This window comes from Parasteatoda tepidariorum, chromosome 2, assembly GCF_982258835.1.
Source record: "Parasteatoda tepidariorum strain Cologne lab strain chromosome 2, Ptep-v5.0, whole genome shotgun sequence".
Classification (NCBI taxonomy): domain Eukaryota; kingdom Metazoa; phylum Arthropoda; class Arachnida; order Araneae; family Theridiidae; genus Parasteatoda; species Parasteatoda tepidariorum.
Window position 1 is genome coordinate 12,010,892 of NC_141756.1, and position 218,988 is coordinate 12,229,879.

At 29.1% G+C, this 218,988-nt stretch overlaps 5 protein-coding genes across 13 annotated transcripts; 2 read left to right on the forward strand and 3 right to left on the reverse strand.

Annotated features, from left to right (window-relative positions):
- Positions 1 to 12,802: 12,802 nt before the first annotated feature.
- Positions 12,803 to 23,972, forward strand: LOC107442424 (BTB/POZ domain-containing adapter for CUL3-mediated RhoA degradation protein 3). The gene is made up of 6 exons (XM_043047441.3): positions 12,803 to 13,100; positions 15,042 to 15,258; positions 15,950 to 16,209; positions 18,545 to 18,597; positions 20,873 to 21,071; positions 22,847 to 23,972. Exons 2-6 carry the CDS (start codon positions 15,093 to 15,095, stop codon positions 23,081 to 23,083), a joined length of 915 nt encoding a protein of 304 aa, XP_042903375.1. The 5' UTR covers positions 12,803 to 13,100; positions 15,042 to 15,092; the 3' UTR covers positions 23,084 to 23,972.
- A 1,186-nt stretch (positions 23,973 to 25,158) lies between these two features.
- abo (de-etiolated protein 1 abo) lies at positions 25,159 to 29,815 on the reverse strand. The gene has a single exon (XM_016055996.5). It carries the CDS (start codon positions 29,388 to 29,390, stop codon positions 27,615 to 27,617), a length of 1,776 nt encoding a protein of 591 aa, XP_015911482.1. The 5' UTR covers positions 29,391 to 29,815; the 3' UTR covers positions 25,159 to 27,614.
- A 6,395-nt stretch (positions 29,816 to 36,210) lies between these two features.
- On the reverse strand, positions 36,211 to 77,567 carry LOC107448210 (uncharacterized). Of its 3 annotated transcripts, none has more exons than XM_043047442.3 (19): positions 77,202 to 77,567; positions 75,294 to 75,434; positions 73,850 to 73,905; positions 73,205 to 73,247; positions 72,626 to 72,679; positions 72,476 to 72,547; positions 70,832 to 71,024; positions 69,147 to 69,274; positions 68,948 to 69,036; positions 67,422 to 67,598; positions 62,107 to 62,372; positions 61,037 to 61,219; positions 60,352 to 60,401; positions 60,057 to 60,263; positions 55,685 to 55,916; positions 50,899 to 51,083; positions 42,366 to 42,483; positions 39,637 to 40,161; positions 36,211 to 36,354 (listed from the first exon to the last, which is right to left on the reverse strand). In XM_043047442.3, the coding sequence occupies exons 3-19, from the start codon at positions 73,891 to 73,893 to the stop codon at positions 36,347 to 36,349; spliced, it is 2,574 nt and encodes an 857-aa protein (XP_042903376.1). In that variant the 5' UTR covers positions 73,894 to 73,905; positions 75,294 to 75,434; positions 77,202 to 77,567; the 3' UTR covers positions 36,211 to 36,346. The 3 variants fall into 3 exon arrangements, with proteins under 3 accessions (XP_042903376.1, XP_015918817.2, XP_087012995.1); XM_016063331.4 differs by having other exon boundaries at positions 39,637 to 40,179; positions 77,202 to 77,546; XM_087156869.1 differs by lacking the exon at positions 36,211 to 36,354 and having other exon boundaries at positions 39,546 to 40,179; positions 77,202 to 77,542.
- Positions 77,568 to 95,882: 18,315 nt separating this feature from the next.
- Positions 95,883 to 122,255, reverse strand: LOC107448209 (nucleolar complex protein 4 homolog B). 2 transcript variants are annotated; one of them, XM_043047448.3, is made up of 14 exons: positions 122,122 to 122,255; positions 119,687 to 119,786; positions 113,839 to 113,939; positions 113,652 to 113,756; positions 113,425 to 113,562; positions 110,564 to 110,654; positions 107,012 to 107,094; positions 106,814 to 106,925; positions 105,429 to 105,489; positions 105,233 to 105,343; positions 103,970 to 104,130; positions 100,807 to 100,889; positions 98,340 to 98,453; positions 95,883 to 96,058 (listed from the first exon to the last, which is right to left on the reverse strand). In XM_043047448.3, exons 1-14 carry the CDS (start codon positions 122,173 to 122,175, stop codon positions 95,948 to 95,950), a joined length of 1,425 nt encoding a protein of 474 aa, XP_042903382.2. In that variant the 5' UTR covers positions 122,176 to 122,255; the 3' UTR covers positions 95,883 to 95,947. The 2 variants fall into 2 exon arrangements, with proteins under 2 accessions (XP_042903382.2, XP_042903381.2); XM_043047447.3 differs by having other exon boundaries at positions 121,939 to 122,160.
- Positions 122,255 to 215,248, forward strand: dom (domino helicase). Of its 6 annotated transcripts, none has more exons than XM_043047444.3 (46): positions 122,255 to 122,394; positions 134,713 to 135,009; positions 135,254 to 136,279; positions 146,004 to 146,263; positions 148,373 to 148,558; positions 149,347 to 149,487; positions 149,586 to 149,808; positions 150,863 to 151,107; positions 151,734 to 151,860; positions 151,933 to 152,031; positions 153,100 to 153,206; positions 153,322 to 153,417; positions 154,336 to 154,513; positions 155,850 to 155,986; positions 156,071 to 156,181; positions 157,294 to 157,545; positions 158,437 to 158,573; positions 159,287 to 159,473; positions 160,516 to 160,701; positions 161,348 to 161,612; positions 162,770 to 163,054; positions 166,898 to 167,077; positions 172,017 to 172,144; positions 172,270 to 172,577; positions 173,968 to 174,170; positions 175,475 to 175,644; positions 176,372 to 176,568; positions 177,296 to 177,410; positions 177,503 to 177,634; positions 178,682 to 178,852; positions 179,388 to 179,471; positions 182,776 to 182,901; positions 192,622 to 192,657; positions 196,227 to 196,386; positions 197,711 to 197,988; positions 198,986 to 199,213; positions 201,752 to 202,048; positions 203,547 to 203,738; positions 204,334 to 204,522; positions 205,374 to 205,629; positions 207,100 to 207,197; positions 208,561 to 208,809; positions 209,906 to 210,094; positions 212,062 to 212,199; positions 212,992 to 213,174; positions 213,890 to 215,248. In XM_043047444.3, exons 2-46 carry the CDS (start codon positions 134,733 to 134,735, stop codon positions 214,616 to 214,618), a joined length of 9,561 nt encoding a protein of 3,186 aa, XP_042903378.2. In that variant the 5' UTR covers positions 122,255 to 122,394; positions 134,713 to 134,732; the 3' UTR covers positions 214,619 to 215,248. The 6 variants fall into 6 exon arrangements, with proteins under 6 accessions (XP_042903378.2, XP_042903379.2, XP_042903380.2 ...); XM_043047445.3 differs by having other exon boundaries at positions 203,550 to 203,738; XM_043047446.3 differs by having other exon boundaries at positions 201,773 to 202,048.
- Positions 215,249 to 218,988: the final 3,740 nt, after the last annotated feature.

The window sequence follows — 218,988 nt, forward strand, 5'->3', positions numbered from 1 at the left end:
CAAGAAATAGGAAAATTCGCCTTAGAGAACCCTGTTGTAATCTATGGCAACCTATGCTTATCATAGAAATTTGTATGGCAAGATACCATACACCTATAGTAGCTATAGAGTTTGGTGTGACATTTATATGGCAAGACACCATAAGCCTATGGCAACCATAGAAATTTGTACGGCAGGATACCATAGGCTTATGGTAACCATAAAGATTTGTATGGCATTTATATGACAAGACACCATAAATCTATGGTAACCATCGATATCTCTATGGTATTTATATGGCAAGACACTAACTGTTAAAAATTTGTAGTATAATCTTTAATACCAATTCGTATATTTTTTACTTTATTCTGAATGTAACCCCAGTATAATCACACAACTGTATTCTGAGAATATTTATAAATTATGAGACTAAGACTTTTGTATGGCATGATACCATAGGCTTATGTATCCTGTATATGTATCTGTATTATGTATCCTCTCCATAAAGATTTGTATGGCATTTATATGGCAAGACACCATAAATCTATATTAGCCATTGATTTCTGTATGGTATTTATATGGCAAGACACTAACTGTTAAAAATTTGTAGTATAATCTTTTAATACCAATTCGTATATTCTTACTTTATTCTGAATATAACTCCAGTATGATCACACAACTATTTCTAAATTATAAGACGGTGAAAAGTGAAATCTTTTATAAAAAAATGCCATACCACGGGAGAAACTCTTAATGGCGAATTCTCTTTCCTCAACGTAAATAATTAAAACTTAAAAGCATAGAAAAAGTTCTAAACTTTCAATTACCAACGGAGATTATACAGAATTTGCCAGGTGAAGTTTCATCCGCGTTATAGCGTTATCCTAAAAGCGGAGTATTTACTTTCAGACAAATTGATTCATTTTGGACAGATGATTGGATTAAGGTATGCGACTAGTTTCGACAACTTTTTTTAAATATTAATATAAAATTTTTAAGAACTAGTTTGTCTTACGTGTAAAAACTTGTAAAACTAGCAATAAAAACTAATATTTTATTTTTGTTTTTTAAATGGCTATTTTTAGGCAAAAAAAAGGCATTTTTTTGTAGATACGCTAAGCACTGTAAAAAAAATTTGTAAAAAATCATTCGATGATTTTATTTAGAAGGTTATCAACTATGTTTTGAACTATTATCTGAAAAGCTAGTGACTTACTATTCAGTTAGGAATCAATGTAATTGAAAAAGCAAATTTTTAAAAATTTTCACACTTGTCTTTGCGAAAAAATGCATAAAAAATGAATTTCTACTTTTTTCTCTTAGCCTGTATTTCAAAACTTGTGTGCTATATTCATAAACACTCATGAAAAATTGTAGACAATTATACTAAAATCAACTTGAGATATCCTGTTTAAGGTGGTGTAAGATGTGAAAACATCTGATTTTGAGATAAACGCATTTAAAATCTTAAATTCATTAGTCTAATCACTGTTATCACCTTGCACCGAAACTGCTATTACTTTGTAAATAAATGGAGTAAAAACAAAAGTAAAGTATTTTCAGAAAGCTTAAATTACAGGGATTTCAAATTTATAATAAACTCAATTTCAGAAAAATCAAGTTTTTGCACTTGTCAGATGAGTAGTGTTTGATGGAACACACCCGGTTTAGCAACTGATAAAGTAGCATCGATATTCAAATTTGAAATCCGCGTCATTTTTTAAACCATCTAAGTTCAGTGAAGGCTACTGAATATTTGGAATCTGATGTCAAAAAGATTACCATAATTATTACCTTCGAAAGTGGACTATTTTACTTTCCTGAAAGAAAAACTAAATTCATTTAATAAAGGGGGAGTTTCTTTCCTTCTTAACAAACTTGACGACTATAAGTGTTTTATTCATAGTACTTTGAAATAGACAACGATGGTATCAGCAGCTCGGTGTTCCAAGCAAACAAGCTTAGTCACAATTAAATAATTAAACGTCGCTATAAATGAGGGTTTTTTTTAACAGCAAGCACTGAACTTATCGTTCCTCGCTACGGAAGGTGCCGAGAGTGTTGCTCATTTTGCGTTGCCTGGTGAGCATCTTTGTAACAAAAGTCAAGGAGAAAAGCAACATTATCCACGCCACACTGCCGCAGGTACCCGTTCATAGGGTGGGCCGCATTCTCACATCCCTAGCAACAGAGGACAACAAGCAGAAAAATGTCCATGCCCTGAGAGGGATTCGAAACTGCAGCCATTGGCTAGTCAAGCACGCTTTTTAAAGACTATTTTATTTATTGACTTTCTGGAGATATTTGGTATCAGGAAAATTATAAAGCGTAACTATGCCATAAACAAGAACACGATTTCATGAATAAAACAAGTCTATCCCATAAATGTAGGCTGTGTCTTTTTACGGGTGTTTGAACTTCCTTTTTGTCAGGGCTTGCAAATTATTATAGGACTTTAAAGTCACCAAAAGGGGTACAAAGATCCCTCACGCCTTGTCCTAAGGACAATGAGGGCATATAAATACCGAAAGAGCAGGCGAGCTAATTCAATCCTCTAGAATTGTTTCGCTTAGCAAAAAAGGAACGTTATAAATGACATTTTGGAAAAAATCTCGCCGAAATTAGACAATAATTTATTTTACCAAGCTTTGATTTATTCTACCAGATTTCAGAACACAGTGAAAGTACTATGCGAGTAGTTTTTAGTGGAAGAATTTTCCAAGTGCATTTAGCAGTGGGCAGTTCTTTCAAAAGTCTCTCTTTTTTTGCAGACAAATAAATGATTAGATAATGATTTAAATGAATTATGATTTTTAAGATTTCGTCAATTGGAGGTTTGTGAACAGAAAAACAAAGAAAATCTTTATTCCTGCAGATAAAGGGGAGAGTGTGGGTAGTTCACTAAATATCGTCTAAAATCTTCAAGCATTCGAACAATTTCAAATATAAAGGTACCTCCTAAGTAAACAGATATGGCAACAACAGCTAAAATGGCAGTATTATGAAGGTACCTCCTAAGTAAAAAGATATGGCAACAACAGCTAAAATGGCAGTATTATGAAGGTACCTCCTAAGTAAACAGATATGGCAACAACAGCTAAAATGGCAGTATTATAAAATACCTCCTAAGTAAACAGATATGGCAACAACAGCTAAAATGGCAGTATTATGAATGTACCTCCTAAGTAAACAGATATGGCAACAACAGCTAAAATGGCAGTATTATAAAATACCTCCTAAGTAAACAGATATGGCAACAACAGCTAAAATGGCAGTATTATGAAGGTACCTCCTAAGTAAAAAGATATGGCAACAACAGCTAAAATGGCAGTATTATGAATGTACCTCCTAAGTAAACAGATATGGCAACAACAGCTAAAATGGCAGTATTATGAATGTACCTCCTAAGTAAACAGATATGGCAACAACAGCTAAAATGGTAGTATTATGAAGGTACCTCCTAAGTAAAAAGATATGGCAACAACAGCTAAAATGGCAGTATTATGAAGGTACCTCCTAAGTAAACAGATATGGCAACAACAGCTAAAATGGCAGTATTATAAAATACCTCCTAAGTAAACAGATATGGCAACAACAGCTAAAATGGCAGTATTATGAAGGTACCTCCTAAGTAAAAAGATATGGCAACAACAGCTAAAATGGCAGTATTATGAAGGTACCTCCTAAGTAAACAGATATGGCAGCAACAGCTAAAATGGCAGTATTATAAAATACCTCCTAAGTAAACAGATATGGCAACAACAGCTAAAATGGCAGTATTATGAAAGTACCTCCTAAGTAAAAAGATATGGCAACAACAGCTAAAATGGCAGTATTATGAAGGTACCTCCTAAGTAAACAGATATGGCAACAACAGCTAAAATGGCAGTATTATAAAATACCTCCTAAGTAAACAGATATGGCAACAACAGCTAAAATGGCAGTGATGATGAGCGCTATGGCCGAAACAAGAGCAGCGGTGTTGCAGCATCCCCTCCGCCGTCGTTTGCGACTACGTCTCGGACGTCTCTTGTCCCACACTAGGTAGGGGGGGCTTGCCTTCCCTCCCGTTCTGGTACAAAAAAGCATAGGGAAGGTAATCTTCTGGGAATGACGTGAAGGCTAGATTGTCTAGGCGCTCCTGCGAAAGCGAAATATATAAGGATTATTATATAGGCAGGTCTTGTTAAGTATAGTATGATAATTTAACAATCTACTTTGGACAGTCTAACAGCTACCCCACGAAACACAGCTAGGCATTGTTTTAAAATAGGAATTTTGAAGATGTTTGCCTCTTTTGTTGGTTAAATACATAATCTATGTTGTAACTAATACAATGAATATGTACTTTCGAATCTCAACAAGACATGCATATAGAAATTAGAAAAATATAGCACATTGTGTAGTAAGTAAAAAAAATATAGTATATATTGTTACGAATAAAAATTATATTTAAATACAATACAAATTAATCTGTCCATGTACTATGCATGATGTAAAGCATAAAATTCTATTGATATTTTCTATTCGAAGTTAGATGCGTTCTTCAAATTAGTAGAAGAACTATTTTTCTTTTCTTTTCTACATTTGCCATGGTACTGAATAATGTCATCATTATGATTTGTCTGATCATAGTTGTATGCCATGCAACATAACGATTCATCATTGCTCAGAATGTCAAAAATAAAACTTTAAAATCACGAAAATTGAGTTGAACTGTCTTAGATTGCCCTATTTTGAAGACTGTATTCAATTTTACGAATAAATTATTATCTAGGGACTTTTGTCTCTTCTAATATATAATATGTGATTTTATTTTACCTAACAGAAAAATAGATTTAATTTCTTGAATGTCATAATTTCTGAAAACAAAATTTTGAAAAATTATTTAATTGAAAAAAAAGTTTAGAAAGGCTAATTATTTTATATTTAAATGATAAAGGTATATTTTATTTCGTAAGCGTTTGTCATGACATTATAGGCATTACATATTTCTTAGCTTTTTAATTTCCTTTTTTTTCAAAAAAAATTTTTTCATATTTAGTCATTCCTAATCCCTTTCTAAGTAAGTAAATCAGCAAAATTTTTTTTCAATTTCATAGCGAGTGAATACAAATATTTCTATTCTCAATTAATGTAACAATTAACAACTTATTTCAATGCAAGTGCATAAATAATTATAATTTAATGCCATGACTACTGAGTACCGAAATTTAGTTTTAACCTTTCTTTCCAGAACTACATTAGACATTAGCCTAAAAGTCCCTATTAAGTTTACTCTAATTTTTAACGAACTCTTCAGCTTTAAATCTTCGGACAATTGGCTTGACTTTTGGCAGTGTGTATTTTAAATAAAGAGCCTATAATGGATCTCTTCCTGTACTTCAAAAGAGTCGATTAAATACACACTTCTTAATTGGCATTTAATCAGGCAGGTCGCCGGGGATTTATCTCCCATGGCATGTTCCTATTTATATCATTATTCAAAATTTATTCTTTTACTCAAAATGTTATATGGATAAGATATATTTTTTTAAATTTCGCAACTCAAGCTCTGTATTATTACTTTACGAAATAAAAGTTTTATCAGGATCATTATCCTATTTTTCTCATCTACAATTTATTCTATTTTCAGCATAATATTGTCTACAATTATTATGGGAAGCATCATCCACCTGTCCTCTACTAATCTTTGAAGTCTAAGTATCATAATCCTGTTTTTCTTGTCTACATTTTATTCTATTTTCAACATATATTCCACCATAATCAACAAAATTCATCTGCTTTAATTAGGTACCAGCACCAATGCGTAATGAAATTTTCATCACAAATGAGTCATCTGCACAAATTTTAATTGTTTTTCATTATAGCATCATCATCATAGTTGGCCAGACAGCCCGATGTGGGACAATACCTTCCTCTGAAGATTTTTCCAGAACGAATTCTGATTTATCTTTGATCTCCAATTCATTTCATTAATTGCAAAAAAATCACACTCCACCGAATCAGCTCATCTGAAACGCGGCCTTCCCCGTTTTCTTGTTCCAGTGGGTCTAAAATGCAATGTCTTTTTTTATTGTCTTCACTCATTCGAAACACGTGGGTCATCCAATTCATTCTATTTATTTTTATGTATTTAACAATATCAGGTTGCTTATAAATCTTGTACAGTTCAAAATTAAATCTCCTTCTCCAGTTATTGTTTTCATTTATACTCGCAAATATTGTGATATCGTCAGTAATAAATCTTACTAATAGTGTCTAAAAAATAGTTCCAGCGACGACAATTTGAAATTGGTAAAATCATTTCTTCTAAATGTGTCGAAAAAAAATAATAAATTTAAATACTGTTAGTAGAAAATATCAGTGAAAACGTTATCTAAATTTATATAAATAAAAAATGCTTACATTTTTACGAAGAAATAGAGAGAGAAAAATACTGCATGCAATAATGTTTCGACTTACGAATGTAACTCGACTTGAACGACTGAATATAAAATATTTTCTCAGGATAAACCAAGTTAAAAAAAAAAAAAATATTCTAACATCGAAAAGATTATCGAAGATTCGAAAAATATTATCCTCAAAAAAAGAAGTGATAAATTCGTTTCTATTATATGCAACATTGTGTTTTTGAAAGAAATGAAGGTAAAAAGAAAAGAATACATTCAAATAAGTTATTCTGAAAAGAAATTTTACGAATTTACATTCTCAAATCTCTTTAAAATTTAATGCGTTAAAATGGAATCTAAAAATCACCGGTGAAAATTTTATGCATGTAATGATTCACCGTGTTTTATATGAACAGAAAAAAAAGTACTTTATTACGATTTATTGACAGAAACTAAACTAAACTTTAAGGAAAAATAGTTCTTATAATATTTGAATTTAAATCATTAGAAATATTTTGTTATATTTGTTTTTGTGTTATTTTTAAAGTTAAATTTTATTTTAGGGCTTTTCTAAGCTGCAAAAACTGGAGAGGGGGGTAAGAAAATCTGATTGCCCCAAGCAACTAGATAATATATGCTATATATATAATAGGTATATATGCAATCTTCGTAAGAGAGAAAACGCCATTTCACATCATTTAATTCATAATTTAAATTTCTTTGCAATTTTTTTGTAGTTAATGCTGCACATTTTGATCATAAATATTTTTTACCCAAAAACTGTTGTCAATAATTTGCAAATAATTATTTCTGGGCCTTAAGTTTTCATTATATTAGTAAGAAACAGAAGTTTTTTTTTTTTTAATTTATGAGCCACGGCATTTTTTGCTAACGATCGCTCGCCAAACTTCACAATGACTTACTCAATTCTCGTGATCTTATTCGAGTTTCCCTTAGTTGTACTCACGTTTGTCTCACCTTGACCCGGCTCAGGGGACAGAGCGCTTACCTCCCAATGATGTGGCCCGGGTTCGAATCCCAGCGATGGCTGGTCGATACGAATTTCGCACCTGACTGGCACCTGTGCTGGTGTTGAATTTCCTCAGTGGTAGACGGATCATGGTTAAGTCCCCTTGCCATTAGGCTAACCGTAGAAGTTTTTCGGGAACACAAATGCAAGTTATTCCATCAAAAATTCCTCTACGAGGGAAATTTTCCAATACCTGATCCAAGAGCTCCTTTGTCTTTTGAACTGGGTTCGAATTACAAAGCTACGGAGTTGAACATTGGTAGTTGTAAGCTCAAAATTGACTCTGCGACGGTATTATTAATGGAATAAAATATCATCACTTTTATTCTTATACTTCTTTTATACTTTATTTTAAGTGTAATAAATGCTACACAACCCTGATCCCTATTCTATAAACCAGACTTCGCTAATTCCGAAGTAAAAAGATTCCTGGTAGAATTTTTGTAAAAATTGCTAAGATGATCCCTTTGAAAATTAAGTGAGCTTGTGTGAGAAATGGTGAGTGTAAGAGAGGTGACAATACACACTTTTAATATATTCAGGATTCAGGAAACTTGTTACTCAAAATAGAATAATAAAAAATTTAAAAAAAAAGAGAAATGAGCATTTAGATGACCTTTCCAGATTATCAGAGCCCACGCTAAGCATTCGACACCTCGCCTAATGCGATAAAATCGTAAAGTTGGCGAATAAAATTGTGTTTTGAAGAGAGTATTGGCAAATGATTTTTTACACTGGAAAGAAATTAAAATTACGTCAAATTGATTTTTTTCTAAACAATTCAGAATTTTTTATTCGATTACAGTAATTTTCCGTAGATCCGCCGTATAACCAATTAGAAAGTGGTCCAAATAATAAAAGCTTGAAACAAACTATCGTAAAATAGTTTCCTATAGGAAAAAAAAAATTTATCATAAGAACTTGTTGAGATGTACGTTTGGCGAAGACTTTTGAAAATTGACAATAATGCAGTCAATTGCGACACGACTTCCAAACATACACTGTTAAATTGTAGGAACACAGAAAAGTACAAAAAAAATCTATATATATGTTTCTCTTACACGACACCAAAAAAAATTCTCATTACAACTCCCCGAATGGCAACGTTAGAAAATCGACCAATGATTGTTGCTAAAAATGTCACATGGCAAATGTCACATAAGGTGGCTCAACATATAGCTTTTTTGTTGTTGTTGTTGTTGTTAATTTACGTCGCACTAGGGCTGCACAATGGGCTATATAGCTTTTTTAAAAACGGAAGCAATGACCAGAGTGAGCATTATCAGGTTGTTCAATTCAGATTCATGTCCTAACAACATGATAATATTTAATTTAAACTAATTAATTTATTAGTAACTTTATTAGTATTTATTATTAAACTAATTACTAATTAATTAGGAATTAATTTATTGAAGTGAGAATGCTTTAAAAGGCCGCTGTTGAATTGATATTTTTCTACTGGGAGCTACCTTAACGTCTAAAAAACGTCTAAGTGTTTGTATTGAATGCATTGAATTTTTTTATATTTCGCGTTTATTTATGCATTGAATTTTCACGCTTTAAAATGCAGAATATTAGTGAAGCTGCTAGGGCTTTTAAACGTAATGAAACGTGTTCGAAGAGCCCAAGAAAGTGTTGAGGAATGTTATGGAAGACATAGATTGCAGAGATCAAGTGCAATGATAAGTATTGGCAGTAGTCAAGGGGAACTGCCAAAATCAAAACTCCCCGATTAGAAATGCAGCATGGCGACCTCCACGTGGTATTTCTCCGGTAATGCCAATAGCCATGCGATTTAATTTATTGTATGTAAAACATCCTTATTTTGTTCTAAAATGTTAAGTACTTTATCACAAATGTAATTAATACAGAAATTGATTTCAATAATGCTGATCACCAAAAAATATTTCATTTGGCGATAAAACAAATTTTTGTGTTCTTGAAAATGAAAGACTTTTTGAGGGTTATTATCTCACAAGCAAAAGTTATGGTTTAAAGTTTATATTTTTAAATAATAATTTTTTTTTCTAAAACTTTCAGAATTTCTAGCATTAACTAATTTATTATACACATTTAGTTGAGTTTAGGTGAGTAACTGCAATATTTGATAATTTATTTCGCTAATATGTTTCTCATTTAGCTAATGTTTTGATTTTTTCACCATGTACAATCTAAATAGCTAATCTACTTTTTTAAAAGCCAATAAGAACATTGATAGAATTCTTCTACATAAGTACAATACTATGTCTTTGATGATAAAATACTATGTCTTTGATGATAAAATACTATGTCTTTGTGCTAGAACATTGTGTTCATTGGCGAGCGAGCGCAGCGAGCCATGGTTCACGGCGTGAACCACATAGAATTGCGTAGCAATTCTCGGGGGTTGGCGAGCGTTAGCGAGCAGGGGGCGGAGCCTCCTAGTTTTTATATATTTTACTAATAATTTTTAGGTGACTTAATTTAATTAACCCGTAAATAATTAAAGAAAATTGTAAAAAAATTTTATTACATACTTAATTAACATGTATTTACTTTGTATAAATTATCTGTTAGTTACAATATAATGTTACAAAAAAACAGTAATTTATAAATGTAATCATTCTTTTAAGTCCCGCAGTGGACTGATCGTTAAGACACGGTTCCCAGCAGATCACCGAAGTCAAGCATCACTGGTTACGGTCAGTGTGCGTGTCGTTAACCACTTGGATCAGTCTGCGTAGAGGCCGAGGGTGTGCTGTATTGGTCCTCGTTAAACTGTTCTACCGTAAAGTGCTCGACTTCACGCGCAGGTTGTCGGGCTACCGAAGAGGAGGTGCCATCCCCTCAGCAGAGGATCAAAATTGTGATGGCATGTCTTCGGATCATCCTCAAGGATGTTTCCCAGACCGTCGCCAATAGTCCATTGCGCAGCTCTAGTGCGACGTAAATGAACTACAACAACTACAACATTCTTTTAAAATTCCTTCATCTAATTTAAATTTTGCTCCTAATAAATTAACCGAGCAGTGAAAAAAGAACTCATTTAATATTTTGGATAATGCTGTTATGAACTGCTTACACTATTCTATCTCAAGCTTACTTTATCTATGCGACTCACAATGAGACCAGTGGTTGGAATTAAAGCACTAGAAGTAGTGAAACTACTGTAGTCGCTACTTTTTTCGTAATTCGTTGTGTAGTGTGCTATTTTTTTAAACATTGGTGTAGTAAGTAGTACGATACAAAAAAAATAAAACAGTAGTTTGTAGAGATTCCAGGCAATTACTTTTAAAGTTAATTTAGAAAAAAAACAGTTTTAACAGCAACTAATTTGACGGGAACAAATTTTCGCGGGTCCGTCAGTGGACTCGTTGAAAATGATTCTGTTGCTACAGTTGATTGTTAACAGAAATTACGTATTTAAAATAACGTGTAACTAATATTTAAACCAGCCATTGCGAAAAATAGATAACTGATCACTAAGGTCACACTTTTACATGCGAATGCACATTCGTGAAACATTGATGATTTCAAAGGAAAGGAACGTATTTTTAGTGTACTTAATTTCTTAGAGGAAATAAAAGAGCATTAAAAAATTACAAGTATTTGATAATTTCGCTTTTTTGAAATTAAATATTCGCCGTCGAAAAAGGCATTAAAAAATGAAGGTTATTCGAAAAAATTCGAAAAAAACATTTTTGACTCACAAACTGGCTTATGTAAACATGAGTAAAAATTTCTTAATTATTCCCTTACATTTAATGTAAGCCAATATTTTATTCAAAGCAATTTTGAGCATAAGAATAAATTAAGTTCTCCAGCAAAGTTCGTCTCTTTAAAGTAGTGAGAAGTAGTGTTACTACAGTTCCAAAATAGTTTCTAGTTAACTACATTTGTAAATTTAACTACTAATATTGTTTTGGAGATTTGAATTTTATATTTTAAATCACTGAATTCAACTTTAGCTCTCTGGTAAATGAATGGACATTTTACCAAAAACATGAGATCACTTTAAAAGCACTACAAAAAGAAAAGTAGTAAGCTGACAAGAGATCTTAAGAAACTAAAAAACTGGTAGTAAAATTTATTTACGAATATTTGAAGACTAACTGCTTTATCATTCCGAATTAATACTCTTCGAAGAGAGAGATCCGTCTCAGGGATTTCGATCGCAATGCTTGAACACGACATCTGAGGAAACGACCCATTATATGTCTTTCCCCTCTCCTCTGCTCTCTCTTCCTCTTCCCTGTTGTATAGAATGTACTACGATATTTTCCACTTTCTAGATATTTTCCACATTCAAAATATTTCTAAGTAAATGTCAAAAATATTTTTTTTTTAATTTCCACGACGCCTTCTTTTAGAACTATATTCAATATAGTTTTCAGTTGCATATAGTTTCCCAACTTAAACATTTTTTAATAAATTTGAAAATGAAGACAGAAACTAACGTACTGCCTTCTCCTATGATTCTCCACACCAGTGTTGCCATAAGTAAAGAATTCTGTTCTACTCAAACCTGTAGCCCATTTCGATCGGCGATTCTCTGACAGCAATAATTTTTTTTCTCGACTTGCAACGAGGTGAGTTTTTAAATGTTTTCTTAGAAAATTTTCCACAATTTTTTAAATTTTTTTGGAACGCAGATTCTTATTGAATCAATGCATGCATTGCAAACGCAGGCACACTTGATTTATATGAGCAAAAAATTCCTTCCGTAGTATCTAAACACTTGTGCATGTTAATGCAGTAGACAAGTGTAGTGAAGGGCTGGGATAACCTGGTCGGTAGGGAACTGGGCCCATGTCCGAGAGTTCGTGGGTTCGAACCCCGACGGTCGAAGACTCCCCGTGTAGTAAAAGGGTGACTGATGCACGTTAAATCTGTCGAGTCGCAAAGTACTGCATGTTCCCATAACAAATCAATCCTCTGGGGGTACTGAATTGGAGATTGATCGTTCTCTGATTCAGGTCAAAATTACATTCTGTGGTTGTATGAATGGGTCCATCCTATAAATGAGCGTGACGTATGGGTGTGGCAGAACTTGGATTCCTATCCATAGATGGCGCCACTGGAAAACAAGAACAATCGCACCTCTCTGCCGTAACAGGCATACGAAAACAACAACAAGTGTAGTGAAAATGGTTGCAGTAAGGCTATTTTCACAGCATGTGATTCATACACCTCCATTGAAGGAGAATGAGAACCCGCAGTAAATCCACTAATTAAATATTTCTCAACATGCTACCGTATTGGCAAATCGCAAGCGCATTTGTCTATATGTGCGAATCGGATGTAGTGGAAATGACGCTTCTTTCATTTACGTATGAACGATATGAATTGAATACAGTGAGAATGGTCCTCATGCTTACCACCCACCCGCTTTAATAAATGTTACTCAATACTTGTCTTCTATAAAATAATTTGTTTTTTCGATTAATCGTTTTCTGAAGAAGTAGTTCCGAAATAAATATGAAATAATGGAAATGGAGCTCCATTTTCTGTTTTCCATTATTAAAAGGGAAATCCCATATAATTATGGTCAATCTTTGTAGTGTACCAGTTTAAAAGTTAAACTGATGTAAAGAAAAACAGTGAGACATTTAATCCTTCATTGTTGTGTATAGTTCCACTTAATGATGTGAGCCTGACATCTTAATGAGAAACATCCATGCAAAATAGAACTAAATTTTACCTCAAAAATTCCAACTAAGGTAGATAATATAGATAAGTACTTATATATTAATGAATTATAATGTTTCTAATTGTATATTTTGGGAATAATGTATAAATATATTTTAGAAATTAGGTTCATTTTGAGAATATCGGCAGTATTTTATTATCGATTACCAAATTATGAGTTGAATGAATAATTCTTATTTTAAATGAAGCTAGTTTTAATTTTATTCATAAGCATGCAGAAATATCATCGATTAGAGTCCGATTCAAGAAGCTCCCCACATCATCAATCACAGCGATCAAAACCTACCAGGTCCGTATTAAAATAACAGGAAGTTATCTTTTATAAAGACAGTTTTAAAAATAAAAATAGCCATTGACACCTTTGTTTACATTTAAATTTTTTATATTTATTTTCAAAACTTTAAAGCAACTTATTTATATTTGGATATTAAATGGTCCATATGGTATTCAATTCAATATATAGTGGAATTTAAAGTTCAAATACATGTTTTAAATTATTGTTTGAAATCATGTTTAAATGTATCCAACTCATCTACATTTCACATTTGCTTGCCAATAACGTATTTTTCTACAGATTACTGAGTATTACTTTCTGGTGATCCAAAATATATTCTAGAACAGCAGACCACCTATGATTTCAAACATATATATATTAATATTTAGAACAGAAGTTTTCAACTTTTAAGTGTCCAAGAATTGCAATTGAAAGCACAGTATTATGATAAGCTGCAATGCATTCTAGATTCTTTGGAGGAGATTTTGACTTTTTATCATAATTGGTGTCATCTTAATCATGTTATGCATCATTGAATTTAATAAAAAATAGTTATTTTTACTAGTTATATTGCATCTTTAAAAAGTGTCCAGATTAAAGCAATTTAGTTTGAGAGCAAGTAATGCAAATATTTAAAATTTATATAAAATCAAATATTTATAAATTAAAGGACAAGAATAGTAATTCTCAGCAAATATCTAAAATAATGTAAATAGATATTGCCGTTTTTTCTATAGAAAAATTAATAAGCTACTTGTTCAGTATATATTTTGAAGATGTCTTTATTTAATTATCTCAACAAAAAAAAATTTTATTAATTTTTAACATCTTATTTCATCCACCTACAAATACATTATTTTTCACTGAAATACCTATACTTTTCTTGTCCAACATTTATCTTATTAACACTTATAGTATTGTTTCTATGTATTAAATTAACTTTTGATCTTTAATTGGGATTTTTATAATTGACAAAAAGTATAATTCTTAATATTCCCTCACTAATGGTGATTCAGAAGGTGTCAGATTGATGGCATAATTTGGGTAGAAACAGTACAAATGTTTAGTTAAAACCTTTCACTATCTCAAAATAGTCTATTTGTGAAGAAAGACCCAGAAACTCACCAAAATGCTCAGTGAGAGAATTGGGGCCTGTCTTTTAAAAAACAGGTGTTCACTTCTAGCTCTGTTGACATATGAGATAGAATAAAGAAAATCTGTTTGGAAACTTCTGCTATGATTTTTGATAAATTTAAAACTGTATCTATGCACTTCAGCATAGGTATAACAAGTTTCTTTCAGGGTGGGAGCTTTTTAAAAGAAATACCTTATTAAAAAAAATTTTTAAACAGTTTTAAGTTGCAGTCTAGTTTATAAGAAAAATAAATTTAATGAATTTCTAAAGAAATTTAAATTGTTTGCTTCTTTTAAGATTTTAAATAAGGAAGTATAGTGGTACTTAATTTTATAAATTTGATAGAAATGAAAGTTATTTGCAGTTGTAAAGCTAAAATTAAATTTTTTATTATTACATTTTGATTGATATGGGTCTGCAAAAAAAAAAAAAAAGACACTGCGGGTTTCCAATTGGAAACCAATGAAAAATGAGATATATAAAGTATCTATTATTTGAAATGACAAATTTAAGTATGAGCTATATAGTTGACATTTCTTATAGGGACCATCCTTAACAATAACAGTCACCCTGGTTCCAAAACGGAATCCTGTTATGTCTGGGGACCACAGAACTGTTATTAAAGGAGCTCCAAGTCAGTATGTGAAATTAAACGTTGGTGGATCTTTGCATTATACAACTATAGGAACATTAACCAAAAATGATAGCATGCTTAGAGCTATGTTTAGTGGTCGCATGGAAGTTTTAACTGATTCTGAAGGTATCTTTCATTATTATATTTTTCAAAAAACATGTTGAAATATGTTTTTATTAATAATTGTTTAGGTCTGGTACGAAATGATTTTATATGAAAACATAAGTCTTAGTATGTAATGTTTTTTTTTTTTTTTAATTAATAATGTGCTACTTTTATAACTGTTGTGAATTTGTAGGGGATATTTCCGTAACATGATTTGTTGCACCGACTAGAATCACCATGGTGCCAAATAGATTTTAAACTTGCAAATTTTAAAATATAAAAAAAAAACTTGTAGATCTTTGGTCGGGAGTGGCTATAAGTTGGTCCCTTTCTGTGATGTTTTTTTTTTTTTTTTTTTTAAGTTTCTTTCAGACCACTGCCCGAAAGTTGCCACAGATCATGGTATGGAAATTTCCCCAATTTGTATCCATTATTAGGCTAAACTTAGTCTTCTTTTTAGTTATATATCTATCTTAAGGCTAATTATTCCTTAATTTGAATAAAAATTTTCCTAAAGGGGGGGGAGGAGAGATAGAACATATAGATTACTTTGTAAATATATTTTCAATTTAAAAACAATGTTCAATATTCTTTATTAATTTAGCAATTATTATTGTCAAAGATTATTTTAATGTATCATTTAAAGTTGATTGTCTGTTATTTTTATTAAATTATCCATTACAATATTTTTGCTTTCTTTTTTCAAATTCAGGTTGGATATTAATTGATCGCTGTGGTAGACATTTTGGTACTATTCTCAATTTTTTACGTGACGGTTCTGTTCCCTTACCGGACTCAACTCGAGAAATAGCAGAACTCTTAGCTGAAGCGAAATATTATTTGATTCAAGAACTTTCTGAGTGTTGTGAATCTGCTTTAAGAAAAAGAGAAATGGATCTTGAACCTATTTGCAGAGTTCCACTTATTACTTCATCCAAAGAAGAGTTGATGCTCATTAATTCTTCAACTAAAGTAAACAATAAGCCCTTTCAAATATCTTGAAATAAAGATTCCAATTTGTTTAAACTACTATATGTATTTAATTTCTATTTATCTCTATCCATGGTTGACTTCAAATACTACTTTTGACATTACAAGTCTCAAAACCTGGTTAAAACAGTCAAAAGTCTAAAATGATTTTATAATGATAGATTTAATTATAATTTCTTCTGCTTATACTAATAAATTATTATTTTATCCATAATTAAAAGATTTTATTTTATTTAGGTTTATTTGTACTAAAGTACATATTTTTAATTATATTATTTATTTTTTTCTAAATCTTTCTAATTTAAAATTTTGTTATTTTAATACAGTTTAAATATAATTGAATTTAAGAAATTTTTTCGAAAAGTCTTCTCAATTTTCAAATTTCAAAATCTTTTCAATTGCTCATGTGAATTTATCTAATTTTAACTGGGAATAAATATCTATTTTTTAAATGTTTATATTTGATTCCTCTTCTGCACAAATTTATATAACAAATAAATGTGATCAAATTCAATATGATATGATCAAAAATGTCGTAATTGCTCTATTTTAATCTTGTTACAGTATTCCTGTTATAATCATGTGCTGAAAAAAGGAATGAGATGTTACTCGAAAATTTATTTTTATTATTATGCTCATTTATTTATTTTTAAAAATTATCAGTGTAAACAATTTTGTGCATATGTTTTCATTTATGATTCTAATATTTTCCCAATACAAATTTTAAATAACTTTTTATGTAACATTGCATTATTTATTAGAATATTGTTATGTTTAACGCTTGCTTAGGTTGAGATAAATGGCAAAAAAATATTTTATTCTTTATTTATTGTTAAATCATTATTACTAAAACATATCATTAATTTACAATTTTATCTGTACAGTGATACCTCGAGATACGAGTTTAATTCGTTCCATAACCTTGCTCGTATGTCAATTTGCTCGTATCTCAAAGCAATTTTCCCCATTGAAATGAATTGAAATGCCATTAATCTGTTCCAGCCCCAAAAATGCTACCCGCAATTGTTTTTGTTACGTGTTTTTGAATAAGAAAAATGTATTTATAAATGACAAATATTGTATAAAAACATAATAAAAGAAAATGTAAAGCAAAAAAAAAAAAAAAAAAAACTGGTTTTATAAAGTGTGCATACATATTTGTATTTTGATCACTTAAATGCAAGTTGTACACATCTTAAATGCTACTGTATGCTTAATTTTAGTCACTGCTTTTCTCTTCACCGGTCTTTGCTTTTTTAGCTGGATTAAAAAAAAACTGTCCAAGGAGGTTTGTTTCTTCCTCCTTCTCAGAATGCTGCAGAAATGAGTTAGGCGAGTGTTATGAAATAGTTCCGATGCACGACCAGATGCAACTTTTTCGGGATGTTTCCTTGCACGAACTGTGAAATTCTTGCCCACATTCCCAAGAACACTTTTATCTCACTTGTAGAGATAACCTCCTCCACCTCTGGCTCTTCCTCGAAACCAATTTCTTGCAGAACCCCCGAATGCTGCTGCGACGGTAACTCTTGTAATTCCTCTGTCGTCAGTTCCTGAGAGTACTCCTCGATGAGCTCGTTCACGTCTCTCTCACCCATCACCAGGTCCATGGATTTTCCCAGAGACCCAATATCCTCCTCCACTGGCACTTTGGGTTCGAATCCTTCGAAGCTATAGACTCAGGTCACAGCACAATTTTAGGCTACAGACTCACTCTGGCCACAGCTTCTTCCATGCAGAGGTCAAGGTCCTCGTTGCAACGCTCAGCCAGGCCTGATCAATAATTCTGAGGCATATCACGATGTTAAAGTTGTCCTCCCAGTACTCTCGAAGGGTGAGGTTTCTGTTTTCTGTCACCTCAAAGCAGCGCCGGAACAGGTGCTTAGTGTACAGCTTTTTAAAATTAGAAATCACCTGCTGATCCATGGGCTGCAGGATAGGAGTGGTGGTAGATAGAGAACCTTTATAAACTTGAACTCTTCGAGGATGTCATGTTCGAGGTTCGGCGGGTGAGCAGGAGCATTGTCGAGGATGAGAAGGACTTGCCTGGCCGTTCCTCGTATCTCAAATGTCACTCGTATCTCAAAACAAAACTTCGCTCGCTCGACAGCTCGTATCTCAAATAACTCGTATGTTAGGGCACTCGTATCTCGAGGTACCACTGTATTTGTATAAATCTAATTTGAAATTTTTACTTATTTTCATTGTACCATTGTTTTCATTTTTTTTAATTAAAAAATTTTACCTTAAATGTTTTCTTTTACCAACTATTAATATATATATATATAATTAACTTCTGTCATCATTTTTTTTTCAGCCTGTTGTGAAATTGCTGATTAATCGACATAATAATAAATATTCTTATACAAAGTAAGTTTTCCAAAATCATTTGCATTTGTGATGTATTTTTACTGATATGATTGAAAGCTCATAGTCAATATTCAGTAAAAATAAATTAAAGATTTGGAGAAGAAAAAAAAATTTCACTTTCTTATTATAGTATGAATATTATTATTCATACTAAACCAAACACAGTCCAATTAGGGTTTAAAACAGAAATTAACCAGTGTTTCGTTGATTTTGTATTGTTAAGGAATATTTTTTCCTGCTGTAATGACATGTTATGAATTTTCTACCATTAAGAAACATCTGTATAATTTAAAAATGGGCATAATAATACTATAGTACTTCATAATACTATCATGTTATTTGTAGTTGATAGTGCCTATGACTTATTTATTCTACATAAAGAAAGTTTTATGTAATGTTCTGTTTGAACTACTGATTTAAATGCTAACTGTATAATATACATATGCGTGTGTGACAGTACTTTAGCCAAGGTAAGCTGAGCCTAGAAAACCCCGAATTCTTCAGATTGGAGCTACTTAAAAATAAATAAAAAAACAAACTGTCTTTATACCCACCAAATAGATTTTTTCACATCTTATCATTTCCTGTCAATTTTCTTTGCAATTATTAAACCTACTTGCTCTTTCAAATTATTAATTTTTTGTTTTATAGATTTATGTGTGTATTTTTTTATACAAAATTACATGGAAAAATGCATATTTCAGTGATCAGTAAATTGTATTTCAGTAAATGAACTAAATACAAAAAAAATAAAAGCACATGATTTAAAAAAAAAAAAAAAAAAACATTTCTGTATTATGCATACACATTGCATAATTTATTTGAAGTATAAACCCTTCAGGGTTAGGAAAAATACATGAACTGATGTATACTGTGTGTATCCAAAATTTCAAAATTAATGTGTTTTTAGACAACGAATGCATTACAAATTTTTCTGTTTTGATCATTTTAAAAGTGTATCAAAATATCCCCCATTTTTTGTAGGATTTCTTTTATAGACAATACCTTTTTCATCTACGGTACCTTTTGCACTCAAATAAAAACATACATTTAAAATTAACATTTTGAATATTGAACCCATAATTTTGTAGAAAACCATAATTTAGAATAACAGTTGAAAGCCAAAACATCTAATATAATTGCTCGATAATTTACTAATCAGATCTGAAATGGAAAATGTTTTTTTAATTTTTGATTAGTTCAGTTCAAACTGGGAAATCGCTCTTAGGTTATGAAAAGCAGAAGAATTTTCTATTGTGCTTAAATATTGAATATGATGTTGATTTTCTCACAGATAGGAAATGAAGAGTACCGGTTTGGTATCCTTAAAGAAGTTTTATTTAAAAATTTTGTTTTACTCCCTTAAAGTATAAATCTCATTTTTCTTTCTAATAAAATTGCTAAAACAGAAAGTTATACTTTTTTGAAATTTTATTACTATGCAAGAGTTTAAAATTATTCTATATGTATGTTAATGTTTTTAATGGGCAGTACTTCCTTGACTTATCAGTAGTCATGTTCATTAATTTGCCCTATAGACATGTCACATGTTCTGTCTCATTAATTTGTCACATATCTGTTGTGTAAACACAAAATAGCTCAAACAGTTTAACCTCTTAACTGTCAAGTTATTTTAATGATTTGGCTACTTAAATTGCCATTTTTTTTATTGGAAAAATCAAATGTTTAATACAAAATAAAATATACTTAGTAGTTAAAAATGGATATTTTGAAACATGCAAGTTTATGCAGCCGCTGTATATTTGCTTGAGGCGGCTGCCACTCAGTAATTTAATTATTTTCAAAAAAAAATAATAATCTATGTAACATTTCAAAGAACTGGACTCTATTTTGCAACAAATAAAATGCTGTGCGCTTTAAATATAAACCTCTATCCTCTGAAACCTTCAATAAATTCTGCTATTGTTCTAAATTAACTTTTCCTCAGATAGATTCGGGTTTGACAAAGATAAGGCCGAAATAAGCTTCTCCCGATCTATATTTGGATACAACATATGTTTGGTAACAATACAAGGCACTAAAAAAATTACCCCAAGTATTATATTGGCGTGACATTTTGGAACACCAGTGCCGTGCCCAATATTATTCTGGGTGTGACAGTTGAAAAGTTAAAAGCAGTTTTTTTTTCCAAAAAAAACGCTCTTTATACAAATATTTTTGTATTTTAAAATCACATGCAAGTTTCTACATTATCTACATTAAAATTATACTTTTTTTCCCCCTCCCTGATATCTTTTTTATAAATTCTTTTCAGCACCTCTGATGATAATTTAATGAAGAATGTAGAATTGTTTGACAAGTTATCTTTGAGATTTAGTGGAAGAGTTTTATTCATTAAAGATGTCATTGGAAGTAATGAGATCTGTTGCTGGTCTTTTTATGGACATGGGAGAAAAGTTGCTGAAGTCTGTTGTACTTCAATTGTCTATGCTACAGACAAAAAACATACTAAGGTTTGTTATATCTTTCAATTATTTTCTCTGTAAGGTTTTTATTATTAATAGTATAAAGAGTTACAAAATTCTGAACTGGATTTTCTTTCTAGCGTATCAAAATGTATATGAAATTTATGTTACATAATTAAGTTTTTTTTTGTTTTTTTTTCATAGAAAATGAAATTAAATAAAAAGTCTTAAATGGAAATGAAAATTGCTCTTAGTATATGAAATAAGATAATGTGAAAGGATGAAAGATTCTTTTTTAATTATTTGTTCCATGATTAAATTTTCTTGATTTCTAACCTTGCACAAAAGTATTAATTATACAGTAGGGAGCCGATTATCCGGAACAATTGGGACCATCGCTATTCCGGATAACTGATTTTTCCGGTTTTCTGAATCGCTACAAAAAGCTGTTTTTTTATTGTTAAACCCAACTAAAAAAAAATAATTGGGGGATAATCTTAAAAAGAAGAAAAAACGATGAAGTAATACACTAATGATTATTTCCAAAATGATGGTAAGGTGAACATCTTTCAAAAAAGAAAGAAAAATCCTAAAATCTTATGAGGAAAAAAAATTTTTGTTTAAAAAATGGCGGGAAAATTTATCAAATTTCGTTTCTGTCTAACGGGTTCTGTACTGTATTTACGAATTCCAAGAATTCTTTCCGAAGTTAAATTTTGTTTTGTATAAGTGTTACATAGCTACCAACCTTAGGGATCAAAAATTCGGAACATTTTATTAAACGCACCAATTACGAGAGTAAGACAAAAATTTAACCTTTAAATAATAACATTAATAGACATATATTTAAATACCTTATGTAAATTAGTAAAAAAAAATTTTTAAATACTGTCTTTAGTAGGAAATTTATCATATTAATATTTTCTAATTAGGAATACTAGTATAATAGTTCAACCATTGCCTATTAATTTATAATTATTCTTCTCCAAATTATAAAACGCAGGTAAATATTAAACTACATCATAAACAAATATTTCTGATGCAAATGTTTAAATACTACAATACATAAACTTAGGCAAACAACGTTAAAGAGCACAAAAATATTTATAAAATACAGACAGCTGTTTCGGATGCTCAAAGGGCAACCTTCATCAGTGCAACAGAAATCCTTTCTGTTGCACTGAGATGTTGCTTGCCTTAGTTTTGTATTTTAGCACAAAGGTCGCCCACTTGTTTATTTACTACAATACATTTTTTAAAAAATAATAATAGTGGTTTAAGATTCAATTTAGTGAATTGCTCAGCAACAGCTATTGGAATAGTATTTTCCAATAAAAAGCTACTAAAAATTACTTTTGCACAATGATCACAGGAAGCGCAATTGCGGCGATCAGAACAAGGGATTGGTTTAAAAGCAAAAATACTGCAATTTTACGAAAATTCGGATTTTTTATAAAAATATCAGATTTGATTTAAAAATTAGGAACAAATCAGAAAAATTCTGGTCTGTTGGCAGCTATGGTGTTATGTATGTTATAAAATATAATGTCTTAATTGGAAATGAAAGTTACTCTTAAGACATAAATTGTGAAAGGGCCAATGTTTTTTTTTTTAGTTATTGATCCTTTGAACCAATTAATAAATTATCTTGATTTCTATCCTTGCTCATAAGTATTGATTATATTACAAGTTCTAAGATCTCCATCATGCTATCATATATTACTTAATTCTTGTAATTACTTCTATTAATAATTCTATCATATATTACTACACATCGTTAACGAGTTCCTTTGTTGGAATTATAAATTTTTCATAATTTGCAGGTTGAATTTCCGGAGGCAAGAATATATGAAGAAACCCTGAACATACTTCTTTATGAAAACAGAACTGGTCCAGATATGGATTTAATGCAAGCAACGAGTACACGGGGAGCGGTTTCAATGGGAACAACATATACTAGTGATGATGAAGATGATAGGCGTACTCCAGGTACTTCCTCCAGAGAGAACAGGGACAATTGTCATCTGAATCGGATACGCAACACGAAGCAAACAAGCTGACATTCATAATGTCTTTTTGTTTATTGAATTATTTTCTTTATAATCTATACCCAATTAAGAGAATTATAATTTTTTTTCCAAATATTAAATTTTATGTTTATTTGTGTACTCTTGATATTTTCTTTTTTTTTATTATTATTATTTTTTATTATTATTGTTTTTTATTATTATTATTCATTTGCTATTTGATAATTATTTTGAATTTTCAATTATAAGACTTCTAATAAATGCTGTTAAATAAATAAATAAGCAAAATAATTTAAATATAACACAGAAACTTTGCACTGAAAGTGATTTACACAACCTAGCCGAGTTGATTAGCATGAACTATTTCTGAAGATGTGAAAATAGTATGCTGGTTTTTTGAGCAGGGATTTGACTGCGTGAATTGAAAATTCATCTGCATTGTTTGGATTCACAATTTGTCCACTGTTAATATACTTCTATCGATAGTGTTTAATTAGAAGTAAACATTTATTCAAGAATTTTGGTGGTGTTTGGATGAAGTGTTTTGAACTAGACATGATACCAATATACATGAAACTATAGTGTTTTCAAGTCATTATTTTGTTCAGTCTTAAAGAAAGAATGTTTGTTTGAATGTGCATGTTCAATGCTCGTGAACTGAAATAATCGTGTCTGTTGAATCATGAATTTCTTTTATTGTATGCCAAAGTACTGTAAACATATTAGAACAGCATTTTCTATTATTGATGCTAAAGTATGATTGCTATGCAAGAAAATGTGAGCATAAAGTCATACTTAGTCTTATACAATATTATTATTCTGCTTTAGTAAAAATATTATCTGAAAAAAGTTTGTGCATAAAAATAGTGAATTGTGTACTTTGTAAAATGCTTTTACTATTTAATAAATGTAATTTGCTTTATGTTGCCTCTTTTTACAAAGTTGTAAGAGTTAACATGCCACTTTTAAATTGTAAAGTTATCAGTTATATAATCTTAGAATTAAAAAAAATACCTTGCTACTGACTTATTGCTGCTGATTCCTAAAAGAAAAAACATTTTAAAAATTTAAAGCGCTTTTAATAACTTAATTTTTATGATAGTATTCTTTGTAACTATGTGTGTTATTTAAGCAAAATAAGCATTGCCCACATGCCCACTAAATTTTTAAGAGAGCAATATTTAAAAATTTCTAATTCATTGCAATAAAAAAAATATTATCTTTCCAATGTTTTTAAAAGTATTATCCTTTACTATTTATTTTATTTGGCTAAGTTAAAGAAATATTTAAGAAAATTACTTATATTTATTTATTTGAAAATTACTTATACTTATTTAAGTCAACGGAGATGCTTAAAAATGTAAGCTTTAAGTAGAATCCGCAAATTCTTTACTGACATATACTCAAAAAGTAGAAAACACTCCTTTTAATTATTCTTTGGACTTTCATTGAAAAATAGATATAGCTTTTTCAGGAAACAAAAAAGATCATAAATTTGTGTGTTTAATATTTTTTTAAACTAATACGTTCGGTAAAGATCAATTTCTCTTAAGCATTATAATAACTGGGAATAGTTCTTATGCCAAGTTTCTGATTTGGATTTCTTTAAATAAAAAATAAAAAAAATAATTGAAAAAACTGCAAGTGGGTGTTTCTAAATTACAATTGCATTTGGTTGCAGTAACATTTTTTATTGTTAATACACCAGCATATAACTCATATTTTAAATTTTAAAAAAAATTAACTAACCGTAAGGGAAAAATTCTCTTATTCTGGGTGTTCCTCTTTTATGTCTGCCTTAATTGTTATAGCCTTAATTTTTTTTTTTTTTTAGGAAAAATTATTTTAAGCGTGTTTACTATGACAAAAGCAATTTTTTAGAGTGATGAGAACTTCTTGATTGTGAATTATTACTAATAGTTTAATTTTTGTATAAATATAATAGAGTTTAATTTTTATACAAATATAATTGAAGAGCTTGGTAGACAATATTTCTAAGTGAGATTTTTTGGACTAATCTATTACTTAAACTAAAATAATAAAAATATTACAATGTTTAATATTGTGGAAATGATAAAATAGAATAAATAGCAAACAAAACTAAAGGATTTACTTTCAAAAGATACAACTTTATTGTATCACAATAAATAAAAATACATATTAATTCGAACTGTTAAACCTCATTACAACAATAGTCATCGAAGCAAAGTTCTGTGGGTGGCTCTCCACCTTGAGATTGTATTAGAAACAAGATGATAACCATTCTCGAGTTGTTGGAGAAAAAAAACAGGAGTTAAACCAGGAAAGAAGTACAAAAAATATTGATATATAGACCATCACTTGATTATTAAAATTTATAAAATATGATTAAGTAAGAAAACAAAATTATCTCTACAAATGGAGAGAATGTACTTGAGTTAAAATAAAAATTACAGGTTATTGTTGCAGCAATACATAAATGATGCATTCTACTTCTTTGACATCAAAGGATGATCAATTGTATCCAGTAAAATTTTATATTTAACAACAAAAGAAAAGTGATGTTTTATAATAAAATATTTCTTTTTCTAGCAGAAAAAAGAAGACCATTAGTAAAAAGTATAAATTGACAATCTGATCAGACAGCAGAATTAAGGGAAATAATTTTCTTCGTATCTTAAAATACATTTTAAAGTATGTTTTTAAAATGAATACTTTGATTTTAAATATCCTAAATGTTATAGTTTCAAAAAAAGAAAATTTTTTTCAAATGCAAATAAAGCTAATTTTAGTGAAATCATATGTTCATTAATTCTATTAAATATTACACATATTTTGATAATAATCCAACAATTTATTGCCTCGATAATATTATTTTGAATCAGTATTACAAGTTACCATAATTAGAATAACATTTAGTTACAATAATAATAATTTATATCAATAACATACCCTTAAAAATAATTTTAAAATAGAGGGAAAAAAACATTGAATGTTTATAGAATGCATGACATAAACTTCTTATAAATTATGAAATTATATTAAGTTAAAAACTGATTTAAGAATGCTAGGTTCTTTTTCTATTTGTTTAGCAAATCAGAGGTAAAGGCAAAATTATAAATAATATTGTTAAGTATGAACATTAGATTCCTATAAGAGAATCATAAATTCATACCAAGCTATTACAAAAACTGGTGTTAAGTCTAAAATTTTGTAAAAAACATTTTGCACGCAAACACATGATAAACTGCAGTAATTTTTAAAATGTTAACAAAATCAGATGTGATTTTGTATAAGTACATAAAAAGTTAATGAATAAAAAATACATAGTTTCAAAAGAAATTGGTAAATACTAAACAAAAAATTTTAAATACACTTTGAAAAAATTTAAAGTTCAAAGTAATATAATTTTTATCAAATAACGTAGCAAGAATAATAATTAAAACACAAACAATTGAATATTACTTCAATAATCAAAATTTACCTTTGTTAAAAATTCCTTAGTATTTAATATTTTTGCAAAACAGTGTAAAGGAGAAACTAGGATAGAACTTAAGCTAAAATATTAAAGATAAGAAAGGATATATTATTAGAGTTGGAGGTTGGTTAGCGCGTAATAAAAACACTTATCAAAAAAAGAAAATAATAATGTTGAAAATGCATTAGCTCAAGAACATTGGAAAATTTCTGTCAATGCATTTTCTTTTAAAAAAGGAAATTGATACATCTAGACCGTTTTTTTATTAAATTAGCTATTTCTGTAATTTTTTTTATTCTTAAAAACATTAAATTTATAAACTCCAAAAAAATTATTCTAAAAAACTTGTTTTGAGGAAATTTTTAAAAAAATAACTAAAAAGGTGACTTTTTTTCCAACAATTTCATTACTAATACTAGTACTTTTTTTTCTAAAAATATGTAACAAAAATCCGAAGCAAACGTACTGAATTTTAAAAGTAACTAAATGCAAGTTAAAATTCATAAGTTTTACAATGGATACTTATAAAGAATGTATAAATATTGCCGTCTATGGTTGTGACATTCTTGTAGGAGTATGACATTACAGGAAGACTTCAACAAATACTTTATATATGTTACTGTGAATGACTGAAATTGGTGGTTGTTGACCTACACCGGTGAATGTTGACAATCACATAGTCGCTTTGGTAAATGTCCGAAATATATACTAGGTTTAGTTAAGTGCCACTGGCCAGTATGCATTTAACCGATACTCCTAACACTGATGTTTCTCCTAATCTATCCTCACTATTAAAATATTGAATAAATATAATAATATCAATGAATAAATTATAACATTGGATATAAGAAAAATTTTGGACATTCACCAAAGCGACTATGCGATTGTGGACATTCTCTTGATTTCGGCCATTCACCTTAACATAGATAATAAAATGGTCGTAACAATGCAAAATAAAGGTAATTAATCTGAAAACAGAAACACTATGGTTTTTCTCTCAAAAAGATGCCAGCATCATTGAAATCTTTTGAACAATCCAAGAACCTATCTCGATATTTCAAGAAAATGGCTAAATTTTCATAATTTAAGGAAGACTTGCACCTTATATCAAGTATTAACATGTCTAACGTGAAAATTTACAACATAATCAGAATTTGTTCGCTGAACACTTATAGCGAAAGGGTCATAGGGATGAAAAGTAAAAGCTACTAGTCTGCGTGCAGAAACAGGATGGTTTTTTCCATGGACGCCAGCGTATATTTTATAACGGAGCAGTCCCGAGTCTCTCGCATAAAAACGTATCGGCTGATCGCCACTTGCCTTTGGTCTTTCCATAACAGAGACCCATTTATCATCATAACTAAACAAAGATAAGTCCAAATATGGACTTACACTGTATGACTGAGAACTAATAGGTAGTTGAGCAAGAAGTCTTTTAACGGCTTCAGTTTGCCCTCCATATTTGGCATTGATAATGGTCTGTAAAAATCTATGCTGCAATATTCTAGCATAAATAGTATTAGATGGAGAACAAGATAATAATGTAGGAGCATGCAACGCTGCATTTCGGAAAAAGTCACAAAAATTTTCAAATATAGACAAGAGTTGATCTGATGTATTTTCATAAACAGCTAACACCTCGGTTGTTATCATGTTGTAAACAACAAAAAAAGATGGTTGAGAGTTTGGATCCATTAACCGTAGTGTAGTAACATCTTCACTCGCATATTTAATTAATAAGTGATTTTTATCTAAAAGTTGCATTTTCCACATTCTCAAAAGTAAAAAATGTTGAAAATTGTGATAAAAATGAAGCAACGGTTTAGAAGTTTTAGTAGTTTGAGAGAGATGAACAGCTCTTCTATATAAAAAGACTAACACTCTATGTTTCAAGGCATTGATAGTCGTCTCTCGATACGGTCGACACAAAGTAGGGGGAGTTTGAGTGTACCTCATGTTTGACATGTAAAACTCATCATCATCATAGCAGAACCTACCAATAGTTCTAACATTGATAAAATAACCTTCCTTTGTTACTTGAAAAACATGAATAGTTTGGTGTTGAACTGATAACACACACAGAAAATCTTGATACAAATAAACACCTTGGTTATGTGATAAATATATTTTATCCGTTTTGAAAGCACGTTTGTCTCTCAGAATTCCATTTTTCATGTCAATTAAATGCAAAGTGTAGTTTTCGACATATGATCTTGGATTGGGTGTAACTGACTCATTGTTTTGATAAATTTCAAAGAACGGTGGAGTTGAATCATCATTTATATAAGCAGCAGAGCCTACAATTATGTAGTTCCCATCATCCGTAAATAAACTACATTCCCGATTTAATTGCTCATCATTCAAAGCTACGTTCACAATGTGTTTTAATTGAAAAAACTGCTCAAAAATTTTAGTACGCACAGTTCGATATAGCGGATCGTTAATGTTCGTTAGTTCTCCAGAAAAGTTTGTAAGTAGACTTTCACCAGCTGAGCATCCTTTGTATTTATAGATTTCTATGGATGTTTGATCAGACGAAAAAGCAACAAAATGCTGCCCATCGGGAGAAAATTTTCTGAGGAAGCAAGGCGGCTTTTCGATGTCAACAACGGTAAAGTTAGGAACTAGGTTCTGATGTAAATATCGAACAGCGTAATGAGGACTAACATTTGGTCTTACAAATGTGGTTTCTCGTTTGATTAGACGCGATACAATGTTTTGATTAGGAAGTTTACGATGAAAAATCTTTTCTAGGCTACAATGCTTTTGATGAGCTTCATAACGAGCGCAATGGATAGGACCATAGTCGTATTTTAAAATATTGTCTTCAACAGATTTACAACGATTCAGTATAATGGGAATTTCAGTAGCTTTTTCGTCCATGATTGTCTATTAAAATCTGATTAAAACTTTTGCCATTTGATATTATTTAACAATTAAATTTCATTGATTATCTCTTCTTATCAAATATTTCGTATCAAGTTTTCATCCTCGTAATATTTTTTAAGGAAATTGTTTCCTGTCATGAAAGTTTTATGTCAATTTCAAATAGGAGGTAAACAAGTTTACATAGAATTTTGATAAATTATAGTTAATTTATTGTATAATACATACATAAACAGTGCACATGACGGCTTATATTTGTTTGTTTATTTATTGATATGAAGGTTGACATAGTGCAGATGTTGACAACGGTTCAGTTGTACTCGCTTTCTCAATTTTAATTCGTTATTGTGCGAATAAATTGAATTGTACATATTACTAAACCTGAACACAAGTAACGTTTCAACTTTTTCAGTGGATTCCGTTGAAACAGTAGAGTTTCTCAAAATAAAATAAAAATCAACTCATTTTCGATTACGATTGCTTTTATGGATAATTGACCATGTAAAGCTGGGCCCAGATGGCGCTACGGGTTAAACATTTTCGTACAAGTTCAGTGTTACTACTTCCGATTGATTTTTACGCCTAAGCTTAGAAAAGAGGGCCATTTATTATTATTAAACTTGTAATGTTTACAATTACTCGTACCTTCAATTCATCTTTCAACAAATGAATTCGGTCACAAGTATGCTACCCAAAAAACAATACCCGGCGATATTTTACACGATTATAGCCAAATGAAGGTTGAAAGATAACACTCAAAACATAGCAAACCTTATACTTTATTTATATTATGATATTAATTTTCCTAATTTGTTTTAAGCAGATGACCTATTAAAATTTATAAATTACAGAAAACTCTTATGACTGGTAAAAGTTTGTGGAAATTTCATCAAAAATCACATTAATGAAATTTTCTGTAATATTAAAGCTTGCTTACACATCGCCTCGTAAGCATAACTTAAGCAAAAGGACACACTTAGGGATGTAACTACGCCAAGGTAGTTGGGGCCCTAGATGAAGGGACCACATCTCGTTCTTTCAGAATTAAATTTCTCTTTTTTTTTAAGTCGGAAAGACATTGTGTGAAGATGGAATTGCAAAATTTTTTTTTTTTTTTTTTTTTTTTTTTTTTTTGTAATTGCATATCTACTTTAGCATAAAGGGAAGAGTAAAAAACAGTGAAAAGACTTTTTTCAAGAATTATTTTCCTCCCTCAAAATAACAAAAAAGCTTCGCAGAGAGGGGAAAAGGCTATAACTGCATGAAGTTGATTGTTAACACATTCTGTATATTGTACTTCTGACTGACGTAGTTGTTTCATCCACTATCTAGTCAGACCCAGTAGCATGACAACCGGAGGGTAAAGGGGACAACCATCCCCTCTAAAATTTTAAGTGAGGGGGCAAACAATGTGTTTCGCCTCTCTTGAAATTTAGACACAGAAATGAGGTCAAGTGAAATTGGTAATTTTAAAAAAAATATTTTTCAATTTTAAAGCTATTTTCAAATGCAAAGCTTTATATTCTTCTAAAATTTAAGTGTGTTAATAATGTGTTTCGCCCCTTCTGATATTTTGACATTTGCCAAGACAAAGTCAAGTAAAATTGGCAATTTTAAAAGGAAAAAAAAAAAACGATTTCTTTCAACTTGAAAGCTATTTTCCGAATAGAAAACGTTATTTTCCTCTCAAATTAAAATGAGGGAGCAAAAATTTTATTTATCCCTTTCTGAAATTCAGACATTCGCAAAATAAAGTTATAAGTAAAATTACTATTTAACTCTTTCTTCAACCTTAAACTTATTTTCCAAATAGAAAACTTTATTTTCCTCTGAAATTTGATTGAGGGAGGTATAATATGCGTCCCCTTTTCTGAAACTTTGACATTCGCTACAATTAAGTAAAATAGAATTGGTAACTTTAAAAAAAGCTACTGTTTTTAAAAACTTCGAGCTACTATCCAAATAGAAAACTTTTTTTTCTTCATATGACAACTTTTAATATATTAAAATTAAAAAATATACTTTTAAAAAAACCAAAACACACAAAAAAGAGGGTCAGCATAAAAAAATAAAAGAAGTATTTAGAAAACTAAAATAATTACCACTCTTTTACCCTTCCCTGGATAGAGCAATTGGCGAACGAAATGGGCTACAAATGGAGTAAAGAAGAACTCTTTATAAAGAGTTCTTCTTTACTCCATTTGTAGCCCATTCATGCCATAGGTATACCTATGGCAACACTTGGCATGCTTTCACCTTTGGCGTGTGGAGAGTCATAGAAAAAGGAATCATAGAAAAATACGTTAGCTTTTGTCTTGATTTTCAAATAGATTAAAATCTTTTAAGTTTGGAAACTGTATGGAACTAAAAACTACATTAAACATAGTTCTAAAAGAAAGCGTCATGGAAATTTTAAAAATATTTGTGGCAATTAAATACGAAAAATATTAAGAAAGGGGAAAATAACGCAGTACATTTCTATGCAACTGAAAAGAGGAGAGGGAAGGGTCAGAACTTTGAACCGGTCTTCTCCCCTCGATGGCTTATTCGAGCGTTGCGATCGCCTATAAAATGCATCTTTCACTGACAAATAGATATAATTTAAAGCAACTCTTCACTTTAAACACCTTTCTTCATACCCTATAGTAACTTGACTTCTCAAAAAATAGCCATCTCATTTTATATTATTGTAAAACGTTCTTTTGCTTCTTTAAATTGCCTTTACCATATTTATGGCTCTGGGCTCTTTTGTCCTTTTATAAAATGTCATATTCTCAGAACCATCTATTTGTTGGATATCTATTCATAAATTGTCTTAAACAAGCAATTATCTAGCTATGCGAAGATAGCCCCCGAAAATGAGGAAAATCAAAAATTCAAACTGCATTCGTTTGACCACAAATGACCCACCCTTTAATTTTTTACCATCCTTGTTTTGGACATAATCCAAAAAATTAAATTCGGGGGCTAACTTCGCATTTTTATGCCAAATAAATAAAAATCCAATTTTTAAATTGTATTCATTTGACCACCTTTTAGTTTGTTTGTTTTTTTACCACCCTTATTTACGCCGTAATCCTAAAAATAAGACTTGGGAGAAGCCCGAGGTTAGCCCCCAAATTTAATTTTTAGTATTATGACCGAAATAAGGATGGACAAAAAAATATTTAAAAGGTGGTCATTTGTGGTCAAACGAATGCAGTTTGAGTTTTAGATTTTTCTCACTTTCGAGGGGTATCTCCGCGTAGCTCAATTATCTAGATGTTCTAGGAAAACAGAAGTAAACTTTTAAGGGACCTAAGGGGATGACTCCTGTAGACATTTAATTTGGCTCTTTTGTCAAGAGGCTTTTTCTGAGACAAACGTTCTTATCACTCTCTGTTAAATTTTAATTTTTTAAGCTCATTTAATTGTATCATCTAAATTAACTATTTTAAATTCAAATGTAAATTTTTAGTCAACTTTTATTTATTTTGTTCAATTTTTAAAATTTAAATTTAATAAAAATTATTTGCAACTGCTTTCTTTTAAATATAAATCGAGTCATCAATAATTCGCATTCTTAAGAAAGTTTTTCTTTGGACAACAAGAAAACTAAAAATAAATTGCTTTCTAATAAGGTACGTAAATGTTTGCATTAAATAATTTGATACATTAAAAATTGTATATTTATGTACTGTTAGTTTTTATATGAATGGTCAGATAAAAAATTATTTTTATGTTCGTTTATCTAATACATCAGTTCATGATTTTACAGTTTATTGTGTGTATAGGTTTTGTTCTTATTTTATATTTTTAAAATTACTAAGACCTACAAATTTTTAAAATTAGAATTTTTTTATGGTTTTAAACAATGATTTCATTCAAAAATGAAGTGCAATCTCTAATTTTATATATATGACGAAAAAGAAATCCCTTATAATTTAAAAAATAAAGCTATGAATATTGTTTCGTTGAGAATAACTGAAAATATGTCTTTAATTTTAGTTTAAATAAAAAAGTCACTATTTTTCAGACACTAAAAAATAAAGTTCGTGGAAAAATACATTTTACTTCGTTATTTCGAATAGTCTCTCTACTTTTATGGGATACTTTCTTATATCGATTCTTTAAAATCAGAATTATCTTTATTTTATTGAAATGAAACTAATTTCAAGTTCTTTGCTTTCATTGACAAAAAATACGTACTTTAGAAGAAAAGAAAAACTGTTAATACAAAAAGCAAGGAAATATCACGATTGGGTTGAAAACGCAATTTATCTTCTTTTAAATTGAGTATTTTATTCTCATCTTATATGATAACCACATTATGCAGAGAAGAGCTGAAACACTAAGTCCGTTACTCATTTCTTCTCTCTTATTTGAAATAATTTATTAAATAAACTATAGAAAATATCCTTTATATAAATAAGGGTAATTTTTATTCCAATGCAAAAATATAACCTAAAATTATACTTTAAACAATTAAAATGACGAAGAAATATTTTTAACACAATTAAAAAATTCCATAAAATTTTAATAAAAGCTGCTTTAATTAGAAGAAAAGAAAACATATTTAAGATGTGGATAATTTGTTTCCGTCAGATTTTTTTAATGGGGGGGGGGCATTAAGCGCAATTTATATAGAGTTTTTTTTTTTTAAACAAAATCTTATAGGAAATCATAGTAATTATTTTGCGCTACTTAACTTTTTGAGAACTTTTTTCGTGTATCATTTTTCTGAGATTGAAGGGTACATTTTTGAAAATTTTAATACTGAAATTAAAAATACTACTGATGGAGGAATTATAGCAGAATTATAATTATCATTTCTTCGCGTTTAAATTTATCAACTAGGGCGTTTCGATTTTATTTACTACCAGCATTGTAAAAGTTACCTGATGCACTCATCATTGATGTAGATCCAGGAAATTGACAAAGCGTCAAGTTTTGCGATCGTTTTTTCCATTACGCTTTGCAAAACTGAACAAACGGGCTCAGATTTTATTCACTCATTTGTATGACAAGCTTACACAATATGAACGAACTCTCAATTCATCAATTTCTATTACTTTTCATTTCACCAAATACGATATGTGAAATACTGTTGGTCATTTTGTCTTGTAAAAAGCTTTTACTTACTTTTTTTCAACCTGTTTAATATTTTGCATCCATAAATCTTATTAAAAATTTCCTAACTTTCATGCGACTTAAAATTTTTAACTTATGAAAAAGTGGCAGCTGTTGAAAATGCTACAGTTGGATAGTGGCCAATCCTTTCATTTAAATATTGTACCTCTAAACTAACAAGTAAATATATATATATTTACAAGCTTAATATTTCCTTTAAAAAAACTCTTAGAACAATGGATGGTGTTTTTAATATGAATGCAAACAATTTACAATCTTGAGCTCTTGCTCTACTTTCGGTTGGAAAGCATACAGCTTGCTTACTACAGCTTATTCTGCGAGGCGATATTTTCAAACTGATAATTTTGCTTTTAAAAAAAGAAATAAATTATATAATTTCTGAATTCAAATGGTGAATTCCAGGTGAGTTTGAAGTGAAAAAAATTGGTTTCCTTATTAATAGATAGTTAAAGGCCGGGATAGCCAGGTCGGTAGGGCGCTGGGCTCATGTCCGAGAGTTCGAACCCCGCCAGCCGAATACTTCCCGTATAGTAAATGGTGACTGATGCACGTTAAATCTGTCGAGTCGCAAAAGTCCTCCATGTTCCCATAACAAATCAATACCTCTGGGGGTACTAAATTGGAGATTGATCAGGTCAAAATTACGTTCTGCGGATGAATGAATGTGTCCACCCTATTAACGGGTGCGACAGAAGTCGAATTCTTGGTCATAGATGACGCCACTGGAAAACAAGAATAATCACACCCCTCTGGCTTAACAGGCATACGAAGCAAGCAAGCATAGATAGTTAAAAAAGGTGACAAGGTTACGAGATTTAGAAAAAAAAACTGGCTTTTTTCTTGCAGTCCTGATTTGAGCTCTTTTTATTTGTTTACTAGTGTTTGTTCTTGTTGCAAGCTGTGCATCATCATACATCAGTGTTAGCATATTGTTTGAGCAGCAAGATTAAGTTCATTTTACAATCAATCATTAAGCTTAAATTTTAAAACACAAATAATAACTTAGGTAACAAACACAAAAAATACTACTAAAGAGTCTCAAAACACAATAATCACGTTGTGAGCCAAATGGCTCCAGAACACCCTCACAGTAAAGAGTTTGCAGTGTAGAAAACACCACCTATAGTAGTAAACAGGAAAATAAATCTATTACCTTTCATGACGTTGATTACTAATGTTAAGAGCAATGAAAAATTCTGCTTTCTAAGTTTCAAAAATTACGGATCAGCCTATATATTATTACTACAGAATTGCCTATTTAAAATATGCTTTTGACACGCCACCCTCACTTTGTGGGTTTGCCATATCAAAAATATAAATTCAATAAATAATCTAATAAATCACGGATTTCGAGTGTTTTGTAATTTTAAGCTTTTGATGTACAGTAAAACTGGGTCAAATTTTTGAATTAAATCATCCTATGATAATTATTATTCTGTGTTAAATTCGAGAATTTATTTAAACATAATTCATATAAAAACCTGCAGTTTTTAGAAATACTTGAGCATTAACACACATTTATTCACATGGCAAATATTCGTCATTTCGCAATCAAGTCAGCCACAAGGGGCCAGATAAAGTTTGTCAAATATTTCTCTAGCATGTAAATGCAATGTTAATATAATTCTCAATATGGTTTAAAGCATGGGTTTCTTTTATTGTTATAAAGATATAAATCAAACAACAATACAATAAAGGAATTTTTTATTTGTCTATTAGCTAAAGAATTATCTTTAACTTTTGTCTGAGCTTCCTCATCGAAATAAATAAAATGAACTAATGTTGTCATTATTCTTCAACATTTCTTTTAAAAATATTTGTGTTCATACTCCTGCAAAAGAAAGAAATATATTACAGCTCTGAAACACGAAAATATTGAACAATGAAACAAGTTTTTTATTTGCAATATCACAGCTGATTTAAAAATAATTTTAAAGAACCAGTAAAAGAGAGCAAGATTAAAATATAAACAGTTCCGTTGGTCAGTATTAGGCAACAGTTCTGCTAGTTGGGATGAAAGCAACATTGCATCATTTAATTACTGTATCTGAATGTTGCTAATGCATTTACAGTAGAGTCAGGATAGTTCGAGTCTCGATTATTCGAGTTTCCTTTAACCCTTTGACTACAAATTCTAAAAAATGATTTTTTTGTCCCGTTTATTATTCAAAAGGACAAAGTAGGTCACAAATAAGGCAAATTTAGCATTTGGGATTTTTCTGACAAGCGGTTATCAATTTAGAGGCTGGGACATATATGTCCCGGTCATACTTAATGGTGGGATATATATGTCTAATAGTAATTTTTAAACATTTGTTGGGACAAATGAGTCCTGTTAGTAGTCAAAGGGTTAAATCCGAGCTAGTGAAAAAAGATCAGTCTTGCTCTTAAACAATGACCAATGCACACACAACACGTGGAACAATTATTACGATTGGTTTTACGCCGATTACTACGGCTGAATATTGAAAAACAAGTTTGTATAATAAACACTGAAACATGAGAACAGTGCGTTTAAACAAAAAATATTAGACAATTATTTTAAAGTACAATTAACCTGATGCAGTAAGATAATGAATATTGTAACTTGGTGTAATGCAGTAAATGTGCCCTGATCATCTAATGTAAATAAATTTTCTTTAAATATAAAACATATTTCAATTAACTACTGAAATTTAAAAACTGCTTTGTTTCCATTCATTTAAATATTTCTTAAATTTTAAGTTTTCGATAATTCAAGATATCCACCTCGAATTATAGAGACTCTACTGTACTTGTTTTGATATATGCTGTTATATTCATTTTAATTATAAATTAACAGTAGCAGCTTGTGTTAGCATAAAGAGCATTTCTAAATTTTTTTTTGAGAGATGTTACTAAAATCTTGTACTTTTTACTGACCTTTTTTACTTCCGTTTAAAAAAGGTAACTCCTAAGGACTAGACTACTCTTTAATAGTCATATGTATTCATAGTCATCAAATCTTCTTTGATGTTTTAATCATAAGCTCATGGGATAAAATCAAAATGATTATCAGTAACCTCTAGGGAAATGATGCAACTACATCCTAGGAGTTGATAACTGCCAGGTTTTAGTAAAGAAGTGAGCCCACATGGTTTTGCAGTTACATCACATGCAGTAAGTCACTTGTTGCTGATCACACAAACCTACCGGGGTGCTTATGAAGACGCTTTACCTGCTGTTATGACACATCCCACAGATTTACTATGGGGTTCAAATTAGGTGACATTGCAGGCCAACCAAGATGTAATTAGTAGTGTGAATGTTCACGAAATCATTCACATATTCTTCTAGCCTAATGAATTTTGTTATTTTCATCTTGAAAAACAGATACCAACACCAATCATGAACTGAAAGGGAATACTTGTTCACTCAAAGTGTTAAAACAAACAGGCTGGTTCAAGCCAGCGGTGATCGTAATGAGACGGCTCGATTACTTATTATTAGGGCTAAGATATTGACGGTATCTTCTCTTTTTTGCATATTTGCTATCCCCCCCCCCATTTACATGGCATTATTCATGCTTTTTTTTGGTTGGTCATTTTTTTTTTAAATTTCAGATTTTTTTACAATTTTTTTCATGAAGTTTAAATTATACTTTTACCTTTAAAAACATATTTGCTTGTGAATCAAATTTTTTCAGTATAAATTAGTTTAAATTTTGTATTAGATCTTTTTATTTTAAATATCCCCTAATAACAGGCGTTGATATTGAACAGAACTTTTTACAATCGATAATTTTGGGCATAAAATATTTAGGTTATCATTATCCTAGCCCTGATTAGTAGAAAAACACCAACAAAAAAAAAAATCCACACTCATGTTTGGCTCGAACTGGGCCACAATCAGTATGGCACTGCACTAGGCTTTTAAATTGGTGAGCTTATGCCTGCTTCCAGCAATTTTAAAATCAATAAACTTAGGTAGTTTATTGAATTTAAATTTTTTTTTCTACAAATAGTTTAGCTTTGATTACAGATGCTATCGCTATTTTTGCAAGAAATTATACATTTTGTTTGTCCTATCCTATCTTTATTTACTGTCTTAACTTGCACACTAACTAACTCAGTGGCGCGACAGCCCATTAAGAGGGCTAAGGCCGACTGTGCCCATCTCAGTTTTCTTGACCTTGGGCTCTGGGGTGCAGGAGCATATGTTCCGGTCAGGTGGTCAGCCTAACGCGGAACCCCCAGTGTTAGTTCCCAAGCATGCTTGGTACTCATTTTATCGACCCACTGAAGGGATGAAAGGCTGAGTCGGCCCGGCCCAAGGATCGAACCAAGGACCTGTGGCACGACAGCGCGAAGCGCTACCGCTCAGCCACCGGGCGTCTAACTTGCACACTATTATGATATAATTATTCATTGAACAGATATTCATTTTGACCAACTACCTTGGTAGAAACTTAATACAATAAAAAAAAAGGATTAATAAAATGTCATAAAAAGGTATTTAGAAGCTTAATTAATTTAAATCTATTAAGGAAGGATTGCAAACAAAAATAGCAACAAGCAAAATTTTCTCCAGTTGAAGAGGCTCTTTTCCCAGACCATAATTACAAATTATTTCCTAAAATATAATCTAAAAATACAAATTGATATTTTCAGTCTTAAATACTTTAGTTTCATATTAACAAAAACTTTCATTATCCAGTATTTTTGAAACAAGATATTTGTTAATTGCTGCAATTTTAAATCTTAATGGTCCGAAAGTAATTCAAATTTACTTCCCATAAGATGAAATTATCATAAAATAAAATTATTTAATTTTATTATAACCAAATTAATTTAAAATAAGACAATATAAGCGTCAAAACTAACAAAAGGTTTTTCATGACCGAATTATGCGCATCATCGGACCAAGTAAAAGTGCCATGCAGCTTATATGACGGCATCAGTTCATTAAGGGTTAAACTAACATTTTTTTTTAATAAGTGAACCAATAACCAAATAAAGGAAGAATAAAAAATAACTCAAACTTTTTGAATGGTTGAAAAACCTATACAAAACAAAAAACTATTTATTTGGAAAAGACAAAAGAAACAATTTTGTTATTTGCGAGTTGCTCAATCAACAGTTTAAGCAAAACGTACCTTGAGGATGTTGAACGTATGGAGGAGTAGATATTGTAGCAGGCATAGCAGCACTTGTTGGGATTATTGTCATTTGTGGGAGAATGTGAGCAGGCCCTCCCATATGGTTACCATGATTCTGGCTGTGTAGAGAATGCATATGCAAAGCATGGTGGGCAGCACCAGGCTGGTGCCCATGGTGGGTCGGTGGCTGTTGCTGTTGCATCAACACCACTGGCTGGGGCCCACTTGGAAATCCTGGATGGTGAGCTTGATGCAATGGATGGTTCATAGGCTGATTGTGGCTGGGGTGTGAGACACTTTGCAGTGGGTGCTGACCCATAGCACCAGCAGGATACATTACGGTAGTGGGTGTTGGTGGCTGAGAGTGGTTTCCGTGTGGCGTGGGGACCTGGTGTACAGGTGACGGTGATGGATGCACGCCCGGAGTTTGGGACTGAGGTGGGTGGTGATTGGAATGCTGTCCACCTTGCTGTAGAGAGTGGGCAGCTGACCCGGGCATGCCTGCTCCTGGATGGGCAGACACTGCAATAAAATATTTATCTTCATATAGAAGATAAAAAGAAACGTATTAACGAACCAAAAACCCTTAATCCCAAATACTTAGACTACTTGCATGCATATTAACAATCAGAATTGAAGGGTATAGGAGAAAAACCTTAACCATAAAAGCAAGTTTTTTTAAAAGCACAATTTAAGATTTTTTTTTTTTGTGACAAAGCTAAGAAATCCAGGAAATGAAAGTCATATTGATACTGGGCAGAAAACAAAACTTGGAAAGGGAAAATATATAATATATTTTGGCGAAAATGTTAATGGATTAATAAAAAGTTCCTTATCCGGAATTCGTTTACGGGAAGGGTCTCTTTTCCAGAAACTTAAAAATCAAAATAAACGAAACTCTTTTCCCTTTTTACACTTTTGATCTTTAAAAAAAAATTGCAGATATGAGAATCCTCTGCTTTTCTGCTTGTTCATGAATTTTATTAGAATTTTGATTATTGTTTAATTTAATCAGTTTTTTACTATAATAAATTTTAAAAAAACTTGGATATTATGGAAACAAAATCCACTATTTCACTATAGCGAGAAAAAACCAGCATTTTTTCTTACGTCTCGCACATACGGATCAATATTGTCAAGAATCACACTCTTAACTTCAAAATTGTAAAAAATTTCACATTTTTGAAGAAAGAAAAAAAAAAACATGAATTTAAAATGAAATTGCCACGACTAAAGTGGGTCATTAAGTAATTATTCAAAAGTGCGATTTGGAATTTTATGATTGCAATAATATTATATTAAAAATAAAATCTAAACTTTAAAAACTATGTGAAAATACCAAACTGTTAAAAATGCGAACAAAACATGGACAATAAAATCATCAAATATGAGGGCTACAAATGTACGATTCGAAATTTCCTGTGTATGATAACGTATTCGCAAAAATCAATTTTACTTTAGCGCAATAGATTTTCAAACCACAACAAAGAACAGGCTTGATAATACAAAAAATTGGACAAGTTTTTCTCTGCTTTACCCTTCAATTACAGATAACAAACATATAAGACAAATTTTCTTTATTAATCACACAAATGCATATCATTCAACCATAAAATTACCAAGACATTATTGCCTAGTATCAGTGCTTATATAGTAGTGTTGCTGCCTATTTTGTTACTAGCATCAACAAGAATTTTTTTTTTTAATTAAACCTTCAAGCACGGTTATAAAATCTCTATTGGAGAATATGGGCATCTGAACAGATCATTTGGATACATGAAGTAATCAAGGATGCATTCATTATAGGTGCCAACTAGTTACAAGGAATTGAAAGGGACTTTTAACAAATTTTTACAAGACGAATGCTTACTATTATAATTTATTGTTATTAGATTTCAAATCAGCACAAATTAAATTAAATTACAATATCAAATCAAACTAATTTAGATATGCTATAGTTATCATGTTATATATATGAAGATGTGTTAGTGTTGTAGCACAGAAACATTTTTATGAAACGTAGTAATGGTAAATATATAGTACTAAATTAGAGTAGTAATGTATTAAAACAATGAAGTACTAAATTCAAAATACAGCAAAATTAAAATGATGTTGAATATGTTTTACTAATGAATTGTCACTAGATACATAATTTATTTTTTTCTAAAAAAAATCTTAAAATTTTGCTACCATATTAAGATTAAAAGGCCAAGAAAACTCAACTGTACTCTCTTAAAAAGTTAAATTTAATTATATACTAATATTCAACTGTCAAAAGTAAACCCTAACAGGTTCAAAGAGTGTTCTTTTCTGCAATAGTTCTTAGCACTACAGTGGTATGAAACATTCCATTGTAGTTGCATTGGTCCAATGGAGAGAAGAAAAAAACCTGTACACAAGGATTAAATATGAATAATGAACAGTAGCCTTTTCTTCAAAATAGTTTAAGTTGCCAATGGTGGCCCTGTATCTATTTATTTAGTTGCCAATGGCAACTCTGTATTTATTTACTGATATAAATTTGACTAAAATTGAGTTGGTACCTGAAACTGAGCACTTTTCTCAGAAATTTGAAGCAATTTTCCTATTCTGAGGCTACCTGATATTGACACATTTTATCAACACTAAAAAAGTACTTTCTTTTAAATATTAATTTCTATATTTTTCTCAAATAATCATTCATGCTTTAGTATTGTATATTTAGAGAAATAAGATATAAAACTCACTCAGTAGATGATGGGTTTGAAGCTGGGAAGTGTCGCAGTAGGAAACTGAGTGAGATGTAGGCACTACACCGACTTGCTGTTGAGGAACAACCCTTGAAGGTCCAACAACAAAATTCATCTAGAAAAAAATTTCAACATTTTTAAACGAATAAACAAAATAATGATACACAAAACAATTATTTTTTTTGATGAAAAAAAAGCTGAAACATTTAAACAAAAAAGATGCTCTTTAGTACTACCATTCACAACAGCAACCCTTCCATTTTAACTAGAAAGTCTTGTTTGGTATTCCACAGATGTAATATTATTTTGAAGTTCATTAGAATTTCAACACAGAGTACAAAATGTTGATTTTTTTACCGCACATCAAATCAGAATTGTATTAAAACCAAAGGAAGATAGACAAAGCTCCAGATTCTTATTCTAGGCGATCGTTCTCTACGGTGCAAAAGTCAGTGAAATATGGATTACATCCTGTGGATGCATGATTGTCAGCGTCTCAATTTTTCTTTAAGTATAGCATGCTTCTAGTAAAACTATCCCAGCATTTATTGGTAATGAGTAGTTATTTAGGTTATTTTTGTACACTCTAAACATACTTTTTGCATGCTTACAATAGCGTTATACAACTCCATTCAGCTTGGATTACATGGGTCATTATATGCATCATGAACTATATGTATTTTACTTTTAAAAAGGTCACTTTATATAAATTATAAGTGATTAAATGTATAACTAGCTTGATTTTACTACTTGAAATATTTTTCTCCTTAATAAACTTGTTTTTAATTAGTTTTTTTTTAAAAATTTACATTTTTGGTCAAAATAAGGAGTTATGAATATTTTTAAGGATGTATATTATTAAGCTACATATTCTTTGATCAAAAGCATACTTAGGAAAATTATATATGTAAAAGGAAAAACTCCTAGCTTCAAGAAAGGATTAAAATAAGTGGGGAAAAAAACTATTAAAAATTCATGCTAAATAAAGTAATATAATAAATAGTTCACACATATTGACTTCAATTCCCCTTGCCCAGGCTATATAAATGTGAGATAAATGAAAATAAAATGCAAAAGAATTAGAGTACTTAATTAACCCAATTGAGCCAGGTGACCTAACTTTGGGATGCTTTATTCACAAATTTTGCAAGGGAACAATATTAGTCAGAACTTTTCAAAAAATATACAATACATATTCTGAGTGTTTGCACTTAATAAACATACATCTATAAATGGCAACACGTTGACAGACTTAATATAGTAAAACAAATGTTTGATGAAAACCCAAGTGTTAATTCTTCTGATAAAATATGGAGACATGAAACGTTAAGATATTGCATTTATTTTTCATCAATCATTTTTCTGAATTTAGAATACGTATTTTTGGATATTTTTTTATATTTGTTATTTTTTGAGCATTTATATATTGTCCCTATTTTGGAAAGGTAGACACGAAAGGGTACATGAATCACCCCACGCTCTCAGTGCATTAGAACAATGTTTTATCTGAATGGTGTCTTTAATTTAAGGAATTCATTCAAACATGTATTCCAAAATGTGCAAATATTAAAATAAATGTTTAATTTTCTTAACTATATATATGTGCATACTTGCCTCATGAACTTTACTTTCTTTTATTGAGAGTAGTAAATATTTTTGGACAAATTTGAGCAACATTTTCCAAAAAGTTTCATAATAAAATAACTATATTACGCATAAAAAAATATTTCAAAGCAAACCATATCAATGGAGAAAGAGAAAATTACGAAAATATTTCATAATTTTAAATTTAAAAACTGAATTATCTGTATGTAATATAGTATGAAACTTGAAATTAATGTTTCATATGTTGGATTTTGAAGGCTTATTTTTTTTTTCTGTAAATTCATATCGTTGTTCCATATGGTCTAAGAAATGGTGGTGGGCATATGTTTGTGATCATCTTCTTCAAAACTATAGGATTTCTTAAGCATCAAACATGAAATATGCTAAATGTATCATCAAAGATAAATTTGCCTGCTCGAGGCAGATCAATCACCAAAGCTGCCAACTTTCTATGCCTTTCGGGAAACTTTTTCTAATGGCTAAGTTAATGTTCTAATAAATAATTCTTTGCTTTGTAAATTTGATTTAAAGTTACCTTCAACACTGTAAATGATTAAAATATATATAGCATCTATTTTTCTAGCTATCTTGTGTAAAGGCTTCCAAAATGCTGGCAAAACTAAAAAAATTTTGAAAGATTAAGTTTTTAACTATCTAAGACTATAAAATATTTTGTAAAATTTTTTTTAGTAGCTGGCAGCCCTGTATTACTAAAATATGCAAGATTTCATCCGATATGATGGTATTAACCACTTTATCCAGGTGAATAAAAATGTGGTTAAGCTACAGAAGTCATGGGAAACGATGCAGAAATCAAAATTACACTGTACGAAACTTCCGTGCAAAATAATTTAATTTTGTTTTTCCTAAAGAAATTAAAATCCTTATTTTACTGAAAAAGATTTCATCTTACTATTTAAAAATAATTAACATGTTATAACTTGTTTGTATTTAAAATTGGATTAATCTTTAAATGGGAAAACACCTGTACCTATTCGTGCCTAGCATCACAAAATTGGGGCACATTTTATTTTTATAAAATCAGGGATGAGATTAACCGAAAGGCAAAAAAGCTGAATTTCCACAATAGCAAATTTTACGCAAGCGCAACCCTTTAATAATAAATTCCAGACAGTTTAAGGTAATAAATAATGTGTTGACATACAATTGTGTACTAATCTATTATTATATAAATGATTACATTGATACTTAACATTTTGTGAAAATAAAAATTACCAAATGAAAAAATAAAGCTGGAAATTATATTTTTCCTCAGTTCACATAAGAGACAATTATTACTTGAAAAACTACCTGGTTTAGCAAATTAAAACTACTGAGAATATACATTAATATTTCATTTCTTTTAATAAATACTGTTATGTGATTTATAGCAAATATATCAGTAATATTACTTTTTAAATTATACTGAAAAAAAAAAACTTTAACAATGGACCGAATCATTATGTTCATATTATAGTCTAATCTAACTAGAGCCCTTTGAAACATATCAATAACAGTGAAGTAGAAATATATAGTAACTCCTTAACAAACGAAAATTGCTATTTTAGTTTGAAAAATTACATGACAATCAGCAAGTGTTCAGATAATTGTATTTTATTTGATAAGAATTTTGCATTTTATAGCATAAATAACAGCAATTATAAATAAAATTTTGATGATGAATTAATTAACTCTTTTACAAAAATTTTTTTTTAATTAAATCCCTTTGTAAGTGATTGCTTTTGTTAGCTATATCTTTTATGTTTGCTATATTTAGTCGTTAGTCCATCTTCAAACATCTTGTGACAAATCCTATTTTTTCTTCTTTGCAAGCACAGAATGTAAGTTTTGAATATATTCCCTTCCAGTTTCTCTGATGTTGTATCACTTACATATACTACTAATAATCGTCGTTAGAAAAACAGTCACCTTTATAGTAACTAATTTTATAAAAAATTTACTTCTTACAAGAATCGCGATAGTTGAGCTTAAAATTGCGTGAATATGAATAACAATTATGGATTTTGAAATCACATGAATATGAAACTAGATATACGATTTTGAAAATGAGAAAATACAAACTGGGATATAGAATTTTTAAAACGCGTAAATACAAATCACGATTCATAATTTTTAGATCGCGTAAATACGAATCATGATGCATAATTTTTAGATTGCATAAATAAGAATTATGATGCAAAATTTTTAGAATGCCTGAATGCGAATCCCAATGCTTTATTTTAAAATCACGTATAAATATGAAAATCGATGTTTGATATTATAAACCGCATGAGCAAATCAAGACATTGAATTTTAAACTTACGTGAATACGAATCGCAGCATAGGTTTTTAAAAAGGCGTAAATACGAACCACAATATCGGATTTTTAAATCTCGTAAATAAGAATTGCAACGTACAATATTCAAATCGTGTGAATAAGAATCGCAACACGCAAATATGAAAAGCTATGTTAGATATTAAAATCGTGTGAATAAGAATCGAGATATTCGCGGATTCCAGGCTTGGGACCTGTAAAAAAAATTCGGAAAATCTTATCTGCTGCGAGTAAAAGGGGAGAAAATAGTTAAAATAAGTAAAAATGAGAAAGGATTGGTAGCTATGTAGTTTGAATTTTCTGTTTTTCTTTGAAAATCGGTGAATTTTCTGAAAAAGCGGAATATTTATAAAAAAAAAGTGAAATTTTTAGAAAAATCTGAATTTTTGATAAAAAAGCTGAAATTCAAGAGATAAAAGTGAAAAAAGCGGAAATGCGCTAAAAAGCGGAAAAATCTCATCCCTGTAAAATAAATATTTTTTCTAAAGTTTAATTTTTTAAATATTTTACAATAATCAAGCAGAATATTAAGTGTAAAAAAAATTCAGGAATTAATGAATTAAATATGTATAAGTAAAAATAAAGGTAATTCACAATTACTGACTTAAGAGCAAGTAAATAAAATACTTGGCAAAGGACTGAACTAGTTTCAGCATTAATTTTAATAAAAAAAAACAGCATTTCCAGAATCAGCCGTCAGTAAGGGGGTCACACAGGTTAAGGGTCTAACCCATAGGTTCTCAACCTTTTTTACGTTGCCACCCCCTTAAGGAGCAAAAAATATTTCAACGCCCCCCTTTTTAAAAATCCTGTTATTTTGAGCTTGGAGACAGAGGGATGTGTGCTGAATTATAAGAGGCAAATTTTTTAAGCAATTTTTTTACGCTTTGAATTTGTTTGGTTTCTAAAAAAAGAATAAATTAACTCGATAATTTTCTCACGGCAGGTAGTCGCCGTCTATTTCTTAAAATGACGTCTATTTCTTATGATCAAAATAAATACGTTTAATGAAAAAAAACTACAACTAAAAAACCTATGCTTAAAAAGAATAATTTATTCTAAATTAGATAATTAAAACAACACCCAAAATAATTTTGCTACACTAAAAAGTAGTATCAATGAAACATTCAAGTAACTATGTTAGTGGGATGATTGTACTTAATAGTTCAGAACCAATTCCTTAACGCTCGGTTCAATACTTTTAGTGAGATGAAGATGCAAATACTCACGTTTGCACAATTTCGAGTCGATTTCTTCTTTTTGTGACAAGATCCGTAACAGCACTGAATCCACATTCGACAAGTTAGGAGGCAGGGAAGGCAATTAAAAATTTTTTAACGATAATCTACAGTCCAAGATGGAGACGACTGTTACCTTTAACACAAGATTGCCCATGGAAGTCATTTTGACTGCTTTTTAATTTCAATTAGAAAAACAATAACACAATTTCTTAAAATTTTGTGACTTTTTGTACAACATATAATTTTTTATTGTTAATATTTACAAATAACTTTTTATATAACTGTAAATAATAAAAAAAATATTAAATTTTATTTTAAACAAATTTCTTTATACATTAGTTATGCTTTCTTTATTCATTAGTTATTCTATGCAGTCATTTTGACTGCTTTTGAGCAATATATGTATTTCAGTCTCTTTAGTGTTAAGTAAAAATTCTGTGAGACAATCACCATTTCAAAGTTTCATTAGTTAAGAGTTCGACCGATTCCTCGTAAATCTGAACTTCTGCTGTTTCAATATTTACAAAAGGGTTCATAAACCCATTGAGGGACTTCGAGGGAACAAAACATCTTTAAAATGGTCAGAAAAGTCCATGTGCAAAGAGTCAAGGTGTTGATAATATTCTTGTGCATGTGCATCATCAGAGAGAATTTTGCCTGCATGACTGAACTCATTCCAACCAAAATTCTGCTAAAACAAAATCAGTTTTTTTAGAAAGGCGAAAATGACTTATTTTGTAGGGATCGAATTGAGCTCGTCGTCTTGAAGTTGTAAATTAATGCCATTAAATTTGACAGATAAATCAGCCAAAGTCTTTCTTAAATTCTAGCAATCTGTCTCTTAGAGCTACATTTCTGTTTTCGAGGAACTCAAGCTCAGAGTCGAAAAGATTCCAATACCTTTTGAGACAGAAGCTTTTGGAAAGTCAGTGAATCTCGGTGTATATTGCAAGCAATTGAGTTCTTCATCGTTTTTCTTACACAGTTGTCTAAATAATCGATCTTAGAAAGCATTACTGTGAATTTTGTTCACAGCAGATACGGCATATTGCAATGATTGATGCAAACGGTCACTGAGATTTTTTCTTACTAGATACTATCTGTGAACCACGCAGTGAACAGCTAAAATATCTGGTACCTCCCTTTCCAAAAGGGCGATAAACTCACGATGTCGACCCACTATTGCAGGAGCCTATCAGTGGCAATGGACATAATATTCGCAAGAGGAATGTTTTTCTCTTTAAAATAATCTTTGACTGTACTAAAAATAGATTTACCTTTGATATTTACAATCAAGCTTCCTGCAAAAAGCATATCTTGAATAATTTTCCCTTCCATTACAAACCGGACCTATGCCTACAGTAAAGCCTGCATTACCTGGCAAGGTAGATTCATCAACTTGAAGGGAAAATTCGTTGGACATCAAAAGTTTGCATAAAGAAATTTCAACGTCTTCATCCATCTCATCATTTCGTCGCCGCACTGAATCGTTGCTTATGGGATAGTTTTTTATTACATTGGATGACGTAAAACTGTTTCTAAAACTTCCTTGACAACCGGCAGTATCAACTCTACTCCGATGGTTTGAGCTTTCCCAGATTTAGCAATAAATTTTGATATATTATAAGAAGCGATCAAACCATCGTCGCATTTTTGTGATGACGTTACTAGTAACCCTGAGACCGAAGGTGCCTTCAGAAACGTGAAAAAAGACGTTCGTCAAAAATGACAAATCTATATCTAGTTTTTTGCAAATGCTCTTGCTAACGGTAAGATTTCCTTACCTCATTAGATAAAACTTTATTACAAAGTAAACACATAGGTAATTGAGAGTTCAACAGTAATTGAACAAATCCCAACTTCAAGTACGTGACACTGTATTGATGACACTTCTTTTTGTCAACCGACATTGTTGGTGACAGCAAAATACAATCGATGAAAGAAAATAAACTATTTCTCAAAATTAATAAATACTTCATGATACTATAAAGAACTAATTCGCGTACGTACCTGGCCAAATAAACTATGAGATCTAATCGAAACTGGGGGAAAAACCGCAAGAAAGCTAACGAAAACCATTATAAGAAACACGGGTCCAATCAAACATTCAAGCGCATGTACTGCAATTTCCACCAAATGGCTTGAATCAGTCAGAGGCAAAAACTACTGGCTCGTGCGCTGAGCTGTGTTGGTTCGGATCGAAGAATTGGTGTCGTATAAGTTCGTTTTATTGCTGTTTCAAATAGTGTATAGGATAATCTTTATTTATTATATTAATTTAATCTTTTTTTCTTCATTATAAATTTTTTTTATTAAATTAATCTTAATTTAATAATTTTATTTGTAAGTTTTAAAATTAAATTTCAATGACAAAACATGCTCAACGCTCCCCTACCGCCCAAAACATACCCAACGCCCCCCTACTGCCCAAAGCAAGTTCACCGCCCCTCAGCATAGTCCCACCGCCCCCGTTGAGAACCAATGGTCTAACCAATTTCATGACCAAGACACCAACGTGGATGGAAAAAATATCCAGTAGATTTTTCAAAATATTAATTTCATAATAATTGTTCAAAATTTACTAAATATTTTACACATTATGAAACTACTTGTCTTCTACTAAGTATTTTACACATAAAATTTTTTTTAGGATTTTTTTTTTTTTTTCAAAATAAAAAAACTGCAATATTTTCTTGTCATGATTAACATTAAATAAACTTAAAATGTTATGCATTATGTTTACTCATAATTTTGAATAGTAATATGCATTTAATTCATCTAAGATAGTTAAATTATTTTTAATTAATTAAAAAGGGGAATTCTGAATAAAAATAAACTCATAATTTTGGAACAAAAAAGCTTTAAACTGATTTTAATAAATAAGGCTCATTTCATCATGTATTAATATCACTTATTTAAATATTCAAGCAAGTAATCTGTGCAAAGATTCTATTTCAATAGGGATTTTTTCAGAAAACTTCATCAATTTTAGAAAATTTTGAAAAAATTTACAAAAATCAGGAGAATATCGATTAAACCAGTAGATCAGGAGAAACTGGTAAAATTCAGTAGAGTTGGTAGCTTTTCACATAGCACAGAGTGTACTAACTTCCTAGGCAAGCTAGTACCCATCAGTTTGAAGCTGGGTGGGCATCAAGCCAACCCTGGAGATAGCACGCTAGTACTTCACAATAAGAGAAGTGTCATTGTGGTTTTGTATTTCTTATTTGAATAGACTTCGTGCATAGCAGCTTAAGCCATACACATTATACAAACACACATTATGATCAGTTTTGGTTAACGATTATATATATTAACATCATGATCAGTATTGGTTAATGATTATTACTTGAGGGTATCCCATTGCCTGCTGAGGAGGCCCTGAAGTATGGATCACTCTTGGAGCATTAGCATACTGCATTGTTAGCTGTGAAGGAGTAGGCATTGCTGCAGGTGCTAAAATTGGCTGTCCAGTTGCTGCCGCCACATGCATCGATGGTGTAATGTCGTGTCTTGGTTGCATAGTTATGGGCACTAAAAATAGAAACAAAAAGAAACTTGATACCTTACCTCATGCAGTAGTTATAGAACCAGGATAATGATGACAGAAAGGGTATTAACTCTACAAGAATTTCAATTTAAAATTTTTTTCTTAAAATTTCATATAACATATAAATGTATTAAAACAAGTTTATTAACTTCTTTAGGATCAAGATTACATATATGTGGTTTCATGATTTTAACTTTACGGACCACAGTATCATTTACGAGAAGAGTATTCCGGGCTCTGGCAGCTGAGGATCACATGAACATGATTTGATTACGGTACTTACGTATCATAGCAGGCAAGCTCTCTCCAGTACATACATGCTTGGTGTGTGGAAAGCACTTCTTTGGGGAAGCACTTCTTTCTCCATATGCCAGCCGTGAAGGGGTTAATGAAATGAAATCTTGATTTTGCTTATTTAGAAAATAATAAGAGACCTAAAGAAATAACTGTCTCGATACATATACAGTGATCTATTTATACTTTAAAATTTCAATTTTTGTGAATCAAGAAATCAAAATTGGATAGGATTATGATATTTGTGTGAAAGAATGTATAGGGCCCCAAATTGAATAGAAAGTTTACTTCTTTAATGAGCTTTTTTTTAAACAAAATATCAATACATTTAAAATCCGTCAGTTTTATGTTAGCTTCTTCATTAATCTATCGTATGAACACAACAAATCTATCTTTCATAAATCCATGGCTTTTTAGGGCGGAATTCAGCTACATTTTTGCAATTACGATGGGCAAATTCGGCAGATGAACAGCCTGTATTTTTACACATTGGAAAAGGCAATATGTTTACAAATTGCACCTTAATGTCAGCAACGATATGAATTTTTCGCAGCTAGATGACAAAATTAACAAGCAGAAAACTGCATTCGGCATGATGAACATAGAATTGTCACAAAATCAATAAAATGGACAGAACAATACTTCATCTGACCATTGGAAGAAGGGGGACTTTAGAGCCATTTTAGATTCTAGTCAATTTTCTTGTCATATATCTATAATGAGGTGAAAAATCTTAAATACCTTCCTAAAGTTCGGTTCTTCAGTACTGAAGCAGAGGGGGGCCCCAATTAAGTTTTTGCCCCGGACCCAAATAAGTCTAAGTCGGGCCTTGAGCACAACATGTAAATTTGAAATTTCCCGATATCATTCAAAGTTTTTTTGTACCCGACACTTTTAGTTAAATTCATTTGAATCAAACACATTAGAATTCCATACCAAATAAACTGAACAATAAAATAAGTACAGTAATTTTTTTTAAGGCATGAAATTCAATGCAAAAAAACTATTTTTTAGTACTACCGTAATTTCGCGCGTATAGTCCGCGGACTATCTGTGTTTAAAATGCGAATTTTTGAAGGTGCGGACTATCCACCAGTGCGGATAATACGGTGGTTGTTCACGGTTAAAATCGTTGAAATTTAAAAAACACGATGTCGCAGGGCTCGAAAAACAGCCCGTCCGCCCGTCCTCGTCGATCAAAAATTCCGAATCCGACGTCCGCGCGGACGGCCATTTTCCTGTTAATGTTCGTGATACATTTTCAATTTGCATTATCTTACAACAGTCCTACAAGTTACAAGGCAGCAAAATGACCCACAATACAGCAACATGCTACGCATGTTGGAATTGATGATTTCTCAGTCTGGGAATACTGCAGCGGTTGAAAGGGGCTTTTCAGCAATGAACTTACAAACAAACAAAACAACAAAAAAAACACATTACGTACTGGTCTTAAACAAGAAGCGTTAAACGCAATTATGAACATCTATCTAAATGGAAAACCCCTTTCAGATTTCTGTGCAGAAACCTCTGTAAATCATTGGCTTGATTGTGGAACTGGCAAACGTCATATTCTATTCATTTAAAAAACGCAGTACCCTCGGATAAATTGACATTCCAGATAACTTGACCTTTGTCATTCAAATTATTTCATAAAAGAAAGAAATTATTTCATAACAGAAATACTAGGTTACTACTAGTAACCTAGTATTTCTTTTATTACTGTATAATGTAATCCTAGTAACTACTAATTCATTGTGCTATTTATATAAATGTTTGTAATAAATAAGAGAAAATTATATTTTTATTTATTTAGAAGCTACGGGTTAGTTTCAAAGGAGGACGGGTAAAATTTCTGAGTTTTTTCGAGCCCTGCGCTGTCGTGAACTGCCGATAATCAAATATAAACAGCGCGAGACCTTTCTTGGAATCAAAGAGAACTTAATCTCTCTTTCCCTTCTGCCATATGAACAGCTATTGAGTGTAGGAAATGGGCGTGGAGTAGAGAAGCATAAATCAGAAAGGAATGAATGAAGGAAATCAGGGTGGGGCCAGTGATAACGTCAACTGTAAAACAAGCGCTCCCCCCCCCCCCCGCTTTTTTCAGGAAATATGTCTCTTCCACTTGTCATGAATGCCTCTCTCCACTCCCCTTTATTCTTCAGCTGCTTGTTAAAAACATGTGAATGCTTGATGAATAAAGGGTGCTGATGAACTTGGAATAACCTTGAATAATCTTATGTTCCAGAAGAATTTCAAACTTTCAACTGAAGGTCAGTGAAGAGGGAAAAAACTAAGTGTGTGAGAATTTTAGACAGGGGATAAAAGAAAGACCGTCCTAGGCGGAGTTATTTAAAAAAAAAAAAACCTGATTGGAGAAGCAAAAATAGGGGGAGGAATCGCTAAAAATAGAAACTTGTTTTAAATGCTTGGGAGAGCGCTTTTTATCGTTTTTTTTCTTCATTGCTCATATTTCTGTCTGATTTCGACCATCGTCCTCAGCTTATTATTATTTTTTTCAAATCGTTGTATCTTCAATTCTGATGCGTTTTTGTCTTATTAATGCACAGTATTTTGTTTTTCATCTTCATTAACGTTGATCCAACATTATGTCTGTGAAACATCGCCGGAGTTTTACTGCTGAGTTTAAACTCAAGGTAGTTGTGAAAGCTGAAAAAGATGGAAACAGAGAAGCGGGCCGTTATTTTGAAGTGGACGAGAAAGCGGTGAGAAATTGGCGCAAACAAAAGGATGTGTTAAAAAGAATGGGAAGAAAGCTATCCAATCGGCACGGAAAAGTAAAATGGCCAGCTTTAGAGGAAAATTTACTAAGATGGGTTCTCGACCAAAGAAATGCCGGACGCTCCATTTCAACAGTTAAAATCCGTCTCCGAGCGAAGGCCATGGCAGATGAGATGCAGATAACGGATTTCAAGGGAGGAGTAAATTGGGTTTACCGCTTCATGCGTCGTAAAAACTTGAGAGTTCGCAGCAGAACGACAATGTGTCAGGCTGTTCCGCACGATGTAGATGAAAAAAAAGCTTCTTTCCTTCAGTTTACAAGGAAACTTATTGCAGAAGGGAAGTATTCCCTGAAAAATATTATAAATATGGACGAAGTTCCATTAACATTTGATTGTCCACCGAATCGCACCGTCGATACTTGTGGAGTGAAAACAGTATCCATAACAACAACTGGTCAAGAAAAGACCCATTTCACAGTGATGCTCGCCTGCTGTGCTGACGGCACAAAGTTGAAGCCGCTCTTAATCTTTAAGAGAAAAACAATTCCGAAGGAAAATTATCCTCGAAGCGTCGTAATACGATGTAATGAAAAGGGTTGGTGCAACGAGGACATTATGCTCGATTGGTTTCAAGAAGTTTGGAAGAAGAGAGAAGGTGCCTTTTTCAATTCCAATGGAGTACTGATTATGGATTCAATGAGGGCACACATAAAGGACAGTGTAAAGGCGGAAGCTAAGAAAAAAAACATCGGTGCTGAACTTAGCGTTATTCCAGGAGGTTTAACAAAAATCCTGCAACCTCTGGATATTAGCGTAAACAAAAGTTTCAAGTCCCACGTACGTGCTTGCTGGGAGAACTGGATGTCGGAAGGTTTACATACTTTCACAAAAGGAGGAAAAATGAGACGCGCTTCATACACTGAAGTTGCCGAATGGGTCGATAAATCCTGGAAAAGTGTTAAAGTGTCAACCATCCGATCGGGATTTATAAAAGCCGGGATTGTTAGTGAAAGCGAGGAAATCTCTGACAGTGAAGATAGTGATGCTGAAAATGAACTTTCGGACACTCTTTCCGAAAATATATTAGAACTGTTTAATTCTGATACTGATGAATCGGACTTTGAAGGTTTTCGTTAATGTAGTAGAATGTGTGATTAATTAAAATATGATTAATTAGTAAGCACTGTTTTTTATTTATATTTAGCGTTTTATTTCAGAAGATATATTAGTAAGTAAGTACTTTTTTTCTATTTATACTTAGTTCTTTGTTTCTAAAATAATTCGGACGTATAGTCCGCGGACTATCCGGTGGTGCGGACTATCCGACGATTTTTGAAATTTTTCTACTATAAAATCGGACCTGCGGACTATACGTGCGAAATTACGGTACTTTGTAAATTCCAAACATATTTCAAGACGACAAATTTGCCGCCCATGCGTAAGATTTTATCGACATTCGTAGAACATTTGGCGAATACTGACACCGTACTGGAATGAACGCCAGTCATAAATAATAAAAATGATCATAAAAAGAGAAAATTGTGTACCTTTCCTGAATCTTGGTGCTTGAGTCAAAGATGCTGCACTGAATGGAGTTGAAATGGCCATACTAACAGGAGTAGCCTGCATAACATATTGTGGAGCCATTGCAGTGAATATTGGCTGTGGCATGCCCGGTATAACCTGAGATGGAGGAATCGTAATTACTGGACTTTGAGCCTGCATTCGTTGGGGCTGAACAGGTACTGGTGTATGGGGACTTGTCACAGACATCGAGCGCTAAACAGAGGAAGAAACCAGTTTTAGCAAAATGCATAAGCAACCAAGTACATAAATTTAAGTAACATTATAATTTCCATAACAGCGCCCAAAAAGTATCATGACTAAAATTAAGAGGCTAATTCAGGCAGAGAAAGCCATGAAGTTTAAAATACTGAAATGAAAATTTTAAAATATACAAATGAAAATAAATTATGAGAAGTTAACTTATTACACAATGGTGAAGTTCTCTTCTAATAATTTTTTTGCATTTTAATACTTTGAAGTATTATTTTCAGCAACTGAAGCTTCACTCTAGGTTTGCCTGAACTTGCTTTTTCTTTCCTTTAATTTAGTAATGAAGGAGAAAGAAAATTTGGGACAAATATTTTATTCCACGGTATGACACCCTCTTAAAAGTGCTACCTATGCAAGTGGCCTGTGATCTATGCAATGACAATCGAAAAATTTAGCATTAGCAGCATACACGACAGTGTGGTCTTTCTACAGGAAATTACTGTAAATTAGTAGATATGCTAACCTGCCAGGATTTTTATTATTGATATAACATGGCTGCCACTCAATAATAGAAATAAAATATTCCAGAAGAATTCAAGAACATTTTAGATTACATTTTTACTATGCATCATAATATCATTTCAGAAATATAATACTTTTTTTTTTTTAATTCTATAAGCAACTAAAGTAATTTTTAGATAGAAAATGTGTCAAATATTAAAATTTGCTTTTGTAATAAAAAAAATTCCAATAGGAAAAAGTTTATTACATAGATTTTAGAATAACATTAAAAATAGCAATACTTTGCAAAGAGATGAAAAAAAAAATTACCATATTATCTATACATGATAATATCATTTTTAAAATATGTTTTTTTTATGTCAGCAATTAAAGCTACTTTGAGAGAAAATATGTTTTACATTTTCTAATAAAAAAATTAGTAGGCGAAAGTTTATTATATAGATTTTAGCATTGAGATGGGGGGAATTAGTAGTTTCATAGAAGAACCAATAATAATCTTATTGGTTTCTTATTGTAACTATGAATTTAAAAATGTATCATCTTCCTAGATTTTACTAAAAAACTGCAGTATTCATTGACTTTCCATTGACCCCCCCCCCCAAATCTAATTCCTTCACAAATCCAGGTTGTCCTGATATAGTGAGAACCCTATCCTGAATAAAACAAAAACTGTCTATATGCATTTTCTAAATCTAACCCTCAAAAATTTGCTTTCTTTTTTCTCCCTCCCCACCGACAACTCTAGGTTTCCCAAATCCTGAGGTAACCCTTTATAAATAAAAACCAATTTTAAATAGCATAAAAGAGCTTCACGAAAAACATGCTCAAAGATTTCAAAACTTTAAACCAATTAAAAAGAGACAATCAGTCATTCTGTTTACATACCAAAATGCTTCAAATATGCCAAAATTTCTTAGAAGGGACGCGAAAAATAAGTTATTATGTATCCATGTCTGCCAATATTGGAGAAATAAAATAGCAGAGATTTTACTAGTGACATTTTTTTGGCTACGAGTTTTCATACATCATGCAAGTCAAAAAGAGAAATTCAAAATCAGAAATAATATAGGCATTTAAATTTAGCAAAAAATATGTAAAAATACAAATTTTAATTAAAGATTTTTTAAACCAGTATTTTTAATTACTTAAATTATCTTATAAAAATTATTAAATAGCAGATCCAATTTTGGGCTTAAGACTATTAATGTTCTACTCCGTAGCTTTAAAATTTTGAACCCAATACAGAAGACAAGGAAACTCCTGGTACAATCAAGTACTGGGAGAAATTTGCCATGGTGGAGGACTTTTTGATGGAACTAACCTGCATTTGCGTAACATGGAAAGGAAAACAACGAAAATATTCCCGCGGTAAGCCTGACTGCAAGGGGTACTTAAACAATTAACACTAAACATACTGCAGTACTGACAATATCACTATCTGTTGAGGAATAAGAGAAGTATTTTTGCTATCAGCGAATATTTTATTGCCAAAAAATGTTTTTAAAAAAATTTCTTCAAGAAATACGGAGAAATTTGAGAATATATGGATAAACAGGAAATAGTCGTAAAATACAGGAGTCTTCATTAAAAAACAAGAGATGTGGCAGGTATGTGTATCCCATGAGGTGCAGAATTCTTTCATAAAAAAAATTATGTCGGCAATAAAAAATAGCGGTGGGTCACCTGATTGCCCCTCAGTTGCTCAGATGAAGAATCTCCGACTTGCATATTCTCTGAACCTACACGCCCTAATTTTTTTTTAATTGAAGAACAGTCTATTTGCACCTATTTAATTGTAAATCCATGTGGAGTACTGACCTATATTGGTCATTCCCCCATGGATATTCAAAGTACGATATTTTTAATAAGATGTTATACAACATGCAAATTTCAAACTTGAGTTATTACTTTTTTAAAACTGTTAACTTGAAATTTAACGATTACATGGCAAATTTTTAAAGGCAACTTATAATTTTTTAGGCCTTTTTCACATAGCTAATAAAATTCCGACATTCAAATTCCGTCTTAATAAAGAACTTCTTATATTAACTTGGGGAAGAATCAAAACGTAAAGCATGACATTGAACAGTATTCTTTGCTTTATGCTTTGAAAAATGCCAAAAGTAGAAATTTTTTTCAAATTATAAAGTAGCGTAAGGGAAGAAAATGAGCCATGACAAATTATTTTAAGAGATAGATTGCAACATCAGCCATTAATGAAAATTTTATCATTGTAAGGAATTTCTTCATCATAATAAATTTCTTTAACATACAACCTCCAAGCACTAACAAAATAATTTTTATACAGTATAGAATTACTTTTTGCATAGCATAACTATTAATCATTTAGCATTTGTCTCTCATTATAAATAAAAGGCTTGGAGCGATATAATAGTAAGCCATATTTTTTAATTGCTCAGACAAGCATTTTTAAAGATGATTTTAATGCGGCCAATAAGATCTGTATTGAGCTATTATTTAGCGCCGCTTTTCTCAATTTTCTTTTTTTCTACACTACCCTCTTTTTAAAATTCATTGTGAAATTAGTAGTTAAAAAGGTAAGAGAACAATAAAATTTAGTCATTTTTACAATGCTACAATCTAGTTCAAAACAATGAATATTAACAAAAGCATTTTAACAATTATATACTTAAAATGATAAAGAAAAAGATATAAAATTAATTCAACACTCTCCGTTGTTGAATTAAAAAAAAATTCTAAATGGGATATTTGTGGCTACTTAGCTGAACAAAGCTCAATGTGTTGCAGTTTTAGTCTTAGATTATCTCTGCATTTATCTTGCAGATAAGTTCATGTTTAAATAATAATGCAACCAGTAACAAAAATTTAACAATCTACTTATAACTCAATAAGATAAATTAAATGATTTTTATTATTCTAAACTGCACTTTTAACACATAGATAATTAAATATTGATATTCTATAAGTAATAGTTTTTATAAACTGTTACAGCATAACTGAATAAACTATTTTGTTAATAAAAATTTGAGAAATCCCCAAATATGAAAAATAACTTTTGCATGAAAATTTGTCAAAAGAATCAACCTCTGCTAATTTATCACCAGACATTGGATCCCACGTTTAAATTTTTTACCTTGGCGTTAAATTTACCAAGCATATTGTGCCTCAATATGAAAAATTTTTCTCATTTAATTTACAAAAGATGTAAGCGAAGTATAAAAGTTTTTGTAGTCAAAACACATAAAATACAGTAAAACACGAAGAAAAAAAATTCAGAAAGTTAATACATATTTTAATTAGTACCAGTACAGCAAATAGATGCATGTAAATGTAATGTTTTATTAGTTTTTTTAAGTTAGCTATCTTGAATTCTACCATTAAAAAAGTATTTTCGCAAATCCCTTTCGAACACTTAAAAAGATCGCAAACCAATTATTGGGAAACAGAGATCTGGTGGAAAAGCTGAAGATTTGTAAAATACTTAGCTGGAAACCTCACCGAGGTAGTTTGATACAGAAATGCAACCTTTAGAAAAATTTGGCTTATTACTCTAATGTCCCAAGCCTTTTAAGGAATACTAGAATTTCACAAAACACTGAAACAAGACAGAAAACTTTCAAATATATAAAATTCAATTACCGGAGTGAATGATTTTGCATTTGGATTAAATACAAATTCCTTTGCATTCGGATTCAAAGTAGATTTCGATATATCTGTAGTTTTATCTTCAGAGTCTATTTTAACTTGTTCCGATAATTTGTTAGCTAACATATTTTGTTCACTTTTGTTCTCACTACTAATAAATTCTTCTCGAATATCATTACAATCTTTATTTTCTTCTGTCAACTGGAAAAGACAAAATATATTTGTTAACTTCAATGCAAAGATAATATAACTGTAAAAGACATTGAACCAGACAGGAAAAAAAATTTACCTTAAAATTAGAACTAAATTTCTTAAATTCTGCTATTTCATCATTTCTTCCTGAAAAATCAAATTTAAACTTCATTCAGAATAAATTGAAAAACACTCTTCAGTGTAAATAAACATGAAAAAAACGGACATGTAAATAAATATTTAAGCTCCAATATGTATCAATATTGACAAAAAAATTCTTTGCTTGCAGGGAATTATTTTATCATTAAATAACTAATACAGAGAATAGGTCTCTCCAATAAAACAAAAAATACAACTATGAAAATGAAGAATGAATTTATTTGAGAAAATAGTAAAAAATAGTTAAAGCAGCAAACATTTAATTACAGCAAATGGAAAATAAATAATATGTGATAAAAATTATATAACTTGTATAAAGAAAAATAGATTAATGTTTATGATTATTTTGTATGAAAAGTCCTAAAAAGAGGACACAATAAAATGAATATGTAAAAAATAATACATTTTTCAATTGCTACATGTTTTTAGGATTGTATTTAATATTATTTATATTGCATTTAATATTCCAAGGAGTTCAAGCTGAGATGATCTCATCTGCTTTAAACAGTATATTTATTTTTGAAATATTTAAATTAGAAAGAAAAAAAAGAAAACTAGGGTCAGGCTTATCAGTTTGAAAAAAAAAGAAAAAACTGAACTCAATAAGAAAATTGAAGAAATACCTTTTTGTTTCAAAAGTTTTTTCTCACTTTCCCGTCTCCTTTCTATCCTTGGAGGCAAAGTCTGGGAAGAAGGTGGGCACATCACATGGTGCTGCTGCTGTTGTTTATTCAAAACAGGAGGTCCTGACGGAGGAACACTTTCTACAGACATAGACTTTGTCATTTCCTTTCCAGATTGTCCATCTATAAAATTGAAAATCTTGTGATTTCAACTTCCCTTAAATTTAAATCTTTAATTTTTGGTGGTAATAGTATCAGATATGCAACAGCAGTTTTGGAAAAAGCACTGAACTTTGTGCGATAACAAAACTTCAGTAAAAAGGTTTTAAACTTACAAATGAAACTACAATTAAAAAATAGATTTCTTAAAACATCGAGTCAATTTACTTCAAACTATAGATTGTGAATTGTTTCAAAATGCCACTCTCTGTTAAAATCATAGCTGGAATAATGTCTTACTAAGAGACACTCGGAAGATTTATTGATCTAATGAAAATTCGAATTCAGTTTAAAATTTTTAATTAGAGTGATTTTAATTAGAGAACATTAAAAACCAATTTGTAAATGATCCCTCAGTTTACCATTGCATTCTTAAAATTTTGGTGCATATTAAATTGACAATTAGCATACCTGACAAAAAAAGAGAACAATTCAAACTTTTAAAACAATTTATCTCTATCATACAAGATTTGATTTAATCTTCTAAATATAGTAAATAAGTATATGATCCAAATTCACCAATGTAAAACTCCAAATTAAGAAAATTTCAGTTTTTTTTTTTTTAAAACTTTATATCATATTAATCAAGTCAAAAATATAAAAACAATATATTGGGTAGAATAAATATGTCAATTATTTTTGTACAATCAGTCCATGGAGTTCCAATTCAACATATCAAATTTTAAAAATGTTAGAAAAGTTAATGATGGAAATTAGATGAAAGATGAAGAATTTTCTAGTGAATGGATTTTTAAAAAAATGGCATGTCTATTTTTTCTACATTTAGTTCAAAGTGAAAATGAATTGAAAATGTTATTTAAATGCAAATAAATCTGATAAGATAAAATTACCTCCATTGAGAGATTTGTCAGAGGAATCTTTTGGCACAGGCGGCAGAGACATGGAACTTGAGCCAGTATTGGGAGGGAATGATGGAGAGGGAGGTTTGTTTTCAGTACTGTGGGAGTGCAAGTACTGTTTGCCAGGAAGAGTATTGGCGGATGTGTGCGGCGCTGGATAAGGCTTAGAACCAGTGGCATGGACTGGAGACAATGAAGTTGTCGAATTTTGCCTTTTAGGTCCTGTTAAGTTTCTTCGTTTTTGAGGCAAGACATACCTAGAGGAGAAAAAAACATAGAATGAAATGAAAAAAAAAAAATTATGATTGTGATTTTAATTTTAGAAAAGCAATAAAAAATATGTGCTTGGGTTGTAAATTTGTGATCTGAATTTTTTAAGTCTATTACAGGTTGCGTAGCCAAATTATTCAACAAAAAATAAGCACCTTTTAAGCCCTTTTCAAGCACTCAAATAATATTTTTAAGCATTTAAAAAAAAAAATCATATTTGGGTAGGGTTGGAACGCTTTTGACAATTGACGGTTTTATCTCAGGGTTTCCACTCTATGATGAGATTGAAATTCAAGGACTTTCCAGGACTTTTCAAGGACCTCAACAAAATTTTCAAGGACCTTAATCTAAGACCAATTTAAAAAATTATTCTCTTCTATTTTACTAGAATGCTACAATGCTTTTCTATTTTGCAACAATGCTTGTTGTGGCAATAATTAATTTCAAATATAATACCTAAATGCTTTGCCTATATAGAGAGAAGAGAGTATATGTATTATGGAACTAAAATTTATATTTTTCAGGGATGAGATTAGCCAAAAGGCAAAAAAGCTGAATTTCCACGATCATAAATTTTACGCAAGCGCAACCCTTTGATAATAAATTCCAGACAGTTTAAGGTAATAAATAATGTGTTGACATACAATTTTGTACTAATCTATTATTATATAAATGATTACATTGCTACTTAACATTTAGTGGAAATAAAAATTACCAATTGAAAAAATAAAGCTGGAAATTATAATTTTCCTCAGTTCACATAAGAGACAATTATTACTTGAAAAACTACCTGGTTTAGCAAATTAAAACTACTGAGAATATACATTAATATTTCATTTCTTTTAATAAATACTGTTATGTGATTTATAGCAAATATATCAGTAATATTACTTTTTAAATTATATTGGAAAAAAAAACTTTAACAATAGACCGAATCATTATGTTAATATTATAGTCTAATCTAACTAGAGCCCTTTGAAACATATCAATAACAGTGAAGTAGAAATATATAATAACTCCTTAACATACAAAAATTGCTATTTTAGTTTGAAAAATTACATGACAATCAGTAACTATTTAGATAATTGTTTTTTATTTGATAAGAATTTTGCCTTATATAGCATAAATAACAGCAATTATAAATAAAATTTTGATGATGAGTTAATTAACTCTTTTTCCAAAAAAAAAAAAAAAATTAAATTAAATCACTTTTTAAGTGATTGCTTTTGTTTGCTATATCTTTTATGTTTGCTATATTTAGTCGTTAGTCCATCTTCAAACATCTTGTGACAAATCCTATTTTTTCTTCTTTGCAAGCACAGAATATAAAGTTTATTCCCTTCCAGTTTCTCTGATGTTGTAACACTTACATATACTAATAATCGTCGTTAGAAAAACAGTCACCTTTATAGTAACTAATTTAAAAAAATAATTTACTTCTTACAAGAATCGCGATAGTTGATTTTAAAATAGCGTGAATATGAATAACAATTATGGATTTTGAAAATGAGGAAATACAAACTGGGATATAGAATTTTTAAAATGCGTAAATAAAAATCACGATTCATACTTTTTAGATTGAGTAAATATGAATCATGATGCGTAATTTTTAGATTGCATAAATAAGAGTTACGATGCATAATTTTCAGAATGCGTGAATGCGAATCCCAATGCCTTATTTTAAAATCACGTATAAATACGAAAATCAATGTTTGATATTATAAACCGCATGAGCAAATCAAGACATTAATTTTAAACTTGCGTGAATACGAATCGCTATATAGGTTTTTAAAAAGGCGTAAATACGAATCACAATATCGGATTTTTAAATCTCGTAAATAAGAATCACAACATACAATATTCAAATCGCGTGAATAAGAATCGTAACACGCAAATATGAAAAGCTATGTTTGATATTAAAATCGTGTGAATAAGAATGGAGATATTAGCAGATTCCAGGCTTGGGACCTCTAAAAGGCTTGTCAGAAGCAGCGTCGCTTGTACTACAAAAATCGGATCTATCGGGAGGGCGGGTAAAAATTCGGAAAATCTTATCAGCTACTGTAGTAAAAGGGGAGAAAATAGCTATAATAAGTAAAAATGAGAAAGGATTGCTAGCTATGTAGTTTGAATTTTCTGTTTCTCTTTGAAATTCGGTGAATTTTCTGAAAAAGCGGAATACTTATAAAAAAAAGTGAAAGTTTTAGAAAAATCTGAATTTTTGATTAAAAAAAAAAACTGAAATTCAAGAGATAAAAGTGGAAAAAGCGGAAATCCGCTAAAAAGCGGAAAAATCTCATCCCTGATTTTTTTAAAAACAACCCTACTGGTTTTACATATTAATTCACAAAATCATTTTCAGCACAATCTATAACTAATGGTAATGAGGTGTTAATGGTGAAATCCTTTAATCCTGTGTATTTCCATGTGAAGGCTGTATGAAAGACAGCGTTAAATCTTAGGTATTCCATATTCCGTGACTATTCCATAACCCCCTCCTCTCCTCTATTAAACATCATTTCTGAAATTATTCATCCATAATTTACACAACCTTCTCTAAATGTTATGCAGCAACAATTCTTCCTGAAAATAAAAATTAGAAGGAACATATCCCATTTTCACCATGGTTAAAAGCATTATTCGTTATGTGTAATCCACAACTGCCAATGAATATGAGCTGGTGGGAATATTTCTCTTTTAATTCACACTGAAGCTTCTAATAGAACTTCCAATTGACATAGGGTCCATCCATGGATAATTGAAGTATTTTAGAGAGCTTTTAACCATCATCCATGCATTTGTAAAGAGAGGACAAAATATTTTCTGCAGTTCCATGACCCATAAATTGGAAGGTAAGATACTTAGTGCAAACTTTATTATCAATTCCTTACCATAATGTCCATCTGCTTAGATTGTAGAGACTGACTTAACGTCTCATCAAAGAGTACAGTGTAGCAATCAACATTCTTCAGCTCATTTATAAGAATCCCTTTGAAGTATAGTGCCAATCCAAAGGAGCCCAAATAGGCTCACTTTGTGGCACTACAAAAAAATTGTCTCGCTATACAGCTATCAGCAAACATTTTGGAGAACAATTTACTAATCCCTTCAAAGGAGTTACATGAATAATTACTAGTGATGCACTTCAGACTCCAGAGAATTTCAGCATCAAGCACATTCCTTTTGACCAGATAAGAAGACAATGTTACCTCGGCCACTAAAGTTTCTGTTTCACATGGGGCACACGATGTTGAAGGAGTATTTACACCAGATTAATTAGATGTTGATGTCTTTGGAAAAAGAGAACTCAGGGCATGAGACTGCTTTTTTGTTTTACCTTTCTTTGATGTGTGATTTCAGAGCAGATTCTTCCATTTTCGCGATATCGATCTCCTTCATGCATAATCGGCACTTGGCTCTGAACTTCTTTTCGGGCATCGATAAAATCCATTCTTTATAAGCTTGATTATCCATCCATTGGGGATTAAAATAGCACTTCCCAGGCATAACTAGTCTAAACTACATAACACAAATACGAAGCCGTGCCTTTGCGAATACGCTTTACAATAAAGTTTTGAAATGACGCAAACGTAAGGACAAGTGCGGATGGTAAAACGGCAAATTTATTGAAAACTACAAGGTACATATTGTTACGAAATTTGAGAGTATTCCAGTTTCGTTAAGAAAAAAGAAGATCTAAGCATATGTGACAGAAGATGAATTGGAGTCTCGCCCCGAACGCATTGATTGTCTGCTGTGCTCCGCGTGCTTGGCAGACACCAAGACGCTAGGCCCAGTTAGAAACGGCGGCGTTAAAAACCAGGTGAGAGAGTTCGGGAACAAAACAGAAAGAACGAGAAAGATCCGCGGGTGTTTTATAAAAAGGGCCGCCACCAGTATTGGACAAATTCAAGGACCTATCAAGTTTTTCAAGGACCTGAGACGTTTTTCAAGCACCTTCAAGGACCTAAATTTAGCAAAAAAAAATTCAAGGACTTTCAAGGACCGTGGGAACCCTGTATCTGGTTTTAACCGTTATGTCAAAAGAAAAAGACCTTTAGGTGTTGTTTTTAACAATTGTTAAAATTCTTGAGTCACGTTTTGAAATGGCGTTTTCATTCCCTACGGACTGACGATGTGCTGAAATAGATTGGGGTTAAATTAATTGTGAAAACGTTGAATAGAACAATGTGAACTGTGTCTTTCTGCATAATTTGTAGCAATAATCAACATTGTAAACGAAAAATCTCAATTTGGAAAAGGGAAAATTAAGCACTTTTTAAAAACACCCAATGGAAATATCACCTTTAAGGGCTTTTAAAAAACGAAAATAAGCACCTTTAAGCAATTTTTAAAAAACATGAAAAAAAATCACCTTTAAGGGCTTCTAAAAAACAAAAATAAGCACCGTTAAGCACTTTTTAAAAACGCTGAGCACCCTGTCTTATGCGTCACACCATCCATTCTACATCACACCATCCTGTTATAAGCAGAATCATTTGGCATTATTGTATTTAAGCCAATTTTCAAGGTGACTGATAATCCTGCCAGAAATGACTTTGAAATAATTCTTAATATTCCAATAATAAAACTTAATTCTTTCTGATATTTAATAATGCTGTAGATTTTATTCTGCCTCCATTAAATTTGAAATAGAAAAAATCGATGTCCTCTATTAATTTAGTTGTCTTAAAATATTATATAAAAATCATGTTTAAAATTCTATCACTATATAGAAAATCCTTGACCATAAGCAATTTAATGAACTTACAGAAAAAGATATTTGACATCACATATATAAAAAGATCTCATATTTGGTTATTTACTTAATAGATAAACCCTTACTTATAACCAGAAGACGCTTTTTTTAGTACCGGGTGAGTAAAAATTTAATCTTGAAAAAGAGAAAATGAAACTGAGAAGACATGAAATATAAAATTGAGAAAAGACAAAAAGAATAGCAATAATTATAAGTACTTCTTTATAGAAAAAAAGTTAGTTCAAAAATATTTTCTTCTTAAATATTCAAATCTTACTTTGAAGAAGATGTATTTTCTGGTCTGACAACTGCACTAAATCTATCTTCTTCATCTCCATTTTCAAGTTGAATTCTTTCTTGATATGAGTTGTTCTTTTCAATTTCTCCAGCTATTTTCATTGCTTGAGCTTCTTTCAGTTTATATTCATCAGTATCTTTTTTATTGAGTGGAACACTAAAAAAATTATCAGTGAGCGTGGTTTGAAACTGAGACAATCATAGTGATTTCATTTAAAAAATTTAAATGTCATTTTTTAATACCATGCTTCATATAAAACAAGATTTAACTCAGCCTTAACTCTGATTTTTAGAATAGGAACAATATAATTATTGTTTGACTATCCGGTCTGATGTGAAGGAAAGGTAGGGCAGATTGCACAAAAGTCTCATATAACAGAGTTCCACTTCTTACCCCCTTTTCCATATAATTATAAACACACGTTACACATTTCAAGATAAATGATTAATGCAAAAATACTTAGTCACTATGCTAAGTAGAATAGCGCCTTTTTCTTTTTTTAATGAAAGACAATTATTTTTAACTTAACATTAACCAAAAGAAAATAAGCTGGTCAGAAGCATGGCACGCAAGTTTAATGCACAATTAAGATAGCTAAAACCACTTTACATATCACCATAGGAAAGTTCCCCCTAGGAATAAAAAAGGGCAGATCACTTCCTCAAAACAAGGCACCTTGAGTTTTGAAAGGGCACTCACTAAACACTGTAAAAATGTATCGAAATGTGTAATACTATGAATAACTGAATAGAATTAGCTCTCATTGTCTAGTTTGTGTATTGTTTTCAGAATTGTTTAAGTTGAAAAATATTTAATAGTTGAATTAATGATAGACTCAATACGCTTGAACTGCAAAATCCCAGATTTCAAGTAAAGTTTAGTGATGTTAAAGTTGAGTTCATGTAAAATATTCAGTGTTCCTCCGATTCATAACAGCAATTAGAAAAAAGCTTGAGAAAATACTTAGATAGCCTAGACCCTCAGATTTGGCACTAAAGTTGGCAGGTCTGAATACACGTTTATGAAATTCAAACTAGCAACATTTAAGGCGTATATACTACTTAATTCTATGTAGGTATACAATAGTAATAAAATTATGCATGAATTTACTATTAAAAAAAATATAGATAAAAAGGCACTAAATTAAAATGTATATAACACTGAAATATTAAACTTCACTTTAATGTTCTAATATTTGCTTAAAATAGAACTAGCTTTTTTGCCTTGTTTAATTATAGTTTTTATAGTTTCAAGAGTTGTTTAAGTAATATAGTTTGTTTACATTAGCAGTAAACAACAAAATTTCATAACTCTTGGTAGTTATGGGGCAAAGAAATTTATTTTAAACAGAATATTGCGGAAATTATCAGAAATCAAAATTTTTATTACTGAGCCGTAAAACTAATCTTGACTATGAAATTGCAATAATTACAAACTAATCATACTGGTTGGCACTTCTGTGACAAATATTAATTTACAAACATTATTTTTACATAAATACTTACGTATATTCATGAAGCGATTTATCATAGCTAGATGTGACACCATACTTCTCCGCATTTAATCGAAACATATCATTTGCATCCCATCCATTCTAAAAGTTATAAAACCCAAACAATTACTCATCAAAACAATATGATTGCAGGTTTACAAGAAAACAAACGAAACATTTAAAAATTATATTCCATTAAAAAATCAACTTACAGCTCCATCATCATCACCACCCAAAGCTAGAGTTTCATTGTCACTAGACGCTCCTTCCCAAGGTTCAAGTTCTCTTTCTGCTAAAATTTGTCCATTATATTTACTGATGGCAGTGTCAGTAAAATTATCTAAAAAAAATAAATGTAAACTAAATAAGTAACAAAGTTCTATGTTTTCCACCTCTTCCAAAACTGCATAAATCAATTTTTTTAAAAAGTAACACAGTTAGATAGTCTTATATTTCTTTCATGTTATGCCTTGTTATAACAGTAATATTTATAAAACAGATTTATAGCACGATTATATAAAATACCAGATTTAGCTGAAGTGAAAAGTTTATTTTTTATTTCTTAAAATAAAAATGCTCACAAATATACACATAACAAAATGAAATACAAAGTAAATCATTGAAAATATTTAGTTTTAATAGTGTAACAAAAAAATATCCCCTACTATATAACATTGCTTTGACCCTTAAAAATGGAATCATGTTAAAATACCTTATAAGAAGTTAGTTTTTATTATTATGATTTGTCCAGGTTTCCAACTAATGTACAAGGGCCTTTTCAATATGTTAATGCTCATAGAATTGAAAAAGGTTTGTTTTTTAGTAAGCATCAATTCTTCTTAAGACTCTTGTTAAAATACCAACTTTATCCATCAAATGGTCTCATTATCATAATCGATTGAAGAAACAAATTTTACTTAGAAAAAGGGAAAGAAATGGGTTATTAAACTCTTTAATTTAAAAAATTCAACACACAATGAAAGAGATTAAACAAAAAACATATATTACTTCCAGAAAACATGTAATATCTATTATAGTTAAAAATCATTAAAATCCGTGAATAAAAATTCAAGAAAAAGTCCAGTATCTGAAATTATTAGGACTTAGCAAATCTGGATAATCTTGATTTAAGGTGAACAAACATAATATGTGTTATTCAAATTTAAAAAATAACTAATCTATGATAATCATGACAATTAATGTCAATTTCATATAACATTTACTTAGTCACACACAAAAAAAAAAACGAGTAGACAATAATTTTAATTTTCTCTTTCACAAAATAAAAACAAGTTTTTTTTTTTTTTTTCAATTCAATGTGAAGAATTAGAGGGGCAGATAATCAGATAAAAATTTAAAAAAAGTCACTGATTCCAAAAGTAAATTAATCACATCTAATAATAAAAAATAATAATATAAAACAAGAACAGAATTGAGCAGGTTTTGTTCATAAAAACATTTATAATTAAAAGAAAAAAAAGTTTATGCGTAGGTTTTTCTTTTTAAACACTATTAAAATTTAGCTTCATTAACATTCAATGTTAATTCTTTTCACCAAAGTTTGTTTTTCTTTAACTCATCTTTTCAAGAACTGTTTAAGTGTGCTTATTGAAGCAGAATAAATATTTAGATATTGAGAAAGACAAAAGTACATATTAATATATTTTTTAACAAACAAAACATTAAAAAAAAAGAGTAAGAAATGTATTTCGATTGTAAGTTCCAGACGTTTCAACTGCACAGATAGTCTGGAAATGTGCAGAAAACATAAGTGATTGACCATTGTTGGATGATGATGCAATATAGTATAACATTAAAGAATTTTAATCATATTCAAGCATTTAATTGAATAAAATTGAAACAAATGAGCATGTAACTATTTTCAAATGAAGCTTACCTTTGACTGCAAAATCAGTATCAATATTTCCAGCAAATACCTGGACAACATCTTTGAACTTAAAAATAACTTTTCCTTTAACCCCCTCTTCAAACGGAAAGGATTCTAGTAAGTTACTAACTGCACTGCTCAGATTTTTTGATGTCAAACTATTTGAACTCACTTTATGTGCTGTTTCTAGCACCAAGTCAAGCTGCAAAAAAAAAAATAATAATAATAATAAATAAACTATTACAAAACAGATAATTCATATTTTAAGGGATTAAAAATGAATAAAATAATCAAAAATGTATACTCAAGTGTGTTTTAACTTTACTGAGCTCTAATATTAAAATAAATATATTTAAACCTATTTTTTACAAAATGCTATCATCAAATGTCATAATGCTTAATAAATCAGTAAACAAATTATTCTTAATTTCTTTTGTAGTGTTAAGGACACACTTCAGAAAATAATTCTGTAGCGTATTATTATTTTTTTCTTTAAATTTTAACCTTTTTTTTATCAATGTCTACCAACAACCATTTTGCATAAGAATATTTTAGGTAAGTAAAATGGCAAAGTTTAAGAAAACACTTTTACTTTATTGCTACCATAATTTCTTGTATATAATCTTTGGATTACCAAATTTTTTTTTATTTATTTAAATTGTCATAATATATAATCTACAAAAACTATTTTCTTCGTACCAAACAGCATGAATTTCCTATCGTAAAAGATCATTCACACTGGATGCAAAAAATTTGTGTATACAAAAAAGAACCGTGCAGATGAAATATATTTACTAGCAAAAAACTCTCCAATCAGGTTCTTGTTCACATCTCCAGGGGTGATTGTGAGCCCAAGTCAAAATTCCAGAAAATTTCTTGAGTTAAAAGAAACAGCTTAAATTGAAACAAATTTAAACAAGGTTTTTTTTCCTTTTTCTTAATATTTCTTAGTTTATTTAAAATATATTTAAAATTTTACATGTACCTGTACCATTTACACATACCTATGATGACCTGGAGAAGTAATTAAGTTTAGAATATGTCTTTCTTTCTTGAGTTTATGATTATAATAACTATTTACTGATCAGAAAATTAATATTAATCATGAATATAAGCTTATAAAGCATTTGGCTTTTCCTTACAAACAAATAAAATAAACTGTGTTTTTAAGTTCCACCTTTGAAAATTTGATTTCTGGAAACTTCCGTGGTCAATGATTTTTTTCAAATGTTTGGACGTTCGATCTCCGCAAACTTCCGGATCACTGTTAGCGAAAAATCCGGATCCCTGCATCTCTGAATTTGTGTGTGCAATTTTTTGCATCCAGTGTGAATACCTCTTAAACATGCACGTGTGTCTACTCGCTTCTTTCTTACAGATGCCCACTGGTTCATTTATGACGTAGACTCACTTACACATGACATAGATTCTATTGGAAGAAGGAACTCATGTATTTAAGTTATTGTCATCATAAATAAAAGTAGATAGCTGCACCAAATGAATCACCTTACAATCTGCGGACTATACAGCGGCGCAGATTCTACACTGAAAATTTTCTCTTCTATGCTAAGACCGACGCTTCCAGATCATACTTGACTGAGGATGATAGGAAGGAAATTACAGTACATAACAATGTTTTTTCTTTTAATTTACCTCTTTTGAAAAAGTTAAGAAAATGCCTTCAAACATCTCTCCAGTTCGTACTTGTACTTGAACAACAGAGCCCTAAGATAGAATTTAGAATAATTATTAAGGTTAAATTAGATTATATATTTCAAAAATGGTGTAATTTTCAACACATACCACTAAGGAGATTGTTGAATGCATCAATTTTGTATTGCTGAAAATGCCTTCATACTAAAATATAAAGACCACATGATTTATAACTATAGGAATTGAAAAATTCACTCATATATGCAGTTTTCTAACTTATTTAGCACAATATAATTTAATACATTTTAAATTAAAATATATATATATTTAATAGATCCAGGTAGAATAAATGATTAACATAATAAAATATTACATGGTTAAAAAAAAATTTAAAAAATTCCTAAAACCACTTTCATAAAATAAATAAGTTAAATAATTTCGAAATAAAGCTATTTGAATTATCTTATACTGTGACATTATTATGATTGTATAAACAGCTAAGGTACTTCCCTGAAATCTTACTTTGACAGAAATATCCAATAAAAGAAGCAAACACCTTAAAACAGAATTTTTTTTTTTTTCGTATACAAAAAATCATTATTGCGCTGATACATTTATTTTCTTGTTAAGGTCACCTTTTCTTTTATTTACAAATAGTTATGGCTCTTACATATTCATTAAAGAAATTAGCTTTGACTACATAAAATTACAAATAGCAAAAATACTTACCGGAACACTTTTATCATTATATGCTTTGGATTTCCCAGGTTTGCTGGAGAAAAAAAAAAAATACTAAATATTAATTTCTATAACATATATATCCATATACATCATAATTAGTACAGTTTTTGATAAGTGAATACAATACATAATGTATTATTATATACACAATGTATTATGTGACTTTAATTTCATTTGTTGTAATCATTCATAACATGCATAAAAATACGTTTATTAGCTAATATCACCATATAAATGTTCAACTAATCAACCTTTAAACATGGGAGGAAATTAAAAAGGAAATTAATGAAAAATTAACTCCAGAATTTCAGAATAAAACGATAACAACAAGAGCAAATGATAATAATATGGATATTTCCATACCGTGGCATGTCACATCAACTACAATTACCTAAAACCAAATGGATTTTTAAAAAAATACATGATGAGGTTCACTTGGGGGTTTGCTCGAGTTAAACCCTTTTTGTCCTGTTTATTTTAGTTTCTTATACATTGCTGAATGGAATTAAGGAACAACTCCTGATTCTGATATGGAAATCTGACCATAATAACTTGTAGTATTATAGAATAATAATAGTTATAGATAAGTGCAGTCCTGTTTTAAAAAATTAAAAAGAAATTTTTTTTAAATACCTATTTGTGGCAGCCCTGCCTTTTCTTCTGTTGCTTTGCATCATATTGATGACTGTCTGAAAATAATTTCATAATAATGGATAATTTCAATAATTAATCTTTACAATAACATTAAAATTGTAAACATCATGCAAAACACAATTTTGTGTAAGAATTTAGACTTATGTCTTAAAAATAAAATATGCTTTTATAGTTTGGAGGTGAAACAACCAACGAAAGTCAACTTAGAAAAAAAACTAGTTCAGTTGCAAACATTTAAAAAAAAAATCTGCAAATAATTATAAACACCACAGCTATAGGTATGACCTCAAAGCTTAAAAAGAGTAATTGCATGATAAAAAATGAGAAAATAAATAAATAAACATTAATACCAGTACCATCCCTTCATTAACAATTTCTTAGTTTTTTTATTAACTATTTTAGTAGGTATAACAATGAAAATTGTAGTTGTAAATTTTAAATTGCAGAAATAATAGTAAAAAATGTTTGTTAAACTTTTAATATAGTAAATATTTGTAAAATTAGTTACATAGAAATAATAACATCAGGCACAGGAGCTTTTTAATGAAGTTTTTAAAGATAGCATGAAGTTTTTTTTAAATTAAGTTTTAAAAAACTAATCTCACTATTGCTTATAAAAGAATTTCAAAATAAAAATGTTTTATTCCATTTCTTTTTCATGTAATGCCAGTCACATTTTATATTTTTATTCTAAATAAAACATTTATAATAGTCCTCTATTTTTCTTACATAGTACTAATAATATTACGCAATTGAAAAACATCTCAAATAATTCTTTAAATATTTATCAATGAAAAAAAAAAGTTTAAAAAAGTTGTAATTATGGAATTGCCCCAAAAGGTTCAATGAAAAAAAAAATTCTTTATTATACACTAATTAATATTTATTATAAAAAAATAAAAAAACCATGAATGTTCAAAATTCTGTCACAAACTACATTATAATTAAAAAACATAATTGAAAAAATAAACGATATTTGGATTTTCTCCTTCAACAATTCAAAGTTTCTTCTAAAATAACCCTCTTTTATTTTTGCAATCAGAATAGTGACTAGAAGACATTTTGTAATGATTACTTTTTATTTTTTTATGATTATTATTTTTTTTTAATTTATCATGTCCTCATTAAATTCAGCATATTAATTTACTAATATTTATCAATATTAGATGAACAATATTTCAAAAATTATTTCCAAAGTTATTACCTGCATTAATAACAAATTACTAAAACATTAAAAAAAAAAATTTATACAATTACTTTTTTAATCCAGTAAAGTAATTTTTATTGAGTTTTTTACTTACAGATGATAAAAATTCAAAAAAATTTGTTTATAAATTATTAACCATAATATAAAAAAATATATTAAAAAAATTTATAACATCACTTACTAAAAAATTATAAATTCCAATAAATTTTTACTTACTTTTTATGCTTTTGTTATGCAATTTACAATAATTTAAATGTGAACTTCATTTCTAAAATAATACGCCTAAGGAAAGGCTTAGTCATTTTTCCTAATATCAATCAATACATCTTGAGAGCTGATTCAATTTATCCAAGCACACTGTAAAAAAAGAAACATTGATAAGAAAAAATTATAAACCTTATCTGTTGTAATGAAATATCCATCAAACAAATGCAGATGAAAATTAACATAGGAAAACAATCTCAATTAATAGTAATATATATTGATCAGTTTATTGCATTCAAAACTTAAAATAAATTAAAGTAGTTAATATTAAAATACAATTGCTTACACCTTATATCTTAAAAGTCCTACATTCGTGCAAACCAATCGCTTTTTCAAGAAAAACTTCATTAAAAAGATGTCAACGGTTTAAAATTTGTTGATACTTCAATGTCTTTTTCAGTTTAATTAAATTAGGCAGTAGTAAGAAATATTTCCATGCTGATACCTATTCACGCTAAAGAAAAATTCCCTAGTATTTTGCTCGAAAAAATTTATAACAGATAGCACAAATCAATATGAATTACACCTGTCAAGATTATTCAGTTTTGTCAGATTCTTTTTTTCTGTTAGTTTCTCACTAACTCCTACCAGATTATCAAGAAAACTTGGTAATCATTTGGTAGTCTCCAATTGTAAAATTTCTAATCATAGATTTTTAGGGAATTAAATTTGGGTTAAAAGGCAAAGTGCTACTAATTAAACATTCAATGACCACAGTTGGTTTATAAATATGTTACCTACATCATATATCTTTAAGATAAGCAGGGACCTGTCCAGGCCGAATTTACTACCGTTTAGCAGTACCTTCACAAATACAACTTTAGGAAAAACGGTAGTTTCACAAAATACTTTTTCTTAACATTTTATTTTTGTATACTTAAGAAACGATAAATCCATATTTTGATCATATTTTTGAGTTGATTTTTTAATATAATTTTCAATTTTTCACAAATTATGTCTAAATTTTCACAAAAACTCTCTCAGAAAAACCTAGACAGATCCCTGATAAGTGTTCAGAGATTAATCACGGGAATCTAAAAAAAAAACAACATAATTTTAACCTTACTGCATTAATAAAATTATGCTTAAAGCGTTACAGTAGTCATGAGCTATTTCTTAGTATAAAGATTATAAGCTAATATGATTTCAATTTCATCATTATATATGTCCCAATTTTTCATTAAGCAACAAACTGTAGATTTATATCGAAAATAATACATAACTCTTAACAAAGATAACACTTTAGACAAACTAAATAAAACAACTATAAAAGAAATTTACATTTATATGTCTCAGACTACTTCAATTCATGAAATAACCTCAATTTAATCATCTTTAAGACATTGTTAATAAAAACATACATAACTGTTATTTGAAACAACCAATTAAATATTAAATCAGTTCAAGAATGAAGAAAACAATTAAAATATAAAGCGCGAAAAATTGCTGTAGCTACGTTGATTTACATATAAAAGCAAAAATCCAAACAGAATGATAGGTTAACACAGAAAAACTATTCACATTTAAGTACGATGCATTTTAAATTTTAATAAGCATGAATAAATATCGATTATAAAAAAAAACCCAGATGAAAATGAGTACCAAGGCCAATGACAACACGTACCATTTTCAACGTGTTCTCCGATTTCAGAAATATAATACTCAATAATCATTTCTAAGTCATCAAATAAATTATAAACTTGAACAAACTGATCAAATAATTAAAATATGTGGATATTAATCACAATAGTGAGATAATGCAATATATGCACCCTAACTATTGGCTAGTCACAATAGGTATGTCAAACTCTAAATCCATTTTTAATACATATAATCGCGTCAAAAATCAAAAAACCATACCCAATGCTAAAACCTTTGGTTCTTCATTAGAGAATCTGTCCAGTTCGTGATGTTATTTATACAATTGTTTACCCTACTTATCGAAAAAGTAAGTTGTGAAGGCAAACATATATCACAGATCAAATATCGCGAATATTTCAAAGACGTAAAATAAATAATGAAAAATTTGTTTTAAAATACCTAGATTTTTTTAAAATATAAAAATTATTAAAGAGTCTCTACATGGCCTTGCAAGGCCACAGAGATTCAATTAACGACCTACATCCGAATGAATCAAATGTAAAAACAGTAATTTTAGGATCTATGGCGTCAACAAACTACATGAATTCAATATTGCCAAATTCTGAAGCCTAATTTGAGGTATGTAAGTTTCTATTAAGTCTGCAAGTCTAGGCCACCGTGTAAAAGTTATTAAAAGGCCATTCTGACTGCATAAGATTCACACCTCCGATTGTCGCCAAGACAGAAAGAGAACTTCTTCAGGCTATGGCGCACGAGCGCGTGACGTCGAGTGCTTTGTTCGCAATCAATTAGATGGCAAATTCACTAATGAAATTCTATGGGTTGCTGTTGTAGTTAATTTACGTCGCACTAGTGCTGCACAATGGGCTATTGGCGACGGTCTCGGAAACATCCCTGAGGATGATTTGAAGACATGCCATCACAATTTTGATCCTCTGCAGAGGAGATGGCACCTCCGCTTCGGCAGCCCTACGACCTGCACGCGAAGTCGAGCACATTACGGTAGAACAGTTTAACGAGGACCAATATCGCACACCCTCGGTCCCTACGCAGACTAATCCAAGTGGTCACTCACCCGCACGCTGACCGCAGCCAGTGATGCTTGACTTCGGTGATCTGCTGGGAACCGTGAAATTCTACGGGATTTTTATGTCTTTTTTAAAAAATTGTGAAAATTAAAAATTTTTTTTTTAAAGTATTAACGGTCAATTTTCATGTAGAGTATAGCTTTAACAAACTATTGAGTAAGGTTCGGGTAAATTGTGATATTCTTTACATGAAAAAAATGATGATTTTTATGGGGTAGTGAGTTCTGTCTCTCCTTACAGATCTTGTTTATTATTATTCATTTTAAAAAATAGTTCTTGATTTTTATAGATATTAAGTAAGTAGGTTAAGTATAGCACTTACGTCATAAACAGAGCAGATTGTAGAGCAGATGGAACAGAGAAAATGACCAATTTCTCGTTTATTGTACTACTTTAAAATCATTCTTTGTTTTTGTTAATAAACTTCTGGGTGGCAGAACTTCTGATGTAAGGTATTTGGTAATTTTTTTACAAATACGCATTATTATTGATGTATTTGGTCTAATAAGAGTAAAATTAATTTATTTTCATATATTTGGACCAAACCTTTTGAAATGTTTAAGTCAGGTTTTGATAATATTCCTGTAAAAAGTCCAATAAAATATTATATTGGGTGAGTGCGCTCTCTCCTTAAATATAATGTTTGTAATGATTAATATTAGAAATTCTTGATATTTTACTTTATTAATTGAGTAGATTAAGTATGATACCTGTTTCATAAATAGAGAAGAAGAATAAACAAAAATTTGTTACTGCACATTAAAATTAATTTGTTTTTGCTAGTAAACTTCTGGGTGGCAGAGCTTCGGATACAAGGATTCTGCTGATATTTTTACAAATACACATTATTAATTAATTTGTCTATTGAGAGTAGACTTAATGAAAATATGTATTTATAAAGTATACAGATATCTACGTACATACATGAGCACCTAGATTGCAGGTACAACCATATATGTATGTGCATGTAAGCGCAGATACATACTTACATGCACTTTTAGTATGTTTACATATTGTATGTATAAGCAACGTTTTAACACAAATATTACGCCAAGATTATATATACATACAAATAAGTATATGCATACTCACATGTATGTACAAATTATTAGCGTACATTCATATAATGTATGTACTTGCGTACTTAAATTCATACATAAGTATATAAATTATATACACACATATATATGCAAACATACATATATTGCCTTTCCATACAAATTAACATCGCGTATGCATAATTATATGCGTATATTTTAATTACAAATAACGTTTGTGTATGTTTGTACATGTAAACAGATAAGTACGTATGTACGTTGTATTCGCATTCATACATATATTGTATATTCATGTGTACATACAAGCATTGTAGGTACAGAAATAGGTACAATTGTATGAGCACAAAATATGTCTATGCAATAACAATGAGCAAAAAAATTAAGCGGGCCACATTGAATAACTTTTGATCTAATCACTTTAATGATCGAATCTTCACGTACCAAGACTCAATCCCAATGGTTCGAGAGGGTGGCTTGAAATGTGCTAACTAATTAGTGTATACGGTATTTTAAGTTACGAAATCAGACACAAAAACATACTTTCAATGAATAAACATAACTTTTTTCCAGACGAATTCGGAATTTTGACCCCTAAAATATAGGGGTAGCTGTAATCTGGGAAATAAATATAGTCCCAATAGTTTGGTTAGAAAAGCGAGCCAAGGTTTGGACCCCTTAATGTTAATTTTACATTTTGAGTATTTCGTCATAGCTCACAAACTTTTTAAGAGGATCAAAAAAAAAAAATTCACACAATAATAAAACTTATTTATCCAACGATAATTCCATGCAAAAAAATAACTTTTAGTAAATATTTATTATTGATTAGCATTTTGTTTAATAATAGTCGAAAAAATTTGAAATGCGAGTTATACAATTTTTTTACAATGTTTTAAAATGTAATTTTAGATAGCAAAATGTAAAATTTGAATAAAATCAGACGAAGAGTAAGAGAAATCGAATTTTAAATGTATGGCATTTTTCTAAATTCGTTTACTCAAGAACTATTTGACCAATTTTGGTAAAATTTCCTAGTTTGTCATGTAAAAATATATTTTTTAAAAGGATGTAAAAAAAAAATGTATACCTTACAAATCAAAATGTTTTCGACTATTATCAAACGAAACAATAGAAGTATTGAATATACATTAAAAGCTATTTTTCGCGTGTATGTTTGGATAAACAAATTTTATAATTGTGTGGAAATTCTTTCGTATTTTCTTAAAAAGTTCTCCGAATATAACGAAATACGCAAGCAGTAAATTTAATAGTAAGGGATCCAAACTTTGAACCGCTCTCCTGATCAAACTATTTGAACCATATTTCCTAGACTGCGGCTACCCCTTATATTTTGGATGTGAAATTCCAAATCCAGCAACAACAAAAAAACGGTATTTTTATTCAGTAAATGTACGTTTTTATGTCTGATTTCGTAACTGAAAATATCGTCTGCACTAATTACTTAGCCCATTTGAAGTCACTTTCTTTAACCATTTACATTGACTCTTTGAGTGTGAATATTCGATCATTAGGAACAAAAACAATTCAGGGTGGTCCGTTTATTTATTTATTTATTTTTTTTTTTTTGCGCACTGTACATACCTACGCATTCTACTTATATTTATATCTATACATCTACATAAATACATACAGACAAGCATTGCATCATACAATAGTAAATAGTATTAATAGACGTAAGTGCATTCTACGCACATAAAAATGTGTATGCACCTACATACTGTATTTACATATAATATGCAATTGTAATTAATTGCGATCGTATATTTAGATAACATGTAATTACAACTACTTGAAATCACGATTACATGTAATCTTAATTGCATGTAATCGTAAAATTTGATTATTGGTAATCATAATTACCCGTAATCGTTTTTTGCAGTGATTACAAGTAATCACAATCAATTACTTGAAATTACGATTACAGAATTAATCAAAATTATGGTGAATTGTAATCAGGATTACAAATTGATTACTCTCTAATCGATAAGTGTAATCAGGATTACAGTTGTAATGAAAATTGTGGAGAGTTGTAATCACGATTACAAGTAATTGATTATTGTAATTGAGTATTGCAGTCAGGACCGACGGAAGGGCGGGCAATAAGGCCAGCGTTCGCTGTAGAGCCAGGTTACGGGGGCGTTGAACCTGACTCGGATTTAATGTTCACTAAATTATTCATTTCCTCCTTTTTTTTAAAAAAAAATATTATGTGTTTTAAAAATACACTTATATTTTGTTATTTTTTAAATTTTATGTTCTTAGACTAACTTTCTCTATAAATAAATGTTCTCTATGTAAAAATTTTATTTAAGCTACTCGCCAATGTTCCCAAAGAGGTAATGCAAGACATAAACAGAGGGTGGGGTGATCTTAGAGGATGACCACGTGGACTTTGCTTTCTTTTAATTTAGTATTCGATTCATTTTTTTCAATTTAGTGTTATGTCATGTTAGTTTTATGAATGTAGGTAAGATTATTTTTTTAAATTAAACATCACTTTCAAATTTAGGTAAACAATCAGAAATGTTGTTTTTTAAATTTTACTTTTTTTAACTTTTTAAATAAAAATAAAAATAAATCGTAATTGAGTGCTTTTTACTAATGTATGTCTCACGTAATTGATGACGTCTTGATACGTCATTCATTATTTTACTATATTTATTAGTAAACTTGAGGGTGTGTGTCAAATGCTCTCTTAATATGTTATCATTTTTTTATTTATTAAAACCTTAATATTTTTTTAGAAAATACTTTTATTTCGACCCAAAATGTAATTTTAGTGTTTTTCATCTAAATTTCAGCGAATTTTTTGAGGGGCTATTTAGAAACAAGACAGAAAGGTTAATTTCTGAGATAATTAGTTAAGATTCTCAAGATCTTAGTAAATTTTATGTTAGCAACGAAAAACATCGATTAATTCTTAAAAGATTTACATAGTTTGTTTTTTGATATATATTTAAAATAGTTATCAAAAGATTTTCAGGGAAACTAAAGTAAGACTCCCTTTTCTCTAAAAATATTTGCTAATAGCCAGATCGATAATTTCTTAATTCATTAGATCTATCTAAACTTTAATGTTGCTACAATTTACGTTGCACGTAGATTTTTATTTATTTTAATTTTATAAACCTATATTAGTCTGGGTAGAAAATATCTAACGTTCTCCAAAAACTACTTGATAGCAATAATCATTTAATATTTTCTTAATACTCCGAAGAGAGTCCGTTTAGCGTTTTAGTTTTAACTAAAAATCAGTTTTTATTAAAAATCATTTATCTAAAGATAATTCCATACGAAAAATAGCTGTTAATCATTTTAAATAATGTAGTTTTACATGGCAAAATACAAACTTTGAGTGAAATCTTAAAGCACTTTTAAAATGAACACTGTTAATGCAAAATATCTGTTAAGGTGAACTCGAATTTTATTATTCATGGAGAAATTTTACGTTTAAGGGGAACAGAAAAATTAGTTCCCCTATGAGAGGAAATAATACATCTAAAAGAGTAGTTTTTTTTTTTTTTTTGAATGCTTTGATAATTGTAAAATTACAGCATTCAAATGAAAGGGATGTATGAATTAAACTTGTTGAGGGGGGCTGATCGTAAAGACACGGTTTCCATTAGAACACCGAAGTCAAGCATCACTGGCTGCGGTCAGTGTGTGGGTGAGTGACCACTTTGATCAGCCTGCGTAGGGACCGAGGGATCGCGGTATCGGTCCTATTTAAACTGTTCTATCATAAAGTGCTCGACTTCGCTCGCAGGTCGTCGGGGGCTACCAAAGCAGGGGAGCCACCCCCTCTGCAGAGGATCAAAATTAGGATGTACACGCTTTCGGATCATTCTCAGGGATGTTTCCCAGACAGTCGCTAATAACCACTGTGCAGCTCTAGTGCGACGGAAGTAAAGTACCTACCTACTCTAAAGTGAATAGATTTTTTATACCTCATGCAATGTCTCATGAGTGTGAACGTAATGAAACATTTTTTCCTGAGAAATGATTGCCCATATTGATTTTTTGTTCCATTTAGATAGTGATTTCTCCCGCACTCTCAAACGCCGTAATTGATAGTGAAGAATTTCATTTCTACTCATTTCTAGTAGCTGAAATTTTTCTTAAATTCCACTAGCGAAAACTTTGGTTTACTTTACTCTGAAGGACGCTTTACGTCGCAATCAATTCTTTTGTAATGGAAAGAAGAAAAAAAATTGGAATTATTTTTTGGATACGGTTGAAAAGGTAGAAGACATTTGAAAAGTATGTGCGAATAAGAAACCAAACAGCAAGCTATTACAAAATATTTCGTTAGTAATCCTCTCTTACTTGTGCAAGTTTATTCCTATTAGTTAATTTTCGCTAATTTTTTATTTGCTTTCTACAGAATTGAAAAATAATAGAGTACCGAAAATAAGTCCACTTTTTAATCTCGTCTGAATTATAATATTTTTTATTTCTTCATGACTAAATTTTTGTAGTAATTGGTTGTATTTGTCATGAGATGAAGGTCATTAATTTAATATAAAGCATAAATTTAAAACATTTATTGAAATGAATAATTTACATATTTATAATAGAAATTTAAGATTGGAAAATGCAATTAGATAGCATATATAGATAAAAGGAAATGGCAGACTATTGTACGATTTTCATCAAAAAAAAAAATTTCTGAACTGATAGCATGAACTACTTTTAATTTGAACAAATTTTCGGTCCCCCCTTCGAGTTGAGGTTAACGAAGTTTGACTGAATTTTGAATCGATGGTAATAGAATGTCAAGAAAAATAGCTTTTAGTCGTTTTTCTCGAAATCCTTTTTGAAACACTCATGTTTTTTCAATTGTACTGTGATGTAGGTTTTGCTTTAAAAAAACAAATAAATCGTTCCTCTCTTTACTTGTTTTTATCGGTGTATACAGAGAAGATAACTTTTATCTAACATTTTAGAGATGTAGTATTTGCTGTTCCGTGAGATTGCTTGAAGTTGACTTTAGAAGTAATAGTTTTGTTTTCTCTATTTTTTTAAACTTAAAACAGATTTGTTAATTACGTTATTATGGAATTCATTGTGATCAACGATGAATGTAAGTTATTAATTAAATATAAAACTCAAAATAAATACATTTATTGAAAGGAATAATTTACATATTTACAATAGAAATTTAAGATTAGAAAATGCAAGTAGATAGCATACATAGATAGTATAAAATGAGATGGAATCGAGCTCACGTTGACGAAGTCTGACTGAATTTTGAATCGATAGTATTGAAATGTCAAGAAAAATAGCTGTTAGTCGTTTTTCTCGAAATTTTATTTGAAGCACTTATGTTTTTTCAATTGCACGGCAGTGTAGGTTCTACTTAAAAAAAAAAAATGGCTCCTTTCTTTACTTGCTTTTATCGGTGCATAGAGAGACGATAACTTTTGTCGAAGCTTTTAGAGATGTAACCTTTGCTGTTCTGTGAGATTTCTTTAAGTTGCTTTTAGTAGTGATAGTTTTATTTTCTACCTTTTTTGCGTAAAACAGATTTGCTAATTACCTTAAGATGGAATTCACTGTAATCAAAGATAAAACTGCCGTATTGAAATAGAAGTAATTATATATAGATAAATAAATGTTTTATTTGTAAAAAAAAAAAAAGGGTCACAGTGGCTACACTTCTTCACACCGGCCACTTAGGCATAATTCAGTTGGGATTCACTTTAGTAAAATTTCTGTTAGAAGTTTTGTTATTACTAATGTTGAACTGAAGATCAACATTGGTAATAACGCCTCCTCACACTGTTACAAATCTATCTCAGAATTCAAATAACTTTAACTTTCGAAACATAGAGTAATTTCTAAATCAAACCAACAAGTGGCAAAATTGCTTTATTGTAAACATTTTTCTGTGAAATTAAAGCATACTTGCGTTACATGGGGTATAAAATAATGCAAACTTCCCATGGTTAGCTCAAATGAAAGGTTGGCATTTTTCTGAAAAATTGAATTTATTGAGGTAACAAGTAAGAGAGATATTTTTTTTTTTTTTTTTGAATGTAGTTTTAAGTCTCCGACGGTCAATTTCACACATGCTTCTTTTCAATGTAAACATAAATCAATTTATACTGAAAAATGCTGATGAAGTTTTTAATGCTTATAAAATGCTTTTTTTTTTTTTTGTTAAATAAAAACTGAATTGGGTATAATATGAAAAAAACACAACTACTTCGATTTAGTAGGAACAACATATGACGCAATGCTAAACGAATGGAATTTAGTTGTTGTTTATTTAGTTATTGTTATTAGTAGTTGTTGTTATTTGTTTTAGTTGTTGTTGTTTATTTAGTTGTATTTAGTTTCAATAACTTTTCTTTATAATGCAATAAAATCTGGCGAGCAGCTATTTAAACGATCGAACACTTCGTTTGTTTATTTGTGGCTTGAAGTTATAGGCTCGCAGAAAATGCCGGTCATGGGTTAAATTTAGTAGGAACAACACAACCTGTGACGTAGGCTATATTATACCCAATTGAGAAATGCATTATTTTTTGTTGGCACAATTATATACTTGCAAGCGATACCACACGTGGGTTAAACTAGAGTTCGGCAAAAAAAAATTCGCGTTAATACAAATCTCAATGTTTAATTCAAAAATCATGTAAACACGAATTCTTATGTAAAATTTTTTAAGTTACTTGAACACAAATCATAAAAGCGGCTTTTTAATTGCGTGATTACGAAACGCGATATTTGATGTAAAATTTTGAAAAGGCGAAGCATGTTTCGCGATCTCAAATCGCGTTATTAGGAATTGGGTATAATATAGCCTACGTCACAGGTTGTGTTGTTCCTACTAAATTTAACCCATGAACGGCATTTTCTGCGAGCCTAACTTCAAGCCACAAATAAACAAACGAAGTGTTCCATCGTTTAAATAGCTGCTCGCCAGATTTTATTGCATTATAAAGAAAAGTTATTGAAACTAAATACAACTAAATAAACAACAACTAAAACAAATAACAACAATTACTAATAACAATAACTAAATAAACAACAACTAAATTCCATTCATTTAGCATTGCGTCATTTGTTGCTCCTACTAAATCGAAGTAGTTTCGTTTTTTTCATATTATACCCAATTGCAACGCTTGATTTCAAATCATGTGAATGTAATTTTAAATCAAATTTGCATTGGCAGGAAAAAGCGCAAAAACGAAATATCTTTTTTTCTCTGTAATTCGAAAAAGACAAACTTTCTTTATAGAGGCAGATTTTTTTCTTTCTATTTTCATAATAGTAAAAAAAATTTCCACGAACGGCGTTTGTTGCAAATATCCATTAAATCTGATCCGAAAATCGATTCGGCGTGACAATAAAAACCAAGCCATGCAAAACCACGTGCAACAATGCAGTGCCGTAACTTCACCCTTCGGGCCCTGGGGCTCAAATTTTTGCCGGGGCCCTTTCTAAACCTTTGTGTACTCCATCTCTAATCGTCATTTTAGCTATTTATGTATCATGTTGATTAATATATTTATGAAAATATGCCACTTGTTCACATAGAAATGGGATTACAAAATATTGTAAGTTGTAAATTTAACACTAGAATGTAAAATGTTATATTTAAAAAAATTAATTTTTAATTACAAAAGACAAACAAGTGTTTAAGACTTCAAGACACCAAAAAATAATTACAAAACACATACTAAATACAGATTTTTAATGTATTTAATGGTTCTAGTTTGGTAGATAGATTTATACACTTAAGTTTGTTGAGAAAGATTATAATACATCAGTTTGCATTAACCCTTTCGCGCCGACTGTCACAAATACGTGACAGCATGAAACCGTATCAACCAGGGTAAAAAGATAAAGCTGGTAATCAAAGTAATTCTTTGGCACAGTTTATTTGTGGGCGGAGTTATAATTGTTTGATTTATTTTATTCACCGTTACTTTGTTCAAAATAAAACTATTTAGTTACACTTTGAAATAACATTGATTATATGTATGATTAAACTAACAATAATTAAGATAAAAGCAAAGTAAGTCTGTCGAATTAGAAACGACTACATTTAAGTTACCGTTTTTTATTTAATTACATTCTGATTCTGATTTGGTACGAATGCTTTTCTGAATCACCCGTCCCCAAGGGGTTAAAATAAATGTCTAGAAAAAAGATTTCATATTTAAAATTTTAGATTAGTTTCAGTTTTTGAAAAATATTTAAAGTAAATTGTAAAATAGATTTCATAGCAATAAATTTTTTTAAAAAAGGTGAAAAGAAAAAAAAATTAATATAAAATAAAAAAAAAGTCATAAAATTAATATTTATAATTATTAGTACAAAATATAAATTCATCCATAATTTGAAACACAGTCCACTAAATTTGCTAATCTATTTTTAATTAATAAAAATTAAATAATAAATTATAACAATTTTAAAATTGCTGAACATAAATCTCTCTAAAATCAGAAATAAAAAATTTCAAAACTTAAAATTAATTTCTCCTGGCCTCTGTTGCCGCAAATTCATCAATTATATCGCTGAAATCAATATTTCGTGCTCTTTCGTTTTCAATAGACAGTAGAGCAAGTCCATTCAATCGATCCTGTCTCATCGAACTTCTCAAATAATTTTTTATAAGTTTCAATTTTGAGAAAGTATAACAACAAGTATAATCTCTACACACTGTCACACATACATCCTTAATCCATTATAGTGATTTTTGTTAGTAACTGACAATTTTTAATGTTTTTTCTTTTCTTATTTCAAATTTTATTGTCGTAATCTAAATATAAATACTCGAAGTCATTAACTTCTCTGTTAATTTCTTAATTCAGTGAGATTTTCATACAAAAATTTCTTTCAATTTTAGTTCAAATGGGCGAACAATTAATTATCTCATACACATTTTATAGCTAAGCAATTGCATTTTTTAAAAGAGATGTTTAACAACTATTTATATTTTAGACTTTCCTTTCCTCCTAAACCAGTCGTTTATCATCATATAGGTCAGTCATTTTAGATATAAAATAAAGTTTCAGAACTTCCAAGTGTAAAAGTCATTTTTTTTCAAGTGTTACATTAGAATACTAGGAATAAGCATAATAAGAAATTTTTATGATATAGTATAGTATAGTTACGTTAGAATTTTCTTTCAAATGTTAAAGGGTAGGATATATTAATTTTAAGACATTATTGAAATGAGGAAAAGAAAGAAGAAACAAAATATATCGATTTGACTAAGATTTCTTACATTTTGAGAAACGAACAAGCAGTGCTTTTAGAAAAAGATTCTAAATTTGAATTTTAACGTTTTGTCTGCATATTAAGACATTTTTACGTATTTTCGCTTTTTACATATTCTTGTCATCTAATTTATTGTAACCAAGATTTTGAAAATATGATTACTGGGAAATAAAATTTTTATAATTTATTTTTGGTTATTTCAATAACGTATCATGACTTTCTATCATCTTTAATTAATAAGTTAAAATATTTTTTAATTACATAATTTAAGTTCACATGCATTCCTTCATACATAACAAGCTAGATAGTTTTAAATGGCTTTTAAATCACTTTTCATTTTGACGATTATTTATTGATATATGTATGCAAAATTGCTTGATAACATTTGTTTTATCGAATTAAAAAATAAACTTTTGTGATGCAATGCAAATTAATTTACATTTCAAATGTTTCAAGAAAATCTTGTAGATATTTCTAGAATTAAGTAGTAGATCACGTAAGGAAAGATTTTCGATCAAAGTTTTAATACATAATTAAATGAGATGTAATTCAAGCTGATAGGATAAATAGTTTTGAAGTTATGATGGTCTTCTTCATAATGTGTGCATTTCAAAGACAGTACTTTTTGTACACACACATGAAAAAAAAGAAACATTTCAACTTCAAATATAAACACTGTTGTTTCGTATTTTGTCTTATTTGGTGATTTAAAATACAGACGAAATACTACCTCATTTGTCTGTATAGCATAGCAATGTAAGATAAATAAGTTCTAGTACAAAATGGTATTTGTTGTACAGAGTCCTAAAAATATAATAATATTTTGAAAAGAATTCATTCATGAATATTTTGCCTATCGAAACTTCTGAACAGACAAAATAACAAATAAATATATGCATTTATGATGTCATGTAATTATATATGATAAAACATTATGACAAGAAACTAATATTTTTCAATATTCCAAAAAGGTTTTTTCTTATTTTTCCAAAACGAAAAATAAGAAGAAAACCTTTTTAATGGTTTGTCATGGCAATGAATTTAATCTGATTTGGATTTCTATATTGAAAAATACAATAGCATTGAACAAAATATTTCAATGAATATCTTAAATATTGGTTGCAGAGAAAATCATATTCACAATGGAAAAAAAATAGTAAGTCTCAAAACTAGAAAGAAAAAAAAGTAGAAACTTGATTTAATGTAATCTTAAGTGTAATGTTTTACACATCTTGTTCCAATATTGAAAACGGAAAATAAAGTAATTCAATTGATAAACAGAAATGTTCACACATTTTGAAGAAATGATTAAATGTAATTCTGATGGTCGGATAAATTCCTTTCCTACATCAGCAATATTTATAGTTTCAGTATTAAAATTTTCAAAAATGTATACTTTAAACTGAGAAAAATAATGCACGAAAAAAGTTCTCAGAAAGTTATTATCACAAGATAATTACTTTGATGATCCTATAACAGTTTTATTTAGAAAAAAAAAAATTAAAAAAAAAATAAATTTAAAAAAAAAAAAAAAAACTATATTAAGTGCGCTCAACACTACCTCCTTCCTCAAATGTTATGGAAACAAATTGTGCCATTTTTGAAAATATATTTTTTTTCTAATTAAAACTGCTTTTAATAATAATATTTTAGTTAAACGTTTGTATCAAATATATTTCTTCGTTATTTTAATATTTTAAGTGTAAGTTAAGGTTAATTTTTTGTATTAGAATAAAGATTACTTTTGTTTATATAAATTAGTGTTGCAAAAACAGAGATAGTCAAATAAATAAGACAGAATAAATGTGCAACAGGTTTGATGTCTTAGCTCCGCTCAATATAATGTGGTTATCATATAAGATAAGAATGAAATAGTAAATTTAAAAGAAGATTAATTGCATTCTCAACCCAATCGTGATATTTCCTTGCTTTTTGAATTAACCTTTTTTTTTCTTTCTCTTAAGTATATAAAATTTCAATATGTACCATTTTTGTCAGTGAAACCAAGGAATTTGACATTAGTTTAATTTTAATGCAATGTAGATAATGCTGATCTTAAAGAATCTACTAAAGTCTCTCATAAAAGTAGAAAGAATTATCAAAACAACCTAATTAAATATGATTTTTTTAAACAAAATCAAAGTTTGCTTTTCAATTTTGAATGAAAGCAAAATTATTAAAAAGCATAAAAAATCGAATTTCCAATTTTAAAAATTTAATGGTCTTAATTTTAAAAATATAAAATAAGAACGAAATGTATAACATAAAAGCAATTTGATATAGGAATATAAAAAAAGCAATTCCTACAGTACATTAATACGCAGTTTTGAATGTAGTATTAAATAATTTAATGTAAACAATTGCTTACCTCCTTAGAAATCAATTTCCTCTTCGTTTTGTTGTAATCCAAAGAAATGACATTTATATTTTTAAAAAAAGTTGCAAATAATTTTAATTAGTATCAATTAAAGTTAAATTTTAATTTGAAAGATTGAACAAAATAAAAGTTAACAAAAAATCTATCTTTGAATTAAAAATAGTTCATTTAAATTAAGCAGTTAAAGGAGCTAAAAATTGAAGTTTAACAGAGAGTGATTCCCGCGTTTCTTTCAGAAAAAATATGTTAACAAAAGTAATCCCCTTGGATCCCTTAAAAGCTTGCTTCTGTTTTCCTTGAACATCTAGATCAGTGATTCTCAACCACTGTGCCGCGGCACTTTTGTGTGCCGCCAAATTTTTAAAATGTGCCGCCGAATATTAGAAATGGTACAATAGAAATTGTAATGCTTTTTTTTATTACGAGTAAAGTTTAAATTAAAGAAAAGTGCAAAGATATAATATTATATATATATAATATTATATGTATGTAATATTATATACTTTTTATAATTTTTCCACACTTTAACTGCGTGAACATCTTTCTCTGCGATTGTGTTGTCTCTGACAATCTTAAAATAAGAAGGAAGAATTTAAATTGTCTCTGAAAAAAATGCTGAAATAAATAGAAAACTCAATGACTATTAAAATTATTAATTAACAAAAGAAAGAAAGCTATATATTAACTTTCAAACGGAAATAAAAGCTAATCATTAAAGTAAGCTATGCAATTTATAATTCTAAAAACAAATTAACAAAGGATAACTAACAAAAAATAAGCTAACAATTAATAATTAGCAATAAAACTAATTAACAAGAAATTGCAAAAAATAATCATTAATGCAAAAAACTAACAGTTAATAACAATAGAAAACAAGCTAACAATTAATAACTAGCAGAAAAATAAATAACTGTTACTAACCAATAAAAAATTAGTCGAAAGAAATAATTAATCCCATAATAAACGTGCTTTTGTAGTACATATTATTTTATTTCACATTCAAAATTATTATTGTAAACTATTTAACACAGTGTGTTATAGGTAAGTAAGCAACTTTTAAACTAATTTTTTTCATTGTGTGCCGTCAAATTTCGAAATCGTTAAAAGTCTGCCGCCGCCAAAAAAAGGTTGAGAATCACTGATCTAGATAATTGCTTGTTTAAGACAACTGTGACTAACCGACAAATGCATGGTTCTGGAAATATATGATATTTTATAAAAGGACAAAATGCCTAGGGTCGTAAAGCCCAGGGCAATTTAAAGAAGTCAAAGGAAGGACATTTTCCCATGGTGTAAAAGGAGATGCCTATATTTTGAGGGGTCAGATAACTGTCTCGATTGGTGATCTGCAGGTGTTGAGAGTCAAGGAATGCTTTAAAATATATGTCAGCGAAGGATGCATTTTATTACACCAGGGAAGGGTAAAAGAGAGGCAACTATTTTAGTTTCCTAAACGCTTGTTTTATTTTTTTATGCTGAGCCCTTCTTTTGGTTAAATTTTAATTTTAAAATTTTTTCTTAATAAATTAGAAATTGTCATATGTGGAAGAAAATTCAAACAAAACAGACGTATTTGTCTCGGTTGGGGGGGGGGTTATTTTATTTTTTTATTTGAAAAATAACTTCAAAAGGTGAAAAAAAATAGTTTCTTTTTCTGAAATTGCTAATTCTATTTTATAAACAAAAATTACTTTATTGTAGTGAATGCAGGGATCGAAAAAACTCAGAAATTTTGTCCAACAATATACCCGTCCTCCTTTGAAACTAACCCGTCGCTTCTAAATAAATAAAAATATAATTTCCTCTCATTTATTGCAAACATTTATATAAATTGCACAATGAATTAGTAGTTACTAGGATTACATTATTTAGTAATAAAAGAAATACTAGGTTACTGATAGTAACCTAGCATTTCTTTTATGAAATAATTTAAATGACAATGGTCAAGTTATCTGGAATGTTAATTTATCCAAGGGTATTGCGTTTTTTAAATGAATCAAATATGACGTTTGCCAGTTCCACAATCAAGCCAATGATTTACAGAGGTTTCTGCACAGAAATCTGAAAGGGGTTTTCTATTTAGGTAGATGTTTATAATTGCGTTTATAACGCTACTTGTTTAAGACCAGTACGTAATGTGTTTTTTTTCTAAGTTCGTTGCTGAGAAGCCCCTTTCAAGCGCTGCAGTACTCCCAGACAGCGAAAACATCAATTCCATCATACGCAGTATGTTGCTGTATTTCTAGATTAGAGGGTCATTTTAGAAGTGAAGTGCTAGACTCTCGTAAGATAACAAAAATTGAAAATGTATCACGAACATTAACAGGAAAATGGCCGTCCGCGCGGACGTCGGATTCGAGAAATTCGTTGTCCGCGGGGAATTTCTGACCGCCGAGGACGGGCGGACGGGTGGTTTTTCGAGCCCTGAGTGAATGTCAGTGTTTCAGAAGGAATGACGCTCATCAATTAAATTTACGAGGAAATGGAAAATAAAGTTTGCTACTTGAAAAATAGCTTAAAAGTAGAAAAAAATGAGTTAAATAGTAATTTTACTTTATTTTCGTGAATGTCTGAATTACAGAAGAAGCAAAGTACTTTCTTAGCTCCCTCGTTTTTATTTAAGAGGAAAATAAAATTTTCTACATGGAAAATATCTTTTCTTTCTGAATGTACTAATTCTACTAGAACTTAGTTTTGAGAATGTCTAAATTTCAGAAGGAGTGAAGCACTTCTTTACAATTTTGAAACAAAATAAAGTTTTCTACCCTCAAAAAATAGAGTGAAAATAAAGATATTTTTTCACTTTACTTTCCCAAATTTCAAAAGGCACCTAATTTGCCCATTCAAGTTAATTTCAGACCAACATAAAGTTTCTTATTAGGGGTGTAGCTTCAAAAATGCCTTTCCGTTCCTCTTTTCTGTTAAGCGTTTTTGTTCTTTTGAGGAAGAGATATAATTCTCGGAAAAAGTCTTTCACCCTATGTTAAAGTCGATATGTAACTACGAAAAAGAAGATTTTAGCAAATCTTCACACAATCTCTTATCTTTTTCATAAATATATATATACATATATATATAAACTATTTTGAAAAAATGTCGCGTGGTCTCTTCATATGGGGCCCCGACTGCACCGGCGTAGTTACGGCCCTGCAACAATGTTGAAAGTAGCCATTTTTACCGCTCTCCTCCCAGCGATGGATTGTCGATATGAATGTACCGACCAGTGCAGAATTCATACAGTGCTGACGTAAAATATCCTCAGAGGTAGACAGATCATCATGGGTTAGAGTCACCTTGATGTCGGGCTAACCGTAGGAGGTTTTCCTCTACACGTAACGCAAATGTGGGTTATTTCTATCAAAACCATACTACCATATTTAATTCAGAGATGTGGTAAACCAGTTTTGAATGCCAGAAACGACTGGTCGAAATGAATTCCGCTCAGACAGCAATGATGACATAAAATATTGTCAGTGGTAGACAGATCATGGGTTAGAATCCCGTTGCCGTGAGACTAACCGGGGAAAGTTTTCTTCTCTGTGTAACGGAAATGAGGGCTAATTCCATGGAAGAAAAAAAAGTCCTCCATGAAGGTGAATTTCTTCCAATACTAGATTCAGGAGTTCCCTCGTCATCTGGATTGTGCTTAAAATTACAAGGCTATGGAGTTGAACATCCAAAAAATTGAGTCTGCTGTTCAACGACGGTTATAAAATATATGATTCAGGAATCATGTCTTCTTTGCTGGGTTTAAAACTACAATGATTTTTTTTTTCTATGCCTAACATTTGTTCTTCACTTCAGAAGATGCCAGAAGTGCTGCTCCTTTAACGTTACTTGGTGGGCACATGTGAACCTAAGTCACGGAGGCGAGCAACATTACCCATGCCATACTGTAACAGTTACCAGTTTATAGAGTGGGCCACATTCACACAACAGAGAGAAACATCTATGCCCCGAGCGGGATTTGAACCCACAACCAGTGGCTTCAAAGTCAGGCACACCGACCGCTCGGTCGGTAAAAATTGCTACAGAGCTGAAAATTGGCAGTAGTAAACTCTGAATTGGGTCGGCTGTTTAATGCAGGTTATAACAAACCAAGCACCTCTTTTAGGTAAATATATTTCTCTGTTTCAAAGGTGTTCACTTCACTAAGATTTCCTTGAATTACAATTCTACTCAAGAGTTAAATATGTTGTGTCTGAACTAGTTAATTTAGCTTGATTATTAAGAAACTGACATGATACATAGATTTTTCAAAACTCATTGTTCTTATGAATAGTTTTAAGAAATTCTAAATATGGTCGAGTGGAACTGAAACGATTATTACTCGCCTAACATTTGAAACTAAACAACAGGTCCAAGCAAGCGGTAGTAAAGTTATCTGGGCAGGTACCAAGTCAGGGTGCGCAGCCAAATTATTCAACAAAAAATAAGCACCTTTAAAGCACTATTCAAGCACTCAAAATTTTTTTTTAAGAACTTTAAAAAAATATGATAACTAGGCAGGGTAGGAAAGTTTTTGATAATTGACGGTTTTATCTTGTTTTAATCATCATGTAAAAAAAAAAAAAAAAAAAAAAAAAAAAAACATTTGGCATTGTTTATGACAGTTGTCAAAAATCATGAAATTTTGAAACATTTAAAACGAATAGTTTTTTCATACGCTACGGACTGACAATACGGCGAAATAGATTGACTGGGTTTGAATTAATTGTAAAAACGTTGAATAGAACAATGTGAACTGTATCTTTTTACATAATTCGTAGTGAAAATCAACATGGTAAAGGAAAAATCTCATTTTGAAAAAGGGAAAATGAAGCACTTTTTAAAAACACCCATTGAAAAAAAGCACCTTTAAGGGCTTTTAAAAAACGAAAATAAGCACCTTTAAGCACTTTTTTTTAAAACGCTACACACTCTGCAAGTAGATGTAAATATACAGATTCATGCATTTCCTTTAAAATAAACCCAGTAAAAACACAACATTTTTGTAGTAAATTTGATCAAGCCCTGGGACTTCCTTATGGCCTTGAAAATAGTTTAACTTTTTAAAAATGAGAAATTCTTTTCAAAATTCATTTCAATTGCTTAACAAAGACTCTTCTAGATGTTTAATACAAATACATATTCTAAGTTAATGGGAATAATAAAAAGTAGCTTCTTATAAATAAAATACTTTATTTCACAATATTTATATATAAAAAAAAATTGACTGAATAAACTTTAACATTTAAAATGTTTATTAGATATAACAAACATATTTTTCTGAGTTGTAACATTTTCTATCAAAGTATGTGCTTCAGTGAAACTTCTTTTGAATTCTTTTCTAAAAACCTATAAAAAATTTAAATAACGTTAACGTTAAAAATGAAATAAAAATATTGCTTTATGCATAAAACGAATCAATTGGCAAATAAAAATAATTGAATAAAACTTTTTCTTTAACCTTATTAATAGGTTTTAATGGGAGCTAGACTCACATTTGTGAGAACGTGAGTTAGAATCCAGCTGGCCGAAGACTCCCCTTGCAGTAAATGGTGACTGGTGCACGTTAAATCTGCCGGGGCTACATGTTCCCTAACTATTTTTGCAGCAAAAATTCTTAATTCTAAATTTTTTTTAAAAATCATTCTATTTCTCTAAACGTTTTGTTTTAATGACTGCAGCATGCCGATTGGGCATGCAATTAAGGAGCCTTTTTCGAGTGGATTTTTCGTTCTGCCTATGTTTCGAGTGGAGTTCTGCCTTCGAAGAATGCTTCCATGACTTATTTTCAATGAATTCCAAAAGGTGTTCTATTGGATTCAGACCATGTGATTGCCCAGGCCAATTAAAATTTTTAACCTTCTTAGCCTTAAACCAGCCAATGTTGGCGGTGTGCTTAGGATCGGTATACTGCTGAAAAATCCATCCAAGAAACACCTCTTTTTTTTAAGAGCATACAAAAGCACATCAACGTCAAAAGCGTTTCTATAAACATTGATCTATAGTCCCATTGATGTGTACAAATAGGTGATTGATGTGTGTCTGATCAGTTTCCTTGTTTCACTGTAGGTAGCAAGGATCTATTCTGGTGCCTTTTGGACGACAAATAAAACATCGGCCATCACTTCCAGAAAAAAAAGAAGAATTAGTATTCACCAATCTAAAGGATCTTCCAATATTTATTTGTCCCTGCTTCACTTCTAACATGTTTCCTTCCATTTCCTTACTTTGTGACAAACATTTGATTATAGAATTCCACTCTTGATGACAATAGCAGAATATGAATTTATTTCCTCAGCTTCTTTAATAATCATAAGACAAGACGAAAAAGTAGTGTTTTTCAATGTCTTCATACTGAAACTGATACAATTCACATCAATATTTTCACTTAAATATAACTCTAATGCCATAAGGATTAAACGAGTTTTGCATATAATGACATGGCTGTAAGTTAATTTCACCAGCAACAACCTAGCCGATTGATTTCCAAGCGTAGTATTTGAAGCATTGCATATTCTTAAACTTACTAGGAACATAATACGTAAAGCTAATTCGCATATCTTCACAAAGTTATCGAAAGTATAAAACCGTTTGTATACTCTAAATAAAAAGAAAATAATAAAATCATTATTTAAAAGTTAAGAATTGGATTCAAACACACACATTTTACATGGAATTCCTCTACTTTAAACACTGAGCTATAGAAGCACTTTTGTGAGAGAAATTATTACATACAATTAAGTATAACCAAGTATAAACATGAATTGAGAAGACTTGAGTTAGAAACATGAATTGAGTTAGACTATCTCAAAACTTCTGATTTCAGTTTTTTAATTTCTTGCTTAATGTTTGTTAAATTAATCATTTCCAAGTCTATTATTAGTTGCTTCCCAAGTAGAAGGACTAAAGCTATAAATTAATTTACACCATTAAGAAACTTTTTTAACAGAAAAAGTTAGAACAGAAGAACATATTAATATTCAAACTTTTGTTCCCAAATGTATGCCTAAACATTAAAAGTTCAAATGTTATTTTTGAAAATTATAATCTAAAATGAAACAGTAAAAATTACAGCTGCAGTTTTACATCAATTACCCACTAAAACAAAATTATTTATTTTTTGTAGAAAAAAGTTTGATAAATAATTGTAAAAAGTTTTGAATTTAAATATTGGAATAACATTTTGCATGCAACCATATCTAGTTATCTTACTGAGATAATTCAGACTGTGTTATGTTTCACAAGACCAAGAGATTCTAAGAGGTTAAGAATTGTTTAGATTTTATTTTTAGAAGGGAAATTTATTACCTTTACAAGTTAATGAAGATACAATTGATTTAAGGATGCACAAGTCTGTTTATTCTCATTACTTATTTCAAATAAACTTATCTACAGCATTGAATCTAAATACAATTTTTATTAAGGTTGATTTAATAATTTTCCCTAATAATAATTTTAAATATTTTTCTACAGTTAAGTAAATAATATAAATATATTCCACAGTTAAATAATTCTTTACATAAGTTTCTTTGACAAATACTTGTATTATAGTTTTGACAAGCTCTTTTCTTTTGTCCGTTTCTTAAATAAACTGACTTTTAAAAACAATAAAATATATAAATATACTTACATCTTCCTCTGATATATCTAGAGAACTTGTAAAATCTAACTCAAGTTTTGGCAGCTCTTTATCAATAATCTTGGCCTTCCTAGAAACTTCTGGATGATAATGACTTTGGAGTGTCTTAAGGAAAATTTGAAAACAAAATAAGTTATTATTCAATTTTAAGCATGCTATTAAATAACCAAATAATTCTCAAAGGTGAAAAGTATAAAGTACATCTAGTGAACTTATGAAATCTAACTAAATGCAATTAGAAAAGAAGTACTGATTCAATATAACTATTAAAAATTATAATTTTAAAACAAATAAGAGCTCAATAATCAAATTGACAGTCAAGCATAAAACAAACAAACCTTACCTTTTAGATTGAATTGAAATATTTTAAAATCACATTTTAATCTCAGTTGCAACAGTAAAAACACTGTTTATAACAGTTTAAGTTTAAATATGCTTGCTAATTTCACTTACTCATATTTTTCAATTCACTTTCAAATATTTTTCGTTTATTAAAAAAAAAATGTAAATTTTTATTCAATAGTTTAGCTTTATTTTCCAAAGAAGAAAGATAATTCAATATTTAATTTTAAAATCAGAAAATACAGCTTTAAATAATACATAAAAATAAAATTTGCAAACAAAATTTTTTTTCTTCCTCAGGCAGCATTCCAATTATTAAAATTGAAAGGAGAAATATTATATATAACATTGTGAATGACCGAAATTGGTGGTTGTTGACTTCCACCAGTGAATGCTGACAATCACAGTCCCTTTGGTAAATGTCCGAAATATATAACAGATTTAGTTAGGTGCCACTGCCTGGTATGTCCTATATCAATGTAATTTTTTAAAGGTCAAGTGTCACTGTTCAGTATGCATTTAACCGGTACTTCGAACACTAATGTTTATCCTAATCCCTTCTCAGCAGATATTAAAATATCGAATAAATATAATATCAAATCGGATATAACAAATATTTCACCAAAGCGGCTATGTGATTGTTAACATTCACTGGTGAAAGAAGACATTCTCTTGATTTCGCGGCATCTATACATAGTTAAGTTTATATGAATTCATAATTTTTTTTCTTAGGTTGTATCTATCACCAACGGTGAAAGAAGTAAATATATATGAGAAAAATATACATAGCAAATATATATGACACTTTATCCAATTTTATGAAAGGAATATTAGTAAAATATGGTGAATATGTGGTCAGCATTGTGCACCGACTATCTTAACTTCCCAGACGAGTTGGTACCAATGGATCAGGCGGTTTCAAGCTGCCACCAGTTACAGAAAAGCAGCACCTTCCAAAGAGAGCTCAAAGCCCCACTGCGTAAAATTTAATTCAATTAAGTTCAAAAAATTATTATTCAAGAGCAATAAAAATTCCGAAAAGATAAAAATCAGGTCAAATAATAAAAACACATAACTTTTGTACAATTTTCTGATGGTTCACCAGTTCAACATTAAAATTTTGCAATTTTAAAAATAATTAGTAAAAAAAAAGTAACACATTCCTTCAGAATGAATTTGCTGACAGTTACTCATATGTTAGCAGATAAAATGTAGAAGTGAATATCTGAGTGGATATATGATCTAAGTGGCATCTTTTAGTGAATTAGAAGAAACGAGCATTAAAAGTTTATTCACTAATGGTAAGAAATTAAAGTCATGCCTCGACATCTCCTTGTTTACCAGCTGCTATTAATTGGTGTAATTTATAAATACACAAAACTGATTCAATCTGTTGGCGTCACGGCATTCACATTACACATTTTAATTTGCGGCCAAAGGAAAAGTTATCTGAAGTTACTCAGTAACTGTTTATTGCCAAATCCACTAGGATTGTTCGGCCACACTCTAAAAACAGTCAGAGGCTGTCACTGAAATGTTTTTTGTTCTATTTATAGTGATCTTCCGAATTAAAAGATATATAGCAAAATAAAGGAATGTTGAATAGTTAAAAAATAAAAGTTTCTAGACATGAATATAATTTTTTATAAAAAATGATCAAGAAGTACTTTAATTACTTAGCTTTTCTACTGAAAGGAAATATTAATAATCTTACTGAGAGTATATAGCTTTTATCACTTGCAATACAATACTTTAAATGTTGTTCTTCTTTCAACTATCACCAGTCTTAACTTAAATAATCTGTAAAAAGTTTCTTTAAATGAATAGTTTCATTCATATGTTTTCTTTATTATACATTTGAAAAAGATAATCTGACAAGTAAAAGTCTAGATATTTTTCAAGCTCTGCTCTTTGAACTTCATAGCGGTTTATGAAAAATTTCTTTTTTTTATTGCGACTGAAGAAGTCTACATATAAGAAATTACATATTAACAATACTTCTCCAGCCAAATTTGAATCACTTCAGAGCTGAACATACAAACAAGAAACTTCTGAAACAAGAAAATATTAAATATATCAGTTTTATTGAAAAACTTTACATAAAAAAAGCACATACTTTTATTTCCCATAAGGAACTTTCTAATGCTTTACTTTCAGCAGGGTCAATAGCAGCAAAATCATACGGATCATCAGTAAGATCTAAAAATGAGAAAGTAAATTGTAAAAGTTTTTATGAATACAAACAGACAAAAAAACCATTGTACACTTAAAAAACAATATTTTTCTTTTAACATTATAAGTAACACTTTTTGGGCATTTATTTTCAGCCAATGTTGGTACGGACTAATGGACTATTAGTTTAACCACTTGACATATCATTTCTTGATATAGAAATAATCTGTGAATGCACTGTAAACAACAACTCGCAACGGAATGTTGACTGATGCCAACTGCTCCAGACATGTCAAAATAATTATTAAAAAAAAAAAAAAGGTAAATAAACACAAACTAAATTTTGCAAATATTTGACTATTTTTGCTTGCGTTTTAAAAGGTATAGCATGACATAACTACTATAAAGTGGTAAATTATATAAGCCTACGAATTATTTAGAAATAGTGGTGGATAAAAATCTACTAAATTGAATTTATTAAACCAAGAATTACAATTGATAAACTACCATTTTAAAAGTATTTATTTGCTGTCCGAAGCAAGCTGGCATCTCTGTGTTGAAGACGTCTGAGACACATCAATTATTGTTTTCACATAAGAAACAAATGACGGCTCCAAGACATCTTCATATGTCAATGGGGTTGAGTAACCATCTCTACTATTTTATTTACTTTTATGATACAGAAAGTTTCACTCCTATCAGTGTGATGCTAGCTTATACTTTTGGGAGGGGGAAATATTTTAAATCGATTAAAATAAATTGTTTGTATAAAATGAGAATTTAGTTTTCAGGCATGTGATTGCTAGAAGGAGAAATTATCTGAAAATTTTTTTCTTCTTGTAAACAGAAGATATTTAAGAGGCGGCTATTTTTATGCACAAAACTAACATTTATAAAATTTACAGAGAGGAGGAATTTTTTAAAGCTAATAATAAGATCAAAACATGGATTTACGATGATATTGAGCGCATTGAAAAGTGATTACTGAAATAATTGATTTGAGATTTCAATGCCGTATAATCACATTAGAAATTAATTCGATCTAGGTGTAGCCGAATATAAAAGAGGAAAAATATATCAAATTGATTAAATAATTATTCTGTTACAAATTGGAATTTTTAACAAAATTGCTACTTATTAAAATATAAGTTTTAAAAAAATGAGAAAAACACCATTTTTTTCTAGTGAACAATCATTTAAATTTTTGCCATTTCAGAATTGCTTTTAATGTTATCAATTTTATACTTTCTTGTTTGCCACATCCATTAATTCTAGCCAATGTTATAGTAAATCCCCCCCCCCCAAGCAGGTCTGACAACTCTGCAAAAAAAAAAAAGAAAGAAAAAAGAAGTCGTTATTGTGCGAGAATGAGAGCTTAGAAATTACTGAGAAGCGGAACGTCACTAAAAATCAACGGGCTTAAGATTGGCGGAAGAATCACATGTCCGGTTTTTTAAATTTTTTGTCGAGAGAAGAATGGTTTCAACAATTTCATTTTAACTCTCTTAAAAGAAAAAGTTTGTTTTTTTAACAGGAAAAATCTTTGTCGAATGAAAGTTTCTTTGATAAAAATGAATTTTCTGATATTTTTGAAATTTCTCTTATGTTTTTTTTTTGGTACTGTCACTAAAGATTTTTAATTCTAAGAAACTTAAAAAATTAATGTCAGAAAAGTTTTTCTCAATTTCCAAAAAGGGAAAATTTTAGAGTGTGTTTCTCAGCTCGAGTGTGGAAATAGGAACAAAGAGACAAGGTTTGCGCTCCTCTTATACAGTTTATTATCTTTAACAGTTAGTGAAATGTTTCTTCTGCATGTAAAATATGTTGAGAAAAATGGCAGGACATGCAATTTTTTAATAAAAAATATTAAGAGGTGTAATTCCAATGGTTAAAGAAAAAATTTAATTTTAGAAAATAATGGTGTTGAGATAGCTGACAAATACATATTTTGTTTTGTTTAAAAGGGAAATTCATTTCTCACATTGTATCATAATTTTCAATATTTCAATTCAAAGATAAAAACCATTGTGAAACAGAAAAAAATAAATAAATAAAGGGGAAAAAAATACTGTTATGAGCACTGGATAAGCTGAATAATTCAGAATAAGTAAATCTAAAACACACTTAAAAGGGGTTCCTTCCTCAATACTATTTTTGCAATGAAATCAGAAAAAACTAAACAAGTGCAATTATTGCTTAAAAAGCTTTTATAAAATATTTCCACTTTATAAACAAAATAAAGTCAATTCTAAAGGGTAACTACTTATATTTTGCTCTCCCCCAACAGTATTCGACACCCGAGACTCAGACTGGATCTTTGCTATTTCTAGTTGCGTTTTTGTTAATTCTAGTTTTGTTTTCTCCCTTTCCAACGCTGTTTTTTCAAGTTCTAGCGCGGCTTCTTTTTCTTGTTGTATTCGCTGTTGTTCCTTTCTTTCCCTTTCTTCGTTCTCTGACTTTAAAGTTTCTAGCCTTTCTTTTTCAAGACGTTCATTTACAGTAGTGATAATAAATTCTTTTACAAAATTGAAATCAGATGCATATTGCGTACTTTTCTCAATAACTTCTTTTAAATCTACTATTCTGTGCTCAGCTCGCACTGTGCACCCTAACTCCTTTGCTACTAAAACTAAATCTTCTTTTTTAATTCCTTTAATACTAAACATATTTAGTTACTTCCACTAGACAGTTCTTCAAATTAAACTCAGCAAAGTCTATTATATATTTCTCATTAAATCACAGTTCATGCACTAACAATCAAACTTGAGATTTCAAACAAAGCTTAGGCCTACCTCATTGTTCGCTCTTCTCCTCTAAGCAAGCTCTGGTTCTATCGAAAGTTGAGCGTGTGATGTTCTCAACTCGTAATAAACTACACTGTTGAGTTTTTACAACAATGAACATAAATTTATTAATAAAAAACAAAAGATTAAGAAAATTAACAAAATTAACAAAAATTCAGAATGGACACATCTAAACAAAATAATACATCCGCTCTCTCCAAGAGCGCAACCCCTTCTACTCTTTTTTATTTTCCACCCACTCTCATCTTCCACCACACGACGTCATAATAATGGCGTCACCTGGTATGACAAAAGTCAATTTACCTTTAATATCAGTTCTGTGTATCAAAACAGTTAATGCAGGATGACGGATTAACAAATTAACAATGAGAGGTACAATTTTTAATACGCACTCTGTTCTTGCTGCTAAAGAGATTCTAGAGAGTCTCTTGGCAAATGCAGCTACCAGGTATGCAGGTAAATGGCTAAAAATAAACATTTTTATTATTAAAAATATTATTATAGAAATAATACTAATATAATTATAAACTCATTTATTATAAAAAGACTTTGAAGAACCAAAAGGGATTTTGAAACGAGCATTCATTGTCATTATTTTTAAATCCGAACTATTGCACAAATTTTGTATTTTGCTATGTAAAATTACATTCTTTGAAATGTTAAAAAATTTTCGGAATATTATTAAATAAAACTTACTAAAAGCTATTTTTAGCATGGAATTGTCTTTGGTTAAACAATTTAAACAGTGTAAAAATGCTTCAATTAGCTTAAAAAGTTCTTGAGACATGGCGAAATATGCAAAAGGTAAAATTGACATTAAGAGGTCCAAACTGTGGGCTGCTGACCTGAGCTAATTTTCAGGACCATATTTTGAGGGTAAGAAATCCAAATTTGCCAGGAAAAAAATGCAAGTTTATTTAGAGAAAGTATATTTTTGTGTCTGATTAAGTTAAAATAACGTCTGCACTAATTAATTATTAGCATATTTGGAGTTGCTTCCTCAAGTCATTAAGATTGAGTCCAAGAACGCGAAGATTCAAACATCAGATCAAAAGTTATTCTGGGTGATCCGTTTTTTATTTTGCTCATAGTACATCTTGTGTCATGCTAAAAAAATTTATGAAATGTAAAAATGGGCCTCCAAAAGAGTTTTCTAAAGAAAAATCTATTAATACCATCTCTGGTTTAAGATTACCACTCACCAAACATAACACAAAACTAATTTAATGTGCAGGAACTCATTGAACAAGTTTTTTAATGAGTCAAATTTCTCTTTTCTATCATTATTAAAATATAATCATTTGCCAATTACATATTTAAATATTCTAAAACATAATAAGTTCACATAATATTTTTCAAACACGCTCGTTCAAAAATGGTGTGAAGCAAGATTTGGCATAAACTTCTCAAAAGTACAATACATATAATTACACAAATAATCAATGCATGCAAGTACATAAACAGCTTTATTATTTTAAAAATTATGTTACAACAAAAAAATTTAAAACAGAGATAAATGGTCAATCTTCACCAATAATAAAATGTAATACAGAAAATCACACTTACGTAGAAGACAAAAAGAGATCTGACAAATAAAAAAATCTTGAGTTGAATTTGCTATTCAGAATATTCACATCAAATAAAGAATATAATTTTATGTAAAAATCAGGATACTCTCTGTAAAAAAAAATAATTTTTTTTTAATATTTACTAAAATAGAAATAAACAGCAAAAAACACAAAATAATAAAAAAAATACTTACACATTGTATTTTTGCATTAATTCAAATAATCCACTTAGAGCCAACAAACTTGTTAGACCACCTATGATTAGCAAATGATAGTCATAAATGTGAAATAAAGGATTTAATCAAGACATATCACATTATGTACAAGATGTAATCAGGATCATAGTGTAACAAAAAATTTAAGGGAAGAAGAAAAGACACTTCTAAATTAGTTTGTTCAAATTTGTCAATTTAATAAACCTCTAATGTTTTTAGTTCTTTCATGTCATCTTCAAGTCTCAAAGAGGAAAAAACTCACAACTGTTTTTTTTTTAAATTAAAAAATAATAAAAAATTCTGGAATTAAGTTAATATTTATTTTTAATATAGACCTGAGCTTAAGTAATAATTCTCTTAATATGGTTTAGATTGCAGAGAAAAATTAGTCATTTAAAAATAAAATAAATGATAAAAACAAACCTGACCACTATTTTTTTGTACAGACATGAAACATAGGGTTTTACAGGTGTGTGAAAGAGAGAGGAAAAAAAACAAACAATTTATTGCTCATATAATCATTATGAATAAAAGTTAACAAAAGATTTGCATAATTTAAAAATATCGAAATTTGTTGTTGAAATCTTAAAATAGTCAACGAAATAAATTATATGTATAAATAAATATGTAAGAAATTTTTTGCGTGTCAAAAAGCAGCCAATAATTCAAATATTTTGTTGGAAATAAAATTAAAAGTGTATAAGCACATCATCTTCAAAATACATAGATAATTTTTCAGCGGCGATAAAAGTTTATTATAAAAGCTTCAAAGTTTCAGGTGCAATAAAAATTGAATTATTTTCTCTTGCTTGGTTCTCTGTTAGGCAAAATTTGTTTGCAACAGTTAAGTAACAACTTAAATTTACTCAGAGATTTGGTAGAAATTTAAGCACTGTAGCTTTCTGGAAAGATATTTAAATACTTAAAAAGTATTGAGATTGCAATTTTTTAACACTGACTGGGAACATTCTTGGAAAATAATAAATAAAAACAGCTTTAAAAAAATGGTATATTTTATTACTTTATTCATTGAAAATTATTATTCTTAAATTAGTTGTGTGAAAATAAAATTTAAATGTCACAAATATGTTTTCAATTATAAGTATGATACAAAACTTACTTTCTTTGTTTTTTATCTATAGAATTTATTTTGCAAACATGTTAACCTTTTGGATTAAAAAAAAAAAAAAGATTCCATAACCATACCCAAATTACCCATTAATTTAAATCATAACAAAAACGCTAACTAGGCACACAATAATAATGTGGGTCTAAATAAATCACTAAATAAGAAACAAAATAGTATACTTTCTAAGTTTCCAGAATAAAATGATTTCATTTTTTTAGCTTAAAAAGCTACTTACCTCTGCTATACAATTCAGTAAAAAAATCTGTCAATAAGTACGGATTTGAAAAATGTTTCATAACTTTCTTTGGTAAGAATACAAGAACCTTTTTTAAAAGAGATGGTGGAAGCTGAAACAATATTTGAAAAGGATTTAGAGTATAAATAATATTTTAAAAACAAAATAATCATTCAAGCACCTGAAACACCACCTTACCTCACATTTTAGAAAAGTTTCCCAAACATTTGAAAAGAGTTTTGAGAAACACTTTTCTTTTAAGACAAAAGGCTTTTCAATTCCTAGAAAAAAAAGATGCATTTCAAACTAAAGAAACAATTGTACAGGAAAGAAAGAGAATAACCAGTATATATATATATCAGGGTGGCCACTCAAATCAGATTTCAAATTTCCCTGATTTTTCCAGATAAAAATCTTAAAATTTCCAAGTTTTTGTTTCTTATAAAGTGTAGGATATGTACAAGAAAAGTGTCTATATTATGAAATATTTTATTCACAATGCTTTTTTTAACATATCATCTTGAAAAAAATAATTTATTTTGACAATTTGGCAAGATTTTTTATTTATTTTTTAATGTTTTGGTACAAAATTTTGAATCAAAAATCATATATTGACCTACAGAAGAGTAAAATTAAATAATATATAAAAAGTTCTTAAAAAAACCCTTTTTTTTAAAATTAAAATATGTTATAAAAGGTTAAAATGAAATAGAAAAAATTAGCATTAATGCAACAATTGTAACTATTTGTCGATAAACATTGCTGTTAATGATTGTAAAAAAATGCGTGATTGGTTAGTTTGATGAGAAAAAATAATTCACAGATTTCTTTCAATGGGAATACAAAAGCTTTCAGAAAAAGAGTGCAATATAAAATCTATTATTATTAAATTATAATATATTAATTTTAGGAGAATTTTATAAAGATAAAAGTACAAAAACATTTTGTCAACATGGATAAAAATTACCACGAAAGCATCGGAACAAACTTGAGCCGTAGGATTCAGCCTAAAGACAGAATTTAAAAACAGAAGCTAATATCCTAATCCCTTCTTCCACATCCACCCCAATCTTTCCCAAAATGCACAGTCCCGTAGCAGTCAAAGGTTTCTAGTTCAGCAACTGTGGAAGAATTTTATGTGGCATTCTAGTTTAACAGAACTGTAATGGGGCAAATTTTGATGCAAGCAAAGCATCGCTAAGTTGATGATATTTCAACTGTTTGGAGATACATTTCCGTCTAAAAAAATTGGGTATAATGGATGAAATAATTTAAATTAGTGAAATTAAAAAAAATATAATGGATGATGATATTTCAAAGTGCGTATATATATATATATATATATATATATATATATATACTAGTTTCTTTTAAGTTACATATTTGAAAGTCAAAACAAAATTTAAAAAATATGTATCATAAAATTAAAATAGCAAAAATCCATGGTTTATAAATTTATTTAATTACTGGACAAAAAGTAACTAATATGCTAAAACTGTCTCCAACAGATACTATAACTTAAATAAGTTCCTACTACAATTATCCACGAAAACGGTTGTTTTAGTACCATTAAATAATAAAAAAAAATAGTAGCTGAAATAGTCTTGTCAGAAAAGTAATTATTTTTCCTTTTTTCATGAAGTAGCCTTTTGAATAATTATTAAAATATATCAACAAGAAAAAATATTTCCACGGCACACCTGCGAAATACAATAACTTATAACATAGCAAGATTAGTCTCATATTTAGAAGAAAATCAAAACTTTATTTCTAACACGCTACTTTTTTTTTTATTCAACTACAAACTCAATCATGCTCCAAAATCAAAATACTTTTCATAACTATCTTGATTAAAATAAAAAGTAAATTTAAGATAAATTTTTATAGTTAAAAAAATATCTTTCAATGTTTTACATAAAGGAGTAAAGTGAAACTTTATTATTTTATAATTATATAAAGAACTTTAAAAATATGGTAATTAAATTATACATTGCTTTAGGCTACAAACCACACATTGTATTTACAATTACGAACAAAATTACAAATCTATTTCTTAAATTAATTCAGTTTAAATTTATGTAATAAATTGTGATTCATTCTGTAACTAATCTCATATTATAAGATTCATGGAATATTTGACAAATAGCAAACTTTAAAGTCATGTTAAATTACATTTAGTTTAATTACATTTTCAATTTATTGATAATACGTAAAAAATATTTGAATAATATGGTAAACATAAAAATAATATATGCTATGTTAAAATAAACAAAAACACAACGACTGTTCTCCCTCTACAAGTGGACCTCCATAACAAAGCACCACAAGTGGTCAACTTACACACGTTTCACAATACCACAATATATTTGTAGATATCCACTTAGATGTTGGAAAAATTGCACATTTTTTTTAAAAAAATAGATGCATTTTAACTAAAAAAAGTTGCCATAGTAGTCCAAGATAAAAAAAAGTGACAGATGTTCTCTTTTTAGTTACCAGTAGCAACAATACCTAGTGGTTAAAAAAAAATCTATGTGGTGCTTTTTCTCCCTACAGCTGCATTCAAGCATTCTTAATAAAATTAAAAAAAAAAAAAACTACATTAATATTAATTGTATACAAAGGCTTAAGCGAGAAAAAGAAAAAAAAATACAAAGAAATGAGTATGCGGCTACACAAATCTGGAAAAAAAGGACCTTTTATAATTTTGGTATTTTTTATTTATTTGATACATTGCTCATTGCCAGTAAAACAGAATTCACTCAATTTTCATACATATATGCACAGATACAGCAAGTGTCAGTGGTGGGTAAACTATATTACTTTTGTAGTTAACTACAACTAACTACTTTATTACAAATGTAGTTAACTAAAACTATTTTTTTTTAATGTAAGGACTACAATCTACTTTGAAATGCAGTTACTTTTAGACAACAACATTGCTGGAAAACTTACATTTACCCCCATATTCAAAAATTTTTAATATATATATATATATAAAAAAAAAAAAAAAAATAAATAAAATTTTTAAACTAGTATGTTATTCTTAATCATTGTTAATTAATTTGCTCCTTAAACATAAATTTTTTTAGCCCTTTGTAGACAGTGAATATTAAATTTAAGAAATGCCAGAATTATTAAACATTTGCAATTTTGTTAAGTGTTTACCATTCTTTTATTACTGCAAGGAAAAGTACAGAGAGAAAATCTTCCCCTCAATTGAAATAGTATAACCAATGTTTCCTTAAAGTGAAGATAAAAATGTAGCTAAATTGATAAATTAGCTATTATTCACAATGACTAGTTAACATATTAATAATACATAATTCATAAATTCTTATAAATGCTTGGCCACAAAGGCATTCTTGTTGCGTCCACTGACAAGTCCCCAAAGATACATATCAATCAGACTCGAAAAATTCAGTTACGTTTGAACTTTTTTATTTTTTTATAAACTTATATTAAAAGTAATTGCCATAATCACTACAAATTACTGTTTTTTTATTGCGTAATTACACTATATTACTTTTTATCTTCAGAAAGTAGCATACTAGATTACAAAATATGAAAATAAAGTAGGAACTACAAGTTATTTTGAAAATTGTAGCACACTACTTAAAACCACTTCTAAATACAGCAAAACATTTAACCTCTTTAGGATGGACGAATCATATATTCATTTGTACAGAATGCATTGACTTATTTGTCCCAATGAAGTAAGTTAGATTTTGATTTTGACAAACTTTTTACCTTCTGTAGAAAGTAGAGTTGTTGAATCTTCTGATGACGGACAACATAATGTTAACAGATGAAAACAATTTGATAGAAAAATATCATTTACCTGCAGAAAGTAAATATGTTCGTAAATTATATTGCAAATGAAAAGTACATTCTATAATACACTTGCTGATTTGGTTTCAAAAGTATAATTTTTTTTATTTTTAAGTAACTACTAAGATTACCAGTAAACTAATCACATATTTTTTTACAACATTTTAACATAACTCTAGTTAATCGCTATACCTTTTTAAAACTCCTTTACAATATGAGAATAAAAATCATTAGATACTTTCATTAGTATGCGCATCATCTTTTTTTCATTAGTATGCGTGAAATGTACACGTTTTTGTAAAACCTTAGTGTATATTCATATCAAAGATGTTTCCTTAAATTGAATATTTTGTGGCATGATTCTTATTCAAAATTTGAAATTGATAGCTGCTTAAATGTTATAAAAATTTTGTAATAAATAATAATCAGTATGATAAAATTTTGTTTCCTTACACAATGAATTTTTTAAATGATTTTAGTCTAGACTTCCACATTACTTTATCTGATAGATTTTGATAACATTCCCTTCTGAATTCTGTTTTGATTTGTGAATTTACAGGTTTCGGAAATAAATTAATGTTATTCAAAATAGCGGAGAAGAAAATTTAAAATTCCACATGAATGCTATCATTAAAAAATATGTTTTTAACACTTATATCTAAAATTATTACTTTTTTGTTTGCTTTCAAATAAATATAAAATAGATTTCAGGTAAAAATCTCCCAAAGTAATTTTATAGTTGACTTTATGACATTCAACATTAATTTACAAAATTGAAAAAGTATAAAATTGACTAAATGAGATAAGCTTCTTCATTCAGTTACCTTTGCAAAGAAAGTTGAAAACACAAGAAAATAATCATTAGGCATATTATAATGATGAGAAATTGTCACGCTGATGTTTAAAATATGTCTGTTGCAACTCTTGAATTTAGAGTTAGCATCACTTGTGATTAAAGTTTGCTTTCATGATTTAAAATCTAAGTTCTTTTCTTAGTAAGCTTTCATATTTATTTCAGTGGTACTTTAGATGAAAATATTTTGCAAAACATATTAGTATTCATTATTATATGTTTGTAATTATATGCTAACTTAATGTTCTAGAAGTTTAAAACAATCAATAAAACAAGGAATTACCTCTCATTACTTTTCAAAGTTAAAGATCTTAGTGTCATTTCAGTCATTAACATATTATTAACGAAAAACATGTCATAGATTGCTCAAATACTTGACTATTCTTCAAAAGAAAATATCAAAGGAATCTCCAACATTTAAAAAAAAATACCCAATATTTCTTTAGCTCCTCAGTAGGACTGGGCTATAAATCGATATATCGCGACATATCGATTTAACACCTGTATCAACAGGTCGATACAGTGACTTTCGTTCTAGGCGATGCACCAGAAATCTGATTTAAGCCATCGAGTAAAGAAGACGAACAATATAGCAATACAAGACATGCAAGGATCTCTTACGTTCCGATGCCAACCCGCGCTGGGGAAGACGATGTTCGTATCGTTATATCGAAACGGCTTTGATTGATGAGCGGTAGAATCAGAATCAGTTTTGAGAACATATATTGTGATCTCGCATGTTTGTTTCCGCACCTCTTAGTTTTTTTCTTTCTTCTTTGTCGCGACATGATATCGCTTCTTGTAGATTATTTTCAGTGGGACTGACTTTGTGATTGCCGTCGTTACCTTGTTCTGAACATAATCTATTATTGAAAAGAATATATAAAGAAATGTTTCTTAATTAATTAGGTAAATTTTTTTTTGAAACAAAACTTTCTTTTTTACTTTTAAATGTGAAAATTTATTTTGATATTATATGTTTAAGTATTATTTTACATTACTGAATTTATTACAAACAGAAATCTAATTTAAGGTGCCCATAAAGAATTAAATTAAAAAGTAATTAAGTTTGTTAGGCTATTTTTTACTTTATTTTAATTTATTAAAAACTTTTTGGATAAAATAATAATTTAATGGGTTTTTGTTACTGATTTTAAATTTATAAATCTTTAGTTGTTTTCATTTTTATAAATAAAATTATATATATCAAAATTATAACAAAACCTATTTTTCCTCTTTTGGATTTGGACATTAGTCAATCAACTTCGTTTATTCAATAAAATTTGTAATGTTTGCGATTGCGACTTCTTTTTTTAAAATCACTTAGTACTTCGTTTTATTAAAGAGCATAATCGTGTTTCTTAATTGTCTTTCAATATTGTTAGGTAAATATATTGACAAATTTCAATTTTATTAATTTTTTTATTATTTATTTTTAAACTAACAAATCTTTCGTTATTTGCGCGACCATTTTTAGAAAATATTAATATCTTTCTTAAGCAAAACATATATATCAAATTCATAAATTGATTTAAATCAATCTGAGTACAAAGTTTTGACAGAAATCCGACTTTCTACGCCTTACAAGTAAATGAATTTCAAAAATACTATATCGCGATGCAAAACTGACGATGCATCACAATATAGAATTTCTTATATTGCCCAGTCCTACTCCTCAGTTATATTCTTTTAAAATTTAATTAAAGGTTTCTTATATTTAAAAATAAATAAATAAGAAACAGCATGGAGAGTTACTCATAAAATAGAAAATCAACTAAAATATTCAACTAATACTAGATGTTGACTAATGCATTGCAACTACAATTACTACAATACTACATATATATAAATACTAATTAAAAAATTCTTAAACTCATCCACATTGCTTATAACAGCAATAGGAACTATTTCTAATAAATGCACAAACCTTTTCTTTTTGATATAAGATATTGGCAACAGCTTGTAAAGTGTAAAATTTAATATCAACGTATGATGAGTACTGTTTGAAATGCTTAATCGTTTCACATTGGTCAAGATCCTCAGAAACAAATACAGCGATTATTTTCTGGAAGGAAAAAAAAAACATTAAGGAAATAATTTTAAAATTTATTAGTAATAGCTTAAAAAATATAAAGAAAATTTTAAATAAGCAACCTTAAATAATAATTTTGGAAAGAACCAATCTTCTTGTTCAACATTAGCCAGTGGATATTTTGCTTCTAATGTGATAAATTTTAAAAGAACTTCAAGTGATTTGATCTAAAATAGAAAATTTCAATAAACAAAAAAATCTAGATTTCATAATATAATAATTGATATTTACGGATCCTACTTGACAAACCTGAATTTCTTTCTCGGATTGAGATAAATAAGCAAGCAAATGGCTAACAAAATCAGCATATCTGGCTAGTAGCCAATCTTTAAATTTTTCTTCACTTGTATCTACAAAAACAAAAGTTAATTTTACAAAACTTTGCATTATATATCAACTGTCTACAAATTAAGCAGTTAAGTTTCACATACTGATGTTCCAATGAGACTTGATACTTCCCACAAAGTTTTGATAGAGGGTTCAAATATATTTTATAACTTTTTAATCAATAGAACAAAGAGGGTTGCAAGCTTAAAGGCCATGCGTCTTTTCTGTTATCTCGATATATCATCCTTTCTTAAGTCAGGTTACTGTCATCATATAACCAAGGATAAAGTGGGACCAGAACGCGCCAGGACAATTTGCCGAGAGTTTTTAGACAAGTAAAACATGGTTTTGGAACTTGAAAGTTATTATTTTAAATTTATAATCTTAACTTTTCTTCATATAAATTTTTTTTTATTGTAATTTGCCAACACTAGCAAATCGAAGGAATTTTGCTAACATGCAAAGTTTGAAAGCAGTTCTGGTAGATTAAGCAGATTAGTCTATTTTTAAATTGCGATTATGATATTTTATCACCTTAAAGCACCTTAATAGTTGTTAATAAAGAGGACAACAATGGAAATTTTAAAGAAGTTAAATGTATAAGTTTTATTAATAAAAAATTCATAAATCTGCAAGCTGTTAAACATTTCAAATGGGTTTTCAAGAAAGAAAACAATTATGCAAATAAAAGCATTTAGAAAAGTTTTTCGTCAAATTATAGAGGTTTCTTCACAATTTCTTCCCCATTGTAGGGTGAATTATATTCAGGTAAAAAAGTTTTAGTACTACAATTCAGCATATAACTATCTTAGTTAATTTACTTATAGTTTCATCAGGGCGGATTTATGTATAAGCTAAATAAGCTGTAGCTTGGGGCCCCGAGATGACAAGGGCCCCCAGATCCTACTTTCCCCCCTCTTTTTTTAAAGTTCTATTCGGAGCTGGGGCCCTCAGAAGCCCAAAATGCATTTTTTTTCTCTTTTTTATATTGTCGGACATAATAAATATAAATAAATGACTGAATGAAACAAAAAACTTTGTTGTCATTAGAAGGGAACATATCATCTTTCAAGCAATTTGAGTATTAATAAATTATTTACAAATAAAAATTTTTTTAGTTTAAAAGATAAAAAAGTTTTTTTTTGCCCCATCATTCGATCATCAGACTATTTAATATCTGTTCCTAAGGATCAGAATTCCCTTTTATTTTACTCTAAAATTGTACAAATGATATATTTAACGCTTTCATGTGATATGCAGCAGTTTTAAATAGCACTTTAAAATATCTAAAAAAGGACAGAAATTGTCAGTTCAAAAAAAAAGAAAAGAAATTAACTAATACTTTTGAATAAGAATTTAAATATACACACGTTTGTTTTACTATCTCATTCTACATAGCAATATTTAGTGTAGACAGTTGCGTTGGGTGTGATGATGACGTAATAAAAGTGGCACACAAAAAAGTTAAAATCCTCAATATTATATTTTTAAACTCCTCGAAATGGTAAAAGAGGTATACAAATTAACTGTCGCAAACAAATTAATATTAAGTAAGAACGAAACAAAAATGATATCGAAATATACTGAATCACTAATGAGACCGGGATGAAAGACATCGAAACCTATTTGATTGTAATAGTATAACTAGAAGGTGTTTCTAAAATTCTGAAATCTATCAGGCTTTAAAAATAATAAATTCATTAGATTTCAATATTGGTTCTTTTTTTTTCGTTGATTAAATGTTAAAAATTAACAGATATTTGTCTTTTAAAACATTTCATTCTATAATAAGATAATTATTCTACAATTGTAATTATCTAAATCTAATTGCTAATTGATATAAAGCTTTAGTGTGTTCCATTGATATGTTGAATGCTCGTTTTGACTGGATGCCCGGGACTGTTGCTCTTTCACATCCTAGCCACTATACACCATCAAGAGCAGAGCTGATACTTTAAACCCGTATGACATTTATTCTCTCTGATATTTAATAGACCCTTTAATAAATCCTTAAAAATATAAGCCAAACATTTACATAAATAATGAAAAAAAATTTTCTCGCACAAAAATTTAGCAAATGTACTTAAAATAATTAAATAGAAAGCAAAAATAATGAAGAAATATTTTCAATATAAACATCAATTAAATAATATCAGCTTACGAAATGTTCTTTTTATTTATACAAACAGTATTAATATAACGGTCCTCATCTGCTCCAGGGACTGCTAGATTGGATTCAAAATTACAAGGCTACGGAGTTGAATATTAGTAGTCGTAAACTCGAAATTGAGTCGACTGTTCAACGACTGTTTTCGAATAATTTAGCATCTGTTGCAAGGTCATTTAGCACCCAAAACCGGATGAAGACAAAATATCGTAACAGATTGACTGATAAGCATTTGAGCAACCTAATGAGAATAGCTGATGAAAAAGTAGATATAGAACTTTTCCATATAATGATGCAGCAAAAATATTTAATGCTTTAAAAATTTATTATAATTAACGAAATATTTTTTTCCCAAGTCTATTTGTGTTTTTTATTTTTAGAAATCTCACGTAATTTTTTGAAATCTCACCCTGTTTTTGAGAAAGGGTGAGAAATTCTCACCCATTTTTATTCTGTAATGAAAACACTGCGTAAAAGTTTTTTTTTGTGACAAATTACACTGCAGTGAAATGCTTTGTCAAAAAAAAAAAGAAAAATATGCCATTGGAAGATAAACAGCAATTATTATTAAAAAAAATGGTGCATATTTTTCTTGTTTAAAAAATCTGGTCACATAAGCTTTGTAACATTAAAAGTGAATTAACTTGTTCTCAATGTAAAAATAATAACATTGATATTTGTACTAAACCAAAAGAGAATGAGCTAAAAATTGTTTCAAAAGACCAATAACTTTCTAATTTCTGAGAAGGCGAAATAGTATATTTACAGACTCTTTACATTGTTATTCAGTATCAAAGTCTTGAAAAAATTATTCGCTGCACTATGGATTCTGGATCTCAAAGTAGTTACGCCAGTAAAAATATTATGATTCAAATTGGAGTCTCGCTGCTTATAAATGAAACAGTTACACACATGTCCTTTGGGAGGAGTGAAACAAAACCTAATGAACATGACATGTTCTCAATTGAAGTAATTAACTAAAGGCAGACCTTCGCTTGCAGTTTCGAAGTTTTCTCTAAAAATTATTTGTGGTTTTGTTCTTTAAATTAAGAATTTATTTCAAATGAATTTATAAAACTAAATATATTTTACTGATTCCTTTGAAAGAGAAACATAAATTGAATTATTGGTGCAAAAATTGTAGGAAAATTACTGACAGGAAATTCTGTTTAATCATAGTTAGATATAACGGACATTGATACGAAATTGGAATTAATGCCGTGATGTATACGTTCTACTCTAATGAATTCCATTAAGCTTTTATATTGCCAGACTTAAAAGTAACATTTCGGTTTAATTCTACAACAGCTCTTTGGTGAATAAAAGAGCAAGGTCTTTGGTTTGCTTGTGTTGAAAATAGGTTTAAAAAATCTAGGCGTTAAGACGAGGCCAGCCTCAGAAATGTGTCCCTGGCAAAATCAATATTGCTGAATTTTTTTTTATCGTGTGGATGTTTGGCAAAGTAAATGATTCCATCTCAATGGGAAGGCACCTCATGGTTAGGAAGAGGCCCGGAAAAATGTCCTATTGGTGAAATACCCTGCTCTTCTGCACAGGAAGAAGACAAAAATAGAGAAAGTTGATCTATGAAAATACACCACTTCCTTGTGTTCTAAACTATAAAACAATTTACGATAAAATGATTAGAATTTTTTGCATGAGTTTATAGATTTGCAAATAACTGCAAAGTCAGTTACGAGGAAAGTAAAATCTTTAAACTAATATCGTCTAAAATTGAAAACTTTGAGAATAAATTATATCAAAACTCTTATAAATGATAAAGGTATTCTGCTTGTAAAAATGAAAATACTTAACCGAGATGATAAAATTTTTTAAATCCCATATTATTACCTGAAAAATGTGGATTTACTGAGTTAGTGATTTAAAATTTCCATGGTAAAAATTGCCATGCATGAATTCAAATAATGCAAATTATATTAAGAGAAAGGTTTTAGATAATTAAGACTAGGAAAGCATTTCTCTTCAACTGTACTATTTGCAAGTGATTTTAAGCTAAAGATTTGACAAGAGAACCTTTACTTTTGCAAATAGACTGAGTCACTGATTGAGCAAAATTCAAAATTATTGGAATTTATTTGGGAGTGGATAGAGCTGCTATTTTCCATGAACTTGTAAATCCTAAGTCTACAGATGCTTTCTGCCTTACTTTCAGATGATTTACTGCTAGACACAGTCGCCTTAGGACCATTTATAGTAACAACAGAACAAATTTATTTTTGGAGCAAATGCCCATTCAATGATTTTTCAAAATTTAATGGGGGAAAAATAATGAATGAAACGCATATCAACAAAACATTTTGGAAATTTATACCACCTAAATTGGCATAGCGGGATAGATTGGTCTTCAAACCAAAAGGATTGTTAAAGTACATTATGAGAAAATCTGTATAACAACTGGAAAATGAGCAGGATTATTGGAGCAGAAGGATGAAATAAATTGTTTTCCTAAAAAAGCTTTGTGTTTTTTAGTTCATAATGCACTCTAGCATTGGGTAGAGCAATAAATATTCACATTATTTTTGAACAATATTGTCTAGAATTTCATAAATGAGCAGAACAGGAGAAACATATTTATTTCTTGCAAGTTCCATCATGCACAATACAAAAAATTATGGGGATCTAATCAAATTTTCTACTATTCCATGGATTAAACTTATAGAATTATTTTATAGTTTGCAGTCACCTATCTTCCATTACAATAGGGTCAGGCATCTGAAACTGTGAGAAAAATAAATAATATGTTTGATTTCTTAAACTTAATGTCAGCATTATTAAATTAATAAAGCTTCCAAAAACACTTTTATTTTTTCAATTATAAATTATGCTTAATTATAATTATGCTTATGCATTCAGTTATAATTAAGCATTTTTACTTTATGCTTAATGTCTTTTTTAGAAGTCATATTTCAGATTTACCTTTAACAATAATAATTGGGTAACATCAGCTTCGAAAAAAGATAGGGTATACTTGCTATGTAGACTAAAGCAAAAAAACACGAATAAAGAACAAATGAAAATACAGAAGCAGACAAACTATTGTTTAGGTTCTATAAACAAATATCGTTCCTCGTTGTCTAAAGGATAGAAAGTTCCTTGGTGCCAATGATAGATGCAAAGAGACAAACATGTAGAAAGTGGTTTAACTAGTAGGGGCAAAAGAACAAGTTTAGACAAGAAATAGGTATGCATGGATTCTAGAAACCACAGGGTACAAAATATTACCTACATTAAAAATCAATTTCCCAGCATTGGGAATTGTTGGATGCTAGAACAAACATTAAATCATCATCATCAGCTCAATCTTGATTTTTAAACTACTCAATGCATTTAGTTAGCATATCTTCAGCTTTGGCATGAGGTAGAGTAGACTACTACTAACATTGTTGATGTCAATACTTGCACCAACACCAAAGGGGCGTGAGATAATTGGGGTTCCACCGTATACGAGATTGAATTTCCCATGATTATTCAGTGTTCATTAGTTTCATTTAATGCTTCACATACAAATTAAAATGATATCTGAATAATAACATATGCACTGGTAACAAATGCACTTAGATATATGTATTCAAAATGCCTCACCTTTCCCAAAAGACTCCTGTAACATTTTTCTTTCAAATATCTGAGTAACTAATTCTTTAACTATTTCTATGCTTTCTAAAATACAGTTTTCATCTTCTGACTGAAAAAGTAAATAATAAAGTGTATTCATCTTCATAAACAGGAAGAAAAGTAATAGGTCATAAAATTCAGAAACAAACAAAACATAGAAATAACTAATGATTCAGAAACCAATATTGATATATTTTAACATCCCTGTGGGAAGAGTAGTTATCGACCATGTCAACTGTCATCTATGAAAAGGTACCCCAACATAGAGTCGAGTTAACATGTCTTATATACTAGTGAATTGTAGTAGTAATTTTGAAGTGGTAGATACGCTACAGTATTCCCCCACTAGAATTATATCTGTGATAGAATTCGATGAACGAATACCACTAGTTGATTCATTGCTGCTTTGTGAGAAGCCGGGAGAGCTGTATTAAGATCACCGTATATATTTTGAGTGCTGAAATGTGAGAGGTGTATTAACTTCACGGTCGTAGTCGCTCCCGTGTTGCCGTTAGCAGTCGAGTGTATGCAAGCCGACGTTGTGTGTGATCGAGACAAGACTGAGTAGCAACAGTGTGAGGAGGCGGACAATGTCGCAGTCACAAGCCGCAAGTCAACTTTTCAATGTGGATCATCCATCGAAGCAGGCGTCACTGTCTAGGTAGGCGTGTTCATATCGAAGTGGGCATTACTGCCAAGGTAGGCGTGTTCACATCACGCTCGAAGGTCACCAATTGTGGGGAGAGTAGTTATCGACCATGTCAACTGTCATCTATGAAAAGGTACCCCAACATAGAGTCGAGTTAACATGTCTTATATACTAGTGAATTGTAGTAGTAATTTTGAAGTGGTAGATACGCTACAATCCCCTTCTGTCTTCCTTACCCTTCCCGTCCCTTTATATAAAGTTAAATGAAATAAAAGTACAGGCCTCTGCAAGAAATTTTTTCGAATGAACAAGTAAATATATTTTTATTAAAAATATGGTTTGGTCATAATTTATATTAAGTTTAGAAATAAATTTTATATTTTTCAATTTTAAAGTCAAAAACAGGCTTTTGACATGACACATCGAAAATTGTCAGAAACTGTCCAAATCTGACTTAAAAGTTCAATTTTGATCACTGGTGCCATGATATTTGACAGTAAATCATACACAAAACATGCATTATATACTTCTATACTTTTGATTTATATGACACAATGTATAAAAAATATAGCTGAAAATGTTGAGACTATTAATTGGTTTTTCTAAAACACGGCACCCTTAATACTTAAAGATCAATATTATTTGCTGTATTAGAACTACTTTTCAGTTTATATCAGAGGTAATAACTATTAGTTGTTTATTATTATCAATCTAAATATTGATTTTATTTCTTTTATGTCACAATTTATATACCTCTCCTTCTTATAGGTTACCTTTCTGACTAATTAAGTAATTTTGAATATAAATAACTGTCAACCTGTAATTAAAGTATTAAACAACATTATCATATAATTGAAAATGTTACAAAAGAAAAAAAAAAAAATTCTGTGAAAATTATTTCTCAACTTTACTATTTTTCAGAAGTTAATCAACCAATTTGAATCATGCATTTACATAGATTATGTATAAATATAAAACAAAGTTTATGCAGTAAAATGGTTTGAAATGTATTATTATTTCTTTTTAGTAATAATTACAACATAAAAAGAGTGTTTTTTAATAAAAAAAATAACTAATGATTTTTTTATTTAATAATAAATAATTTTATATTATATATTAATTATAATATATATTAATTATAATATATAATAATTATATTATATAATAATTATACTATATAATATTATATTTTATATTATGTAAAAATTTTATATTAATAATAAATAATTATAAAATTTACTAATTATAAACTTAAGTTTTGTAGAATCATTAAAAAAATACGATTTAAATAAAGAAATCATTACAGTTATTTTTTTTTAATAGAAGACACTCCTTTTAGACAGTTAAAATCAATGAAAGTAAATTTTATAATTGTTTTGATTTTAAATGATTTTCCGTTTTTTTTAAAGATTAGTTAGCAATAAACATAATCAGTTTAAATAAAAACTAATTTATAGATGAAGTATTTAATAAAATCTACAGTAATTAGACGAAGAAAAACTGCGATCTTTAATTGAAGTTATTGTTTACATTTATAAAATTGAAGTAAGTCTAGAACAAAATTCTATCTTACCAAAAGGGCCTTTTCAATTTCAAGAATACAGTTTGCATTCTTCTTACTGTCAAAAAACAGCGTAATTAAGTCTTTTCCCGGCATTTTACCAACAATCGTCCAATAATTATCAATTAATTAAAAAATTGTACTCATTAATTGATCTATCGAATAATTGCAACTCCTCATACAGCGTATACTTACAAACATTGCACGATCTCCGTCAATAAAATATAGTCCGTTCCGGCGCATGCGCATATGCCCGTGTAGCGCATTCGTAAGGCAGCCATTTGCGGAATGTGGACGAGAAACGTTGTTCTCTCGAAATACTGTTAAAATCTCCCAGAAACTGAAATAATATACATTTTGGATACCATAATCACGAATTTCTACTCCTAAAGTTTTGAAATTTCATAATAGATAGTTCCGAGGGACAGATGGAATGTATAGCATCTCAGAAAAAGTGATTGAAATAGGGTAAGTTGTAGGCCTGAAATTCTATAACATGGCGGCTGCGCAGTCTTTGTTAAATTCATCTGCGTAAATCAGTCTATAGGCTAGCACGTGATGCTGATATGTGTTAGTGTCTGCAAGTGCCGGCATTTAACTTCAGTACTGTTTTAGATTTCGATTTTCTTGATGTATTCTAATAAAGCAAACATTTTTTATAAATAAGAATTTTTATTTTTAAATTTATACCAAATAAACCGAAAATAAATGAAAGAAAACATTATTACTCATTACTTACATCTGTCACTGTCATTCGAGTAGTAGCTACATACAAATGAAAAAAAAACATCGAGCGATCGTAAACAAAAAACTCAAAATCAACTTAACTTTGTTATTTTCTCTAATGTTTTTAATCAATTACCTTTTTTTACGAAGTTATTTTTTACTTATAAAAATCACCGAGCGATTTTGCAGAACATAAGCTATCTTATACTTGTTACAAATGGAATGGATCATTTTAAACAAATAGATATATATTTTTTTAAGAAAAGCATCGAGTGTTTATTAAGTGTTAAGCTGTATTTGTAATTTTCTTTACTGAATTTTGATTATTAATGTCAAAACTTAAATAAATTATAAAAGTATTTTTTAAATGCTATAAAAATTCCATTATACTTTTCTGAAATTTTGAAGTTTCTGTACCATTTCCAACATTTCTTAAAAATTTTTTTTTACGAATTCAAATAATTTTAGACCAGTAGTCGGCTACCGTGTTAAAATTTGTTTTCCATAATACCTTAATAAAATAATAAGTTTGTGAACATTTTCGGATGACAAATTATTGAAAATGCTTTGTTAATCTTTTATCTGTTCCAAATTTTTATAATTTAAAGGCATAAACATAAGGACTTTAATTTAAGTTACCTATAATTATTTAAAGTTCAATATCATTTGATTTTCGTATACATATTAAGATTAAATAATCGTAATACGCTTAGTATTTATCAATATTTTTCATTTCTATAGCTTTAAAAAAAATTGTATTAGTAAGGTATGGTATGGGATTTATCATTATAAGTAGATACCTTATTTTAATGCCATTACAGATCAGTAAACTGTTCCATATTTGCTGTTTTAACCCCTATATGCATTATTAAAGAAGTTTTCCACTTTAAAAGATAGTGATATTTTATATATAGTTTATTTTGATGATGATATTTTTATATATATTGGACAATTAATGTTGTGAATCTATATAATTAGCGCATAATTGGATAATTTTATGTATTATAGTTGTATATCTATTTGTTTCTACAGATCTGTCGAAATAATTTTGATTAGTTATTAGTGATTCCGCTATGCACTATGTAACACATCAGATATGGCAAAAATTGAGTACATAATTCTCCAGTGTGGAAAAAAATAGTGCACCTGCAGATTTATGCAAGCAAAATTATCAACAAACTTTACATATTAAAATTTTTGTACCTTTGGACTGAAAGAAAAATTTGAACAATTCTGAGCATCATATTACTGCATTGCTTTTCTTTGATGCAGGTGTTGAATCAGTCCTAATTAAAATAAAACTAAATAATGTGTATGAATTATATTCGAAAGAACTAATTAATATACTTCTAAATATATTATATAGATTTATTGTTTAAAGAAGGGATAGCAAGTTTCTTCCACAGTAGAGAAAATGATTGAAAGAAACACTTTAGAAGAAATAGATTTCCGTAGATGAAACTTATAAAAAGAGATATAAACTACTAATTTAATCTTATTAAATGGCATTTAATTGCAATCTAGTTTAAATAATAGAATTTCAAAGGTATTTAATATATTTTTAAATAAGTAAAAATAAAAAAGCAACTATAAGGAAAAAGAATTTTGCAAATTAATTTAATTGTAAAATGTCTGTATTTTATGTTAACAAGTATAGTGAAACCTGATTTAATAATTATAAAAACTGTTAACAGGTAATTAAATTTTATTTTAGTACCATTAAATTAACAAATCGCATACTAAAGATATGCTCTACTAATATTTATCTTATATTAAATAAACAGCATACTTATTTTTTAAAGTAACACTTTTAAGAATGAATACTCAAGCCAACTCTTTGCTAATATGATATATAAAATTAAAAATTCTTTTTAAAACTGAAATATGATAAAAAGTTAATTTAAAAAAACAGGAATGGGAACCTTTTAAATTTCTTTTTTTTATTTATTTTTTTTTTTTTTAAGTCTGAACTATTCTTATTTTTATTTCTAAATAATTATATTAGTTATTTTTAATTTTTTCCATTTTGTTCAGTTACTAAACAGCATACAATAAACAGCATACTTATTTTTTAAAGTAACACTTTTAAGAATGAATACTCAAGCCAACTCTTTGCTAATATGATATATAAAATTAAAAATTCTTTTTAAAACTGAAATATGATAAAAAGTTAATTTAAAAAAACAGGAATGGGAACCTTTTAAATTTCTTTTTTTTATTTATTTTTTTTTTTTTTAAGTCTGAACTATTCTTATTTTTATTTCTAAATAATTATATTAGTTATTTTTAATTTTTTCCATTTTGTTCAGTTACTTCCTTTTTTTTTCTTCATTTTCTTGCAGTGTTTTGGTAGAAAAAGGTTTCCTCCTTATGAAAGGCAAAGATTGCAAATTTCTTCTGTAGACAAAAATAAAACTGAAAGAAACTATTTTTAAGGAATGAAATATTAAATTAAAATTATAAACAGTTTATTGTTGGAATCTAGTTTAATAAACTTATAGATTATGTAAAAACATGTGCTAGAAACAGGCTAATATATGTTATCATAAATACTGTATTTATCTGTCATATGCAATTTTAAACGTAAATGTGCTTATTTTTATTTGTCCGAATGGTATTTCAATTTCAAAATCTTTAAATTTGACTCTTATAGCTAACTTTTTTGTTGTCAAATTTCAATAATAATTTTTATCATCTTTTTTCAACACAAATTTTTTAATTCTCAAACCTTACATTATCATTTAAATGAAAATATATAAAATCAAATCTATATTTTGAAAAGTGTGAGGTTGGTACCAACGGAGATTAGATGTACAGGGATGAGATTTTTCCGCTTTTTATCGGATTTCCGCTTTTTTTACTTTTATCTCTTAAATTTCAGTTTTTTTTATCAAAAAGTCAGATTTTCTAAAATTTTCACTTTTTTTTTATAAGTATTTCGCTTTTTCAGAAAGTTCACCGATTTTCAAAGAGAAACAGAAAATTCAAACAATCCTTTCTCATTTTTGCTTATTTTAGCTATTTTCTCCCCTTTTACACGCAGCAGATAAGATTTAGCGAATTTTTTACACGCCCTCCAGATAGATCCGATTTTTCAGTTCAAACGACGCTGCTTCTGACAATCCTTTTAGAGGTCCCAAAGCCTGGAATCTGCTAATATCTCGATTCTTATTCACACGATTTGAATATCAAACATAGCTTTTCATATTTGCGTGTTGCGATTCTTATTCACGTGATTTGAATATTGTACGTTGCGATTCTTATTTACGAGATTTAAAAATCCGATATTGTGATTCGTATTTACGCCTTTTTGAAAACCTATGTAGCGATTCGTATTTACGCAAGTTTAAAATTCAATATCTTGGTTTGCTCATGCGGTTTATAATATCAAGCATTGATTTTCGTATTTATACGTGATTTTAAAATAAGGCATTGGGATTCGCTTTCACTTGAATCTAAAAATTATGCATCATAATTCTTATTTATACAATCTAAAAATTAAGTATCATGATTCGTATTTAAGTGATCTAAAAATTATGAATCGTGATTTGTATTTACGAGTTTTAAAAATTCTATATCCCAGTTTGTATTTTCTCATTTTCAAAATCGTATATCTAGTTTCATATTCATGTGATTTCAAAATCCATAATTGTTATTCATATTCACGTAATTTTAAGATCAACTATCGCGATTCTTGTCAGAAGTAAATTTTTTTAAAAATTAGTTACTATAAAGGTGACTGTTTTTCTAACTACAATTATTAGTATATGTAAGTGTTACAATATCAGAGAAACTGGAAGGGAATATATTCAAAACTTACATTCTTTGCTTGCAAAGAAGAAAAAATAGAATTTGTCACAAGATGTTTGAAGATGAACTAACGACTAAATATAGCAAACATAAAAGATATAGCAAACAAAAGCAATCACTTAAAAAGGGATTTAATTAAAAAAAAATTTTTTTTTGGGGGGGGGGAAAGAGTTGATTAGCTCATCATCAAGATTTTATTTATAATTGCTGTTATTTATGCTATAAAATGCAAAATTCTTATCAAATAAAAACCCTTCACCCACTGGTTCCTTTCAGTCAGTGGTAAAAACCGCGTTTTTATGGATAAAAACTGTCAAAAACCTACTGTTTTCTTTAATTTATGACATATGGCGGATAATATATTATTTTCACATAATTGCCTTTATAAATGAATGTTGTAAATGAAATGATTGCTATTGATTTTGCAACTATATACATGTATTCTTATAGAAGGATATACATTCATACAGAAATATTGTAATATACTTATTGAAAATACTTATACTTACTTTTATCATAATAGCTTGATTTGCAAAGGATTCAAAATTTTGCACTTCTTAATTGTTTGAAATAAACAAACAAACAAAAAAGCTTGGAACTATTAATAAATTCGAGAACTAAAAAGAATTTAAAATTTGGCATTACTTAAATATTAGAAATAAGCTAAACAAAACTTGTAACTAGTACCAACAAACTCTTAAGTCAAGAATTACTGCTATTTTGTCAAGTTAAAAACTTTTATTCAGTTGAAAAAGCACATTAAACAAAACTTAATTACAAACAAAATTACATGTTCAGTCGAGGTCGTACGATACGATAGCATACGATACGATAGCAAGTGACTCATTTTGAGCATTTTTCATTGCAAAGTCGATTTCTAAGTTTATTATGGATGAGTCCAAAATACGAGAAGATTCAAAATTATTTTACCAAATACTTATAAAATATTTTACCAAATACTCAAAATTATGTGACCAAAACTATGGGTTTTTGACAGAGGGGTTTTTGACATGACGGTGAAGACCGTCGTGTGTCAAAAACTTGCCAACCCTGAATCACAATAAAAAAGTAATTAAATATTATAAAATCCGTATTAGTAATTGCCGAAAAACGATTGACGGCGAAACTATATTGGGATATTTAAAATCTATGTGAAAATCTATAATAATACAGTCAATAATATACAATCGAAACATTACATCGATTTGCAATTTACTAATTGCTTAAAAGTTATTATCTAGGTGCATGATTCAAATATTACATGTAAATATCTATGGAAAAGAAATTTTTTTTTTTACTTCTCAGAAGAAAAAACTTTCTGCAAGAGCTCTGTATTGTTCTACGACAAAGTTGCTGTGTCGCTGCAATTCTGCCACGGGGTCGATAACTTCCCCGCTTATAATAGTCATTTATTTTGTTAATAATTATTTTAAAATTAATAATAAAAGGAAAGTTTGATTAAAAATATATAAGTTTTTGTGTAAAACTTAATGAATTTCGATTGTGAAACTAATTAATTTCAAACATAAGTGAAAAACTTATTAATTCACTTATTATTGTCAAAGTCTAAAAACAGGACAATTTAAGTCATTTTTACGAAATATTGACCTAAAATTTAGGAATTAAATTTTAAACCAATATTTTTTAAAAATTCTCTGATTGCTAATGCCAATGACTAAGAACTTTTAATTTTTTTTCTTTCTACAAAAAGTTTATAACAAAAATTGTTATTATGAAGCAATCACATAATATTACCTTATTATGCAAAATTTTATGACTATGTATTTATCTACCGTTTTACAATTATTAAATGACATGAAATTCTACTTGCATTTTAAAAGCTAATACTCATTTGTTAATGAACATTATTACAAAACTGTATAATGAACATATGCAACTAAAATTCTATCACATTAATAAGCATTAATTTTTCACATTATTGCTAACTAATCTCTTTGTTGGAAAATTGTTTTATAATTACTGAAAATTTTAAAAATAATTATAGATGGTAATCGAGAAAAATCATTAAGTTAAAATTTAATCAGAATAGAATTCTAAAATTTTAAGAGAACAATTATTAATTTTAATGTAATAATTGATTCATTTTTAAGGATTAAAAATTAATGTGATAGTATTAAAAACTATTTTCTTTGAGAGGATGAGCAAAGTGAGTCAGGGGTCTGTTTAGAAAGGGTACCACAGGGGTCTGTGAGTAAATTTGGGTCCGTTAACGGACCCTTCACAAAATATCTTTCCATAAAAACGGACCCTTCACAAAATATTTTAACTTAAAAACGGACCCTTCACAAAATATTTTAACTTAAAAACGGACCCTTCACAAACTATTTTAACTTAAAAACGGACCCTTCAAAAATTTGTTTATCTTCATTATTATTTTGTCAATCGAATAAACCCTTTCCAGGGCAGAAAACAAGAAAGAGGGATGTAAACTAATTAAGTTTTGTCTTCGGCAGACGATTCTTCCATTATTCGTCCGAAATGAATATTCTGCGTTCAGCAGTCTAGGCTAAATACCAAATATTTGTATGTTGCATCTCTAATTTAGAAGCAGCAATTGTTGTTTATTTTTTAAAATTAAATTTTTTTAATTATAATTTTACAGTGTTGAGCATTATCATGTATGTCTTTACAATTTAAAAACTCCTTGAAAAAGTTTTTTTTTTGTTGCAATAACGGACCCTATTTGCACAAATTCATAAAAGCGGACCCTGATTGAAAGAATGTGAGTAATTTTTTCACAATTTCACGAAAAACGGACCTTTCACAAAATGTCTGGATAGACCCCTGTGAGTTAGAAAAGTAGTTCCCTGCTCTGAATATATATAATAAGAGTTATGAAAATATTTTGGTGGTTATAAACATAATAAAATATAATTTTCTTCTGAGTTTCACTACAACCTTTTTAAAATTTAAAAATACAAACAAAAAAACATCTGAAATGTTCATAAACCGCATCACACGAAATGCATGTAACTACAGTGTAGTTAACAGAGACAAATTATTATGTCAGCGCTATAACAAAGAGGTTTTTTTTCTTCTTTTTTTTTTAAATAATTAGCAAAATACAGAACCTGTTAGTAGCAAAAAATAATTAATTTGAAAATCTTATTCATTTTAAACATTTCACCTGATGTATCATTTCGTTATGATTGACAGAATTTGACATTGAGTCACAACTAAAGAATAAATTACCTTCACAAATTTATCTCATCTTCTTGTGGATGGAGTTGATAGCTTGAGGATATTTACTTAAAAAATACAAATAATATAATTCAAAATTGATTATTATAAGTTATATGGATTTTGAAATTCTTTAACAAATTGAATAATATAAAAGCAGTTAAGAATAATATAACCCCCCCCCCCCTTTCTTCATCTGCCTTAGATTAAATAGGTTTTATCTGTGAAATCCCAATCCTGGTTTTGACCTTACTACTGTTTTGAACTGTCCAAAATGAACCTTGCATAGACGAGTTTTAAGTGAGTTATTGTAAGCCAGCGGGAGCACTAAACGTAATTGTTTTCCCATATATGCCGGTATATTATAATATGTTAATTACATATCTATTTTATCTTCTCAATCAGTTTTTTTTTTGTCGCTATGGAAGATAGTATTTATGATCACGATCACATTGTGTCTTAACAGTGACATAAAAAGACTAGTGGCTTCCTACCTAGAAAAAATTAGTTCCCACTTGATTTCTATTACAGACCCTTTTATCAGGGCTAAAGAGAATAGAAGAGCTGGTTCACTCCTTTGAAGAAACTCTCGCCGCGTCAATCCTCCAATTTTCTCTAGTGATGTAACTTTGGCGCAAAGCTCGCAGTTTTACTTCAAGAATGGATCGTTCGACCTTGCTAGCTCTAACTAATATTGGAGCATTTTTTTTGTGACATATTCTAAGACATTTGTTATTTTCTATAATGACTTTCCTCAGTTTTTGCAGTGAATTTACAAAAGTTTAAAACTATTATCGAAATGCCAGTTTGCGCGATTGCAGCTTGCAAAAATTCTGAATAAAAAACAAAAGGAAAAGCGTGTTCCCTAAAGGAAATTAACAACTATGTAAAGAATGGATTCCGAAATGACACAGTTAATATAAAACAGCAATACGTTTATTTTATTGTTAAGAACTTTTATAAAAATTCATTATCTAAATAGAAACCGCCTCGTTACTTCAAAAAGAAAGGCAGGTGAAAAAAATTTAAAAATAGATAAAGTCAAAGAAAATTAAAATGTAAATAAAAAGAATAAATAAAATATATAGTATATAGTTGAAATTCTCCTAATTTCATAACATATTTTTAATGTAGTTATTCTAAACAGGGTTGGCAGGTTTTTGACATGTGACAGTTTTTGACAGTTTAAACCATGGTTTAAACCGTCACGTCAAAAACCTCACTGTCAAAAATGTCAAAAACCTATATTCATATGTGAAATTTAATTAATACATAAAATTTATATATTTTTTATAAAGGATAGTGTTTCTAAATATGTTCTAGAAAAAATAAATTTAAAATTTTGAAGAAACACTTATAGTTTGAATAGTAACCAAAATCTTGTACTTTTGAAAGCTCACATCTTTTGTAATATTATGTATTCATTTTCATGCGTTATTGAAAATCTGCAGTGATATTATTAAGAAATTTATTTATAACCAAATTTAGTGTATAGTATAGATTATACTAAAAATTAGACATTTTTAAAGATAAACATTAGCAGTTTTGTACATTAGACATCTTTTAAAGAAAAATCTTTTTAATATTCTTTTAAATCTTCTTAATAATCTTTTTAACATAAGACAATACAAATTTAAGTGCTTTCTGTTAAATACACAGAGTAGTTAGTGTCGATTTACAGTATATTCAGCCTATTCATTTACTATGCTGAAAATTTAGTTTATCCAAATACTTGTGAATTTCATTTTGCTGAATACTATATACATAGTTTTGTTGAATATCTAAATATTCAGCTGTTGAATAATTACTTCTTGCTTTCAAGATATGCATTTTGTATTCTTAATACAAGTGGGGGAAAAAAATTAAGAGGTAAAAATTTTGTTAAAATGATAAGTGTAATAATTATAAATAAATATAATAAACAATATGAATTATATTTATCATTATTCACAAATATAACTACTTTTAAATTCAAATTAACATACTGGATAATAAAGATATTCGGTATAACATTAAAAAATTTTTTCATACACTTGTATCAAGTTTGTATTTATACAACATAACTTGTAAGTTCCTTATAAATATTAGTTATATGTTCCTGATATGTCAAAAATGCATAGTAATAAACTTTTAATTTTCTTAAGTATCAAAAAAAAACTTTTTTTTTCAAAATATAAATATTTAAAAAAAATTTGTGCAAAATTTTTCTGCACATGCATTTGAATATAAATTTCTGAGATTTTAAATCTGTTATTTTACCTTAATTTTAATTAAAAAATATTTTAAAACCTGCTGATTACCTATAGTATAATTAAATTTCAATATAATGCATGGCAACTGTTGGTAGTTTTGAAGTTTATATATTTTTTTGGCAAACTTTAGTTTTTGACATTTTTGATGGTTTAAACCAGTATTATACCCTTGTCATGTCAAAAACCACTTTTTGACGTCAAAAACCCAACCCTGATTCTAAATATTTATGATTTCTTTAAAAATTATATTCTCTTAAATTTAAATATCTATAAATTAAAATTAGTATATCATCGTCGTAAATTTGAATATCTATAAACAATTCTAAAATTTCTAATGTCATTATGAACCTAAATTATTATTTTGTTTCAGTAATTAGCCTATAAGGTTGATGTTTCCTAATGATTAAGTATGAACAAATTGCTTTTAATGGCAAGTTTAAAAACTAGGGATTCTAAATTTAACTCAACTTATTGTTATAACAGAATATGTAGATAAAAAAGTGCCAATATATGCTTTAATTTTTCTTAATAATTAAAGTTGAAGCAGAACTTTTTAAAATAAAGTATTCATAGTGTCATTTTCACCAACTACTAAAATATTTTTATAAGTTTAAAATGGTATTTTTTTAATATGGCCAAGAATGTTTTTTTGAACTATGTTTATGAACGGAAATAAAGTGTTAATTACGTGAAGTTTGAAAGCTAATAACCAGAAAATGTCTAACTTATTTTTACAAAGAGAAAGATGCAAAGTTATCATAATATCTTTGCTTGCGATCTCCGGAGATCTGTGGACACAGTGACGTCATGAGGAGGGAAATCGTAGCTTCAGCTCTAAGAGCGGAGTGAACTAGCCCTTCTATTCTCTTTAGCCCTGCCCTTTCATATCTTCACTAAATTAATTTTGCCATAGGTTCTGGGTTCGGTTGACTCAACCTTTCATCCCTTCAGTGGGTCGATAACTGAGTACCAAGCATGCTTGAGAACTAAACACGGGGGATTTCACGTTGACCACCTATCCGGAACGTCTGCTAGAGCCCAAGGTCAAGAAAATTGAGATGGGCACAGTAGACCCTGGCCCTGTTTGGGCTGTCGTACCACTGAGTTTAGTTTAGTTAATCAAATCAGTAAAATAACAATTTATTTTTTTAAAAATTTGTTTTATTACGAAATACAATATAGTTAAAGAATATATTTAGGGACAAAAATGTTAATATTTTCAAGCATGGATAAAAAATTCCGAGGATTGGCTTATCGCATATTTTGCAAAATAGAAAACTAGTTTCTTATATAAATTTCACTTTACTATTTTATAGTGATGTGGGTAATATTTGTTCTTTCACTGTATATAGTTACATATTTAATGAAAAAATCAAATCCAGCAAAAATTTTAAGGAAATGGTTTAAATTCGAATTCCCATGAAATAAAGACTAAATCTGTGGGAAAATTAATATCAATACTTTTATTACAAACATTATATGGATATGTACATAAGTATTGCCTTTGAGTTATAGCATCAAAATATCTATCAAGTTGTGCTATTTAAAAATAAATTATCTTATTTAATAATTTTTTATTTACTGAAAATCATTAATATAATCAGTAAACTTCTTTTACCACAAATTTGAATTAAGTGCAGAAAAATCTATTTTTAGGGATTCCCTCTACATCTGCTTGCACATTAACATAGAATTGGAAAACCGTAAAATGGTTGCTAAATGTTTTGATTTTATTAAAATTCGTTATTATTTCTCATGCTTTCTTTTCTGTCAATGCATTTGAATGTGTAATGCTAAGAAAAAGAGCCTTGGCAACCAAAAAAAAAAAAAAAAAGGCAATTAATAGCCAATATATGGATTCCTTAACTTTCATTGGTCAAAACTATTTTAATGTTTACCATACACTTGAATTTTTGATTTCGTGATGGACAGGGGTGTCCTGTGGGGCATGTCCCTGCAGCCACACCCTCTGAGCCATTTTCAAAATTTATTGTATTTAATAATTCATATGTGCATTAAAAAATCAGAATTCTTTTTTACTTTGGAGCTCCATATTTTCAAAAATGAAAGATTATTATTTATCAAATCTGATTCTTGGAATTAAGTATGGACAATTGATAATAAAAATCATCATAAAGTGTAATTTTATTTATTTATTTTTTTTGAAAAAAAAAAGTCTGATTTCATTGATGAAGGCTTATTACAATTGAAGGTACTTTTCATTTAGACCCCAAAAATATAGACCCCTGCCAACTTTTTTTTTACTGTTTTTTATGTTATTCATTTTTTAAACACTGAGGAAAATGGAATACCACAAAAAATTAAATAAAGTGTTAAAAAATAAAAAGAATTAATTTTTGTTCCAGGCTAACCAAAAAGAACCAATGAAAGAATGAAAGGTGTAAACATTTATATTTCAAAATATACTAAATAATATTTTCCGAAGCTATATTTTCTGATATAATTAAAAATATTTTTAATTATCCAAATTATTAAAAAATATAAACTATCCAGTATTCCAATAATGCCTTGTTAAATGCCATCTTAATCACTCAGCTGATTGCAATATTTAGTAATATTGTGCTGTGTCATATCAGACTGCTCAATGTGAAAATTATAATATAGTATTATTTTAAGAATCCAATAGAAATGAAATTTTGCGATAAGTTGTGTGGTGTTATTCTGTGAGTGCAATGTTTGGTAAAGTCAAGGACAATCTAACTTTAAGAAAAAATCATTTGCTTTAATTAAAATAGGTATTTGTTTTGTAAATTGTCTTTTTATTTTTTCTCTCCAGTTTTTTGACTCCCAAGGGTCATGATCCAGGCTCGAAAAGATGTTAATGCACCATCTAAAGAGCAAAAGGCAGAAGAACAAGTTGTTTCAACCACTTCACAGCGTATCACTCCAAGTTCCCGAACAATACATGCTGTTGAACAGAGAAGAGCAACATATGTTACGAATACTTTAGGTACTCCTACAACTGTTATACTTCCTGAAGGTAGCAGCATTCCAGAGAGTGGAGCTCTTCAGTTTCGTCGGATATCTCTTGGACAACAACTACAACACGTGGTTACCCCAGTGCAAGTTCAAGGTATGTAGACACTACTATGTCTGTTTTAAAATGTACATAATAAAAATTGTGAGTAAAAATTAAGAATAGCAGTTGATTATTGTGATTAGGATATTTTTTTTTTATTTATATTTACTTGAGAGCCAGCTATATGCTTTTTAAATCATGCGAATGTTTTTCAAATAAAGAAATATTTTTATTAGTGCTACTAAATATCTTTTTCAATTCAATTAATACTGTTTTTATTTTTCTTCTTCATACATAGGTACTAGTTCAACCTCTGAATCTCTTCCTATCAGTTCAAGATGTACAGTGACATCTACACAAGATTTGCCCCACATTTTGGTGGCGACGACATCAAATGCTCCCCTTCACACTGTAGAACTTCAAAATTCAATTGTGAATGTCAGTGCTTCCATGCCACAATATCAAACTCTAGGAAACATAACAAATGTTGCCACAGGTGGTCAGCGGACTGCAGGCAATGCTGTCATAGCGCAGCCAGTTACACAGACTACTATAGCTCCACGAATTGTGCTAAACAGTGGCACTGGCATGTCGGATGTTTATGCGTTGCGCATAACTCCAACAACTATTGGTGGAGGGAGTGCTACACCGCAGATAATGCTACTGGATTCTTCTGCAAGCCTGAATCCATCTAGTGATGTAACTAAAGTTCATTCATATAGTCTTGCGAGCGCTGCTGTCTCATCCTTAGGGTCCACGAATACAATGCAAAAAATTGTTATAAGTACTGGACAGACTTTGCAGGTAACAGGACTAGCACAAAAGCCTCTTGCAAATCCATCAAGAGCTAGTGTCAAACGTCAGTTGATTGCTACAACTCCTACTCGGACTGAGTTATCCTTTGTAAATAATAATGATGTCTTGTCTCATATATCTGTTGTAAATAAGTTATTATATGGCTTGATGCCTTTTGAAGGAAAAATTTCTAGCATTCCAAGTAGTCCTAAGTCCAAAAGAATTAAACTGGATAAGCAGCCTGTAACTAACAAAGATGTAATAAAGCGCAGAAAAGTTATTGAGCATTTAACAAGAAAAATACAACTATTAAAAAATAAGTATTACCAAACTCAAACGGAGTTTTATTTTTTGAAGACTGGTAGTAATATGGCGGATTATGTAATGTGGAGGAAGAAAATTCCTTCTACGTTGCTGGATTATTTAAAAGCACATAGGTTTGACCCTCATGATGATGTAAAGATAATTTTAGAAGTTTTATCTCAGTCAGTTTCCCAGTCTACTGGAAATCCAGTGGTGCATTCACAAGGTAACTATAAACATTATGCCTTTTGTTTATTCATTTATTTAGTCAATTATTTAAACTTGATTATCTAACTATTAGCTACTTGTGTCATATATGTTGTTAACATAGGAATTATTAAGAGAAGAAAAAAAAATGTGGTCTAGATAATGCAGTCTAAAATATGCCACCAAATTTTAGAGGTTTAAACCTCCCTTCTCTCAAACTAAAATAATAAATAAATTATTTTTGTTAAAACAAATATATCTAATTATTATTGAAAATTTTAATTGTACTATATTGACTTTTAATAACAAATGTGTGCCAAGAATTTGTAATTTGATTTTATATTCAGAATTATACTGAAGCTTTATAAACTATTATTGCAATCCTATTAAAAGTGAAATTCTGTCATAATACCCTGGGATTTAAATTGTATCGTAATAGGTTCTCAATCAATAATAGTAATATGTTTTATTACACATATTTTTGATCTAATGTTAGGGTCAGGTTTTTGAGATCAAAAGCACGTTTCTGACTTGTCAAAACTTGTCATAAATTGACAAAAACTTGGGATAAGTTTCTTTTATTTGTCGTTAAGAACTTTCTGTTCAATCATATATCATACACTATACTTGCATTATAATTATTTCTCTAATTATTATTTATATTATCTAAAAATATAGCAGAAATTATTGACTGAATTTTTTTTTTTTTTTTTTTTTTAAAAAATAAGGTCTAGTATTAATACTTAAAGATCAATATTATTTGCTATATAATAACTATTCAGTTCATATTACAGGTAAAGAGTTATTGTTATCAATCTAGAAACATTAATTTTAATTATTTTCTGACTCAATTTCTGCACTTTGTTTTAGTTTGAATGAAACTAAATGGTCTCCAATAATTGTCTGACTTCACCTTAGGAAATTTTTTTTATTTTTATTCTCAATATTTGTGTTAATATTTATATGCACAGGAGACTTGCCTATCAATCATAATAATTATATATTCCCTGATAAGTAAACGAATAATAATTTACAAAAAAACTGAATGGTTAAATGAGTTAATAATTTTTTTTAATCAATTCAAGCATTCCATTAAGTTATCATTAATATGCAGTATAGTTATTAGAATAATCTTAATAAATGTTATTTTAGTAAGTTATATTAGTTTTGGTATGACTACATTTGAATCCATGCAGCTCAGCATGTATTAAAAAAAGTTTTTGGTCTTATTCATTCAAAACTGAAAAACAAACTTGGAATACAGAGAGAACTAGTGTTTTATAATTGCATGCTTCTAGGAAAGGAGTTAAAATTAGACTAAATGAAAATTAATTTTGCACTTAATGAACATGCTGTTTTCTTATAAGATGATTGTTTTTGTAAATTGCAATTTTACAAAATTTTATTTATAATTATTTAAAATTGGGGTAAACACCCATAGTTCATAAATACTCGGGTATGAATGAATTTTATTGAAAATTTAATCATTTTATTTTTCTCTTGGGTTTTACAAAATTATGTACTGTCAGACCTCTATTTAACAAAGTCACTAAATGATTAATAAGTTCATTATATGGAAATTTCATTAAATAGAAAATCACCTTTTGAAATACTAAAACAGCACAAAGCAGGTTTTAAATTCATAAACCACTAGACATAATTAAAATAGCAATTGATACACCTTTATCTTGTAAATTAGTATATACTATTATACTATTTATTTTATAAATCTTAACCATAAAAGACTTCTGCATCGAAAGCAAGAATAGAGCAAAACAGTACATGCTACATAAATTTTCAACTAAAAAAAGCTACATTAATGTATAAAATTATAGCTGCATTTATTATAACAGATGATTGTGCTCCGTAAAAAATCCGACCGGATTTCCAGATTTTTCGTTAACGGCAATCCTGAAATTTCAAGAAATTATCGATCACATTTATGTATCAAAATTCTTGTCTATTTTATTTAAAAATATAAGAACTAAAATTTATAGTTGGCATCGCTTTCATTTGTAAATATTTTTTCTTGTATAATAATAAATGTGATCTGAGATAAAAGTAAACTTATACATACTTATTAATTTAAATTATGCTGCATAAAATTAATTAGACTTTTATGTTGTGAAAATATCAATGATTTAAATCAGGGTTGGCAAGATTTAGTACAGAATGGATTAATCCACGGTTTAAACCATCCTGTCCAAAACCTTTTTACTCAAATTATGTCACAATTTTATCTGAATCTATTTTAAGAGGTAAAATAAACATAGAACTAATAACGTATTGATAATTAAATATACCAGAGAATATTTGTTTTTAAAAGTATAATGTTTTATTAATATTGTTTGACTCTTCAATTTAAACAAAGGAAGCTTAATCAGTAATCAAGTTCAATTGGTCCTCTCATTCAATAATACATAACTGAAGTTTGGCCTTGCCATACAGGTTAAAATATTAGGGACTAAGTGCTTGGTTTGTCATCAACAGGTTTATTTATCTATAGTACTATTCAAGAATACTTTTATTTCATTCATGTTCAATTCTTTTAGCAAAGTGGTGATACATCACCAGTGTCAGTAACTGAAACTGATGTTATGCCCTTCAAAACTGTTAATACATTTTTCAGTTATTTTGTACAGTACAGAACCCGTTATCCGGAATTCGGAAAACCATAAAACCAGAACGAAATTCGATATATTTTTCCTCCATTTAAAAAATAAAAAATTTCCCTCATAAAATTTTATGATTTTTCTTTCTTTTTTTGAAAGATGTTTACCTTACAATCATTTTGGAAATAATCATTAGTGTATTACTTCGTTTTTTTTTTCTTTTTAAGATAATTACCAAATATTTTTTTTTTAGTTGGGTTTAACAATTAAAAAAAAAAAGACTTTTTGTAGCGATTCAGAAAACCGGAAAAATCAGTTATCCGGAATAGCGATGATCCCAATCGTTCCAGATAATCGGTTCCCTACTGTATTTTCAATTTAAACTAATATATTTATATTGAAATTTTTTTTTTTTTAAATAGATGTCTCTTTTATCATCCTGTGATGCAGAAATTATAACATTTTTTTAAAAATATATTGTGAAAAATAAAAGGTTAATTTTTGAACAAATTTGGTATTTTTTTTAAGAAAAATTATTATTTTTTAATATTGCCATATTTATCCTTATGCAAAAATATTATTTATCATTATTAAAAGCATATTTATATTTAAAGGATTAGTTATTCACTTTTCCTGTTCAATGAATTGTGGAGCTTCAAAAATTATAAACCTTTACCTATTATATTATATTATTTTCTTTTAATAAGTTATACAGGGATGAGATTCTTCCGCGGATTTCCGCTTTTTCTCAGATTTTTCCATTTTTCCCGCTAATTTCCGCTGAAATTTTTTTTTTGCTCAAGTTAAAATATTTTATGAGGAATTAAATTTTCCGCAGAGCGAAATTATTGAAGTCCTCATTCCTCCCTCTGAAGTTTCTCCAAAAATCATTTCCTTGGGATGAAACTGGTTGATCTTTATACAGGGATGAGATTTTTTCGCTTTTGTCTCTCGAATTTCAGCCTTTTTATCAAAAACTCAGATTCTTTAAAAGTTTCGTTTTTTTATTTATTTTTTTATTTATAAATATCCCGTTTTTTTTTAAAAAATTCAGTCGTTGAAGTCAAATTATTATATTTATTTACGATTTTCAAAGAAAAACAGAAAATTCAAACTACGTCCTAGCTGCTAATCCTTCCGCATGTTTACTTATATTAGCTATTTTCTCCGATTTCACGCACAGAAAATAAGATTTTCCGTATTTTTTATCCGTCGGCGGGATAGCTCGTATTTTCGTAATTTAGACGTCGCTGCTTCTTGTATTCTGGAGAGAAAGCAAACAAAAAAAGAGAAAAAAAAAAAAAAGAGGTGGATTTGTGGTGAAAATATTTATTTGCTCATTCAATTAATCTTGTAAATTTTTATTTAAAACAATTAAAACAAGCCTTTTAGAAATCCCAAGTCCAGACTCTGCAAATATCTCGATTTTTATATCAATCATCGATTTTCGTATTTACCTGATTTAAATTGTGCATTGCAATTCTTATTTACGCTTTTTAAATATCGCACATTATGACTCGTATTTACGAGATTTAAAAATCTAATATCGTGTTTTGTATTTTTGCATTTTTAAAATCGCGATTTTATTATCAAACATCGATTTTCGTATTTACCTGATTTAAAAGTTGAACGTTGCGACTGAAAGTTGAACGTACTCAGACCATTTAAATATTGTACATTGCGATTCTTATTTACGAGATTTAAAAAACCAATATCGCGATTTGTATTTACGAGCTTTTAAAACCCTATGTAGCTACGCGAGCTTAAAATCCAATGTCGTGATTCGTTTTTGCGGTTGTAATATCGCGCGATTTTAAAATTATGCATCTTGATCTAAAAATTACGCATCATGATTTGTATTTTCGCATTTTTTAAGTTCGATGTAGAGTTTCATATTCACGTGATTTAAAAGCCTCATTCGGGATTTATAATCACATGTATTACAAGTTTAAACAAAAATTTGACAAAAAAAGTGCGATTTTTATACATATATATCTATATATATTCTTGGATTTCCTCTTTTTTACTCTCTGACTACTCTCATCCCTGGTTATAGTAAATTGTATAAAAAATATCAAATATTTAATGATACATGTAATTATTATGTGTACAATGGTTACACCTATAGAATTTTTACCTTTTATCAAAGTTCAAGGTTTTGGACACTTTAAGACAGTTTTACCCAGTTTAGGACAGTTTTACCCAGTTTAAGACAGTAAAACCCACGTGTCCTGCCTAAAACCAGTTTAGGACAACCAAAACCCCAACCCTGATTTAAATTTATAGAGACATTAATTTTTTGAAATGCGTCATTAATGATTAATGATTTGAAATTTTCAGGATTTTTGAATTGAGCTCACATTACAGCATGTGTCACATTACTGCATCAAGTTTAATTACTACTGATTAAATCCATTAATTTTGTCTTGAGTTTTTCGTTAGAAATGCAAACAAAGTGGGGAAGGGATTTTACTGCTTTCTCTAAAAGTTAAGTCGGTAAGAAAAACTATTCAAGGTCATTTCTTCAATAAAATGCATTAACAAGTGTAAAATTTTCTAAAATATTTTGGGAAATAAGGAAAGTAGATCTCAAAGAAAAGTTCGTTAAGTGGAATTCCCTTTGTGATTCGAAGTTATTTTACGAAGAAATTTCCAAAAAGTTCTTGGTTCCTTGAAAAAAAATTGCAAAATGGTAGATTGTTAAATGGGAGTCCGACTATATTTAAGGCACAATTAAATGTGGCTTACATTGTCAATAGTTAATCAGTTATTTACTGAAAAGAAAAATTCCTTCAATTGAACATGTAAATTATTGTAATCATTGTATATTAGTTTTTATTTAAAAGTGGCTATGGTTTAATCCTCCTAAAGTTCGCATTTTGATTCATAATTCCCAATGTTTGTGGTTTAAAAACTAACTATATCGAGATTTAGCCGAGCACCGAATATTCATAATTGATGATAAATATTATTGACTTTTAATATAGATAAATAAGTATAAATAGTTTAATATATAAATAAGATTGGTCACAGAAAAATAATCAAAACTTAGCTATGTTATGTAAGGTAAAGGAGGAAAAAAAAACTATAATAAAAATATTTAAGATAAATAAAAAACTGAGTAAAAGCTATTAAAATAAATAAAGTCATAAAGTTGAAAAAAAGAAAAATAATATTGAAAAAATATTCTTAATTCTTAAAACGGAACCTCAATACTAAAAATATTATTTTACTGGTAAAAATTATCCAGAAAACATTAAGAGATATATAAGCTACAAAAATACTGTGCTATCATAAAAAAGATTATGTACGAAAGCGAAGCTGAAAAAATAAAAATGGACCTTAATTTTTGAAAGAAAATTTTAAAGCCAAACATCTTAGTTTCTTATTACTGTTTTTTTTTTCTTCTTTTAAGTGATGAATAAAGTATGATAGTAATGCTTTTAATTACTGTGCCATAATAAAATGTTTTTAAAAAAGAAAAAGCTAGATAGGAACAAAAGCAAAAAATTCTCTTAATTTAAAAAAAAAAAAAAAAAAAATCAAGTGTTAGAAATATTAATTTAACTTTTTCACATAGCCTAATTTTTAGAAAGAAAAGTGGCCATAAAAGAATAACTTATTAAAATAATAATTTTTTTCTGACTTTTCCAGGTAGATTTGCGCAAAATTACAGGATAAAATCGCTACTCTAAGAAAGCATTAATAAATTATTTTTAAAAAATCTGGTCTTTACTATACCAACTCTGATAAGAAATAAATTGTCAGAACTATAAATTTTACTGAAAGGAATAATAAGTCAAAGGTCTATTGTAAACAAAGGTCCGGTTTTGATCCTTTTTCGCACTTGCTACAATTCCTCTTTTTTCTTCTTCAAATCTTAGTGTTTTTTATTGCTCAGCTGCTATTATTGATATTCTCATGATATTTTATTTATTTATTTAAAAAAAAATGGTGATATTATTAGGGCACGCAAAGTTTAAATCGCGGATTCAAGAAATCACTCTTTAAAGCTGTTTTTCGAAGCTTTGTCGCCTAGGAAAATAAAAAAAACCATAGTTTAAATGCCTTACACTTGAAGCAATGCAATGATTTTAAACTATATGTATAATCTTGTCTTGAATAGTTATTTGGGCTTTAGGACAGACAAATAACTTAAATATTTTAATCATTAATAAACTTTTTAAAAAATCACCAGTTACGTTAAATTTTTTTCGCCTAAATGAAAATCATCAAAATCCTTGTCTTATTCTCAATTTTTGCAAATTTTTATAAGCCCAAGTAATGCAGCATTAGAGTAAGTTTTTAAATATTGAAAAAATCAGACCACAAGCGCTTTTCATTTTCACAAAACTGACTTTTCTCCATATTGCGTTTTTGCACCATTTTCAATATACGTGTGGACAGCAGGGGCTTTAGATATGCTTATCTTGACCCAACAGTCATGAGTAACAGGTGCAAACTCACTGCAGTTATAAAAATAGCATATTATTCGCACAAAAGCATAATTTAATATTACGATGGAGCCTCTGAATCAATATCGTTGATCCGTACGGTGTTTGAATCGTTCATGATCTTTAACTAGTTTTTTTTAAGAGATGATGATTTACAAAATAAGAAAAAAAATAAATAGTAATTACATACCAGATAGTATTCGAATGAAAATATATTGCACATTCTAATGAAATAATTGTATACAATTTATTTCATTCAAATAGGTTTTTTGTTTGTACACACAAGGCTTTTGTTTCTTTAAATTAGGAATATTTGTTATTATTAAAAGTATCTTGCAGAGAGATATTAGTGCTAGAGATGTTAGTTGCAAAAAGCCCAAAAATATATCTGCCACAGAGCGTGTCAATACTCTCGAGGCAGAAGTTTCAAGTTATTTAAATCGGACATCCAATTGACATCACTCCGGAAATACTTAAGACTATTTCGGATACAGTTAATGATGGTCGGTGCGATACGAAAAAAAAATTCTGATTTTTTTCAAATACTCTATTGTGTAAGCACAAATAATGGTTGAAAACGGAAAAGTGAAATCTCCCAATTCAATAGTGACAGTTCCTGCTTTTGGGGTGAAATTACGTTTCCCCCTGATAATTCTCCGATTTATTTTTTAGTCTCATTTTCCCTCTGTGCACGAATCCAGCATTCATTAGAAGCACTCTTTAGAATATTCTGTGTTAAAATAAAAAAGGCTGACAAAACGAAAAATTAATAACTTAGCAAAAGAGAGGGGAAAAAATTGTTCTCAGTTCTGAAATATAGCTTTAACTTTTAAAATCGCACTTTTCTAGGTTACTTGTTATGTCTTGGAAGAAAGTGACAATAAAAAATAAAGTCTGAGAGAAACTCTCAGTTATAATGCTGCACTATAGTTAGAACAAAAGAAGGGAAAAAAAATTGCAAAAGCGAAACAAACTAAAGTTCTCAATTCATGAAAGAGAAAAAGGTCTTTAAAAAATTAAGAAATAGACTCCCTTGAATATAATTTTTAAAAAAAGTTTCGCCAGTACATCAATTATGGTTCAGTATGAGGTAACCTAGTTTTAATTGTTCAGAGTTTTGCTTTTCAGAACATAAATTAACAAATTTTAGAACCCAGGGTTGCCACATGCGACTAAAATGCAACTATTTTTGGCATGAGCCGACTATGGCAACTTTTTTTTGCCTGAAAAGGCTAAAAAAAGCAACTATTTTCAAGAAAAGGAGACTATTGGGAGACTTTTCTGTACTCCTAGAGATGTTTTTTTTTTTTTTTTTTTCCAAGCATAAATTGGTGAAAAATCTGCGCCCCGCTAGATAGATAGTTCCTGAACACACTGAACTTCTTAAAAAATAAAAAATCTTAAAAATTTTGAATTGCAAATTTGAGTCTTTACTAAAATTGATTAGGATTCGTTCAATCTGCACGAATTCCATCGTAAGCCAGTTCCTTTTTTTCTGTCACCTTTTCAATGATTATTGCTAAAAAATTCTGCATGAATTTTTTTTTTTTAAAGGAAATTTTTTTTTTTTAACGGTATTACAATTCATGAATTTCGAATTTTAGTAATCACTTTTCTTATATATATATATATGTGTGTATATATATATATATATCTATATATATATATATATATATATATATATATATATAAATTTATATAGGAATTATATTTGCCACCAACTTGACTGAATGGATGATGGTATAAGACAATTAAGTCATTAACGAAATTTTAGTCATATTTTTGATTAATTTTTGTTCTTATTAGGCAACTATTTTCCTAGTTTTTGGCTACTATTTTCATGCTTTAGGCTACTAAAAGCAACTATTTTGTTCATTTTTTTCCGTGGCAACCCTGGAACCTAAGTATGTAAAAACTATTTCTAATAAAGTGTTGTAAAAAATATGATTTTAAATTATTCTTTTTTAAATCTATCCAGATCCTCCCCCCAAAAAAATTAAAATTTGTTTTCCACATTTGTTGAATAGTAGTCCTAATATCTGGAGACAAGAGGGCCAAATATTCATTACATCCCCATTTCTGAACTAGAAATGTTTTACCAGAAAAAAATTTTAAAATGCAAATTTGATTTTTATTCAGATTTTAAATCATTTATTTTAGAAAATTTATACAGAACTTTTGCTACTTATGAATAATATGTTATCCTGCTTGGATCTCTATTTAGTTTTGGTTTGATGTTATCTGAACAATAATACTTTTAATGTAATAATTTAAATTGGCTGTAAATTTTTGAATTTTTTTATTGTTATTAGTAATTGAGTAAAAAATATGGAGCTTAATATAAATAAAATTTTTCAAGGGGGTATGAAAGATATGCTAATGCTAGCTGGTGTGTTTCAATATTTTTGCCTGTTAAGTTTATTAGGTTGTTACGCTTCTTCCCTTAAGAAAAAAGAAGAAAGAAACTGGTTTTGGGGGAAGGCGAACTACCCTTTTTTGTTCTATATTTAAAATTAAATGTTTGACTTATTTAATAACTCTTAACAAAAGTTTACAAATATTATTTATTACATGAAATGTAATTGAGGGAAATATGTATTTAAAATTTGTGATTTCAATAAATTAAGTAAAGGCAAAACTTGGATTTCTTTTGATGGTTATTTTTAAACAATTTTAGGTCCACATGCAGATCATCCGCTGCTGTCAAAAACAGTTTCACATGCCACCTCTAGTCACTCTCAGTCATTGCCGCATCGAACTTCATTGTCTCCATCTTCACAACGTTCAGCCCCTGTTTCATCAACACCTTCAACACCCACGAAGAGTGTCCGACAACCAACACTTTCTCATAAGCTTGCTCATAAGCATAATTCAATATCATCTGTCTACGACTCCCAGATAGGATCACAAGAAGAAATCGTGGAAAGAGCCAAACAAGTAAAAATGTCTTATTTCTGTAGTTTTTTTTTTTTCGTTTAAAAAAAAAAAAAAAAAAAAAAAAAAAAAAAGACATGGCTCCTTATTAAGTTTGAGATCATATTTCAAAAGCTATTTAAAAAGACAAAAAGGAAAAAAAAATACTGGAGTAGAAAATTTAGCAACTTCTATTTTTTTAGTATTCATGTTGACAGTTTCACTAGTACTATCATATGATTGGGTTTTTTTTTTTGGGGGGGGGACACTTTTGGGAATAACTTTAGATCTAATGATCAGATATTCATGCACTACAACTCCTTCCTAATAGTTCAAGAAAGTGACCTTAAATATGCTAATAAGAAGTGTAGACGATATTTTGAGTTACGAAACCAAATTTAAAATCGTACTTTCTCCGAATAAACATACTTTTAACAATTTGTTATTGACGGATTATATATAATTTTAGACCATCAGAATATGGGAAGTACCCAAAATATGGTTCCCATAGTTTGGTCCCCTTAATGTTAATTTTGCATATTTCACCATTTCTTGAAAACTTTTTAAGCAAATTAAATAAATTTTGCTCACAATTATAAATTTTTTCACTATTTTAAATAATATTTTATATGAAAATATACCAAGATTTTAACGAAATTTGTTGAATATTTCCAAAGAAATCGAATTTTTTAAATGCCAGATATATTAAACTCTATTTCTCGGGAACTATTTCTCAATATTTGTGTAATATATTTTATTCAAACTTTGTATTTTGCCTTATAAAATTGCATTCTTTAAAATGTTGTAGAAATTTGCATGCCTTACAATTAAAAAAAATTTCAGCCATTATTGAATGAAATGATAAAAAATAATAAATGATCACTAAAAAATATTTTTTACATGGAATTATTTTACATAAATGAATTTTTTAATTTTGTGCAAAAATTTTCAATTCGCTTAAAATTTTCTTGAGATATGGTGAAATTAAGTAAGTGAAGTAAAATAAACATTAAGGGGTCTAAACTATAGGCCACTCTCCTGACCAAACTATAATGACTATATTTCTCATATTGTGGTTACTCTTTATATTTCAGGGGTCAGAAATTATAATCTGACAAATAAAATCATGTTTATTCAGAGAAAATATACGTTTTTGTATCTGATTTCGTAACTCAGATAATTTGTAAATCAGATAGTTTGATTCAGTTTGTTTTGTTTATTTTTTGTTCACTGTACATAAGAGTGAATATGTCAGGGTGCCCAATGCAGACCAGTATGAATGCAAATAGGGTTTTCATTTAGATGCTTAGCATTCACTTATTGAGCATAAGATAGTTGCAAAGTGAAGTAAATGCTTTGAACCCATCTTCTTTAAGTTTGTATGACTGGCACTGTAACAAGCTACTTTATTTTGTAACTGTCGTTGAACAGCAGACCCAATTCTTTGCGTTTACGACTACCAATACTTTCGTAGTCTTGTAATTTTGAACCCATTCTGCAAGAACAGGGAACTCCTGGATCAAGTATTGGGGGAAATTTGCCCTTGTGGAGGTTTTTTTAATGGAACTTATCCGCATTTGGGTTACGTGGTAAGGAAAACCATGAAAACTTCCCATAGTTAGCCTGACGACAAGGGGACTCTATCCCATGACCCGTCTACCACTGAGGATATTTTACCTCAGCACTGTGGTCAATGCAAGCCGAATGCGGAATTCGTATTGACCAGCCATTGCTGGGATTCGAACCCGGTTCACCTCATTGGAAAGCGAGCGATCTATCCCCTGAGCCATCACTGCTCTATAACAAGCTATTATAAATGTGTGCTTTTACTTCTTTTTTTTATTACTATCTACTTTTTTTTATTATGCTTAATTTACATTTTTTACTGATAGTGTATTAATAGAGAATATGCTAGCCTGTAATAATTATGTTATAATTTACTTTATATTATCCTTTTAGAGGTTCCAGGTTATATTGTGATATCCATGAGTGTTAACATGACATAATTTTTTTTTCTCACAAAATAACAATTCACACAACTCTTCCCCCTAATAAAAAATCTTGATCATTGTCTAATAGTTCAATAATTTTTAATATTTCTTATAAACTCTTTAAATAATTTTAATATTACAGGAAGCTTATGTTATGCAAAGAGTGGGAGAACTCAGAAAAGATGGTCTTTGGTCTCTGAAAAGATTACCAAAAGTTGCAGAAGCTCCTAGAAATAAAGCTCATTATGACTATCTTCTGGAAGAGATGGTGTGGCTGGCCACTGATTTTGCGCAAGAAAGGAAATGGAAGAAGGCTAATGCTAAGAAGGTGTCTATTTTTTATTTATTTTATTTTATTTTTTTTTTATAACCCATAATCAGATTTATGGGTTACATCACAATTACTAGCTAAGATAAGTGAATTTACTAGAGATTTTGGTAAAATTAAAATCTTAAAATTCTGTTTTTTAAATTACCTAGAAACCAAAAAAAAAAAATTCTAACGAAAAATGTATGACACGTTGCTTTTGAAAGAAATGAAGGGGACTGTGAGTGGCCCTCTAAAAGAAATTTTTTTTCGTTTGTTTATTCTCATTTTTGAAAAGTGAAACAATTTTCCCAACAATTCTTAAAAAAAATTTTAATTTATTTTTACATATTATTTTCTATTTCAATGTTAATAATATGTTTAATTTGTATTTAAAAAAAATTCTTAAAACATTTTTATTTTAAGCTCCAATAACAATTAAAAGTGTTATGTTATAATATATTTATGTTCATGAATGAGACAGAAGTAATAAATTAAATATCAAATTTACACGTTCAGAAAAGTTGAATTAAATCATTCTTAACAAGTGAATTTTTTTTCCCTGAATGTTTGTGGCTACCCTTGTAGAAATGTGCAGTGTTTTTTTTTTGGGGGGGGGGGGACTCTTGTTTCAAAACAATTGTAAAAAATTTTATCATTTTTAAAAGCTTGCATTTTCTTTTTTTCCATCTTTTTTTTCTTCTGATTTATATTAAATTTAGTTTCATTGTCTTTATTGAAAAAAAATTCAGAAAACCATTTATTAATATGAGTGAAGACAAATCTGTAATTTTTCCTTTGTATTTTAGTGTGCTCGAATGATTACTAAATATTTTCAAGAAAAGGAAATCAAAGCAGAGCGAGCCGAAAGAGAAGAGCAAATAAAACTTAGAAAGATTGCTTCCACTATCGCCAGAGAAGTGAAACAGTTTTGGAACAACATTGAAAAAGTAATAATTTTTAACGGTCTTATCTTGAATCTTTGCAGTTATTTTCTTTCAATTCAGCTATAAGTATTTATTTTTGCTAAATGTTATTCTTTTTTTAGCTTGTGGAATATAAGCACCAAACATGGCTAGAAGAAAAAAGAAAAAAAGTCTTAGATGTCCATTTAAATTTTATTGTCGACCAAACAGAGAAATATTCCTCTTGGCTTACACAAGGGATGAATCAGAGCAATAAGGGTAGTCCAGAGTCAAGTAGGGGGTCGTCTCCCCTCCCTGGTTCTGCATCATCCACCCCTCTAAGAAGGAATAAGCGAAGATCATTTGGTGAGCAATTTAAACAGTGTTTTCTGAGCTTTTCTTTTCCCTTTGTCCCACTTTATCTGGAAGGTCATGTGCCTCCTGAACGCACATTAAGACTTGTGGTGGGAAAAAAATAGATGAACAGTTATTTCATATGGGGATCAAGCAATCCACCATTAGCTGATAGTAACAGACTGGTTATTTGTCACAAACTGAGAAACGACCGAAAAAGATAACATTACTTATTTAAGACATTAAACACTGCTTCACATTTAAAAAACATTGTGAATAGATATTTACACAGGCTCACAGCATGGATTAAAAAAAGAGTTGTGTAAACTAAACACTGAGAGTGCATGTTGTAAAAACATCTTGGTTTATATACATTTTCATTTACAGCTGTTGTAGAAATCCCAAACAATGTAATTTGCAAATGGTGTTATAATTAGGTGTATGGAAAATAGGTGCAGTTATGAGTAGCAGGCAACAAAAAAAGAAAAAAATAATGTTGGAATTTGTGTTTCATGATTCAAACGTGGATTAACTTGCCGTTTGCTAGCTTTGATCACTAATATAATAAGTGACATGCCAAAGTCTTTGGGTTTCATACATGGTCAGCTGAGGTCGTCTGTTTTTATACATGGTTAGTGGATTTTTTTTAGATAGAAAGACTATTCTTTTACTTATTGTGAAAAAAATTTGATATAAACATTTTAATCAAATAGAAATCACTTTAATTGGAAAATAACACACTGAACTCAGTAGACGCAAGAAAATGATTTTTATAAATAACTAAAAGACGCATGACCCCAGTCACTGATAAAATGTCTATTGAGGGGAAAAATTGCTCGTAATTCATTCTAATTATTTATAAAAGGCGGATAAGGATGGCAAACTCGGCTACAAATAAAAATGGGATGAACAGTTGTATAGTTTATAAGGATTCAGAACTTGTGGAATCCATGGGGTCATAAAATGATCCTTACATGCCCTCCCGGATTATATTCCGGTTGACATCTTAAATTTTTTTTTAATCGCAAATACTGATATATTGTTTTGAAATTTTTCTATTTCATAGATTTTGAACCATCTGATAGTGAAGAGGATGATGAGGAAACAATAAAAATGGAGGAAGAAAATATTGATAAAGGGGAGCAAGACGAAGAAATTAAATTATTGCAACAAGAGAGTGAAATGCCTTTTGAAGATTTTCTCGATTCTCTTCCACCAGAAATTTTGAATACTCATGTTTCCTTAGATGATTCTAAAGACAAAAGTGATTTAAGTTTACTGTCTATACAATCTGATGTAAAACCTGAAAAGGTAATATTTCTGTTTTTTTTTTAAAATTATAAATTGTAACAATATGTTTATCATAAATGAAATCAATTATGTTAACAATTGATATATTATATCGCAAACTTTTGGCTAGCTTATTTTTTTATATCAAAATATGTTTCTTATCTGTTATACAAAAAGCATCTTGTCATATTATATTGTGAATTCAAATATTTTTGATAAATTAATTAACTTAGTTAAAATAATTAATCCATTTTAGATATATTTATTATTTCAAAGAACACCAGTAAATTTAATTGGTATGTAAAATGTATTGTGGAAATACTGACTTCGAAAAGAAGCAATCATTGGTTTATTTATATAGTGAAAATTGAGATTATATTATAGTACTGTTTCATTGTTTACAGTTCTTCTAGTATTAGTACTGTATGATTTTGAACCACAATTTTTTGTGTGTGTCATTGTTCATGTAATGTAATGCAGATATAATGTACATATCCTGTAAAAAAATAATCATAAACAACAGTAAGAATTCAATCATGTTTTAATGTAACCATTTCTGTAGAATCTGCATGATTGTTTCCTATTAGTATTAATTCCATTATGTTTAGTTGACTTACGTTATATATATTTTGTATAATCTTTTTTAGGGAAGTGATGATGATGACTTTGAGGTATCCGAAGAGGAAGAAGACGATGAGCAGACAATATTAGAGCAGGAAGAAAATGAAGATAATGTTAATCATGAAGAAGAAATTAAAGATTTAGAAGCAGAAAGTATGTTATAATCTATTATAGCTTTATATTTAATTTACTTGCTTCTTTTTGCTAATAATATAACTATTTTAGATGAAATGTCAATTGAACAGCTACGAGAGAAATATGCAGCTGCTTATGCTAGTGATTTTGAAGTAGAAACATCAGAACAACAGAGTGAAGATGAAAGAGGTATGCTGTCCTATTGTTTGTTTGAAAAAGTATTTTAAATTTACTACTACTGTTATTTATTAATATATTAAACATAGGATGCATGAAGCTTCCTCTTAAGTACCTAAAACATAATACATAAGAAAGAAAGTTTATTTATTATTTAATAATTGTAAAACGATTAATACATAATAACTTCTAATATTTAAATATGTTTAACATAAAATGTTGTATATAATGATGTACTATAAAATGATGATGATTCTTTATAAATAAGGAAATTAGGGATAGAGAAATACTTCACTGGTAGACTATTCTGTTATCAGGGCAATACCAATAACGGTTTAAGAAATTTGCATTTACTGTGAGAAAACAAGATAATACTGTACAATTTTTTGAACCAATGGATGTATAGATTAGTCATTATATAATACAATAAGATTTTTGTGACCAATGGATGCACAGACCAGTTTTTATTTTGTATTTGTTTATCAGTTTTTTGAAGCACACAACAACCTTTTCCTTGTTATTGTTGATATATTTCTAATTAAAAAATAATAATAAAATCTGAAAGAGGCTTAATAAATAAATGAAAGGAAATTTTACTGTTTAGGAAATCAAAGTATTTGAGAATATTCTGGTTTTTTTTTAAAAAAATAAAAAGTTTTAATTCTTGCAGCCTTAAGAAGTCTAGTGACATAAAAAAAATTGACCTGTTAGTCAAATTGAAAACTTAAAAATCAAATAGTAATATCCATCTTTGTGCATGGTTTCTGTTCACCAATCACCAGTGGCTGACAGCTCCATCGTCAGTCCTTCATACAGTGCTCAGTGTTGTATTGTATGATGACAAGGGACCCAGCGGCTTTTATATCTTCATGCCAATAAAAGATTTTCTAGAAAATGCTTTCTCGTTATTGGCTAACAAATTAATTATAATAAATTGCTTATTTCCCTAGTGTAAATACATACAATTAAATAATTTTAATGAAAAGGAAGCTGTTAAATTCAGTAGAATATTCTTGATTAATTAAATATTGATCTTCATATGAAATTTTTTTTTAAATAAAAAGAGGAATTTTATTTCAGAAATTGATGACAGTGAAGATGAACAATCTGATGAAGACATGTCTGTTGATGGGGAAGACAAAAAAGAGCATGCACTTTTAAAATCTCTCACAGATGAAACTGATAAGGTATAGTGTAGCTCAGTTGTTTTCAAATATAGTATAATCGAAAGTCAGGTTTTTTAATCTTTTTATGCTCTTTCACTTTCATTGATCTTACATTTATTTATTTTTCTATTTTTAGGACGATTCTAATGCTAATCCTACCAAAGAAATAACTGACATTGCTGCTACAGCAGAAAGTTTTCAACCCAAAGGCAACACACTATCTACAACTCAGGTAAAATATTTGATTTGATTTCGAATTTAAGATTTTTAATCTTTGTAGCTATTATTTCAATTTAAAATATAGCATTTGTTGTACTTTTAAAAGTAAAAATAGACAATTTGTTATGTTAAAAAGGATTTGAAATGTTCCCAATTTTCAAATGGTCTTAATAGTGTCTTCATTTTAATCGTTTGGTTTCCTTCTTAGTAACACACATCTATAATTTTGCATTTTAGAAAAGAACTTTTTCAAATCTTAAGCCTTTCTACGAAAAATTAGATGGTACAAGTTGGTTAATAGTTACTTATTGCAGAAAATAGCTAATGCACAATCAACTCATTCTTTAGCCTTCAAAGCAACAAAATTTTTCTGTCTTTTTGTTAAAAAGACTTGAATAACTTTCAAATTATTAGGTATAAATAGCAAAATAAACATTTTAAAACTGCCAAGTATATATACTAAATTCAGCAATTTTCTGATTGAGTAATTTATTTTAATTTTATTTTAATTATTTTTATTTTATTTTAATTATTTTTATTTTATTTTTTAATGAATTTTTAATTTTGTTTCAAATTTTTTAAATTTGCAATCAATTGTTTTGCTTCTTTGTTTGCCTAGTTGCATAATTTAAACTAAATGTTTCTTAGAATTTATTTTTTCTTAAATTTATTCTAGTACTAGATTTTTCATTGATTAAGAAAAATTATAAGTTAATATTTAAGCTTTAAATGACATTTTCATAAAGTAATCCTGTCCTGCTCCGATTCATATATATTGCTAGAAATTACCTGTGTTTGTGAAAGACCATTATTAAATAGAATATATATTATGTAGAGTTAATTGTTTATGACCTGATGTTAAACTTATAATAATAAGTCTTTTTTTTCTTCTTTCTTTCTTGTATGATTTTATGTGTCTTCTTTATTTTAGGTCTGTACTAAAGTTCCTTTTCTTTTGAAACACCAACTGAGAGAATACCAACATATTGGGTTAGATTGGTTAAATGCTATGTATGACAAGAAATTGAATGGGATTCTTGCTGATGAAATGGGTCTTGGAAAAACAATACAAACAATATCTATATTGGCTCATCTTGCTTGCGAAAAAGGTGATAAGACGTTTTAATATATTGCTATTTTTGATTTGTTCTGTATCATATATACACAGGGTAATCCCCGCACCTAGAAAGTCATGGATTTCGATATTGAACAAAATTTTTCATGATTTTATCTAAATTTTTTTAAAGAAAGATATGGATTGGGTCACTGAAAAATCTAATTTATAAAATTGAATTTCTGCCCCCCCCAACTCCTCCCTCCCAATTTCACAGTGTTCCGATGTTCTGAATTAGTAGCAAAATCCTTCCTCATAGTCATATTTCAGTAAAATATAAAATATTTATATCCTGTTCTTTAAAAATTCTGGTCTTTTTTCAAAAAATGAAAGAAAGAACATTTTTAGAGCGAATTATCTTTTAAACTTCTGTGATTTCAGAATTTTTTATTTATTTATTATTTATTTTTTTATTTTATCAATTTAAAATTATTATACTTACTTTAAACAAGAAATAAAACAGCCTCAAATGTTTCATTCTACACTTAAATAATCATGTTAAACTAAATGTTCCCTAAAAATTAAAAAATTCGTAGATTAACAATTTGAATAAGCTGCTTTATTAGAGCATTTGAAACTTGAGCACGAAATGAAGCACTGTTCATCACCTTTTATTAAATAAATCTTCATGTGTATCTATTTTTAGTCAAAGCGCAAGGATTATTATATTCTGTCCTAAAAATTTGGTAATTTTTGTGTAAATGAGTTTTTTTCCAGTCATTTAAATTTTTAATAAAAATTAAAAATTCAGTTTTTTTAATGAAATCTCGCCTTTTCTTATTTATGAGAATGCAAATTTATAGATGTCCACAATTAAAGAATTTCGTTCCTTGCACCAATCTTTGTGTGTGAATTTTGTTTTAGCTTGGTAGATGTTTCTTTGAATTTTTTGTGTTGACTTTATTATCCTTATAATTTAACTACCCGGTTTGATTTTATCATAATGGAAGATTTTTGTTTTTATAATTTCCTTTAACTTCACGTGTTCTGTTTGCGTTAATAGACAAAATTTAATTTTTCAGATTTAATCCTATTTTCTTTTACCATTCTCCTATCACAATTTGTATTTTTGGTAGACATTGCAATTAGCATTAAAAAGATTTAAAAATCACCCTCTCAATTTACAATTAATATTCATATGGACCTGATTTATAAACTGCACATTGCAATTTAATCTAGACTTTTGAATAACACGATATCTTAACTGCATTTTACCAACAATAATGCATTGCTTTTTATGCTATTTTAAAATTTTACATAGTTATTTGTTTTCGCACAATTATATAATTGTATTATTTTTTATTTTAACTTAATATTTTTTTTAAATTTAGGTGTTTGGGGTCCTCATTTAATTGTTGTGCCCACCAGTGTAATGCTTAATTGGGAAATGGAGTTCAAAAAGTGGTGTCCAGCGTTTAAAATACTCACCTATTATGGCACACCTAAAGAAAGAAAGCAAAAACGTGTTGTAAGTTTCTCTCTTTTTTAATTGTCAATTTGTAATAAACTGACATATATATTTTTGTTGTATAATTTTAATGTCTCTTTTTAGGGTTGGACCAAGTTTAATGCATTTCATGTGTGTATTACTTCTTATAAATTAGTTGTTCAAGATCATCAGTCTTTTCGTAGAAAAAAGTGGAAATATCTAATTCTAGATGAAGTAAGATTTTAACTTCACAAAATTTTATTTTGAATTAGATTTTTTTATATTTAACTTTTATCTTTCTTTATTTTTGATAATAAGGAAAAATCTATGAGCTTATAAATGTCTGTGTTTTTGTAATAATGTTAGTTAAATTGGAATTTTTTATATCTACACAGAAAATGCCATGTTGCATAATTAATGGTGCAATTGTCTCCTTAAAAATGCCAAAAAGTAATGAGAATTCACTTTGTACTAGAGGATATTTGATGCTCTTAAATTTTTAGGATTTACACTTTCCCTCAATTTACTTACAAAATTTTAAATATAACTTTTTTAGAGCCATATAATTAAATAATTATAATTAAACTTATTAATTTAAATAAATTTATTGTTTAAGTAAATTAAATACACTTAAAATCAACATTAATAATCTATATCTATAAACTAAAGTGTAAGGAATTGCAATTTGGGTGAAATCTGATGACGCCAATGATTTCAAAGACATATTATGTAACTTATTTTTAGTCTTTTTATTAGGTTAAATGTAGAGTGAATTTTGCTTTTTATTAGGTTGAATGTAGAGATTGATGGCAAAATAGTAACAATTGATTATACCACTACCTTTTACATAAGCTGATAGTGGTTGGTTTTTGCAGTACCACACTTTATATTTTTGCAATGGTGATTTTTAAATTAAATTGCAGACTATTTACTGCATAAAAATATAGGTTTTGATTAATTTCCATTATTTAAAATATCTACATTCTCAATTTGAGACTAGATTATAAGGAAAATATGTTAATAGCTAGATAATATGGAGTTGCTTAGGGCAGTATTATGTCACCAATGATATTTAAGATTGCATTATTAGATTCAATCAAACAGGGATTTTTTTCTCCGTTAAATTTGGTTTCCATAGTGACAGAAATTGTTTAATTCTATTGTTTTTTACAGCAAATTTCTCTTTTTTTTATAATAAATAAAAAAAACTTAATAATAAATAAAAAAATTTTGATTGTGTATGTTTATTTTGGTATTTTTTGTGTATTGTGTATGTTTCATCAATTATAAATATGTGTGCTTACATGCAGTTCATTTTCCATTGTCAGTCATGTTTGTTTTTACAGGCCCACCACATAAAGAACTTTAAGTCCCAAAGATGGCAGCTCTTGTTAAACTTTCAAAGTTCTCATCGGTTGCTTCTGACTGGCACTCCTCTACAAAACAACCTGATGGAATTATGGTCTCTCATGCATTTTTTAATGCCAAATGTCTTCCAGTCTCACAAAGAATTTCGAGAGTGGTTTGTAAATCCATTTACTGGGATGATTGAAGGTAGCCATGAATATAATGACAGTCTTATCAAAAGATTACATAAGGTATTAAATTTTTTTTTTTTTACCAATTTATTCATTTCATATTTTAGATATTTATATGAATCAGTATGATATTTCTTCTTGAAAACCTGGAATCCTCAGAGTGTATTGAATTAGCTTTAAAAAAAATCAGGGAAAATGAATATTTTTGCTGGTAAAAAGAAGTTAATCTAGAAAATTTAAAACTTAGGGAACTTTTCTGCATTGTTAAAGAAACTTTAAACTTCCATTGTTAACGAAATTTTAATTGTTAATTTTCCAGTGCAATATTGAAACTTTGTTAAAATTTATTTACTTCTATGTTGTAATAAATTTTTTAACATGCAATTATTGTTTCAATGAAGATTTTGATTAATTTTTAACTTAGTAATTTTTTTTCAAGATTTATATGGGGTTAATGACTGACAATCTTCTCTTTGTGAATTTTTAATCCCCTGTCTTCTCTTTGTAAAATAGGGTCCACAGACCTATTTTTCCTATTACTTAGGTGTCCATTTTTTCTCACCCTCTTATTTCCTGCTTTTTATATCTTAAAAAACCATTATTGTTTTGTGTTATTTAGCACTGGGCTTCAGCAAATCTATTAATCAGATGTTTCAAATTTTTTGGTGCTGTCTCTGAATTTTAGGATTTTTTTCCCTCAAATTACAAAACCAAAAATATTGTGATTTTGAAAAAAAAAAAAAAAGATGACTTTCCCTAACGTAACTAAATGATTATGCGAAATTGTAGCTTTTGAAATCCATAAATATGTGAAATTATATTATATAATTAATTTATATAATGATATTTTTAATGATATTAAATTATATAATATATTGAATGATGAAAATGTATTGCATATTTCTATAAACTTTTTCTTTTTATAATTTATTATAAAAATGTTCTTTTTAGGTTTTAAGACCTTTTTTGTTACGAAGGTTGAAGTGTGAAGTAGAAAAACAACTGCCAAAAAAATATGAGCATATTATAGTATGTCGCTTGTCAAATAGACAGAGATACCTTTATGATGATTTCATGTCGCAGACAAAGTAAGAATATTTTTGTTTAGTTGTTCAAACATTTCTATGTTTTCTGAGTACATTTTCAACCTAATACATTCTTATGACCTCAGCTTCGAATGATTTTGCATTTTCTTGAGTTTTTCTGTGGTTAGCTTGCAGGTATTCGTCTTATAGCAGTAATTGGAACTGGACACTATATCGATACTTCTCTAAATATCGATATAATACTTACATGATCATGCTTTTGTTTCTTGTAAAGCATTGGAACTCTGATTTAAGACACCAATATAAGAATACCGGAGAACTTGATATAATGATTTAACAGACGAGGTTCCTTGTCTATGCTAACACGCATGATGTACAGTCTTGATCACCTCTTGTAAACAAGGGGTGATCAAGAATCATTAATACTAATTTTTATTAGCTGTGATACCAAGTTTTGCAAAAATCAGTTGCCTGCTTCTATATCTAGATATCGGTAAAGCATTTATTAAAGCAACATAGAAGGCAGAAAATAATTATATTAGTCACCCAATTATAATTAATCTTACAGTTGAGTAAATCGCAAAAATTATATTTATAATTCCTTAAAATTTAATAAGTTTGTGAGCAGTGAAGCATTTATACTTCTACACGCTAAAAGTCAATTTCTCTTTTACCCATTTCTTGAGTACCACACATGATTTTTCCAGGTTAAAAATTTTAACATGCATCATTTTATGCTGAATAATTTTTTTTAGGACAAAAGAAACTTTAGCTACTGGAAATTTCATGAGTGTCATAAATATATTGATGCAACTGAGAAAAGTTTGCAATCATCCTAATATGTTTGAAGAAAGACCAACTGTTTCCCCATTTCTTATGGAGGGAGTAACATTTCATACGTCTTCCTTAGCATCTAAGGCATTGGAATATGATCCATTTAAAGTAAGTTTAATGATTAGTTTATCATTTTATAATGTGATATCCAACTAGTGATATCCGTTCATCCAATTCTATCCCAGATAAAATTCTGGTGAGGGAGTATTGTAGCATAGTTTCCATTACAAATATTCAATTCTAATTCACTAGTATATAAGACATGTTAACTTGATTCTATCTGGAGGTACCCTTAGATAGATGATGGTTAACATTGTCGGTAGCCTAGTCCCACGTTGGTGACTTTCGTATGTGATCTGAACACACCTTCCTCGGCATAAACTTCTATCCTGATCTTAACATGCCTACTTTAATCGATGGAGCATAGTGAACAGTTGGCTTGCTATTTGTGACTGCGATATTATCCTCCTTGCGCTGTTGCTACTCCATTTCAATCAAACACAAGAGGGGTCTGTACCTACTCTACTTCTAATAGCAAGGTAGGAGAGAACACACACACAACCTTGATCTTCACACAGTTCTCACAAATAGCGCTCAAAGTCTGGTGATCTTAACACAGCTTTCTCGGCATCTCGCAAAATAACAATGAATCAACTAGAGATATTCATTCATCAAATTCTATACCAGATAAAATTCTGTTGGAGGACTATTGTAACGTTGCTACCACTTCAATTCCCATAATTTAGTATATGAGAAATGGCAACTCAATTCTATATGGAGGTACCTTTAGATACATGACGGTGACATTGTCTATAGCCAAACCCACCTGTTTCCAAAAAAGTAAAATGTAGTTAGTATAACTAATTCATAAAGTTTAAAGCTTATAATTTATTTATTTATTATTATAATTATGACATGTAATTTCCATCAGTGCTATAAAATAAATGTTTACGAATTCTTTTTGTTTTTATTATATCTTTTTCTTATGATATTTCTTTGAAAAGAGTAATATGTTCTGTTATTTGATTGATAAGGTTATGGAGTTAAAAAGTAAAAACAGTGCTTAAGCTATATGGATTGCTTTCTCGTTACCAATCATATATTAATGACATTATATTTTAATTAATATTTTTTCTTCTTCTCTTTTTAGCAAGTTAATTTACAGTCTCTGAATCTGCTATTAGCCGATTTAGAATTATCTTTAACTGCTTTTGCTGCTCATCGTGTTAGAAAGTTTCAAACACCTCCAAAACTAATTGTTGAAATTGATAATTTACCAGAGCCCCCTCCGCCCTGCCCTGCTGTCAAAATGAAAGTCAACTTTTGCAACACCCAGGTATGAATATATTTCTTAAATATGTCCTTTAAAAATTATCTGCTCTATTTATAGCTCTCCCATTGTCAAGTTTTTGCATAATGCTTAAAATGTAGATTTTATTCATAATTTGTTAAAATTCTCAATTTAAATGATGTAGAGGTGAGGAAAATATCAATTTCTGAATTCCAAAGGAAGTAACTAAAATATTTCTTGAAGGGAAAAATTAATCTGGATTTTTGATTAATTTGTTACTCTCAGAAATCCAATGGATTTCAAACTTTTTTTTTCTTACATCAGATTTTTTCGAGCACTTTTTACTTACCAAAAAAGGGAGCAGATTATGGGTTACAATCTAAATCAAAAGGTTAAGATAGTGAAACAAAACACTATAAAAATGCAAAGGATTCAGTAAATTGTTGTTCTTTCGACTGTAATTAAATTAAAGCTAGTATCATTAAAGGGGGGGACAAAATACTCACTCGATATTCTACTCGTGTATATTAATTACTAATTAATATACACGCAACAACACATTGTTATTATATGTTTGCCTGTAGCTAAAACAACATGGGGTCTAGAATGACAGATTTTAACCTGCTAAGCACTTTAAGCGAAAAGTGAAACAAGCAACATGATGATTATTTATCTTATGTTTTTTTTCTAGGGGGCTTCTAATTCTGCTCCACCTACTCCCCTACCAAGAATTGCATCTCCTGCTGTAGCACATCCTAGTCGTTTGCCTTCATCTATTCCTAATCGTGTGACCATGCCTATTGGTCCAGCTTTACCACAACCCCAAAGGCTAATGGTTATACCTGGCCAACAGGGCACTCCCTCACGAGCTGTCAGTCCTGTTGCTGCTATTGGTTCACCGCCTGTTGCTAGTCAGCCTGAACAATATACGCTTCAGTTGGTCCAACCTAGTGGAGGTAATTTATAAAATTTTGTTATGATCTTCTTTTGTATTAAAATTTGTCAAAAATATTTTATTTATAATTAGTTTTATATTTATTAATTTTTTCTAATTAACTTTTGTGCTGAATTCTAAGATGTATGTGCAAACTTTAACTTTTCGAATAATGCATAAAAAAATATTTTTTTCTACCTTAAAAAAGTTTTTTTTCCTGTAATTTACTTAGGGGATATTTATTATCCTATGTGTCAAAGTTAGAAAAAAGATTTCAAATTTTTATAGTATTAAAATGTTTGTTATGCATTGTAACCCTAGATTTTCCAGTTTGTCCTTAAGTTTCTTACATAAAGAAAAAAGAAATGTGTTTTTGTTATTCATTATGCAAAATACTGGGTTCAATCGATGCATATTACATATGTTTTTAATTTTAAGAAAAAGTCCTTTAGTTGCCATGTTAATGCATTTATGCTCAAATTGTTCTGGCTAGACATCTTTTAAATAAATTTTTTTTCCGATAATTTAGGAATTTTCTAAACACTTAACAGTTATTCCTGTGCAGGTTTTTTTTTAGACCAGGCAAAGAATAAAAAAAAGTTAGTGATATTTTGCATCTAAATCGCTATCATTCTAGAAATTGAAGGGTTATGTTGTCTTTGTGATATAATTTGTGATATAATAATAAGATTAAGTCTGCTAGTATAAAATGAAAGTTTAATTTTTGTTGCTTTGTACATCTGAGAATTTTTGACTTGTGACAAAATAAATACTTGCCTTTTTAAGTATTTGAGACTAGATACAATGGTAAATAATCAGTGTGTTGACAATAACCCATATGACTCTATACAAATTTGAGCGGGATAAAAATCAGTGATTGTTAAGCTAAACCCTATAGTTTACCCTAGATAAAATTACTTATTGCTTTATATTTTATTTTTATAAAATATTTAAGTTAGTGTTTTATGAATGGTCATTTTAAAACATACGTTTAAAAGTGTCAAATTTGAATTATGTGGCTTGGGGCCTGGTAAGGAAAATTATTCTGCTTTGCTTCACCTCTTCTCAGAGCTTGTTGCTATCATTATCTAATTGCAGATTACGATGCTACTAATCTTACTATTGCATGATATAGTGTTTGTGTGTGTTCTAAAATCTTTGCCCTGTCTCTCTTACTAGCTGTTGCTTCACTCGCACCTCTTGGTGGTCTTACTCTGCAATTGCAACCAGGCCCTGCGAGTGGCAATCGGGTTCAGTGCATTCAGTCTCTAATTGGTGGCATTGGCCGGGTTGTCCAGACAGCCGCTGGTGCTCATTTTGTGATAACTTCAGTTGCTAACTCCGTAGCAGAGCACTCTCAAGTACAGCCAGCAGCGACGACTGCCATTGCTCAACCTCATGTAGCAGCATCAGTATCCAACACCCAATCTTTAGTATTAAGCACTAATATCTCTACAGCTACTGGTAATAGGTGTTCATTTATTTTTGCCTCTAAATATTTTATAAACATGTTTTTTTTTTTTTTGTTTCTGTAATACTTGAATTTTAATTTAGCTGCCAGTTATAGTACAGGTTGGAAATTGATTTATAATGTTATTATTTGAGCAATATTTTACGGAAAACTGTACTGCTGTATGCATTTAATATGATATTTGACCCATTCACTGTATTTATTGCTTTTAAGGAATTTATTTTTGAAAGTTTAATCTAATTTACCAATTTTGAATTGTTTTTATTCCATATAATACTTAGAAGCCTATCAAAAGTTTTACCAAATCCAGCTATCAAAAACTATTATAAAAATAATGTAGTGTACAGAAAGTTTTTATAAAAATTTATTTTACCTATATCAATCAAACTGGAAAATATTTATAAAAAGGCATTAATAATGTATTAATAATTATGAATCATTGGGCATTAATAATTATGAATCGTAAAATATACAGTAAAAATAATCATAGCAAAAGAGAGAAAATATAAATTTTAATTAGTAAAATCACTTACCTTTACAGTGATCCTTCATTTTTAAATTTCAGTGCGATTGCGGCACATGCAAATAGGTGAAAAAATAAAAAATATATACAACAGCATATTTCATAAGAAGAAAGATATTTTATTTAGTTACTTTAATCATTATCTGAAAATCCATTAAAAGAAATATCAGAATCGTCATCCAAAATAAGGTTAACACACTCTTCATTCAGTTCATCAGTGATATCATTGTCTACAGATCCGACATTGACTTCCGCTAATCTGGTATGAAATAGCCCATCTTCGCTTCCATCTAAAGCGTTCGATATACCACAACGCTTGAAGGATTTAGAAATAGTCTCTTCGGTGACCGCTTCCCAAGCAGCTGACACAAAACCAATCACATCTTGCCGAGTTGGCCTTTTTAAATTCCCAGCAAGAGTCTTTTGTTTGTTTCTAATGAAGACGGCCCATTCTCTTCGCAGTGCACTTTTGAAGGGCGCCATCCACGAAACATCTGCTGGCTGCAGAAGACCTGTGCACCCTGCCGGTATCAAAACCAAATCAGTGTCTAGATCTTTTAATTTTTCTTGGAGACTTGAAGTTTTATGGATTGAAGCTCGATCTAAGATAATCAATCTTCTTACATCATCTTCATTGGGACCCCAAATCCTCGTTAACCAACTTTCCATAAGGTTGGTCGTCATCCATCCGTTGAAAGAGCAGGTAACTTTTACATTATGAGGAACTTTTAAGTCTTTCAGCACGCGAGGTGGGATGCGTCCTGTTGGCTCTTTTAAAATCACGAAAGCGGGAAGCTTATGCCCTGAGGCAGTTGCTGCTAGCGCTACGGTAAAGCCTCGCTTTTTGCACCCCGTGTTTGTGATTCTGATTGTACTTTTTCCAGCAATATCATTAGTCCGAGCGTATGGCTCATCAAACCGCACCATCGTTTGATCCATATTTCGAATATTATATGGCGTGTAGTCATTTTTTATTCTTAACGAACGAATAGCTTGAATGAAGCTATTTGCGGCTTCAACGTGATCACTTGGCAACTTCTGGCTTTCATTTGTTCCTCTTCGCATGGAAATGTTGAACCTTTTTTTCCATCGTTTTATATACATAGAGGATGCTTTGAAATCTATAAGTCCAAGAGAAGCTGCTATTTTTAATGCTTCTTCTTCTAGCATTCTGTTGGATACAGCAAAGCCATTTTCTCTTTCTTTTTCTAAAAATTCAAACAGGGTATCATCTAATTCTTCTGATAAAGGTTTTCTCCCAGTGATTAATTTCCGAATTTTCTTTTGTTCCCCATGATTATTAGCTAATAAAATTTCTTCTTTATTAATCCACTCTCGAATTCTTTTTCTGTCGATGCCGAAATGCCTAGAAGTTCGGTGTATAACAGAACCATTTTCCTTATGCCATTGGATGACTTCCAACTTTTTAGAAACAGTATAAGAGCTGATTTTAGGCATCCTGCTTGTTAGAGATCACAATAAGGACTGATTCTAATCTCTGTGAACAAGGGGAATGTTCAGTCTCCACCCCCAAAATATTCTGATTTTTCTTGCCCCTGTAGTACAATTCTAAGAAATGATAATTCCCTTTGACTCCTTATCTCTTTCATTCAATTCCACCCCCTTCCAATTTACATTCTTCTTCCCCTGCTTGGCAAAGGATATTCTTTCTTTTCTGCTCAATCTTTTACATTCAACTCTCCCACCACACCCTAAATTTTTCTCACATTCTTATCAGTGAGTGTACATTCCAATCAAGGTGACCTTGACTTCTAATCTTTTTCGTTTTTTCTTTTAAGAAATTTATATTGTTAAGACAAAAAAAATCAGCTATATTCTTTTTATTTTGAATTTTATTCTGTTGAAGTAACTTACTTTATTTTATCTTTTAAAAATAAAAACGAAGCCTGAAGAAAAAAATAATAATAAATCTGTATCAAAGGAAACATCTGTTTCTAAAGCAGTTTAAAATAAAGTGAGAAGTAAAAACACCCGCATTTCCAATGAACAAAATAAAGAAATGGAAGTTGGAAAAAACTGATCAATCAATCTTGACAGCTGTGCTTTACTGCCCCCGAATTTCCCTCCTCTGTTTGACCATAAATTGGCCACACCCAGTTGACATTGAAACTACCACATGGACAATAAAATGAATTTATCCCTTTTGCGATTTTTTATTCGATTCATTAATTTTTTTTATTTTGCCGCTTTTTATTTTTTCTTGTTAATTGTTGCTTGCTTGCTTTTTTTCTTTTTTTATCGTTATTAATTTTTAGCTTGTTTTTTGTTGCTATTCATTGTTAGTTTGTTAGCATTTAGTTTAAAAAGCTTTTTTTTTTTCTTGCGAGGTAAGCGTCTTTTGTTAAAACAAAATGTTATCTAAAAGAAAAAACGAGAACTATGATCTCGCTCCAAAGAAGAAACGATTATTTCTTCTTCATAGGATTCTGATTATTTCTTCTTCTCTTATGATGGGCCAGTTTTAAATTCACCCCATCATAATCTATGATCGAAACTTGACTAAATTTATTGGTTTTTCTGAAATTAACAGTGGAATTGAATTATAGTAATATTTGGGGGCCATATTGGAATTTCCGAAAGAGATCCGAAGTGCGGCATTTCGTCAGTCCCGTGAGTGTCGGATTTAGGGTCCTATTCTTCCTTTTCTGTTCACTTAAATTACAATTGCTAAGGCGCTAAATAGATTTCTAGCTTGCGATTTTTCTTCAAGCTGGGGGTGGATACAAGATGCATACCTTTTAAATTTTCTCCTTATGCGATGTTTTTTTAAAATTATTATTTCGTTTATTTATTTTCTTACAGGCTGCTGCCGAAAGTTAGCTAAGAATTGGCGATGTTCTGCAGCAGATCGCGATACGGGCGAATATTTCGTCGACTTCGTTATTAATTTTTTTTAATAGTCAGAAAATTATTTCTTAAATAACTTTCCTTGACAAATTTTTTTGCTACAAAAAAATATTTCGTCGGAAGCGCCGCTGCATGTAGGAGGGGGGGGCGTTTTTTGGGTACTGATTGGCAATCTGCATAGATGTGAAACTACAGGGGGGCGCTTTATCGAGTTGGGGCGCTTTATCGAGTTGGGGCGCTTTATCGGTATTTTACGGTAGTTTTTTTTGAGGATCTTTTTTTTTTCAGTAAATGATTAAAAGCATGGCTATAACTTTGTCCAAGGAATATATGGCAAAAATAATCTTTGTTTTGTGTGAATTACTTATTATTTTATTACTTAATCATGTGTGTCATTTTATTAAAAATTATAAATACTGCATTAATGCATTTTTTTTTTTATTAGTGCTACCCCAAGTTCAAAAGATTGGGAGTCCAGCAGTTGCTCCCCAAGTGTTAACAACATTCTCTAGGCCGCCAAATAACAACTCTACGTCATCCATGAATAATCAAAGTTTTCATAATAAACCAATTGGCCGAGTAGCACCTTTAAATGTTCACCCCCCAGTTAGCACAACAAGCTCTGGTAATTATTATTTTATTGAATGATTAATTTATATATTTTATTTTCCTGACTTTTTTCTGACTCTTTGATAATGATTAATAATTACCTACATTTACAGTTTTAATAACTTGAGTAGTTCTGGAAAATAAATAAATGTAATAAGAAATTATACACAATTTAGTCACATTAATGTGACTACCACCTAATTTTGAACTCAGCATGAAATAACCAATCACAAAGGACAGATAGCAGCACATTGCAGTGGACCGTATATGAAGAGTGTCCGTGGGGAATCAGAAAACATTGCAATTATCGGCATAATTCAGAAACAAAATGATTTATCCAATGCCTAAAAGGGCATGATCTTTAGTTTTTGGGCAAAGAGTGTATCATTTCCAAAAGGGTTAATTTTGTAAACTGTTTATGTTCTGCCGTAAAATTGTGTCACACATGGCAAAATAGATGAATATGCGTGTAACCATTGAGCAACTAACCGCCCAAATGAACCTAAGGTCTAGCAACAGTGTCTCTTCAACGATTTTCAGCAAATGTTACTCCATACAGGCCTCTGTAGCAAAGGTTTATTTAATGCTCCTATGCTAACTGCTGTTGATTGGCAACAAAAACCGAAATTTGCACATCAGTACTGCAATTAGGCGTCCTCTGAGTAATGACAGGTGGATGTAGTCATATATAGTGCAAACTCTCTAGACCCTGCAATGATTGCTGAAGGAAGGAGCATTATGGTCTGGGAAATGTTTTTGTCATTCTTGGGGCACTCATCGTTGTTAAAAGCACAATAGATCAATAGAAGTACACACCTGTCTTTGCAGATCATGTCCTTGCCTACATGCAAATAATTTTTCCTCAGAATGAAGGCATCTACTAGCAGGACAGTGTGGTGTCTTAATACAGCTCTCAGTGTCCGTGCGTGGTTCGTAGAAAACCAGGAGGAATATGCAATATTCCTCATGCCACCAAACGATCTGGCAGGGCTTCAAGTGCTGCGCATATTGCGCATTTTGCTCCAAATCGGTATATTTGCGCATTACTGCACAGAAACGACATTTTATGTTAAATTTGCGCCGAATCTGCGCCAAAAATATTTTGGGGACCAACTAAACATTGCCAAATTTTAATAGCAAAAGAAAATTTTTTCTCTTGTTGATTTCATCGTTATTGATGTACCATCGTCTTCGTCAATGGAAAGCTAATGGCTTTCTTGCGCTATTCTATTTATAGATTAGTACCATGATCCTTGAATTAACTAGGGGACCATTCACTAAGTACATAATTTCATGTTGATCCTCAGAACAGTCAAGAATCACAAAGCTTCATAACCTCAAACTTTCTATCTCCGTTTTATTCATATAATTAGATAAAGATAAGATTAAATAAGGATAAGAACTAATTGAGTTTCATAACTTAAATTTTTTATCTGAGGGACCATCCACTAATTGCAGATTGTTTTTAAACAATTATTTTACTTTGTTACTTTTTTTTTTTAAAAAAAAAATTTTTTTTACTTATTGCATTTTATTATTGTATTATTACCTTCAAAATTTTCAGTGCTCTTATTTTGTTTTAGGAAATAACTTAATAATATTTAGAGGCAAGATTTTAAATAAGTATGAAGAGAGGGGTTTTCAATATTTTAAATGCAGCAAAAAATCTTATGTTTTTCAGATTTGTCATTCAAAAATACTTTAATTCATCTCTTAATGATTTGATTAAAAGCAACTGATATAAAAAATTTTAATTATCACAGATTTGCTAAATATTATGAGTGTAGGGTCAATATAATAATTTACTTCTGAAAAAATTTTTTTAGCTTCAATACTCATTGTATTTGCATTTAAAAATTATTTAATTTTTTTTAATCATTTCATTAATGCAGTACTTTATAAGAAACCAATTTTAATAAAAATTTATTAGGGGCCATTCACTAATTTACATTTGTAATATAAATTTATTAATGTTTTCTTAATTTGCTTAATTCTTTACATATTTTTATAAATTTGGTATGATCAATATTAATCTTGTTAATGTTGTGTTGAATATACTATAACAAATAACATTTATTTAAATTTTAATAAAATTACACTCGATAACCTTAAATAATAGTTAAATTAATTAGAGTTTTGAATTACCTTTTACAGAATTAAATAAAGTAATTATTAATTTAAAAAATAGTATGAGCCACTCAATGTTGAATTTATTAAATTTTTTTTTAATATTTCGGCAATATTAAATAAATTTTTAGGTCTTTTCCACACTGAAACACCATTGATTCACTTGCTGTATGATGAAATGGTGTTCCTAGTTAAAGCATTGTTAGGGCGTTTTTTTAAAGAGTTTTGGTTTTCATGTTTGTCAGGAAAGGACTTAAAATCATTGGATGTAGAAAACGCAGAAATTTGGCAAAATTCATATTTAATAGATGTTGGACTAGATACCACAAAGGTGATGACATCCTTATCTTCTTCAGAAAAAAAATTATGTATTTAGGTGTCAGATCTTTTTACTTGGCATGCACAAAACATTTATTAAAAGCATTGCCTCTAAAAAATAGGTTACTGTGCCCTCTTAAAGTGTTGCATCCTGTAATGAGAATGGAAGAAACTTCTATTAAGTCAATAAGATATCTGGCAACAGTCACCCCATCCATTATAAAACCTGGAGAGGCATCTTTGTTACTAGATGAAGGGGGCAAGGTTACATGGGGAACCAGAAGGTTATTCTTCTGACTCAAATGAATATACACAAATTGATGTGTTTTTGAAAAACTATTTTGTGAAGAAAGATAATTTGGGAAATACAAATATCATCTTATAACAAAGCTCTATTGTGCGTACCACATGGGAATGCCGATGTTGAAAGAGGTTTAAGTGTGAACTAAAAGCTACTTGACAATAAGGCAAGTTTAAATTTGCATAGTGTTAATGGTTTGAGAGAAGTTGTGTCACATATCAACAAAATAGGGGTTTAAATAACTTTTAAGTTGACAAAGATATGATTAAAGTGGCTCGTGCAGCATTTAAAAATTATTCTGCTCGACTAGAGGTTGAGAAAAAAGAAAGCAAAAAACACTGAATCTGAGGAAAGCAGATTGAAAGCTGCTGAAATTGATTTGCAAAAAAAATTGAAGGCTTCTCAAGATCTCTTAGCTGCAGCTGAAAAAATATTAAAGATGGGTAAAATAATAAAGACATGTCGATTATAGAAAGCGGACGGATCCTCTTATCTGAGGCTAAGTCGAGGATAGCAGAATATTTAACAGCATTGGAAGGTACCAAAAAGAAACTTAATTTGTTAATGCAGGGACCTTCAAAAAAGTGTAAAAAATAAGATATGTTATTAATGGACAAAATTAAAAATTCTTGTTATTAAATTCTTCTTTTAATTCTATTTATTAAATATGCTCCAAATCTTTGTTTTGCTGCTCCAAAATTGCTTTTTTGTTGCTCCAAAGATGCTCCAAAACCATGTTTTGCCACTTGAAGCCCTGATCTGGATTTAAAACCAAACCACCACGTTTGTGTTGTTCACGCTGTGGATCCTCAGCCACATAACCTAGCGCAATTGGCCACAGCTTTGGAGTTGGCATGGCTCACACTGAACTCTGGTTCTAGAACCTAATTGCTCTGCGAAAGGTCTAGCTTTGACTGTACTTATTTACTTATCAAGTTAAAATCCAACTTATTTAAGTATTATTTTAGTAATGTTAAGTTAAAAATACAGTACAGAACGCGTTATCCGGAAAACCAAAAAACCGGAATGAAATTCGATGAATTTTCCCGCCTTTTTTTTTTTTTTTTTTTTTTTTTTTTTTTAGTTTTTTTTCCTCATAAGATTTTAGGATTTTTCTTTCTTTTTTGAAATATGTTTACCATACCATCATTTTAGAAATAATCATTACTGTATTACTTCATCGTTTTTTCTTCTTTTTAAGATTATTTCCAAATATTATTTTTTTTTTTAGTTGGGTTTAACAATTAAAAAAAATGACTTTTTGTGGTGATTCAGAAAACCGGAAAAATCAGTTATCCGGAAGAGCGATGGTCCCGATCGTTCCGGATAATCGGTTCCCTACTGCATATTCTTTTTTTTTTAATTGTCATAAAGAATTTTTGTCTAAATATACCAAATTTTCTCCCCAAAAAAATCGAATTTCATAATACTTTCCGTTATTGTAATAGTCAATTTTTTGACGACTCTTATCACATAATTTTCCTGTGATAATTTCTGTTTTAATGGCTATGTATTTTTAATGTTATTTAATTTTAACATCTATAAAAAAAATATTCTAAAATAGCTGTCTAGTCAAAATTAAGTAAAACATTCTTTTCTTTTCTAAAAACAATGTTGTTGATAATGTCTTGATTTCTAAGTTTAAAAATAATTTATTAAAATTTTTTTGTGTGTGAGAGTTGCTGATTTTATGAAGTGATAATAATCCGTAATGTGTTCAGGGTTGAGATGCTATTTTGTTTATGCAAATAGTGAAACTTATTGTGCTACAATGTATTTTGTGTGGTCATTTTATCTGTCTATCCTGCACAAATGTAGAGTTACAAATTGTTCTAATGTCAACTTTAATTGAAAAGTTGACTTTTAAGTTGATGGCAAAAATATAGTTTAACAAGAAAGTAAAAAAGCAAATTTTCATAGCTTTGTGAATTGCTACCAGAACTCTGTGAACTCCAAAACTGAGTGACTCAAACTATGCCTATAATACTTTTACAACACTTGACCTCTAGTCAAAGATATGTTTAAATCTATAATTAATTTGTTTTTTTCTAACCTATCTCCTTTTCAATGTCAATTCCTCAATTATGTCACCCTAACACAACAAAATAAAACTGTATTTGTTTAATAATTTTAATAATTAATAATTTTTTTTAGTTACTATATTTGTATTTAAATGCAATGCTCATAAATTTTCTTTTTTTTTATATAGCTCCTGTAAATCAAAACCATGTACAAAATGCTAAAGGTCCTGTTGTTCACTCCTTATCAAAGACTTTACCCAAATTAGATGTACCGTCAAGCAATATTTCTGACAGACAGAAATCCATATTTTATATTGTAAGTTTATTAATTATTTCTATCTGCTTTTATCTATTTGTAATTCTTTTACCAGTATTATTTAATAATCAATTTTTACCAAAATTAATAATTCATTTTAATAAATAACCTTTTTTATTTTACAGGAATCATTGGCTGCAAAAAGGGAAAAGGAACGCAAAGATACTCTTAGGTTATTAGCCAAGATTAATAATAGACGATGCACAGCTTGTCCAATTTATGGTGATGATCTAATAGAGGCTGTTACAATTGTAAATAGTTTAAAACATCCTCAAACTGGTTCAGCCTGGTTTGGAAAAGGATATGTAAATTGTTTAAATGCAATAAATGCTCAAAATGACCCTAGTCTATATTGGGATCATACTTCTATTTTATCTAACATAATCAAAACTCCTGATGAAAGACTAGATGATTTAAAAGAAATTATTAATAGGTATGTCATTTATTTTTTCATATCTCTTTTTGTATATTAATAACTACAATTTGTTAAAATTTCTGACTAATAATAATAATAAATGGTTTTACCTGATTCGTTTTAAAATAAGTTGAAGAGAAATGTAATTCCACCCAAAACCCGGAATTGTCAAGGAATTTTTTACCCTATCAAATTATGCAAAAAAGTAGGATTTCATGCTTTTGTTTGCTATTAAGCAAAGTAGTGTTAAAAAATAAAATTGAGGATTTGTTGGGTAGAATAGCGAAATACTTTAATGCTTCAGCATTTCTAGCAATCAAGAGTAGTTCTCTAGATATGTCTTGTTTAAAAAAGTCAACTTTTGCCTTCACATTCATAGAACTGTGTTTTAAAAATTGTGGTTGAGGACAATGAATTGCAGAGATAGACACCAACTCCCATTCATTATATTTCTGTTGCATCTTCCTCCCTCTGGAATCAGCCAAAGGTGAATGACAATACAAGCTTAAAATTGCCTTTCTTTTCCTTAAAAAAATATTTTTCTTATCTTTTTCCGCGCTGATGACGCGGCTTGATTACCGTCTCTTCTCTGGAAAGCAGATAGTGTTAGTGCACTATTTTATTTGTGGATTAGTACTGCAATGCTTGAACTTGCCCCTTTTTTTATAAATAAAAATAAGTGAAAATTTCAAATTTGTCAATTGAATCCAATTACTAATTTTATTAAAATATTGAATTTTTTAATTATCGGGACATTTTTTAATCCAAACATAATAAATTTCACAGTTATGTCATTTTTACTTATTTAAGTTTATATAATAAAGGTATAGAATAAACAATTTAATTTGAGACCATTTGCTCATGTAAAGTGATTTTTTACAGAAAATAAGGTATCTTAATTATTTTCAGCTGAAATGCCAGGTATTTTTACATATTTGTTTCTGTGTATTAATTCTGTATAAGTATTAATGATTTTTAAAAAATGTAATCTCTAGAAAGAAAATCTAAAATATTAAAATAAATTTCCTATGAAAAAATCAAGAAACAGTGTAAAGAAAAGAACCATTTCAATACCTAGAAATGGGCACTCACTCTGGAAAGACAGAAAACTTGGAATTCTCAAAGAATTTGAAAATACCACTGAAGAACTAGGGAAAAATTTGTAAAGCTTTTCGAATATTACTCTCAAAATCTATAGAAATTTAGTTATGTCTGGAGAGTAGCCATCTTTGTTTAAAAATGCCCTCAAAAATAATTTAAGAGGTAAAAATATAGACCTTAACAAATCGGCAGTATTATTTCATAAAGCTGTGTATAAAATAGTTTAAAAATAAATAAAATGGAAAAAATATCTATAATTCTTTATTTCACTGTCATGAATTTATGTAATATATGCTTTACTTTGTAGATTTGTTTTTGTTGTACCTAAAGTATCTTCCCCTTCTATGAAAATCCATATCTCACATCCTTCTCCATGGCGATTGAATGAAGAGAGAATGATTGAAGAGCGTTTAATTAATTATGTATCTCCAGCAAGTGCCTTTTTACATCCTATAGTTAGTAACATGAAAACTCAATTTCCAGAGCTCAGACTTATTCAATATGATTGTGGTTGGTATTCAATTTTGTTGTATTAAAATTGTTTTTAGGATGTGAAATTATTTTAAGTATGAGATTTTTCTACAAATTCAGAGTTTCGCTAATCTCAAGATAATTTGTGAACTTTCCTGATTATATTTTTGTGAAGTTCCAGAAATCTAAATTTTGAACTCCAGAACTTTCCATAATCCGTTAATTAGATATTTATTTATCTGTTCACACACTTTTTTTTCTATTCCTTTGTTTGATTTCTCCTCGTTTTACTACTGAACTAGATGGATTCTATAGTACAGTGTGGGCTCTGTACCAAATGAAAAAAAAAAAATTTAAGTGGAAAACCATATTGTAAATTTTTGTTCTTTTAAATATTTTTTCAAATTTGGAATGTTTTAATAACATGGTATTAAAAATTTTAGGATTTTAAAAATTATTAATATATTCTTAATAATAACTTCTGCAAAAAAGAATGATGAAACTATGATTTAAGGCTAAAATTGAGAACATCAAAAGTATTCATATTTAATTAAAATACTAACTGATTTAAAGGCTATTTCTTAATTTATTTTTGTGATATAAGTTGTCAAATTCTACTACCTCATTTATTAGCTGAAATAAAGAAGTGAGAAATAGTTATTGACATCGATAAAAACTGATTATAATAATAATTAGTTTAATATTAATTATTTCAGTTTAGAAAAAAAAAAATGAGTTTTGATAAACCCAGAGTAAACCATGGTTTATTCTAGCTTTACTTGAATTAACTTTTTTTTCATACTTTAAATTTAAAATTATTTGTATAAAATTTATTTGGAGCACTTTTTAAAATATTCAAATATTGATGAATTTTTATATACATATAGAAAATTGTATGAGTGTACAATAATCTTATTATTATACAGGGCTATTATTTGTATTGAAGTATAAAATTTGTAGTAAAAATATTTCATTCGAGTTCTGATATTTATTTAGGATTCATATAGACTACATAATTTCTTTCTTTTTATTTTCCTCTAGCTTTCAAGGTATTAAAAAGCTTTTTAAAATGACCTTCAAAAAAATTTTTTAAATCTCAACAAGTCGCAAATTATATATAAAAACACATTAGTTTTAATTAGATTAAGAACTTAAATCTGGGTACTAAATCAAATCAAAGAATAGATATAATGTAGTGTACTAATGGACATAAAGTTAACATTATTAATGGGTTGTTCTCAGGATTTTTAAATCAGTGGTTGGTGGTTTAAAAGCTCTGGTCTTATTGCCGTTGTATTTAAATTTTATGACAGATTTTTATATTTTGTTTTGTTTATTTTTAGGAAAATTGCAAAGGTTAGCCGGATTGTTATGGGAGCTAAAATCTGGCCACCACAGAGTTCTTATATTTACCCAAATGACAAGAATGCTTGACATTTTAGAACAATTTTTAAATTATCATGGTCATACATACCTTCGATTAGATGGAAACACTAAAGTGGAGCAAAGACAGGTAAATGTCACTTTTTTATGAATCAAAAGCCTTATCATTAACTACGGTTTCTACCTTATATTATTGAATTTCCATTATTATATTTTTGAAAAAGTAAAAATTTATGATACTTAATAATTTTTATTTTATGAAGAATGAAAATTTAAAAAAATTAATAAGATAATAAATTAATAAAAGTTTAACAAGTTTCATTTAAATAGGTGTTCATTAAGCTTTAAATGATTTTCATATTTACCCAATTAAAAAGTCAAGTGTTGCGATTTGTATTCATTCAATTTAAAAATCGTACGTCACGATTCCTACTCTCGCAATTTAAAAATCTATTAGTTTTATTTGTATTTACACACTTTTAAAATCCAATATTGTGCTTTGTATTCGCACGATCTAAAAATTATGCATCAAGATGCACGTTGTATTTTCTCGTTTAAAGTCCAATATCTCAATTCATTTTCACAGGATTTTAAAATCTCATATCGCAACTCTTGTAAGACGTAAGCTTTTTCTCGAATTAGTTAAAGGTGTATTATTCTTCGTTAGTATTTAATTTTATTATAAATGTTAGTTTACAAAATATGTTAACTGTGAAACATGTCTGGTATATAAATTGTTATCTTGATATAGATTTTTTTTGCATAAAAATTTTTCAAGGCTTTTCACTATGTGTCACAACCACCCCTGATTTGTGTGTCCCCTTTTCTTAGGGAGTTAACATTTCTTTCTCTCTTAGGCCTTGATGGAACGATTCAATGCAGACAAACGAATTTTCTGCTTTATCCTCTCTACTAGATCTGGTGGCATTGGTGTAAATTTAACTGGTGCTGATACTGTGATATTTTATGATAGTGATTGGAATCCAACAATGGATGCACAAGCTCAGGATCGATGCCACAGAATTGGACAGACGAGGGACGTCCATATTTATAGGTTTGTTATCGTTCGATTTTTTTTATAAGTATAATTAGCTGTTTTATGATAAGTTTTCATAAATATTTTTTTATGATAAATTTAAAATTTCATTGTGATTCAGTTCGAAAGAGGGCAGGGTTGCTACGCTACCTGGAATACCAAGAAAAGTCAAGGAGTTAGATTTGGCGACCGCGAAACTTGCAACATTTGCATTAACCGTATAACCCTATTCCCTATGATAACTTTAAAATTCTATTGTGATTCAGTTTGAGAGAAAGTAAATAATATTAATGTTTAAAATCTATAACTGGCTAGATAAAGGCAAAATAACGGTTACCAACCTTATTTCTGATGTGCAAAAATCTGTAAATTTTACTATTCCTGGAAAAAATTTAAATTGCAATAACGTTGATTTTATTGATTTGAGCTCATCTTTATCATTCAGTCATTTTTTTTCTTCTTTCTTTTAAATACTCATTTAGATGGTGTCTGAATGGACTAGCATTTGTAGAAGCGTCATTTAAAAATAATGAAATTCTTTTGCATTTTTTTACATGGTTAAAACAATTATTAATTGGTACTATAGGTGACAACTTCGATCATTTTATGATAAACATATTAAAAGCTTTTTTGAGAATCGTTCCTCAAATCGAATTTTACATTGGTGTGATTATTAAATTTTAATCTGGGGCAATCTTCTGTTCTAATAATGCTCTTATTTAAAAACTTAATTATTTTTTCATAGATTAATTAGTGAAAGAACAATCGAAGAAAATATTTTGAGGAAAGCTAATCAAAAGAGAGTGTTGGGGGATCTTGCCATTGAAGGTGGAAACTTTAACACAGCTTTTTTCAAAAAGGTAGGTTCATTAGTACCATTTTTTAAAAATCATTTTAGTTTGAAATTTAATAAAATTATAAAAGAGTTAATAATGGGGTTTCTTTTTCACAGAATACTATTCATGAGCTTTTTGGTATCAGTATGTCAGAGGAGGTGGATAAATCTCTCTCAGTAGTGAAAAAAGTAGAAGAAAATGTTGCTGAGTCATCTCCTGAAGAATTCTCACAGACTCAATTAGAACAGGTATTTTTAAAGCCTATAGTGCTTTCAACTTTACACTTAGTTTAAAAAAAAGTTTACAGAAGAAAGAAAAAAAAATTATGAAGTTAGCTTACATTAATCTTAAAAGCTGTGATCTAACTGCATTGCAGCTGTATGCTTTGATTTTGATCATTCACTCAAAGCGACAATACTTATAGTTTTAGTAGGTGCGCTCAAAGCATAAATTAAAGTTCTTCGTTGCTATGTTGTTGCATGAAAAAAATAATTACCTCTTAAATAGTAAAAATTTCTTTGAAAATACATCAAGTTCATTGACATAAATGACACATTTTCTGCTTTAAAATATTTTAATCAACCTATATATTAATTCTGCAGCATTTTCAATTTTGTGTTAAATTTATTTATTCAGTTTCTTTTCTTGTAATAATATATTCTGCTGGAAACTCTTGCACCCTTCAAATTAGTTTCAATGCATGCAATGCATCCACCGGCCGTAATTTTGACCTGAACCAGACAAGGTTCAATCTCCTATTCAGTACACTCAGGGGTATGATTAATTTTGAAACATGGAGGACTTCCTGACCTATCGGGTTTTATGTGCACCAGTCACCATTTACTGCACGAGCCCGGCCCCATTGACAACAATAAGCAGGGATTTATGAAGAAATTGTTCTAAATCGAGTATTTCAGAAAGGGAATACATATTCAAAGGCAGTGTTTAGCATGGTATTAATGCATAGTTTTTCAAAATTTTAAAACCACCTGTAGCCTTGTAATGTCAAAAAAAGAATTTACAGGACCGCATGAATTTCCTATTAAATTATTGTAATTTGAGGTAATAAAATAATATTGTGTTAAAAATATTGAGTATTTTTAAAAACAGTGCAAACCCCATCCAAACTGCCAGCTATTTTGGCTCACAAAATCTGGCAATCTAGCAGGTTAGCTTACAAACTTATGTTTGGTACAATTTCAAAATAATAAAATATTAACTGCGCTTAGAAAATTAATCAGAGGATATTAGATTGTAGTTTAATGTTTTTCAATTTCTGTTCCTTTTCCCCTCAGGCTCTTGGATTGGCCGAAGATGAATCGGATAAAAAGGCTGCACAAACTGCTTGTGCTGAAGCTGTGGCTGAATTAGCTGAATTTGATGAATCCATTCCATTAGATAATGAAGGTAGAGAAATTGATGATAAATCTCCTGCAGAGGAAGAGCTTGATAAACTTATGAAACAGGTAATTTATTTTCATGAATATCTTAAAATATGTATGTGAAATTATTTTAAGTTATGTCTTAAAATAATTTCAGCAGTTTTTTGTACAAAAATTTAAAATTTTAATTCAAAGAATCTAATTTTTTTTATGTAATCAAGAAAGGATATGATTTTTTACATTGCATATTTTAGTACCTTATGGAACATGTGGACCTAACCGATTTGCATGTAAACCGATTGATATAGTTAGAAAAGACTGTAATCCGACCTATCCTTCTGTGTCATCAAGTGCTTTCGGGCAGTTAGGTTTCAATTAGGCTTATATACAAAGACCTGTCAAATAACAATTTACTTGAAAGATGTGTAGGCACAAACAGTCTAAACAATAGCAAATCACTAAATTTGCTTATTTAGAAGTTTTCTTCAAAACTAATCTATTCTGATGAATGATTTTTTTAATGTTATTTATAGCATCTTATCTAATGTAGTGAATGAATCTATTATGTTCGATTCTGATTTGATTATAATTTCAATTACATGATTTTTATTATTTGTAGCTTACTCCAGTTGAAAAATATGCTGTGCAATTTTTGGAATCTTTACAAGAACCTGTAGGCTTGGAACAGCTGAAATTAGCAGAGGTAATTTATAAATTTATGTTTAGCTCTTATTGAACAGGAAAGCATGTGGCACATCATTTTTGGGGTTCTAAATTACTATTAAATGTAATTTTTTATGTTTGTGTGTGTATACATACAGTAGGGCCCCCCAAATGTCCGATTATCTGAGTTAATGTGAACCACGACTAACGTGGATAACTGAGAAACTCGGTTGAAGCGAAGAGTATAAAAAAGGAACGAAAAAGAGTAGGTATAAATGTAGTATATTAAAGAAATACAAAATTTATACGAGTATTTCACATACAATTCATATTATAATTAAAGAGCATACTTTACGAGGATGAAAGAGTTTTCGCCTAAAAAAGTTCTTAATAGCTATTTGTTTTACATTACTTTGGCACTTTTCTGCAGCAATGCATTGCCATTTTTTTTAGGGTTAACTGAAAGGCTGGTGTCGCCTCTTCCTGTCCTATATATTCAATAGTACTTTCGATTGCTTTTAGTCCATCTGTATGAGAGATTTTTATATGTTTATTTTCATCGTTACTGTCTTCATCTTCACTAAATTCATTTCCATTATGGACGATACTGATCATTTCATAGGCTTTGCACATTTTTGCCCATTCATAAACATTAACAATCTAGAAAACAAATTAAAAGAAGCCAAAGATTGTTTTTTGCAGTGCTGAAAAGTTTATAATTCAATACTTTTCCATTTCCAGTCAAATTTTTAATTTTGTCCTTTTAAATTACAAATACTTTAAAAACTTTCGAAAGTTAACCAGACAATTTCATAAAATATTTTTGACTGATATTAAATATTAATTCTCAAATATATATCTACTTAATCTTCATATAAATGGTTTTATAGATACAGCATTTGTATTTGTTCAGATTTTTAGCTTTTTCCTTGATTTCTGTGCGTGTTCAGAACATAAAATGTTGAAAATTTGAAAAACCGATTCAGTGTCGTTTTATTTTATATATTGGTGATTTTCCAGTTTAGAAACTGTCTACTAATTATATACATGGTTCAGGCATATAGCCTTATCGACAGCATGCGTGTTGTTCATTCTATAAAAAAGAAACCTCAGTAATAATTTTATATTATAATTTTTGTAATGATGAATTCAGTAGTTACATGTTAATTTATTATCATAAGAAAATCAGTAATGTAGGGTGTACTTTTGTAATTTCATTATTATTGATTCGTCTTTTTTGTATGTTTTTAAAAATATTTGATTCCAATCAGCAATAAAGTAATCAGATCATAGAATTTTTGAATGATAAATTAAAGGATCATTCCCTAGAATTACTTTTGTACAAGAGTGTTATGTACAGGGTATCCGCGCAACTGGAAAGTCATGAAAAATCATGGAAAGTCATGAATTTCAGTATTGAACAAAATTTTTCATGATTTTAACTATTTTTTAAAAAAAATCATGGAAAGTCATGGATTTAGATTGCCGAAAAATCTAATTTTTAAAAGTAAATCCCCCCCCCCCCGAGTTCATCTTGTTCCGAATATCTGAATTCATAACAAAATCATCACTCACAGTCATATTTTATTAGAATATAAAATGTTTTTATCATGTTCTTTAAAAATGATGGTGTTCTTTCAAAAAATGAAAGAAAAAACATTTCTAAAGGGAATTATCTTTTAAACTTCTGTGATTTAAGAATTTTTATTATTTATTTTTTATTAATTTGAAATTCTAGCTGAAGTAAACCAGTCATTGGTGAATATTTTTAATTCAGAAATGAGGACAGAAAAATCTAGAGTATTTCTTTCTCTTCTGATGAACATAAAAATTTTCTTTAAAATAAAATTCTGCAAAAAAAAAAAAACGAAAAAGAAAATTATTTGCTTTTGTATTTTTCCCCCTGCTATTTTATGGCTTCAACTCTTCCTTTACTCTGTTTTCTAAATTTAATATCTGTAAATATGAAGATGCATAGTATATCAGTTTTGGTTATACCCATCTTTTCAATTAATGTTATTATAATGCTTTTTTAAATTTACATTTGTATTTTTGTAAGAGAAAATTGTAACTTCGTTAAGTCATGAAAAATTCTCGGAATGAGTCATGGAAAATCATGAAAAGTCATGAATTTGAAAATCTAAAATATAGCAGATACCCTGTATGTAGCATGTTCATTGTGTTCTCATTTCAAAATTATTGAAATTATTTCATTCAAGAAATCTTGAATTCAAATATAAATTTGTAAATAAACAAGACTGGTGGCTTTTTAATGCAGATGTACTATAAAAAAATTTCCAATACATCGATTTGAAACTATGAGTTGTTCAGTATTGATGAAATTATACTGGATTCTATTATAACTTTCTGTTCTAAACAAAGTAATTCAGAAATTAAAAATAGTAAATGTTTTTTTTTTTGTTGATAAAATTTGCTTTTATTCCACTTAAGTAGAGCTAATACTATTTTATTTAGTTTACCGTTAGCTTTATTTAAAAGTAATTTAGTATACCGTCCCAAAAAATGTCTAGATTTTTCCTTTGGAGCATTACAAAACCTAAATAGTTTTGGAGATAGCGTAAGGCAAAATAGTTAAATTGTTATTTAGGAAGACTATTTTTTGCTGCTCTTCTGACTAAGCAGTTTGGGTTATAAATTTAAAATATAATCAAAACCTTTATAATTTTAGGATTTGAAATCAAAACTCATTCAATGATAATTATGGTGGTGTGTTTTTTATTTTGTAACTGTTGTTGAACAACCAACCCAATTTTATCGGTTTATGATTACTAATGTTCAATTTCGCAGCTTTGTAATTTTGAACCCAATCCAGAAGACAAGGGAATTCCTAGATCGAGTATTGAGAGAAATTCGCCTTCGTACAGGAATTTTTTGATGTAGTTAACCCACATTTGGGTTACGTGGTTAGGAAGACCACGAGAACCTCCCGTGGTTAGCCTGACAGCGAGGGGACTCTAACCCACATCCGTCTACCACTGATGATATTTCACGTCAGCACTGTGGTCGGTGCAAGCCGGATGCGGAATTAGTATCGACTGGGATTCTGGGCATGGGGGTTATGAATAAATATTTTATTAAAGAAATGGCAAACCATTCTATTAATTCTATTCTTATGTAGCTTTCAAAGATTTTGAATTAGGGATGCTGAATTAAAGAAAGTATTAAATTTACTTCTTAAATAAGTTTCAGGCATGGTCCTTGTTAAAAAGTAGATTCATATTTCAATTAAGTGTTTTTCAATTAAATATTACTATTGGTCTGTATTTTGATTTGCTTTAATCTTCCTGTCATTTTTAATTTTCTTTATAAAAAAAATTTTACAGGAAGAAATCGAAGCTCAGAAGAAGGATTGGGAATTGGGTCATCTAAAAGCTTTGAAAGAAGAAGAGGAAAGGAGATTCGGTGATGATGACTCGCCTTTGTTTTACAGTCGAGAAGCTGCTAACCAGGTTAATAGATCTTCTCGATCTAAACGTAATAAAGCCAGGGACTCCCTTAACTCTTCCCAAACTAGCAGTAAGTCTCCCAAGAGAAGGAGCAAAAGAATAATAACTAAAAAGGAGAGATTGGATGGTAATGCTGCCGAAAGTGATGAATCAAATGACTCAGAAATTAAGGAGACCGTTGGCAGGTCTGATCGTGTCAATATGCGCGGTATAATTAATGGCCCCAGAAATAGTGATATAAGACTAAGAAAACAATTGTCTGTTGCCAAAAGTGGTAATTTGAATAGCAATAGGAATTGTAATTCTAAAATTACCCAAAGTCCGCTTATTATTAAACCTTTTTCTAATCCAAATTTAGTGATTAGAACGAGACGTGCGTCTGCTATTGAAGCAGAGAGTGAATCGGAGATGTCTGTACCTAGCCCCAAACTTGTAAATAATGTTATTTTAAATATACATAAGAAGGATTCCTTTAAAGATGACATAGCATGCTCATCTGCTTCTTCTTCCCCTTCTAGTTATGTTAGTAACAAAATAAAAACAAATAGTTCCTTGAACCATGATTGTAATGTTTCATCAGAATTAAATGAAAGTCCAAATACCTAACATTCATTATGTATTTTATTATTTTCACTAAGAATGTAAATAGAATCAAAATTGATGTGTGTTTAGACCAAATATGTTGTGAGTTTTGTGGTTTAAAAGAGCGACATGTGTTGTTTTTATGAATGCTATTATAATTATGTGGCTGCTTTAAAGATGTGTTGTCATCGACTTCGTTACATGTTCATTTCACCTTTGAAGTATTTTAGAAAGTTTTTTTTTAAAGACGACCTCAAAATTGTGATCAATGAATTAAAATACTCTAGAGATGTTATTTAAAATATTGTATAAAATTCTTAAAATGAACTGTCCATTATTCAATAAATCTACAACTTGCTGTGTCTCTTGTGTCTCATTTTTCTTGGTCTTATCACATAACTTCATGTTGGTTCAGGAAAAGTTTTGGTGTCAATTCAGCATTATCCTCGGTTGACTTAGAAAGAACAGGTGTTTTCCCACTGTTACTTAAGTAATAGCTATTGTCGCACTTCTTAAAATAAAAAAACGAGCAGGTATAGTTAACACGATCTATATATAAATAATTGGCACTCACTAAAATTGTTCTTGCTCGAAAATGCTTCTTTCCTGGTAGACACACTTTCCTAAATTGCATTATTTATTTTTTTGTGCCTTCCTAATGGAATAAAATATCAAAAGCTTCATACATAAAATTAACTCGCCTTACTGATATCTTAACTCCAATCTGTGTTTCTTTTAATATCTAATTGGCACCAAACCCTGCCTTCATTCTCTACCAAGAAAAATGAGATGCATTTTTAGAGCAAGATCAGTTAGCCATTAAAGATGTTGCTCATATCTTAATTTCACTTATACTATGCAAACCTGATTTTTAAAAAAATTTACGTGTATTTTATTGCATGCATGAATTACTATTGAAAGACCAATATCTGAAAAATGTCATCATTCCTATAGCTCTTTGGTTTATGTCTGAAACATTTGAATTTTTTTCTTTCTTGAACTGGTAATTGTCGACATATGGAGATAAAAAGGCAATTTAAATCATAGTTTATTATTGAATCACACATGATAAATCTCAAAATCAATGCAAAAAATTGTGCCATCAGCACTACATCTAAGTACTAAACAATGATTATAGTATATAAAATCTAATTTAAGAATTAAATTATGAGCAACTTCTTTATTTCTACAATAACAAATTTTATAGATTAATAGTGAAAACATTTAAACCAATTTTTAAAATTCACAAATTATTTGTTTATGTAAGCTAATTCAAAAATAAATATTCCAGTTGCATTTAATAATAGTTCCAGAAGTATTAGTAGTATTAAAATTATTATGATCTTGATGCTGGCAGCTCAGAGCAAATTGTGAAATTTTAATCCTTATCTATTCTTAATTTTCTAAAACACATTTTTATAGACTTTAAGAAAGTAATGATAACTATTAGTTTGTTACACAAAGTTATATTTAAATTCAAATATATTAAAAGCAGGAACTAAGTGTTAAATAAATAGCAAGCTAATTTTAATAATTTTTACTTTCATTTTTTAACTGCACATAAAATTTATTGCTTAGTAAACTAAGGTTTGGTTAAATAATTGCCTATTTACAACTAATTATAAATATTTAGTGTATAAAAAGAAGTTTCAATTCTACCTCAAATTTAACTCGTGGTATCCAGGTTTGTCGCAGAAATTAAGGAGTTAATTTTCTGCCACAAACTGGCACATTACATTCAAGCAATTTTATGTGTGGTCCACTTTTAAAAAAAAAAAAAAAACAATCTATTGGGATATCTTCAAATATATATTAGGAGGCTCTCATTTTGCAAACCATTTGATATCTTATCTACTTAACTTCAGAATCATGTAAGGATCCTTTTTAATTTTACTTGCATACAATAGCACCATGAGGATACCAACTAAGTTAATATTTGTTATAAAACAGAGGATCTTTTTTTTCCTACTTATTTAAACAGTTTAATTTTCAGCACATCTGGCAACGAATTTTTCCTTATATTCCCCCTCCACAATTTTTTTGTTTCGTTCAATCTTAAGAAATGTTTCAGTCTAAAAGTTTAAGACTAGATAATCCATGCTTTCTTCAGAATCATGGCAAGAAAATAATATTTTCCTTTTAAGTTACAATGAATATATTTTTTCAAAATTGCTTAATTTGTGATTTAGGGTGAAATAAATCCTTCTTGAATCCTTTTTTTTTCTACAAATTATTTTTACCCCAACAAATCATGTTTTTATCGATCGCATGGTTTTGTGAAAGGTAAGTTATTTTCTTATAATTTGTGACTGGCTATTGTGGAAGTGAACACTCTTTCTACTAGAATTTGAATCATTAAAGTTTCTTATAAAAACCTTAAGTAAATATATTTATTTTTTAAAAAATCTAATAAAAATTAATGCTATAATCTCCAATACTGTAACTCAAGTGAGCCTTGAATTAATTGCTATTCTATGTAAAAGTATCATTAAATGTAGGGGTGTTTGTAATTTTAATTCTTGGCAGATTATTGTTCTTGTAAAGTGAGATAACAATTTTCAGTTGTAGAAAGTTTTTTAATGTAGACTTTTAAACTATTTTTTTTTTAAAATCAGGGTTGGCAGGTTTTTGACATGTGACAGTGTTTGACAGTTTAAACCGTCACGTCAAAAACCTCAATGTCGAAAATGTCAAAAACCTATATTCATATGTGAAATTTATTTAATACATAAAATTTATATATTTTTTATAAAGGATAGTGTTTCTAAATATGTTCTAGAAAAAATAAATTTAAAATTTTGAAGAAACACTTATATTTTGAATAGTAACCAAAATCTTGTACTTTTGAAAGCTCACATCTTTTGTAATATGTATTCATTTTCATGTGTTATTGAAAATCTGCAGTGATATTATTAAGAAATTTATTTATAACCAAATTTAGTGTATAGTATAGATTATACTAAAAATTAGACATTTTTAAAGATAAACATTAGCAGTTTTGCACATTAGACATCTTTTAAAGAAAAATCTTTTTGATATTCTTTTAAATCTTCTTGATAATCTTTTTAACATAAGACAATACAAATTTAAGTGCTTTCTGTTAAATACACAGAGTAGTTAGAATTTGAATCATTAAAGTTTCTTATAAAAACCTTAAGTAAATATATTTATTTTTTAAAAAATCTAATAAAAATTAATGCTATAATCTCCAATACTGTAACTCAAGTGAGCCTTGAATTAATTGCTATTCTATGTAAAAGTATCATTAAATGTAGGGGTGTTTGTAATTTTAATTCTTGGCAGATTATTGTTCTTGTCTCTCTTCTTTCTCTTCCTTATCCCCAAAATTAGCAGGGCTAAAATTGTTCTTGTAAAGTGAGATAACAATTTTCAGTTGTAGAAAGTTTTTTAATGTAGGCTTTTAAACTATTTTTTTTTTAAAATCAGGGTTGGCAGGTTTTTGACATGTGACAGTGTTTGACAGTTTAAACCGTCACGTCAAAAACCTCAATGTCGAAAATGTCAAAAACCTATATTCATATGTGAAATTTATTTAATACATAAAATTTATATATTTTTTATAAAGGATAGTGTTTCTAAATATGTTCTAGAAAAAATAAATTTAAAATTTTGAAGAAACACTTATATTTTGAATAGTAACCAAAATCTTGTACTTTTGAAAGCTCACATCTTTTGTAATATGTATTCATTTTCATGTGTTATTGAAAATCTGCAGTGATATTATTAAGAAATTTATTTATAACCAAATTTAGTGTATAGTATAGATTATACTAAAAATTAGACATTTTTAAAGATAAACATTAGCAGTTTTGCACATTAGACATCTTTTAAAGAAAAATCTTTTTGATATTCTTTTAAATCTTCTTGATAATCTTTTTAACATAAGACAATACAAATTTAAGTGCTTTCTGTTAAATACACAGAGTAGTTAGTGTCGATTTACAGTATATTCAGCCTATTCATTTACTATGCTGAAAATTTAGTTTATCCAAATACTTGTGAATTTCATTTTGCTGAATACTATATACATAGTTTTGTTGAATATCTAAATATTCAGCTGTTGAATAATTACTTCTTGCTTTCAAGATATGCATTATTTGTATTCTTAATACAAGTGGGGGGAAAAAATTAAGAGGTAAAAATTGTTTTAAAATGATAAGTGTAATAATTATAAATAAATATAATAATTATAAATAAATGTAATAAACAATATGAATTATACTTATCATTATTCACAAATATAACTACTTTTAAATTCAAATTAACATACTGGATAATAAAGATATTCGGTATAACATTAAAAAAAATTTTCATACACTTGTATCAAGTTTGTATTTATACAACATAACTTGTATGTTCCTTATAAATATTAGTTATATGTTCCTTATATGTCAAAAATGCATAGTAATAAACTTTTAATTTTCTTAAGTATCAAAAAAAAATAATTTTTTTTTCAAAATATAAATATTTAAAAAAAATTTGTGCAAAATATTCAAATGCACATGCATTTGAATATAAATTTCTAAAATTTTAAATCTGTTATTTTACCTTAATTTTAATTAAAAAATATTTTAAAACCTGCTGATTACCTATAGTATAATTAAATTTCAATATAATGCATGGCAACTGTTGGTAGTTTTGAAGTTTATATATTTTTTTGGCAAACTTTAGTTTTTGACATTTTTGACGGTTTAAACCAGTATTATACCCTTGTCATGTCAAAAACCACTTTTTGACGTCAAAAACCCAACCCTGTTTAAAAGGATTTAAAATTCTAAGCTAGTATTAATGTTAGAAAATATAAATTTTTCCCACCCATCGTACTGTCTGAAAACCATAAAGCAGGTTTAATTACGTAAATGTTTTTTTAATACTTAAATTTTAATAAATAGTATGGGAATGGTGTATTTTAAAATATTTGTAAGCTATCTTAAAATAAGCTTTTTAAAATATTTGTAAGCCTAGCTACCCTTTTTCTTCTGAGAAAACAATTATTTAATTGTTCATTATTGACAAAAAGAAATTCATAATCGTAGGAAATGCCTGCAAATTTTTAACATAAATATATATTTTTTTCTTTTTCACAGAATTGTTGAAATTATCTTTTTCTTTAACAGCACAAACTAGAAAAAATAAAAATTCTTGAAGTACTGATATTTTTCTAGTTGTTTAGAACTAATTTGTATGTGTAATGTCCTTAATGAAGAAGTTACAGAAAGTTAGGGATGAAATCTTAAACTACTGTTGATGTTAAACTATGTTTCCAATTAAAAATTTTAAATAATAAATTGCATAAATAAAATGCTTCTGATTGTTAAGTAAGTTAGCACTAACAACATCTTAAAATTTGCTTGCAATTGTTAGTGATTTTTATAAATAAAAGATTATTCAAACTGTTGCACTATTTAAGATAAAGTTAAAATGTTGGAAAAGATTTAGAAATAATAAATATTTTTTTTTAAATAAATTATTGAGATTAAGTTACCATGTTGAAAAAAATTTTATCTTCATCATGTTAAACAATAAAAAATAAATAATCAATTAATGGTACAGTTCTTTAATTCTCACAATTAGTGTTAATGATTCAACTTAAAAACTGAAAATAAGCTCAGTATTACAAAAAAAAAAAAAAAAAATGCCGAGTAATTCCACTTGTCTTAGAATTTTCAAGAAAAATAAAATAACAGGGAGTGGACTTTAAAACTGAGTTTAAATTTATAAATAACTGCCATTTATAACACATTATTTTATAACTGACAAGTATTGGTCTTTTCCTGCAAGTGTTTAAGTTTTTTATTTGCAGTATTGAATCTTTTTCCTAGCCAATCAACCCTTTCAAATTTAGGGTACCTTTTCTTGGAATGACTGTCTAAAATTAAAGATTTTTTTAGTGATGGGATTTTTCCTTCTATGGCTTGCCTATTTTATACTGCCCCCCCCCCTTGTCAAATTATATCATCAGGGATAAAAATATTTAACTAATAGTGAAAATATAAGGAAGGTATAGGCAAGATTAGTCGTCACCATGTGATGACTAAATGAAGTAAAGTGGCCATCAAGAAAATCACTATCATTCGCCACCGCCTCTTTTTGTCATTTGACACCCCATTCTCTCCACTCCTTATTTCCTGGAAATGCACCCACATAATGTACATAAGAGTATGCATTATAGATATTAAAATTAATATAGCAATTTTAAATCATCAAAATGAAAATATTCTTTTTGAATGTAAATTATCAAGTGCTTATAATTGTTTCTGTAATGAAATTATACAATAATGATATTTTAGTTATGTTTATTTTGATAACAATTTCAACGCAAACTTATTTTATAACCGTCCTTGAGCAGCCCACCCAATTTCGGATTTATGACTACTAATGTTCAACTTGTAACGTTCAACTGTGCCTTGTAATTTTATTCCCAATCCAGAAAACAAGGGAACTCCTGGATCAAATATTGGGAGAAATTTTGCCTTTGGGGAGGACTTTTTGATGAAACTAACCTGCATTTGCGTTACATGGAGTGAAAAATCTTGCACGGTCAGCCTAAAGACTGTGGTCGGTGCGAGCCGGGTGCAGAACTCCTGTCGACCAGCTATCGCTGGGATTCGAACCCTCTTCACCTTATTGAAAGGCGAAAGCTCTATCTACTGCATTAACACGGCTCAAGCAAACTTTCTTAATATTAAGGTATTTTTAATGCAAAAAGTGAACATGAACAAATTTGCCTCTAGTGACTAGTGCCACCAGATAAATTTCCCAGTTTTGCCCTTTAGTTGTTTGTTTAAAATAAACTCTATTTTGCTTAAAATTGCAAAAAAGGGTAATTTTAATTAGGTGCATATTTTGCGGGATGATAAAAAGAAAGGGCCCTCTCAATAATTCTGTTTTTCACTAAAAAATGTTTGTGTTGGTTACAAAGTAGGTTGTTTTCACTGTTAATTTGCTTGGAGTCAACTCTAGGTATCATAATATAATTCAGAACGTTACTAAACTTTATTTTGAATAAATTTAAGTTCTCACAAAATGAAAATTTTTACATTAAAGATGATTTATTCTACTAAAATCCTTTCATATTCAATAATTAAAAAAAGAACAAAAAATCTTTTTATCATTTGTCTAAATGTTACCTTTAGTAAAAATATTTTGAAAAAAGAATCTTGATATATTAGGTTTTTTTTGCCTTATTGATCAGTAGTAGCAGTTAGGTGTTATAAAAAAGGTTTGCTGAAAAGGCCTCACTATTTTAATATACATTAAAACATATTTGAATGATTTTTGAAACAACAGCAAATATTGCATATAAGAAGTGTTTTGCCATTATCTGCACTGTACAAGCAGTTTTTTGGGGGGGAAATGTTTAAAAGTTTATTTTACATAGAGTTGAAATAAAACTAATTAATATGCTGTGGTCAAATTAATTCAGAAAAAAAAAATTAGTTTTACATGATTAGTCAATAGTCTTTTTTTTTTTAAAGAAAAAGCTCTTGAACATAAAGTTATTCAAAATATATTGTCATTTTTTTCTCTTTTAAAATCCCTTTCTCAATATACAATTTTATGGAAGTCCTAAATACTCGTATATAAGATAAATGAACTGTTATGATAATTTGGATAATAATTGATAATTTGAATCTGCTTTTCCCATACAGCAACAAAGTAAAATATCCCATTTTTTTCGTTAAGATTCAGAATGTATAATAACTCTTGCAGTTTAGTAAGATTTAACTAGTTCACCGTTTTTTTAAATTCTAATTTAAAGCATGAGAATGTTTTATATTTCTCTTAATTCCCATCCCCCTAATATTTTCTTTTCAAAATCTGTTCAAGTGAGTCACAAATTTCCTATCATCCTTATATCAAAATGAAACTTTAAATCTATTGATAGATAACAATTAAGGTGCTGATAATTTTAATATTTCAAAACAATTTAGAAGAAGATTGTTCACTAATTTGCTTTGGAAACCATATGTTTAGCCAATCGAACTGTGACTCATAGCAGTGCTTTAAAGTGGCTGAAATTATATGAAGTAATAAATATTAATATGTTCCTTTTTATGTATTTTAGTAACGATTAAGGGATAGTGTTGGTAATGAAGAAAAAGTGCTCATAATTAAAAAGCTACCCAGCCAATAATTTTTATGTTGCCCTTTTAGAAATGTATGATAGCAACTGTGATCGAACTTTAAATCTATCGATTAATAAAGATTAAAGACAAGTGCTAAAAATTTGAATTTTCTGGGTGGAGTGGTTAACTAGAGGATTGTTTTCCAATTTTGTTTTTGTTACGATTGTAAATTTAGATGAGCTTCTTATCCAATTTTACTAAATTTTTCATTTATTTTTGCATTATTTTTTAATACTTTAACTTAAATCTTTGTTTATGATATTCCATTATTCTATTATATTAGTGAATATTTTTTAAATTATAAGTTTAATAAAATTTATATCAAGGCGCAAAATATTATTTGGTAAAAATCAATGTCAGATTTGGCTAATAAATTTTTTTCCATTTTTGCGATGTTACATTTGTATACATGAATTAAATTTTATCCATTAAATTAGCAACATTTAAACAAAAATATTGTTTGTCTATAAATTTACTGCACACAAAAAAATTGCATCTTAATTGTTTACACGCATGTTCTTAAAACTTTTTTCTTCTTGTATGCATTTCCTGTTTTTCCAGCTTTAAGCTCAATTCTCGTACATACCTTATTTTATCCCTTAGAGTATATTTTGACCATGAGCTAAGTATATTAAAATACTTCTAAACACCTTTTTCCTATTAAATAACATATTGAAAAATCAAACAAATCTTTATTTTCCAGAGTTTAGGGAAATTTTTGTACTAATTTGCTTAAGTAGCTAATCAGTTAAATTGTTAAATTAAAAAAATTATAAAAAAAATTGTTAATAACAATCGATAAAATTTAAAAAAAAAAAAACAATTTCAACGCTATCAAAAGCATGTTTTCAAGTTTTATTCATATTTTTGAAGAAGTTCATTCTAAACCCCTTCACTGTTTCCCGTCCCCCCTCTTAGTATCCTTCTGTATTTCTAAAAACTTATTATTCAAATTCATTTTAAAATTTGAGAAACTTATTTTTATTTCCAGGTATATTTTTCTGTCAATGGTCAAGAAGAAATGCCGGTAAGTATTAAGTCATTCCTAATTTTTTTTTTCTTAACTATTGGGCTGTAATATTTTAGAAAACATGTCATGTATTGAAGCTGACCAGACAATATAAGAAACTTTGAGAATTGTGTTGTGACAACAGCTAAAACTTGTTAATTAAAAATATAAATGATTTCACATTGTAAAAAATTTTAGACTTGAAATGTGTCTTTTTTTTAAATATATTGTTTTTTCTTTTAATATATTTTTTTATTAGGTAGGTTCTTGTTTATTAGTAATAAAGAAAAAATGTCAGAATTTGACTATAAGCAATTTTTAGTACTATAATATATTGGATCAAAAATTAAAGAGCTATAATGAAAAAATTGGGAAAGGAAAATGATTTATTTCAAGCTTTACTTTTTCACTACAACCGAATTGAATTTTATTGTAAATTAACAATTTTTCAAAACTCATCTTGTGATGTAAGTGTGATAAGCTATTTGAGCTTAAATTATTTTTATCAGTAATTATACTCCGTTGCAAGTTAAGAAAACATACGGTATAGGATTTATGTAATCATCCAAGACTGCGCATAGTTCCGTTTTATTTAGCTATCAATTTATATCATTATGCTTTTAAAACAATGTACAAGCTTTTAAAAGTTACACTCGTTGGACAGAAATTTAGTTCATGCTATTTTTTATAAGCAAAAATAAGGGCATGCTACGTCATTTCAAGAGTTGACGATTTTGATATTCATCTAGGCTGGGAACTTGGCATCCATTTAGCGTGTCAGAGCCTGATTATCGCTTACTCCCAATAGGCATGGGCCTACACTTTCTGGGGGGCCTCAAAAATTGGCAAAAAGTCCACAATATTACTTTTTTTTTAAATTCTGAAAGAATTAGTTTTTCTCAAAAAAGGCATTTTTTTATTTCAAATTTTCTTTATATTGCGATAAACCAAACTCGTGCAAACATTGCACTAATCAAATTCAAAAGTACAGCTGAATTTTAATCGGTGCAATTTTTACTCCAACGGCTTAAGTAATTGCAATGAGAATGCATATTCGCAAAGTCTCTGATAAATGATTAGTGTCAACAAGAACTAAAAGCTTATTCTTAACATATATGTAAAGTTGTAGATAGAAGGCTACAATCTGTAAAATAATTCAGCTAATCAGTGACTTTTAGCGAAACTCACTGATTTCAATTGTTTGTGGTCACCAAATTGTTTTTATTTTCACACGACATTTTATATTTTGCTTTAATATTTAGATGTATAAACTTTATCTTAGAAAAATAATCTTGAATTGTCTGCTTTCAAAATTTTTTAGAATGTTTTTCTTGAACCATGCAGTTCAATAGATTCTTTTTACTGTTAGGACTACTCTTCAAAAATTTATTCTCAAAACATTTTGTTAGGGGCCGGAAAATTTTGTGGGCCTTGGGCCAGAATTTGTCTTAACGGGTCCCTGTGTGCGCTTAAATGCAAACAGGCTCTCTCCGTAAGGATAATCAATGGTTTTCTCTTAACTTGCAACAAAGTATAGTGTTTTTTTTTTGTTTTTTTTTTCAATCGGTAGTTAATGCGTAAAAAAAATTTTTCATTGAAAAATAATGAAAGACAGTGAGATATCAGATCAAAGTATTGTAAAATAGAATCTCCAAAAATATATCAATAGTAATACAAAAATAAGTCTGTATGACTTTTTTTAATTAAGTTTTTTTATCAATAAAAGCAAATTGTTTCAATTTTGTAAATAATTCAGTACTTTTTCCCCAAGTACTGAATATTCGGCCAAAAAAAATTTAAGAAAAAAAAATCAATAAAAATATTTATGTTGAAATAAGTTTAGTCATTATTTCAAAACTTAGCTGTATTATTGGTATGGGGTAAAGAGAAAAAAAAACTTTAATATAAATGTTTACAAAAATAAAAATAATTAGATATTAAAATAATTATTTAAATAAAAAAAAAGCTGACTAACAGCTATTATTTTATATATATAAAACTGTGAAGTTGTAAAGTTGAAAAAAATTATTTAAAAAAAAAATTCCTATTATTCTTAAAACAAAATTTAATGCTAAAAATAATATTTTCCAGAAAAAAATTATTCATAAAACATTAAACGAGATGAAACCCTGTTAAAAATGCAGCCCTATCATAAAAACGCCTATAAAAAAAATAATAATATATACAGAAAAAATAAAGATCAATCTTGATTTTTTAAAGCTAAACATTTCAGTTTTCCAATTATAATATTTTCAGGAGAAGAGTGAAGATCAAAGTCTAATACAAACCCTTTTAATAGCTGCGTCATAATAAAAAAAAGCATTGATAAAAATCAATGTTTTTAAAAAGGAAAAAGATAAATAAAAATCAAAACAAAAATCCTTCTTAATTTGTGAATGAAAGATTTAACCCTAAAAATCTTAATTTGAATTTTTCACATTGCCGTAGTATTAGAAAAAAGTGACCATAAAAGAATAATGTTCATTAGAAACGCTCTTTAAAAAGTCTATCATTGGCGATCGAAATGGGCTGCAGGTGGCGTAGAGCAGAACTCTTTTCCTATGGCAACACTTCACATGCTTTCCCCATTAGCGTGTGGAAAGTCATAGAGGAAGGAAGTACGTTAGTTTCTCTCTTGATTTTCATATAGATTGAAATCTTTTAACTTGAAAAACTATATGGAACTGAAAGCTACATTAAACATAGTTCTAAAGAAAAGTAGCACGGAAATTTTAGAAAATATTTTTATTAAGTAAAAAGGAAAAATATTAAGAAAAGGGAAAATATCGTAGTACATTCCTATATAACTGAAAAGAGGAGGAGAGGGAAGGGAGAAGGGCTAAAGGCATGAAACCGGTCTCTCCCCAGATGGCGTATTCGAGTGTTGCGATCGCGAATATTAAAAATCCGATTTTAAAAAAAATTCATGAAAAAATCAAATGAGAAACCCAAAAAAATATTTTTTAGTTCTGAAATATAACTTTAACATTGAGAATAACAGTATTCTATGTTACTAGTCATCTGTCTTACGTACAGATCGTAAAAAAAGTGAGAATGAACTCAATAAGAAACATGTCTCCTTTAGTTAAGACAGAAAAACAAACAAAAATGATACAAAGAAATGTTATCAATTTTTGAAGCATAAAGAGTTGTAAAAATGATGAAATTGATTTGCCTGATTATAATTTTAAAAAAAGAAAAAATCAGCATTACAAAACTTGTGGTTCATTACAAAGTAGTCTAGTTTCAATTCTTCAAATTTCACTTTTCCATGTATCTTTCAGAATATAAATTAATAAGTTCTAGAACTTAACAAATATGCTAAAAAAATTATTTCTAACAATGTATAGTAAAAAAAATGAAATTTTAGATTATTTTTTATTAAATTTATTAAAATGTCCCCAAAAAGCACTTTGGCGAAAAATTATTTTCCAAATAACACTTGCTGAATATTCGTTACATCCCTAGTTCTCATAATAATAGTCCACATAAAAAAAATTCTTTTATGATTGCAAAAGTTTAAATAAAATATACGTAATTTTTAAATTTTCCGATTTTACTAATGTACTTTCCTCTTTTTTAATTAGTTGTGGGCTCCACCTACACCACCAACAAATGAAAATGATCTTTACATTGACTATAGTGTTGCCTTTTGGTATGAACCATCAATTATGCATGAAGCAAGATTACCACCTGTTTTTATCAAAAAGGAAGCAAAAAGGCAGAAAATTGATCCTGTTATTTCTGGTACATATTTTTTTTTTAAAAGCATTAATCATTTGTGTATGTCTCTATACTTATTTTTCTGACCCAACAGTTTTGTGAACAAAGATAGCATTGCTTTTTTTTTTTTTTTTAATGAGGGATTCATTGCATTTTTGAAAAATATGAATATTGTATGCTGCTTTTCTAATATTAGAACAGAAAAAAATAAGAATGAGAACACTGTACAATTATATACAGCTATATAACATTTTTAATTAAAGTACCTAGTCTACTTAAAACACCATACATATAAAATTATGTCCCTTAACTTAACATTGTATGCTTAAGTCAATCAAAGCTGTTTTCGCCTTAATTGAAAGTGGCACCACTGCTGATCGATTGAAAACTATATTGTCTGAAGCGGAATATTTTAATTTAAAAATTAAGTTATGAGGTTAAAAATGTACAAGTTGAATGTAGTTTTTTTTTCTTATATTTACAAATTTTCTATCATCTTGCATATTCATTGAAAAATAAATATAATTTGCGCTGTTATGCTAGTTTTATTTCATTTTAAAAGCAAAATACACACTACAGATAAAAAATCCAGTTACAGTGGTGTGTATAATCTAATCATAAAATTTTGTCAAAAGTATTTTAAAAGCCTTGATTTTAGTTAGTTCTGAAAAATAAATAAATGCACGTTATTTCATTTTTCTTTTTTTAAAAAAAAAGAATACTAAAAGAATAATTAAAATTGAAAGTCCAAAATTTTTTGTTGCTGCTTTATATTATAATATAGTGTTTTTATTGGTTATATATACTTATACCGCATTTCTTTTTTCTTTAAGAGAGGATTTCTTACTATTCAAAATGTTCTCTACATTTAAATTTAGAAGAAACAGTGTTTCTTTTAATATGTTGAAGAAAATTTAATGATTGCTATTCATTTTATCATGATATTTAATTTAGAAATTCTTTTTGTTACATATTTTCCCATAATAATTTACGAATTATCGCTTTAAAAATTAATTACTTTTTATATTTAAGTTACTGTTTAAGTAATATTAAAATAATGTTTAAGTAAAATCTAGTAACTTAAGTACCTAATTTTTGTGCCTCAAATTTTCTAAATTTTTTAATTTTCAGACATTTTTTGATTAATTTCTTTGTAAATTTTAAAATTGTTAAAAAGTATAATATGAACTACAGTATGACGTAAAAAAAAATTTTTGTTAGCCTACTGATATTTCAAAAAAAAAACTTTTATAATAATCTATTGAAAATTAAGGAGTTTTTAAATTTTGTGGTCATTTGCAATTTTTTTTATCAGAAAATTAAATACCTTGTTTTATAATATTTACAGCTGTCACCACAACTCGCAAGCAAAAAGTTAGAAAGGATGACATGGTTAACATACCAAGATCTTTATTCGATCGTCCCTCTGCAGCTATTTTGAAACTGCGGCGAGAAGTCAAGTTACAAAAAGTGAAAGGTTTAATGGTCGGAACAAGTGGCATACCAAAACCTTTGGCATCCTTCCCTGGTCTAAAACCACCTCCAATTGTTGTAAACAAACCTACTCTAGAAGTTCATATTGATAAACCTGATTGGCTGGTCCAAGAAGATTGGGCCATTTTACAGGTAAGGTTAAAGCTTGTTTTGGAGTTAGGTAAAATTTGTCTATACATCAAATTAAAGATTTAAGGATTAAAAATGCTAAGTGGCATTTTTAAAAAAATGTCATTTCATGTCTTTTTTTATCAAAGGAGCCAACAATTGCGATTTATCCATAATTATTACGACTTCATAGTCAAGATTAAGGTTGAGTAATAAGAATTACAGTTTTTTAGAATTTTTGTAATACTAGTTTAAGTTTAAAATATTAATTTTTTCCCCCTCAGCTGCCAAGAGACATAAAGTTTTGTTGTTTGCAACTTATTTATGATAATTTTTTCTTATTCCTTAAACAATTTTTAAAAGAAATAATTAAATAAGAAGCAAAAAGGATTTGATGGAAACAAATAAAAATAGCTAAGAAGTCTCATGTTTTTTTCATTCTAACAAGTTATCCTGAAACTTATCTTCTCCCCTTAGAAAAGCAAAAGATTGTTAACTCAAATCTGAAAAGCTATGAACAAACAATTTTCACTGTTCAAATGCAGGAAATAAAAGTTAGTTCTAATTCAATCAGAAACAAATATAAAGTTTCAGTCTTGTATAGTTTTTAATTTATCTAAGTTTTATTTATTTTTATTCAAAATTAAATTTATGCATAATTTTACTTATCTTACATATCTATACTTACTTAATTTGCACATACCCGTTTAAATTGTGCGATTTTGTGTTTTTACTTTATATATGTTTATAAAATTGTGTTTTGTATTTGCAAACTGTCTATGTTTCTGTACTAGTTTGGAAAGTTGGCACCTCTGGTTTATGAACTGAATTTTACTCCTGGTTTATGAGAAATTTAACTTACATTAATTAGATTTTTCTTTTATTTAGTTCACAAATTGGGCTTTTATTTTAATAAAGATAACTTTGTCTTTTAATTCTTATACTATTATTAAAATCATAAAAAAGCTTTTTATGATTTATTTTGAAATATTAAGGGTTCTTTTTTTTCTTTCAAATTTAGGTTATTCAGGACATACAGAGTATTCCTTTAAATTTGACTATTCTATTACCTGGACACTTACCTAACTGGGACATGGCAGGTGAGGCTGTGCATGCAGTTTGTCAGAATTTCCGTTCTGCAAAGTCATGTAAGATAAGATACGAGAATGTAGTGATTCCGAGAGAAGAAGGGAAAATATTGTACGATACCAATCCAAAGAAGCAGAAAAAGACTAAAGGAATTTACAAGGTATTGATCTTTTTTTCTTGAAGATGTACTAATTTTTCCTTTTATATTTTATCAATATTCATTTCAAATAGGGATGAATAATTTTCTGTTTAATCAATTTTATGAAAGCGGTTCTCTTAATGATATTGGTTTTTTTGTAGTTATATTTTTTTTATTTTCAACCAAACTGCTCTCAGGTTTCTGTAATAATTAGTCAAATCCAGACTTATTTATATCATTTAATTTATTCTTTGTTAATTTGCTTATGTATAACAGAATCTAAAATAAATATTTCTAAAACATTTCGAGTCTAATTTATATTCCTTTCGTAATAGTATTTATTTGAAAATAAATACAGTACAGAACCCGTTATCCGGAAATCAGAAAACCAAAAAACCGGAACAAAATTCTATAAATTTTCTCGCCATTTTTTAAAAAATAAATTTTTTTTTTTCCTCATAAGATTTTAGGATTTTTTTTTTTTTTCTTTTCTTTTTTGAAAGATGTTTACCTTACCATCATTTTCGAAATAATCATTAGTGTATTCCTTCATCGTTTTTTCTTCTTTTTAAGATTATTTACAAAAAAAATAATTTTTTTTTGTTGTATTTAGCAATAAACAAACGGCTTTTTGTAGCGATTCAGAAAACCGAAAAAAATCAGTTATCCGGAATAGCGATGGTCCCGATCGTTCCGGATAATCGGTTCCCTACTGTATAATGTAATAGTACATGACTGTAAGAAAAAACAGATAGATATTGCATTGTTTTTGCTTAATAGTGTTACATTAAATAATACTTATTTTAAAAGGATTTGTTTATGGTATCCCTTAAGTGTAATCGCATTTATTATCTTATGTTAAATTAGAAACTGTATTGTCTCATTGAGTTCTTGTGTCAATTAACCAACTTTTCCCATCTCTCCCTGTGTAAATATTGCATTGTGATTGTATGTTTAAATGAATAACTTAGTTTTTCAAATAATAATTATAACTTCATTATTTATTTATTTATATTTTTTTTACTTCATTAAATGATAAAAAAGTCTCAGACAGAAACCTGAGAGGAAGCTCATATCAGTTTCTGCAAAAGTGGGTAATTTGATTCAATTACATAATAATAAGATGAAGGATTAAAAAAGTATTGTAAAGTTAGCATTGTAAAGTTATGCCTGATAAATTATTTTGTGGAAATAAATGGTCAGTGTTACAGATCTTTGCGATAGACGAAGAATATTACAGTTCTTTAAGTTTTCATCAGATTTCTAATTTGTTGTTTAAAAAACAGCTCAGTCTAAAATGTTTTTCTGATTATTATCATTTTGCTGCTAGAAATAACATGTTTTTAAGTAAGCTAATAAGAATACTTGGCTTTTAGCTCTAAGAAATTACATTGCTTATACTTTAAACTAATGCGCATTTTGTGTTACTTTAGGCAATGTACTTGTGTAAGAGAGGAATTTCAGTATTATTTTTCAACTCTTGTTTTTTTTTTTTTTTTTTTTGCACTTACTTTTAAAATTAAATATTCCCTTATGGAATTCTTGAGCTATTAATCAGCAGCCTTGTATATATTCAAATGTCCTTGTACTAATGTTCAAGCTTCTTTGTCATCACAATATCTAAAGGATTGATGCATACTGTTTTCCAGTGCATTCTTCAATAAAAATAAAAACTTTATTTCTTATTATCATCATTCCTTTCTTAAAATATTTTTTTTTTCCTACAATTTCCAAGACCACTCTTGTTAAAATAAATATTTTGCATAAGGTATCCTTATTCAAATTAGAGACGATAAAAACAGCTGTTGAAAATTTCCTTAGTGTGAAACGAAAATAATCTTTTTTGTCTAAGAAATATGTAGATGTACAGTAAAATTTCTTTGCATTATGCCATAAGTACCATGCAAACACTGTTTTTAACATTATTTGTTGTAAGGAAAAATAGCGAGAACCACACATACCCACATTAATTGGAGATCCCTATTAAATGGGACTTTAATACGATATTGCTGTACATTGTCCTTTTGAAGAGGGGGTAGTTTTTAAATATAATCTTTTTTTTTATCTAAGTTCTTTTGTTAGTTCAGTTGGCAAAGCTGATTTATTTCAGGAATCACTAAATAAAAACCTTAGGATATGTTGAATGCTTATATTTTTAGTGGTGTTTATTTGTCCTTATTTGAAAATTTGAACATTTTTAATAAATATTTTTCTGCAATTTAGTTTTCTTCATGGGCAAAACTACGAAATTAGTTGAAACTGCCACCTCTGCACAATATATGTATAAAAGCTTGTTAATTCATTCAAGTTATAAAAAAATTATGTATGCCTAAGAATTAATTTTTTTTAAAAAAAGGGTTTGGATTTAGTTTATGGTATTTTGCTGATGGCAGTCCTGCATCAGTATAGCTCAATGCTGGTAGAGTTAAAATAGAGAAAATATAGATAATTGAAGGTGCTAAAAAATTTCTTAGTACAGTAGGAAGAAATAAAAATATTTTTTGCTTTTATATGCTAATGTATTTTATTAGTTCTACTAATATTCTTAACCTTTAGTAGAAATCTGTTGATGTTTTTCAGACAAAGAACAACAGACCTATGAAAACTAGTCAACTTTATATTCAAGACAACAATGGCACATTTTCAAAGATAATCAATGACCGATTCAAGCTCCTTGCAGAAACAATTGTTAAGCGTAAGACTGTTGAAAGACCATCGTTTTCTCTTGCACCTAAAAACCCCAAACCACCGGAAAACCCAGCCATTAATTTTGATGTTCCTTTAAGTCCTAAGAAGATAGCTTGCAATAGAGCTGAACGTATTGCACGAGATAAGCAGAAAAATATGGCTCCCACAGTAAGTCCTAACTTTTTTTAGTTTTAATTTTAATAAATGCATCTTCTGTGATTCTGCTAGATTTTGGAAATTACAGATCCTTTGGACCCGGAGCTTCCACATTCCATTTTTACTAAAAACAATTCCCTATTTATTCTATACTACATAGCATTATTCACATTCTTTATATTCTTTTATTTGTTGATAGACAAAACGAAGAATTTAAAGAACTATCAAGGCTCTTATGTAAGACTGATCAAATACCTGCATCATGGATAAACAATACTGATATTTGATACTCATAATTATTCTAATATACTATTCCCTTCAACTGTTAATGAAGGAAATAAAACTTTTTTTAGCATATTTGAAGTTATGTTTTAATCTTCTCTACATAAATCTGCTGACCAGCTTTTTTTTCTTCCCATGTTGGAGAATTGAGTATCATGCCTTATTTTTTGCACCCCCTCTACAATATTTGTAAAGTTTTCATCTTTGCGCATAAACTGAATCACTAATTGATGTTCTTAAATTAAACCTTTACATGATGCATAACCTGCAGGTCAATTGAAGTAAATTGTGGTCCCTGAAAATTGTAAATAATTTAATTACTAGTATTATTCATATCTCCCTTTTTTTTTATTTCTAATATTGTGATAAAACTGTGTGAATTAAATTCGAAAATAAAAGTGGATATTTTAGGTTAAATTAAATTGCAAATATTACTATTATTCATTAAACTACAAATATATTATTATTGTTATTGGTATTTTTAAGTCAGAAAACAATTTAAAGTAAGATTTGTAGGCTTTATTTTATTTTTTTAAATTTAAATGTTAAGCACTGAACTTTTTAATTAATAACTTCATTATTTTTCTCTAATTACCGCTACATTGTGATTATTATATTTTTATACATTTGTTTAAGATGACTGCATTCTGTATTTGTTTTAAAATTAATATTTATTTTGATTTTATTATTTGTTCTATAACTTGACTCTGGATAAAATTAATAGAGCTAATTTAGCTTTCATTTTGGAAACAAAACGTGAATCACAGCGATTAATCGAGTGAGAATGAATTATGTTAGGACTAAGAATGAATTTTTTTTCATTATGAGAACTTTAAAGATAACCGTAAATATCAGAAAACACCATTTTAAAAATGCGTTACATACTTTAACACTTTAATAATATATAATTTCCAAATTACTAGTAAAAGATAATACAGTTTATATGTGTCTTCTACAGTTTATCATTATAACCCATAAATACAATTTTGTACCAAATATTTCACTCCAAATATTATTTCAGTATAAAAAAACAAAGAAGGAAATTGTTTTTCATTTTTCTCTTTAGAAAATTTTTATTTTAATATTTTATTGGCTGACAAACTACTCTTAAACATTTTAGTTTGATCTTTGAAAGGGTTTGTAATAACAATAATCAATAAATAAATAGAAAGAATAAAATTTATAATGTTTTCTTTTTTGATACTAATTTAGCTATTTTCTAACGCAGCAGGTTGTAGCTACTCAAGCAGTTTCAGCTCCAACTCAAGTGCAGGCTACGGTTCAAGCTATGGAGCAACAAATTGCTGCTCAGCGACAAGTCACCCAGCAAGCTACAGTTACTGTGGCAGGAACAACAAATATCATTCCTCATCAGGCTCAGGCTGTTATAGCTAGTCTAGCTCAAGCACAGCAACTTCAGGTTAATAAAACATTTTTCTTTTTTTTTTTATTTCAGTCAAAGATTTCAGACCCCAAACTTGGAAAGAAAATTGAAAGTTTCCAAAAATGAACTAAAACATTTTCTTTGAATAAATCAGTATATATTAAATCATACTTAAAATTTATATCAGTAACATTAAATGGAGGGAGAAAAAAAATTAAAGTTACTTCATTTTTTGAAAGTTTATTTTTGTGTCTGATTTTCATAAGTTTAAGTTTACACTAATTAATTAATAATGCGTTTGGTGTGGATCACTCGAGCTAAAAGTTTTGATGTGTGAAATTTAAAATTTTTATCAGGATATTTTGCATTTATTTGGGAACTAGGTATTTGAAAAACATAATAAAATTTCACAGAACTACTCAATACAGTTCATAATCATCTCAAATAATTTTTTTATGAAGCTAGAAAATTCTGTTTTATAATAAATTACTTTTAGAATTACTTTAGAGTAAGTTATAGTAAATAAGCTTTGTAACAGCTTTGTATAATTATGTATACTAAACTCTATCCTTTGTATAAGAACACTTGAGATATTGCTAGAATTACTTATTTTAAATAATGTTTATTTCAGCAAGTACAGTTAAACAAAGCAAACATCCAACAAGGCACTGTAACATCTGTTTCTCTTCCAAAGTCCTTAACTAGTGGAATAATGGTGAACGCAGCTGCTGGATCGACGACTGCAGGTACATTAGCTACACTCACCAAAGCTTTGGGTCAAGCAGGGGTTACTTCATTAACTTCACAAGGTGCAGCACAGGTAAAAATAAATAAATAAAGGTTCTTAGTTTTTTATATTGCACATAGCATTCCTACTTTTAACAATAAATATGGATGGTGTTTTGAATATTAATGTAAACAACAACAATCTCAAGATCTTGACCTGTTCTACTTCCGTTAAGAAAGTGTACAGCTGCTTATTTTGCGAGGCGATATTTTCAAACAGATAATTTTGTTTTTAATGAAAGAAATGAATTATGTAATTTTTGTGCTCAAATCTGCTGTATTTCATAAGATATTAATGATAATAATTAATTCTGGTGTGTTAGAAGTGGACATTTGTTTTAGTTATTTAGAGATGTATTGTTAAAAAGGTGACAGGATTGCTAGATTTAGAAAGAACTTGCTCTTTTTGGTAGTCCCTATTTGGCCTCTTTTAACTTCTTTATTACTGTTTTTTCTTGGTGCAAGTCGTGCACCATCATATTGTTCGACTAGCAAGATTAAGTTCATTTTACAAATTATCATTTAGGTTTAAATTGTGAAGTTGGTATATTGTTAACAAGGTAAGAAGTGTTTTATAACAATTCTTTTTTCAAATGACAATTCTTACGTCTTCAAATAACGATTCTTACAATGATTCTTCTTTTAAATGTAAATAATAAACTAGGTAACAAATATAAGAAATTCTACTCACGAGAGTCTCAAACCACGATGATCAGGTTGTGAGCTAAATGGCTTCAAAGCCAGTAACCCGGAAGTATAGGCAGCCAAAAGCTTGGAACATTCCCTAGTGTAGAAAACAACATCCTGTATAGATGTGTTATAAATTGTATTTTGTTCAGTCAATTCATTGAAACTTTAAATATATGACTTCATTTTTTTTAATAGAATGCTGCAATTGCTGCTGCCCTTTCAAATGCTAATCTTCGCAATCAGCGTGCTGTTGTGACAGCTACAGGAGCAACCACTACAATGACAGTTCAAGAAATGGTAGCTGCAGCTCAGGTTCGTGGTTTGACTACTGCAGCTGGTGTAACTTCTACAGCACCAGCAGTAGTTTCTGTAGCAAATCTGACTGCTGTACAGTTGGCTTCTCAACGTTTGACTGGCACCACCTTGTCGCCTGCTACAACAATAGCCTCAGGTAAAAATTTCTGTTCAATTTATTTTCATTAGAAAAAAATTCATTATGTAAATGATTGATCTTTATATTTGTTAAGTTTTTTGTAAAAATTCTGTAATTTTAGAAAAAGAGATATGATGTTCGAAATAATTTTTGACAGATAGATTAGTTTTCTTTACTATAAAATACAGTGCTTATGAAATCTGTTCCTCCATGCTAAACAGTTTTGTTAGGTTCTGGACAATATCCCATTTTAAGAAATGTGTTGTTATAAAATATCATAGAATTACAATAATTTCTAACTTTAATAATTTACATTAAAATTACACTGGGCATCACTTTCAGGGGTCAGGGAAGATCTGGAATTGTCAGAATAATTTTATTTTAACTCTAAAAAGCAGGAAAAGTTGCAATTTTTTACAAAAAAAAAAAAAAAAAAAAAAAAAAAATACCTGGAAAATTACCAGGTATGAATTGTCAATAACAGTAATCAGTTATTGAGATACAGTTTAAATAATTCTAACATCTATTACAATTATTTTATAAAATTCTACTTTTTAGTGAAACTATTCCATGTTTCCATTCTCATTTTATCATTTGTTTTTGTTCACAAAATCTAATACTTGATATTGCAAATAAAAAAAAAATCATAGTTTTCTGATGAAAAATAGCATGATATTAATAAAATATGGTATGTGTTTTCATTACAATTTACCTGATATACCTGGAAAAGTTGGTGAAAAAAATTTTTCTTCTAAAATTAAGTGGGAACCCTGTATCATACTTAGCAAACTGAAATTTAAACTTTTTTTTACAATATTTTTAAATAACTTTAAATATTATTAAAAAATATACTAACAGTGAAACTAGTACATTCACGATAATATCAATTTATTGCTAATCAAAATATTCATTTTTACACAATGTTTGTGATAAAACTTGGTATTCACAATATTTTTGGAGATGCGTTTTAAAATATCAGCGACAGTATATAGACAAATGACGCAATTAGAGATTATTTCTGAACTAAAACTGAACCCAGTGATGCAACAGCTCATGGAGACTCATCCTAGTTTTTTTTACCTTGGTCTCTGGGGTCCAGGGGCAGATGTTCCGGTTGGGAGGACAGTTGAATGCGAAATCCCTTGTGTTTAGTTCTCAGGCATGCTTGGTACTCATTTTAACGACGCACTTGAAGGCGGAGTCAACCTTGCTCAGTCCAAAGGATAGAACTTTTGACCAGTAACACGGAAGCACGAGCGATTCTCTGTCACTCAGCCACCAAGCTTCTATGCATCATTTTGATAAGCTTAAAAGCATAATTAAAACTTCTTTTGTTTTGTCAAAAACTCTCGGGGCTATTAGAAGAAACATTCTTTGGCAAATAGCTGAACTATTAGTCCTGTAGTGAAGTGTGTAAATAATTTCTAAGTGATTCATTTATTTTAACTCTTAAGGTTTTAATAATTATATTTTGTGTGTCCCATTTAGTGAGTCAGCTGAACACTCAAGCTGCTGCAACTCAAAGAAATATCTCACAACTAAGTCAGTTGCAAGCATTAAGACAAAGTGCCTTAATCAGACAAAGGGTATGGTTTACATTCATTTTGATAACCTGATTTATCTCATTTTGTTTTTTAAAAGAAAATGGTTATTTTTTCCTACAGGAATGTCTTTTTAACTTTTTGCATCTGCGAGTAGAAATAAATAATTTCTAATTTGCCCAAATCATGTGTTTAATTTCATTGAGCTGTAAATATTATAGTATTTAATAATTGATTAAGAAGCATGAAAGAACTTGGGTGAAGTTATTTATGAGTACCAGACTTTAACAAGAATTGTTATCTTTATAAGAATGATTAAATATCAATTATTTTTACTTTAGTAATTTGTTCGTAAGTTTTATAATACTCTATTTGTGTGAGCCCCTTCAATTTGAGTAATTCCATTAAGAAAATGAATTCTTTTTCCTTTCTCCATTTACAGTTATATATTGTCAGATTAAATCATTGCTTCTACATTCATTAAGTACTTATTTTGAAAAACTTCTCATTCATAAATTGTTTTTGTTAAAAGGGATTTTATGAATCTGATATTAAATTTAAATGTTTTATCCATTGAACTTAGTTTTTTTTCTTTTTAACTTTCATAGCTTTTTCTTTCTGAGAGAAAACTTGTTTATTTTTCATGAAGAATATACGCCATTTTTCTTTGGATAATCAAGGTTCTGCTGTGTTTATTAAGATTTAATCAAAGTAAATAATTAAATTAAAAAAATTTATTAATGAATTGATCCATATATGTAAAATAAGATAAAAATTTATCAACACAAAACTTAAAACAAAGTTTAAAAGTAAATTTTAGCAAATGTATAATTTTAAAATTTAAATTACTGTTAACCATCCAGTCTTAATATGTTTTCATAAAGCAACAAATTATCTGCTTCTTTTAATTTCAGTATTAAGTTTAAATGCATTGTTACAATTCTTGTAAGTTTATGATTTTGTTTTAGCCATATCTGTTAGCAAATTTGAATATCATCAGTTAATTCTTCTTACTAATGTCAGTTTTAATTAAATCTTTTAAGTAGAATAAAATATCAATGTACTTTTTATCTGTTTGGTATAGAACTACATCTTTTAAGTAGTTCGAAAAAAGTACAATACAATCAGATCTAAACAATTAGTGTTTTCAGCTTAATAAATTATAATTATTAAAGTAATCACAATAATTTTATTTTTACAAAACTGATTTTTTATTATACAAAACTGATTTTTGTAGTGTTCTCTTGGTGTAATATGTAGACACACTAAATTGTTTTTTAAATTATAATTGAAAAATGAATTCATTTGGTATTTTGTGCTTCATTTTATTTTGTAATATTGCAACCAGCTATTTAATAGTGTTAAATAATGTAATAAAATTTTTATTAATTGAAATTGTAACTTTTAGGAACAGCAAACTATAAAGCAACAGCAACAACAGTTAAAGAGGTTGCAAACAGTCCAACAACAACAGGCATCCCAGCCTGCTACCAAAGTAGCTATCGGCACTGCTGGTACTCTGACAGTTGCAGCAGCAGCTCAGCAACGTATCACCCAGCAAGTCACCATGAAACAATCTGTGGGGCGGGCTGTGACTGAAGCCGAGATGGCTCAACTTGTGAAGCGGCAGCAATTGCAGCAGCAAAAGCAGGCTCAGGTTAGCTAAGATTGAAACTTCCCAAATGCTTGTTAAAATATTTTATGTGAATTAGGTAGCTTGTCCCTTTCATTATGGAATCTCATAATTTATGTAGAACAATTTTCATTCCAATCAGCAGCGTTTATTTATTAATGGGGGTCACATTTTGTCTGTGACCCCTAACAATAATAAAATTGGTACTAAAATAGTTATAAGACTTGGTTCATCATCATTTTAGTTTATTCTTAAACAATTTTAAATTTTATATATCAGGTGATAATAAGAAATATAGAAACAGAAATAAAATTTCTGTTGAATTTAATTCTTGAAGACTACTGTATTGGATTATCTCAAAAATAATAATCTCTAAATTTTAAAATCAGGGCTTGTGTGCCTGAGAGAAAGCTAGGGAGATTTAAAATTAGCTGAGAAATTTCAGAAAAACTATAATGTTATGCTAAAAAAGAACTGTAGAACAAAAGTAACATTTGAAAATTTTTTTTTTACTCTTCTAAATAAATAAATAATAATTTTTCAGTGTTTTACCTAAACCCCTTCCCATTAAAGCTTGAAAGCAAAATTGGGATTAAAACCTAATTTTATGAATTTGATATGTGTGTGTGTGTTCTTTTATTATTTATTTTTTTTGTTTTGTTTCCATATACACATTTACTTATGCATTAAAATTTAGTATAAATTTAACTAAAATGTTTAAGTGAAGATTTAATTATAAATTTTCAGAAGGTTTTGATTTATATTTTGAACTCTGTTCAAAATGTTACCTTTTTTCAATGTTTAACCATGGTGTCTACCATTCATGAAAATCATATAAGATCTGGTAAGGATACGACTTATTTCAATAGCTTAATATATCATTACTCGAGGTTTAGCTGACAAAAAATGGTTATGTTTCCTTCTAAAAAAATTTTTGCGAGGCAGTAAATTAACATTCCCATTTAGGTCAGATCACCAATTAAATTGTTTTGCCAATTCCGTATCCATTTATAAGATTTAGAGAAATTATATTTTTGCTTTTAAAAACTTTGAATTCCTTAAACTTCCATGAAATATTTTCAGAATTGTTACATTCACTAACAAGATAATTGTGTTTCAGTTGACTACGGCTCAGATATTAGCACAAGCTCAACTACAGCAAGTCCAGCCACAGCAAGTTTCTATTACTGGTGGAACTGCTACTTTGGTGAAAACAGTTTCTGCTCCTCTGAGTGGAGCCTCTTCTTTAGCCATACCTGTTTCAGCTGTGACAATGGGTGGAGTTAACATTAATGTTAGCGTACCTCAGGTAATTCTTTCTATCTCTACATCTGATTGAGATACAATTGATGATTTTTCTCTAAATTTTGTATCTAAACAACATAACCAAGAAAGTTTGATAACCTATTATAAATCAATACTTAGATTTCGCACGCCTATTTTTAGCTTTACATTGAGTTAAACATGGTGTGTAGCATTTTTAAAAAGTGCTTAAAGGTGCTTATTTTCGTTTTTTAAAATCCCTTAAGGGTGCTTTTTTCATTGGGTGTTTTTAAAAAGTGCGTAATTTTCCCTTTTTCAAAATTAGATTTTTCCTTTACTACGTTGATTTTCACTTCGAATTATGCAAAAAGACGCAGTTCACATTGTTCTATTCAACGTTTTCACTATTAATTCAACCCCAATCTATTTCGGCATATTGTCCGTCCGTAGCGTATGAAAACGCCATTCGCTTTACATGATTCAAAATTTCATGATTTTTGACAATTGTCAAACAAGATAAAACCGTCAATGTCAATTTTTCCAATCCTGCCTAATTATGATATATTTTTAAAGTGCTTAAAAATATTTTTTGAGTGTTTGAAAAGTGCTTAAAAGGTGCCTATTTTTTGTTGCGTATTCTGGAACTTACTGATGTTGCCACAACAGGAATAAATTTCCTAATATTGAACTTCCAAAAAAAAGTTACAACTTTGTTCACGTAAAGTAGAACAATATCTATATTTTTCCAAGTTTTGTAAAGATGTCCCTATGAAGTAACTTCTTGTAATTACCAGATATAGTTTTGAGTAAATGAGTTTAAATTGATTGAATTGTGCAGTCCTAGAAGTAATTCATAGTGTCAATACACAAGCAAGAATTATTTGCATGAAGTTGAAATAGTACTTTTTAAAAAAAAGTTGATCAATAAATTTATCTTTAGTAGAGATTTTAAATTTTGAAAATATTTTCATAGTTGATGGATACACACCAAGCATTTTCTCCATAATTCATATTAACAAGCATTACCTCTTAATACATTTGCTACCCACAAAATAATCCTATTTGATTTTCTTGATTGTTCCTTTACCTAATTTTAATTTATACACTATGCACATTTCCTCTTTTTTTCCTATTTTACAATCTTATCGGTCTGCCCACATTATGGATTTTTTAAAAAGAATTCTTAATTGTAAAATTTATTTACCATTTATATAAAAATTATTACTTTATGTATTTATTTTTGATTCCATGATTTTGAAAATTATTGACTCAGTAAGACAATAATCTTGCTATAACATGGTGCATAGCGTTTTAAAAAGTGCTTAAAGGCGCTTATTTTTTATTTTAGTTATTTAAAAGCCCTTAAAGGTGCTTTTGTCATTGGGTGTTCTTAAAAAGTGCTTAATTTTTCCCTTTTGGAAAATGAGATTTTTTTTCTTTACCATGCCGATTCTCGCCTCCTATTATGCAAAAGGGTGCTTTACACATTGTTCTATTCAACGTTTTCACAATTCATTCCACCACAATCCATTTCGGCGTACCGTCAGTCCATAGCGTATGAAAGCACCAATCATTTTACATGTTTGATTAAATAATTGCGAGTCAGCATGTGCGTCTACTGAGCTGAGTTCGATGAGATTATTGCACTCTCCTGTGCAACTCAGCTGAATTTTGCAAGATATTATCAATTTCCGACTTCATTTTCCACCTTCTGATATCGAACTAAATTTAATCTCTTATAATGGCTAATATAATCAAAAAAGAGGTCTTTGTCAGAAACTAGTTGTTTTATCATGATCATGTAAAGTCCTTGAAAATTATTTTGCATTTTGTTAATGTATATAGTGCTTAAAAATATTTTTGGAGTGCTTGAAAAGTACTCAAAAGGTGCTTATTTTTTGTTGAAAGATTTGGCTATGCATCCCTGTGTCATATGCTTGGTATATATACATAATATATATATATTTATGTGTATATATACATAATATATATATATATTTATTTCTTTATTAGGGTAAGGCTGGAACAATTCAAACTAAAGGAGGGACTACATTAACTACCCAGCAAATTAGACACTTTCAAATGCAACAACTTTTACAAGCTAGGAAAGGAAATAAATTGACAACTAATTTGACTCAACTAGCTACAAAGGTATGTTTCATTTATGCCCTTACACATATTTTTATAGCCAGAGAGCAGATAGTATGATAATGAAATATTTAATGTTTCATGTAAAAGATGTTTTGTTGTGTGCCATATTGAGCCAAGTGATGACACTAATTATGCGACATCTTAAGGGATAAAGAACTGAAGCAAATAAAGTTTTAAAATGTTAATCATAATAGAAACAAATGGACTTGGCACAGAAGATAAAATTCATACATTTTGCTTGTTTTTAAAAATCTGATAATTCTACATTTCAGTTCAATTTATATTTTTTCTTTAATCTTATATGTAATCTGAGCTTTTTATTTATATTTAATACAAATAATGAATGCACATAATTAATTATTATTTCTACACTTATACATTTTAGCTGAAATCTGTACAGGAATAGTTAAATTTATTAAGAAAAGCAATAGTAGTAGATATAATAATAGATTCATGTGAATATTAGAAAAATAGGAAGTTTGTTGGTAATTAAATACCTAATTCTTTCTCTCTTATTCCCACTGCCTATTAAAATCATTCTTATATTGTTAATAGTATGAGGAAATATTATTTAAGATATCTGTACGATAGAGTCCTCATAAGCCTTTAGTTCACCTAGCAGCTATAGACTTATATTTTTCTGTAATGCATTTAAAGAAGAAAAAAATTTCTCAGGTTATTATTGTGAGTCAATAAAGTACTTACTCAATGATGTGATTAAAAGAAAAATTGTTTTAAAAAGGTTTTGTTTTCCTCTTTTTTTTTTTTTTTTTTTTTTTTTTTTTTTTGTAGGTTCCTGGTAAAGGAACTGCTGTATCTGCATCATCACTCTCAGCTGCTATGAACGCTGTTCAAATTGTTCAGCATAACCCACAAGTTGGAACTACCCAACAAGTTAAAGGTATTCCAGCTACTATGACTGTTCAACAAATTCAACAGGCGATGAAGCAAGCAATACCACAAAACTTGCCTGTAGTAAGTCTCTTTTTCTTCTTCTTTTTTCACGTTTATTACTTCCCATGTCCATATAACAACAATAATCATCTATTCTAAGGAAAATCTTTCCACATGTGAAATGGAATTGTGAACCGAAAAATAAATTACAAGTATTTAATGCAGCATACAAGGTTTTAATACAACTTTTTAAATTATATTGGTCTTAGTTCTTAATCTACAGTATGTATAAACTCAAAACACATTAGAGTTTCGTGAAATTTTTTTTTAAAAAATGGAGCAACGCCTGGCTTATGTTAAAGACAAAAACTGGATATTTATTTCAACATAATCTATACATTACTTATAATAATTTGTTCCAAAATTTCTAGGAAAAAACTTCACGAACGTAATGTAATTAATTTTATATAATTAAAAACTGCTAATAAGAATAATCAAGTCTTTCCATCCCCTTTTCAAAAAACCAAAAGTTATGTTTTCTTTCCATGCCAATTTGAACATTAAAATGCGTATAGCTTTGATATTTCTTATTAATATGAGATGATAGGTATTTTCTCTCATTCCCAACAATATTTTTTTAAGAGACTTGGTTGAGAGGTTGGAGAGAGGATGACATAACCTGTAAAGGAAGCAACTTTTCTTAATAATATTTTGTTTTTTTGTAGAAGTATGCCTGTCACAAAATTTTGCTGTGTGTTTATTTCGTTGTAATAATATCTTTCATCCATTAACTCAGGTCGTTACTGCAACCCCCAGTTTACCAGGGATACAACAGCAACATACTTCTGCAACCCTTCGTGGAGAGCCAGGAGTTGTTGGATCAGTAAAAGCTCAAACTACGACATTGCCATCTACAACTCTGACAACGAGCGGTGTTTTGAAAGGTGCCCCCGCCGTTGTTGTAGGACAACAGCAAACAGCTGCCATTCTTCAACAGGTTGCTGCGTCTTCTTCTGGCATCACACCTCAAGCTGTTACTCTGGCAGTTCGTACTGCCGCTCAAACTCCTGGGCAACAAGTACAGATACAAGTTCAACAAACACCCCATTCGTCATTAGTCACTCCTCAATCTCAAGTTGTCTCAGCTGCATTGCAGACATCCCAAGCCAGAATGCAGCAACTTTCTCAAGGGGCTTCTATAAATATTGCTCAACCAGTTGCTGTTCAAAACGCTGGCCAGGCATCCAGCATCCTCACCTCGACGGGTACTCTCATGCAGCAAGTACCTGCGGATTCAACTCTGCAATCTTCAACGCATGTTGTCATGCACAATGTGGTCACCTCTAGTTCAACTCCAATCCTATCAATACCTGCCACACTGGCCAATCCTCCTCCTGTAACTACCCAGACTCCTGCTCAGGTTGTCCAAGCTGCCATTCAGGCTGCACGACAGCAGCAGCAACAACAACAGGCTGCGCAAAAAGCATCACCCTATACCATGAGGTTGAGAAATCCACCAAAATAAAGATGTTTGCTGTCTAGGATAGTACAAAATTGGCAATAGCTTGTGAGATTTGATGTATATTGTGAGAGTGACAGCTGTGTGTAGAACGTGAAATTAAATGGCTGTGATTGAAATCATCTCTATTCTATTTATAATCCTCAAACTTTTGTCTTCATCTGTATGCCGAATGCATAACATATAATTTCATTTGATATCCAATAATTATTGTGGTCTCATTGCAAGTAATTTAATATTTTACTTCAGATAGCTCTTGAATTACTCCAGTATTCACTACTATTTGTTAAATTTATGAAACAGGTCTTGGAAAAATAAGTCACGTGTATTATTGCAAAAAAATATCATTAAATGCTATTGGATGTTTCCTTGTGTAAAAATTCATTGAATGAAAGTGTATAAAATGTAATGTTTTTCCTAAATTTCATATGAGTGCAGTTTTGTTATCAGACATATTGTTAGATTGTAAATACATGTAATTGTCTTTTTTGTTAAAATTTCTTGCCAATTTTTTTCCACTCACTCATCATGCTATTTCTTTATGTATAAAATTGCTTTGACAACATTATTTCATCAATTAACATTTCTCATGTGTACAGTTCTAAAATGGAAAAAAAAATAAAAGAATTCTTGTTAGTGAGTTGGTTAATTTTTGTAAGTGATCCTTCTTTTCTGTATAAAATATAAACCTCTCTTAAACATTTCTTCAGATAGTGTATAGTGATATTTAATGCATTAAATATCGAACATCATACTAAAATTCTAATTAGTTTAAACTTTATTTTAAAATCATAAGACTTTATTTTTTAATTTAACAAATAGATCCCGCTGATTTTTGCTATATAAAATACTACTGGTCATTTTCATGGCGGAGGAACAACCAGAAATTATAGTTCTCTACTAAAATTTCTAATTGTTATTTTATTTTTATGAATATGAATAAAATTATTTGTTCGGATTTGATACTAAGATTTTTTAGATATAGATGAGTATTTACGAAATGTTTATATTTCTTGGACAATTATGGTGTTGTGTGCAAGCAACACAAAACGGTGGAATCTTCTTACCCTATAAAACACTGCAGCTTCACCTTGTGCAGTAAAAATAGTGAAGCATTATTGATCAGCAGTATAGAATTCCAATAAATGAGTACTTGTGATGTTGCTATTTTAAAATCATTTTTGGTGAATAAAGCAATACACATATCATATATATCGTGGTGTTTAAGTAAGACTCCCTAATTTTAACTAAGAGTCAACAAATTATTGGTATGTTGAGTGTATACTGTTTGTCTACGATAGGTACTCTGTCCGCCATTCGTCTGGAGGGGTGGCGGTGACTATGGTAACGAGGTATGATTATTTCAAGTAGGGGTGCGGAGTCCCTCTTTAAGACTGGTTTCGGTGGGAGAAAAGGAGACTTCTTTCTTCGATCTATTGTATTAGCCCTAGAATTAAGAGAAATGAGCATTCGCGCCTGAAACATCGTTTAGTGCGTTTGATTCCTTTTTTTAATCTTTTCTCTTTTTCAAAAGATTTTCTCATGGAACTTACAAAAGAGATGACACATTTCTCATCAGTGGTCAGTAACAGAGGGACTAAGGCTTACAGGCACCCTGCAGTTCATAATAAAGAGTATCCTTTTTATTGTACTATTCATAAATGTCAAACTCCGGTTTGGAGAATGAATATTTATTTTTACACATGTTCAGACCTTTTGAAGAAAAACCCCTTTAATGTTTTCCCTGGCCTTCAAATGGTTTTAAAAGAGATACCGTGTTTTTACAAAAGAAGCATTAGTAACGAACATTTTCAAAATTTCAAGAATTCTTTCATTAATTATTAAATTTAATAGCTTGAATAAATTGTTCCTTTTTATGTTTCAGCTCTCTTCTGATTTTCATCGATGCCATTTGTCCAAATACAATGACAAATTAAAATTGATATTTCTATGAATAACGATTGATAAATAGGATATGTATGGAAATTGTATAAAATTGTTTAAAGCAGCTCAATGTTTTATTAATAAATAACTCATCTATAAATTTATCATACATAGTAAATTGGTTATTAAGAAAAAAATAAATTTGCTAATAAAAACTGTTTTTAATAAATAGCGAAAAAAAACTGTACAGGTTACAATAAAATATGAATAAGAAAACGTAATTTAAGCAAAAAAAACTTCAGATGGTTTGATGGGTGCTGATAAAAATCATCGTTGATAGTTTTAGATTTCATCCTAGTTGCGGTCACTTGCTTTCAGTTTCAAAAAATAAATAAAATATTTAAAAATTAATAATCAAAACAAAGATATTTAATATTTCTCCGGCACAGATAACGTGAACTATTTTTATTTTCAGCAAAAGTTATATCTCCTTTTAAAATCAGAGTTATTAAGTTTAAGCTCTTCACTTTTTCCAGAAAATTCAAGTAATAAAAGAAATTAACTGCTTTAAAAAATGTGCAAGTTTAGAAATTAAACCATCTAACAATCAATGAACATTCATAATAAATATCGTAAAATTAAAAAGTAATATTAAAAAATCCTGTACTACCCTTAATGTCAAAATTTGTTCACTTTTTTTCCTTTGTATTTAAAAAATAACAACTGATTGAATCGAGAGAATTATTTTAAGTAAGAAAGAAATATTCATGCGAATCTTAAAAAAGTTCTTGAATCAGATTAAATAAGTCTCCTACTGGTGGCTGAGTCAGCCAATCTGGTATACTCCCCGTACAAGCTATCATGGAAGGCGAAAGAAAAGGAGAGCTCTTCATCGAAGCCACCCTCCCTAAAATGCTCTCTTGTTTCCATAGCACCAGACTGCCGCAGACTTTGTGGGGGACAGAGTACCTATCGTAGACAAACAGTAAGTCCACCACTGAAAATACGAGAAATGGAAATTTTCTAAAATCAATCGTCTTAGAATGAATATGGTTGATAGAAGGTGAAAAAAAAAACTGGGAATATCTGAGCTTCTCCCCTAGATGTCTTGTGTCAAATCATACCAGATGTGTGGCAAAAGGTGGATTTAAATGTTATTGTATCCCTTCCGCAGAGGATCAAAATTGTGATTGCATGTCTTCGGATCATCCTGCGGGATGTTTCCCAGACCGTCGCCAATAGCCCATTGTGCAGCTCTAGTGCGACGTAAAGTAACAACAACAAATGTTATTGTAAAATCTTTTAAAAAGTGTGAAATATAGGTGAAGACTATTTTTTGTGGCAGATGAGGATGAAGTCTAATCCACTACAGAGCGGGATCCGTATGACAACACTACTAACATTATCGAATCTGACACAGATGATATTCTGGAATCTTTTAATTTCTAGCTTTATGATATGTTTTAAAAGATTTATTGTAATTTATTTTTTCAAGTGCTATTGACTAATTTACATTAACTTTCTTTATTCTAAATTTTTTTTTCCAAGCATACTTTATAGTATTATTATTTATAAAAAACCTTCATGTGTAAAGAAATATAAGAGAAAATGCAAAAATAACATATAACTTTAAAAATAATTTTTGTTTTTGAAAGGAATAAATTGATTGAGAATTGTTATGATTATCGCCATTTCGCGATCAATAAATGACTGATTTTATTACATCAACCCCTTGATTTTCTTAACAATTTGGGGACAGTAACAATGGTACACTCAGTATCACTTTTTAGCTAAGGTATATTTCTAGGTGTCTCCTCATCTGGAAAGTCAGTGAATGTAATAATTTCCGAAAAAATGTCTGATTTCAAAAAAATTTAGATTTTTTGGTCCAGAAAAAGTTAATTTCTGGTCTAACAAATGAGTTCAAAAACGCAACTTTCATCAAAATCGGGGCTTTACTTATTACTACTATTCATAATTTTAATTATTTAAGGTTATAATATTGCTTCATTTACTTGATATAAAAAAAAAACAATCTGCAATTGACTTAGAAAATTTCATTCTGCTTGACTGCAATTGTTAAGTTTTTCAATATTAGTCTTATAATTTAAATAGGCTTCCTCTAGGCTCGTAATACTATACAAAGAATAAAGTTTTTGTTTCAAGAAGTAGGTCAAAGGTTTGATAAAAACCAAATTTGTGCTTTGCATAATGAAGTTTAAAAAACTTGGAAGGGCAAAAATAATATCACATGATTGATGTATTTGAACTGAATGTTTCAGTATTTTATTGAAGTATTGTCTCCAATGTCGAACCACAATGAAAAAGAAAAGAATTAAAAAGTTGTCCTACATTAACAACAAGAAAAATCTCTAATATGGTCATGATTAATAAGATGATTAGAAAAAAATGTTGGAAGGAAGAGTGGTGTACCCAAGATCGGGTGCTGAAATTAAAAGAAGAAAGGTTATTAATTAATGCAAATCACTTTT

Excerpts from the sequence above, each read along its gene's own strand:
- dom (XM_043047444.3), top strand. The coding sequence starts at position 134,733 with ATGATCCAGGCTCGAAAAGATGTTAATGCACCATCTAAAGAGCAAAAG. Across the intron at positions 151,108-151,733 it reads CTGATGTAAAACCTGAAAAG|GGAAGTGATGATGATGACTT; the intron begins GTAATATTTCTG and ends AATCTTTTTTAG. Across the intron at positions 197,989-198,985 it reads AAGATTGGGCCATTTTACAG|GTTATTCAGGACATACAGAG; the intron begins GTAAGGTTAAAG and ends TTTCAAATTTAG.
- LOC107448209 (XM_043047447.3), bottom strand. The coding sequence starts at position 122,022 with ATGCCGGGAAAAGACTTAATTACGCTGTTTTTTGACAGTAAGAAGAAT. Across the intron at positions 105,344-105,428 it reads TTAATGCAAAAATACAATGT|AGAGTATCCTGATTTTTACA; the intron begins GTAAGTATTTTT and ends TTTTTTTTACAG. Across the intron at positions 96,059-98,339 it reads TAGATATATCAGAGGAAGAT|GTTTTTAGAAAAGAATTCAA; the intron begins GTAAGTATATTT and ends AATTTTTTATAG.
- LOC107442424 (XM_043047441.3), top strand. The coding sequence starts at position 15,093 with ATGTCTGGGGACCACAGAACTGTTATTAAAGGAGCTCCAAGTCAGTAT. Across the intron at positions 16,210-18,544 it reads TCATTAATTCTTCAACTAAA|CCTGTTGTGAAATTGCTGAT; the intron begins GTAAACAATAAG and ends TTTTTTTTTCAG. Across the intron at positions 21,072-22,846 it reads CAGACAAAAAACATACTAAG|GTTGAATTTCCGGAGGCAAG; the intron begins GTTTGTTATATC and ends CATAATTTGCAG.
- abo (XM_016055996.5), bottom strand. The coding sequence starts at position 29,390 with ATGGACGAAAAAGCTACTGAAATTCCCATTATACTGAATCGTTGTAAA.
- LOC107448210 (XM_087156869.1), bottom strand. The coding sequence starts at position 73,893 with ATGATGCAAAGCAACAGAAGAAAAGGCAGGGCTGCCACAAATAG. Across the intron at positions 69,275-70,831 it reads TACTGATTTTGCAGTCAAAG|ATAATTTTACTGACACTGCC; the intron begins GTAAGCTTCATT and ends TATTTTTTTTAG. Across the intron at positions 62,373-67,421 it reads GAAAATACATCTTCTTCAAA|GTATGTCTTGCCTCAAAAAC; the intron begins GTAAGATTTGAA and ends TTTCTCCTCTAG.